The 288,358-nt window shown below is 36.7% G+C and overlaps 21 protein-coding genes and 5 long non-coding RNA genes across 33 annotated transcripts; 10 read left to right on the forward strand and 16 right to left on the reverse strand.

Moving 5' to 3' along the window:
- Positions 1–22,038: 22,038 nt before the first annotated feature.
- Positions 22,039–28,615, reverse strand: LOC114526161. Its single transcript, XM_028547681.1, has 8 exons — positions 28,517–28,615; positions 26,858–26,943; positions 26,329–26,567; positions 25,691–25,834; positions 24,744–24,986; positions 24,211–24,363; positions 23,389–23,616; positions 22,039–22,251 (listed from the first exon to the last, which is right to left on the reverse strand). Exons 3-8 carry the CDS (start codon positions 26,480–26,482, stop codon positions 22,109–22,111), a joined length of 1,065 nt encoding a protein of 354 aa, XP_028403482.1. The 5' UTR covers positions 26,483–26,567; positions 26,858–26,943; positions 28,517–28,615; the 3' UTR covers positions 22,039–22,108.
- A 10,367-nt stretch (positions 28,616–38,982) lies between these two features.
- Positions 38,983–58,878, forward strand: LOC114526163. Of its 3 annotated transcripts, none has more exons than XM_028547685.1 (4): positions 38,983–39,078; positions 46,406–48,475; positions 56,485–56,737; positions 57,006–58,878. In XM_028547685.1, exons 2-3 carry the CDS (start codon positions 46,465–46,467, stop codon positions 56,718–56,720), a joined length of 2,247 nt encoding a protein of 748 aa, XP_028403486.1. In that variant the 5' UTR covers positions 38,983–39,078; positions 46,406–46,464; the 3' UTR covers positions 56,721–56,737; positions 57,006–58,878. The 3 variants fall into 3 exon arrangements, with proteins under 3 accessions (XP_028403486.1, XP_028403487.1, XP_028403485.1); XM_028547686.1 differs by lacking the exon at positions 38,983–39,078 and having other exon boundaries at positions 46,093–48,475; positions 56,485–56,563; positions 56,663–56,737; XM_028547684.1 differs by lacking the exon at positions 38,983–39,078 and having other exon boundaries at positions 46,093–48,475.
- Positions 58,879–70,346: 11,468 nt separating this feature from the next.
- Positions 70,347–80,319, reverse strand: LOC114526144. The gene is made up of 8 exons (XM_028547662.1): positions 80,186–80,319; positions 77,770–77,858; positions 76,454–76,690; positions 75,448–75,600; positions 74,618–74,860; positions 73,479–73,631; positions 72,486–72,713; positions 70,347–70,713 (listed from the first exon to the last, which is right to left on the reverse strand). The coding sequence occupies exons 2-8, from the start codon at positions 77,825–77,827 to the stop codon at positions 70,571–70,573; spliced, it is 1,215 nt and encodes a 404-aa protein (XP_028403463.1). The 5' UTR covers positions 77,828–77,858; positions 80,186–80,319; the 3' UTR covers positions 70,347–70,570.
- Positions 80,320–98,896: 18,577 nt separating this feature from the next.
- On the reverse strand, positions 98,897–113,534 carry LOC114526100 (ER membrane protein complex subunit 10-like). The gene is made up of 10 exons (XM_028547601.1): positions 113,529–113,534; positions 112,547–112,601; positions 105,586–105,610; positions 104,489–104,582; positions 103,847–103,951; positions 101,719–101,776; positions 101,511–101,575; positions 100,706–100,773; positions 100,315–100,411; positions 98,897–99,776 (listed from the first exon to the last, which is right to left on the reverse strand). Exons 1-10 carry the CDS (start codon positions 113,532–113,534, stop codon positions 99,669–99,671), a joined length of 681 nt encoding a protein of 226 aa, XP_028403402.1. The 3' UTR covers positions 98,897–99,668.
- A 2,090-nt stretch (positions 113,535–115,624) lies between these two features.
- LOC114526195 lies at positions 115,625–120,137 on the forward strand. 2 transcript variants are annotated; one of them, XR_003687325.1, is made up of 8 exons: positions 115,625–115,712; positions 116,381–116,492; positions 116,892–116,979; positions 117,268–117,498; positions 117,914–117,970; positions 118,313–118,373; positions 118,526–118,796; positions 119,401–120,137. It is a non-coding gene; the product is annotated as an uncharacterized LOC114526195 (long non-coding RNA). The 2 variants fall into 2 exon arrangements; XR_003687324.1 differs by lacking the exons at positions 116,381–116,492; positions 119,401–120,137 and having other exon boundaries at positions 115,627–115,712; positions 118,526–118,616.
- On the reverse strand, positions 116,113–116,968 carry LOC114526197. Its single transcript, XR_003687327.1, has 4 exons — positions 116,885–116,968; positions 116,636–116,779; positions 116,371–116,497; positions 116,113–116,252 (listed from the first exon to the last, which is right to left on the reverse strand). It is a non-coding gene; the product is annotated as an uncharacterized LOC114526197 (long non-coding RNA).
- Positions 117,508–118,606, reverse strand: LOC114526196. Its single transcript, XR_003687326.1, has 5 exons — positions 118,519–118,606; positions 118,282–118,436; positions 118,013–118,098; positions 117,823–117,915; positions 117,508–117,578 (listed from the first exon to the last, which is right to left on the reverse strand). It is a non-coding gene; the product is annotated as an uncharacterized LOC114526196 (long non-coding RNA).
- A 2,197-nt stretch (positions 120,138–122,334) lies between the features above and the next one.
- On the reverse strand, positions 122,335–123,898 carry LOC114526166. Its single transcript, XR_003687314.1, has 3 exons — positions 123,704–123,898; positions 123,353–123,503; positions 122,335–123,038 (listed from the first exon to the last, which is right to left on the reverse strand). It is a non-coding gene; the product is annotated as an uncharacterized LOC114526166 (long non-coding RNA).
- Positions 123,899–126,682: 2,784 nt separating this feature from the next.
- On the reverse strand, positions 126,683–128,247 carry LOC114526164. The gene is made up of 3 exons (XR_003687313.1): positions 128,159–128,247; positions 127,764–127,860; positions 126,683–127,208 (listed from the first exon to the last, which is right to left on the reverse strand). It is a non-coding gene; the product is annotated as an uncharacterized LOC114526164 (long non-coding RNA).
- A 720-nt stretch (positions 128,248–128,967) lies between these two features.
- LOC114526101 (ER membrane protein complex subunit 10-like) lies at positions 128,968–142,018 on the reverse strand. Its single transcript, XM_028547602.1, has 7 exons — positions 141,931–142,018; positions 140,053–140,107; positions 133,044–133,068; positions 131,953–132,046; positions 131,314–131,418; positions 129,185–129,242; positions 128,968–129,041 (listed from the first exon to the last, which is right to left on the reverse strand). Exons 1-7 carry the CDS (start codon positions 142,015–142,017, stop codon positions 128,968–128,970), a joined length of 498 nt encoding a protein of 165 aa, XP_028403403.1. The 5' UTR covers position 142,018.
- A 1,024-nt stretch (positions 142,019–143,042) lies between these two features.
- On the forward strand, positions 143,043–145,273 carry LOC114526150. The gene is made up of 2 exons (XM_028547667.1): positions 143,043–143,234; positions 144,738–145,273. The coding sequence occupies exons 1-2, from the start codon at positions 143,221–143,223 to the stop codon at positions 145,267–145,269; spliced, it is 546 nt and encodes a 181-aa protein (XP_028403468.1). The 5' UTR covers positions 143,043–143,220; the 3' UTR covers positions 145,270–145,273.
- A 72-nt stretch (positions 145,274–145,345) lies between these two features.
- LOC114526149 (dapdiamide synthesis protein DdaC-like) lies at positions 145,346–148,786 on the reverse strand. The gene is made up of 3 exons (XM_028547666.1): positions 148,230–148,786; positions 147,537–147,768; positions 145,346–146,265 (listed from the first exon to the last, which is right to left on the reverse strand). Exons 1-3 carry the CDS (start codon positions 148,559–148,561, stop codon positions 145,648–145,650), a joined length of 1,182 nt encoding a protein of 393 aa, XP_028403467.1. The 5' UTR covers positions 148,562–148,786; the 3' UTR covers positions 145,346–145,647.
- Positions 148,787–156,463: 7,677 nt separating this feature from the next.
- On the reverse strand, positions 156,464–162,287 carry LOC114526199 (dapdiamide synthesis protein DdaC-like). The gene is made up of 3 exons (XM_028547713.1): positions 161,914–162,287; positions 158,031–158,262; positions 156,464–157,773 (listed from the first exon to the last, which is right to left on the reverse strand). The coding sequence occupies exons 1-3, from the start codon at positions 162,228–162,230 to the stop codon at positions 157,156–157,158; spliced, it is 1,167 nt and encodes a 388-aa protein (XP_028403514.1). The 5' UTR covers positions 162,231–162,287; the 3' UTR covers positions 156,464–157,155.
- A 6,889-nt stretch (positions 162,288–169,176) lies between these two features.
- On the forward strand, positions 169,177–175,570 carry LOC114526210 (dapdiamide synthesis protein DdaC-like). Its single transcript, XM_028547726.1, has 3 exons — positions 169,177–169,667; positions 171,494–171,725; positions 174,342–175,570. The coding sequence occupies exons 1-3, from the start codon at positions 169,336–169,338 to the stop codon at positions 174,957–174,959; spliced, it is 1,182 nt and encodes a 393-aa protein (XP_028403527.1). The 5' UTR covers positions 169,177–169,335; the 3' UTR covers positions 174,960–175,570.
- Positions 175,571–177,080: 1,510 nt separating this feature from the next.
- LOC114526209 (dapdiamide synthesis protein DdaC-like) lies at positions 177,081–182,239 on the reverse strand. Of its 3 annotated transcripts, none has more exons than XM_028547725.1 (4): positions 182,166–182,239; positions 180,821–180,929; positions 179,732–179,963; positions 177,081–179,204 (listed from the first exon to the last, which is right to left on the reverse strand). In XM_028547725.1, exons 2-4 carry the CDS (start codon positions 180,907–180,909, stop codon positions 178,587–178,589), a joined length of 939 nt encoding a protein of 312 aa, XP_028403526.1. In that variant the 5' UTR covers positions 180,910–180,929; positions 182,166–182,239; the 3' UTR covers positions 177,081–178,586. The 3 variants fall into 3 exon arrangements, with proteins under 3 accessions (XP_028403526.1, XP_028403525.1, XP_028403524.1); XM_028547724.1 differs by having other exon boundaries at positions 180,821–181,069; positions 182,166–182,214; XM_028547723.1 differs by lacking the exon at positions 182,166–182,239 and having other exon boundaries at positions 180,821–181,398.
- Positions 179,951–199,226, forward strand: LOC114526211 (tetratricopeptide repeat protein 17-like). 2 transcript variants are annotated; one of them, XM_028547729.1, is made up of 8 exons: positions 179,951–180,043; positions 180,324–180,473; positions 183,046–183,308; positions 196,215–196,437; positions 196,687–196,796; positions 197,715–197,862; positions 198,506–198,645; positions 199,041–199,226. In XM_028547729.1, exons 3-8 carry the CDS (start codon positions 183,202–183,204, stop codon positions 199,195–199,197), a joined length of 885 nt encoding a protein of 294 aa, XP_028403530.1. In that variant the 5' UTR covers positions 179,951–180,043; positions 180,324–180,473; positions 183,046–183,201; the 3' UTR covers positions 199,198–199,226. The 2 variants fall into 2 exon arrangements, with proteins under 2 accessions (XP_028403530.1, XP_028403529.1); XM_028547728.1 differs by lacking the exons at positions 179,951–180,043; positions 180,324–180,473 and adding an exon at positions 181,789–182,048.
- Positions 186,622–187,958, reverse strand: LOC114526213. Its single transcript, XM_028547732.1, has 6 exons — positions 187,857–187,958; positions 187,661–187,789; positions 187,460–187,540; positions 187,257–187,321; positions 186,890–187,090; positions 186,622–186,769 (listed from the first exon to the last, which is right to left on the reverse strand). Exons 1-6 carry the CDS (start codon positions 187,942–187,944, stop codon positions 186,680–186,682), a joined length of 654 nt encoding a protein of 217 aa, XP_028403533.1. The 5' UTR covers positions 187,945–187,958; the 3' UTR covers positions 186,622–186,679.
- On the forward strand, positions 188,992–190,692 carry LOC114526212 (clumping factor A-like). 2 transcript variants are annotated; one of them, XM_028547730.1, is made up of 3 exons: positions 188,992–189,262; positions 189,526–189,705; positions 190,092–190,692. In XM_028547730.1, the coding sequence occupies exons 1-3, from the start codon at positions 188,998–189,000 to the stop codon at positions 190,670–190,672; spliced, it is 1,026 nt and encodes a 341-aa protein (XP_028403531.1). In that variant the 5' UTR covers positions 188,992–188,997; the 3' UTR covers positions 190,673–190,692. The 2 variants fall into 2 exon arrangements, with proteins under 2 accessions (XP_028403531.1, XP_028403532.1); XM_028547731.1 differs by having other exon boundaries at positions 190,095–190,692.
- LOC114526207 lies at positions 190,705–192,683 on the forward strand. Its single transcript, XM_028547722.1, has one exon. The coding sequence runs from the start codon at positions 190,727–190,729 to the stop codon at positions 192,599–192,601; it is 1,875 nt and encodes a 624-aa protein (XP_028403523.1). The 5' UTR covers positions 190,705–190,726; the 3' UTR covers positions 192,602–192,683.
- Positions 199,227–200,813: 1,587 nt separating the features above from the next.
- LOC114526167 lies at positions 200,814–205,584 on the forward strand. The gene is made up of 7 exons (XM_028547687.1): positions 200,814–200,880; positions 202,434–202,506; positions 202,677–202,870; positions 203,422–203,668; positions 204,020–204,128; positions 204,496–204,664; positions 205,066–205,584. The coding sequence occupies exons 1-7, from the start codon at positions 200,848–200,850 to the stop codon at positions 205,357–205,359; spliced, it is 1,119 nt and encodes a 372-aa protein (XP_028403488.1). The 5' UTR covers positions 200,814–200,847; the 3' UTR covers positions 205,360–205,584.
- A 17,099-nt stretch (positions 205,585–222,683) lies between these two features.
- On the reverse strand, positions 222,684–223,714 carry LOC114526102 (UPF0746 protein DDB_G0281095-like). The gene is made up of 2 exons (XM_028547603.1): positions 223,670–223,714; positions 222,684–223,473 (listed from the first exon to the last, which is right to left on the reverse strand). The coding sequence occupies exons 1-2, from the start codon at positions 223,699–223,701 to the stop codon at positions 222,684–222,686; spliced, it is 822 nt and encodes a 273-aa protein (XP_028403404.1). The 5' UTR covers positions 223,702–223,714.
- Positions 223,715–224,337: 623 nt separating this feature from the next.
- LOC114526190 lies at positions 224,338–227,771 on the reverse strand. The gene is made up of 5 exons (XM_028547706.1): positions 227,667–227,771; positions 226,980–227,220; positions 226,772–226,877; positions 225,423–225,591; positions 224,338–224,628 (listed from the first exon to the last, which is right to left on the reverse strand). Exons 2-5 carry the CDS (start codon positions 227,194–227,196, stop codon positions 224,338–224,340), a joined length of 783 nt encoding a protein of 260 aa, XP_028403507.1. The 5' UTR covers positions 227,197–227,220; positions 227,667–227,771.
- A 10,023-nt stretch (positions 227,772–237,794) lies between these two features.
- On the forward strand, positions 237,795–242,693 carry LOC114526103. Its single transcript, XM_028547605.1, has 8 exons — positions 237,795–237,890; positions 239,210–239,279; positions 239,484–239,680; positions 240,263–240,366; positions 240,398–240,495; positions 240,629–240,734; positions 241,488–241,656; positions 242,060–242,693. The coding sequence occupies exons 1-8, from the start codon at positions 237,855–237,857 to the stop codon at positions 242,354–242,356; spliced, it is 1,077 nt and encodes a 358-aa protein (XP_028403406.1). The 5' UTR covers positions 237,795–237,854; the 3' UTR covers positions 242,357–242,693.
- Positions 242,694–259,919: 17,226 nt separating this feature from the next.
- On the forward strand, positions 259,920–263,761 carry LOC114526183 (XK-related protein 6-like). Its single transcript, XM_028547704.1, has 2 exons — positions 259,920–259,980; positions 262,688–263,761. Exon 2 carries the CDS (start codon positions 262,702–262,704, stop codon positions 263,407–263,409), a length of 708 nt encoding a protein of 235 aa, XP_028403505.1. The 5' UTR covers positions 259,920–259,980; positions 262,688–262,701; the 3' UTR covers positions 263,410–263,761.
- An 11,569-nt stretch (positions 263,762–275,330) lies between these two features.
- On the reverse strand, positions 275,331–276,826 carry LOC114526104. The gene is made up of 4 exons (XM_028547606.1): positions 276,661–276,826; positions 275,630–276,460; positions 275,426–275,487; positions 275,331–275,340 (listed from the first exon to the last, which is right to left on the reverse strand). Exons 2-4 carry the CDS (start codon positions 276,326–276,328, stop codon positions 275,331–275,333), a joined length of 771 nt encoding a protein of 256 aa, XP_028403407.1. The 5' UTR covers positions 276,329–276,460; positions 276,661–276,826.
- A 6,285-nt stretch (positions 276,827–283,111) lies between these two features.
- Positions 283,112–284,504, reverse strand: LOC114526105. The gene is made up of 3 exons (XM_028547607.1): positions 284,471–284,504; positions 284,151–284,269; positions 283,112–283,402 (listed from the first exon to the last, which is right to left on the reverse strand). Exons 1-3 carry the CDS (start codon positions 284,502–284,504, stop codon positions 283,112–283,114), a joined length of 444 nt encoding a protein of 147 aa, XP_028403408.1.
- Between the last annotated feature and the right edge of the window lie 3,854 nt (positions 284,505–288,358).

The following is a 288,358-nucleotide window of genomic DNA, read 5'->3' on the forward strand; positions in this document are numbered from 1 at the left end:
GAAAGGTCTAAGGCAATTGCGATTTTGAGCTTTGTATTAGCACTTCTACCCTGACAACTAATTCTTTATGCATAGTAAAAATGAAAACTAAAAGCCAATATGTACGCGGGTGAGATACAAATTAGCTAGACATGCAACACTCGGCATGTCCCAAATTTCTTGATGTTGGTTTTTAATAAATGCTGGTGTTTATTCTTGTATCTTATATTAATGCTGGTGAATTAAACTATAGGACTGATAATAAATGAAATGATAATGAGGCTTGTCAATCTCATCGATGCAAAGCTTGTCACGACATTTGAAAAACAAACAATAAATTTTAAATATCAAAGGTACCGCTTAACTATGGTCGTTTCTTTACAAAGTAAAATAATTTAGTAACTCAACTCAGGGTATCGTAAATGTGTTGTAAAAATCGTTGTATTTCAAAAGCTATTTATTTATTATATGGACACAACTCCCTTCTTTTGGGTAAGCGCTGATTTGGTTACAAATAGTCGATTATAAGATGACTTTTAGGTTAACTTTTCAATCGTTGAAAACACCAATGCAATAAAGCTGGTATAAACTATTGTGTCATGCACATAGCTAGCTATAAACCATGAATGCAATAAAAAATAATTATTCAATAAACTGAATGAAAAATCTACTCTGGACATTGAACAATGTTTTGAAATTGTCCGAAAACGTTTATTTGAAGTGCAATCAGTGAAATCTATATAACACGGGCAGAATTAAACATGCAGTAATATAATAATAACAAAGTTCGAAATAGTTAATTACCTGTTAAACTCTTTATTCGCTCGAAATTTTTGTTGCTTTCGCCTTGCTTGTGGAGGCCAATTTAATTGCGTCTGCAGTGGAGGGACCATATTTATACAGTCAGTGTTATAAAAAATGAGCTAATTTTTTCTATGACAACGGCAGATATTTCCCAGCTCTGCATGACAGTCGATTGTTCGACGATTTTTTGCTCCATTAGTGACGTAGGATAAAAAATAAGCCTATGCAGCTATAAATCAACTAAGTCGAATCTTTTTTGAAAAAGCGTATAAGGCGGATAATCTGTACTGTTCCCACAACATATTATACAATGTAGATATTTACGCAAGTAGCTATTTACCGCAATTTTTGTAAGACGATTGTGTAGACATTTACGTTTATTATGTAGCTTTTACGTCTCTACCCAATTTTTGTAAGACGATTGTGTGAAGTAAATGGAGTGAGTGACGATCCAGGGTAAGTCATACTACAGCTTAAAATTGCAATCGCAAAGTTAGAATAACCAGATTTTCATTTAAAAATATTGTCTTTACGAATGGTATTTCTATTAAGGGGCTTTGTAATTTAAAATGAAACAGTGTAACGTATTCTGACTAACCTTAGATCCGACACTGCATGTATTAACTGATTATTGACCGAGCGTGAGTTCTGTACTGTGAAATATCAGACCGAAGATTTTAGTATGAACCGAGGCGAGATCAAAAATCGGTTTATTATATCATTGAACTGCATGAGACACCCGGGATACTTCCCCAGATACGGAATATACATACGGAATATACATACGGAATATACATGCATACGGAATATACACATGCAATGTTATATAAATAAGACGGCTAAACATATCCAAGGTTTCATTTGGCGCTGTCATATTTCTCTAGTTAACGTCCACTCGAAGTTCACTAATTCCCATCAGGGGCTTTCACGAAATATTTCAAACCTCTCATTTTAAAAACTAACTCGTTTTATAATACAACTAACTACAAATATTTAGGAATAGACTAAATAATTTCTCTCATTTCTAATTAATTATTTGGAAATTTAATTTTATGTTGAATTTCTGATCAGAACATAGCATTTTGACCAACTTTTCCACATTGTAAATTTTGTAGGATTAGTTACAACCCACCACCTACCCCCTGTTGCCACGCAAATCCAGCATTCCGCATAATCGCATTAGTTGGGAGATTGTTATTAATAACATATAAGTAAGTATTATTAGGTGCTATGTTGCGCACGTTTCTTGAGGTAATCATTACTCATAGTGAATAATATGAGTGACGTACATGCAGTTTATACAACATGTGGAATTCTGGTAGTTATTGGGTTATCTTAGTAGCCTATTAGCTTGCATTCACCAACGTATTCATGCAGGTTATAATGACAGGTAAATACAAGACCACACACGATATATTTTGAAATCAAACCGGATGTTTTAAGCTGTAGGTTATTAAGTATAGTTTGAATAGTTTGACCTTAGAAACGTCATAGTTCCCCCCTAGAAACGTGTACGTTTCAAGCGTCAAACAAACGCGTTCCAATCGAGCGTGTGCAAGGTCAATCCAGTTCCGTATAGTAAGAAGCATGCATTATGGGAATTCATTTGACTGAATATGAAATCAGATCCTCATGTTTCAACTTGGTATATTTGGAAATCTAGAACTAGTTAAATCTTGAAGCAAACATGTAGCAACGTACCCTAGACTGTACTTTACAGATACACACATACATAGATACACATGCAATGTTATGTAAATAAGACTGCTAAACATATCATTCATTTGGCGCCGTCATATTTCTCTAGTTGACGTGCACTCGAAGTTCACTAATCCCCATAAGAGGCTTCCACGAAATATTTCAAACATCTCATTTTAACTGAAACGACTAACTCGTTTTAAAATACAACTAACCACAATGATTTAGGAATACACCACATTATTTCTCTCATTTCTAAATATTTGGAAATTTAATTTTATGTTGAATTTCTGATCAGAACATAACATTTTGACCAACTTTTCAAGATTGTAAATTGTTGTGGGATTAGTTACAAACCTACCCCCCGCCCCCACCCCCTGTTGCAACTCAAATCCAGCATTACGCATAATCGCATTAGTTGGGAGATTGTTACTAACATATTCAAACACACTTTTTTCGTGCTTGAAACGTATACGTTTAACGCCCATAACGTCGACGTTGCTAGATGAAACTGTGATGTTTCTAAGCTGGCTGACGCCAAATAAAGCCATTTTGACAACCATGCACTGAAGGGATTCCTAGTTTTGACGCGTTTCGATAAAAAGACCTACACAAACGTGTTCGGTATTGATCCTCACCAAAAGACTAACGTATTTTAGAGTACACTGGACGAAGACTTTTTGATACATGAAGAAGAGTTGAAGAAACGAGGTTTTACTTCCTCGTTAACAATTAAAGCCAGGGAAAACTGAATAGTTTTAATTAAAGCATTTGAGAGAGAACAATTAAACAATTAAAGCGTTTCAGAGAGAACTGAATAGTTTGACCTTAGAAACGTCATAGTTTCCCGCTAGCAACGTGTACGTTTCAAGCGTCAAACAAACACGTTCCAATCGAGCGTGTGCAAGGTCAATCCAGTTCCGTATAGTAAGAAGCATGCATTATGGGAATTCATTTGACTGACTATGAAATCAGATCTTCATGTTTCAACTTGGTATATTTGGAAATCTAGAACTAGTTAAATCTTGAAGCAAACATGTAGCAACGTACCCTATATAGACTGTACTTTACAGATACACACATACACACATACACATGCAATGTTATATAAATAAGACTGCTAAACATATCCAAGGTTTCATTTGGCGCCGTCATATTTCTCCAGTTGACGTCCACTCGAAGTTCACTAATCCCCATCAGGGGCTTCCACGAAATATTTCAAACATATCATTTTAAAAACTAACTCGTTTTAAAGTACAACTATAACCACAATGATTTAGGAATACACCACATTATTTCTCTCTATTCTAAATACTTGGAAATTTAATTTTATGTTGAATTTCTGATCAGAACATAACATTTTGACCAACTTTTCAAGATTGTAAATTGTTGTGGGATTAGTTACACCCCACCCCCTACCCCTGTTGCCACTCAAATCCAGCATTCCGCATAATCGCATTATTTGGGAGATTGTTATTAACATATAAGTAAGTATTATTAGGTGCTATGTTGCGCACGTTTCTTGAGGTACTCATTACTCATAGTGCATGAATATAATAGGAGTGACGTATGCAATTTATACAACAGTGTGGAATTCTGGTAGTTATTTGGTAATCTTTGAAATATTTCGTGAAAGCCCCTGATGGGGATTAGTGAACTTCCAGTGGACGTCAACTAGAGAAATATGACGGCGCCAAATGAAACCTTGGATATGTTTATTAGCAGTCTTATTTATATAACATTGCATGTGTATCTGTAAAGTACAGTCTATGGTACGTTGCCACATGTTTGCTTCAAGATTTAACTAGTTCTAGATTTCAAAATATACCAAGTTGAAACATGAAGATCCGATTTTAGTCCGTCAAATGAAATCTGATAATGCATGCTTCTTATTAATCATCATTGATTTACTGTTTACCTTATTAACATTTTTCAATAGTATTTCTAACGCTGCTTTACATTTTGATTTATTTTTGCAGTTGAATATCGTTCCATACACCAGAAATTAGTGGCTGAGACCAAGCCAAGAACCTCTTTGCCGTATTTTCATCAAGCAAAATACGAAATTCGTTATGAAATCCGGGTGAATTCATCGTCAAATAGTCGTCACTATGTCCACTCTATAGACTAGAAACCTTATGACTATATACATGATGCTTCGGACGTTGTGTAATGTGTGAAAGGGCAGACTGGAAGTTATTTCCATGGCAACGATTAAAAATATTTCTTTGAGGACAATGGTTAGCGACCATACTCTCAACGGAGCGCGGTTTAATAAATTATTGGTCATAATAAATTGTGGAAACACAGCGTGAATTTAGTTTTGCAGAGCTGAAAATGCTGAATATATTTAGCTAGTTTCGTTATCACAATGCAATTTCATGCCGACATTCAAAGAATTACATTATTGACATTTATTTTTTTACTTAGAATAGCCGCATGATGAAATCCATACAAGTATCAAGTGATTTATGCGCAACATTCTGTATTGATATAGGTATTAGGTTACCCGTTGGCTAGAATGCTGCATAGCGAACGCACACTCTCATTAGGTAAAATTCTGTCAAACTATAATCGACTCGGAGACGGAGAACCTCTGAAACGACTTACTGAAGATTTTGTTCCTTGACACATGACATTGAACTGCTGTCGCTATAAAATTATGTGATAGCATATACCTTATTACTATCGACGTTTAATAAGTTTTAGATGCCGACATGCCTGGAACGCGAAGCAGCGAATCATAGCAACGGCAATGTGTCGTCGACAGATGGCAATATATTTTGCATGTATCCAAGGATATTCTAGAAATGTTTAAAGTCTAAGGTCATATTGTAGCAATATTCTGTACTGATTTATTTTGCGACTTTTGCAGTTGAATATCGTTCCATACACCAGAAATTAGTGGCTGCTCCTTGAGTTCTAATTTGTATTTATTAACGATTCATAATGTCCTTCTTTCACTTTCACGCAAAAAGTATCGTGTGATCCGCGCGCTGTCAACAACTCGTTCACGGTTTTTCGAACTTCGGAACAATGTCGTTTACGACTGTGCCAAGCCCCAACAAGAACTGCGGCAATAATATCCAAACAAGTCACAAGATGAGTGAAACAACTTACTAACCTGGGACCTAAAACATCCCGTTTAATTTCAAAACATGTTGTGTGTCGTCTTTTAAAACAAAGGCGATTGAAACGCTGGGCGGAAAATGTAATTTACAAATGTGAAATTAAAATCCAGATAGATAGATAGATAGATAGATAGATAGATAGATAGATAGATAGATAGTTAGATTGTTGGTTGGCATTTGGCATAATTTCATGGCATTTGGCATTATCATTGTGCTAAATGCCATGGCATTTGGCATAATGACTATGGCATTTGGCATAATCTCCATGGTATTTGGCACAATGCTAACATTGTGCAAAATACCATGGCATTTAGCACAAATTTTATGGCATTAAGCACAATTGCTATGGTATTTAGCACAATTTGATGGTATTTGGCACTATGTTGTGCGAAATGCCATGTCATTTAGGGGAATCTGAAATTGGTTCCATTTTTTTCTGTTTCTTACTGCTTTTCGATGTTTTTATATACTTATTGGTTTGTATTTTTATTACCCCAGTATTCACTCTCTTTTTACTAATTGAGGCTTTTCTTGTATATAACTGTTTTTTTATACAGTTGTTTAATCCCTGTATTTTATTTTTCATCCTTTTTTGCATTTTTTTAAATATTCTTACGGCTATTTTTGTTTTTACCTTTACCTTGTTTTTTACTGCATTGTGAAGGTATTCACTTTTTTTTAGTCCTAGTTTTTACCCTGTTTAAACTTTCTCACCCTATTCATGGTGTTTACATTTTTAACTGATTTTTTCAAAACTTTTAACTGTTCCCTCCCCCTTCTATGCTGTGGATTACCATTCTTTACTTTTTAGGTTCCATAATTCGGGTGCGGTTAATATTCACATATTCAGTTCGGCCAGATGTATTTCGTTTTAAGCGAAATAGCTTAGAATCGAAATCCGTCAGGCAGAACTGAATATATGAATGATTCACCCTTCCAATTATTGTTCTAGTTACGGCCCTGGCTGCGATGCTGTTCGCTACCTCATGCATGTATATAGTATCTAATTACCTAAGTTTGTGGATAAAAGTTTACTTTCAATATACACGGTTAAACCAATTCACTACATTCAAAAATGCATTTTTTTTCATTTTGCTGTTTCAATATCGAATGCCTGTGGGTATTGAAAGATTATTGTTTCAGAACAGGTACAAGCGAGTTTGAGCAAGGAAACGAAGTACGAAGACGAAGACTTGTTTTGGCCGAGGTAGACTGGGAATAGTAGTCTTCGTCTTAAGTCTTCGTGCAGCAGGATATTTGAATTTAACAGTTCTGTCAAAGTTATACGACTACGAACACGGTACTAATTTTGTAAACATGAACAGAGCTGAATACCAGATGGCTATTTTAGCAATGTTTTTAGAAGATGCTTAGGAAGTGGAAGATGTTATGCTTCTTTACGGTTTAAAAATTCAAACAACATTTATATTCCATACAAGAACTATTCAAGATTTGGCTTGAATATATCTTACTTTGAAAACTTCGTTCTGACCACAACGAACTTTGTCACAAGCGATCCTAGTAAACTGAGTTTAAAAATAGTCAAAACAAAACATTAGCATTTAACTTTAAGTGCTTTTTTTATTTTTTACTAAAAAACAAGAAATGCTTTAATTGTTACAAATTGCATAGGTAATTACAACCTGGAAAAGTAAATTCAACTTCTTTTAAACTAAAAGCAAGTTGTTCATAGGCCTATTTGTAAATTAGGAAAAATCACTTGCAAATGATAGTCCCTGTCACCACCCTCAAAGGCACGTTGTCATAAGATTATTTTATGTAATTTTAAGATACAATTGAATTCGGCATGACTAAGTAATGGTTACAGAATAATCACGTCTCCATGAGATATATAGAATCCCGAGAATTAGGTAAAAGATCACAAGGGGCCTATGGATCCCAGTGATCTTATATCTTAATCAAGCCACTCTTAATTAATTAAATGGAATTTAATGAATTCCCTACACTATGAGGGATATATAAAGCACGCAATTACTTGAGGCTGAATAGCGGAGTGAAGGTAGCTATTCTCTAACACATAACATAATTATTAATCATTACCCTATTAAGTTGTATTACATGATGTTCAAAAGTTCAAGAAATGTACAGACATAATGTTAATGTATACTTATAAAATGTGACAGCACATTGTCATAATTATATGGAAGGCATGTCACTTGAAATTAGCATATTTCCCGTCCCTATCGCAGCGTTTTACTTTATTTATAAGCTGTATTTGGCTGTACTTTTCTGTAAGTCCTGATTCTTTGCAGACCTTGTCATTGATAATGCATTTCCAATCATCCATATAGCGTTATCGCTATATAGCGAGATTGCCTTTACGTTCGAGGTCTATTGTCGCCTGTAAAAGTGCTACTGTCTCTCTTTTGTCAAAAAACATATTTCCTTTTTTAGCCTTTTTTGGACTAAACCGCCTTGCCACAGTACGAAATAATTGAGAAACTAATTAGGTTAAGCATTCATTGGTTGCGTAAAATACGAGAGAATTGAGCTTTTGGAATTCAGAGAAGCAAATTATTTTCCTATCATACAAATCACACACTCGATACTTACATGCCAGTTGCCTTCGCACACTTCGGTAAGGTTTCTTCTAAGGCCGTTAATAGAACGATAAATGGGGGGGGGGGTGTTTATTCATATATTCAGTTCCGCCCAACGGATCCAGTGTGAGCTTTTGCACTTACAAAAGAAATCTGTTGGTCAGAACTGAACACTCCCCAATTATCGTTCTAGTTACGGCCCTGGTTTCTTCGGCGATATTTTCGCACGTTTAAGAGGCCTCCATTGTTGTTGCATCAAACGTTTTTCTCAGACAGAGATTGAAGTATAATAAAATAAAAAAGGGATAACACAATAATCACATATTGGCCAAACGTCATTCAATCAGATTCGAGTTAAAGAATTAAACCTACTATACATTTAAATATTTGATTCGTCATTCTCCCTATATATGGTTGCTGCAAAACATGTCATACTGTCCTTTCCATAGGAATAAATAAAAGCAAATTCAGTTTTATCAACTCCGAGTCATCCAGGTGAGTGTAAGTTGGTGCTACCCTTGGATAGGGTAGTGCGTCGTTATCTAGAAAAAACAAATCCATGACTACGTTAAAATTTTCACTGGACTAGAATAGATGCTCTTCAATAATAAAACTAAACCAATCCTTGCAAGGTCTACTAAGGCAGTGGAGAATAAATTTTGCTCATTTCTGAAATATAAATGTTCATTTCTGAATATAAAATGTTTTAACATGGTTTCTGAAATGGTTTAGAACCATATCTTCATCAATCATCAATGTTTTTGAAAACTTTTTGCTGCAATTTCACTTGTCTCTTTCGATCTTTTTCGGAAAACGCATGCACGTGCGGCATGGCTCAGCCCGGTTATTCTGGACAAATACTTGTATAGCTATCTTTCTCATTTTTTCTCTTGAGAAGCCTATTTGAATATATTTAACTATACTATTATTATCACTATACCATCCTCTATTATTGCTGCAGACCAATGGAATGAATGACTAAAGGTCCGGTGCAGTTTATACCCGAGGAAAAAATAAGCGGACACAAATTTTGCCGTTATATTTCATTAACCAGAATAACTGATATAAAAATAAATTTAAAATCAGTAAAATGCTTGAATAACTTATTGCTTACCTTTTCCACAATATCATGCATCTTAGCAATACGGCTTTTAACAAAATCCAACTTGCTCGGCGGAAAAATATATCTGTAATGTGTTCGACACAACATTTCGCATATAATATAAGTACAGTCACCAATGAAATTTCATTCTCATATCTTAACTTGTTTTAGTCCTTTTTACATGCAGTATTATTTAGCTACCGCCCACAACACCATGCAGCAATTGCCTTGCAAATCTACTGTGTGTCTCGTGCCACTTTCAAACTATATATCATTCAGTCTAGTTTTTATCTTTGTACTCTTTTTAGTTTTGAGGTTTCAATAAATCCAGTTTATAATTGTTTAAATATATCCAGAATAATTGTTTTGGTGTTTTCTTAAGGAAGTTTGTTGTTGTTCCTTAAAATAATTGAATATAAAATCATGCAAAATAACTGCTTCTAAATTGCATGCTGGGAATTATTTTGGTTTAATGATTTGCTAAGAAAAGATCCATCTTTAGTTCTGATTTCAATATGCTAATGAAATAAAGCTGACTTTGTAAGCTTTTTTGCATTATATATTTTGTTTGAAATTTGAAAATGCGTGATAAATAGCATGTAATTTTGTGTTGCGTTATGTGTGTTTTTATTGCGCGTTAATTAATTTAAATGGTTTGACTCAACAGATTGTTTCATAATATGCGTTAATAGGGTCATGACTTTTAAGTGGTTTTTAATTACAATTTAAATACTATAGTATGTTCAGTACTGGCCGTGGAACATCGTTAGATGGGGGGCTATCGTACTATTAATATTTTCACGTTCAGGTTTATTTGTTTATTTTCAATTTGTTCTTTTTTAGGGTCTGCTAACATAAATTTTAGCACACACACGCACATTTAACGATCACCCTCGGCCATTGACGTTTGTATGCTGATTGACAATCGATCTTTTACTGATGTGCCTTAAAACATAGTTAAACAATGGCTAGCGCATTCTATAGTAGCCTAGTGCTACCGTAATTCAGGAATGCCGCTTTTACTGAAATGGTAAACTAAATAGAAACTCTATACATAATATATATATTTCACTGTAAAGAAACTTGTTAAATTTGTAAACACCAAATAGCCCTTTTTCTCAACTGTCATCACTCTCAAAATTTAAAGGGCGTAATGCAAATGCAATTGATCTTAATCCCTATAATGTAAGCATGCAAATACTTCATTCACAAATTCCGTATTTAATTGTGTATGTCTAAACTATAAGACGAAATAGACAGTCTTAGCGCTTCACATAAACTTATTGCAAAGTTGTCTCTATTCGACCCTTAGGGTAGAGTCAAAAAAGAAATAGACATGGTTTGTTTTAATATTAAGTATAGGATCATTTTAAATCTGGATACTATAAAAATCAGCAGTTGTAAAAAATCTGCAGGGCCCGGGTTTATCAAGCCCGTTTAGCTTAAACGGTGGTTAAGCTCAAAATAGAAAGCCAGTCTATCGCTTTATTCAACAAGCAAACTAAATCAGTCTAAATGTTTTTAAACCTTAATACAAAGATATTGTTTTCAACAACATATTCAGTGCGTAATATTCAATTTGACTCATTCAAGAGAGTTGTAATTTTGACTTATCCACCGTTTAAGCTAAACGGCCTTGATACAACCGGCCCCAGATCGACAAAACTTAGAGCGGTTCTGTAACATAGGGCAGCAGCTAGTTTCATCTGAACCGAAAATGCAACAGCTAATCGACTTCTAAATACGTCTAGGGGGAGAGAATTTTAAATAATCCGCAAACAGATAAATGCATACGTATAGAGTACTGTTAATTATAGTATAAGCAGTAAATATACTATAGATCAGGGGCCGGTTGTATGAAAGCCGGATAGCGCTATCCACCAGATAGTGATTTTTTCAACCGTTCTAAAAATGCTCGAAAAGCAATAAAATTTCATTTTTGGAACCAGCAATTATTGAAGAGGATACTCGATTTAGGAATACTAAGGTTTAATCAAAGTTATAGCAAACAGCGATTTTAAAGCGATTGAAAAAAACACTATCCGGTGAATAGCGCTATCCGGCTTTCATACAACCGGCCCCACTAGATCAGTAAATAAGAATATTGTCAGATGCTATATAAGTACATATTATACAGTAGCTATTTGGAATTGTACAATGCGTCAGAGAAAAATAAACAAGAATACATTTAAAACATCAGGAATTACGAACTTCTAACAACATCGGAAAAAACAGAGGGAACTTTCCAGTGAACGGAAATTTAATTACGGCTTACAGTATGGGGGTTGATTGCGGTTACACAGAAGGAGAGGAATCTTTTGTGCAAATATACGTCATGAACAAAACTATAGGGTTGTACTGATAGCAATTAGAATTGGAAGAGCTACAAACATTCTAAAAATTATATGAAATTATTTCTATTGATAAATCTGAACTAGGATAATCTATGTTTCTAATACAATGGCATTTGGCGCAATGTGGTGGCATTTGGCACAATAATATGGCCTTGGGCACAACAGTACGGCATTTAGCACAAAAATTTTGCATATATGCCACATCATTTGGCACAGAATGAACGAGAAATATCAAATAAGTGAGCTTTTTGCAAAACACGAAACCTCAAAATTTTTGGTTAAAACAATGTTAGCTAGAAATATTATAAGGCAAATGTGGAGAATTCCGTCAATGGTCGAAAGGGGTTATCCCTTAAAATTACAAGACATGAATCATGTTCATTAAAAAGAACACATAATTCAAGGGCAATCAGCCATATAAGTTCTAGCCGTATACATTTAATGTCAAAACATGGTTTTATATCAGGTCTGATTAACAATAGCAGAGAAAAGGCCAGTGACCACAAAATTTTGGCCATAATAAATATGTTTAGGAGAAATTAAATAGGGCAGCAGTAGTTGCATCTAGTTGTACTGAAATACAACAGGTAATCGACTTCCAAGCACTCTAAGAGAAGAGAGTTTTATAGATAAGTATATAATAAGAATTGTATAGGAACAGGAATACAAGTCATTCAGACTATCGGGAAATACTCTGAACCATCACATGCAAAGAAACCATGCCAGGAAGTTATCAGGCTGGATTGTGGTTAACCAAAAGAGGATGTTGTTTGTGCAGAATATACATCGTCAGAATTGTCCCTACAACAAAACTATAGGTTAGTTATAGACAAAAACATTTGTCGTCCAACATAAAAGAAACTGACTGATCGCTCTTGCAGGGGGCATAATAGAACCCTTAAACAGTGAACAAGCCGCTACCTAAACAAGTTAAAGATTCGTATAAATACGTAGAGCTTATTTGCGACTAGAATTAGAGCTTGTTAGAGCAAACAGACCATATATTATTAAGGCTTTTAAACAGCAAATATACCCTTTTAAACTGATAAGTTGCAAAGATCATAAATATTATTTGCGACTTTTATAGGCCGGGGCTCATAGTTTAGAATCGAGGCTTGTCTTTATTATAAGCCGTACGTATAATAACTTTATTTCTAGGAAAATTGGTACATTCCTTGAAGGTCTACGTCAGGAAAAGGCTGCATGGTTAACAAAAAGTGAAAAATATAAAAAGCAAAAGCGGAGAATTTATTCAATGTTCGAAACGAGTTATCCCGAAATTTACAAGACAAGTTCATTGCATCACATCATATTTATAACCAACATGACTGTTGCTATATAAAAGTTATCATAGTTGCAAATACATTATGAAAACAATAATAACACATCTATGATTAGTAATGATAATAATACATGTGTAATGTTGGTATCTGATCGACCAATCAAGAAGCAGGTATAGGTGGGGAGAGAAAAAAATTAAAAAGCCCAGTTTTTTGAGGCTAAAAGTTAATATACTTTGCAGATGGTTGCCAAACAGGGTTTAATTGTGTTTATATCGTAAACGAGTTCGGTTACCCCCATTTTTTTGGCATGAAATATTTACGCTTTACATGCTTTATCTATAAAAACGTTTTAAAAAATTTTTACGAAAATTTGGGGGAAATTTTTAATAAGCGAAAATAACGTTTTTGTTAAAGAGACTTGACGGAATTTTAAAAAACTTTTTAGAGATAAAGGATCTATAGTGTAAATGTTTATTGCAAAAAAAAATTGGGGTCACTGAACTTGTTTGCGATATAAACACCATTAAACCCTGTTTTGCGGCTATTGCGAAACGTCTCTATTGCCATAATAACGGGTGTCAGAGAAAAGTTCTGAATAGATTTTCGATTTAGATATGTTTCCTGCAAAGTATATTAACTTTTAGCCTTCTAGCGAAGCATTTAGATGCCTAATATAGCCCTGTTTAAAATATGAATTAAAAAAATTTGACGAACTGTATCAAGCCAAACTAAATTAATTACATATAATTACAATAGAATATAATTAAATCACATATAATTATGGAGGATCAATAATTAAGCAATCTAAAGAACAAATAAATTCGTAATTCTTGTGAATAATTATTACTTGGGATATACACACATGCTTTGGTTATAAACAGTGAAGGCTTAAAAATATCTTTGAATCGAGAAGTTTATCCAGTAATTATATGCAATTTAAGCTTGTGCCAGGTCAGTGGCGTCGCCAGCATCGATAAGTGGGGGGGTGGACATATTCATATATTCATGTTGACAGACCGATAAAACAATCAATTTGAAAAGAAATTAATAATGTAAAACACGAATATATAAATAAGTCCCCCACACTTATCAAGCTGGCGACGCCACTGGGCCAGGTGGCAGAGACAATCCAGCCTCGTTCCCAGGGCCTTTTACCTTGATTCTGGTGGTGATTTCCTCTTCTTTCTCATAAAGTCCCAAAAGACCCTGGGAACGAGGTTGAGAGACAATCGCCTGGAAGAGGTAATACTTGTGCTCTCAATTGAAAGTGTGTAAGGGGTTATATGCATTACCTTGTTTCGTGAGTAAGAAAACAATTTTAGAGCTACAAATACGACTGAAAATGCGCACTTTTGTAATTTTTTCATTGGAGGTTTTTAATTGGTTATCAAAAAATGGCTAAAAGAGCGTCACATATTTTCCGGACAGTTCCAGTCTCGTTGTAACCGCAGTTTCATTAAACACTGCCTTCTAATGCAAATAGCGCATAGATAACAATTTTGTTCACGCTAATATAGAAAAAGTATAATTATGATACAGGAAGGTAATAATCTGGAAATTAATATAACAAATCTTTGAATATAAGAATTTAAACGACTGTGCGTAGAGCGTACGAATTCAGAAGGCGGGGTCGAACTCAGAGCAGATTTGTTGTGACTCATGACAAACAGATTTATTATTGTAAATTACCAACATGTCTATGATTGTTACGATTGTTATGATTGTATGATTTTATTTTCGCTCTCTAAGAACCTTTTGCAAAGCACATTTATATTCACGATCTTTTGTTTCCGTGCGTTACTCTAGAGGAAAAAAATTATTTAATTTAACATAGCCTCATAGAGTAATAAGTTTCAACAAAAATTATGAAGATTGCGCCAAATGCCAAAAGGAATAACATGCAGTTGCGCCGAATACCACAGTTATGCAAAATACCATGGACATCTATTTTCAGCTTGGCATTTGGGACAATAAAATTGATGCAGTAGTTTTGAAAGCAAAAACGGATATTTCACAACGAATAAACACAAAGTAGATATTGGTTACACACAGTTTTACATTTTAAGACGGTATTAGACACTACAGAACTAAAATTTAAGAAAAAAATCAAATTTTACATGATTGTGCTAAATGCCAACAATCTATAGATAGATAGATAGATAGATAGATAGATAGATAGATAGATAGATAGATAGATAGATAGATAGATAGATAGATAGATAGATAGATAGATCGTTTAATAGAATTGCCTTGCAACCAAAGGTTGAATTACACAATTTTACAATATTTAACCTAATAGGGAAAACATTATTTAACTAATGTACATGCAGGTCTATTATTTTATACAGTAAAAAGGTTTGAATATAAATTCTAGTATAAAATTTAACTACTAAGTTTAAAAATGTTGGCAGGGATGAAAGTGTTCTTATAACGATTAGTCTTGCACTTAGGTAAGGTAAAGGTATTTTCCTTGCGAAGATGGTAACTAAAACGCTTTTTATCCGGCAACAAACAGTTCAGATGGTGTGATTTTGGTCTTTTACAATATAGTTGAATAATTTTGCAACAAGTTGTTCTCGGCGTTGTTTCAAGTTGGTTAAACTGGCGTTTTCTAAGGCGATATCATAAGGAATTGTAGGATAGATGATAGCCATACACCTAATTTGTACCCTTTCCAGACGCAGATGAAGGTAGTCAGGGAGGCTATCGTGGAAAACTGCACAGCTGTACTCCAGTAGGGATCTGATGCAGGTTTTATAGAACTTAACGAGGTTACTAACTTCGACTTTCGCTCTTTTAAGTTGAATGAGAAAATAAATTCTCTTGGAAACTCTGCTGACTAGGTTATCTATATGCTTATACCACTTCAGGTCATCACTGATAATCATGCCAAGTAATTTACATTCTGAAATACGTTCAAGTCGATGATCTCCGATTGTCAGTGGCTGAAAATGGGTACTTTGTTTACCAAAGGTGATTTGAAGTTCCTTACATTTATCAAGGTTAAGGTGGAGATTATTAGAGGTAGACCAGTTATTGGTATGGTCTACAGACTCTTGTATTTTACTAACCGCTCCTTTGGGAATGGTTTCTGACTCGGTTGTATCATCGACGTATTTCCATAGATTTACAACAGGAGCTGCAAGGTCATTGATCATTAAAAGAAAGAGCCAAGGGCCGAGTTTAGTGCCTTGAGGAACTCCACATGGTACTCGGCCCCATTCCGAATAACAGTCATTAATTAATAATATATATTAAACAGGTGATCACGCGGTTATCCAGCTCTAATTTACGAAGCTTACTCATCAACAGATTGTGGACAATTAGGTCAAATGCTTTTTTGAAATCATAGAGTACAATCCTTACTGTTGCTCCATTTCCGTCGGTGGCTTTCGACCAGCAATCAATCATGCTAATTAAGGCATTGGTCGTTGATGATCCTTGTATTGCGCCGAACTGGTTTTTGTCAAGGACAGAGAGGATCGCAGGCTGGACGAATTGTCGCACTACGAACTCTTCAACCATTTTGGACATAATTGGGGTTAAGGAGATAGGTCGAATATGTTTACAAACATCTTTAATGGGTTTTGACTTAGGTATAGGGGCAACATCGGCTTTCTTCCAAATATCTGGGAGACGCTGTTCAAGGTAAGATGAGTTTATGATGCTAGTAATAGGAAGGGCCAGGATGTCCGCGTATTCGCGTAGTAGCCAGCTTGAAATACCATCTGGCCCAGATGCTTTACGAGGATTTAAGGATTTTAACGCGTTTGAAACCGATATTTCGGTAACTGTTAAAAAACTCAACATATCGCAGACTAGGTTATCTGGATTTCCTGAAACTAAGGGCGAATACGTCTGCGTTGGTTCAAGAAGTTGATGGTTAATAGCGTTGGCTATTTCGTAAGGCGATGCTAATTGATTATCAATCTCAGGAATCTTTAGGATGCCAAGTATATAACATCGGGGTGTGGCCATCCCACTGAGAGATTTAACATAGCTCCACCAATTGCGCGGATTAGATTCATTAAGATCCTTAACTTTAGTTTCATAATATTTTGCGCGACATGATTTACGGTAGCGGTTTATCGGGTTACGATAATAGTTAAATGTTACCTTATTGTTGTTTGCCAAAGCATCTTGTCGTTTCTTAAGAAGGGACTTAAATTTAAAGGTGATCCAGGGAGGCTCGTTGGCACTTACTTTAACACGCTTCTTTGGAATGATACTGTTGACGCCATTACATACTAGGTCAGTAAAGTGAGACAACTTTCCATTGCATGTTGACAATTTTGACAAAGTTGACCAGTCGATATTGCTTAAGTATCGACAAAGGGATTTTCGGAACGAAGGACGAGTGTCCTGAAAGGTGATATATATTTTAATTTTACTAGGGAGCGCTGTCTTTGCTTGGCAGTTAAATAAACAGTACAATGGTCGGAAAGGCCAAACGGTGGAGAACATTCAGGTTCTGCGTAGAACTCACTGATGCATGTTGGTTAGGATGAGATCCAACGTTGCTTCTTGTCGAGTTGGAAATTTGACAACTTGTTTTAAACCGTAATGACGACATATAGTTGCAACACTAAGCCGATTAAAATCGCCTGCCAAAATAATCCCACAATTCGGATGATTAGATTCTATTTTCTGTAAACTGCCAAAAAGATGTCTTTTCATATTCTCATCGTTAGCCGAAGGTGGATGGTATAGAACGCCACATATAATTTTATGGATTTTCCTTGGTAAACGCTTCGGCCTTATTTCAACCCATATCACTTCGTGATCGACACTCTCAATTTCGGTTAACCGTTTAAATTCAATTCCATCTCTAATATAAGCGCATACACCTCCATGATTGTTTTTGAGCCTGTCTTTCCGAATGATGGAGAAACCAGGAAGATTGACGATGTTATCCGAAATTCGATCGTTCAGCCAAGTTTCTGTTATGCAAATAATATCGGTACTTATAAAGCAAGATGACAAAGATGCTTGGAGTTCATCGATTTTTGGAGCCAGTGACATAACATTTGACAAAATGAATCCTGGAACAAATTCCGTGACATTAACAGCGGTAGAGGTGGATTCTTCTTTACGTTTTATTCTTACTAAGTTTGCCGAGCTTCGAATAGGAAAATAATGTTTGTGCTGTGAATTAGCATAATTGTGCTCGTCACGGTCGCTGATTTTTGTTGATATTTTATATCTGCTATCCTTGAGTTTTTCTTTGACTTTCCTACCGCTTCTCGATCCCCGTTTGCCGATGAATCTTGATATCGGTGAGAATCGAACAATATTTATAAAAGATTGATTTAAAAAACAGCGGGTCGGTCGTAAATTTCGGAGCTGTTCACCAGTGTACTTCAGTTTTCAAAAGTTTGTCCGGTTTGATATACGCTGCACGATACTCGTCGTAAAAACATTTCCTCCCTGTCACACGTACGGCTTCTTAAGTTCTAGATATATACACACAAACGACTCAGATATAACAAACTGTATATCTAGATAAAAACCCAGTAAAATATATCGCATATAACGCTTATTATACGCGAGCCTCAAAAGCTGCAGCCATATTCGGCGCTTACATTATTAGTTGTATATCCAGAAATGACTCTCAAACAAGACATAACAAAATGCAAAGTTATTAGCTATCTTTAATGATCGTTTTCATTTCAGTACATATACATTAATTTTCATTTTATATTATATCATGTGGTTAACCTATAGGACGCACTTGATGCTTTCTATGCTTTCATGTTTCTTGAGTAGCTAAATATGTTTTGAAAATAAAATAAATCATTGGTTTTATAATTGAATCAAGTCTGTTCTGCTCGTATACGTTGGTGCTCTATTTTTCCTGTCGTTCTTCATTGGTTTACAGCATGCGGTCCCATGCGATTTATTGGTGGTTGAGTTGTGGGGTTAAAACTTAAACTTTCAAACAACCCTGTATCTGGAATTGCTGTGATAGCTATTTGTCCTATTATTTTCTGAATATATGGTTGCGTTGTTAAGGCCCATTCTGTTGGGACAGGAAAATTATGACTGCGTGCTTCTTCTTTAGGAACGGGGTATCCGACACGATCTCGTACGTATTTCTCAATCTCAGAATTTGGTCTGGAATCGATAGCTTTGACTGGTAGCACAAATATAACTGATGAATTTCTGCCAGTTCTGCGCTGGATTTCCTCCATAACCGCTTCCATTCGATTGTGTTTACCCGTCGTTGTGTCCTTCTCGGTCATCCCAACTTTGCAATATCTCCACAGGACTCCATTCTGACCTTTACCAGGGTTGGTTATGGTTGAAGACAATGCAGTATATATGAGACCACGTTTGTTGTCGTCGTCGAATTCTCGAACCGAATGGAGTATTTTGGTTTAGTACGTTTATTAAACGGTTACCATTGGATCCACCCCAGAACCAAGCCGAGAACTTTTTTGCCGTATTTCCATCAAGCAAAATATGATCAAATTCGTTATGAAGTCCGGGTGAATTCATCGTCAAATAGTCGATCGTCGCTATGTCTACTCTATAGACTAGAAACCTTATGACTACACGATGCTTCGGACGTCGCGCAAGGCATGAAAGGGCAGAATGGAATTTATTTCCATGGCAACGACTAAAAAATTTTCTTTGAGGACATTGGTTAGCGACTGTGTTCTCAACGGAGCGCGGTTTAATAAATTATTGGTTCAATAATTAATTATGGAAACACAGCGTGAATTTAGTTTTGCAGAGCTGAAAATGCTGAATATATTTAGCTAGTTTCGTTATCACCATGCAATTTCATGCAGACATTCAAAGGATTATATTACTGACATTTATTTTTTTACTTAGAATAGCTGCATGATGAAATCCATGAAAGTGTCAAGTGATTTATGCGCAACATTCTGTATTGATAGGTATTAGGTTACTCGTTGACTAGAATGCTGCATAGCGAACGCACACTCTCATTATAGGCAAAATCCTGTCAAACTTTAATCTTTAATCGACTCGGAGAACCTCTGAAATGACTTACAGAAGATTTTGTTCCTTGACACATGACATTGAACTGCTATCGCTATTTGTGATAACATATATCTTATATTATTACCTCACGTTTTAATAAGCTTTAGATGCCGACATGTTTGGAACGCCAAGCAGTGAAACATAGCAACGGCAATGTGTCGACAGATGGCAATATATTTTGCATGTATACAAGGAAATTCTAGAAATGTTTAAAGTCTAAGTTCATATTGTGGCAATAAACGTAACAAAGAATGGTTAATTATATTAATTATTAATTATCAATTTCATTCCACATCAGGATCTCTAACTTCCTATAAAGCAAAAGAAAAAGCAGATCTTAAGATAGCCATGGAGTTTATTAGGGAAGAAAAGCTTCGGACTTTCAAAGAAGTTTCTTTCTAGTAAAAGAGCGTTTTCTCGTAAATACATTCAAAATCGCTCTTTACATGCACTAATCCATTTTCCATCTTACTGAAATTATGTGAAGCTTGTGGTAACCGGAGAATAAAGAACTTTGTTTTTTTATCACTGGTAGGTCAACAATTGCTACATCTCTGACTGTCAGTAGTTAATGAAAACAAGGCTTTTTATTAAAAAGTGTTAAACTAAAGCCGTGATAGCAATATTACCACAATGCAAAGCGCCATGAAGATCTAATAAATAGAGTTTCACACTTGTCGTAAAACAATTTCTTACAAGATTTGACTGGCAAGACGATCATTCAAAAATCTTTCTAGGAAACTCTTCTTTTCTTGCAATATAGCTTTGCTTTTTCACTACAGCGCCAGCAAGAAGAGGTGTGCTAAAGATTGGGAAATAGATTAAAATTCAAATTCAAATTCCCCCAAAATAAAATTCAATTTGTCCACTAAAATTCTAGAAAGCATGAATGCAGAAATTGAGCATATCCTGTTTGTCATATCGGATCATTTCAATTTAGTGTTTTTATAATCGTCATTGGCAGATGTGGTCAGTTCTGAACAATTGGACAACCTGTAAGTAAACTCTTTCTCGTACTGTCTAGCATTTCAACAAGTTAACTTCTAACGACACTACCGCCGTATATGCAAATTTATTGAGCTAACCAATGCATACACACTATCTAGGTCACCAAGAGGAAACGACTGTGGCGGTGAGCCAAATCCCGGCTTTCTAAAAACAAACAAGTGATTGGACCAGTCCATCTTCGAGCCTTGTTACATTTTGGGCGAACGGATTTCCAAGTCCGTGAATTATTTTGTTCATAGACTAGATTTAAAGCATATGCAGTGCGGTAAATATTCAAATATACACGAATATATATTCGAATATACACACATATGGTATATATTTCACCTTGGTATGCTCGAAAATACCGCAATATGGTACATTTCATTATTTATCATGATATGGTGATAATATTTCCCCGAGTTCCTCTCGCTCCGGGTATAAATAAATGATAATTATGTCCACAGAATTTTAAATCTGTCGAGAGAAAATACCAATAAATCACAGTTTAAAAATTGCCCAGAGTTCATTTGTCTAATATAAGACATTGTAAAGGTTGATGTTTAAGATCGAGAATAAGTCTTTTCCAAAAAAATTTGGAATTCTCTGGCTTCGCGGCACCAGGTATGTATGCTCGTGGTAGGTTGTGAACAGTGGGGTCAGTTTAAGTAATTTTTTCTAGGCATCCCAACCTAACTCTAATATTTAACACGTTGAATCTAAAAAGGGGGATCTAAAAATATTTAATCAGCTATGTTCAACCATTTGTCACATTGCTCGTGGATACACCCGATGCTAACCTACATGCACCCACGTTCGTCACGCCCAAGCAAGGGTCAAACACCATACACCTGATTTCATTTCAAGAAAAATAAATTAACACACGCGTATCTTTCTATTTCTTTTAAAAGCATACAAAAGTAATGTAATAATATTATTTAGAATATATGTAGTAAAAACTGAGATATGAATGGATACAGTATAGTTTAGTAGCAAAATCAGCAAACGTTTACACTAGATCTTGCTTCAGTCGAAACTTTAACTTGTTATACCAAGAAACCTTCAAATTGGTCTCAACTGTCCGCGAAGATAATTATTGTTCAAACACATCACTCACACTAACATAAAGGACGTTATACAACAAAACATAATTATAAATGTACTAGTGATTTCCTCACAGTCTCACACAATGTTGTTCCATCTAAAGTTGGTAAACGTAGGTTGTTTTCTTGCCACCAGCACAAATGCCAGATGAACACGCAATTGTACCGTTGTAGAAACATTCTTCACTTTTTCCATGTTTATTATAAGTTGTTTCAGCTGTGGGTCCGCTGTAGCACTGACCTAAGAATATAATCGATGAAATTTATGCAAACGGACTGTTTATGTCCCATAAGTATATTCCATTAAAAATTCAATAAATTTATTAGTTGCATATATGGAAACAAAAAGATCTTATGATATAGAAAAAAATATGAATGGGTTTAAAAGCAATCTAGTTTACGGTCAGACTGGACTAATATATCATTTCACAGCCAAATATCTCCGCAACAAAATCGAGATCAATGGAAATTGCACGGAAGCGTACGGACCGCAAGCACGAATTCGTGGAGTACAAAAAGTAAGAATAAGATGAAGGCCATTATTGTCGTAATGATATAAAAATGCCTAGGTTTCGATTTGGTTATTACCTATTAAAGTACATGTTCCTACTAAACCTTTTCTCTCGCGGCGTATGCCACGATTTCCGCATAAAATTATACAGCTATTACTCAATTCGCTAAAGCTTCGCTTAAATTTTGACATTATAGCACGTGCATCTTTTGTCTAATAGTAGCTGAGTTACTGCAATAAATGTTTAATATAATATTCACATTGCTGCATTAATGATAACTTGTTAAAAAAATATACAACCCAAATGACGTTTCAAAAAGATGACAAAAATATGAAATGAATGTGATTTATTAATTAATTTAGCTATAGTAATTAATTGTTATTGTTACATGGCAAGCGTCACCTCCGGTGAAATGGAGCTCAGTGATTAGCTGAGAAGAATTTTCAGCGGCCATTACTTTCCCGTAATGGACTGGCATTTTCCCGTAATGGACCGACGTTACCGGCGATCTCCATTACGAGAAGAAGAACCGAGAATTCGAAATTCTGAGTGAAAAAGGCACAAATAAATGCTGAAAAGAAAATTTTTAAAATTGCTTTTGAAGAGTTTAGGGAAATAATTCAATATTTTGTTTTTGTTTTTATAAAATGTGTACCAGGCTGCTAATACAAATTCGTGTATTTTTGATTTGTTTCATGTCCAAATGCATGCTTTATGGCTTATGCCATAGCCGAGAAATATCGGACCTCGATCTTTTTGTACAAACCTCGCTCTTCGAGCTCGGTCTGTTCAAAAAGACCTCTCGCTCGCTTAATAAGAAGTTAGTTTTTTCACGGAATATTTGAGTAATTATAAGATAGACAAACCTCCGTTGAAGATTCCAAACGTGTTGTATCCTTTCTCCAGCACTTTCCTTGCGCAACGACATAAGAAACCTTTCATGTATTCTTCCCAATCACTGAAGTCTGTGTTGATAATTCCCATAAACTTGTTACTTGCTGGATTCACATCATCGAGAATGAGTTCGGGAAGAGCTCGTAGAGCTTCAATTTCATTGTAACAGCCAGTTGCAGTGTAAGGAATCTCACACACGTCTAGAGAAATCAAATTCCAAATTGATTCCACTTTTAAAAAACATTACTGTTGTATAATTACAAGTATAATTAGTATAATTGATATACAAGATATCATTGAGCAAATGGCAAATTCAATGATTTTCTCTTTTTTTGGAATTCAAGAATACGCTGTATAGATTATAATGCAGCAATTTGGGTTGTATGTGGCATAGGAGCACGTTGCCCCAGCATTACTGGACAAGATGTGCCCCTATTTTAGCAAAGCAAGATTCCATTTTTTGAGTCGTGCCTTATAAACGAAATTTCAGTTAACGTTAATATTATGTTTGTAAAATGCCGTTATTTCCCGCCCTTCTTCCTCTATTTCTAAATGGTTCAACGGCCCAAAGGATGATAAATATTAAGAAATTAATGTTGTGTAAAAATAGCAAATTTGGCATGATATATCATTTTGGTTCCAGATATCGAGACGATTTTCCGATATATTTTTTAATATTTTGGCTTGTTTTCTAACATTATTAAACCCTTTCGCTGAGGATAGTAAAATTAAATTTAGCCTGATGTATCAGTGAGTGCAGTTTTCCGCCTACTGTCGGTGCGTTTAATTCTTACCTGTAGTTACACGATAAACGAAGTTGGTATTGTGCTCTCCAACGCAAAATGAGTCATAATGAGTACAGGCCTTGTAACATTTGTTCTTACAAGTTGATGTTTCTCCATCTTTGTAATAAGTTACATTGCCGCGTTTTCCAGACCAGCATTCACCTGGAAAATTGTCGTCATATTTATTTAGAAATGAATGATCCTATGCATAATAATATGTTACTCAATGACTGACAATTGCACTATTAAATGAACTCCACGGCGCTCAAGGCCCTGTATAGTAATAAAAAATTGTTTCTTGCATAAATAAAAAAATCGAATAACCGGGATTAATAAACCTGAAAAGCAAAAATCGAGAAGTTACTTGTAACCTCCAATACCAACTCTTATCGATCGATGTTTATAGACAAATTATATGATGTTAAAACCGTTCAGATGTTGATTGGAATTAACGGTTTATTTGAACACCAAATTGTAGCAAAACCGAGCTATTCTGGACATCTTGTCCTAATCTAAAACCGCACGGACTAAAAAAATCTTACCGTAATACTGCAAACCAAAGGTGTCCCATCCTTTTTTAACTGTCTCAACTGCACAGCGACATGCAAGATCTGGTAGGTAAGTATCATAATTAGTCCAGCCGATATCTCTACCGGTGGACACAACATGGTGCTTATCCCGATCGGTGAGAATGTAGTCGCTTAATGGACGATCAGTTTTATTCTGCTGCTTTCCATCCCTGTAGCAACCCAAACGCTCAAATTTAACTGGACATTTGTAAGGGTCTGAAAAGTAGGAAAAATTCTATATCAGTCAATGAAATTTTTTCTACTGATTTCCATTGTAGGTTCGTACCTAGTGGTTGTGCGATGATAAAGTATTTCTTGATTGTTTTTAGTTGCCAAATCAGATAGATTTATGTTCAGTGCCTGAGTGGTGCATTTGTGCGAGTTTTGGACGAGATGAAACTGACGATTAGCAAACATTGGGATTGGTTAATTTAACAATTTTGGTTTGCGTCAAAATAACTGCAATTATCAAAACTTTTTAAAAATTGAGTTTTGGCTAATCAGGGGAAAATATTCCGAAAATTTACTCTTAAAATTGATTGAAAAACTTTTGCAGCAAAATTATATACGAGCAGGAGTTATATACGACTGTAAATAGATAGTGAAGAATCTATGGTTTTAAAGCTTTTCAGTAAAGCATTTTAATCGGTAAAGAGTGTAAGTAGTTGTTGTATTTGGTGTAATAGTCTTGTACTTTAGAGCGCATCATTTCGTGCGTCTGTTAGGGGTGGATCCAGCACTAATGCACTAATTTGCATTACAAAACAAAATGGTTATTTTGAGCAGTTTTCTTGTGACATGCAAATTAGTGCACTAGTGCTGGATCCGCCCCTGGGCCGTCTGTCCTGCAGAGCGCATATAGATCATGGTTCTCGGCCAATGAAATTGCTTGAATTCTGAACGTTATAATATAAACTTACGTATTTCATAGATAAAGTTGTGGTTTTCAGCTCCAATACAGTTGACTGATTTACTGTTACATTTCTTATACCCAGGACCATAGCATTCGCTCCCCCTACCATGTTTCATAATTCCTGCTGGTGACGGGCCACTCCAACATTCCCCTTAAGTTAATTGATGAACAAGTGTATAGTCAACATTGCACGAATTTTATTAAAAGGAAAGATCTTTGTTTCACGCTATGCTTATGTTTTAAAGTTCTTGTCTCTCTCCGTGTTTGTTAAATCAATGCCTTGAAATGGTAAATACGTAGCAAACACAAATTCGAAATGACAACTTGTTGGACGCTTTGTGGGTTTTCATAGCGCACTGAAAACGTTCATAAAGATCTCGTAATCTCGTAATTTTTTGACTGAACGGACACTCTATAGTTTGTCACAGAACTGAAGTCACTTGCAGAGGTGATGTTAATATGTGAATTATAATTCTATAAAACATTTTTTAGTTATGAAGATATTAGCCCTACAGATGCTGTTGATGATGAGGGAAGTTCTAATTTTTACACATCTTCAGAACACCATGCACTCCCCTATTAGAAAAAGATCTACGTGTAGAGCCAGAGGGAAGGGTAAAGGAAGGGGCAAACCAAATATCCTACCCCAGAACTGCAGTCCAAAATATTTATATCCTTTCTTCATGGCAGCCTCAGCACAGCGACATGTAAAAGCAGGTAAATATTCATTCCAATTCATCCAGTCAACATTGAAACCATTGTAGTAGTTACTGTATTTATCTCTCTCATTGATCAACATCTCTGGTAGAGCCCGGTCATTACGTTTGTCCTTTCTACATCCAACAATTTTTTGAATGGCACGCGACAGCCACACAGCGACTCAACTTCAATGCAAAATAAAAGAAAGTTTCAATTGCCAATAGTCAGGATACTGGACACCGCTAATATATTCATAAACAAACAAAAAAGCGAGCAAAACATGCTAATTTTGATCGTCACATGATTGATATTTGAATATTTGAATGTTTATATTGACATGCATGGACAACCTTATACAATATATGCTAAGCTCTAAGCTATGCCGATACCGCAAGAAAGTCTTACCGCGGCTGAATTCACCAAAAAGTTATAATTATAAAACAATTTTACTTTTTCATCATAATCTTATTCTTACCAGGAATTGCAATCTCAGCCAGGAGGATAAAACTCGAAAAGGCGAAGATGATCATTTTCGAGGATGACAAAGATTTCTCTCAATGCCTAAACCCAGAGAAGCCATACAAATTTTTAAAATTTTTATCTTTTGTTTGGCGCAAAGTGGAACAGTTATAAACTTCATGCAAATTATCTTAATGTTGAAAACATATAAACTTCATGCAAATTATCTTAATGTTGAAAACATCGTTTTCCATTAACGTTTGGAGTAAGATGAGCAGTATTCTCTATAGGGCTGGTTGCGGGTACTCAGAAAGGAGACTGTTGCGGGTTCCAAAACTCAGAGAGTTAAACTAAGAAATGATAATGAAATTTGAATAAAGTGAGTTAGGCTCGTTTCTCTACTGATTCAACAATCGCGCGCAGGCGTGCAAATATGTTATTAATCTGCCATGCAAAAATATATTCAAATTCTAGATCGGCTTAGACGTGCATGTCCAGCACTAATACAGTGGAAGAATATCAGTGGTTTGGGTGTTTCAGGTAATAGAAACCATGGAAGGCAAGGCAACTAATCCTTTACCTCATGATGATCAGTCAGAGTGGGCAAACATTTTACAATCACATGTTAATTGTATATTAACTTATGCATTTTGAAATATATTTGTTTTGGGTTGGTAAAAGTCATGCACATATTATATAATTTTATTTCTTATATAGCAATGCATTTTTTCCAATTGATAACAGCGGGTTTAAGATGCACCTAATCTTGGAAGCGGACGGTACATAAAAACAACCGCTATAGTGCTAGGAACCGAATTCTAATTTCTTTTATATACGGCTGTTGTGAAAAGCTCTAACTCTTTTGTGAAACTGTAAAATTAACGACAAAAAGATGAACGCGATCTTTGTGCTCAAACAACCACGACCACGCAAATGCAATTAAACAAATATTAGAGTGACACAGACTTTAATCTCATCGATGCAATGCAGACTCTGTCACACAAAGTAAAACATTGACGATAAGTTATATATCAAAGCTACCGCTTTCAACCGTCATTTCCTTTTGAAGTACAATTTCTTGAATCTTGAATTCTCGTTCAATCGGTGTGTCGCCAATAAAATGTCGCTCAGTAAAAATCGCTGATATTTAACAAAAGCTATAGTTATGTATAAATTATTGTAGTGTCATTAAACGATCTCTTCTCCTAGCTGTTTCAGTTCTCTGTCTAATAACATTTATTCAGCCTCGTTTGTTACCAAATGTTATATATACTATAATTTATATGTATTGTAAGATGACGTTTTATCATTTTAAATAGACACTTATATAAGCGCACTCTACACACCGATGCAATAACTTCATCCACAAAGCATGTGGACGCAATAAAAAATAAATAAAGTTAAAGTTGTTCGCCAACAGACAGGCTATAGGTAGCTACTAACACTAATGACTTTGCATATTACCCGGGTGACAACGCCAAAATTGCGCAGGAGACGTTTTACCGGCTTGTATAGTTAACAAAAAGTTTTTCGTTTATGCATGAAATTGTCCCCAGAAGCTTAATTACGTAGGTATACTTGAAATAACATACAACTTGCAACCTGTATAATCCAGTCATGTTGAATTTTTACAAGAACGCAACAGCAATATCAGTAACAGAATATGAAAATTTACCTGAAATTTTGGCTGCCTTTATTCACAGATTTTTTTGTTCTCTTCAGTTTGTATGCAGTGTCCAGATTAATTGCATCTTCCGTGCATGTGAACAGCTTATTTATACACTGTCACTGTTGGTAAATGTCTGGTCTTAGTCAACTTTTATTTGTCTGACAAGCAAATATTTGATTTACCCGTGGTCGTGTATGACAACGTATGTTAGTGATTGTTTGCCCCCATTATCATGAATGAGCAAGATTAAAAATCTAACCAAACGTGCAGTTAATCTTCCTTTTTTTTAATATACGTAAAAAACACTATCATGCGTTTCTATTATGAAATAACACTAAACACACAGGCCGGTTTTATCAAAGATGGATATAGCGCTATCCACCATATTGTGTTTTCTTCTATTTCATTGAAAATACCTGTTGTTTTGTAGGACCTAGATTGAATTCCTACTCTTACAATATTTTCAGCTCCAAATCAGTAATTTCTTGCTTTTCATTAAAAAATATCATTATCGGACGGATACAGGGCTTCCGTATACAATGGGTTGGTCACAGGATTTTTGCTACGATATTGAACACTATAATTATACAACTCTATTAGAAGCACGAAATTTTTTGAAGGCGATCAGCCCTCTTATTCCTTAATTATCAATCTCGAAACAGCATTGGAATGCATATCATGCATATTATGACGGATGTATCTGCATTGTATCTTTACATGTATGCGTTGGCGAAAGTAAATTTACATTGAGATTACCAAAAACAGCTGTCCCACGCCATCATTAAGAAGGCACGTCTAGCTTACTTTTGACTTGAGCAATGTATAATGCATATTATTAAACTGTGCTATCCTAGGAAATTTTTACGACTCGAAGATTTTCCACAGCAATATGAGCGATAACGCCTAAAGGCTAAAACTACAAATAAATTACATTGTAAACTTCACAATTAGCACCAATCCTACAAGATTACATCAGTATATATAATATTATATTGCTGGGGCTGGTTGTTCGAACGGCGTTTAGCTTAAACGATGGATAAGTCGAATTTAAAACACTCTCATACTGAGATCTTTTGAATGAATGAGCCTGCATCTTATGTATTAAATATGTTCTGCCATTGGCAATATATCTAAATATTTCAGCTCAGTTGTTCAATAAATAGATAATTTGGTTTTCAATTTTGGACTTATCCACCGTTTAAGCTAAACGTCTTTGGAACAACCGGACCCTGGTTTTGACTAGCTATTAAGTGAGTGAAGTTATGTCTACAGACACTTCCCGAATATAATTGAGTGCACACAAAACTAGCTTGGAAACGAGGCGATCAATGAAATTTATTGTTAGTGGGATGGTTTTGATTGCCCAAGAACAAATTCGGGAAGTGTCCGGCTATTCTGCTCTCACAGTAGTGGGCAAATAAATATGACATTTAAACATATTTGTTACCCAATGTGCAAGACCAACACGTTCTGTCAACAACAAACCCACGGACAGTCAATCGAGGGCGTGGGGTGTGACATCACTTCCCAAATAATTGACAGTTCGTAATGATAGTCAGATGCTATCCACCAAGATAATTCTCAAATATATTAATACTGAATGCTGATTCATACTGAATTATTTCTATTGAAATGTAATTCATACTAGAACTGTAGAGCGTTTTAGAATATTAGAAGTTTATAGTTATACAGAAAATTAGCTGTTTCTAAATTACGATGGGCTTAGACTTTGGTCAATATCACATGACATCCCGTCAATATTAACTATTTCGCTAAGCCTCTAATCCGGGTTAGTGACCTTGATTTTAAATGGCGCAATATTATTGACGGCGCCACATGAAGCCCAGAATTATAATTTTGTATCATGCGTAGGTGACTGTTTGCTTCTAAATTTACCCAGTTCAAGATTATAAAAATATACCTAAGTACAAAATATACTGAGCTAAATAAACAGACGTGATTAGTCAGTCAAATGGACGTGATTTTTCTTGACGGTGTTTTTATTAATTCGATCACTTAACCATATTTCCTGTTTCCTAATTTTAATCCCTATTAACATTTTTCAAAAGCATATTACCGGTGTTACTTCATTTTGAGCTGTTTTGCCGTTAATTTTCCTTCACAAACGTTCTCTTTTTAAATTTTAATGATATTTCTTGCCCGTGTTTTCACGATACCAAACGAAAGGCAACTTTGTGAAATCTCCTGATTCTGGTGTACATGAGCTAGTCTCGCAATGACTAAACCCCATCTCATGCCACTCAACTCGACAAATTTCGAAATGGACGAAATAGAACAGGAGACAACCCACGTCTTTCGAAAAACAGGCAAGTGCCAACATGCAGATTAAACCGAGTGGGCCATGCCAACAACTTGCTATATATATAGTACCGTTGATATTAATGCTTTAAAATGTTGTCATGCAATGTGTCACAAAAGGAAGAATCGAAACAGAAATTAGTGAACTTTTATCCGGAATAATGTGCAGAAAATTTGGATCACGTATCGTCGATTAAAAAAATATAGTAAAAAAATATTCTATCAACCCTTCCCACGGAGTATAGGAACCATATCGCGCCCTATATATCGTTACAACAGAGTTCACCATAATATTATTTAAATTATATTTAGTGTAATATTATTCAATAAATATATTGGGTCGTATACGAGCTTCAGAACGAGGCCACGCCGAGTGACGAAAACGAATAGTATATAATTGTTTTATAATATAACCGGAACTTTATGATTAAAAAATAACTAACTATGGCGACCGAATAAACTTAAAGCAAAGGTCAAGTCCCTTCTGCCCATCGTTTCTGCTCGTAACAATATGAAGTCCTCTGATAAAAAATTGGCCCAAATTTTTTCTCATGACGTTAAACTTGCCAAAATTTTGTTTAATCAGGTGTTTTAAACTTGCCAAAATTTTATTTAATCAGGTTAAACTTGCCAAAATTTTATTTAATCAGGTGTTTTAAACTTGCCAAAATTTTATTTATGACGTTAAACTCTCCAAAATTTTAGTTAATCAGGTTAAACTTGCCAAAATTTTATTTAATCAGGTGTTTTAAACTTGCCAAAATTTTATTTATGACGTTAAACTCTCCAAAATTTTAGTTAATCAGGTTAAACTTGCCAAAATTTTATTTTTAATCAGGTTAAATTTGCCAAAATTTTATTGATGAGGTTAAACTGACCAAAATTTTATTTATTGACGATAAACTTGCCAAAAATTTTATCTAATGAGGTTAAACTTGCCAAAATTTTATTTAATAAGGTTAAACATGCCAATTATTAAAAGATTGGTCATTGCAACTTTGCAGTTTGCATGAGTTGCGTTGGATGTTGATGTCTTCACTAGCGACCTTAAGCATGTAGGACGCAAACGCGACGACGACTGCTATCAAAACAATGGGTCATTGAAAAGAAATGAATAAATAAAGACCCATGATGGGTTTTAGAAGTCGTCTTCGTTCTGTCTACAACGGGAAAACGTTGTTTTTAATGTCTTGCCTAGAACGGGTGCGTTTCAGGATCCAGCGAGCCCTACCTCGAATTAGGCTCTATAGAATTGTCCTTAAACATAAAAACAATGTTTTAACGCCTTATATCTCACTGAATCGGTAAAATTAATAATATACAACAGCAACTTTGCTATAGCATTTATTTAAAGGAGAATTTCAGCGCGGCGTCGTCGTGTACATGCTTAAGGTCCCTACTATTGGTTACGATTACGACTTCCGAGTGTTCGTCAAACGTTATGACGTCATAACGCGCATGAAAAGAGTCCTTTCCCAAGTTAGTGTGACGTCACTCGTATTTAAAGTTTGATTTTGTACACTTTAACCGCTGGTGAGGACACTGGAGTGTCATAGCTCACCTACAATAAAACTCATGCAGTTTCAGTCATAATTGCTCCGTGCTGTTACATTGGTCCAGATTTAAAACGTTTTTTGTTAGTAATAATACAATCCCTTTGAGCCTTGACACTTGCTTTCAATATATCATTAGATAACTTCCAAATTTGATGCTAGTTGGAGTGTTTTCACAAATCCACAGGTACATATCCTTACTTCAAATAGTTGAAATTTTTACTTGAGTCATTGCCATATTATATTATAGAAACTTCTCACGCCAATACGTCGCCATGGTAAAAAATAATTATGTAAACAAACTTTAGAACATGACGAAAAATAATCCCAGTCATACGTACAAACTCACTTAACCAGGCAAGGATTGAGGAAGTTAAAATAATGAATTTAAGATCAACAACGTCAACTACGACAGCACCGCCCGCTACTGATAATGAATGAATTGAATATTCAACGTACCGTGAGAGTTTTAAATGCCTGCAGTTTACGACGCGGGAAATCACGGTTTCGTTTGTCCCGCCAGCTTTAAAAGCTTTGATAGGTGCGATATTAAGCCTGATTTAGTGTGAGTTTTCCCACATTTTAACATGGGGCACGCCTCCCCCAGCCTAATCTACGCCCCCCCCCAGTCAGCAGTTTGGATCCTCGCCACAGTATACAAGCTATATTCAGTCTCCAGTTTTTGTAAGATATATAGGATTGATAATAAACGGCAGGTTTTAATTTTGATGGTTAATTTTAAGGAATTTTAGCCGTTGTCCTGGTGACGTCGATATTTTAAATGCAAAGCTCATTGATATCACTATAGTAATGTCACCATTTTGATGGAAACAAGAGTAGAAAATTGATTGTATAATATAAAATTAATACACAATTAAAATACAAAATACATGTTCGTGAAAATAACACTTTTGCTTCAAGAGCATCCGAATTGTTACTTAAAGTACCTTAGTCCTTACCCGTCGTGAAATCGTTGATGACAATTTTCTAAATTAATGTAGCATACTTTGTAGGGAGTACATTTATGCTATTTAAATTAAAGGATATAGGTGTCATCAGGTGATAAAAGCTATGCAGTAAGTACCATGATTATTGACATTTATAACTCTGGTTAATATCTTCTATGACAATCCATACAAAGAAATAGTTCATGCTTTTAAAGCTGAGATGTGTGTTTACCCAATGCTTGTTTTACTTCTATCTTTGATTGAAACAGTTGATACTGGAATCTGGTTTTGCATCATTTTCTAGGCACAACAACATGGGCTTGTTTATAGCTGTTGTTAATGGCAAATCATGTTCGTCATTCTAGATGTTAATTACAACATAAACCAATTGCGAGCTAGTTTCAGTGGGAGGTCTCAGATGAACCAATTCATAAGTGTATGCCTGATAAAGAGACGGACTGTTTGTATATTTGTATACTTATACATACGCAAAGCAATATCATCACTTAAACTCGTATGCCAGAAAATTTTCAAGCCGCGATCTGTTTTGTCCAGGTTCTTACTACTCTTATTACATGTCCGTAACTACTTGTAATTCAATGTTAATTTTGTTAAATAGTCGTAGTATATCAGCTCTGTAATGTAAATTCATCAAAGTTACAGCGTCCTGTTCGGAATAAAAAGGTTGCACTAGCGCCTGGAAAATGTATAAAAATCATTCGTTGACTAAGCGACACCTCAACTAACCTTCGCGTCATCTACTGGCATCATATTAAATTTAACTAACAAATAATATCGAGCAGCGAATTTTGTATACCTCCATTTGATAATCTTTAAGCACAGCATGCCAAATCCGGAATACTATTACCTGGTTTTTACATTAAAGTGCCTATATGAACCTCAGGGAAATAACCTACTTAGATAGATTAGACGATTTTAAGAACGTTTGCAATATATTTGATAAGTCGAAAATTTGATCTTCATGTACTTTTTGGGCCTCAAAGCTGGCTTTTTTCGTGTTTGACCGTGAGGTGCTGTGAGTGGGAACTAGTTGCCCTTTTTCACCGGAAGTGACGTACATTGGAGAACACGCTAATTTTGTAAACAAGAAACACGCTTTAAAATATAGAAATATTGCGGCAATAAACTACGAAATCTTGTAGTATATAAACTTTTTGGTTCGTTTTTCGCTAAAACGACGTGTTTCTTGTTTACAAAATTAGCGTGTTCTCCAATGTACGTCACTTCCGGTGAAAAAGGGCAATTAGTTCCCACTCACAGCACCTCACGGTCAAACAGGAAAAAAGCCAACTTTGATGCCCGAAAAGTACATGAAGATCAAATTTTCGACTTATCAAATATATTGCAAATGTTCTTAAAATCGTCTAATCTATCTAAGTAGGTTATTTCCCTGAGGTTGATATAGGCACTTTAATATAATATGATCCCCGGAGCCGGTGCGAGCACCTTGCGAGGGTTCTAATTCCGCCCGGAGATTAGGAATTACACCCGGAACCCGGGAGAACATATCGCGGAATCCAAGTTGGTTATATCAGGGGTTATATGTCATGGACGTTCAATGGTTATGGTGTTTGTACGCATGCGCAAAATTTGAACAAATGATTGGTTAAGACAAAAGTTTGTATCTCAATGAGAACGTGAGCGTTTTAACTGTCATTTTGCGAACTATATTTTAAAAACATAAAATGAAATATGGAGTAAAATAAATTATTTAATCACTGGGAAATGATTAAAAGATTATCAGAACTAGGAGAAGATTAAAAGATTATCAGAACACAGAAGGAGTTGGTGAAATAGCAACGACTCGTAGTTTATATTTATAATTCTTAAAGTGGTAGGTGTCTATATATTTTGTTTATTCAGTCGTGCTTGCTGTAAAAATGCATTATTATTTCCATAAGTATTATTATTATTATTATTATTATTGTCGACTTTATTAGGATCACTCATTAATACATACGGTAGAATACAAAATTAATACTAAACAGATAATGATCCTAAATGGCAAAGTATAAACGGAACTAGTGCAAGAACCATGCAAGATACCCGCCAAGAATTAAACATTAAAAACAATATCACAAACATAATAGAAATGATACAGTAAGTCACTATTTAGGATTTATGACACGAGCAACTACGAACAAGAGACCACGAACAGGGACTATCGACATCATATGTGTCCATTAATAAAGAGTACTTTCTTTTCAGAAAAGTTTTAAAAGAGTTAGGATCTGTGATGAGATCAAAGTTAATGTCCTTACAAAGGCAGTTCCAGGTTTTGATAATACGGTTATAAAAGGATGATTGAAAAGTACTGGTTTTGCACGATTGAGATTGGAGTATGTATGGGGATTTACGGCTTAACCGGGTGCGACCATGGTTGACAAACGTAACGTAGTTTTCAGTATCTACGTTTAGAAAACCAAACAAGGACTTATACAGGTGAACCAAGTCCTTAATCTCACGGTCGTAGGATAGTGGCAGCAGATGCAGAGCGACCAAACGCTCTTTATAGTCCAATTCTCCGCTGCAAAGAATCCACTTGGTCGCCCGTCTCTGCACTCTCTCCAAACGTCTCGACAGCATGATGTTGTTCGTTGGAGACCACACCTCTGTGGCATACGAGAGCTGGGATTTTACCAGAGAGAGGTAGAGGGTTCTGCGGATCTTTACATCGCGTAAGCCAGTGCATGTTCTCCTTAGCACGCCAAGCATTCTGTTCGCCTTAGCGATTATGGACGTGATCTGTAGGTCCCAAGACAGTGTGGTGGACATAACGACACCGAGATCTTTTTCGCTGAGAACTCTTGTCAACTTCCGATCTCCAAGTGTGTAGTCGTGGATAATAGGTGCTTTTTTCCGGGTGACAGTCATTACTTTGCACTTGGATGCGTTGAAAGAAAGATGGTTCACTTTACTCCAGTCGTCTAAATTTGTTAAGGATTGTTGTAGAGATATGCAGTTATTGGTAGAAGTTATAGTTTGATGAAGTTTGGTGTCGTCAGCATACAGTGAAGGTTCAGTGTTAGGTTCTACAAAGTCTGGGCAGATCATTGATAAAGATGACAAAAAGTAAAGGTCCAAGGATGCTTCCCTGAGGCACGTCGGAGGTGACCGGAGACCAGCTGGATGTCGCACCGTCTACAACAACTCTCTGGGTTCTACAGTTCAAATAGTCGGTAAACCAGCGGAATACAGCTCCGCGCAGACCGTAACCGTGTAATTTTTGTAGTAGAATGTTATGATCTACCGAGTCGAAGGCTTTAGAGAAGTCCAAGTAAACAATATCTGTTTGGATGTTATTATCCAGATTGTGACCAATCGTACGGAGAGGAGGAGAGACACAAGAACGATTGCGAAGAAAACCATGTTGTGCTGGGTTGATTAAGTGAGCTACGTGGTCATAAAGTTTTGAGAAAACACAACGTTCTAGGACTTTACTGACGATAGGAAGCAGCGAGATTGGTCTATAGTTACTAGCTGGTTCTTTGGATTCTTTTTTATGAATAGGAGTAACGTGCGCCGACTTCCACTCTGTTGGAACACACCCGGTACTTAACGAGAGATTGAAGAGTGCGCGAAGACTTGATGCAATTTGTTCTCGGCATTCTTTCAAGAGGCGTGCTGTAATACCATCGGGACCGCTCGATTTTGACACGTCTAGATGTGACAGATAGTCGAGAACGGTTTCATCACTAATTTTCATTACTGACAGTTCGGCTACAGTTCTCGACGATATCAAAACTTCTTCGTCACGTGGTTGAGATTTTTGGAAAACGGATGCAAAGAATCGGTTAAATAATTCGGCTTTCTCTGATGGTATGAGCTTGATATGTCGTTTTACGAAGTGCTAACGGACTTTTTAAGGCTTTACATCAACCCTTTCAATTTAAAAAGAGTTTTTAAAAGTGTACTTCGTTTCAGAGTTTTGATAAAACGCTGGAATCACCCTGATAATATCACGCTGATAATATCAGCTAAAATCACTGCATAAATTCAATAATCGAAAAACTACATTCGAGGTTTGGTGCTTCCATGGTTATTTAAATTATTTGTGCTGTTTTGAAGGTTTAGCTGTAGCAAAATATTAACTCTCACTTAAACTGTGAAAGTCTATAATTTCATGCAACATAATGCAGCAGGCAAACGGGGGATTTCACTTCACTTGCAACATATCAGCTATCAAGTCATTTCATAATAATTATTAGCTTAGAAAGTTTGGATAGCCCAAAAAATCTTTGGCTTCGTTTAAAATTGCGAGGGGTTGCTCATGTATTTCTAGTCATAGCAGGGGCTGGGGACTCTGAAAAATTTACAAATTTTAAACTCCGAAACTAACATTTTTTGAGCTTTGGTTCTACCGGGGGAAAACAAAACGCGCCAAACAAATTCAATATTCATAAAACACGGTACAATATTCTTCTGCGAACGTTTAAAAGCGACGGATTCATGTATTAATGCATTCGATTGAGCCAGGATGCAGCGAACAAACCAATTTAACGTGTTATGTAACTATATCCGAGTTCGAAGTCGAGAAGTATCGAACTATATTGTTTATCATGCTTATTGTGCAATCAAAAACAGGCCACCGTGTCGCACCGTGGCTCAAGCTTGCCCTGTGATTGGTTTGTTACACTGCACCGTGTCCACGTTACTATATTTAGTAACAGTTGCGCAATAATCTGCACGCCGACCGTGTCAACTAGTTGCTGTGATCGCAGCTTCCGAATATACTCGGCACAATTCGGCAAGCTTTCGGCGAATTTTATAGATCAGTGCTGACTGAACAATCATACTATGAAACAAGGAATAATAATTGGGTATTTGTTCCCACTTTTAGCAAGAATTGATAATAATATGACAACGATTACGAAAGATATTACTCAAATTATTTGCTTTAGACATATAATTTTATTCGCTTTAATTTTGGTGTGATTCAAAGAATTAATATGCATATGTACTTCTAGATAATCTGTGAATATTAGATTGCATTTCGTATTCAAAAAGATAAAACTTAAAAATTCTAGATGGGAAAATATGTCCGTAGCTCAAGCCACGTTCGATACGGTCTAGATCTGCGCCTGCAAATAATACCCACGCAGACCTTTTCCTTTGTTATCAAGTTGGACAATGAAGATGATCCTATGATTCCAAGAAAACTATACCACCTGGTCAGGGAGAGGTTTTTGCCCTACGATCGAGTGCTGTTCCATTAGTACACTCACTTTTTTACGATCGATTACGTGTTCCTTTCATATTTTATGATCGCGTTCTCGGAAACCTCTCGAGTCTCAAGAAGTTTAAGCCATGAGTTCCATTGGTTCCAATTTATTACCAATTATTTTCAACGTCGCTTGAAAACAGCAGAATTGCGAGCATATGTAATATTATATATAATTTGATTTCTCTCTTACGTGACAAAATTGTATTCAGCATAAATGATCAGTTTTTGCAAAGACGATAAGGGATGTTGACAATTAACCACCTGTCGTATCTATACACATTCCAGAAGCATTTTGAGATCAAATTCAATTTAATTTTAAGTTGGAGCCTATTGGTCTAGAGAAGCGTTAGCGTGGTCTCCATAGAAACTAAATTCGCGTCCGCTGAAGTGCAATTAAGTTGTTTTCAGAGAACCGCCATTGCGCTTCTGCATGATCAGCTCTGGGATAACAAGAATTCACCACCGTCTTCAATTGCAGAGTATCATCCATTTCACGAGGCCCGGGTAAGTTAAAATGAAGTGTAAATTGAACTTTATTAAGTAGAGACCTCAGTTAGTTTTAAGAGCAGTGCACCGGCATCGTACAGGCGTTGGATCGATTCCTGCTAAAGGATCGATAGTTGCTCGATTGTTCTCCACAGCTGTTAGGTCTTCCAAGTACATAAACTCCGCAACAACGATGCACCCTCTGATATTATGATATTGTGTGTGTTCACTAAATTAATTATAATTTTACCAAAAGCTCCAACACGTTAAGGCACGTTACACTTGCGATTTTTGCTGCGATTTTATGTCAATTTTCCTCTTTTGATGGTTGTGAATTATTAATTAGTTACGAATGCTTTGATGTATAAGAGCTCTTATTTGTGCTCTATTTTCGGAATTCCGGCGTTTTATCCTGTATTTTTGAAATTGTCTGCTTGCCGTGGTAACTAATATCGCAGAGCGAGGCTGAAAAGCACATACAAAAAGATAGTTTGAGTTAAAAAGTGTGGACAGAGTCGATGCGACATGCGACAGGTGCACCGCGAGAAGCAAGGAAAACGAAATGCATTTGCTATGAGAGACGTGATTATTAGCGCGACATTTGTCACAAACGAAGAAATAACTCTCTAGCGCATTTACGCTTACTGACGGTTCACTCCGTTGCTGTTCAAAACAAAGTATTCACCCTAATCATTTTTCATTTGAAGTTAAAATCCATAAACGTTGTTTGGGTTTCTGGTTTGATAGTACCTGCCAGGGGGCGGTTGTATCAAGCCCGTTTAACTTAAACGGTGGATAAGTGAAAATTAAATAACACTCTTACATCTCTCTTGAATGAGTCAACTTGAATATCATGCACTGAATAAATAGTTTTAAACAGTATATCTTTGTATTAAGCGTAAAAACATTTAGTTTGCTTGTTGAATAAAACGATAGACTAGCTTGCTTTCTATTTTGAACTTAACCACCGTTTAAGCTAAACGGGCTTGATACAACAAGCCCCAGATGTAAGCAATTGCTAGGCTGCTCTATAAAAAAACTACTGTTCGAGTTTTGATAATTTAAACTTGCACTCGTATATATTGAGTTCCGTAGAGTACAGTATCCAGAAATAACCTAGCTAACACTGCGGTTGCGGTTCGGTTGCAGTTAAGCCTAGTTTCCATTAGGTCGCTATTTGTATCTAGGAGTCTTTGGAGCAATTTTGAAAGACCAATAACGACACAAAAAACCGAAAACGGCAGTGTCGTTGGGATAGAACAAACCCTATCTCAAAGACATATAACGGCAAGAAACGACAAATGTTTGGTCAAAACGGAACGGTGATATAACGGAAAAATCTGAAATTTATACCAAATAAGTATAGCTATGGAATACTTTATTAAGTAGAAAAACATTTTAAATCGAAAATTATTGCGAAAGACACAAACCCAGATAGAAGTGTTCTCTTTCATGCATACGAAGTTCAAGGGCTAGTTTATGTACGCACAAAATTCTTCTCGCTTCCTAAAATTTCTCTGGCCATGCATGCAGAAGCGGTGTTTTTTTCCTTTTTATTGGCTGTCGCCTTGTCGCAAAGAGCATAAACAAATTTAGTTGACGAAGGAACTCCTTGTTAGGGCGGCCTCCGTTTTAACGCCATTAAAACTGCTTTAAAAACCCTCAACGACACTGTCGTTTTCGTTCTCGGTGTCGTTTTCGGTCTTTCAAGATTACTCCAAAGACACCGAAATACAGGTAGCACCAGATAGCTTCCTTATGGAAACTAGGCTTAACTGTGGTATTTCAACACCTTGAAACATTCAATTGATTTAAGATAGGACTCGATATATTTCACATACTATGTGAGGTATCAGCGCATAAATTTTTTATTATATGGTCGAAATGAGGTTAAAACACTCAAAGAAACATTTCAAGATGCTTCTATAGAACTATATTGCTGAGATATTGACTGGTCAACACACTTTAATTGCATTTCAATTATAGTTCTTGCATCATTTTCTCTTAACTTCAATGTACAAACAAGCAATGAGATCTCTTTAAGCTCTGAAGATATATTAATACTCAACTAGTATGTTCGATACATACAACCACTGTGATATGACTGACTGATTCTTCACGCTTATTTATCCCCGTTATAACATATTTCTAGACTGATATACAGATCTAGAAAATACACAGCTAGCCTAAGGTAAATCATATATGTAAGTAAAGTAAATATCTTAGTTAATGATAGTTTTCTACCCTTTATTTACTCGGTTATAAGAACAGTATAGTAAATTTGGCTATCCCTTATATAGGGCATCAAAGCAGTAGCTGGGAATGTAAGGAAAGAGCATGGCTAGGGGCCGACTCTTATCTTTAGGAATTCCAATCAGACTGTATCATTGGGTGAATTTGCCTCCCCAGTCCCCTGATTTTCGGCCTTAAACTTCACTTTAATTTCTTCAGGAACATTTGAACGATGCCAAACAATCAAAACGCGCCTAACTTTCGACTTCATGGCAGTTTTATCGGCCCACTTTTGTATATAGCATAACCCTACACATTAAAAATAATTATACAGTGAACAAGGAATAAAACTGGTTGGTTTGCTTAAGTAAATTTCCCATGCATGTTTTAGATTTAATACTATTAATTAGGCATATAATTATATCATATAAATGTAACGTATTATTGGGTGTTTGATTATATGTATTTCCAGGGGGGTTGTCTCTTTTCTAATTACTAAACCACGTGATATAGCCAAATTTAAGATTGTCTAGTAATTTTTTTTCTGTACGGTTCCCTCGCTTTGTCAGCCACTTAAATCAGTTTCGACCTATTTTCGGATATAAATGAAAAAATGGGAATAAATGTAGGACAGTTGGTGTTAGAAGGACTTTAACTTATCATTGTGATTTAAGGAAAAGTATTTAACACATGCATATAGCTGGATAGCCATGCATGATGCATTTCCTTGCATCATTCAAACGAAGCATGCAGAAACTGAACTATGAGTTTGATAAAATAAAATGGAAAACCGCCTTAATGTCGAATAGACAAAATTACGTTGTTTTTTAACATGCTCATTTATTATTACACAATGATATGCTGTATATTCTAAAAACATGCACCCGTAGATTCTTTGAAAGAAGAATTATATTGTAGCTATAATTCTTTTAGAATATACCGGTCTAAAGAGAAAAAGTTTGCACAGTTGACATTCAAACGGTCAAGTTCTCTGTTTAAATTTTGACCTATGTAACACTTCCTGGACCCGGTTCCTAATCTCATTGTAGCACAGCATGTTCACTAAAATGCAATTATTGAAGAGTAGTTTTTTACACAGTTGGTGGGGATTTTTTGATTTTTCACTGCAAAAGGCAATTAGTAGATGAGAACAATGTATTTTAAATTCACACGGTATCAAGTTGCTTTGGAAAGTTAATTAACGCACAATTCTGAATATACATGCAGTCATAAATTGTTTTCCCGTAGCGCCAGTAAAGAGAAATATTTACACGACAAAAGTAGAGCAAAATCCATGCACTAAATAATCGCACTGCGATTGCATACAATGTATCTTACATTTTCGCGTAGCTGTTATAGTATGAATGGTTCTGGACCATTATGAAATAAGTCTATGGGATTAATTATTTTATGAATTTATCGGCTATTTGAGAAAAATCGTCTGCAATTCACACACCCCGTTGCACCCTCAATGCACTCCTCGTAAACGTAATTTAAACCTCGTCAAGACATGTTTCAGGTACTTTACGCAACGTGGTTATATTCATGTTACTTATGATTTAAACCCAACTCGATAATTATACCATGTCCCTCTTTATACGCCCCTGTAATTCAAACCATACGCAGTTCAGAACAGAAATGCCCTCGCTAGCGCGTGTACGCGAGTTTACTTGGTTCAAACTAAAGCTTATACGTTCGTTAAAACATGTTTTGAACATTTTTTCCCGATATTATTTGAGTTGTTTATTAGCTACAAACAAACTCAGAACTTCCCACTCATTCTAAACGCTACCGCTGTGCTATTTTTCTAAAATCTAGCGTTCTGATAAGAAGCTGTGTGAGACTATTTATTATATAGTTGTTTGCATATTTACACGCGGTTTTATATCCATTCGTTTCACTTTAGATTATGTGTCATTAAAGCCCCGTTTACACGGTACGAACTTAAACCGGTTTAAATTGAACTCGTTTAACTGGCACCATATAGCTGCGTTTACATGACCACTTTAAAAAATTTTAAAGTAATCCGCGTAATTTGATCCACCTCGAACAGGTAGTGTAAAATAATCCCGCTTCATTTACACCGATTCGAAAAATCAAAGATCAAGTTAAACCAGATTAAGTGTGACCGTGTAAACGGGGATTAAGCCATTTGCTCTATATAGATTAATACGTTGATAAAACTTTGAGCCATTCTAGTTAAATATTGAATATATTGTCAATCAGCAGTAATTACTTATATATTCAATGTGAAATCATTGGCATTGCCTTCCTTAAATATTCACTAAATATTATTGTAGAAATACGACAGCACGATCTTCAATGGGGCGAATGCACGCGGCGATTATTGTTTTATGCGTGTGAAACATGAAAAAGGTACAAATCCCAATGATCGTCTCAACGAAAAAACGAGTAGCAATTTGATTTCGACACAACATATAAAATGAGGTCTTACAGTTATTTGTTTGGAATGTCAAAGTAGATCGATAGTCCAACCTGCCTCAATTATCGAAATCTTTTTTGGACCGTAAAAAATGCTGACTTGTATAATTCATTCCAAGTTGCGCTCCTGTAGAGATATCTATAAAATTAGACAGAAAAATTTTGAGCTACTCACTAGTGTTGGCCATAAACAGGCTAAGAGTGGATTGGAGTCATTGGACGTTTGTTCCTGAAAATTAAGAGAGATAGACACCAGTGGCCTCGCGGTACATTATTGAATCAGTCTTGAATCAAGCATCGCTTATATTAAGGTAAAACTTGCTAAATTTTGAATTTACGTAGATTCGTCATTTGTCACTTCTCAGACTAGACTTAGTTTTGTTGGTTCAAAAATATCAATCTAATAATAATAATAATGATAATAATAATAATAATACACCTATTAACATTATCGCCCTTATAAACCTCAGTCGCGCTTTAAAAGTTTAATTCATTAGTTGTTTAAAGCTATAGGTTTTTCCTTAAATTTGAAATAAGAATATAAACCTTTTGGTCTGGTCCAAACGTATATCATTCACTCTATAGTCGGTATAATAATGACTTATGAACGGAAAGTTTAGCACTAAACTAACCGTCACTCGTGCCATTTTAGCCTGTATATATAGCTAGTGCCGATATATTTGTTATCAAAGTTAGACATGCACTATATTATTTAGACCCTCATATTCAACCATAATAATATATTAAAATCTTTTGATTCTCTATATATAATGTATATATGCATTCAACGGATCTGAATTTTATGAAAATGAAACGTTCCCATGTAAGGTTTATTTGTTTTGCATCTATAGCCACCGGGTTAAAAAGATTTGCTAAAAATCATGTTTTAACATTTTTACCAATTAAGCAGGGCCAGACTGTGCTCGTCAACTTTTGAGCGACTCTTGGCTTCGCTCTTGGTTCAACCTTTTTCTGTTTAAGCAATATTTCGAATATACCGTAGTTGCTATATCGAGGTTTTGCAAAACACTACTTGCACGCAAAGAAATTAGGATTTTTGAGGACTCAGCTCTCTGTTTCTTCGTTTTTGCCATGTACATGCTGGAAGGGGTAATGGGGACTTGAGCCGAAATATTTTACTATATAGTAATTAAGTTGGCGAGAGCTATTTTAGTATATCAATATTAAAATAAAGTTAATGAGGAAACGTTCATATCAAGGTGCGTCTTCGGTTTTAGCAAAAAACATATGTTGCGGGCGGCATGTCAGACATGCGTCAAACCGGCGCTCCAATGCATTAGTAGATCCAGGGCGTAGTAAAACACAGTGTGTTTTACACGTAGTGTTTTACTACGCCCTGGTAGATCCAATATGGCATCGCACGCAAACATCATTTGACCTGCTCAATCCAACCAATTCGATTCCTAATACAACTATATAAGCGCGAATTCCAAAGGCAAAGTGTAAGACGAAGCAACGGTATCATGCGGTTTATTTACATTTTTGAAAAATTGAACTTCTATACTGCGATGTGCTTCTGAATTTCGCGATCGAACATTTAGGTTCGCAAGACATCTAAATGCGAATATGTATGCGAAACAGTACGCGAACTGTATTGTTTATGTTCAGAAGCTCTATATTGAAGACTGGCACGTGCGCCGGAGTTAACGCCAGAACGGCGTCTTGTATAGTTTAAAATTAATATATGTCATAGTATTCCTTTAGTAATCGAATAAATAAAAGTACAAGTTCGGGCTTGGGAGGAAGCGCTCCTGAGTGTCACGATCAAGCCCATAGACTCAGCATTGAGTTATTGTAAACATAGATCAGTCGAATCGTATACTGTCCAACTAGCGTGTGCGGTGGCCAGGTTGATGTCTTAGAGGCTAGCTACCTCTTTCATGGTATTTAGCGTGTGCGCATACATGCATGACATCATGCGCTGGTGCGCAGTTGCAGAGTCCTAATTGGGAGAATATAAACCCCAGGACAACGATTTAAAGGCCATTTAAGAACGAGTCTTTGGGATGAAAGAATGACCGCAAAGAATAACATCCTATAGGAGTGCTTCCCCCAAACCCATTCTCCCACAAAAAACGCGTGTCTTTATGTGTATTGTTTTGCGTAGAAAACCCGCTTGCTAATAATCTTCAGAACGGCTTCGATCATTAATGTTTATTAACTTAAAGTATAAGTCAGAGGCCAAGGCTTTGATTCCTACAGTGGTTTAGCTAATTTTTTAAGCTTATTTCATGAGTATAACTCAGTGTAAGACCATCCACTAACATCGGCCATGAATATTCATTCAACGCGGAATCACTGTAAACAAAACAAAGTCGAGTCTCAACAGCTTTTGAATAAATGTTAGGTAACTGTTCGTTTTCGCCATAGAACATCTTCAAACACTAAAATTTGCATGGATGCAATTTATTTTAATCTTAAATCGAAACGCTTTTTCAATTAGATAAAATTTTATGTTCAAATTTGCAATAAAATATGAACAGCACTGTAATATTAATGTATGAATCGGGCATGTTTTGATCAATTTACGATCGCATGATCACAATTAATTTGATGAGTAGCACTAGCTTCTTATGCATTTATAGCTATACAGGCTCATGCAGGTAATAAAAGTAAAAGTCTCAATTATATTACTTTTGCAATATTACAGGTTCTGAAATTGCACGCAGAGAGGCTGTGTTTGGCAAACGGCAAGTCAATCCAATCGATATGACTCGAAATGTGTATCTTAGGTTCTCAGTTTTTGTCCTCTTAATGGCTTTAGTTTGCTTTGTCCACGAGAGTTCAACATCGTCGCTAAGAGGTAAAAATGTTTTTTTTTATTCACGAATGGAGACTTGTAATCTGACAAGCGCATCGGTCAAACGCAGAGACGACAAGATCAAACTTCAAATGAATAAATCGGACGTCGAGAATATTCTTAAATTGATGCTTCAGTATACTACCAATGTCGTTGAGATAGAATTGACTATCCATTCTAAGAACAACACGCGATCTTTTCCTAAATACAAATGGTCTTGGGCCAGTGAAGTTGGTCGAACAGTTATTTCATTGATTGAACGACCTTTTATTAAGCTAAATTATAAACCCAGTAGTCTGCACTTTATTACCTTAAAACGAGGGATCAAAAAGGTGAATGTCGTTGTCTTTGAGGAAATTGATGGATGTCTGCCAACCGGAAACAAAGGATCTGAACTTGTTTTCGACTTTCTCCTGCGCCAGCTTTCTCATTCAGACGACACTCACGATTATAAGTTATGTCGCCCTCACGATGACGAGGACGGCTTGAAACAATATAACTGTTGCAGAATAACAACCAATGAACTGTCCGTTTGTGATGACTATTTTTCGAATATAATCGATCAAGCTAGTTCATACATAGTAGCAGTTACAATACTCGTTGGTTTTTTCGGATTCCCTCTAATTATCCAATATTTGCAAATTAGCGAAAATAACGGGCCGAACGAAGATTATGGGATTAGTGACAGTCCATTGACACTTAAAACAGTTTTATATGACCTTTTTGTCGAAGGATCCAGTCCCAATAGATCTCGACTTAGAAGATTTTTTTTATGGCTTATAACAACAATTTTGTTCTATATAAGCAGTTCATATTTCATCATTCCTTCAATTGTTTTTCTCGTTTTTATGCCATTTGATATTTTCTTACTAAACAAATTCGGTAAACAGGGAAAAGAAATTTATAAATCCTATATATTCACTATTACTTCTCCCTTCAATCCACAACTCTGGTGGAAAATTTTTGACAAGTTAGTGCTTCAAAAATTTGAAACAACAGTGTGTAAGATTTGCATTGCTATCGTTTCCACTATTTTCTTTCCTCTTTTCTACGCTATTGTCTGCATTGTCTCTTTTCCGTCATTGACGTCTGCGGTGTTGTACGGAACATTTCTCACAGGTCGACCTGTTCAGGGTGCTTGGGAGCGTATTGGAAATTTTTTACGCTCTGTAGTTGCACCCTTAGCAGTAGGGTTGTTCATACTTTCTTTGGTTGTTTTCTTAAATATAATGCTCCCGCTGATTGCTGGGATTTACCTTAATGGACAAATTTTCGGTCCATACTTCACACCTATCGCAGGTGTTGTTATTTATTCACTAAAGCATTGGAGATGGTCAGTCGAAGCTAAGTACCTGGTTCTAAAAACGGACATTTACGAAGTGTGCAAGAAAATATGGGAAGACCCACATAATGGAAGACAAAATAAACAACCCCCAGGAGGAGAAAATCAACAACCTCCAGCAAGACAAAAGAACTTTACTGTCAATGTTAAAGACGGAAGAATTCCGAAAATTCTATACAAAGAGATCAGGAAATTAATTTTGCCGCTTAACAAATCCTTGTTCTTTTTCTTTCTTCAGATATTTTTGGTTGCAAATTTCTTCTTCGTTGTAGTGGTCATGATGTTATTAGCCCAGAAATCTAACATTTCCGGACAAGTTCAAATAATGAGCACGATTGCATTAAGCACATTGCCGTTTATATTCGACACAATATGGGTTGAAGATACTTGTGAACAGAAGAGTGCTGATAGCCTGAAGCAGCAAAAGGAAATAAAAGAAATAATGACTTTTGTATCGAAAGATGTCACTACAATAACAGTAAAGGTAGATACAGAAGAAGAAATCCGGATCGAAAAATGGACTGACGTTTTTTTGGCTTTTAATCCGTTATGGAAACATTACCAGCAAGATCACCCAGGTTAGAAATTTGTATCACACACTATTTTATCACGCATAGCATTACCATATTCACAGCCAACCTCGTACCCAGGGTCTATTCTCTGTGCTCACTCTGGGGGGAACACCCCTGAGCAAAGACCCTGGTATTGTCTGGTCACGTGTCTCCCAGAATCTGGGAGGTGACAAAAATTTTTTGCTTGGGACCGGTGGCTTAGTAAGATATAATGACTTTATTCATCTCGCTAAGTCATGAATGACTTTATTGTCTTCGTCGCGCACAACACATATCGGCCTCGCACATTTTTATCTCAAATTTCACAAGCCATATACAAAAGCACATGTTTTGGATCAAAGGTCATTGAGTAGGATGGCTTCGAAGGAAACACCCAAGAAGGTTTATAAGGAGAAAAATTCGTCGATCGATCCGTTGGCTTGCAGACTTTGTCGATCAGCTAGTGACGCAAATCATCGCAAAAATATATTTAAACATCGGGAATTGTTGAAGACTGCAGAAGCATTGTGCGGCTATCCTTTCTTACGAGATTCAATTTTGCCCCATCTGTTATGTCGGCCATGTGACCGAAGACTGAAAAACGTAACAGAATTTCAAAATGTTATAAAGAAAACACAAGATGGATATCGCCAGCAAAGTAGAGTAAAACGATGCATAGAAGTATCTCCGTCGGTATCCCAACCACCAACATCTCGATTGTTCAGACCTGTGCATGCGGCTAGATCTTCGCTGAATTTTGATCAACCATCATCGATTACAAGTCGCGACGAAGAGGTATAAAGCGTAGATATATTTGCATAATTTGCCAAACTGACATCTATACTTTTTTATGTTAAAGCGTTAATAAATAATTCATGTTTTCTAAAGTGTTACAGCTTTTATATTTTATGTTTACCGATGCCCTTTATTAATTGTTTTACAGAATGAAAATCCCTTTTGTGCGAGAAATGGATTTGACAATATCTTAAAAGAGGAAAACAAAGAGTTATGAATATTTCACGTAAAGATATACCATCCGTGTTAAGAAATAGAGCCTACGCAGGATTGAGCGACCCTAACTGGATGACCGAGGTTGTAAATGAAATCTCGACGCGATGCCCTATTGTCGCAAGAATACTGTCAAGTTTGTTTGATTGTTCTTGTTTGGACGCAGGAAATAAATTGCCACCAATTTGTATTGTTTATGGGATAATCATGTTCACCAAGTGTCGTCGTGACTTGAGCAGAATTCAGCGAATCAATACCATTCTTCTGACAGAAGGAAATGCTACTAAAAATGTATGTTCCTTACTTCTTTTGCCATTAAATATAAAATTATATATATATATATATATATACATATATATATATATATATATATATATATATATATATATATATATATATATATATATATATAAACAATTATTAAGAAATTCTTCGTATGAGATAAAAGAGTGCTCAATACTGCAAGCAAATAGAGCAATATATATTTATTCATTTACATAATTCTTAAAAAATTGGCATCGCTACTCTGAGTTTCATGCCACAGAGGCAATCATCAGGCGACTAAATTTCAGTTCGTTACAAGTTTGATGACGTGCGACTTTCTTGTTTGCGCGTGCGTTTAAAATTTCCTGCCCAGAATTTTTCTCGGTGGCGGCACTTGGCGAAGATCTCTGATCTTTTGTTGAGGAGTTTGTTTGCGTCACCCTGCAAAAGACACAGTTTCTCTGCAATACAGAGGTTGCATCGTTTAGCACCCGGCGAGTATGCTGGCGCGCGTTTCGTGATGGACCAGGAAAGTGTAAACTTCTTATCATTTCTTTTCAAATTCCAAATATACTTTGAAAGTTCAGTTTCCTTCTCGTACTTGGCGTGGTTAAAGGACTTTTTATGGTTGCTGAATCTTGATTTAAACGAATTCGCGGTCATTCCGAGGTATTGCTTGGTCTCATCTTCGCTATTTAATACTATTTCGGCTGAATAAACCACGTTCTTAGATAGGCACTTTTGGTCAAGTGGACACTGTGAGGTATTTCTGCAGTTACAATAACGGGGTAGTTGCTCCTCAGCAGCTTGGTTCAAGATCTTGTTGTTGTGTCGTGATATGATGTTTTTCACGTTTGGCATGCAACTGTAGCTAACCTTGACTGTGTTTCGGTTGAACAGCTTGTGCCTCTGCACAAGTCTGAGATTATGACATTGCCAGTTCTCATGAAGGACGAGAAAAAGTACAGTGACTGTGTGGATGTTCTGGATCAATTGGAACAGTGAACAGAGGATGTGTACAGTGCAAGTGGCATCTTTGACTTTTCACAACCTTCCTCAACTGTTTCCCATGAAATAATCCAGGTACCTACATGCCCAGATCAACCTAGAGCACATATTCTACCAATTACTTCTGAATCTGACCCTTTAAAAGATGTCAAAATTCCATGTTTTTGAGATGAGTTGACCAGAGTAAGGTTTGTTGGTGCACGGGATCCTCGTTCAGGATGCCATACTCCTAAACAGCGATTGGATCATTTGTACCCGTATAGAATACACATTGCTTCGCATTAACTTTCTGCCATACGAATTGGTGACAAGGGACTCAGGATGCGCAAACAAAATGTTATAGTATCCGTCTTTGAGTTTCGCTTTGTCGCTTAGACGAAAGTCGCACACACATTCAGATGTCCTTTCATCATCCTCCTCATCCGCTTCCTCATTTTCGTCCGTTGACAAGTTTAATACGTCGATTGCTGATGCACGAATTATACCAGAATTTAATCGCGATATCTGGTCTGCCATTAGTGCGTTTAAAGGCGATACAACGAGAACGATAGTGTCAATATGTTCGGTGCATTTAGCAACGCCGTTCTTTGCCGCAAACAACAGTGCAGGAAGCAAGTAAAAAACCAATGATTTACCATATCCAGTTGGTAAAACAGGAAGAATATCTAACTTCAGAAATATCTTTTCTAAACAAATCACCTGTTTTGGCTTTAAAATTATATTGTTATACAAGCTATTTTGTATTGCAAATTCCAAACACGAAAGAAAAAGCCAGCACTCCGAGTTTTTCAACATGGCGACAACGCACGTGTGAAACCGACCCCCCCTCCCCTCCCTAGGGAGCAAAATTTAATGAAAGACACGTGACCAGACAATACCAGGGTCTTTTCTCAGCGGGTGTTCCCCCCTAGAGTGAGCACAGAGAAAAAACCCTGGGTATGAGGTTGATTCACAGCCAGTTAATTGTATTTTCCAGGCAATCAGAACTTTGAGCTAGCTAACTGCAGTCAGTAGTATAACTGATTAAATTGTTTGAACCGGGTGATACCGTGATACTGTGAAGCGGCTGTACTATACAGATAATACAATATATTTACTAATAACTAATTATAATACTAAAATAGAGATGATTGACATTATGTTGACAGGACTAATTAAGGAGGTAGATAGAATAAGAGCGTATTGTAGAAGGGTTAAGAAATACAAGATTTAGAATAGAAGATCGATACAGAAAGAATATTACATTGGCGACGAGAATGGCGGAAGAAAACGTCCAAGAAGATAATACAAATGTACAAACAGTGACATCGTCTCTTTCGATACAACCCATAGCAGAATTCAACCCAGACATAGAAATCGGTGCTAGCTTAGCGACGCGATGGAACACATGGCTCGCAGACTTTGACATGTTTCTACTCACTAGTGGAATTCAAGATAAAAAGCAACAAAGAGCGCTTCTTCTTTATCAAGCTGGCTCGCGCATCCGTGAGATATTTCGACAATTAAATGATACAGGCGATGACGATGACTATGAGCGTGCCAAAACAAAACTTACGGAATACTTTGAACCACAAAAAAATCGCCGTTACGAAGTATACAAATTTCGTGAAGCTAAGCAGGAACAATCGGAAACTTTAGATCAATTCCCGATTACGAAAACTTTCTCAAACCTGTGGGTTGTTGACTTCGAAGTAGAACAACAAATAATAATGGCAGGGACTTCTTTAAGAATACACAAGAAAGCCCTAAGAGATCCTGAGTACACACTCAAAAATATCCTTCTGCAGGATGGCCGCAGGGATGAGCAGAGTAAATACCAAGCCCGAGACATAGAGTCGAAGGACCAGAACAGCAACAGCATAGCCCCAATACGATTAATCGACGCGAAGATGTCATTTTTGTGGCGGTTCATATCCCCATCAAGGCGTTTGCCTATAGCGAAAGGGAAAAGTTGTCATAAATACGGTAAGCAGAATCATTTTTCTAAAGTATGTCGCGGCAAGCCTAAACGAGACAATACTACACAAAATCACTATAAGAAACAAGACGGAAAAACCAGCAAACGACACCTAAACCCTCTGAAACCCAATGAGAGCGATCGTTCAGACAGTACTGATGAAAATGAAGATTATTTATATTCTGTACGTAGTAAAAACACTTCCAAAGTCCGTGTTACTGTCTGCAAATCCTCTTTTGACGCGACAATAGATACTGGTGCAACAATTAATGTTATAGATAAGTATACGTATGACAAAATGGACGGTGTAAAGTTGAGAAGTACAAACATTAAGACATGCATACACCGCTGATAAACCAGTTAAATTCATTGGAAAATTCGAGGCATTATTAGAGACACGTAAAAGAGTCTATGTAGCTAATAGCCCGGACAGTGGAAACCTTATATCTGCTTCGACTGCCCAAGAGCTTGGATTAATAAGCTTACATATACATGGTGTAACGCAAACCAATCGAGATGGAAAAACCGATCAGATTTTAAAGAAAAATGAGAGAGTTTTTCATGGTTTAGGCAAGCTATATAAAAGGTGAGCAGATAAAATTAAATATTGATTCGACACACCCACCAAAAGCGCAGCCACAAAGGCGTATCCCTTTTCACGTACGAGAAAAAGTGAAAGCCGAATTAGAACCGTTGGAGCGTAGTGACATTATTATATTGAACGAGTACCAGAGTCACAACCAACCCCATGGGTTTCTCCCATAGTGATAGTCCCTGAAAAGGATGGCGGAGTGTGTCTGTGCGTTGACATGAGACAAGCAAATTCAGCGATTAACCGAGTTAGACACCCAATACCGACAGTAGAAGATATTCGACTTGAACTAAACGGTGCAAAATGGTTTTCAAAACTAGATCTTTCCCAGGCGTACCATCAATTAGAGTTAGAAGAAAATAGTCGTTATATCACAACTTTTAGCACTCATGAAGGACTATTTAGATACAAACGTTTGCATTACGGGACTAACGCAGCCGCAGAGATTTTTTAGTTCACCCTACAAGAACAATTGCGAGGATTACAATGCGTTAGGAACATTGCGTACGACATAATAATTTATGGGAAAACAAGACAAGAACATGATGAGAACTTAGATTAATGCTTACAGAGGCTTTATGCACATTTCTAAATAAGAGCTTAGACTTTTTTGGACAAGTCTTTTCAGAAGGTGGAACGAAACCAGATCCCAAACGTGTAAAGGACTTACAAAATGCACCAACGCCCACAAATGTACACGATGTCCGAAGTTTATTAGGCATGGCCAATTACAGTAGCTGCTATATCGCAAACTTCGCCACAATAACAGCACCGTTACGTGAGTTGACAAAAAAAATACGAAATTTGAATGGCGAGACGTTCATCAGAAGGCATTCCAACAATTGACATCTGCACTATCAGCAAACGAGTGTAAGGCATATTTTGACACTCAAAAGGACACATATATCACAGTAGATGCAAGTCCAGTAGGTATATCCGCTATTTTATCACAATCAACGCCAGGCAAAGATGATGAGAGAGTCGTAGCCTACGCCAGTCGGGCACTGACGGAAGTTAAAAAGCGATGTGCACAAACAGAACGTGAAGCCCTAGCAATCGTCTGGGGAATGAAACACTTCTATCTCTTCATATATGGTTCACAGTCACATTAGTCACTGACCACAAGCCTCTTGAAGTCATATACGGCAACAGAAACGCAAAAGCATCTGCCCGTGTTGAGCGCTGGGTTCTGAGACTTCAACCTTATTCATTCAAGGTATTTTATAGACCAGGACGAACGAATCCTGCTGATTATCTCTCTAGGCACCCAGTAGAAACAAGCTTCGAACAGCAACGCATGACCGAAGAATATGTGAACTTTATCGCACTCAACAGCGTTCCGAAGACCATGACAATTGAAGAAATTATAAAAGCGACGGATGAAGACCAAGTGTTAAAAGGTGTTCGAGCAGCAATCAAAATAAATAAGTGGGACTACAACATTGTTAGACAGTTCAAGCAAAACAAAGACGAGCTGCAGTCCGTTACAACGAAAGGAGTTATACTCCGTGGTGCCAGAATAGTAATTCCAGAAAGCCTTCAACAAAGAGCCATTGATATTGCTCATGATTGTCATATGGGACTAACAAAGACCAAGGCACTTTTAAGAGAAAAAATATGGTTTCCTAATATAGATCAATTAGTGAAAGACACCTTGGCGAAATGCATTCCTTGTCAAGCGGTAGGAAAGCCAAAACCACCAGAACCCCTGTCTATGACGAGCATGCCAAAGGGACCTTGGGAAGTTATTCATGCCGATTTCTACGGTCCGTTACCATCTGGAGAATATCTTCTAGTGGTGATCGATAGGTACTCCAGGTATCCAGAAGTGGAAATCGTGTCGTCAACTAAAGCTTCAACGGTTATACCTAAGTTGGACAAAATGTTCGCAACGCATGGCATACCATGCAGATGGGTTAAAAACGGACAATGGCCCTCCTTTTAACGGAGAGGAATATCGACGATATATTTGAGCGTTGGGAATTAAAGTATTATATTCCACACCATATATTGGCCGCAAGGTAATAGCGAAGCCGAACGATTCCTGCAGCCCTTAGGCAAAGCTTTAAGAACTGCTAAAGCCGAAGGAAGACCGTGGAGACAAGAGCTAAACAGGTTTCTTCTTCAATAAAGAACAACGCCACATTCGACTACCAAAGTACCACCGTCGTAGTTAATATTCAGTCGTGTGGTAAAAGGCAAACTTCCAATGATCAGTAAACGTAACATTGTGAACAGACAAAAAAAAGCACGAGAGAATGACAAGGCAGGAAAAGAGTATAACAAGCAGTACGCAGACAATCGTCGGAAAACTAAACATCGTAACATCGCTGTCGGTGATTGTGTATTGGTTAGACAGAGAAAACAAAACAAGCTGACAACAAATTTTGACACCACACCATATCGTGTTATGGGAACAAACAGATGGCAAGTTACAGCACAAAGTAAAGATGGACACAAAATAACAAGAAACGTGTCACACTTTAAACGTAAAAAGTAGAGGTAGATGCTGACGTCGATGACGAAGAGTATAAAATAGATAGATAGATGTTTAATCAATAACCATTGCAGTAACACAAACTATTGCAGTTGCGACTGAAATAAATGGTGCTTACAAGTTAAAATATTTTATTAATAACATCAATATAAAGTTAAAACAGAGAAAAAATTATTTACTTATTAATCTTTAAACTACTTGCTACTAAAAAGGTGTTCTTAAATCGTTCAGTTTTAAAATGAGGAATGTTTATTAATCTATTGCAACGAAGGTTATAAAAGGATGCTGAATCGACTTTAGATATTAGATTGTATAATTTATCACTAGGATTATCTAAAATTCGTTGAAAGAACTTTTTGCTCGCTTGTTCTCTTCGGTCATAGAGAGTTAATTCCCCAGATTCAATTAGAGCATCCCTATAACTAAGGTGCGTATATATGATTGACAATGCACGCCTTTGAATTTGTTCTATTTCATCACTTAGATATTTTGGTAGAGATTGATGGAAAACTGTAGACGCATATTCAAGTACAGATCTAATGCATGACTTGTAGAACTGCATGATATCTTCCCTTTTAACATTTGCCCGTTTCAATTGTATTAAAAGATACAAACGTTTGGAACATTTTTTAATGATGTGGTACACATGACTGTTCCACCTCAAGTCCGATCTTAAGGTCACTCCAAGTAACTTTGCTATCTCTATAAAGGAAATGATGCAAAGAATGCGAAGGCAGGACAGAACAATTCTCAATCGACACCCGAAGTTCCAGCGAACATAGCTAGGAGATCAACGAGAGACAGAAGAGCACCGCAAAGATACGGTAACCCATTATTGGGGAACAATTCTCAATCGACACCCGAAGTTCCAGCGAACATAGCTAGGAGATCAACGAGAGACAGAAGAGCACCGCAAAGATACGGTAACCCATTATTGGGGAAATAAACACTTTCTCAAAAAAGGGGAGTGATGTAATATACAGATAATACAATATATTTATTAATAACTATAATTATAATACTAAAATAGAGATGATTGACATTATGTTGAGAGGACTAATTAAGGAGGTAGATAGAAAAAGAGAGTATTGTAGAAGGGTTAAAACAAATACAAGATTTAGAATAGAAGATCGATACAGAAAGAATATTACAGTGGCCCTATTGTTCTTTCTCTATACTGTGTTTATTAAAAATAATCTTATGTAAATAATCTATCCGTATTCCTGTATAGATTGAAATCAAGATAACAAACAAGAAAAGGTTAAATGAACAGAACCATAAAAATCAGACGTCAGTGCAAAATATATAACCTAGAACTAGTACTACCAAGTAATCAAGTTGATACTAAATATTTCCATGCATGCAGTTATTAATTAAATCTGAACTAATATTTTATGTGAAAGTCCGTGTATTTTCAGAGCATTAGAAACGGATAGAATGATGTAAATGCGTAGGCCGGCAAATTGTAAATATTTTTAAGCAATGTGGAACCATTTAATATTTCACGAATCCAAAATATTCTGCAGTTTCAAGCTTATATAATATTCTTTCAAGTCTTCGCATGATTTATTTCCTGAGATTAAAAAAAGCTTGAGTTGTTTATAACCAAAATGAATTGTGAAAGTAAGTCAGCTTGTTCCAGTGTTTCGGGGTTTGTTTGCGCAGGTTATATCAATATATCTGTACCGCAAAGATCGTACCAATGTTTTTAACATCTGGTTTCTTTAACTGATTTTTCATACACTGTTGCAGATTTCAAGGTTTCGGGCAGTGAACTATAAATTCATTGACAATTGGCAATGAACCTCTTGCTGTGAGTGTTATTAGTTTAGGGGTTAGAATTGAAGAATATGATGAATATTTCTTGTTTCACAAATTTCATCAAATTGCGTCCTATATATAATTGGACGAGGGTTGAATTGGTAATTGTTATGCGGTAGCGCGCGTCTTCTTCATAGAGACATGTTTAACTCAGTACACCGCAAGCTATATATTTGAGACTTGCATGGGTCTGCCTTCAAATAAGTCATCAGTCTTCTTGAACATGTTATTCCTATTACAAACAGGATTACTTTCAGGGAGATTGCAGTCAAATAAATTAATATCTTAAATACTACAAATACAAAGAAAGCATTCTCTTTGCTGCTAGATTGAAGTTATTAGAGCTAGGACGCTGCTTGCATTTGAAATGTTTGTTTGTCAGTTTCTAAAAAGCGGCGGCAAAGGAATTTAAGAATGCATGAGTCACATGTTGCGATTATTACGCTACGGAGCGAAAGACGATTGGGCTAAACATGCATGATATTTCATTAAAGCGGAATTTAGGAGTAAAATTAATTTCGTTGTTAATTAATTAAGTTGAGTCGTAATCCTGTTTGAGGTCGCGTCGCCTCCACAGGGAAAAACGGTTTCCCATTTTCTTCGATGCATTTAACTTGCAGTTAAATTTCATAGCGACTCAATTCTGCACTATACATTCCTGTCATTAGAACCTTTCATGGTCCACAGTTGCTGCATTGCTTTACCATATTTTTGCCCGAACATACATTTGAACAAAAAGATACCCACAAAAAGAGGCTGAAACAGAAAATCAAAAAATTTATCAAAATAGTGAATAAAACTGGCGATATTGTAAAGGTTAAGGTTGAGGTGGAATGCGAAGCAGTAAACATGAAAGACATAATTAATTTTATTAAATCATTCATCGACTTAGTTGACAAACTCCAATAATAATTTCCAGTGGCGTATTTCTTGTTAATGCTAGAATATAATATCCTTGCTCAGCTATTAAGACTCAGAGGCTGTTTGTACGAAAGCAGGAAACCTCTATCCAGCCATTAGTGGCTGTTTCAATCTCTCTAAAGGCATGTTGTTAGTACTGTAGTTCTCTTTAATAAATGTTTGTCTCAAAGCAGTATTTTTTTGCCGTTCAAGCATCTTTAAAACTGTTGAAAAATCACTTTATCCGCTGGATAGCGTTATCTAGCTTTCGTACAACAACCTTCTGTCCCCTGATTAGTGTCTTGTAAGTATATAACCGTTATTATTAGTATATTGTAAGTATTTTACCGTTATTACCTGATTAGTATATTGTAATAATATAACTGTCATATAACTCTGTAATATATAGCGCAAATTAATGAATGTAACCGATCGATAAGTAATACAACTATATTTACGAACTAGAAATACATGCATGCAGCAACCCCTCGCCATTGCAAACGAAGCAAAATATTTCCTGAGCTAGCCAGACCTAACCTTCAATATTATGAAATGTCCTAAATATAAAGCCGATAGCTGATGTTTCAAATATTTCGGAAACAAACACAGTCGTAAAGGTGAAGTGAAATCACCCATTTTCCTGCTGCTTTCCGTTGCATTAAGTTATAGACTTTCACAGTTTAAGTTACAGTTAATACTTCATTATAGCTAAACCTTCAAAACATCAAAACAGCCCAAATAATATAAATAACCAAGCAGTGAACGTCGAATGTTGTTTTTCGATTATTAAATCCATGCAGTGATTGCAGTCGACTATATATAAGCCTTTAAAGTGATATTTGTTATATTAAAACTCCGAATTACAGTTTTAAGGTAAAGATGTAAAGCCTTAAATAGTCGGTCACGTCTTCGCAAAACCGAGCAAAACGACATACTGTACCAAGGTCATAAAATGTATTCGTACAGCAAACACGAAATAAACCTCGAAATAAACAAAATAGACTCCTACCATTTCAAGGATTATAATCGAGTTGTTCCTTTTCACCACTAATTCCTCCAGTTCTGATAATATTTTAAACTCTTTCCAGTGTTTTATCCGTTATTTGATTCCACATTTCATATTTTGTTTTCGAAACATTTTTTTAAAAAATAGTTTGCAAAATGACAGTTAATTTGCTGACGTTTTACACTGAAACAGAAACGTTTCGTCTTAGCCAATCAGGAAGTTGCTAATTACCAGTCTACACTAACACCGCGGAAAAATATCTGCGCACGCGCCGAAATATCAAAATACTAGAAATACATGCATGCAGCAAGTCGGTCACGTCTTCGCAAAACCGAGCAAAACGACATACTGTACCAAGGTCATAAAATGTATTCGTACAGCAAACACAAAATAAACCTCGAAATAAACAAAATAGACTCCTACCATTTCAAGGATTATAATCGAGTTGTTCCTTTTCACTGCTAATTCCTCCAGTTCTGATAATATTTTAAACCCTTCCCAGTGTTTTATCTGTTATTTGATTCCACGTTTCATATTTTGTTTTCAAAACATTTTTTTAAAAAATAGTTTACAATTACAAAATGACAGTTAAATTGCTGACGTTTTTCACTGAAACACAAACGTTTCGTCTTAGCCAATCAGAAAGTTTTTTAACTGCAATACTTAGCTTATAGTATTTTTGTAATATGCATCGCAATTTAGCATAATATTGTAATATGCATCGCAATTTAGCTTTTTAGAATAGCTATTTGATGTGTAATTTCTCAATAATAATAATAATAATAATAATAATAATAATAATAAGTTGCTGATTACCAGTCTACACTCGTTCGCATTTCGCGCATGCGCACAAGTACCATGACCATTGAACGTCCACGGTCCACGGTCCACGACATAGAATTTAAGCAACTTTGGATTCCGCTATGTTCTGTCACAATACCCGGGTGTAATAAATCTCCCAGCGGAATTAGTACCCTCGCACGGCGCTTCGCGCCGGCTCGGGGATTATAGTTCTTGAGGTGTTAGCGTAATCTTTATATTATAATATTGTTATAAATAAGCTTTTTAGATATTTAGGATGAATACAATATATAGGGACACAGTCTTCTTCTCTCTTTTGTGTTTATCTTTCCCGCAAGGCTTTCTATACATGGCGGTATCTCTTCAGAGGGGTATTTTCGAAATTTTGCTGGGAAAAGTTTGTCGAGTTTCCCCGTCTTGTCGTCAAAAAGATCAGCAACATGCAGCGTTCGGAAATAAGTCAGTCCACATCCGAAGTTCCGAGCATACTGGGTTTTTTTTATGAAACAGAGATTTCAGGTATCTTAAAAATTTGAGCAAGTCGATTGGTTCACATAATTATTCACAAGCATGTGCTGTTTACCGCTCCTTCTCAACAGGTTGAAAATTATAATAACTTGTAGGTACACCACGTAAGTACCTACAAGTTATTATAATTACTAAAGTCGCCATGCAATCATACAAGAAAATTATTAGGTTGAAAATTATTTAAAAAAAAATAGGTGTGAGGCGTGACAGCATTCTAGCGTTCGCAGCGAGATAAATAAATCTCTCTGTCATGTGGGACAAATGTATATTATTAAGGCGATGAGGGGAGTTGCAATGTCATAACAGCGTTCCGGAAAGAAAAGCCCCTGGTTTTATTAAGAAATTTAAAACCTTAATTTAATTAACGTAGTTCCGTCCTATTGGCTACAATAGCGTGAGAGTTCCATAGTCTTCGCGTTAAGTTATAAGTTATAGTGGGAATCTTTTGATGTCTTCAATTTTTGCACCCTATCTATTCACGACGCCTACGTAAGAAGTATACTTGCATATTCAGCCTTAAGTAAATGAAAAATTATGTAGTTGTTACAATAAACTGTCACATATAATCATGATGTGATCATTCGAGTTAAGTGCAGAATAAGCCTGTCAGTAATATATGAAGATCTATTCATTGGAGAAAAAATTTATTTGGCGAAGGGGCTATGGATCCTGAAAAAGTTGGTTCTGCAATATTCTTCAGCAAACGTTTAAAAGCGAATAAATTATTGTAAATCCCTGTATTTTCATAAAACTACAAAACCATTTTCAAAATTTTTGGTAAGGTATTTACCGATATTTCATTCACACTCAACATACACAAATCACGGACTACAGCGTAAATGCAAATTTGTATCATAATTCGATTAAAAACTTAGAAGACTTACCTTACAAGGGCATTAAGTAAAGATTTTCAGTATTTGTCTCTTGGGAAATAGCAGTTTAATTAAAAATTGTCGTTGCGATAATTATTTCTATAACGCGAACGAGCGAAGCCTTTCTTTTAGTTATAATTCCATCATGTGGTAGCCTAAAGAGCGATATTTCCCCTGAAATATGTTCGCTTAGATTTGCTTTTCAGAAATTTCGACGGATTCATGTATTAATGCATTCGATTCAGCCTGAATCAGCCAGGATGCAGCGAACAGACCAATTTAACGTGTTATGTATAAACTATATCCGAGTTCGAAGTCGAGAAGTATCGAACTTTATTGTTTATCATGCTTATTGCGCAATCAAAAACAGGCCACCGTGTCGCACCGTGAGCTCACGTGACAAAAGCTTGCCCTGTGATTGGTTTGCGACACTCCACCGTGTCCGAACGTTACTATATTTAGTAACAATTGTGTAATAATCTGCACGCTGACTGTGTGAACTAGTTGCTGTGATCGCAGCTTCGAATGCACGACAAGCTTCTGCGAACATACTCGGCAGTTTTCGGCAAAAAAGAATATAATCCACATAGTTTTGAGCCATTGCGTGGTATTTAGAATCGAATTTTGAAATTTCAAAAAATTGATGAAATCACAATTTTTTCTTTGGTCCCCCATTACCGATTATTCTCGAAATTATGAAATTTATCAAATATGACTATATGTGTTCAAGTGAATTCGTAACATCATAGAATTTAATTGTACTTAGTTTTGAACCATTTCGAGGTATTTTGAATTGAATTTTGAAATTTCAAAAAATGGACTAAAATCACAATTTTTCCTTTGGTCCCCCAATAGCGATTGTTGTGAAATTTTGAGATTTATGAAAGTATGATTTTATGTGTTCAAATGTATTCGTAACATCATAGAATGCAATTCTACTTAGTTTTGATCTCTTTCGAGGTATTTGGAATCCAATTTTAAAATTTGAAAAAATTGACGAAAATCACAATTTTTCAATTGGTCCCCGGGATTTAATTTTCCACGGCTGTGGAGAGAGGGTGTGCCCACGGTAACCTATATTTTTACAAATTTCAATACTTTCTCCATAAATGACAACTATATATTACACTAAACTAGCCGATTTTTTAACGTTTGACATCCAGTCGAGTGGTGAAGTGATCTGTTACCCGTCCGTGATGCCTAGGTTCAAAACGCGTCGTTGCTATTTTTCGTTCTCCAATTTTCACTAATTTTTTTTCTATCTTTCGAATATTTGCAAGCTCAGTAATTGAACCACTGACAATATCTTCTGGGTAGTTCTTGGGTTAGGGTTAGTGTCTGGTTTATTTGCACTCTTTATTTTGTCCTTTATAAGAGTGTGAGATTTTGGTGGATGGAAAATACGTAATCTTCAGCAGACCCTCTCTCTCTCTGCCCGTTGAAAATTGAACCCCTTGGTCCCCCGTTATAGATTTTTCTAAAATTTTGAAATTCATTAAAGTATGATTTTTGTTGATTATGATAAAGTATGATCATTAAAGTATGAATGTAATTGTACTTAATTCTGACCCATTTCGACGTATTTGGAACCGAATTTTGAAATTTCAAAAAATTGACTAAAATCACAATTTTTCCTTTAAATTTGGTCTCCCATTACCGATTATTCTGAAGTTTTTCAAATTTTTTATAGTATGATTTTATGCGTTCAAATGTATCGTAACATTAAAAAATTAAATTTTAATTAGTGTTGAACCATGACGTGGTATTTTCAATTGACCTTTGAAATTTTAAAAAATTGACTAAAATCACAATTTTTCCTTTGGTCCCCCATTACCGATTATTCTGAAATTTTGAAATTTATCATATATGATTTCATGTGATCAAATCCATTCGTAACTTCAAATAATGTAATTCTACTTAGTTTTGAACCTCTTCTAGTTATTTGGAACTAAATTTTGGAATTTTATAAAATTGATGAAAATCACAATTTTTCCTTTGGTCCTCCCTTATCCAATTTTCTAGAATTTTGAAATTTATCAAAGTATGATTTTACGTGTTCAAATGCATTCGTACGTAACATCAAAGAATGCAATTCTACTTAGTTTTGAATCATTGCGGGGTATTTTAAATTGAATTTTGAAATTTCAAAAAATTGACTAAAATCACAATTTTTCCTTTGGTCCCCCATTACCGATCATTCTGAAATTTATCAAATATGATTTAATATGTTTAAATATATTCGTTACATCAAAGAATGTAATTGTACTTATAGTTTTGATCTATTTCAGGATATTTGGAACCGAATTTTTAAATTTAAAAATATTGAGTAAAATCATATTTTTTGCTTCGGTGAACGGGGATTGAGATCATGTCAGGAATTGAAATTGTCGTTTTGTGGAATATTTGAGCAAGAACCGAGCTCTTTATAGCTTCTTAAATTGTCTTTGAAAAGTCTCAAGAGATCTAAAAACTTAACACGAGTTCCCGTAATGGAATGGATCTAAGCGTGAAAGATCATAAAATCATCATGACTGTTATCCAGTTTATTTTAGCATTGGGTATTTGTCCAAACCTTTTCGAAGGAGTAGGTGCAGCCTTTAATCAAAGAACTGGTTTCGGTGATGCTTTGTGTGCTGAGCAAGAGATCAAGTGTCCACAATGTTTGTATAAGTGTGTATAATGGTCTTGGTTAATTAGCATGACGAGCCTTCATTAAGCGGAGAGATGTTGAAAAGCACTCCCGTGTGCTGATGCTAAACATGGCTAACTCTGCCTTCAGTGTATAATACCTGCGTGGTTTCATTCATATGCATTGTGGCGAGGAATAGAATGGTCGCATTAGGTTTGTCCACTTTCTCTATTAGTGCCGTCCCAAACTTCGAAGTTATGTATTTGAAATTAAATCAAAGTTTGATTTTATATGCAATCAATTGTGAATAACAATTGAATGTGCTCTTAAAATGGCCATAAACATGCCGTGTTTCTTGCTGTGGAATTCAAATTTAGCTACAGAAGTACTCAGGGGGATTCATCGATATTATGGTCTACCATTGGGATATAACCTGGATTACCATACTGCACTGGTATACCCAACAATGGTGGAGTCTTCGTTCAAACTATCTCATGGATCAGTATTAATGAATAAACTAAGTGCACAATTAGTAGAAAATCTTGAGTTATTTTCAATGTAAGATGTTTTCAAATATGAATTGATATAAATAGTCATCATTCTCGAAAGGAAACTCAATATAAACTAGAAATACATTGCATGCAAAGTCCCCTCGCCTGAAGCAATAAACGTATATTTCCTTCACTGAAATTCTATAATACTCGTTTCTGCTGAATGATCGAAGCCGTATAAGTAAAATCCCATATCTTGGTACACTTATAAAGTCGACTCTCGAGCTATCACATTCAACTATAATCGTAATTCATTAATTCTGCTACGAATAGTTTTAAATACTACAATTTTTAGCGAAATTTCGATTCCTTTTTAAACAGATTCATGGCCAGAAAATTCGGACATATTTAACATTCTACTTCCGCCTAAATTTGCATATGGTGTCAAAATAAAGCTTCGTGAGTTTATAGTAAACTGTAATGTGCACAGTACTAAACGCTAAAAATACACCTTTAGGTAGGTCAATTATAATTTGCCTTAATTGCTCGTTGCAGAGCAAGTTAATCTTAATATTTTTATACAGTATTTCAAAATGTTTTATCAGTATTCGTCCTGCATTTTCAAAACAAAGTTTTGGTCATTTATCACGTTGAATACCATATAAAACGAAAACCGTAATAGCGTAGAAATAAAATAAAAATGCAGAGCCGACATAAACCTTTGCCAGCAAAATATTACCTCAGGATCTTCAATATGACACGAGTTACAAGAAACAACCAGGGCAAATAGCAAAGATGCAATGATTTTCTTAAATTTTGCAAAATTTAAGAATGCGCAATATAATTTATAGTTCTGCAAACGAATAATATTTGAACAGATATGCAAATTTGCTACGGCAATCTGCATATTCCATGTCCGCAATTTCTGGCCATGGACCTTTAAAAATAAATGCTTTCCCAATCAAAATCATTTTAACGAAATTGACGAATAAATTCAAGGTGGTGTCATACGTTTGTTGATAAATCTACAAGTTAAACTTACGAAATACTTGCATGCTTTAAAATACAAAATCTACCTGTTTACCTGCTCAAAAACACTCCAAAAATGCTTTAAAATCGTAGATTTTTCACCACCTATTTCAATCAAAGTTTTTCTACCCTAAAGCATAATCTGCTTTACATTTTAATCATTTTTACGAGTGAATTTTTCCGTATATTTTCAAAACCATCCAAATGAAAAATATTTTTAAAAAAGTTTTATAATTCAAAATATCAGTTATGCTGACGCAAACCAAAATTTTAATTTAGCCAATCGCAAGCTTGCAAACGTTTGCTGTTTACCAGTTTTAACTCGTCTTAAACTCACGCATGCGCATAACTTACAAAAACGCCCAACGTCCATGACATAATGGCGGACAACTTTCATTTCGCATTTGCATTCCCGGGCGTAATCAAAATCTCCGGGCGGAATTAGTACCCTCGCCCGGTGCTTCGCACCGGCTCGGGGATGACTGAACGGCTTACTTTATTAAAATGTTTCGTTAATTCGTTACTTTTTTGTTTAGTATAGCCGCTTGATTCGTTGATACAATTTGGGCCAAAATTTTATGTATTTATTTCACAAGTTTTTATCTTTTATCTTCGCTGATTCTGTTGTATTTTCGAGGAATATTAAAGTTCGATCTTTCTTCTTTTTTTCTCTTACTAACTATCCATGATATGACGGTGTAGGTTTTGGTTGGGTCTCTCCCTGGCCTGGCCTCCCCTCCAAAGGAAAAGTGCTGGCTCAGTTGTCCAAATTCAATATGGCGAACAAAGTGCAATTCCATCTTCCAACCGCTAATATAGCCTCCTCCACAGGCCTCTCTAGCTTTCTTTGGGGCTTACCTTGCGAGTACGAATTGGGAATCTGGATTTGAAGGGAATATATTCAATATTTCAGATTTTATCCAACACCAATCGAAGTAAAGCTACAGGCATGCACTTAGCCGTTAAAGCCACAACCAACTCTAATGATTTGTTAGCGTTGAACCTATGTTTGCGTTGGCGAGCTTTAGAAACGGAGGAACATTTGAGATCATGTCAAGAATTGAAGTTGTCGTTTTGCGGAATATTTGAGCAAGAACCGAGCTCTTAATAGCTTCTTAAATTGTCTTTGAAAAGTCTCAAGAAATCTAAAAAATTAACACAAGTTCCCGTAATGGAATGGATCTGAGCGTGAAAGATCATAAAATAATCATGACTGTTACCCAGTTTATTTTAGCATTTGGTATTTGTCCCAACCTTTTCGAAGGAGTAGGTGCAGCCTTTAATCAAAGAACTGGTTTCGGTGATGCTTTGTGTGCTGAGCAAGATATCAAATGTCCACAATTTTTGTATAAGTGTGTATAATGGTCTTGGTTAATTGTCTTCATTAAGCGGAGAGATGTTGAAAAGCACCCCCATGTGATTGTGGCGAGGAATAGAATGCATGGTCGCAGTAGGTTTGTCCACTTTCTCTATCAGTGCCGTCCCAAACTTCGAAGTTATGTATTTGAAATATATCAAAGTTTGATTTTACATGCAATCAATTGGGAAAAACAATTGAATGTGCTCTTAAAATGGCCATAAACAAGCCGTGTTTCTTGTTGTGGAATTCAAATTTAGCTACAGAAGAAATCAGGGTGATTCATCGAGATTATGGTCTACCATTAGGATATAACCTGGATTACCATACTGCACTGGTATACCCAACAATGGTGGAGTCTTCGTTCAAACTATCTCATGGATCAGTATTAATGAATAACTAAATGCACCATTAGTAGAAAATTTTGAGTTGTTTTCAATGTCAGATATTTTGAAATATGTATTTGAAAACTCGCAGGGAAAGCCAGGGGATTTATCCAGATATTTGATTGACAGTTCTCGGGCCGAAGGCACTAACGAGAACGCGGAGTTGACTGTCTGAATGTCTTTGTCGCTGTTTTACTGCTGTAAGGTTGATGAAGATGTTTGATGTTTATGAATGATTTCTGGTATTGTACTATTGTTTAATTCAGAGACTCAGCCATGCAGAGACTGGGGAGAGTATTTAGGGGTTAATTAAGCTGGTTTTTAGTCGATATAATTTTTTTTCGAACCATATCCGTTCCATATATGTTTAACACCAGTATTTTTTTGTATGTAAAAGAAAAATTTGAAAAACATCCAAAAAAAAAAGAAATGGGGAAAGAACGTAAAAACACCCAAAAGAGATCATCCAGCCTATGCCACAATCTAACTCGGTTATACAACCAGAGCTGCAATATACCAACATAGTTACAACTACGAAAGGTGCAAGGACAGTTGCTATAGGAAAAACTCCCCCCCATAACTCACATCTTAACGGCCGTCTAAGGGGAGATGCACTACGGCCCCCAGACCATGATGTATGTGCACCTAACCGTTACCTCACCAATCGAAGTAAAGCTACAGGCATGCACTTAGCCGTTAAAGCCACAACCAACTCTAATGATTTGTTAGCGTTGAACCTATGTTTGCGTTGGCGAGCTTTAGAAACGGAGGAACATTTGAGATCATGTCAGGAATTGAAGTTGTCGTTTTGCGGAATATTTGAGCAAGAACCGAGCTCTTAATAGCTTCTTAAATTGTCTTTGAAAAGTCTCAAGAGATCTAAAAAATTAACACGAGTTCCCGTAATGGAATGGATCTGAGCGTGAAAGATCATAAAATCATCATGACTGTTATCCAGTTTATTTTAGCATTTGGTATTCGTCCCAACCTTTTCGAAGGAGTAGGTGCAGCATTAAATCAAAGAACTGGTTTCGGTGATGCTTTGTGTGCTGAGCAAAAGATCAAGTGTACACAATGTTTGTATAAGTGTGTATAATGGTCTTGGTTAACTGTCTTCATTAAGCGGAGAGATGTTGAAAAGCACCCCCATGTGATTGTGGCAAGAAATAGAATGGTCGCAGTAGGTTTGTCCTTTTTCTCTATTTGTGTCGTCCCAAACTTCAAAGTTATGTATTTGAAATTAAAACAAAGTTGGATTTTATATGCAATCAATTGGGAATAACAATTTAATGTGCTCTTAAAATGGCCTTAAACATGCCGTGTTTCTTGTTGTGGAATTCAAATTTAGCTACAGAAGAATTCAGGGTGATTCATCGAGATTATGGCCTACCATTGGAATATAACCTGGATTACCATACTGCAATGGTATATACCCAACAATGGCGGAGTCTTCGTTCAAACTATCTCTTGCATCAGTATTAATGATGAATAGACTAAGTCCACAATTAGTAGAAAATCTGGAGTTTTTTTCAATGTCAGATATTTTGAAATATGAACTTGAAAACTCGCAGGGAAAGCCAGGGGATTTATCCCGACTTTTGCAAAATTGAAAGTTCTCGAGCTGAAGGCACTAACGAGAACGCAGAGTTGACTGTCTGAATGTCTTTGTCGCTTTTTTACTGCTGTAAGGTTGATGAAGATGTTTGATGTTTATGAATGATTTCTGGTATTGTACTATTGTTTAATTTAGGGACTCAAATCATGCGGATTGATGAACTAACACCTGTTACCGATTGTTGTGAAATTTAGAAATTTATCAAAAGTATGATTGTGTATGTTTGTATGTATTCGAAAAATCAAAGAATGTAATTTTACTTAGTTTGGAACCATTGCGTTGTATTTTTAGTTTAATTTTGAAATTTGAAAAAATTTGGCTATAAAAATCACAATTTTTTCTTTAGTCATGCACCCATTTACGATTATTCTGAAATTTATCAAGTATGATTTCATGTGATGAAATGCATTCGTAACTTCAAAGAATGTAATTTTGATCAGTTTTGAACCATTGCGTTGTATTTTGAATTGAATTTTGAAATTTCAAAAAATTGACTAAAATCACAATTTTTCCTTTGGTTATCCCGGCTAGCGATTGTTGTGAAATTTCTAAATTGGTCAAAGTATGATTTTATGTGTTCAAATGTATTTGTAACATCATAGAATGTAATTCTACTTAGGTTTGATCCATTTTAAGGTATTTTGGTCAAAATTTTGAAATTTCAAAAAATTGATGAAAATCACAATTTTTCCTTTGGTCCCCGGGATTTAATTTTCAATACAGAAAGGGGAAGGGAAGCATGTTTTTCACACTGACTGCTATGGGTACTTACTATGGCGGGATTAATCCTGATCTCGGTAAGTTTGTGGAAAGCTATTTGTCTCCCCAAACAATATTTCCGCTTGTTCCACACGCTCCTGTTTTGGCACCAGCCATGCATGATCCGGGTGGGTTGTATTCAGATCTGATAATTTCTTTTGACACCCCAAAGAGATTTTAGTATTTCCACATTGAGTCCGAGAGGGGGCAGTCAAAATGGATTTAAGCAGTTTGGTTAAAACATTTGTCACTCTCCTCGTGGATACGTTCGATCGATATTAACCTACACCTATGCTGATCGTCAAGTGTCAAACACTACCTGATCCACGATTTCAACAAAAACTGGAATATTTTAACAAAGAACAACAACACAAAAAATCAGACGTTTTTTTTCTATTTCTTTTAAGTATACAATTTCACACTAGATCTTGTTTCAGTCGAAACTTTAACTTGTTAGCAAGAAACCTTCAAATTTCTCAACTGTCTCAAAGATAATTATTGTTCAAACACATCACTCACACTTACATAAGGGCCTTATATAACAACACATTATAAATGTACTAGTGATTTCCTCACAGTCTCGCACAATATTTTGTTTCATCTTAAAGTTGGTAAACGTAGGTTGTTTCCTTGCCACCAGCACAAATGCCAGATGAACACGCAATTGTACCGTTGTGAAAACATTCGTCACTTTCTCCATGTTTATTATAAGTTGTTTCAGCTGTGGGTCCGCTGTAACACTGACCTAAGAATATAATCGATGAAATTTATACAAACAAACTGTTTATGTCCCATAAGTATATTATTCCTATACGCATTGCATGGAAACAAGAAGATGTCTTGTCACAGAAATAATCATGAATGGTATTAAATGTTGCAAATGGTATTAAATGACACATCAACTTTGTTGACTGCGCGTGGCAACTAAAAAAACTAGTGAGATGAAGAGCATTATGGCTTTAAACGAAAGTTATGTAAAAAAGCCTGGGTTCTGATTTGATTGTTACCTAATTACCTACGGAAATTGGTCAAATCTATCTCAAAAGCGCTATATTTAATTTTGTAGTGTATACACTAATTGGCTAAAACGACCAATTTTAACTGGTTCTCTCAGATGCATCCAAGTGACCAATTTTTTTAGGTCATTTTGATCAATCAGATTTTACAGTGTAACTGTATTTGTTTGTCTAACAGTATTACGTATATATATATGTTATTTACCAGATTGGAGGTCCGTATAAGGAAATATTTCCCAAGGTCTCAAAACAGCCCGAGGCCGAAAGCCGAAGGACGTTTTTGAGACCGAGGGAAATATTTCCCTATACGGACCGACTAAACTGGTAAATAATAGATTTTTTTTTTTCTTTTAGTCCGAATTCATATTTTAGGGTTGGCTCCATGTGCTTTTAAATCTCGAGCGGTCCGTACGGCCTCATACGAACCGCTCGCGTAGCCAATCAGATTGCAGGAAACGCTAAAATATGAATTCGGACCGCAAGAAAAAAATAATTAACAATATTTAATCCAATTGACGTGTCAAATAAATTTGAATTATGCGAAAAGATTTAAGTCATTTAATTATTACTGTTCGCGTACAAGTATGAGGCTATTTCACGTGTTTGTTCAAGTTGAAAACGTGACGTATTTTGATCAAGGGTTCGACTTTAAAACAAAAAAGAGACACATGTCAAGCATAAACAATGAACAACAAACATAGCTACGTATGTTTAATAAACGTTCTACTTTGCTAAACGCAACACTTCACACTTATAAGAACACGTTTTATTGCTAAAACTTGCACATACACGTAGTTTGTTTTATTATAGTACTACAGTAGTGCCAAGCATCACTATAGTTACACACAGCATGGATGTGTTAAACGTAAACCCTCTCGGAAGATGGTATCATGCATGCAGGGAAGAGAGAGTCACGACCGAAGGACACGAGTTATATGAACAAAATTATTGTTGCATCTTGTGATTTGTGTGGTAACAGAAGATTTTGATCGGATCTCTTTTCCAATAGCATCAATCAAATCAGCATTTAATTGGGTTGTTGCACGGAAAACACTTTTGGTATTGCCTCATGAGGCAATAAGTTTATACATGCATGCATGAAAGCCATGGCACAAGATGAGGAAGCATCGAAAGCAACCATGACACGTATCGTTAAGTGTTAAACGTTTCCTTTAGCAAATTTTAACGTTGGTTTAGCTCTTTTTGTTTATTATTTATGGTTGACATGTGTGTATTTTTCGTTTGAAGTCGAACGAATAATCAAAATACGTCATGTTTAAACGTAAACAAATCCGTTAAATAATGCAGTGCGTCACCAAAACAGTACCCATAACAACAAAAAGGTGATGTCAATGAATGAGGGTACTTTTGGGACACATCAGTGGTAGTTCATGACGCTGCATACTTGAACGCAAACGGTATAATATAGCTGCCGCAGTAACGAACTGTGTGCTTTTTCATGGAATATTTCAACTTTTGAGTAATTATAAGATAGACAAACCTCCGTTGGAGATTCCAAATGTGTTGTATCCTTTCTCCAGCACTTTCCTTGCGCAACGACATACGAAACCTTTCATGTATTCTTCCCAATCACTGAAGTCTGTGGAGATAATTCCCATGAACTTCGGACTTGCTGGATTCACATCATCGAGAATGAGTTCGGGAAGAGCTCGTTGAGCTTCAATTTCATTGTAACAGCCAGTTGCGTTGTAAGGAATCTCACACACGTCTAGAAAAATCGTTATTTCTGTACAGTTGATTACAATTATCAAAATTATTCAAATTTTGAATTCATTCCATGCAGTTGTTTTTGTCGATCATGGCCAAAGATTCGGACAAAATTAACATTCTTTCTTTGCCGAATTTTTAATTCAGTGTCAAACTAACCAATAGACTCGTGAGCTTATAGTTAGTTGCAGAACAAGTTACTCCAAATATTCTAAAGTCGTTTTAATAAAGAGAATTTAAATAAGAGTTGACATATTAAACACGTAGCAAGCAGCATGCCTTCGATATGGCTTGATTTACAAGAAACAAGTAGGGAAAATTGTAAATATTCAATGATTTTTTTACTTTTGGAGGAAATTCAAGAATGCGGGCCAAAATAATATACAGTGAAGCAGTTTAAAGATATTTGAACAAAAATATACAAATTATTTAAAGTACTACGTTGTAGAATGCTTTTTAGATTAACTTTTCAAAAACATATCTTTATCTCAATTGCCGTAAAACTTTCGAAATTTATTTCAATGCAAACAGATGCTTTTTTCTAAAAAAACGTACACACCGGGAGGAGGGTTGGCGTGCTCTCGCGCAAAAAACATGTTGCATTTGACAGAAGTTTTAAAATGGCAGTCTCTTACAAATTGCTTCGAACATTTGAAACGAACGTAATTGACATGTTCGCAACGAACTCCCAGATTGCGCGTTGGAAAGTAATATGAAATTAACAACGAGTGCAGTTTTTCTACATGTCTGTGCGTTCAATTCTTACCTCCAGTTATACGATAAACGTAGTTCGTATTTTGTTCTCCAATGCAGAATGAATCATATTTCGTACAAGTTTCGAAACATTTGTTCTTACAAGTTGATGTTTCACCATCTTGGTAATAAGTTACATTGCCACGTTCTCCAGACCAGCATTCACCTGGAAAATTGTCGTCATATTTATTTAGAAATGTGTGATAAATCATCCACCCATAAATAATTATCTTACTCGTGCATTAATGACTGACAATAGACCTTTCTTATATAATGACGTCAAACGCTGAGAGTCTGATGTTACACGAAATTTGATTGGCTCCACAGAACTATCGAGCTAATCAAACTTCGTGTAACATCAGACTTTCTGCGTTTGACGTCATTGTGGAAAAGGTCTATTGCACTATTAAATTTACTTTGGCACTGAAGGCCCGTTAGTACAATGAACTATTTTTGAAATTAAAACCACATTTTGTCGTGCTTACTTTCTCGCAAATAAGTATGATAAATCTGAATTGCAAAATTCAGGCTGTTGCCTGAAATTAACACCTTCTACGATGAATTATGTTTAGACAAATTGTATTGTGCTAAACCAATTCAGATGTTGATGGCAATAAAACAGTTTGTCTGGATACCACATACTACAGAAAAAGCCAGCTATAGAAAACCTGTACCTATATACAAGAGCCGCATGGGCCAAAATAGGGAGATTTAGTTTGAGGTTTTTTCTTCCACCGCTAACCGCAAATCGCGGCTTGACGTTGAAATTTTGCCGTTTGACTTATTTTCACGTCGTTCATTTACCTCAGCGAATTGTCTTTGTAATAATGTCTTGTTTCACGTATAAACACTCCTAGTAGACATATTGGATATCCAAAGCTTCTTTGTGGTATTTTTCTAGCCTGTTTTTAATGAGTTTACCGATCGCGATTTTCTTTAAGAAAGCGATTAAATAACACGATTGGCAATAATGGCGGTTTACCATGATGTCGTGGGTCGATTGTCGGTTATTAAAATGGAGGCTCTTTCTACTTTTCCAGGTGTAAACGACATTTGATTTTAAAAAAATTGAAGCTTTAGAAATAGCTAGCAGCAATTTAACAGCGAAACTGTTAACTGTAAACGTCAAACTAAAACTCTCTAATATCTTACCATAATACTGCAAGCCAAAAGTGTCCCATCCTTCTTCAACTGTCTTCATTGCACAGCGACATGCCAGTTGTGGTAGGTAAGTATCATAATTATACCAGTCGATATCTCTACCACTGGACACAGAATGCCGTTTATCCCGATCGGTAAGAAGGTAGTCACTTAATGGACGATCATTTGTATTCTTCTGCTTTCCATCCCTGTAGCAACCCAAGCGCTCAAATTTAACTGGACACTTGTAAGGGTCTGAAAATTAGGAAAGATTTTATATCAGTCAAACTTCTACTAATCTCCGTTGTTTTTTCGTACCCCAATGCCACACGTGTCACCAACTCGAAAAAATTTCCCAAATTAAACGGCAAACAATTCGTTTTTGTTTTCCACAACACTTGGAAAATTGAAAAATTCAAAATTTTTAAAATATCACGCATAGATAATCTATAGAGGATTAAAAAAATGTATTGATTAGCTTAACTGAAACACGTGCAAATTGGATTCGCCAAAAAAATATACAAGCGATGACTGATCGAACCCGTTAATATTTTTGCGACGATTTGCCTGAGCATCTTATAGATAATAGCTCTCGACTAACGAAATTGCTTGCATTTAATTTAATGTAATCATTTGTCGCAACACAAATACAATTATATATATATATAATGATATACGCATATAATGATAACAGAGGACATAAGTGTGACAGAGGAAAGGAACAGGACTTGCGTCTCAATTGACACCTGACCCCAACATTATAACTGGACTTTGCCACTTATCTATATACTTTGCCACTGAATTCTTAGCGTCATAATAAATTATAAACTTAGTTAACTTACGTATTTCATATATAAAGTTGTGGTTTTCAGCTCCAACACAGTTGTTTGATTTACTGTCACATTCCTTATACTGGGGACCATAGCATTCCTTCCCCCATGCATGTTTCATAATTCCTTTGTCCGCTGCTGGTGACGGGCCACTCCAACATTCCCCTTAAGTTGAGTCATATATCAACATTATAGTCAACATTATACGAAAGATGGATCAAAACCGCCACCTAAGGTCCAAAGGCTTAGGCACTCGTGAGGGAAAGGGACAAATTTACATTCTTAGGCTTGAATATACCCGTCAAGGGTAATTACGGTTTATAACGGGGTTTTTTGTATTTCAGAATTGGAACCGTGTAAACGATCATACAGAATCACAAGCTTCTACTAGTACGTTCACTTTTGAGGAGGTTATCTTAGATGTAGCCGATTCTGATCGTGCTAATAACAACGGAATGTCCTCAGATGAAGAAGAATATCTCAATCGAGAGTTATAGGAGTAATTTCTGGTCTGGAGCTCAAGGTAATTTTTTATTTCATTGTTGCCACGATGCGTGACGTTTGCATATAGAGCGTCACTTCCACGTGTAAATATTAGAGTATTTTCTCCAAATAACCTTTCTAAACCAGAATCACTAAGTCTAAGTTGTGTATATACTATATCGTTGTCAAAAAATCATGATAATTATGAATATATTTGACCGCTTTCCTAAGCGAACGAAAATGACCTTTGGACGTGTGTTCTACATAAAGAGTAGACCAAACTCCAAAGTATACTAATCTCTAATTATTTTGACTCTTTTTCGAGTGTACTTTTGGTGACAATATGTGAATTTTAAAATTTCTATAAAACATTTTGTAGTGATGAAGATACTAGCCCTACAGATGCTGTTTAGGATGAGGGAAGTTCTAGTTCTGACACATCTTCAGAACACCACTCCCCTATTAGAAAAAAATCTAAGGGTAGAGCCAGAGGGAAAGGTAAAGGAAGGGGCAAACCAAATATCCAATATCCTACCCCAGAACTGCAGTGAAAAATATTTATATCCTTTCTTCATGGCTGCCTCAGCACAGCGACATGTAAAAGCAGGTAAATATTCATCCCAATTCATCCAGTCAACATCAAAACCATTGTAGCTGCTACTGTATCTATCTCTCTCATTGATCAACATCTCTGGTAGAGCCCGGTCATTACGTTTGTCCTTTTTACATCCAACAACTTTGAATGGGACGCGACAACCACAAAGCGACTCAGCTTCAATGGAAATATGTCAAAATTAGTCCAGTGCCAATAGTGAAAAAACTTAAGAAGGTAATCAAAATGATACCCATTGCAAGGTTAGGATAATCTGGATAGATATTATATATCCTGGATGGACTAAAAAAGTATACGTATCCCCCCATATAAAATATCAAATTGAGTTGTTAGCAATTGTATGAGAAGAAATGCCTGACAAATCATGTCCGTTTCAGTCGAAACTGTGATTTAGAGCAATAAGATGTGAGAAAGATTACGCGGATTTTTTTGACTAAAAACTCAAGATGGTCGGTTTTTAATTAATTTTGAATTAATGAAAAATTAATTTTGCTGTGTACGAAGCCCTTAATATTTTACATTACGTAAAAAACTCCAAGATAATTCACACTGAATGGAAAACTGTAATTAACTAATTAACTAATTAATTTCATTCGTTAGGGTCTAATTCCATGGGCGCTTTTTCTGTTTCTTTTGAATTTTGAACACTTGAGTTGATTAATTCTGTTTCATTGCTCACAATTCAAAAGAAGCAGGCGAAATATTTCGCATTTCGATGGAAAATTTAGCCCGTGGAATTAGGGCTTTAGGTATAGTATAATGCATGTTCTCCAATGGCATAATCAGCTTAAGGGACGCACATTTGCATCCAAATGTGTATGGCGATTCAAACTTAATAAATTGTTGATACGTCAACACAAATTTTCACACGTGAATCAAGTTATTCTATTGTTTAAATTTTAGGGTGCATTTAATTTTTGATGAATCAGACAGTCGTTTGACAAACAATTGCATAATTTCCAGGCATTACTGCTTTAAAATCTCTCTCTTAATCTGGAGTTTATAATCACAAATTTTATCATCTGGCTCCCAAAGTTAAAGAAATATCGCAAACACAGACATCTATTGGCATTATTGTGTTGATTATTCGTCATAATTTGGAAATCATTGCACATAATTATGTTATTTGGTTTTTATACATATAGGTTTGCGAATTGCAACGAATTATGAATTCACCAAAAAGTTATCATTATAAAACAATTTTACTTCTTCATCAATCATCATAATCTTATTCTTACCAGGAATTGCAATCTCAGCCAGGAGGATAAAACTCGATAAGGCGAAGAAGATGATCATTTTCGACGATGACAAAGATTTCTCTCAACGTCTAAACCCAAAAAGGATACAAACCTTAAAAATTTTTATACTTTATTTGGAGAAAAGTGGAACAGTTTGCATAAGAAAATATGAACTTTCATGTAAATTATCTTGATCTTGAAAGTTGAAACATATTAAACCCTACAAAGTAACTGAACAGCGGAATCCGTTAGAGAAACCCATCTTGCACCCATCTTAATTTAAAGTACTAAACTAGGCAAATAGCTAATATAATAAAATTTTGCTGGATCAAAAAAAAAGCTATAATAGCGTGCAAGCGTACGAATTTGTTATAATCCAGTTGCAACAAATATTCAACTTCTAGCTCGGCATAGACGAAGCATGTAAGTAGTGATATGCAGCCAGTGTTTAGGCCGTTCCAAGTAATAGAAGGCATGGAAGGCTAGTCTTTACCTCCTGATGATCAATGAGAGTACATGGGCAAACATTTTAACGTTGGTTTGAAATTTTTACATTCTTTATGACGTTACTTGAAAACACTCGCTATAGTGTTGGGAACCCTGTTTTAATTTTGTTTTACATACGGCTCTAAATTTGATTACTATAAACGGGTAGTCTATAATTTTATCCCTGTAGTAAAATTCTAAAAATAACGACAATATTTCTTCACGTTGGCGACAGATTAGATTCGAAGTATCCTAAACTGATTATTTCTATATAATTACGTCAATCACTACATTATCGTTTTAAATTCAAACCCACGTTAAATGAGATGCCTTTCAAGTTTTATAATCTCGTATGCTATGCACAAAGATACAAAACATCCTTCTTCAACTCATGTATGAAAAAAGTATTGTGACAAATAGAAACATTGTCAGTCTTTTGTGAGTGTAGTTTGCGTGTGTGTATGTGTGTGTGAGGGTGCGTGCGTGCGACGTTCAATTTCCGAGTCACAATGCAGCTATCACACTAGACTTTTCTTATAATGATGTCAAACGCAGACTTTCTGCGTTTGACGTCATTATGAAAAAGGTTTATTCAATCCTAAGACCAGCCTCCGCTTGCATACGTCCGCGGCTTGTGCGTTGACGGCCGCCTTTTTGCTCGTACAATGAGCTGAGGTTAATGCTTTGTTCATGGTAAATTACTCATTTTAAAGCTCTCCTTGCCGATATTGATCGATTGGACTTAATTTTGCCAAGAGAAAAGGGAAAAGTATATTCGCCCTTACAACCGAAAATAATTATGTCAGAAATATATCATCAAATTCGACCCTTTTTGTTCAATTATTCTAATTAACGTCATGAGTGACAATATTACTTCACTCAATGTTCCATTTGATTACTATTAAGGAGTCGCTCGTTTGCATCATAACCTCTTCTGCGTTGTCTATTTTTGCTAATAGTATTCCGGTATTAATAACATTTATTAAAATTATAATCATTCATAATTTATTTCCTCATATTGTCGTTCACTATTTGACAGTCGCCATTCACAACCTTAATTAAAATAGCTCAATAGTATACAGTGTCTCAAAAAAAACGAAATGGAAAATAACAGAACTTTTTAGGCGGAAGATTAAATGATTCATTTCTTATGTAGTATGAAAGAGTGGTTGTTAACGTTGCCAATAATACCATATTGAAATGATTTGCCCGATTGAATGTTCAAAAAGAATTGACGTTTAATGGTTTATGTGCCAAGAAATCCAATATAAAAAATGTGCTGAAAATCCAAGCTAAAAAAATGTGGTTTTCAATTTGCAATTTTAAATCCGCGATTATTTGGTTATTTCTCGCCTTTTTAGAATAAAAAGAGTATTGCATAGAAAGATTAAAAACGCCTCTTTCTTTCTATGTAAAAATTTAATCGCTGTATTGTTACAGTGGCGATTTTTTTCAGACGCCCTGTATAGATATGCAGAAATAAACTATTTCGCTTCAACCTTTTCTCAAATGTTCACTGTATTTCAGGTTTTAATCAATGTAAATTTAACGAATTTTAGGCATACCATTTAAATAGAACTACAGTTAGTTGAAGGAAATGAAACTTCTTTCTATTTATATATTTTGTTGCAACTTTAGCTATATAATTTTTCAAGTAAATATTAACAGAGTGCCATATTTATATACAAGCTGTTGTAATTCTTTATTAATATGAAACAAGGCTGGAAGATTTGTCAGTGTCTATAGTGATATTCGTGTTTTATGTGTGTCCATGCTTTTTTTTCAGTTGCGCAAAACCACACACAATCCATGGAGATTTTTCGTAAGATATTTATACATATATTCTAAGTTGACTGGGTGTTGATTATATGACGCCGCTGCATTGTTATATAGATATTAAACTTGATTGCAACTAAACAACTCACAGTACCTGGAAAATGGTCTCCACTGATTGGTAACTCACAAATTCCAGCTGTCGTTCTTTCGTTGTCGCACACTTGTCCCACAATGAAACTCGCCTTCAATGCTCTTCCTTATTTCTTTCTTCTCAAGGCTCATCTTCTGGCAATTTATTACCGTCTTAATCACATTCTGACGCAAATCAAATACGCTGAATCAAATATAATCTTTCTAATTAAAATCAAATTAAACTAAAGCGATCGTTAACACTCATACCCCTCCACGCAAATGGCGCAATGGCCATGTTAAAATTTCAATTGGAATATTTCATAACAAAATATCTAAACTTCTCTTTTTACTCAAACTTTCTACTGATAATTTTAACAAATTACAGGCATCGATTTGTCGGAAATAAATACATCTTGTATATGTCCAGGTTAATCACATGAATAATAAATCCACCTTCTTTAAACCTAATTGCAGGGCATACGCGTCATTTAGTTTGCCCTTTTTTGTACAACTATTTCAATTAAGGATACGAGTGACAATATTTACTCAAATGTACCATTTGAGAACCATTTGAGTACTATTAAAGAATCGCTCGTTTGCATAATCAACTTATTTGTATTGTGACTTTTTTGCTAATAGTATTCCAACGATGCTATTAAAATTATGATCAATCATATCTTGACGTTGCCGCTTTCATATTGTATATTTGAAGGTCGACACAGACTGGACGCGAAGCGGCAACGCGACGCGAGTTTGGAGTTTTTAGAAGCATATAAATTGAATTCTAGAAGCAAATTTTGGAAAATAAAAAACGTTCAAAATTCGCGCCGCGTTGCCAAATCGCGTCCCGTTCGTGTGGGCCTTGACAATTATTGTCAATGAAATAAATGTTAGTTTACATCTGTGTCTACAGAAATAAAACAGACAATTCGTTTCAGGTTCCAAATCTATTGCGAGCTAATCAATTTTAGGTATAGCAACTAAATAATATAGGCAAAGTTAATAAAAGAAGACAGAACAACTTCAACAAAACTATCTATTAATACTATCCATTCATAGTATTAAACCACCCGTTTTCTTGATGTGTTTTAGCTTCTGAATAATACCGGATCGTCGGGGTCGTATATGGGGCAGCTTAATAGTCGAAAACTAACACAGCGACAAGTTCTACAGCTTCATAATTTCTTATTCGCGCAATTCGCCTAATGAAGACATTAACTGCCTTTATTATAAAGCTAACTTATATAGCAGTAATTATTTCATAATAGTGGATTGTGCATTGTTCATTTTGCATGCATGTGCATGTGTGCTGCATGAGAGTCGTGTTACAACACGTTTTGTTGCATATAACAGAGCAGCTATATACAAGCAGTTCAAATTTTTCGGTGTTAGTATTTCAGAAAGCTCACATAAGTGAAAGTGCTCGTATCAACAAAAAGACTTAAAACGCTTAGAGATCATCAAGCTTATCACAGTGGAGATCGCGTAATCACCGGCATTCCGCCATTCATTTGAGCGTGAACGATCTTTGTAAATACAGGCAAAAACCTTTCCATCGAATTTCATTATAACTATAGAGACAGAAGTTTACTTCAAATGAATGAACTGAATTTTCGAGTTAATTTCTTTGATTTTGACGAAAAGTTTGAAATTATCAGATGGAGAATAGACTGTATTTTAGATAAAAGTGTTAACGACGTCTGCCAACGGGATGGCAAGATTACTAACAATGTTTTGGTAACTTGAGGAGAGAATATTAGCTTGGTCTTTACAAAAATACACAATATGTACAGGACGAAAATTTTACAAAACATGCTTCCTATTGACATGGTACATCTGGGAACACCGCATTACTGCATACGTTCATTGTGATCTTATAACGTTGATACTAAATTTAACTAATTACCTGCATGACATCAACAAAGCGTAATGTCGACTCGTAAGCATACCTGCCAGGCATGGTATACCTTACGTTCACATGATTCCGGTGTAAGAAAATGCGAAACCGTAACGCTAACCACTATAAAAGTTCGAAGTCGTAAGGAAATTCTACTGTCAGAGAACAATGCATGCGAATGTCCAACCTAACTGCAAGAGTTTCGCTACGGTGATGATTTACGATATGCAGATTTACGTGGCAGTGCAATTATTTCATTGTCAGTGAGATGAATCGCGTCCATTTTTGTTTGCAAAAATCAGCCGGCAACGTGTGAACTGGTGATAACCATCAACGTATTAACTGATTTTATTTAGTTTTTGCAATTGTGATTTTGATTGCAGTTTTTGCAAATGTGAGCGTTCATTCTCTCACTCGCAATGGTTAACTTTATCTCAAAGGCACATAAAACATGCCTTTATAGTACTTATTTCGTGTATGAAATTTTTATAAGGCCCCGATGCACTATACGAATTGCTTCCGAAGTGGCTCAAATTTTCTAGTTATTAGGTAAAAGGCAGTAAAAATTTTACTGTCAGAGATAGAAATATACTGCCGGCTATAATCTTTCAAACCAATAAGCATTTGCAACTAACCATTGCTCTTTAAAGGCAAACTGCGAAGATATCGTGACGAGCGAGTCCGGTATAGTAGCTATAAACCGGGCTTAAAAGACTAAATAAAATTCCCCAAAAAAATTGATATATAATACACTTATCTATATATCCATAAATCTTTCAACTTAGTTTTATCGCGCTGGCTATAGTTAGAGTGGTTTGTGTATCTCTGCAGGATAAAGTCCTCACTGATTGCTCTGAAATCTCGTACAACGTCACATGACTTTGGCTGATGACGAAATAAAATTGAAGATTAAACGAGACTCACGTGGAAGTTTAAGTTTGATTTGGCTGGGAGTGAGAGTTGTACCCCCCCTCTGTTCTCTCCCACTCCCTTACTTGCAGTCCACTCTCACACTCATCACGTCCGTGCGGTCTTTGTCTGCTATAGCTCTAAAGAGTGATTGGCGCATGCGCTCCACTCTCTCTCGTACAACTCTCACACTCCAGGCTGATGACTCATACAATCCAAATCAAATTTCAACTTCCAGGTAAGTTTCGTTCATTTTTCAATTTTATCTCATGTGAAATCAGATTTAAATTCAATGCCAATGATTCTCGATATGAATCAAATAAACAATGATTTTTGTTTCCAATAAACAAGATGTGTTCGGCATCTCTTTCAAGTGATCTTTCCTGAAAAAACACGACTGCTTTGAAACTCTCTGCAGAAAAAAACTTCACAAACTACACACACTTAAATTTTGTTAGATTACATCTGATGCCTGTCTGTCGACACGAGGGATTTTGATTTTGAAGAGCGAAACATGAGTTTACTCGCAAAGTTTTGATAAGCAATTATTCTGGTGAGAATTAACTCAACTGATGAAGTACAACTCTTTCATACCTTTTAGATAACTGTGATTTTACGTGTGGTAAATATTGTCATTAGGTCCGTGATAAAAACTGGCGCTGCTCAGGCCCGGAGCTACGGGGGGGTGTGGGGGGGTGTCACACCCCCCCAGAAAGTTTATTCTGAGGTTCAGTCGGTAAAATTGCTATTATAGTCGGCAGACAAAAATATTTTTGACGACTAAACGTTTGGTTTAGTTTGGCAACCGAAAATTACTCATAGTCGGTAAAATATTCAAGATATGTATATGCCATATGCGCAGCATGACAGATCTTATATAAATTTGCCGCACATTGGATTGGCAAAACCGCTGATCACATTCATTTGAAACGAAGTTGTATCGACCATTTTCAACATAACAAGTGAGTATCTAACGACATATACCTGTTTAATCTACCATATCGAAATCTGGTGATATGTTTTATACAATATTAGTCTATTTTCACGAGAAATTAAAACATATTTGTGTGTATTCGCAAATATGTGTAAGTATGTTTATGCATATTATGTAAATACAAATACTGAAATAGCTACATTTTGTCATCATGAGATTTATAAGTTATGTCTTATGTCTTACTATAGACCCATCCAAGTGATCCAACAGAAAGTTGACAAAGTTTCATTTAGAGTATAGTCGGTACAAGACCATCCATTAGTCGTTTTAAATGACCTTACACCCCCCCCTGTAAAATATCCTGAGGACGGCCCTGCCGCCCTGGCGCTGCTATTGACAAACAAACAGAAGATTGAGACAATCCAGAAACACTGGACCTAGTCGAGACCACACTACAGGTATGAAATAAGAGTGATCTCATGACCACCATCATTATTATGAATAGTCATTACCTCGTTACTCTACTTCGATCGCTTCCATCATTGTCCGTGATTGTCAATTGTTATCCATCGATGCACAAGATCATCATCTTCAATTATACTTAACGATCCATCGTTATCCATGAAAATGTACCAGATCTGGTCACACTGACTTCAATATTTTACAGGTACCACAGTTTTCTCCCTTAACGACGACCAACGCAAATCCGTAACACTGCAAGCAATCAAGATCACACAACTGACACTGGTAAGGATATATAGTATATCGTTGTCCAACATTGTCCAGCGGCATCCACAATCGTCTATTGTTATCCACCAAGCACATAATCATCGTCGTTTACCTTATTTATACAGTGTACGATATAAATAATTGATTTTTTCCAAGAAGCAAACGTCTCGCAATTGCGTGGTAATAAGCTTTGAAAAATGTTACTGTTATGCGAGTTGCAGGCGGAAAGGAAGGAGTCGGGCAGGTGCGGCTTATCAGCGTGTTGCGCAAACTTTCCCGTTAAACTTCAATTGTGCTTTAGTTACCGTGAATGAAACCTATTTCTATCAGTCTTTCTCATTAAATCTAAATTACATTTAAATTACTAGATCATATTATCATTCCTAGCACATTTATTTATGCCTATCCTTTTTTGACTTATCGCCCAGGTTTGATTTTAGAAATAATTGCAATGATTTCGATCGTATTTCTTTAATCTTTAGTTTTGTGTGATAGTTCAGCGATAAATAAAGACTATCGTACAGCCTTAAGGCGCATATAACCGATCATTCTGCCCTCCCATGTGCATTTTAAGCGTTTAAGTTGGTCTACGTCAGGTTAAACAAAGAAATTTCAGAGAGAAAAATGCGCACTGGCGAGAGAAGCGATTTCGGTTTGTTAGTCGGAATTTCTTGCAAGATTTTTTCACAAATACTGTTGTTGGTGTCATGACTAATTTATGAATTCGGTAATGTAAGGTCAAGTAGCTATATATTGTTTACTTTTATATGCCTAATTTATGTATTTTTGTAAATACCTATATAGTCCTAACTTAGTTCTGTTGAAACTATGTTTTGCTCAACTACGAACAAGCAATGATTTCATCTCGCTCATGTCTATAACTTTTCCTATAAAACTTGGCTCGTGCAGTGACATAAGACTATAATGTGAAATACAGCTGGGATATTTATATACGAGATCGCTCCCAGATATATTGCAGAGGATGTAAACAAGGTAATTCTATACTGTAAACTTGAACAACCTTCATATCTCGCCTGTTTCTCATGTGATCAGTGAAGTTTCCGGAAGAACGTAGATAAAAACATCGTTACGAATCATATGATTCAATGTGTTTAAGCATATTCACCAGTGTTTAGTCAAAATTTAACCTTAATTTTTGGCTTCAGAAAAAAAACTCGGTATGTCTTCAATTGTGACAAGTATTCTCAGTTCAACACTTGGTTTATTATGGAATAAGGTCAGAGACTCGACGGCAGACAAATTCAAAGACGGCGATGTAACCGATGCAGAAATTCGTAAGATTGTCGTACGAGAGTTAAATGATATCAAGTCTAAAATCGATGGCTTTTCCCGATCAACTTTACTCGCCAGTTACGATTTCCTTCAAGAAGGAGTAGAGTTACTCAGTGTTTCTCTTGATAAATCAAATCCCGAGCAGAAAGCGAGCGAAACTCAGAACGAACCGGGTGAGCCTTTAAGCGTTATTCAGTCTGGTATCTTAAACAAAGCAATAGAGCTTCCTCGCGCCATGGAAAAGCTTAAAATCAACTCGGACAGAGAGTTTGAAACTGCGAGAAAAAGATTCGAGAAAGCACGCGAGACAGCAACCACTGCTTTCAGGAATGAGGCATTTAGTATCGAAGATCGAATTTTTGCTGCGAAGCTACGAATAGTTTCAGAAATACTGGAACATCTGGATAGTCCTGAGACCGCAATCACTGGGTGTTTGTCGTTCTTGAAGAAGCTTCATAGCTTACCAGCAATTCAAGAGATATTTTCGGTGTATTTGAACGGTGGAGTCAAATCGTTGTTGAATAAAACTCAACGAGTGGAGAACGTCAAGTCGGTTATGTTAATCAACTATGTGTTGTTTCAATATGTTTGGAAATTCAGCAGCAAGTATTCGTTTGAAGTGCCCGCCTGCATGCCAACGATTGAACTTCCTGATCGTAGTTTTCACCCAATAAGAAATTGGAACGAAATTTCAACAAGAAAGTCTATGGCAGAGGAATTGCCTCATCCTCCCTACGAACAGTTCCTTGATAAAAAAATAACACCCTACTGCTCTGCTGTGAATAGTCAGGGGGATGTTCTTACTGTCCCTCGTATTGGGTCTAGTGACCAGATCATGATTATCCATGAGACAGGAAAAATTAAACGGGTTAAAATACCTGAATTTGCAGGTACTTTTTTAGCGCCACTTGCTGTTGATATGAATAACAATGTTTACGTGGTGAGAGGACGTTCAGGTGAAGGATTCATGTTGACGATATTGGACGAGAATTACAATGTAAAAGCAAATCATAAATTGAATTTTCTCGCTACATTTCTAGTTAAGATCGCGATATGCAAAGACGATGATATTATAATCATCCAACGCGAAGACCCTCATGTTTATGTTTGTGACAAGATGCGTCAATTGAAACACAAGTTTAAACGCGACTCGGCATTTATATGTTTGAGTATTTCCCAGCAGAATGAAATCATGATGCCAACAGACGATCGTACGGCGGTTCAAATATACACCAAGGAAGGAAATCTGAAGACAACAATAAAAGTCCCAGAAGATCATCAGGTATGCAGCGTCGCATTTCACTACGAAATTTGTAAAATATTGGTTTTAACCAAAGTTAAGAAAAAAGATTCCTGTTTCATTCTGTGCTACCCTGAAACAGGCGGGGAGCTGGAGACTCTTACCTTCTTTTGTAAAGATGATGATGAGTTTCATCCGCTTCTGGTATCCCATCCCAAGGGTCCTGTTGTTGTTGTAAGAGACAGAAGTATCACTCACCTTTAACGAGATTTAAGGCCCTGTTGGGCTGTTACACGGTGCAATTTTTCTTGCAACTTGCAATGCAATTCTACTTTTGAGATATGTATATTTGGAAACACGAAACTTTTATGTTTATTACACTTTATGCAGTGCAAGACTATTCGCTAATTTACATCTCTTACAAGTTACAAGTAGAATTGCATTGCAATTTGCAAGTTGCAAAAAAAATTGCACTGTGTAACAGAGCCCTTAGTATGAACAAACATTTCCTGCATAAAACACAGTAAATACTGGTCTGAAATAGTGCAACTTTGAGTTAACTAAAGCAAATAATAGATGCAGCATGGTTTAGATAATTTGTGAGACTTTGCTGAATTACGTCCCATTAAAGTGTTCCTGTTTCTGCTGCAAGAGAGACAAGTGTAACTTAATATATTTAAATAATTTAACATAAACAATAGGCTTTTGCTTTTAATGACATTTAAAAGCGCATGAATCCTATTCATATAATTATTATATGATATAGTGAAAACTTTCTTTGTTCTTGTAATAAATGATCAGGTTCTTAATTAACATAATAAACTTATGAAACCACCCCTGGCTAAGCTTAGAGCTATGAATCATATTATTAGTGGGTATATTGATGGCTTCCATCTGCAGGGTGATAAATATGCTAAGTGTGCTAGTAATGCTCTTGACACAGTTCTAAATCTAGTTATCCATCCTGATAAGTCCACTCTTTCCCCTTCTCAAGAGATAATTATCTTAGGATTTGTCATTAACTTGAAAACAATGACTGTGCAAGTTACGAATGAGAAAAAAGGAAAAAAATAAGTTATTGAATGTCCAGTGTTTCAAGTTTATTCTCTTCGTAACATATACGTATATCTTTATATATTTTTCCATAAACTCAGTCCAACAAATTACGCACTTTTCACTTGAAGTCTCTGTCCTTCACGCCGACTTATCAATCACAACCCTCCTAACTTATTAAATTACACAATGTAACATTCAGAGGCCGGTTGTACGAAGGCTGGATAGCGCTATCCACCAGATAGTGATTTTTTTTAACCGTTCTAAAAATGCTTGAAAACCAACAAAATTTTAGCTTCGGAAGCAACAATTATTAAAGAGGATCCTCAATTTAGGAACACTAAGGTTTAATCAAAGTTTCAGCCAACAACTGGCGATTTTAGAGCGATGGCAAATCCACTATCCGGTGGATAGCGCTATCCGGCTTTCATACAACCGGTCCCAGCAGACATTCCTATCCGGCAGGTAGCCGAGATTATTGGTTACTTGGTCTCCTCCTTACCTTGGGTTCAGTATGGGGCTCTTCATTATAGGTATCTTGAAATGGATAAAAAAGATTCTCCTAAAAGAGCTAAGGGTAATTTTGATTCCTCTATGACTGTCTCTGAGGATGGCTTGATAGAGTTACGATGCTGGGTCACCCATCTTGAAGAGAGTTTTAGATTTCTTTTGAGTCTTCTTATTGATTTAACTATAATACTCTGTTGCACCCCTAGAAAGATGAAGAGCTGTACTAGGTGATACATCTTCAGGGGGAAGATGGTTGCCAGATGAATATACCCATCACATGAACTACATTGAACTTTTGGCTGCATCTTTTGCCCTTAAACTGTTCTGCACCACTCTTAAGCATGTGAAACTCATGATAGATAACGGCACCACAGCAGTAGCGGGTAAATAACTCATCCCCTTTTCCTTTTTGGTTTGTCATGTCTGCGGCAACAAATACAACAACGTGGCTAATGGTTAAGCCATTAACATAATTGAATCCTCTTGGAGAGACAGCACTAAATCTCGGTACCAAGTACATCTGCAGAAATGGTTAAAATTTTGTATGAAGAGGCACTCTGATAGTCATCTAGCCTCCCTTACCACGAACGTTAGATTTTCTGTCATCGCTGTTTGACTCGGGTTTGTCCTATCGCTCAAGCAATTGCTACTGAGTTATGTGAAACCGTATGAACCTGTTTCCAAAGATACTATATGTCGATGGATAAAGTCTGTTCTGGTAGCTGCAGGTTTAGATGTTAGCAAATTTAAAGGTCATAGTGTTCGAGCAGCAACTACATTCCTTTTTAGTGTCCAATAACTGTAACATTAAGGAAATTATGTTATCCGCAGGATGGTCGAATGAACAGACATTTCAGCGGTTTTATAATAAACCAAACGAGGAGGAATTTAATTTTGGCGCTTCGGTGTTAGAGTCCTATACAAAAATTAATTTTCGAATATATATACTATAATTAATATTCTTCAGGGTCCTTGTTATACGTAAGGTAATAATTCAAATTTCTTCTAAACTAATTAAATATCATTTGTGTAGATCGGTATATTGGCTATTTGGCATTTGAGAAGCAAAATTCTAAAATACTCGGATATAAAAAAAATATTGAGGATAGATATTCATATATTAGCATTTGTCACAATAATATTGGTATCATTTATAATTTCCAATCCAATCAATCGAACTTGAACCTGCTGTTGAACCTGAAGGCAATTGCTCTGAAGGCTTTAATAATGCATAAATTTCAGACTAGAACCGTTCAATTTAATCGCACACACACATATATCTGAAAATACGATTGCGCACTCTCGAATTTCCAAATCCGGTTGTTATAATAGTTGTAAAAAATTTTACAAATTAGAACGCTTTTGTCCGCTCTTATCAGCTCATAATTATACAAGTCGAGCCTGTTAATTGTTAAATTAATATGATTGTGGCCTTTGTGGGCCTGAATTTATTTGCAGGACATTATACGACTAAAACTAAATTACTTTACAAAATATAATTTAAGTAGAAATCTATAATTGTTTTTGATACTGTTTGACATTACGGTATAAAAGTATCTCTGTGGCTATTTGGTTTTCCATTTCGGAATAACAAGTAGAGGCAGAATATGGAAGGTACATGGAATTAGGAATTAGGACAGGGCATGCAGGACATCAAAGCAAATGTAAAAACAAGGGAAGAGAAACAAATGTTACACAAAAATCTCCAAACAACGGCATCCATGCAGCCATGACTTCACGATTATGAAGCGTTATTCCACTTCGTCGAACGGGATGATTAATTCTGTACTTTAGTAGAATTAGATCTCCCAATATGGCTCAGGTATGATAAGACTGATAATTTTCAACTTTCTCTCAAGGCTCTAAAAGGTCTTCAGGAAAACGTTCCCTTCGGCCTTCCCCCGTCCCAAGCTTCGCTCCTGTGTGAACATTATGGTCTTTACGATAATTTTGTGCGATGATTTACTTTTTAAGCAGTATATTATTACTCAGTGTTCTGGGAATTGAACCCAGAGGCCAGTAAAGGTACTTCCAACGAAATATTAGTTTGCGACCCTTTAACTTAACCGAAATATCTCCTTAGAGGTTAATGTAGCCTTTAGTATATTGGCGATGCCACGGAAATTGGTTTTTATGAAATTTTGACTCAAAAACCTCACTGGTTCACATGTGAATGCTGAATTCGTACATTGCAAACTTTTAAAAGCTCCTCTAAAATAACTGGCAGCTGTGAAATGTTCATTTTGGGACGAAAGTGTATCCTTAAGTATATCAGGCTATTACTAAAATTAATTTGAATCGTCTGTGCAAGTCGTATTTTCTCGAGCATTTGCAAATCTTTTTGCTCAACAAATTCCAAGTTTAAGTATAAAAAATTGCGGTTTAGTCTATATAAATGGAAACCAATTTTCTGCGTTGCCACTTTTTGCCGACTATTCAATGCATCTGAGATACCATTATATAAGGTTTGCATGCCGAAGACTCCCGATCTAGTAAACTGCAACCACTAAGTATTACATAAAAACAAGATCATGGTCGCAAAACCAGTCACTTTGGCCCCAAACATGGACACTGTTTTTTTTAAGGAGGGAAACCGGAGTACCCGGAGAAAAACCCTCCACCGAAATCGAAATGCCGGAGTTCCGAAAACCTAATCCGAAATAGCCGCAGTTCCGCAACCTATAGGGGTCCCCCCCCCAAGTTAACTATAGTTACATATAAGTTTAAATATTACATATAGTGCAATTAACAACTATTTACAAACTACAACCTGAAAAAAAGAACATGAAGATTGTTAATTTTTCAAAAAAAAATCGCTGCTGCATTTAATATTTTACCGCCATATTTGAAGGTTGAAATGGGAATTAGCGCGCGCAATGTTCGTCGTGTCAGATAAACCCAGATGTGGATTCTCAATCATGCACCTAACCTAACTTAACCTATGGTGCATCCTATATCGCACCCTGGTGATCCTCCACAAACTGGGTTGCATGCTCTTATATGATTGTCTGTTTGTCAAATTCCCATCCAACCTTCGCAGAGACAACATTCTAAGCCTAAAAATGTCGCTCTTTTTTGCATTATAGTGCGTCGCATACTTTAACGAATTTTCATTCCGACGTCAACACAATCTTATGTTTCCGCAGAATTACGATTTGTTGAAGTATTTAAAGTACCATGTATCAAACATCACGGATTTCAGCGTTTCTTTCATTTATTTTTTGCGCATTTTTTTTCCAGCGCTGCGTTTTAACGGTCTGAATGATCTGGATCATGCACTAAAGTCGTTGTCGGCCGAAACAGATTAAGAATTTGCGCCAATTGTTTTTTAATCGTCTCGTCAGTAGTTCCTAATTCAGACCGTGCGAACTCCACTTACTCCGGCGAAGATTTAAAGGCAAAAATCTTCATCCGAAAGTGCGCGGCGTGCAGCTGAAGACACTCCGTTCCATATTATCAAAGAACAATACAGAACAGGTGCCTCAGCGCGAAAGATCATTACAACATGGTACTTAGCGCCACAATAATTTTTCAAATAGAAAAACGCTGTTAACGGCGCTTATAACGTGTACGCCATGAGACAGTTTTCAGTTTAGAGTCCTAAGTGAAAAATATCTTGGAGCACAACGTTAACCGAACGCGCGCACTACGATACCGCTCGTCTGACTGAAGATCAAGAACAACCATGCAAAGTTTGGAAACCAATAAATATTGCAGCTGTGCTTGGTCTTCCTCAGACGTTCCTGGTGGTTTGAAAGACTGCGCGCGCTGCTTTTAAAGAGTCGTCGTCGATTACCAACTTGGAATCTGAATCCGCCAACTCTTTTTGCGCGGCCGAAATCAAATGCATCTCAGTGATGTAATTTTGCATACTATCGTTTTTTATTTCGTGAAAAGCGCCATTATTATGATAGTCATGCATACATGCAGCTAGCTTTTGAGGTAAAAATATATGCCAAACTTAGTTGAGGTATCATGCAACTAATTCAAAACCTCGCACATGCAACCGAGGAACATGCACTAAGAATTAAACCTCAACTTTCAATGTGAATATTATTAATTCACTTGATTTCATGTTAGATTTGAACTTGAAAAATCATGCAACAAGATCAGAAAATTTCATTATGGCCATTTTTTGAACTATGGCTCATCGCACAACGACATCAATTGCATTTTATACACGAGCTCGAGTGTCAAATTTTATGAATTAACTGCACCAACTTTACTGATCTAGAAATGTTTTGTTTTGCATGCGGATATTCAAACAGTTCATATTTTTACATGCAATGCCAAAAGGTAGGGATTGATCAACTCCGTGTGTAAATGCATTTGACTAAACCACCAGGAGATCTCGAACCAGGACTCAACAATAACCTATTTGATTGAAATTCAAAACTTAACTAGAAGTCCTGGATTCGAGATTGAACTACAGTAGCTATAGAAGCTATAGTGTGAACCTGAGAGTAGTCATCATTTTCATCTGTCATCTCATCTTAGGCGGTTGTATTGTTGGTCGTCGATCGGTGGTCGTCGTATGGCTGGTCGTCGATCGGTGGTCGTCGTATCGTCTTCGGTCGCCGCGTCGAAATCGTCGTCCGTTGAATGCATCAATCATGATTTGCTTCATCTTTACAATTCGCTTTTAAGTCAAAGCCGTGTTCAGTTCGTCTTTGCAGTTCGTGTTTTAGAACTTCTGTTCGTGTTTCAGAACACAACACAGCATCCAGTTTGAAGTAGAAATTGATCTTTTAATGACGTAAATTAGCGTTAACAATCACTTCTCTGGCGTTGAAAAATCATAAATCACTACAGTTCGGTGCGTTTTGATGCTGGACCAGTAACATCTTTGGAATATTCAGTTTCAGCCATTGGAAATTTTTAATCAAAACAAAGTTGATTTCTTCATTTCACCCAACATATTGTTCACACGTTGTTTAATCCATGGCCGACAACTTTATTTAACTTCGATCTTTTATCACAACTTGATACTTCATGCTAAGATTGGATGTAGAGGCACTCCCAATGTGCACGCAAATGCATATTTTGCCTAATTTTTGCTTTAAAAGTCAATCGAAATTTCCTTATTGAGAAAATTAATGGCCTTCTAATCTCAGGATTGTTGAAATGAATATTTTTTAGACGCAGTCGTGAAACAACCTAATTCTATCGCTTTGTTGCTCAAAAAATTATTTATTTAGTTATTTTTTTTTCATTTTAAACCGATGCAGACTAAAGCATTATATACTGTAAACTCCTTGCAAAGATTGTTTGTCATGCGCTTAAGTTTAGGCGCTCACGGGAGCGGATAGTTTTTCCTAAAGCTAATGCTTCAACACAGAAATACAAATGAGGGGCCCCTTTCACCCGTATTTCCTTTGTTAGAAGCGGCCAGTTAATCCAACTTATACTTTAAGATCGAAAATTGAAACTCAAGGAAGTTTGACAGAATATTATGAAATAGTCGAGGCATCACATTGCATGCTTCATGAATAATATTGGTATAAAATGCCAAACAAAATAGCGAAAATGCTCCCTGAAGAAACGACTCGTGTTTTTAAATGAAAACCGTGAGGCATATAGCAAGGTCTGGAAACAAATACATAATATGACCGTGAGCATATAGCAAGGTCTGGAAACAAATACATAATATGACCGTGAGCATATAGCAAGGTCTGGAAACAAATACATAATATGACCGTGAGCATATAGCAAGGTCTGGAAACAAATACATAATATGACCGTGAGCATATAGCAAGGTCTGGAAACAAATACATAATATGACCGTGAGCATATAGCAAGGCCTGGAAACAAATACATAGGCTGATAACTGAAATCTGATCAGAAGCATATAACTTGATCTTCAACGAGTCTAAAGCATGACCGCAAGCATATAGCAAGGGTCTGGGAACGAGTGCAAATGCCAATCAAAAGGACATCTCAAAAGACTCAAGCAGGAGAAACTTCAATCTGGCAAGTTTATAAAAATCATTCCATCGCTGTACATAGTGGACCTTCTGCTCAAATTCCAAATACCTTCGCGGTTCCAGATGTGCTGTTGAAGTACGAGCCTTCATGAATACTCCAGTAACTTTGCAGTTCAGTTGCTTGCACTAAAACACGCTCCGGACGCTCGGCTGCGTTGCCGACTCTCCCCGAATGCCAGTCGGGCCCACAGGCCTCCCGAAAGATGAACACACGAAGGGCGGCGCCTCCCCCCACATGCACACAACTGACACCCGGGGAAAATCAACATCACAGTCGGACATTCAAAGCATGCTCCGGTACAGGCGACTGAACTGCGAAGTCACTGGAGTGTTCACGGAGATTCCTACTCCAAGAGCACAACTCAAACCTCGGAAGCATTTAAAATTTGCACAAAAGGACAACAATGCACAAAAATGAAATAACCCTCATGCCCTCACCCCATTTAAGTCTCACTTGCTATCATCAATTTCCTTGCCCTTGAAAGTGGCACATGCAATTTTAAAGTTGAAACATTTTTCACATTTGCGCGCAGTTAGGGATTTCCTCTAGTCACCTTTCTTAGTTCCTTTCTTTTGACGACGATAAGCGAACGATTCAATTCTTTCTAAAAATTGAAAACAGAGAATTGATTATGGGTGATGAAGACCATAATTTATTCTAATGACCAGATCAATGTCAATGCAAAGATCTGTATTACTTTTGTACCAGCCTCTAGCGTACATTCGCTTTGTCGAAACACCTTGGGCGAAATCCTTTAAATACTAACTGAATTACACGCCTCACTCTATAATTATGCTCTGCGTGTTTTATTACTAGTAAACGTCTGTAAAACCGTCTAATAGGCGAATTATAGACAAAACTTCTTGTCTAAAGCTGAGACTCCCGCACTCATGACTTATAGTTCCATTTACAAGCTATTAATAAAAAACATTCTCAAACGTATGTGCTAACATGCCTGCATGCTAACTGAGGATTTTTTTTCTGAACTCAATTTGGCCTGAACTAACCTGGACACGTGTTCACACTTCTTCAAAATTTTGCGTTTTTTCTCATGATTCTTGTTCTAAAACAATACGAAATACAATAATAAGTTACAGAAAGCTTTTATAATGGGGAAACTAGCCCAATACGTAATGATTTGGCCCTAAAAGGCGAATAAAATCGATCAATATAGTAGCGATTTGTCCTTCAATTTGGACAACGCGCGTTGATCCGTAGCGAAGTGCATTTAAAAAATAAATACCTGTAAAAACATAGCCATAAACAGCGCTAACAAGATAAGACGACTTGTTAGTTGATCATGAAACGTTCGCTTCTTGTGTGCTCGTAGATTTTTCTTCAAATATTAGGCGAAATAAAACATCTTGCCCTGACAAAGATACGTTCAAGAATGGCTTTCTTGAATCTTGATCAAACTACGCCCAACTCAACTCTACAAATTTCCCTGCTCGCGTCATCAAATTCTCTGGCTCTGATTGGTCGAAGAGAACAAGGAATGTATGCTATTGTTTTTAACAGGACGAGAACTTGAGTAATTTGCATGCTTAAGAAAAGTTTCAAAAGAATTAATTCACGATTCGTTTTTGTCAAGCAGTAAACAAGATTATGCATATGAGGCCGCTATTTCCCATACGCCCTGTTACACGGTGAAACTTTTGATTTAACTTGCATACAATACACGATTCTACTTTTGAGAGATGTAAATTTTGCAGACTATACGAAACTTCTGCGTTCATTACAGTCCCTGGACGCTTTTTACACTTTACCTATTTGAATCCTCTTCTATTTTGATCTTAAAAGTACAATTGCATTGCATGTTGCAAGAAGAATTTGCCTGGGTGCCTCAACTGAGTCGAATTTAGTCCTCGCTGGACAAATTGACTGCATAGAGCATCCTAGTAGATTCAATGAATTGGTTTTAGGTCTAAATAAGATTAAAAATCAGTCCAATTTCCAATTGACATAGCCAAATTGATAGCTTTTTGAATTAGATATACATTCAGGGTGTTTAAAAAAGCAGTCACTGTAATTGCATAAGTCGAGAATGCGAATAGCACTTTAACGCCAGAGGATTTGAAAATGCGTCTTATTATTGATTTGAAAATGCGTCTTGTTATTCAAATAGCCACACAAGTTGCGTTAAAAAGCAACTTATGCCGGTTTTCCACTAGCGATATTTTTCGCGCGAAGCGACTATATTCCTTTGTATTTGAGCAATTTGTTCCAGATGGTTGCAGTTGAAAGCTCTGAAACAAAAGTAAAATGTCGCTTCGCGCGAAAAATATCGCTAGTGGAAAACCGGCTTTAGGAGTATTGTAAGTTCCATTACGAATGGCTCAGCACTAAAAATTATTGTTTTTACATGTCTTAGCCATTCGTAATGGATCTGTTAAAGTGAATATTCAAATACCGGGTGTCCCAAAAAAAATTACCTATTTTTAATTCAACATAACTTATAAACGAACTAAAGAATTACAATCAAATAATCCATGTGTAGTTGAGTAATGTCTAACTTGAAGTTTGATATATTGCATGAAGTTTGAGCGAGTAATTTCCGAGATATTCGCGTTTAAAGACACGGTAACGTTTTGAAATGTGTCAAAAATCAGCAAAAAATTGCTTGTTAAACGCAACAATCCGGTATCTACAGGGGCAATTTCCTGACTCATGAGTAAACGCGGCGATTGGCCATGGCCTCCACGCTCCCCTGACCTGACGGTGTGTGATTTCTTCCTCTGGGGCTATTTAAAGCAGCAGACTAACAACCTCATGACCAACAACCTCTGGGAGAAAACTTGGGAGAACTTCGCGAGGCGATTCTTCGGTCATGTCGCAATTTGGACGCCCACATGATTCAAAGGTCTTTTGATGGCATGCTGACACGGGCAAGAAAGTGCGTTGCTGCTGGTGGGCATGAATTTGCAGATGAATAAGAACAAGTAAAAAACGATTTAAAAAAAAAAATAAAAAATAAGTTACAAGACACCATGTTACGAACCGGTATTGTTGAAACAAGTTTAATAGGCCATTTTTTCCTGATTTTTGACAAGTTTCAAAACGTTGCTGCGACTTTAAACGCGAATATCTCAGACACTACTCGTTCAAACTTCATATGTAATATATCAAACTTTAAGTTAGACATTACTCCACCTAATATGGATTATTTGATTGCAATTCTTCAGTTCGCTTACAAGTTATGTTGAATTAAAAATAGGTACTTTTTTTGGGAAACCCTGTATTTCCCTCCTCCACTTGACGATCTTCCGTGACTACATTCTGTGGGATCCATACTGACATCTATAGCTACCATACAGACACTATTGCTACCATACAGACACTATTGCTACCATACAGACACTATAGCTACCATACAGACACTATTGCTACCATACAGACACTATATAGCTACCATACAGACAAATTGCTACCATACAGACACTATATAGCCACAATACAGACACTATAGCTACCATACAGACAATATTGCTGCCATACAGACGCTATATAGCCACAATACAGACACTATAGCTACCATACAGACAATATTGCTAACATACAGACACTATATAGCTACCATACAGACACTATAGCTACCATAAAGACATTATACCTACCAATGCAGGCGGCAAAAATTATATTTCTTCATGTCGATTGAATGACACTTGAAAATATCAAGTAATTTTATTATTTCTATGCAGAAATGCCTTTCCTTTTCAGTCAATTGTAATGCACTGGGCAAATGAATCCTAGCGCATGACATGCATGATAACTCGGTTTTGTCGACTGAGGCACCTCATGACTTTGAAATCAATCCTTGTTGAAATTTTAAGGCCTGGGGCCGGTTGTATGAAAGCTGGATAGCGCTATCCACCGGATAGTGATTTTTTCAACCCTTCTAAAAATGCTTGAAAAGCGATAAAATTTCGTTTTCCGAGCCAGCAATTATTAAAGAGGATACTCGATTTAGGAATACTAAGATTTAATCAAAGTTATAGCAAACAACGGGCGATTTTGAAGCAATTGAAAAAACCACTATCCGGTGGATAGCGCTATTCGGCTTTCATACAACCGGCCCCTGATAAATAAAACTGTATTGAAACTGGGAGCCAGGGCATGGTTCAGGCATTGCTTTGAACTCTACTTCTGCCAAGTTTCCTAGGATTTGTGACCATCATTTTTGCAACGCCGCCTGCATGAGGTGCGTTCACGTTGCACTAAAAAATTTTATTGAAGTTTTTCTTACAAGCTTTTCAAACATGATTTATCAGGAGAGGTCTTCACGATTGTTTAAAATGTCCTATAGTTTAATAAACTAGAAGAGTAGAGGGAGCAACTTACCATTCACATTCGGGAATCGGAGATTTCGGTCGGAAAAGCAAATGGAAATTTCCATCGGAATGTTCAGAAATTTTCGATGGAAATTCCTTGTACTATTTGCTTCTCCGACCGCGTGATTTCCGATTCCACAAGGTGAATGATCAGCACACCTGCTATGGTAACATTTTGGTGTTCATTGACAACAAAAAAATGAATTTCTAAAGAAATGAATGTAGTGCCTTGCTCACTGTTATTCTACGTGACATCCAGTGATATATCACAGCTCAGAATGTCTTATTTAACATGTAAACGGAAGGCCCAGTTCACATTATAATCACAATATTACACGACATCGTGATTAAGAGTTAGAACCACGTCTTAAAACGGTGTTTTCTTGTCCATCATTGCGAACAGTGAAAGAATTACAGCGCATACTCAACGAAAAGCTTGATGTTAAACGAAGTTTGTTTGGCTCGTTAGTTTTCTGCAGCCAATCAAACTTCTAGTAACACCAGGCTTTCCACGTTTGATGTCACCATGGAAAAGGTCTTTAATTTTCCCTCCAAAATCCTCTGCTACCGAAGCATATAATGTCCTTGTTTTTATTTCTTGGATTTCTTCCACCGCAGTAATGTGAGTTAGTTAGCAGCAGATCCCCCGCCTGATCCTCCACCCGCACCTCCAGCACCTGGTTGTTCTTGACCCGACAGCAGAAGAAAGATCACCAGAGGAACTATATACATCCACTGTAATAACATCAATTTTTGAATCAATAAGATGGTAAATTAAAATTAATACTAAGGTTTGTTTAAATTATTACTGGGTGTAAAAAAGGAAGAGTACAGTATAATGTGACGTGATTCTGGCGTCGATTTATAATAATAAATTCTTAAGACAATTTCCAAAAGAACAGAAATTGTCGTGGATGAATGTTAAAACAGTATGAAGAAGCGATGAAGACAAGAGCTAGTTTGCTGTTTCCGATATATATTTCTATAAGGATATTAGTTAAATATTACAGCGCAAATCTTTTAAGAATCAATCTGATCTCTTTTAAAAATATAGTTTGATCAGTATTTTAGTGGAAGATACGTATTAGAGATCTTAAACCCGTGGGATGGTAAGGTGGAGACGGCTAAAAAACAAACTCCTTGATATAAGAAAGTAAGAAAATAGCTATCATTCTACTAATAATCACTTCTATGAGTTAGATATCGCTGATTTCCTAGAAATACTTATGTTACCAAATGTATAAAATTATATAGAAAAGTAGCTGCTACTCACATATTTCGCAAAGAAAGACCTGTTGTCTTTTCCTTTCCCTCTTTCTTTCTCACGTCTCTCATCCTCCAACTTCTTGATATAAGTTTGAGTTTCTGGACTAAATTTGAAAACAAAGATAAATTTAGACCAACTCGTTCAGATTGACCGATTTAGTTGTAATAATTATTTAGACTGGTATATTAGTGTGTATGTTCGCCATCCACGATTAAGCGTTTCTTAATGGTTATAGTACATCCCCTACACAAATACACTCCCTACAGGCCATCAATGAGTGACGACGATCTGAAAATATATGACGCAGTAAACCAGAACATCTCATATGCACTGACCTCAAATTGTCATACTGGATTAAATTGAAATTTTAGGAGGGGGAAAAATAATAAATACGTACACAGGTCCTGGTGTAATATGTGACAATAGCACCGTTGTATTAAACTGATCTCTGTCAGGTAAGTCAATCTAACATAAAAAATAATGGTATTAATAAATAATAACAAACTATCTTAATGCATACGGCGTATTACGAAAAGTGTTCCCCTAGATACGTATTCCTCTAAATACGTTAGAAGAGCAAAAATCGGATTTACACGACATGTGCTGTGTATTCACGTTTCACTACACAAGCTAATTTCAGGCTTGAGGCGCTGCGTCAAGAGAGCTATATGTATTTAGTATACACCCGACCATTGTCTATTACAAATCCTACATTCTGATTGGCTACTCAACCATCGTCTATTCGTGATAGTGCACGTTTGGGAAAAATTCGCTCGCACGACCGTATAAAATTGAATTAATTAAATTATTTTTCGGTGCAATTTTGCGGTGTATCGATTATTTCCTCGAAATTAATATATCTAGGTACAGGGTGTATACTAAAACAATTAGACAACTCGCCTTCGTTGCCTATGAGCGGATAGTCAACTCAGGCTTCGCCTTCGTTGACTATTCGCTCATAGACAACTCGGACTCGTTGTCTAATTGTTATATAGTGTTCCAATTCCTTTTGTGTTAGTAGCTTTTTTTAACTGTGATCTTTAATTATCACTGATATAGCGATAACAAACCCGATATATATAGAGAGACTGGGAAACCGTAAAAAGATTTATAGATGTATACTCCTATATGTATACCCAGGTTTTTACAATCTAAGGAATTTCCTTATATGCATACATATGGAATGTATATGTTTACTGTACCTCTTCATCGTTAATTCCACTACAGTCAGCAGTCGTTGTTGACAAGCTGACGGCAAAAATTTGACCTGAAACATTTAAAATATAACAGTTGGAATAATTATCATATCGGTTTTCGATTGTAGACTCATAAGTTTTGTAAACGTAAAAAATAAAAGTTTCTACGATTCTCACAGAATAAATATGAAAATTGATCGCAATATTCACAAACCTGTATGGTCAACATTTAATTTAATTATATCCGAGAAATTCGACTTCAGCAATGAACACTAAAAATAGTCAAACGAGAATATAAGAGACGGTAAAGTGGTTTGGAAGACAAACTTTAAAGACTGCATGGTTTATAATATATAAACGCCTACATATATGCCTCCGACGTAAATACTTCTACTTGGTGGAACCTTAAACGTTCATCTTCAGAGTACCCAGATATGTTGACGAGTTAGACAAAGGAACTGACGCGGACGACATAAATATTGGAGCGACGGTAGAAGAGACTGGGGTACTCAAGAAACAAGTTAAACAGGTTCTTAGTGAGGGATGTTTCGTGTCGCATAAATGACATTATAATGTGGTAGAGATAGAGGACGACAACGAGAGAGATGGGGAGCCAACTTATGCCAAAAAATTTCCGGAGTAGACCTACAGAGACAAAACTGTTGGGGTTAGAATGGGACAGGAAAAATGGCACATTGTCCATATCGTTACCAAACATAAAGTTGAGATGAACAAACGCACAATTCTTCAAACAATGGTGGGAATGTACGATCCTTTGGGTTTAGCCAGTGTATCCACTAATAGCGAAAGTGATCACCCGTGATATCTGCGATCGCAAGCATGGATGGGATGCTGACTTGCCCAAGGATTTAAGAAATCAGAGGTAGCAGTGGTTATAGATGGATTACCAACCTATTTGACCTTTCCAAGAAGTTTCCATCGAGACAGAATTGTAACTAAGGAGGTCCAAATTCATCGATTTGCCGATGCGAGCATTCTGAGATTTAAGCCCCGTTTACACTACACTCGATTTATCGGCACGGCACAGCTAAAATGAGTACCCGTGCCCATTTCATCCTTTGTTTTGGTAGCCTGAACACTATTAAAATTGAGCACGGGTACCTATTTTAGCCGTGCCGTGCCAATAAATTGAGTGTAGTGTAAACGGGGCTGTATAGTGCATGCTGCAGTTTATGTCCCAACGGTTTCTGAATGTCAAAATCAACACTAGCAAAACGAGATTCATTCACTCAAAGGTTAAAATTGGTGAGCTGTCATATCGTCTGTAACCTCATTGACAATGGTAGAAAGGTTTATTAGTCAGGTAAGTGTTTTTTGCGTGGAGCGATTCAACCGTTGCGGTTTGCCTGCAAACGGACAGGGTAGCTGCAGGTAATTTCCTATCGAATCGGGTGAAAAAGATCAACGACAGGCACAAATCGAGTGGAAATGCGTCCCCACTGTCCAAAACCCAGCAGAAATCTAAGTCAGAAAGTCGAACGATGAGAGATAAGAAAGTTACCATAATTCCAAAAGAATTCGATTTCATCCATCACTTGTTGCAAAAATTCGATCTGTCTAAAGCAGTGTAAATTTTGGCATGGGTCAAAAGATTGATCGACAATTTGTGCGTGAAAAAAAGTTCAATTTCTTTATATAGACTTACGCAGTGATGTTAAAAACTCGAAGAAAACTTTGAAGTAGAATTGAAATGTTGAAGAGTTTAGACCTGGAAGATAAGCTGCAGTCGATACATTCAGCATGTGTAAGAGTAAGAGTAAGAGTAAGAGGAAATTAAGTGATTGAACTGAATGTATCCTTGAATTAAAATGAAGGGGTGACATTAATAGTATGATTAGTTAGTTGTTAATAATTTTAATTATATATGATTAAAAATAGGGGGCGCGTGTCGTGATGACGTGTAGATGTAGCATGGCGAGAAACTTGTAATAAGTCATAGCGATAAAATAAACTCTAACATTTGTGAAAACAAAAATACACCCCCTTCAATAGGTGAGGGTAAATCGGTTTTGATTTTTGGCACTTCACTCGATGTAGGTAAATTCTAAAGGTTTAAAGGGTCTTAATTTCGAGTGGAATTATACACACTTCAAATTTAAGCCAGGAACAGTCGATGGACGTATACACACAAGTGGCAAGACAGTGGCAAGAGCATTGCACCGGCATCGCAAAAGCGTATAGGTTCGATTCCTGCCGGAGGACCGATACTATAGTTGACTCATTTTTCCATCAACTGTTCATGGCTTGAATTTGAAGTGTGTACATCATTCCACACGAAATTAAGACTCTTAATGCAATCTTTAAAACATTATTAAACTTACAGCTTTGATAAAAGTTGATATATACAATTTATTTCCAGATTCTTCAGTTTCTAATGGTTCCACTGCAATTCGGATGTGATAAAAATTGCCTTGATATGAAGCATCCTGGAAAACATTAGAAAAGTTTGTATTATCACTGGGTGTAAAAAACGAAGAGTATAATGTGATGTGATACTGGCGTCGATTAGTAAAACACAATAATAAATTCTTAAGCTTTTTTCGTCTAAAAAGTCTAACTTCAAAATGACATGCTGTATATTTAAAGGCACTAAAGCAATCTTTAGCACATTACACAATCTTAAACTCATGCAAAGCTTTGATAAAAGTTGATAGATACAATTTATTTCCCGATTCTTCAGTTTTTAAGGGTATGTTCCACAGAGAGATTTTATGTAAATAAAGTGTGAACATGATTTCAAATTTTTCGCTAAAAATGGCCAAAGGTTTTTCACTATATATTTTTCTTCAACATAAAACAGTGTTTGACCATCTTTCGTAAATGAATCACCAGGTATAGCGGACAAACCATTTGGGTTTTCTTATCTTAAGATATTCCCCGATATTCCCAGCGTGAAAAGATGATTGTGTAAACTAATGCGCAGATTGATGACAAGGTTAAATTAATATATTAAATGTTCGAACCTTGATTGAATTTTTAAACTCCTCTGATGATAAGATGTTATAGTCATTGTAAGATCCGGAGATCCCCTTCAGGCTTTTGATTATAATTTCTCCTCTAAAAAAAAAATTGATGCGAATATTTAGAGAATACATTACAGAATGTAGTGACAAGAATTATAAGGAAATAATTAAACCACACGATGGCCGTTTTCACGCAAGAGACGCATAATGCGTCTGATAGCGTCTGATATTTTTTTATGTAGTGTAAAGACGGGACAACTAATGAGACGAATACGTCGATGGAAACACGCGCGAATAGATTATATTAAAATTTCTGGTTTATTTTATCACTGTCTCATTTTCCAGAATTATTCGTCTATGTGCCGTCTTTACACGGGCAGAGGCATTATCCGTCTAGACGAACTATCGTTGGTTATGCGTCTCTGAGACGAAAAACTGAACATTAATCGTCTGGACGTATTATGCGTCTGTTTGTCCGTCTTTATACTGAAGACGAATAACCAGAGAAGATGCATTATGCGTCTCTAGTGTGAAAACGGCAATGTTTGATTACGGTTGATTTGTCTCCGACTTCATCTTGATTTCAAGTGATCGTTTACATGACATGGATATTTTTCAGTATTAATGGATGCACAACCATCCCTAATTATATGGTGTCGCGTGAAAAGACCAAGCTGGTCTTTACGACAGTCGTAGTTACAGTAACTACAGTCCGTTCCACTTCTAGAAGTCCTCGCTGTTATTGACAGGCTATTTACGCTTTGAACTTTTTTAAAAATCGTTCCGGATAGTCGGTACTAGGACTGTGTGAGAACGACCTCTACAACCCCACAATATGTTTTACTATCTTTTACTATCTACCACTACATCTTTTGTATTTTATAAATTTATCCAGTCAGGTCAAGAGTTTTTCAAGCATGTCTGAAGTAAGTGATCGAAAAAAAAGCGAAAAACATATAAACAGTTTTAGCTTTTGTTTGTTTCACATTGCGCTACTGTATGTAACAGGTGATCTGATGTTGAGACGTTGATTAGAGTCACATCCCACTCACTTCACATGCAAATTACGCAACAATAATGTTTTAAAGAATATGTACCTTTCCTGAAAGTTCAACTTGGAACCTGCAATAAAGAAAAGAAATATATAGATTGTGGCGGCCGATGCTTGTTCACCGTAATGCGCCATGAATGTTTAAAAATAAATCTTGACGATACACTTGTTTGACTTCGCTTTATTAAGTTCTCGTAAGATTCTTTGGCACTTTAATTATTTGCTTAACTTACTTCACTTTACTTAAGTTCCCTTACGAGTATGTTACAGAGTCTGTCTTAAGATTATTGGTTGTCTCTTTTATATGCTTTACAGTAGGCGTTATGAATATATTAGGCACTCAACACGATAATTTGCATTAATGCACACGCAGTTACACTCCCCCCACAGAAATCCTTTGATTTCTTCTAAGTTAGTCATTGGCTACCAAAAGCACAAGTTTATGAATTGGTCTCTTTAACATTGAAGGGACTCTAAGCCTTTTTCCTTTATCATCCAAGCTTGTATCACCAACAACAAGTTCAACACTTCTGACCAAACCAGTTTCATCAGGATAAGTAGTGATAATCTTTCCGAGCTTCCAATTATTACGAATCTCACTTTCATCTGTCAGTAGGACTATGTCTCCAATCTTAAGATTTCTGCGAGGCTTGTTCCACTTTGTTCTTTTTTGTAATGAATGAAGAAACTCCTTTCTCCATCTTGCCCAAAATTCGTTCATAAAATGCTGAATTCTTCTCCATCTCTTCTTTGAATATAATTCTTTGTTCTGGAAAACTCCTGGCGGTGGTAAAACAACTTGCGTCTTCATAGTCAGTAGGTGGTTCGGCGTAAGGGGAGAAAGGGAATCAGGATCGTTCAAAGTGTTGACAGTTAAAGGTCTGGAGTTCACAACACATTCAACTTCACATATCAGTGTGCGAAAAGATTCATCATCTAAGCAAGTGCTGTTCCTTCGCATTAGGGCATTTAGGACATTCCTGACAGTTCTAATTTGGCGCTCCCAAACCCCACCAAAATGACTTGCCTTTGGAACATTCATTCTAAATTCGACCCAATCACAATTTGACTTCAACAGTTCAGCACCGATTTTCTTATCATCCATCACCTTTAACGCTTCTTGTAGTTCTCGTTGGGCACCAATAAAATTTGAGCCTCGGTCACTTCTTAGTTGACGAACGGGACCTCGTCTACATATGAAACGTCTTAATGCTTGAATAAATGAGTCTGTGTCCATCGTATTCGAGACTTCAAGGTGTACTGCTCGAGAAGCCATACATGTGAACAATGCGACGTATCTTTTCAGCTCTTTACGACGATCTTTAATATACCAAGGTCCACAATAGTCAACAGCGGCATATGTGAATGGTGCAGCTTGTTCAAATCTATCTGTTGGTAGGTCAGCCATCAATTGCTCTTGAGCAGCTCCTCTTAATTTTCGACATGTCACACATTTACTTATCATGTAGGCCACTGCAGATGATCCTCCAATGATCCAGATACCATTGCTTCGTATCTCATTCAACGTTAGACCACGTCCTTGATGAGCAACTCTTTCATGATAATAGCGAATTACCAATTCCGTCACGTGAGTTTTTCGAGGTAGAATGATTGGAAATTTGACGTTGTTGGGAATATCAGCATGCTTGATCCGACCTCCAACTCGCAAAACACCATGAGAATCACAAAATGGATTAAGACGATACAACTGACTTGTCTTTTTCACGGAATGTTTAGATGGCATCTCAAACCTTTCATCCCTTTCTTTCCTGATCGTCAACGTCTTGATATCTTCTTGAAAATGCATCATTTGAACTGACTTGTAGATTTCTATGTCCGCCTTGCGTAGGGTTTCAACTGTAAGCTTTGGTTGACAATTATCAGATATAGTTTCTTTGCTCGTTGATTGGCCTGACTTGGCTTTCTTCAACAGCTTTTCCCTGTAGGTAAGACAAACTGCGACGGCTGATCTTGCACGTTGCCAACTCGAGAAAACTTCAATTGCCTGTGCAAGGCACCACGTTCTATTGACATTTAGGGAGAAACAAGATTGTTTAACTTCAGGATCTTCTAATGAAATGTCTTCAACCGTTGTATGTTCAAGCCACTGATCCTCAGGTTGCCACAGAAACTTGGGTCCTGTAATCCATCTTGGGTTCTTCAATAATTGCGAGGCTGTCATTCCTCTGGATCCGTCATCTGCTGGGTTAGAACTTGACTCTACATATTTCCACTGTCCTTTAGTAGTCTTACTACGGATTTGTGAAATGCGATTAGCGACAAATACGTGGAATCTTTTGGAGTCATTACCAATGTAGCCAAGAGCTATTTGACTATCCGTCCAAAACGTTTCGCTTTGTATATCATATTCAAGCTCATTCTTCATCGTTTCGTTGACCTTTACAGAAACCAATGCAGCTGTTAATTCCAAACGAGGTATGGATATGCTCTTTAGTGGGCAGACTCTTGCCTTTCCCATAACTAGCGAACAATGAATTTTCCCTTCGGCGTTCTGAAGGCGAATATACGAACATTGACCATAACCAACGTTGCTTGCATCAGAAAAGTTGTGGAGTTCGGCAGACTTAACTTCTCCAAAATCAATCGGCTTAAAACATCTAGGAATTGATAATTCTTTAAGGCAGGACAGCTCGTTTCTCCACTTTATCCATTTTATCTTTAAATCTTCTGGAATATCGTCGTCCCAATCAATTTGATCACGACAGAGATCTTGAAGTATTCTTTTTCCAAGAAGAATTATCGGTGCCACGAATCCCAGTGGGTCGTAAACTGAACAGACAGTCGCCAAGATTCCTCTTCTTGTTAACGGACGATCTTGTAAAATAATTCTGAATTCAAAGTTGTCAGTTTCTATGCACCATTGCACGCCCAGTGTTCTTTCAATTGGTAATACAGCTAAGTCAAGATTCTTCACTGCATCCGCACGGTCTGACTCGGGAATTTGCTGAAGAATTTCTCTTTTGTTACTGATGAATTTGCACAGATTGAACCCACCTCGACTGCACATCTCTTTGGCTTGCTTCACCAGGTTAACTGCTTCGGACACGGAGGCGACTGACTTCAGCCCGTCATCGACGTAGAAGTTTCTTCTCAAGAATTCCGCTGCATCCTTTCCAATTTCTTGTTCATTGTCGTCAGCAGTTCGTTTAAGGGCATAGTTCGAGCATCCTGGAGACGAGGCTGCCCCAAACAGATGCACTGTCATCCGATACGTTTGAGGTTCTTGATTTGTGTCTGGGTTGTCTCCAGGCCACCAAAGAAAACGGAGGAAATCGCGATACTCTTTCGAGACCTTTACTTGATAAAACATAGCTTCTATATCAGTTGTGAAAGCAACACTTTCTTGGCGAAATCTTGTTAATACTCCAATCAGTTTATTCGTTAAATCTGGACCTTGGAGTAGATACTGGTTGAGCGATTCTCCTTTGTATTGAGAGGAACAGTCAAATACAACTCGTATCTTCTTAGGTTTCTTGGGATGGTAAACCCCGTGGTGTGGGATGTACCAACATTTTCCTGGTTCTGTTGTTTCTTCATTCGATGGAACTTGCTCTGCATTCTTTTGAATGTGACGTAATCTTCTTTGTACGTAGTATCATTCTTGAATCTTGACTTCATTGTTGTCACAGCTAAATTTCGGTTGTTTGGTAATTTGATATCATCATTCTTGAACGGCAGTGGGATCTCATAATGTCCATCTTCTCTAAGGTGGATTCCATCAGAAACCTTTCGCAGGAAATTCTGGTCATCAATTGAGGAATACGTTGGCGAAATGTTAATATTCTCGTTGAAATCGAGTTCGAACATCTTGTTGATCGTTGATGGGTCGATAATTTTTTTCTGGAGCGAAAACAATGTTTAGTTGTTTCTCTGAGGCAATCTCCCTGGTCACAATGCGATTACATGACATTTGATAACTTTCAAAGTCTAAGTCGTTTTCATTCAACTTCGAAACAGGACCGATAAACCCCCAACCAAGAAGAGTTTTAATTGCATAAGGATCGTTCTCGTTTCCTGGTATGACTTCCTGTGGCTTGATCGCCTTTGGACAATTTGATCCAATCAGTAGACCAATGTCCACGTTTTCTTGATAACGTGGTAATTGTGTTGTTAGCCTTTCTAAATGCTGCCATCTTTCAGCCATTTCAGGTCGAGGTATCTCGTCTCTTTTTGATGGAATATCATCTCTACAGTAAACGGATTTCGGTAACTCGATTTGGGTGGTTTTTCCTAGGTCTTCTATGATAAGCCCAGCTATCTTCTTTGTTGCTCATTTCCGTTCCATGCATTGTGTTTAAGTTTAGATGAACATCTATACCATTAAGTCCGAGTTCTTTGAAGTATCACTTTTAATGAATGTCCCATTACTACAGGATAAAGCGTATACCATTATTGATGATGGGGATCTTTCTTGTGATGCAACCAAACTGGTACAATCATTGAACTGATTCTGCTTTCGTTGTTATCTTGATTGGATTTCACAGCATTTCGTACGCTTACACAGTTGTTAATTGTAGAACCAGTGGATTTGGGGTCCTTATTGGGCAATTCTGAGGAAGTTTGCGTTGAGCACTCTTTCTTGTTGCCACTCTTCGTTGCATCATGTAACAATGTAGGATGTTTTAGTTGGCAAACATCACACTTCTTTCTAGTGAGACATCTTCTAGACACATGACCAACACGAAGGCATCCGAAACACAATTCTTTCTTCCGAATGAAATCCATTCTTTCACTTAACTTCATTTCTTGAAACTTCTGACAATTCTCCAAAACATGATTCTTTGCACACAAAGTACACTTGTGCACATCAGGTGGACTTCTTTCTTTGTCAGTAAGCGATAGGGGATTGACGATGGTTGAAAAATTACTGGACTGTTCATTCCTTTTCCATTTACGAATGTCTTGCTCTTTACCTTCGTTCTTCCTATCACCTCTCTTTTCTTCTTTAATGGCATAAGGAGAAAACACAGGATTTGTAGCAAAAGTTGCTTCGTCTTTCACAAATTCTACGAAATCGTGGAATTTGACTGCGTCTTTTTCAGTTAAGATTTCATTCGCTCGACGGCACCATCTTGCAATTGCGAAATTTGGTAATTTTGAGCAAATCTTCTTTATGACATCTTCGCTATTTAACACTTCCATGTGTTTAAGTGTCTTCATAGCTTCTTCCGCTTGTACAAGAAAATCTGAAAATTTCAATAGACCAACACCATCTCCTGAGTCCTTTATGGTAGCCCAATTCAATAACCTTTCTTTGTAGGCATAAGCAACGCGATATGGATGACCAAATCTTTCTTTCAGAACAGTTCGTGCTTTCGTGTAGGCTTCTGGAGAGTTCAATGTGACTAAGCCTTTGATAACTTCTCTTGCTTCCCCACTTGTGAACTGATTCAAATAATAAAGTCTTTGCTTCGGATCCTCGACTTTGCTTTCAATGAGGGATTCGAAGGAATTAATGAAATAAGGATAATCAAAATAATTACCAGAAAACATTGGTGGTTGTTGTTTAGGTAAGGAATTCAATACTTGTTGCTTAGCCAATTCAACTAATAAAGGTCCAACACTATCAGGTTGATCTGGTTTCACATCATTAGATTGTGATTCATAAACATTTGTTTCTTTCTCAGGAATGACTTGACGTTCTTCGCCCTTTAAGACTGGAGGAACAGTATATGTAGAAACGAATTCTTGAGCGTTTGCATTCAATTCGAACGTCGCTGGAACATGCCGAGGAATTGCTTCATCAGGCATGGCTGACTGAAGAATATTTTCATTAGGCATAGCTAGCCACGAGTAGTCAGAAACATCAGGAATATCTTCGTCGTCCGATGTAGCTTCATCACCAATCAAATCTTGCTTATGAGTATGCACTCTTGTTCCCAGTACCTCGAATCTACGCTGTTCTTGTGGGGGATGGGTTTTTTGGGTTGTTATGCTTTTTCCTTGCCCACGATATTGATCGAAAGCTTGCATTTCATTAGTGCGAGATATGTCCCGTTTTTCACATTCTTCTTCAAATTTCTTAAGAGCTTCTTCTTCTGCTTTGGCTTTAGCGATTTCCTTTAATGTTTTTTGTTTTTTATATTCTGCTTCTTTATCAATAAAGTCCATTTCAACTAGCAATGAAGCTGCTTTCGCGGCGGCTTTTGCTCTTCTTGATCGAACTGATGATGTTGATTTTCCCGACAAACGCGATAACGTGCTTGACTGTGAACTTCTCTGTGTACTTCTCTCTTCTACGGCCTTTATTCTTTCGTTAACTCGTGTTCGAGATAGAAAATGTTCGCGATCACGTATATCTAGCCATCGGTACGCTTCGGTGATTTCTTGCAACGATTCTAGATTTGAATAGTAATTATCGTGTGCTTCGTTTAACCTTTCTCGCAATTTATCTAGTTCGTCTCGTTGTCTTTCTAGAATCGAAACATCGACTGTATCGAAAGGCTGATCGAGCAAACGATTTACGTAAGTGATTTTTCTTCGAAGGTTTGCTCCAGCCAACGTTCTTAGTACTCAATATGATAATTTGCATTAATGCACACGCAGTTACATAGATTTAGTTTGCAGTAGACAGCATGTAGTACTAACAGGACCCACTGAGCTATTTTTTTATTTTTTTGAAAGATCATTTGCAGTAACTTGAAATGAAAATGAAATACCTCTGGTACTGTGAGTCATAACAAGCTTAATCACCTCTTGAGGTTTTTGAACATATTAAAATATATAACTAATTGGACAATTCTTTGCCTATGCAGAAGCAAGCGGTCAGAGCATCCCAGGTTGATGATCATTTATAAACTGGTATACCTGTGCCACAACAATTTTTACTATTTCTTTATAAATTAACTAAATTGGATTCTGCTAATGGCCCATAACTATCTGTCATATACATTATATTATATCACACTACATGTGTTGACATGTATAAGATGAAACTGTTTAAAGTTATGATGAATGCAACTAATAGAAAGCTAGTCATTTTTTACCAGTTCCTACAGCATGTTCCACAACCAATGTTAAACCTTCTCTGCCAACATCACTCTAAACAAGGAAAATAAAATAAATCAACATTCTACATAAACATCAAATCTCTCTCATATGTGGATCATTCTTCACTGAACTAAATTTAAAACTGGGGATTATTTATCAAACACTGGTGCAAACAGTCCCAATTAGAATTAAATTGGAAAAATTATTTGATTGCAAGATATGCCTATATACGCGGTTTGAAAAATTTTGGCATGCAAATAAATTTGTTTTATGTATGAAAAGCCCTGAGAACTGATTTGCAAAAATTATGTAATTAACACATCTTCACCAGTGACACTAATTTGCCAACTTTCCATAGGTATGGTATATATTTTTTTATTCTTTAACATTTAACCACCAAACATTTTACATCTTAAGAACACATGCAATAGCAGTAACCTAGATTTTTAACTTCGTTCACACTTGTTATATCATAGGTATTTCATCTATAGATTTTATTCATTAGAAATGCCATATCTAATATGTTTTGAAACAATGTTGGCATTCACTAATCGAACACAGTAATTTTAATTAATTGAGTTATATATACTTTGATCAACCTCCGGTGCAGGTAAGAAGTCCAATGATTTTGTTTTTGCTAATTAACAGGCATAAAGAAGTATACCCAGAGAATGCATTTTGTCATTTACTGACCATTTTCATTACTAATGATGGCAAAGTTAATTTCATAATAGTATTACTTTAAATGATGTAAATTATGCTACTGTATATGGAGTACCTTGGTGTATACATGATTTTTCATGCTATTTCAACCTTTCCAATATTGTTTGCAATGTTGAAGATTGTACAATTTCATGAACAATTCAAAGTTTGGTGGACAAAATGTAATGTGATAACAGCTCTTCAATAACAGCTTTTCGAAAGCTTGCAATTGGTGTGTCTGGTCCAGGCTGGTTTCATTCAATCATGCAAGTTTACCCTCATGATGTATTAATGTTATATCAATTTCTCTCCAGACAAAACTACTCTGAGATGAAATCACTCTGCTTAATAAAGATTGCTACTAGGGTGGATTCAGCTGCATAGAAATATATTTCTTAATTGCTATGTGTAATCTTGACTTAATTTTGGGGAGGGGGTTGACATTGGCCCACTAGTAACTTAATGACAGTAAAGTTTCAAGTCCAGGTTACCATAAGTGCAATTAACTACAAAACAAACAATATTGCAACAAGGACTGTGAATGAAAAAAATAAGGCATATTTCTTCATATTTTTCTAAAAATAGCAAACACAGAACCTCCATAAACTTGAGTTAGGGTAATGTGTAACATAACACACTCTACGAGTGATTAAACCTAGCATTTTGGAAGTTGACAAAATTGTAAAATTGTAATTCTTATTCTATACAAAAACATTTTCCTAATACTACCAGTCTGTCAGAACAGCCCAAAGTCGAAACATCCCCAGCTCATATTAAAATGTGGGGAGACATATTGTATAGCTCTCTAAAGCGCATTCGCAAAGACAAGAACAATCTTCAGTGACAATCTTCTATTCTTCATGACGGTTTTGAGGACTCTGAGAATTTCTTTATAGTCCAAACATCAATAAAATGCGAGTTAGGCATCGTACATATACTTGCAGCAGCATACGACTCCACTGGCACAGTGGCGTCCGTAGCATCATATGATCTGGAGTCTGCTTGGTGCGCCATTCGCAATGAATTTGCGAAGTACATACGGTCGGATATTTTAGATCAAAGTTTTAGTAATATGAAATCGTTTCCAAATACACCGTTTTACCTAAGAAATGTGGCCATAATTTCTATTGAAAATCTTAAAAACTAGGGTAACATCAATTTGCACAACTTACTGTTTTGCAGGAGACAAATGAACCAACAAAAACAAGGAAACAAAGGAAATTTCTTGCTACACGCCTAAAAACGCACGCGTTGATGCACGTTGATATCAACTTGTTCGCGGTTGTTCTCGACAGGATTGAACAATGTTGTGCTGCACCCTGTCAACAAGCTTGTTAACAATATTGTTCGTGCGTGTTAAAACGATGTTGTTCACGGTTGATGGATGAACAAGACCTGAACAAGTTGTTGCAACAGCCCAAATCAATCTGATATCATGCGTGATTTACGATGTCAACAATCGTAAACAATGATGATTCAACATTGCGTAAAACAGCATGATGACAAGCATGTTGAATGATGTTTTAACAGCTCAAAATATGTTGTCCCAACAACATTGTTTTTTCAATCTTTGGCCGGGGGGTGTTCGCCGCCGCCGCTACAGTTCACTGCGCCGCCATGCCTGTGACGGATCGAAAATGAAAAGTATCCGTTTCACCAATGGAATAATGTATTCATTTTAATTTAATAAATACAAAGGTACGACTTTATATTAAACTTTTTAGATAAGCAAAGTAAATTAACTCTAAGTCTCTAACTGCTTGACAAATAAATATTTCTTCCCGTGTATAAGCTCCTGCGATTCAAACTTCAAAGTAGTTTATATAAAACAGTTTTTAACTGCTTTAATAAAGTATTAAACAGCTCCATAAAAACAAAGGTCTTATACTCATATGAGTCTGAATTGAGAGATGAAAAAATATTAATTTGAGGATGCATTAGCGGCTTAACTGTCAAATTACTAATTACTGCAATACATTATTTGAAACCACACCCTGTAGTAATAATTCTATATTATGATTACATATATGTTCATACATAGATTCATGAAAATTGAAATATTTAAGGGATTCCCCAAGATAAAACTTGTTCACCAAGTAGTAACAATGATTTGTGTTGTGAACAAACTTATATGTTGCTTTACTCACAGCCTCCCTTTCAACTGTCACAGTTGTTTGACTCTCTTTATAACAACATCTTCCTGCAGAGCAATCATGGATGAGGCATACTTGTTCAATAACACACTGAGGTGACAAACAATTTCACTTGCCCAGTTAGTTCAACCTTGGGACACTGGAAATGCTCCGAATATTTGGTTTTCCAATTCATCTTTGGCGAATCTCACTTCCTCAACTGCCACAACTCTTGTCAGGGATTTTTGATCTTGATTCCTTTTTTGAAAATACCAAGATGATGCTGAAATAAGCAGTGATTGATTAATATTTTTTGCGCACATTTTTGGTGAGTTCATTGTTACTTAATTAAGATTATATAAATATGATTGTTGTGAGACATCCACGCATGAGATATCAATGCTTATACTGAACAGGAAAACAATGGTTATAATAAAATTAAAAGTATATATAAGGTGATCGGAATGTAATTACAAAGAATTAAGTCAATTGTAGAGTTTGAGAACGTAAATACATTTGGTTATTCCTATAATATATGTTCAATTATCTTGAATGCATCAGTAAAGCCTTATTGTGGTACTATATAATAACTGCAGGTGTTACTAATGTGTTAACCTTGTAACAATGAATTTGAGGCCTCTAACATTTGTTTCATATACTCATGTTGTATTAATCTTATATGTACCTGATGCTGGTCATCCACATATACAATGGCTGAACCTGAATTAATAAGAGTTTGCCTCTCACTAAGAACAGCTTTAAAGGATGTGACTTCTGTATCATAAGGGAGACCAGCTGCTTCAATTGCGACTTGTTCTAGGCACTCACTCAGAGGCTTTGTCTGCAGTTTCCCTTTGTCATAGTTTCCCTAAAACAAAGAGGCAGTCAATTATTGATGTTTTAAAGTTTTAACTTCATTTCTGTTACAAAATTATAATTTATATATGAACTAAACTACAATATGAAATAAACTACAAATTGTTTACTTTTCTTAAGCATCCAGGGTGATAAATTGCTTTATCTTCCATGCTCTCCTTCTTTGGGATGTTGTCCAAAAATTGTTGCAGCTTTGGTTCTTTTGCCAAGTTTTTGATGCATTCTGATGCTTGTAAGCTAATATGTTATATATAGAGTACATGGAATTAATATTATGCAAGGCACATGGACAAGCTGAAGCAATTCTTGCAAACACATCTGATATCAACTATATATTGCCTATAGCAAACTTGTTTGTTACAAGTATATAGTCACCTGTGGTCTTTTCCCCATGTTCCTCCTCTTAGGACAAAGCGAAGCCTTTCCATCTTAGCAAATTTTGTACATATATCTAAGCTTGATGCATGCCTGTTGCTGTTTATATTTAATCCTCTGATGAAATGATTGAAGGCCTCAAATCTAAAATATCGATTTATTTGGTGTATTAAAAGTTTGTAAACATGTTTATATAATTATATAGGTATACTGTGTTTTTTCAATCTTGTCGTTAATGTGTGGTTTTACCTTTCAGTGCAGAAACCATTTGCTGGCCCCAGGCTTTCAATGTCATCAACAAGATGTAGCAGGAGATGTACTTTAGCCTTCTTTTGAAATTCAGGGTAGGTTCTTGCCACTGCATTTGTAAATTTTTGGACTAGCTGCTTTGCTGCTTCTGAGTTCCTCTTGTCAAATTCACTTGAATATGCTAAGATGAATATCTACAATGAATATTGAACATAGAATAGGTATAAAGATCTTGAGATAGAGAATTTTTGGATTCCATTTTCACAGGATTATGAAGAGTTATCTGCTGCTCAAAAGTGCATTGACAGTCACCAAGGTCTAACAATTAATTCCAAAAGCATATGTTAATTGTTAATATGTTATGTTTCCTATATTCCTTTCAGCACATGTATTATGTATCTGGTGTTATACCTCGCTCAACAATTCCCAGACCAAGAGTTGTTCAAATGGAATGATATCTTGCAGAACAAAGACAGCAACTTGCATCCACAATTTGTAATCTCTTCCAACATATGAGCCATAGTTTCTTGTGATGTTTCCCCTGATTGTGGCTGAAAATGCACTCATGTCAAGTGCTTGAATCTTTGCATGGAGCTGGTTTTTCAATTGCTGAGGTAGGGATTGAATTGTGTTGGATAGCATATACTTAACAGGCCCAAGTAGAATTGTATGCAGTATTTCAATAGGAGTTTTGCTAAATAAAAGCAAAATGTAATTAATAGTACCAATAGAACAGGTGCTATAGAAGTTGCTGCTTATATCCCACAAATTTACAAAAGGGTATTATTACCACCTAAAGAACACCTTCAACTGTAGTATTGTAGACAGTAGTAGTAGTAGACAGTAGTAATGTACTGTCTACAAGTTTTGCAAGGTGAAAATGCCAGTAATCGCACATTTGGGTCGCCACACATTTCGAACCGTATCTGCATACATACTTATTTCCACGAAAGCACTTCAGCTTGTCGAACGCTCCGCCTTGTTCTGTTACTCCGCATTCACTTCTTTTAATTTTTTTCTGGTTTTCAGTTCTAGTGTTGGCAACAAGAATTTTACTGTGGGTAAATACGGTTTCAAATTTCTATGGTAAGTCAAAATTTTAAAATAAACGGGTTTTTATTAACATACGGACAATCTTGTATTTCATGGATCTTCTCTTGAACGTATTCATCACTTCGTATTTCTTGAATTTCTGTTCCATTATCAGATGTTGCCTATGGTGTAATTAAATGTTTTAACCTCGCGCACACATGCATGTATAACATGTAAAATCGTGTATTAAAACGCAAAAGGGCAGAGCCTCTCCCCCATTTATTGCCTCTAGATTTCCGAAACCGCGAATTTCGAGTCACGAATTTGGAAGTTGCTTTTTATCAAGTATATAGAAATTAACGTACTTTACACTTTCTACAAAATTTGTTTGCACAGCTTCCCAAGTGATGTTCGAATTCTGATGCCCGTGGATTGTCCGCTAACACGCATAATACAGGTGACTTTACCAAAATGTTCTCATTAAAATGCGCGTCGTACATTAATTTACCTTCTTCGAGTTCTGCAACGAAATGAGACAAAAAGACTGAGCATGTAGCACTATTTTTGTCGTTTTAAACCATAATTTGAAATTTTGACTCTACCTTGTAGGTCACAGGCAATGGATTTCCCAAGTGCAACAGACGGAACTACGTTAGATGTGCTAATAAAGTGAATGTTTTCGATTTTTCGAAATTCGTTTCGTGGAAGGCCCGCCAAACTCATCGAGAAACTCTCCAACCGATTCCATTTCTTCGTTGTGTTTCCGCTTGTTTCGTCGCTAAAGACGAGCAACGGAACTGTGGAAGTCGGATTTTTTCCACCGGATTGTATCCTGTCGACGTGTGGTGCAAGAATGTCTTTGGCTTCCTGTGATAAAAAGGTTTTAATAATAAAACGTTATTATACAAAGAACAAGAAACCGCGTATGGATTTACATAAATATATGCTACTGTTTAGGAGTTTATTAGTTGCGCAAACCTGTTCTGATACTTCAGACGCTTGTTCGTTTACATATTTCTGCTTTATTTGACGAGGATGTAGATCAACTTTACATTGGATACTGGAAGTATGGATGGTCACTATCACATCTGGACAAATGCAATAACGTCCATCCCCTTCATCTTGAATATATTCGATTTTTGTCAAAATTTCCGTTTGGTTGCGAATGACCTAAAATTAAACTGACACTATAGAAGTCGCAAGCCGGTTACAAATATAGTTCAGCTGATTCGAGTATGATTATCTTTCCAAAATCGTAGCCCCTTATTCTCTAAAGTTCCTAGGTAAACGTGGAAAGCCAACCTAATATATGGGTCTAAAAAATCGACAACCCATCATCCGTTCCGTGTTCGGAGAGGACTGGAAGCCGGACAATCTTAATGGAATCTGTTTTTAAAGCACTGCACACTTACCTTAGCGAAGAATTTGGTTAGTTTTCCTATATATATATCCCCGTCAGATAAAAATTTCACGATATCTTTCAGATAATACGTCGTTCCGTTCACAGAGATCGATGAGCTTTGAAAGTCTTCGTTTTCCAACCACTTGCGTCCCTGTATCAAAGGGAATACATGTACTGTTCATTCTGCAGTTCAGTGTACGCGTTATCTTGCTTCGTGTGCATGGTATAAAACATTTGGACAAAGTTGTACCCATAGGCGTACGGGAAAGTGAAGCTGGGCTCCCCCTCCTCCTTTTCGGGCAAAACGTGTCTTGTCATTCAGGCAACGACGTTACAACGGTCTATTTAGAGGTATTTCAACAAGTTCAATTTTTACAGGTTTACTACAAATAGCGTAGATTGGATTTGGTTTCGATTCTTACGCATATCCACAGACTGTAAATGATAGCCTTTCAAAGGAAAGTCTGTCACCTGTGGTCTTCTCAGATCATATAATTTTATGATGACGTCACGAAATCTATGACGTCATGTCTTCGGACAAATTTAGTCCAGCCCCCGTACGTATGAAAATCTGCCCGTACGCCTATGGTTGTACCTATAAATCTAACCTGTGGCATCTCGTTAATATACGTGTCCGTCTCTTCTGGAAATCTCATAAGCGCACTGGCTCTGGTTGGTATTGCGAGTTGAAGTTGAACGATATCCGAAGGCCGTAACCAGTAATATGGATAGCCGTTGTAATAATCCTAGAAATTGAAATGTTTACCTGTGTTAATAAATGGCCTTAATTGCACTTTGTACATTGGCCTTTTTTTAACGATCTTAGTCGGGCTTTAATCTGTATATAATACAGGAAGACATGGAAACCCAACCGCATCGTGTAATATTTACCTTTTGTGGCTGTAGTAACTCCTCTACTCCCTTAATTTTGAAATTAATCACTGAATTAAGGGAAGGAACATCTACGTGAAGTTTCTTGAATATCATCCACAGAAAATCTAGGTCTGCACGAGACTGAAAGTAGCAATTTAAATAGCAGAATTGACTAGATTATAATGATTACAATTGATGGTATAAATAGCTATTGCATTATTGTTTTCTTTTGCGAACTATTTGGTTATGAAAATGGAGAGCAGTAACTGATGATAAAAAAATGATAAAAAAATTTAACCATGCCAACCAGAAATACGAATATAGTATCGATATTCTAAAAATTTATTTGAAAATTGTTACAAATGTACTTCTTAGCCCCTGTTCTGCCGCCCCTAGAAGCTATGAAATAGGTTCATGTGCAATGCATGCACACTGTTTTAGCATGAAACAAATAATCTTGGAGAGGGAAACCTTGCAACTTATCTGTAGATGAAACTCGCTGCTGTAGTTCGGTGTGTGTTTGACTGGTTGTACGACAAGAATTGATGTTTTACTCCAGACTGAAATAATTAATGGCCGTTTTCAACTACTAAAGACGCATAATACGCCAGGACCAGGGCGCTTATATAGAGGCTTTTATCTATGTGTGCGCCCAACACCAATAACAAGGCGTAAAACACATTATTTTTACATGTGTTTCACGCCTTGTTATTGGTGTTGTTACGCGGCTATTTAGGAAACCTTTCGCGGTGCTGGTGGCTTTTTTTAGTCCTCCATCCGCGGTGGAGCGAATTCAGAAGTACCTGCGATCAGAGTTATGGTAAAGTTAACCCGGCTTTGAAAACTAGAAACACTTCGTCATACACTACATCAGGGCAAAAATCGTCAAATCGCTTTATTCAATTCAATTCTTTGATGATAAATGAAAAATTACCTTCGGTCGGGAAACGTTATGGACGTAGCTGTAAAGCAGAAAAAATATCTCAGACGGAAACGGAAAGTATAAGCCGTTGCCTTGCTCAGATGGTCGTAGCATATTTTCTCTGTCGCTTTCTTCCTCGCTATCGCTTTGCTCCGGCTCAGAGTCGCTCAGGGCGACGTCACTGAAAGTATCGTCGCTTCCACTGTCAGAGTTATTCTCAAAGCTAATATCTTCGCACATTGGTTCTTGCATGAATAAAAATTCCTGTTGACTTGTGGCATATACGTCGGTGGGTTCAAATGTGTCAGAAACCAGCTGGATATTTTGTGTCGTCGTCCTTGTCGCGAGCTGTTTCATACGATGTCCTCTTGAGGTTAAATGGACAGAATACCTATCCCACGACTCAAAATTAACTGCACAGATGTCACAATGATATCGACATGTTCTTTTTTTCATTTTTGCGTTCAAATTAAATCAAGAATTTTTATTTACCAAATTAAATATCCCTTTGTTTTGTTAAATTCCCCGCGACGTGCTTGCCTGGCAAAAAATTTTCCCGCTTCGCATTTAGCGATTTTGATTGGTTGATTTACGTAGGTACTTGTACCTGATTGGTCGAGCCAGTAAAGGACAACAACGCATGGATGCTTTTGCTAAAACATATTTTAAAGCAGAGTTTTTTAAGGCCAAATTTCGCGCCATATTTAATTTGAAAAATGACAACCAATGAATTAAGAGCATTGGGAGCTTCACGCAGGTAAATATAATATTAAATTGACGCGTTTCATCATTATTTCGAATATCTGGTCTTATAATTTCCGAAACACTGTAGGCGAAACAATTTGTTGAACGATGTTGACATTGCCCTCAACGGCAGCACGAGAAACGCACAAAGTCAAGGAGAGGACCGTATGGCCGTGGGAACTTTCCTGCTAATATATTTGACGGTAAACAATATTACATTTTAATATTTAGTATTTTTCTGAAATTGTCTGTACATAGACATAATAGTACTGAATAAACTTTGACATTTTTTTGCCAGATGATTCTGAAACGCAAGACCCGAATTTAATGAGAGAGCCGGACACGGAGACGATGATACTAAAGGAATTGAGAGAGCTGAAAGAAATGGTCAAAGACGTGCAGAAACGGCAGGCAACAATGGAGAAGGCAATAAAAATCTGGGCTCCAAGTTTGACAAGCAAGAATTTGACTTGGCCAAATCAAGCCATGCAGTCAGTATTTATTTATAAACAACCATGCATTTTTTGCGTTATATTTGGCACATAAGACTTTATTCTTTTTTTATAATCTACTTACTAAAACTATTATAACAGACAAATGTAACGAAAATATTGGCAAAGGCATACATTCAACTTGGACGGTTTCCCAAGACCAATGAAAGCAAGACTGTAAGTGTGTACATACACACATACATACATATGCATAACAACACTAAATATTTTCAGAAATACACTACATTTTGTTTTATGCAATATTATGATATGATTTTGAATTAAGGAACAACTACGGATTGAGTTCGAGAACTCACCATACGGGCTAAAAATTGAAGAGCTAATGAGCAAGGTTGACAAATTTGAGGGGAAAAAGTTCACATATTGGAGAAGTGAAGAGAGGAGAAGGGTAAAATTTTATCAATCCAAAATGCCTCTTGATTAAATAAGTGTTTAAATAATAAATTTAGTAAATTAAATGTCTCTCCACCTCAGATACTTGGAATTGGGAACTGGTCAGCCATGGAAAAAGCTTCAATCAAGGAGCTCTCTTCAAAGATTTGTGGGCTGCTAGGTGTGAAGTTCAATGCTACTCTAGAGAGTACAGTGCATCATCACACTGCTCTTGTGGTAAGATTATCACACATAATTTGTACTTCTTGCTTGTTGCAAGATCAAATAAATTCCATTCTATATAAAAAGATTATATATGATTAAACAATTACTTTATGGTTTGCATGTTTGGATGGCCTGATCCAATAAAAAAAACTATTAGTTATCTATTTACTAGTATCTAACTACCAGTGCTATAGGATTATGCAATTGGGGAAATAGGTTTGTAAAATTAGCATGTAATGGTGACCTTTTTGGCAAAATTTACCATACCATGCAGTGGAGCAAGGTTTTTTGAATTTGACTTTAGAAACTAGGCTTGATGTATGTAGATTAGATTAAATGTACTCAAAAACAACAGCAAAAGAACAGTTTTCTCAACGTTAACTCACCATTATCCTTCCTTTTTTCCAGAAAGTATATGTGGCTGAAACCGGTAGGGATGATTGTGTGAAGGATGATAAGTTTTGGATTAATTTCCAAACATGGAAGGAAAGAAGATATGGTGCAAGAGGGCCTTCTGCATCCGAGTGGGAGGAAATCCTACATGAAGAATGAAGAGGATAAAAACAATTTAAAAAATTTAAAAAATGATGTTTAAGAGTTTCAGAGTTGTAGTTAAAGTCTATGTTGAATTTGAAAAATATCAGTTATTTAGAAATATTAGTAATAATAATAGTAGCAATCAATAGTTGTCAATAAATTTTTCGTTTGCTGCTTAGACGAAGAACATTTTTCATTACCATATTTTAACAATCACTTGCGGCCATCAGTGACAGTGCGCCATTTGGTCGTCAGAAAAGGATAATTTACAATCCACTATGAGTCTTTGAGAATATTATAAAGTCGGATGTGATAGAATATTATAAAGTGGTAATAAGTCTTGATCGCTACCGCCGTCATCAATATCTCCTTGTAAAGGCTTTGAATTTCAGACTGGCATAGTGTGGTATACTTGTTTGACGAGGATTCTAATTTCCAACCACGAGGACCTTTTCAAGAGTTTCCAACGATGACATGATTCACATGATCTAAAGTCAATGACCAAGCGACTGATATGAATACATTCTGTTGGATGTTTTAGAATGCGAACGTAAATAGTTTCCAAGTACTCTTAGTTTAAAATAAAACTAAATCTGCCATACAAAGGCGCGTTGAAGTGATTCAAAACAAACTGTCAAATATGATCGAATCAGTACAGTCTCGTCGCGGGTCGCTAACGCCCGCCAAATGCCTGACACATTACACAAGGTCAAGGCGGAAGTCAATAAATATTCAACATTGACAACAATGCTTATAAAGGTTGTTCGAACAGTTGAGAACAACTTGTTGTTTCGTCAATGTTGTTCCCGCTTGTTCGAACATTATTGTTGACGCTTGATGAATAAACAGCGCTGAACAACATTGTTCTGACAGCATTTGTCAAGCATGTTTCATCAACCCTGTTGCAGTTTGTTCCATCATGTTGTTGAACCATTGTTCGTTGATCAAGCGTGAACAAGTTGTTTGAACAATGTTGATAACGATTGTCGGTTGAACAACGTTGTTCAACATTGATAACAGTGTTGTTCAGGCATTGTTCGATAAACAACACCGAACAACCTGATCAATTTTTGGCTGTTGTTAATTCAACATAACTTATAAACGAACTAAAGAATTACAATCAAATAATCCATGTGTAGTTGAGTAATGTCTAACTTGAAGTTTGATATATTGCATGAAGTTTGAGCGAGTAATTTCCGAGATATTCGCGTTTAAAGACACGGTAACGTTTTGAAATGTGTCAAAAATCAGCAAAAAATTGCTTGTTAAACGCAACAATCCGGTATCTACAGGGGCAATTTCCTGACTCATGAGTAAACGCGGCGATTGGCCATGGCCTCCACGCTCCCCTGACCTGACGGTGTGTGATTTCTTCCTCTGGGGCTATTTAAAGCAGCAGACTAACAACCTCATGACCAACAACCTCTGGGAGAAAACTTGGGAGAACTTCGCGAGGCGATTCTTCGGTCATGTCGCAATTTGGACGCCCACATGATTCAAAGGTCTTTTGATGGCATGCTGACACGGGCAAGAAAGTGCGTTGCTGCTGGTGGGCATGAATTTGCAGATGAATAAGAACAAGTAAAAAACGATTTAAAAAAAAAATAAAAAATAAGTTACAAGACACCATGTTACGAACCGGTATTGTTGAAACAAGTTTAATAGGCCATTTTTTCCTGATTTTTGACAAGTTTCAAAACGTTGCTGCGACTTTAAACGCGAATATCTCAGACACTACTCGTTCAAACTTCATATGTAATATATCAAACTTTAAGTTAGACATTACTCCACCTAATATGGATTATTTGATTGCAATTCTTCAGTTCGCTTACAAGTTATGTTGAATTAAAAATAGGTACTTTTTTTGGGAAACCCTGTATTTCCCTCCTCCACTTGACGATCTTCCGTGACTACATTCTGTGGGATCCATACTGACATCTATAGCTACCATACAGACACTATTGCTACCATACAGACACTATTGCTACCATACAGACACTATAGCTACCATACAGACACTATTGCTACCATACAGACACTATATAGCTACCATACAGACAAATTGCTACCATACAGACACTATATAGCCACAATACAGACACTATAGCTACCATACAGACAATATTGCTGCCATACAGACGCTATATAGCCACAATACAGACACTATAGCTACCATACAGACAATATTGCTAACATACAGACACTATATAGCTACCATACAGACACTATAGCTACCATAAAGACATTATACCTACCAATGCAGGCGGCAAAAATATTATATTTCTTCATGTCGATTGAATGACACTTGAAAATATCAAGTAATTTTATTATTTCTATGCAGAAATGCCTTTCCTTTTCAGTCAATTGTAATGCACTGGGCAAATGAATCCTAGCGCATGACATGCATGATAACTCGGTTTTGTCGACTGAGGCACCTCATGACTTTGAAATCAATCCTTGTTGAAATTTTAAGGCCTGGGGCCGGTTGTATGAAAGCTGGATAGCGCTATCCACCGGATAGTGATTTTTTCAACCCTTCTAAAAATGCTTGAAAAGCGATAAAATTTCGTTTTCCGAGCCAGCAATTATTAAAGAGGATACTCGATTTAGGAATACTAAGATTTAATCAAAGTTATAGCAAACAACGGGCGATTTTGAAGCAATTGAAAAAACCACTATCCGGTGGATAGCGCTATTCGGCTTTCATACAACCGGCCCCTGATAAATAAAACTGTATTGAAACTGGGAGCCAGGGCATGGTTCAGGCATTGCTTTGAACTCTACTTCTGCCAAGTTTCCTAGGATTTGTGACCATCATTTTTGCAACGCCGCCTGCATGAGGTGCGTTCACGTTGCACTAAAAAATTTTATTGAAGTTTTTCTTACAAGCTTTTCAAACATGATTTATCAGGAGAGGTCTTCACGATTGTTTAAAATGTCCTATAGTTTAATAAACTAGAAGAGTAGAGGGAGCAACTTACCATTCACATTCGGGAATCGGAGATTTCGGTCGGAAAAGCAAATGGAAATTTCCATCGGAATGTTCAGAAATTTTCGATGGAAATTCCTTGTACTATTTGCTTCTCCGACCGCGTGATTTCCGATTCCACAAGGTGAATGATCAGCACACCTGCTATGGTAACATTTTGGTGTTCATTGACAACAAAAAATGAATTTCTAAAGAAATGAATGTAGTGCCTTGCTCACTGTTATTCTACGTGACATCCAGTGATATATCACAGCTCAGAATGTCTTATTTAACATGTAAACGGAAGGCCCAGTTCACATTATAATCACAATATTACACGACATCGTGATTAAGAGTTAGAACCACGTCTTAAAACGGTGTTTTCTTGTCCATCATTGCGAACAGTGAAAGAATTACAGCGCATACTCAACGAAAAGCTTGATGTTAAACGAAGTTTGTTTGGCTCGTTAGTTTTCTGCAGCCAATCAAACTTCTAGTAACACCAGGCTTTCCACGTTTGATGTCACCATGGAAAAGGTCTTTAATTTTCCCTCCAAAATCCTCTGCTACCGAAGCATATAATGTCCTTGTTTTTATTTCTTGGATTTCTTCCACCGCAGTAATGTGAGTTAGTTAGCAGCAGATCCCCCGCCTGATCCTCCACCCGCACCTCCAGCACCTGGTTGTTCTTGACCCGACAGCAGAAGAAAGATCACCAGAGGAACTATATACATCCACTGTAATAACATCAATTTTTGAATCAATAAGATGGTAAATTAAAATTAATACTAAGGTTTGTTTAAATTATTACTGGGTGTAAAAAAGGAAGAGTACAGTATAATGTGACGTGATTCTGGCGTCGATTACTAAACATAATAATAAATTCTTAAGACAATTTCCAAAAGAACAGCATTTATACAGAAATTGTCGTGGATGAATGTTAAAACAGTATGAAGAAGCGATGAAGACAAGAGCTAGTTTGCTGTTTCCGATATATATTTCTATAAGGATATTAGTTAAATATTACAGCGCAAATCTTTTAAGAATCAATCTGATCTCTTTTAAAAATATAGTTTGATCAGTATTTTAGTGGAAGATACGTATTAGAGATCTTAAACCCGTGGGATGGTAAGGTGGAGACGGCTAAAAAACAAACTCCTTGATATAAGAAAGTAAGAAAATAGCTATCATTCTACTAATAATCACTTCTATGAGTTAGATATCGCTGATTTCCTAGAAATACTTATGTTACCAAATGTATAAAATTATATAGAAAAGTAGCTGCTACTCACATATTTCGCAAAGAAAGACCTGTTGTCTTTTCCTTTCCCTCTTTCTTTCTCACGTCTCTCATCCTCCAACTTCTTGATATAAGTTTGAGTTTCTGGACTAAATTTGAAAACAAAGATAAATTTAGACCAACTCGTTCAGATTGACCGATTTAGTTGTAATAATTATTTAGACTGGTATATTAGTGTGTATGTTCGCCATCCACGATTAAGCGTTTCTTAATGGTTATAGTACATCCCCTACACAAATACACTCCCTACAGGCCATCAATGAGTGACGACGATGTGAAAATATATGACGCAGTAAACCAGAACATCTCATATGCTCTGACCTCAAATTTTTTGTCATACTGGATTAAATTGAAATTTTAGGAGGGGGAAAAATAATAAATACGTACACTGGTCCTGGTGTAATATGTGACAATAGCACCGTTGTATTAAACTGATCTCTGTCAGGTAAATCAATCTAACATAAAAAATAATGGTATTAATAAATAATAGCAAACCATCTTAATGCATACGGCGTACTGTATACTGAATTACGAAAAGTATTCCCCTAGATACGTATTCCTCTAAATACGTTATTAGAAGAGTAAAAATCGGATTTACACGACATGTGCTGTGTATTCACGTTTCACTATACAAGCTAATTTTAGGCTTGAGGCGCTGCGTCAAGACAGCTATATGTATATAGTATACACCCGACCATTGTCTATTACAAATCCTACATTCTGATTGGCTACTCAACCATCGTCTATTCGTGATAGTGCACGTTTGGGAAAAATTCGCTCGCACGACCGTATAAAATTGAATTAATTAAATTATTTTTCGGTGCAATTTTGCGGTGTATCGATATTTCCTCGAAATTAATATATCTAGGTACAGGGTGTATACTAAAACAATTAGACAACTCGCCTTCGTTGCCTATGAGCGGATAGTCAACTCAGGCTTCGCCTTCGTTGACTATTCGCTCATAGACAACTCGGACTCGTTGTCTAATTGTTATATAGTGCGCCAATTCCTTTTGTGTTAGTACCTTTTTATATAAACTGTGATCTTTAATTATCACTGATAGCGGTAACAAACCAGATATATATAGAGAGACTGGGCAACCGTAAAAAGACTTATATGTATACTCCTATATGTATACCCAGGTTTTTACAATCTAAGGAAATTCCTTATATGCATACATATGGAATGTATATGTTTACTGTACCTCTTCATCGTTAATTCCACTACAGTCAGCAGTCGTTGTTGACAAGCTGACGGCAAAAATTTGACCTGAAACATTTAAAATATAACAGTTGGAATAATTATCATATCGGTTTTCGATTGTAGACTCATAAGTTTTGTAAACGTAAAAAATAAAAGTTTCTACGATTCTCACAGAATAAATATGAAAATTGATCGCAATATTCACAAACCTGTATGGTCAACATTTAATTTAATTATATCCGAGAAATTCGACTTCAGCAATGAACACTAAAAATAGTCAAACGAGAATATAAGAGACGGTAAAGTGGTTTGGAAGACAAACTTTAAAGACTGCATGGTTTATAATATATAAACGCCTACATATATGCCTCCGACGTAAATACTTCTACTTGGTGGAACCTTAAACGTTCATCTTCAGAAGTACCCAAGATATGTTGACGAGTTAGACAAAGGAACTGACGCGGACGACATAAATATTGGAGCGACGGTAGAAGAGACTGGGGTACTCAAGAAACAAGTTAAACAGGTTCTTAGTGAGGGATGTTTCGTGTCGCATAAATGACATTATAATGTGGTAGAGATAGAGGACGACAACGAGAGAGATGGGGAGCCAACTTATGCCAAAAAATTTCCGGAGTAGACCTACAGAGACAAAACTGTTGGGGTTAGAATGGGACAGGAAAAATGGCACATTGTCCATATCGTTACCAAACATAAAGTTGAGATGAACAAACGCACAATTCTTCAAACAATGGTGGGAATGTACGATCCTTTGGGTTTAGCCAGTGTATCCACTAATAGCGAAAGTGATCACCCGTGATATCTGCGATCGCAAGCATGGATGGGATGCTGACTTGCCCAAGGATTTAAGAAATCAGAGGTAGCAGTGGTTATAGATGGATTACCAACCTATTTGACCTTTCAAGAAGTTTCCATCGAGACAGAATTGTAACTAAGGAGGTCCAAATTCATCGATTTGCCGATGCGAGCATTCTGAGATTTAAGCCCCGTTTACACTACACTCGATTTATCGGCACGGCACAGCTAAAATGAGTACCCGTGCCCATTTCATCCTTTGTTTTGGTAGCCTGAACACTATTAAAATTGAGCACGGGTACCTATTTTAGCCGTGCCGTGCCAATAAATTGAGTGTAGTGTAAACGGGGCTGTATAGTGCATGCTGCAGTTTATGTCCCAACGGTTTCTGAATGTCAAAATCAACACTAGCAAAACGAGATTCATTCACTCAAAGGTTAAAATTGGTGAGCTGTCATATCGTCTGTAACCTCATTGACAATGGTAGAAAGGTTTATTAGTCAGGTAAGTGTTTTTTGCGTGGAGCGATTCAACCGTTGCGGTTTGCCTGCAAACGGACAGGGTAGCTGCAGGTAATTTCCTATCGAATCGGGTGAAAAAGATCAACGACAGGCACAAATCGAGTGGAAATGCGTCCCCACTGTCCAAAACCCAGCAGAAATCTAAGTCAGAAAGTCGAACGATGAGAGATAAGAAAGTTACCATAATTCCAAAAGAATTCGATTTCATCCATCACTTGTTGCAAAAATTCGATCTGTCTAAAGCAGTGTAAATTTTGGCATGGGTCAAAAGATTGATCGACAATTTGTGCGTGAAAAAAAGTTCAATTTCTTTATATAGACTTACGCAGTGATGTTAAAAACTCGAAGAAAACTTTGAAGTAGAATTGAAATGTTGAAGAGTTTAGACCTGGAAGATAAGCTGCAGTCGATACATTCAGCATGTGTAAGAGTAAGAGTAAGAGTAAGAGGAAATTAAGTGATTGAACTGAATGTATCCTTGAATTAAAATGAAGGGGTGACATTAATAGTATGATTAGTTAGTTGTTAATAATTTTAATTATATATGATTAAAAATAGGGGGCGCGTGTCGTGATGACGTGTAGATGTAGCATGGCGAGAAACTTGTAATAAGTCATAGCGATAAAATAAACTCTAACATTTGTGAAAACAAAAATACACCCCCTTCAATAGGTGAGGGTAAATCGGTTTTGATTTTTGGCACTTCACTCGATGTAGGTAAATTCTAAAGGTTTAAAGGGTCTTAATTTCGAGTGGAATTATACACACTTCAAATTTAAGCCAGGAACAGTCGATGGACGTATACACACAAGTGGCAAGACAGTGGCAAGAGCATTGCACCGGCATCGCAAAAGCGTATAGGTTCGATTCCTGCCGGAGGACCGATACTATAGTTGACTCATTTTTCCATCAACTGTTCATGGCTTGAATTTGAAGTGTGTACATCATTCCACACGAAATTAAGACTCTTAATGCAATCTTTAAAACATTATTAAACTTACAGCTTTGATAAAAGTTGATATATACAATTTATTTCCAGATTCTTCAGTTTCTAATGGTTCCACTGCAATTCGGATGTGATAAAAATTGCCTTGATATGAAGCATCCTGGAAAACATTAGAAAAGTTTGTATTATCACTGGGTGTAAAAAACGAAGAGTATAATGTGATGTGATACTGGCGTCGATTAGTAAAACACAATAATAAATTCTTAAGCCTTTTTCGTCTAAAAAGTCTAACTTTAAAATGACATGCTGTATATTTAAAGGCACTAAAGCAATCTTTAGCACATTACACAATCTTAAACTCATGCAAAGCTTTGATAAAAGTTGATAGATACAATTTATTTCCCGATTCTTCAGTTTTTAAGGGTATGTTCCACAGAGAGATTTTATGTAAATAAAGTGTGAACATGATTTCAAATTTTTCGCTAAAAATGGCCAAAGGTTTTTCACTATATATTTTTCTTCAACATAAAACAGTGTTTGACCATCTTTCGTAAATGAATCACCAGGTATAGCGGACAAACCATTTGGGTTTTCTTATCTTAAGATATTCCCCGATATTCCCAGCGTGATAAGATGATTGTGTAAACTAATGTGCAGATTGATGACAAGGTTAAATTAATATAAATGTTCGAACCTTGATTGAATTTTTAAACTCCTCTGATGATAAGATGTTATAGTCATTGTAAGATCCGGAGATCCCCTTCAGGCTTTTGATTATAATTTCTCCTCTAAAAGAAAAAATTGATGCGAATATTTAGAGAATACATTACAGAATGTAGTGACAAGAATTATAAGGAAATAATTAAACCACACGATGGCCGTTTTCACGCAAGAGACGCATAATGCGTCTGATAGCGTCTGATATTTTTTTATGTAGTGTAAAGACGGGACAACTAATGAGACGAATACGTCGATGGAAACACGCGCGAATAGATTATATTAAAATTTCTGGTTTATTTTATCACTGTCTCATTTTCCAGAATTATTCGTCTATGTGCCGTCTTTACACGGGCAGAGGCATTATCCGTCTAGACGAACTATCGTTGGTTATGCGTCTCTGAGACGAAAAACTGAACATTAATCGTCTGGACGTATTATGCGTCTGTTTGTCCGTCTTTATACTGAAGACGAATAACCAGAGAAGATGCATTATGCGTCTCTAGTGTGAAAACGGCAATGTTTGATTACGGTTTATTTGTGTTCGACTTCATCTTGAAAGTGATGGTTCAAATGATATGGATATTTTTCAGTAATAAAGGATGCACAATCCATCCCTAATTATATCGTGTCGAGTGACAAGACCCAGCTGGTCTTTACGACTGTCGTAGTTACAGTAACTACAGTCCGTTCCACTTCTAGAAGTCCTCGCTGTTATTGACAGGCTATTTACGCTTTGAACTTTTTTAAAATCGTTCCGGATAGTCGGTACTAGGACTGTGTGAGAACGACCTCTACAACCCCACAATATGTTTTACTATCTTTTACTATCTACCACTACATCTTTTGTATTTTATAAATTTATGCAGTCAGGTCAAGAGTTTTTCAAGCATGTCTGAAGTAAGTGATCGAAAAAAAAGCGAAAAACATATAAACAGTTTTAGCTTTTGTTTGTTTCACATTGCGCTACTGTATGTAACAGGTGATCTGATGTTGAAACGTTGATTAGAGTCATATCCCACTCAATTCACATGCAAATTACTCAGCAAAAATGTTAAGAATATATACCTTTCCTGAAAGTTCAACTTGGGACCTGCAATAAAGAAAAGAAATATATAGATTGTGGCGGCCGATGCTTGTTCACCGTAATGCGCCATGAATGTTTAAAAATAAATCTTGACGATACACTTGTTTGACTTCGCTTTATTAAGTTCTCGTAAGATTCTTGGCACTTTAATTATTTTGCTTAACTTACTTCACTTTACTTAAGTTCCCTTACGAGTATGTTACAGAGTCTGTCTTAAGATTATTGGTTGTCTCTTTTATATGCTTTACAGTAGGCGTTATGAATATATTAGGCACTCAACACGATAATTTGCATTAATGCACACGCAGTTACACTCCCCCCACAGAAATCCTTTGATTTCTTCTAAGTTAGTCATTGGCTACCAAAAGCACAAGTTTATGAATTGGTCTCTTTAACATTGAAGGGACTCTAAGCCTTTTTCCTTTATCATCCAAGCTTGTATCACCAACAACAAGTTCAACACTTCTGACCAAACCAGTTTCATCAGGATAAGTAGTGATAATCTTTCCGAGCTTCCAATTATTACGAATCTCACTTTCATCTGTCAGTAGGACTATGTCTCCAATCTTAAGATTTCTGCGAGGCTTGTTCCACTTTGTTCTTTTTTGTAATGAATGAAGAAACTCCTTTCTCCATCTTGCCCAAAATTCGTTCATAAAATGCTGAATTCTTCTCCATCTCTTCTTTGAATATAATTCTTTGTTCTGGAAAACTCCTGGCGGTGGTAAAACAACTTGCGTCTTCATAGTCAGTAGGTGGTTCGGCGTAAGGGGAGAAAGGGAATCAGGATCGTTCAAAGTGTTGACAGTTAAAGGTCTGGAGTTCACAACACATTCAACTTCACATATCAGTGTGCGAAAAGATTCATCATCTAAGCAAGTGCTGTTCCTTCGCATTAGGGCATTTAGGACATTCCTGACAGTTCTAATTTGGCGCTCCCAAACCCCACCAAAATGACTTGCCTTTGGAACATTCATTCTAAATTCGACCCAATCACAATTTGACTTCAACAGTTCAGCACCGATTTTCTTATCATCCATCACCTTTAACGCTTCTTGTAGTTCTCGTTGGGCACCAATAAAATTTGAGCCTCGGTCACTTCTTAGTTGACGAACGGGACCTCGTCTACATATGAAACGTCTTAATGCTTGAATAAATGAGTCTGTGTCCATCGTATTCGAGACTTCAAGGTGTACTGCTCGAGAAGCCATACATGTGAACAATGCGACGTATCTTTTCAGCTCTTTACGACGATCTTTAATATACCAAGGTCCACAATAGTCAACAGCGGCATATGTGAATGGTGCAGCTTGTTCAAATCTATCTGTTGGTAGGTCAGCCATCAATTGCTCTTGAGCAGCTCCTCTTAATTTTCGACATGTCACACATTTACTTATCATGTAGGCCACTGCAGATGATCCTCCAATGATCCAGATACCATTGCTTCGTATCTCATTCAACGTTAGACCACGTCCTTGATGAGCAACTCTTTCATGATAATAGCGAATTACCAATTCCGTCACGTGAGTTTTTCGAGGTAGAATGATTGGAAATTTGACGTTGTTGGGAATATCAGCATGCTTGATCCGACCTCCAACTCGCAAAACACCATGAGAATCACAAAATGGATTAAGACGATACAACTGACTTGTCTTTTTCACGGAATGTTTAGATGGCATCTCAAACCTTTCATCCCTTTCTTTCCTGATCGTCAACGTCTTGATATCTTCTTGAAAATGCATCATTTGAACTGACTTGTAGATTTCTATGTCCGCCTTGCGTAGGGTTTCAACTGTAAGCTTTGGTTGACAATTATCAGATATAGTTTCTTTGCTCGTTGATTGGCCTGACTTGGCTTTCTTCAACAGCTTTTCCCTGTAGGTAAGACAAACTGCGACGGCTGATCTTGCACGTTGCCAACTCGAGAAAACTTCAATTGCCTGTGCAAGGCACCACGTTCTATTGACATTTAGGGAGAAACAAGATTGTTTAACTTCAGGATCTTCTAATGAAATGTCTTCAACCGTTGTATGTTCAAGCCACTGATCCTCAGGTTGCCACAGAAACTTGGGTCCTGTAATCCATCTTGGGTTCTTCAATAATTGCGAGGCTGTCATTCCTCTGGATCCGTCATCTGCTGGGTTAGAACTTGACTCTACATATTTCCACTGTCCTTTAGTAGTCTTACTACGGATTTGTGAAATGCGATTAGCGACAAATACGTGGAATCTTTTGGAGTCATTACCAATGTAGCCAAGAGCTATTTGACTATCCGTCCAAAACGTTTCGCTTTGTATATCATATTCAAGCTCATTCTTCATCGTTTCGTTGACCTTTACAGAAACCAATGCAGCTGTTAATTCCAAACGAGGTATGGATATGCTCTTTAGTGGGCAGACTCTTGCCTTTCCCATAACTAGCGAACAATGAATTTTCCCTTCGGCGTTCTGAAGGCGAATATACGAACATTGACCATAACCAACGTTGCTTGCATCAGAAAAGTTGTGGAGTTCGGCAGACTTAACTTCTCCAAAATCAATCGGCTTAAAACATCTAGGAATTGATAATTCTTTAAGGCAGGACAGCTCGTTTCTCCACTTTATCCATTTTATCTTTAAATCTTCTGGAATATCGTCGTCCCAATCAATTTGATCACGACAGAGATCTTGAAGTATTCTTTTTCCAAGAAGAATTATCGGTGCCACGAATCCCAGTGGGTCGTAAACTGAACAGACAGTCGCCAAGATTCCTCTTCTTGTTAACGGACGATCTTGTAAAATAATTCTGAATTCAAAGTTGTCAGTTTCTATGCACCATTGCACGCCCAGTGTTCTTTCAATTGGTAATACAGCTAAGTCAAGATTCTTCACTGCATCCGCACGGTCTGACTCGGGAATTTGCTGAAGAATTTCTCTTTTGTTACTGATGAATTTGCACAGATTGAACCCACCTCGACTGCACATCTCTTTGGCTTGCTTCACCAGGTTAACTGCTTCGGACACGGAGGCGACTGACTTCAGCCCGTCATCGACGTAGAAGTTTCTTCTCAAGAATTCCGCTGCATCCTTTCCAATTTCTTGTTCATTGTCGTCAGCAGTTCGTTTAAGGGCATAGTTCGAGCATCCTGGAGACGAGGCTGCCCCAAACAGATGCACTGTCATCCGATACGTTTGAGGTTCTTGATTTGTGTCTGGGTTGTCTCCAGGCCACCAAAGAAAACGGAGGAAATCGCGATACTCTTTCGAGACCTTTACTTGATAAAACATAGCTTCTATATCAGTTGTGAAAGCAACACTTTCTTGGCGAAATCTTGTTAATACTCCAATCAGTTTATTCGTTAAATCTGGACCTTGGAGTAGATACTGGTTGAGCGATTCTCCTTTGTATTGAGAGGAACAGTCAAATACAACTCGTATCTTCTTAGGTTTCTTGGGATGGTAAACCCCGTGGTGTGGGATGTACCAACATTTTCCTGGTTCTGTTGTTTCTTCATTCGATGGAACTTGCTCTGCATATCCTTTCTTTATCATTTCTTTCATGAATGTGACGTAATCTTCTTTGTACGTAGTATCATTCTTGAATCTTGACTTCAATTGTTGTAGGCGAAACACAGCTAAATTTCGGTTGTTTGGTAATTTGATATCATCATTCTTGAACGGCAGTGGGATCTCATAATGTCCATCTTCTCTAAGGTGGATTCCATCAGAAACCTTTCGCAGGAAATTCTGGTCATCAATTGAGGAATACGTTGGCGAAATGTTAATATTCTCGTTGAAATCGAGTTCGAACATCTTGTTGATCGTTGATGGGTCGATAATTTCTTTTACACGATTTTCTGGAGCGAAAACAATGTTTAGTTGTTTCTCTGAGGCAATCTCCCTGGTCACAATGCGATTACATGACATTTGATAACTTTCAAAGTCTAAGTCGTTTTCATTCAACTTCGAAACAGGACCGATAAACCCCCAACCAAGAAGAGTTTTAATTGCATAAGGATCGTTCTCGTTTCCTGGTATGACTTCCTGTGGCTTGATCGCCTTTGGACAATTTGATCCAATCAGTAGACCAATGTCCACGTTTTCTTGATAACGTGGTAATTGTGTTGTTAGCCTTTCTAAATGCTGCCATCTTTCAGCCATTTCAGGTCGATTCGTATCTCGTCTCTTTTGATGGAATATCATCTCTACAGTAAACGGATTTCGGTAACTCGATTTGGGTGGTTTTTCCTAGGTCTTCTATGATAAGCCCAGCTATCTTCTTTGTTGCTATCATTTCCGTTCCATGCATTGTGTTTAAGTTTAGATGAACATCTATACCATTAAGTCCGAGTTTCTTTGAAGTATCACTTTTAATGAATGTCCCATTACTAGCAGGATCTAATAAAGCGTATACCATTATTTGATGATGGGGATCTTTCTTGTGATGCAACCAAACTGGTACAATCATTGAACTGATTCTGCTTTCGTTGTTATCTTGATTGGATTTCACAGCATTTCGTACGCTTACACAGTTGTTAATTGTAGAACCAGTGGATTTGGGGTCCTTATTGGGCAATTCTGAGGAAGTTTGCGTTGAGCACTCTTTCTTGTTGCCACTCTTCGTTGCATCATGTAACAATGTAGGATGTTTTAGTTGGCAAACATCACACTTCTTTCTAGTGAGACATCTTCTAGACACATGACCAACACGAAGGCATCCGAAACACAATTCTTTCTTCCGAATGAAATCCATTCTTTCACTTAACTTCATTTCTTGAAACTTCTGACAATTCTCCAAAACATGATTCTTTGCACACAAAGTACACTTGTGCACATCAGGTGGACTTCTTTCTTTGTCAGTAAGCGATAGGGGATTGACGATGGTTGAAAAATTACTGGACTGTTCATTCCTTTTCCATTTACGAATGTCTTGCTCTTTACCTTCGTTCTTCCTATCACCTCTCTTTTCTTCTTTAATGGCATAAGGAGAAAACACAGGATTTGTAGCAAAAGTTGCTTCGTCTTTCACAAATTCTACGAAATCGTGGAATTTGACTGCGTCTTTTTCAGTTAAGATTTCATTCGCTCGACGGCACCATCTTGCAATTGCGAAATTTGGTAATTTTGAGCAAATCTTCTTTATGACATCTTCGCTATTTAACACTTCCATGTGTTTAAGTGTCTTCATAGCTTCTTCCGCTTGTACAAGAAAATCTGAAAATTTCAATAGACCAACACCATCTCCTGAGTCCTTTATGGTAGCCCAATTCAATAACCTTTCTTTGTAGGCATAAGCAACGCGATATGGATGACCAAATCTTTCTTTCAGAACAGTTCGTGCTTTCGTGTAGGCTTCTGGAGAGTTCAATGTGACTAAGCCTTTGATAACTTCTCTTGCTTCCCCACTTGTGAACTGATTCAAATAATAAAGTCTTTGCTTCGGATCCTCGACTTTGCTTTCAATGAGGGATTCGAAGGAATTAATGAAATAAGGATAATCAAAATAATTACCAGAAAACATTGGTGGTTGTTGTTTAGGTAAGGAATTCAATACTTGTTGCTTAGCCAATTCAACTAATAAAGGTCCAACACTATCAGGTTGATCTGGTTTCACATCATTAGATTGTGATTCATAAACATTTGTTTCTTTCTCAGGAATGACTTGACGTTCTTCGCCCTTTAAGACTGGAGGAACAGTATATGTAGAAACGAATTCTTGAGCGTTTGCATTCAATTCGAACGTCGCTGGAACATGCCGAGGAATTGCTTCATCAGGCATGGCTGACTGAAGAATATTTTCATTAGGCATAGCTAGCCACGAGTAGTCAGAAACATCAGGAATATCTTCGTCGTCCGATGTAGCTTCATCACCAATCAAATCTTGCTTATGAGTATGCACTCTTGTTCCCAGTACCTCGAATCTACGCTGTTCTTGTGGGGGATGGTTTTTTGGGTTGTTATGCTTTTTCCTTGCCCACGATATTGATCGAAAGCTTGCATTTCATTAGTGCGAGATATGTCCCGTTTTTCACATTCTTCTTCAAATTTCTTAAGAGCTTCTTCTTCTGCTTTGGCTTTAGCGATTTCCTTTAATGTTTTTTGTTTTTTATATTCTGCTTCTTTATCAATAAAGTCCATTTCAACTAGCAATGAAGCTGCTTTCGCGGCGGCTTTTGCTCTTCTTGATCGAACTGATGATGTTGATTTTCCCGACAAACGCGATAACGTGCTTGACTGTGAACTTCTCTGTGTACTTCTCTCTTCTACGGCCTTTATTCTTTCGTTAACTCGTGTTCGAGATAGAAAATGTTCGCGATCACGTATATCTAGCCATCGGTACGCTTCGGTGATTTCTTGCAACGATTCTAGATTTGAATAGTAATTATCGTGTGCTTCGTTTAACCTTTCTCGCAATTTATCTAGTTCGTCTCGTTGTCTTTCTAGAATCGAAACATCGACTGTATCGAAAGGCTGATCGAGCAAACGATTTACGTAAGTGATTTTTCTTCGAAGGTTTGCTCCAGCCAACGTTCTTAGTACTCAATATGATAATTTGCATTAATGCACACGCAGTTACATAGATTTAGTTTGCAGTAGACAGCATGTAGTACTAACAGGACCCACTGAGCTATTTTTTTTTTTTTTGAAAGATCATTTGCAGTAACTTGAAATGAAAATGAAATACCTCTGGTACTGTGAGTCATAACAAGCTTAATCACCTCTTGAGGTTTTTGAACATATTAAAATATATAACTAATTGGACAATTCTTTGCCTATGCAGAAGCAAGCGGTCAGAGCATCCCAGGTTGATGATCATTTATAAACTGGTATACCTGTGCCACAACAATTTTTACTATTTCTTTATAAATTAACTAAATTGGATTCTGCTAATGGCCCATAACTATCTGTCATATACATTATATTATATCACACTACATGTGTTGACATGTATAAGATGAAACTGTTTAAAGTTATGATGAATGCAACTAATAGAAAGCTAGTCATTTTTTACCAGTTCCTACAGCATGTTCCACAACCAATGTTAAACCTTCTCTGCCAACATCACTCTAAACAAGGAAAATAAAATAAATCAACATTCTACATAAACATCAAATCTCTCTCATATGTGGATCATTCTTCACTGAACTAAATTTAAAACTGGGGATTATTTATCAAACACTGGTGCAAACAGTCCCAATTAGAATTAAATTGGAAAAATTATTTGATTGCAAGATATGCCTATATACGCGGTTTGAAAAATTTTGGCATGCAAATAAATTTGTTTTATGTATGAAAAGCCCTGAGAACTGATTTGCAAAAATTATGTAATTAACACATCTTCACCAGTGACACTAATTTGCCAACTTTCCATAGGTATGGTATATATTTTTTATTCTTTAACATTTAACCACCAAACATTTTACATCTTAAGAACACATGCAATAGCAGTAACCTAGATTTTTAACTTCGTTCACACTTGTTATATCATAGGTATTTCATCTATAGATTTTATTCATTAGAAATGCCATATCTAATATGTTTTGAAACAATGTTGGCATTCACTAATCGAACACAGTAATTTTAATTAATTGAGTTATATATACTTTGATCAACCTCCGGTGCAGGTAAGAAGTCCAATGATTTTGTTTTTGCTAATTAACAGGCATAAAGAAGTATACCCAGAGAATGCATTTTGTCATTTACTGACCATTTTCATTACTAATGATGGCAAAGTTAATTTCATAATAGTATTACTTTAAATGATGTAAATTATGCTACTGTATATGGAGTACCTTGGTGTATACATGATTTTTCATGCTATTTCAACCTTTCCAATATTGTTTGCAATGTTGAAGATTGTACAATTTCATGAACAATTCAAAGTTTGGTGGACAAAATGTAATGTGATAACAGCTCTTCAATAACAGCTTTTCGAAAGCTTGCAATTGGTGTGTCTGGTCCAGGCTGGTTTCATTCAATCATGCAAGTTTACCCTCATGATGTATTAATGTTATATCAATTTCTCTCCAGACAAAACTACTCTGAGATGAAATCACTCTGCTTAATAAAGATTGCTACTAGGGTGGATTCAGCTGCATAGAAATATATTTCTTAATTGCTATGTGTAATCTTGACTTAATTTTGGGGAGGGGGTTGACATTGGCCCACTAGTAACTTAATGACAGTAAAGTTTCAAGTCCAGGTTACCATAAGTGCAATTAACTACAAAACAAACAATATTGCAACAAGGACTGTGAATGAAAAAAATAAGGCATATTTCTTCATATTTTTCTAAAAATAGCAAACACAGAACCTCCATAAACTTGAGTTAGGGTAATGTGTAACATAACACACTCTACGAGTGATTAAACCTAGCATTTTGGAAGTTGACAAAATTGTAAAATTGTAATTCTTATTCTATACAAAACACATTTTCCTAATACTACCAGTCTGTCAGAACAGCCCAAAGTCGAAACATCCCCAGCTCATATTAAAATGTGGGGAGACATATTGTATAGCTCTCTAAAGCGCATTCGCAAAGACAAGAACAATCTTCAGTGACAATCTTCTATTCTTCATGACGGTTTTGAGGACTCTGAGAATTTCTTTATAGTCCAAACATCAATAAAATGCGAGTTAGGCATCGTACATATACTTGCAGCAGCATACGACTCCACTGGCACAGTGGCGTCCGTAGCATCATATGATCTGGAGTCTGCTTGGTGCGCCATTCGCAATGAATTTGCGAAGTACATACGGTCGGATATTTTAGATCAAAGTTTTAGTAATATGAAATCGTTTCCAAATACACCGTTTTACCTAAGAAATGTGGCCATAATTTCTATTGAAAATCTTAAAAACTAGGGTAACATCAATTTGCACAACTTACTGTTTTGCAGGAGACAAATGAACCAACAAAAACAAGGAAACAAAGGAAATTTCTTGCTAGAACAACCAAAGCAGAGTTGCCGTCCATTTTGAAATAATGCAATACTTCATCTAGTACAATGTAAACAAGGCTCACATAAACTGAGACTGGTACCGGTGGAATTTAGGAATGCGTGACACTCGTCTGGTTCCTTCGTGTGAACACGTACATGTAGAATCCGTGTATAGAAATAGAAAACAGAAACGGTGGATAAATAGGCGAAGCATCTTTGGTCTGCTAGCGCGATATATAATTGAGAGTGCTTATTCATCTTTATCATCTATTCAGATCTCCCCGGCGGATTTTTTTTTTAAAATGCAATCTCCTGCAAAAGAAATCCACAGGGCAGAACGTACATAGTTCCACAAGCCCCCCCCCCCCCCTTGGTGTTCGATTATCACTTCTATTTAGGTACATCTCTTCTCGTGATCTTCATCGGGCAATTAGCCCGAAATATCCTAAACGCCTGCCTGGTGCTAACCATTGAAGATCCTGCATTCATTACTTCTTGCATCTCACAAACAATCCAAGATTCTTTAAGTAAGCGTTTTCAAACGTTCCCACCAACGTGAATACGAAAATACGCACAACTGCCACAACACGAGTTTTACCTTGCAAAGAAAAAGGTTTATCAGTGAACTTTATGAACTACATGAAAGAAAATAACATACTCTTATAGCAGTATGAAACAGGCAATTCTCAGCATCCCTACCGTTAAAAAAATTTTCAAACATTTTTTAAACCTATATATGTTCTGCCTGCAAAAACTGACACAATTCACACTGGTACTTTTTGACATTGTCAAACCAGAACCAGAATTCTCACTTGATGGTGTAAAATAATTTTATGAAGAATACTGTTCATGAGAATGATCTCGTGACATCATTATTCCTTTGCTTTGAAATTTGAATAATATATAATAGCATTCGTGGGATATTTAGCCGGTAATTTTAAGCAATTAAATAAGAATGCTTTTGTTGTGCCTTTTAAGCGATACAATACGCCCCTGTTCTGTTGTCTTGCGTCACTGAATTTACTTTATTTAATTGTCACAGCACTGAGCAGATATTATATTTTAGCTCTTTTTTCTCTCTTATGATTATAGCAAATTTATATGTAATTGTATATTTGTAACGAACATTACCAGTAAAATTGGACTCGCAAAACTTTAATCGTGGTTCTGAGTTATGGTAATCTGGTCTTAGTGGCCGTGCAAACGGGGTTTAATTCAGGAGTGTGCTGTCTGTTGTAATGTATTCTAGGAGGTACGTGCACTAGTATGTGGTAAACTGATAACCGAATTCCTATACGTATTTAACTAAATTAACAGTGTTTATTTTAGTTTGTTGATTGTTCGAGCCGATTGTTTTTATTCAAATAATACTATTGCATGAGAATTTGGTTTATTCATCAAAGACCAGCCTATACATATACCTGGAGTAAGATTTTAAAGTCCAGCGCTAACTCTTTGCTAGTGTTGAAAATTGATATTTAAAAATTGAAAACGTTAATATTTGACTCATAGTTATTGTTTTGACCAATCGGGTAGACTGAGAACGGAAGCGGTGTGATTTTTGATGAGCTGTGATGTTTCAGGGGAAGCAGTGAGATTTTGAATATATGACGATTGGGGAAACGCTTTCAGAGGTTGTAGCTGCCGATTAGCGCGGTATACATAACGCGGTCTTGTATAAGTTCTCAAAGTTTCACCGAGAGAACCTGTTAATCCTGGCAAGAGAGGAAGACGGCAAGGATGTTACATACCGGCCAAATATACTAAAATATACGTTAGGGAAGACCATGCAAGCCAGTCCACAATCGAACAGGGTGCTGGGTCTAGTCGCCAACCGCGAAGACTGGACTGTTTGGAGGGACAGGAAATAATAATTTGTAATAATTTGTCCCTCCAAACAGTCCATAGATGCTTTGCAGTTCGTGACTAGACCCAGTACCCTGCTCGATTGGGAAAAGGCTAAATATATATTAATTATTATTTTTGGCATTTTTGGTTTAAAGGGTCTTAATTCCGAAATTAGGACCATTTAAACTCTTTGATTATACATTATTATATTAATTAACTAAAAAATGCTAAATATACACATACATTTAAAATTTTCTAGAGAAGAGACTTATGGAAGTTGATGGTGTTTGAGTTGTAAATTTAAATATTTCTATCCATAGTTGCAACTGTAAAATTGGTAATAAAAATCACCTCAACAGGGTGCTTATAGTTATTCAAACAGGCAACCAAAAACCCCCCAAACTATTGAAATCACCCATAACAATGTAATAGTTATAGTTTGAAAGCTACTTTAAATTCCCAAAGGCCTTAATTCGTTATTCAGGGCATTAATGAGTCGTTTTACGCATCTTTGCGTTCAGGTTTGTGCTAGGCAGCTGAAAATTTTCAGGGACACTCATTCAAATTTTAACAATAGGTGAATTCAATAGCGTCCGCTTTTTTGAGACACCCTGTCATATTCTTATTTGAAATTGATTTTAGAATTGGTGCCTACCTAATTTTTAGCCAAGTTAGAGCCCTGAGGAAGTGAGATGAAACCTGTTTAAATCTAACCCGGTTCACACAACACTCAATTTATTGGCACAACACGGCTAGAATGGGTACACGTGCGAATTTCATCCGTGCTTGGCTTTTGTAAAAGTGCATTACATGGTAGCATGGTAAAACTGAGCACAGGTACCAATTTTAGCCGTGCTGTGCCAATAAATTGAGGGTAGTGTAAACGTGCTTCTATATTTCTATCTAGGTCTGTTTTAAACAAAATCATCCGTATTCGCAACATCAAGATCGCTCTAATGGTGCAATCGTTCGTTACAACGTGCGCTGTAATCTTCATGATGTTTCAAACGTCAACCTTGGAAGATTACGCGCGCTGGGAGATAGAGGTGAAGGACATGCGTGAACGTTGCCACGGTTGCTGTGTCATGAAAAATGATAGCATGCTTGCGATAACAAGCGAGCCAAGTCTTTCAGAGAAGCTTCATAAATTTTCTCGAGCTTTAAGGACATATGATGTACCAAAAGAACTACTTCAAATTCTTCACGATGCGGAACGTCAAATCGAGAAATTTGAAAGGGAAATGAAATATAAGGAAGAAAACACTGATCGCGTGAATCAACTTCAACAAAATTTCATTGAGGAAGATATATACGCTGACCAGGAACTCTTGCCAAAAACAAAACCAACGTGGAAGCCAAAACTTAAACTGAAATCTGAAAGCAATGTTGAAAAGTCAATTTTACGAAGTCAGGCTGAAAGCCAAACACGAAAGCAATGAAAATATAATAACTAAAATTTCAAACAGTGTCCAGAATGAAATAAAAATAAAGATACTACACTGATAAAGAATATATCTCGACTAAATAATTGAGGTATACTATTATATATGCGTGTGCGAGCCAGAACTTATGTACATTTCACGTAAAAAATACATATTTGTCTGTATCGAGTTGAGTAATAATGGACAATTCGCCAATGAAACTTTAAGTGTGTCTTGTATTGCTAAATATAAGCTTACTAGCTCCGGGGACACTCATACAATTCTTTTTTACTCAGGGTAACTTGCCTATAGTAATATAGAAAAAATAAAGTTTAATGTTATCTTGTATATGAGTAGTGGTGCATGGACCCCCTTAAACCCAAAGACGTGGTTGTATTAGTAGTCCAATAAGCTAACACCAACTTTTCTTTCCCCCTCAAAACTTAATCTGGAATGTTGGACAATCATCTGATCAACAAAAAGAATATCACCGTTTTGCCAGTCAAATGCAACAGCATTTTCCCACTTACAACGTCTGTAATTGTCAATTTCGTACGATGTAAATTCCTCTCCATCACCGTACGTGGTGTGAGTCGGGTACTCCTTGTTCGGCATTTTCGGCTGGCCCTCGTATTGTGGAGAGTTCGTAAAATAAGTGCAATGGCTCGTTGCAATCTGGGTAAACCACAATTCTTCGCCACTTTTCACGTGTTTCAGAGTCGGCGATACATTGTCCCAGTAAAACAACGTGTTTTCTTCCCAGAAAAAATTGTATTTCTGATATTTTAAAAACTCGTCAACTTCGTCTTTGTCCTTGGTTCTAAAACGCATCTGCCAACTTTGGTAATTATTTTTTTCGCTATCTTCGCTGTGAAGACAATTCCAGTAACGGATTTTTCTATCTCTGCATTTTTCAACAAAGTTGGGATCCAATTTCGCGGAGAAATCTCTATTGTCGCAAATTGCAGTCTCTCCACCCCAGTGAGGTTTCTTGAGACAACTTATTGTGAAGATCTAAATTTAAAAAAACAAGAGTTTTAGCAGAATATTTTAAAGTCGTGTTTCTCGCAATGCAATTCTACTTTTATGAGATGTAGATTAGTGAAGAGTCTTAAAATGTAAGTAAAAGAAATTAAATTAGTGTAAAAACGTTCATGAAGTGTAATAGAAACAAAAGTTTCGTAGTTTCCAAAATTTACATTTTTCAAAAGTAGAAATGTATTGCAAGTTTCGTGAAAAAGAGGCCGAATCCGCAGCTATCTTCATAGTGTTAAGGTGGTCCGTTCTGCGGCTCTTCCACAATGTAATACGATATTAAATGTAAATGTGATCATGCTACTCTGAGTCACCAGCCGGGCAAGCTGAAAAATTAGCTTGACCACGGAACTAGACAGTCTAGACTGAGTTTCGAAATATCAACTACTCGAACCATCTTGATCTTGTAACTCAGTTAGAAGAGCATTGGGCTAGCAAACCAAAGGTCGTCGGTTCGATTCCCACCGTGGTCAAGCTAATTTTTCAGCTTTTGCCCGGCTGGTGACTCAGATCGAGTAGCAACATCACATTTACATTTAATATACACACCTGAGTCTTTGCATTATCACTATCCATGCAATACGATATGTTGTTCTGACATCGTCTACTGTAGCAACTATTCAGTGGCAGTGGACCGTGGCCCCATGCATTTAAGCAGGGTAAAAATGCGGATATTAGCTTGAACGTTTTTAAAGCTCGAAATGAAGGCTTGAACAGCACGATTGCAGGCTTGAAATTTATGATAGAGTGAGTTCACTTCAACCGCATTCGTTCAGCAAAAATTTCACGCGTCGCTCAGTTATGAGCTCACATTGGGGTGACATACGTTTCACTTCAGCCATACGTTGACTGTGCAAATTCCTTTTCAACAAATATGCATACATATGAAACATGCTATACAACTGATTCAATAATTTTTTTCTTGCTCCCCGGTGAACATGCATCAAAAGTCAGAACACTAAATCTGCGACTATACTGTGCGATTTATAAGTAGTTCAGAAAATTTATATTATGCCACTCTTCAAATACACAATAAATATATCTCGACTGCTTGACCTTTAGGTTACCATTACATGTACTTTGCACCTATAAGTGACTATAAACAATCGGAAGCGAAACAAGCTAGAATATCATCGGGCATGCAAAACAGAATGTATTAATATGTCCCCTCCGCATAACTATCGCGTTTTGGTCCTGTCCCGAGTTTCAACCGATAAAGCGCTATAACGCACAGCAGTAAATACGCATACCTTTGGAAATCTGCTGGAGTAAGCCATCTCATTATGAGTTTCAATACTATAAACATTTTCATCCAAAGCTCCCTGGTCAACGTTCAGTTCAATTTCATTTCTTGCACCTACTCCTCCAACATAGGAAAATGGTTTGAAACCCAAATTGTTAACCCATTCTGAGAAATCCTTTTCACCTGAGTTTGGAAGACCACGGAACAATAGAGCGACCGCTGTACCATCCTTCTCGTACCTTTGAGAAACGAAAAACATATATTTTATATATTTAAATTGATTTACAGAACTGCCTTGAGACCAGTGCGTAATGTCTTAATTCTGACTACTAGCCGGGTATTAGCGCCTTTCGGTTTGCCATGCAAGACAAACCATTGTCACATGCACCATTTTCTTTACAATTTCTAAACAAACGTACGGATACTTCAGTCTTACATCGAACACAACAGTACTGACCGACTACGTAGCGACACAATATATATGTATATTTAATAATGATATAAATGCATTTGAATGTCTGGGAATATATAGGAATGTCAAGGTAACCTGTAATAAGTTAGTCCCGGCAACAAATTTAATTCAGAATAACTTTGAAATTTTCGTTTCGCAATTTTGCATGTATTTACAGCAAAACCTTTACAGTATATGATAGACGCAAATTGAATATTATGAGAATTTACTACTTCATTGTTTACATACCTTTGATATGCCTGATCAATAATCTCTCTTGATCTCAATGCCCAGTGTTTCATACTAGTCTCCTGACCTTTCTTCGCTTTAATCAACATTGGAAAGTCATCTTTTGGTCCTGAAAGATATTTCGGAAAGCCGGGAGATGTTGAACTTGCTAAATATTTCCTTCCAGCCAAGGGTACTGGTGTCTGTAACTCAATCTCAATCAAGCGTCCACGAGTGAAATATTCGCCCATGTGGAGACATCTTGCACTCCTTGGAGAAGATAAACATTTGAATACAACCCTCAGAACCAGCAGTTTGCTTATATTTAGTCGTTTCATAAACCAAGTCGCCATAAAATCACATATATAAACCAACTACTAAATCTGTAGCATTTGGTTTCGCCGGTGACGTTGCAATTCACAAGAAACCAGCTAAGTCAGTGATTAACAGTGAACTAAAATAAGACTGGAACGCTCATTTTGTCAGAAGTTTGAAGCCAAGATAGCGGACACTGACGCCTTTTTTTGTAGGTATGATCAAGCCGGTCTCCACGCTGAAATTTGGTAGGTAAAATGGCGACAATTATCAATTATGAATTTACCTTTGAAATTTCCGCGCCAGAGGCCTGGATCATACCTACAAGACAGGCTTCATGATCCGCCATCTTGGCTTCACTCATTAATACGGGAAAGTCAGAGGGTGAGCGTTCCATGATTAAGCACTACCCGCATTTCTAATGCTGCCCGCGCCGATCGCTCCCCAATTTTCCCGCCCGCTCACAGTATTATGAAACGCCTGTGGAGGAGGTAGCATAACAAGTGAGAAATCAGAGAGAGCTGATTCAGCTCGAGCATCTTTGTGGCCTAGGTTATCACGTCGCATTTCGGTGTGACGCACAGTGATCAACAAGGAGGAATTTCATTTTAGACATTCAATCAGCAAGTTTGTTTACATTTTCAATAACCCATTCAGAATGCATAAATTTTGAATAAAAGTACAATATATATCATGCTACATGAAGTATTAAAAATTTAGGCATTCTGATTGGCTTTGCCTAAAAAATGTAAACAAATATGGCGATTAGTTCAAAACGAAATTCCTCGAAACGAAAAGTAAATACATTAAGCCTTCTTCTCATAATTATGTCACCGACGGTCGCCGATGGCTATTGTCGGTGATCACAAATGAATTAAGTGCTTTGTTATTTTGAACAAATTTTCTTTGTCAATGATGACGAACAACACGTTATACGTCGTCGACTGTCTGCGACATATGAGAATCAATGAGTGAAGTTCTTATTTAATGTTATTTTAACCGTTGACGAGAACGAACGAATAGCTTCTCTTGAATATCATTAAATAAAGCGACGAAAGAAATATTAAATGTTTGTTGCCAGAGGTTTGCCTTTGTTATGTGACTTGAATACGCAAACATGCATGTTAACATATAAGCCTAGTTTCCATGTGACGCCGACGTCGGCAAAGCATTATTGTTATAGTGATTATTGACGAATAAAATATTTCATCTTTCTGAAATCATTTTCTCCTTTGATGATTATACAGACGATGAGTCGGCTGTTGTAAGTTCCCAGCGCAGATCACCAGTACACGGAGCGCGAGTTAATATGTAGTAAAACTTTATGTAAAATATCTGATTTGGGTAATGTGATCTAACTAGTAATTGTAATATGATATAGGGATATACCAAATAATGACCCATTGTATATAGCAAAATGAAATGTAATCTATCGATAATAAATCAGAATATACAGTCCCTTCGAGTGTGAACGTTTGATGAACCAGAAAGGCAGAATAAACGAAAGATTCTGCAACACAGTGGTCCTTCGAGCCGGATTGTATGCTGGATAGTTAAAGCGGATTGTGGAAACGTTAGTTAGACTCGCACGGCAGTCGCCGCACAAAGAAAATTGTCACAAAGGTCAGACGACCTAGATCGAACACATGGATGACCTAGCTAAGAAAAGACGCGTACGAGGTGGGCAAAGGTCGTCTACGAAGAAGCTTGTGGCAAAGATAATCGAAGCGATCGCTAAGTTAAGCGATGAGAGTCCAGAGAAAGACGTCGTGTGGCTGAAGCAGAGTCAAAGCTCCTTGAAGGAAAAGGTCAAAATCTTAAGAGAACTTGACACGAAAATCATCGATGCCCTGAGCGAGTCGAAAGAAGAAGCGGCGGATGAATTGATGGCAAAGGAGATAGAAGAAGCAGACGAAGTAATCGCAGAACTTGAACGCCTTTTACTTGAAATGGACAACGCGTTCGGTAAATTAGAATTGACAACGACAAAACCCGTGGCGATCAATGACAATGAGATGCTGAACGAAAGCCAAACATCGGTTGAAAGCACGGGCAAAATCATAAGAGCAAAGTTACCAAAGTTACGGTTGAAAAACTTTGGGGGGAAAATTCTGCGAATGGCCAGAGTTCTGGGACAGTTTTTCGAGTTCGATCGATAACAATGATCAATTGTCGGACGTAGACAAATTTGCATATCTACGCGGATACCTTGAAGGGTCGGCAAAATCGACCATCGCTGGTCTGTCATTAACAGCAAGGAATTATCAGTGCGCGGTGGATCTGCTTAAGAAACGATTCGAGAAAAGAAGTGCAATTCAACGCACACATATGAATGACCTTATTCAACTGCCTGCGGTTTTTAGAGAAAGGGACACTCAAAGGCTGCGGAAGTTATATGACAGCTGCGAAGCCCACAACCGCGCGTTGAAATCCTTAGGCGTGGGAGAAGAATCGTATTCCACTATTGTTGTACCGGCCATATTGGAGAAGATGCCTGAACAATTTCGGCTTATGATCACCCGAGGAACTGATTTCATTGAGTGGACGATGCAAGAAATGTTGGATGCGTTTGAGAAGGAGTTAGAACTGCGAGAGGCGCACGAAGCGGTGGCGACTAAAACGGAACGGGAGTATGAAAGAAATCAAAGCAGGAAACCAACTGGGGGTCTAGATAACGCGACAGCGGCGGCGTTGCTGGCTGGTCAAGAGAAAAAGAGTTGTGCATTCTGTTTAAAGAACCACGCGCACGAAGAATGTGATGGAGTCAAGGATCCAAAAACACGTAAGACCCTAGCTTTAAAGTATGGTAGATGTTTTCAATGTTTAATTAAGGGCCATAGAGCCAGTAATTGTAGTTCTAAAATTAAGTGTCGAAAATGCGACCGAATGCATCATGTCGCCCTATGTGATGCGTCTCTGAAAGACGAAGAGACCTGTAAGAATGAAGAAATCCCATCAACTAAGGTTAACAATAATGTAGCTAGCCCATGTAATAACTTGCTTGCCGGGACAGGTGGGTCTGGTTGCCTTGCAAACTGCGCGCGGGGTATTAAGGGGTGAGAGGGTGGCTAAGGTCCGGGTACTCTTTGATGGGGGAAGTCATCGCTCTTTCGTTACATCGCATGCAGCGAGTCTTGTTAATCCACGGGGTTTAAGAAGGGAATTTCTAGGCATTAATACGTTCGGTCAAAAGTGCACGAAGGCTGAACAAAGGGAAGTGGTCGAGCTTAAACTTCAGCCTGTTAATGGGGATAAGATTATCTCAATAGAAGCATATGTGGTACCAGAAATTTGCACTGTGCAGAATAGTCACGTAGAATTAGCTAGAAAGAATTATTCGCATCTAGAGGGGGTATGGTTCTCAGATGTGGTGAATTTTCAGGAAGAATTAGAGGTAGACGTTTTGATAGGGGGACTATCTTTGGAATTTCCAAACAGGTGAGACAAAGAAAGGTAAGACAGGGGAGCCCGTAGCTATACAAACTGAGTTGGGATGGGTGTTGTCAGGACCTCTTAGGGGAAGAGAGATAGAAGGTGCTGGAGTGACTCAGGTGAACTTTGTGGGGCAAACAACGAAATGGGACAGAGATAGCTTAGAAAGTAATGTGGAAAAACTTTGGAGTTTTGAAGGATTGGGTATAATTGAAGAGGACACAGTTCATGAAACATTTCTTGATGGAATATCATTCACAGGTAATCGATACTCAGTAAAACTGCCCTGGAAGGAGGATCATGACAATCTTCCAGACAATTACATGAATAGTCTTGCTAGAATGAAAAGCCAGTTGAAACGACTGGAAAAGGAGCCAGAATTGTTGAAAGAGTACGATAGGATAATAAGAGATCAGGCAGAGCAGGGAATCATAGAGCAGGTACCAAGTCTTGAGAAGGCAGGCAAAGTTCATTATCTACCTCACCAAGCAGTAATTCGCAAAGATGCAGTGACAACTAAGGTACGCATAGTGTATGACGCGTCCTCGAGAGGAATAAAATCCAAAACATCGCTTAACGACTGTTTGCATGTTGGACCATCGCTCAATCCATTGCTTTACAGTATATTGTTACGTTTCAGAGAAAATAGAGTAGCATTAGTAGCAGACATCGAAAAGGCATTTTTAAATGTAGAGGTAGACAAGGAAGACCGAGACTCTCTGAGGTTTTTATGGGTGAATGAGATTGCAAGCAGCGATAGGGAGGTAATGGTTTACAGATTTTGCCGTGTAGTATTCGGATTAAACTCATCGCCATTTTTACTCAATGCCACCTTGAGGCATCATGTCTCAAAGTACAAAGAAATAGACCCAGAGTTTGTACGTAAGGTTCTTGAAAGCTTTTATGTGGATGACCTGGTCAGTGGAGAGAGAAGTGAAGGAAAGGCATTTAAGTTGTATGAGAATACAAAGACTTGGATGGCTGAAGGAGGGTTTAATCTAAGGAAATGGCTAACAAATAGCAAAGCATTGAGTGACCAGATTGATCGGAAAGAGAGAGGGATAGATAAGACAAACCCAGATGGCGGGGGAGAGAGTGAGACTTATGCAAAGTTTTCATTAGGAACAAAGGGGGCCGACTCTAAATGCCATAAGGTTTTGGGGCAGGTATGGGATAATTACGAGGATGAATTTAAATTTGAAGTATTTAGGTCAGGTGAAAAGGCAAAGGCATTGCCACCAACAAAGCGAAGTTTGTTAAGTGTACTAGCTAGTCTGTTTGATCCTCTTGGAATAATTAGTCCAATAATTGTGTATGCAAAGATTTTGTTTCAAGAAGTCTGTAAGGAAAAAATTGATTGGGATGAGGAATTTGCCGGGGAAACGCGTAGGAAATGGGAAGCCTGGGTTAAAGACCTTTTAGAAGTTAAGGAGATAAGTACACCCCGTTGTATGTATGCCAGTCCAGTAGAGGAGGTTTTAGAGTGTAGTTTACATGGGTTTGGGGATGCAAGTAAAAAATCATATTGCGCTGTTGTTTATTTTGTGTGTCAAACGAGATTTGGGGTATATGTTCGGTTATTGACCTCCAAGGCTAGGGTAGCACCCTTGAAACAAACAAGCATACCCAGACTAGAGTTGATGTCAGCACGACTCCTTGCACAAGTAGTGAAATCAGTTAAGGAAGCATTTGAAAACCAGGTTAGGATAGATTCTACTTATTACTGGCTTGATAGCATGACAGCCCTGTACTGGATAAAGAATAGAGGTGAATGGAAGCAATTCGTAGCTCATCGTGTGAATGAGATTTTAAAACTGACAACGAAAGGAGACTGGGGACATTGTCCGGGTAAAGAGAATCCAGCCGATGTAGGTTCAAGGGGTGAATTAGGTACACAACTGGAGGGTAACCAGTTGTGGTGGTCTGGACCAAAATGGCTTACAAAGCCCAAAGAAGAATGGCCTAAGTTTGAGAGTGCGGGGAAGAGTCAGACAGTGGTAGAGGAAGAACGCCAGGTAGCAACGATGATTGTACAGGCAGACAGACAATGTAGTGTGAAAGATGTGATTGATATTAACAAATTTAGTAGTTCAGAGAAGCTTTTTGGAGTGACAGCATGCGTGATGAGATTCTTACGTAATGCTAGCGCAGGAGTAAAGAGAGTCGATAGGCAGTCTGGGGCTCTTTCAGTTGCCGAAATAATTGAAGCCGAAAAAATTTGGATTAAAGAAGCACAGGCAGAACTAAAAACTGAAAAGAAGTTCACCCAACTCAGTGTGAGTTTAAGGTTGAAGGAAGAGGAGGGTATCCTTAGGAGCCAAGGTAGATTAAAAAATTCAGATTTAGAAATTGACAACTGTTTTCCAATTATCCTGCCAAAAGAACATAGACTGACAGAGTTGATTGTCCGAAAATGCCATCAGGAAGTGCACCATTCGGGTGTACGTGCTACGCTGTGCAGGCTACGAACTAAATACTGGGTAGTTAAGGGAAGGCAGCTGGTAAAACGAATTGTGAGCCAGTGTGTAACGCAAAAGATTGGAAGGAAAAGCGTATAGCAGAGCACCACAAGCAGACTTGCCAGAATTTAGAGTCAGACAGGCCGCGCCGTTTTCGCAAGTCGGAGTCGACTTTGCAGGTCCGCTTTTTGTCAAACAGTCCGGTAATTGTTCGAACAAAGTGTATATTGCCTTGTTTTCATGCTGCGTGACCCGTGCAATACACTTAGAATTAGTGTGCAACTTATCAGCGGATACGTTTTTATGCTGTTTGAGAAGATTTGCAGCTAGGAGAGGGGCACCCAGTCTTATAGTTTCCGATAACGCTAAAACGTTCAAGGCAGCAGAGAAAGCATTGAGGAAGATTTGTAATGAGCCGAAAGTCAGATCGGAATTAGGAGCCAAACGAATAACATGGAGATTCAACTTAGAGAGAGCACCTTGGTGGGGAGGCTTCTTTGAACGGATGGTGCGCAGTGTGAAAAGGTGTCTTAGAAAGGTGTTAGGGAATGCAAAGTTGAACCTTGATGAGCTGAGCACAGTGTTAGTTGAAGTTGAAGGCACATTGAATGCGAGACCATTAACAGAAGTATTTGAAGAGCTGGAAGGAGAAGTGTTAACTCCTTCACATTTGATATATGGTAGAGCAATCCATTTAATCCCACAGAATGAGGTAGTCATAGGAGCGAGTAGCTGTGGGGAGAGATTTAAATATGTAACGTTAAAGTTGCAGCACTTTTGGAAAAGATGGAAGGGCGAATATTTAACGGGACTTAGAGAGTTTCACAAGTGCACAAACGGAGGAAAGTTAAGGAAGGTCCAGAAAGGAGATGTAGTGACGGTGTTCGGAGAAGGCGAGAAAAGATGTACCTGGAAGTTAGCAGTAGTAGAAGAGTTAATTGTAGGGAAGGATAAGGAAGTTAGAGGAGCAAAGGTTAGGCTTGCAGGTAAAGGAAAACCACGCTTCTTAAACAGACCAATTGAGAAGCTTTTCCCATTGAAGTTCAATCTCGACGGGTGGGAAAGGGAGGAAAGGGACATCCCTACAGCTAAGCCAGAGGGAGACCAGCATGAACGAACAAGACGAGCGGCAGCCATAATTTCAAAAGCGAAAACAAAGGCGATGCTTGATTCATAGACGTGTATGAATCAAGGTGGGTGGGGTGTTGTAAGTTCCCAGCGCAGATCACCAGTACACGGAGCGCGAGTTAATATGTAGTAAAACTTTATGTAAAATATCTGATTTGGGTAATGTGATCTAACTAGTAATTGTAATATGATATAGGGATATACCAAATAATGACCCATTGTATATAGCAAAATGAAATGTAATCTATCGATAATAAATCAGAATATACAGTCCCTTCGAGTGTGAACGTTTGATGAACCAGAAAGGCAGAATAAACGAAAGATTCTGCAACATCGGCGACAGGTCGGCGTCATATGGAAACCAGGCTATAAAGTCTTTGGCCCTGCTCTTTGGCGCAAAAATATTGCTAGTGGAAAACCGGCTTTAGGGGCTGTTTTAGCGGAGCCCGATTACCCGAGATTCGACGAAGCGTGAGATGATTTTGAGGTATTGAAGTGAGCAGATAACATGATCCTGGCAGTCGTATAATCACCACAACAATAGCATGTGCTTGTTTGGTGTCCTAAAAACTTATTTCATTACCTCAAAGTCCTCTCACGCTTCGTTGAATCTCGGGTAACCTGGTTCATGCAAACGGCCCCTTATTGACAAGAGATGATAGCTTTTGTGCGCGTCGAATTTAGGAATGATTTTTGTCATCCAGGCTGCCAGTTGAAAAAACTGTACAAGCATGGACATGCCGATAGCCAATCGATAAATACGCGAATTTTTTATTTCGAAAACAAGTATATTGCCTCTTATAAGAATTCAGAATTATTGAAATAGCCTATTGTTAGAATTTCTATATCAAGCAAAGATAAGCGCAAAGATGCGTAAAATATAATTAAAGCTAGGGTACATAGCCTATATATATACTCAAATTTTCAGCTATTGCTTGGTAAGGCGCCACTCTATACGTCTTAACGACCTTTTGTTTAATAATTGATAGCATTATTACTTGTTTTTTTCTCGTGCAATGAACTCGCGAATTCCTCGACGTTTGCATGACGGTTTGTTGTCAAGCATACAACTCTTCAGACTCCGTATTGAAATCTAAACTATATATGTTTATTATTCGAACAAAATGATCAATACCTTCGATGTAGACCGGCCTAGAGCTTGGAAAACAGTGTCGTTCTTTAAGGTCAAACTGTTGTTCGTAAATGCATTTCCTATATAACTTAACTTTGTTTGTAACTTTCTATGTATATGTATGATAAAGGGATATGGGAATAAAAATTGTTTCTGTTTTGTTGAAAAGAAAATTTACACTTCTTATAGAGCCTTTTACAAAATTTGTTTATCTTTCTTACTTCGCAAGATATTGTCGATCAAAAATATTGGTTATGTACAGGTGTGTCTAGATATATCTGTTGCTGCAACCGAGAAAGTTTTGCTTAAGGTTTCCTACCACATATAATAATATCTCTCTTAATATGAGTTATATCCGGTGTTAATTTTTCCAATTGGTTTGAGCTATTTGAAAATCAATACTGATAAACTTAAATTCTGATCAAATATCTAAGCAGATTATTATAATATATTATTGTAATATCCAAGCAGGTAATCACTACTAGTAGTCCAGCATGCTTATACCAACTTTCCTTTCCCCCTCAAAACTTAATCTGGAATGCTGAACAATCATCTGATCAAGAAAAAGAATATCGCCGTTTTGCCAGTCAAATGCAACAGCATTTTCCCACTTACAACGTCTGTAATTGTCAATTTCTTGCGATGTAAATTCCTCTCCATCACCGTACGTGGTGTGAGTCGGGTACTCTTTGTTCGGCATTTTCGGCAGGCCCTCGTATTGTAGAGAGTCAACAAAATAAGTGCAGTGTCCTATTGAAATCTGATTGAACCACAATTCTTCGCCACTTTTCGCGTGCTTCACAGTCGGTGATATATTAATCCAGAAAAACAACGTGTTTTCTTCCCAGAAAAAATTATATTTCCTAGATTTTAAAAACTCGTGAACTTCGTCTTTTTCCTTGGTTCTAAAACGCATCTGCCAACTTTGGTAAAGATTTTTGTCGCTATCTTCGCTGTGAAGACAATTCCAGTAACGGATTTTTTTATCTTTGCATTTTTTAACAAAGTTGGGATCCAACTTCAGGAAAAAATCTCTATTGTCGCAGATTGCAGTTTCTCCACCCCAGTGAGGTTTCTTGAAACAACTTATTGTGAATATCTAAAATTGAAAAATCTGTTATAATGCCATGGTATGTTGTGATCAAGCGCAAGTAGGGTAAAAATAATTGTACTAATCTCAATTGAATTTGTTGTTTTCAGTTTGTATGAGATGAATAGTCAGTATTCAGTAATATAGTGGTGATTGTACCAAACAGAACAAAATAAACAAACGTATCGATCAGTGAGATAAAAGCGCAAAAAAATTTTAAATTAAAGTTTCTTATTCATATATTTATTTCGTTTGCTCTAAAATACCTTGGGGAAGTTCTTGGAGTAAGCCATTTCATTATGAGTTTCAATATTGAAAGTGTTTTTCTCCTGGGCTCCCTCGTCAACGTTGAGTTCAATTTCATTTCTCACACCTGTTCCCCCAACGTAGGAAAATGGTTCAAAACCCAAATTGTTAACCCATTCTGAGAAATCCTTTCCACTCCAGTTTGGAAGACCACGGAACAATAAAGCGACTGCTGTACCATCTTTCTCGTATCTTTGAAAAGTGAAAAAACATATTTCATTTTACAGACACTATAGTCAAAAGATCTTGAGACTCAATAATACACTGGCGGTCAAAAAGAACTGCTCAACTGTTGCTATTACTGTATGTAACAGGAATCGCAACAATCAATATTTTAACTATACACTAGCGGTCAAAAGAACAGCTTAGACACGAATTCTTGAGAAAGAAACAAATATAGCAGAGGACTCCATAGGCATTATGGATAATTTCAATACAAGCAGTATTTCAATAATGTAATGCAACCTACCACACCTCCAAGATAATCAAGCAATGGTTTCATAAGGAGGGAGTGACAGAAATGGATTAGCTGCACGGTCAAAAGACCTTAACCCTATTGAAAATCTGTGGGACAATGTCAAGGCCTAGGGATAGTGCAAGAGATGAATTAATTCATAAAGCGTCCATGATTTATGGTTTGCTGTAAAGACTGTCCATAGGATGAATTTCCTTTAACTATAAGATTACCAGAAAGTATGCCAAGCAGGTGCATGTAAGTCTGTCAAAGGAGGGCAACAAAATATTCATATTTCATATAGTTTAGCATGTAATCTAGTCTAGATTTACTCGTATAAGTTGTTAGAGGGACATGCATTTACGCTCACGATAATTTGAGAGCATTTAAACTTGTTTTGAGCAGTTCTTTTTGACCGCCAGTGTATATATGATTCCCACTAGACATAGATTTGGACTGTAAATTTTCGACTTTATCTCATCGTCAAACAGCTCCAGTGGTTCGTGAAGCGCTAAGGCAACAGCAATTATACATTGATTAAATAAGATACATTATTATTTATTTAAAAGAATTCACAGTCTGTGATTGGTTAATAGCCATGTGTGAAATCATCATATCCAACGTGTGACGTCATAACGTGTGATACGACTTTTTTTAGTGTGATAAATAGTCGTATCCCACGTTTGACGTCACACGAATGGCGAAGACATCAACACAATGGCTTCCTCAAGTGAAAGGTTCGGCAACTTTGAGGAATACATGTTCCGTGTTCGTTCTTTTAAATAAATAATAAAACATTTATTGAATTCGGTTATCACATGATATAAAGAATTTTCAAGACTCAGTTTGTCATTATCAACCTCAGCCTTCGGCTTCGGTTGATAATGACAAACTTCGGCTTGATAATTCTTCATATCATGTTCAACCTCATTCAATAATTGCTAATTAGTTCTGTTATATTAGTTTGTGACAGTGACATGCATGTGTCAGTTTGGCACGACAAAGTGGATCGCATGTTAAAATTAAATTCAAATGAGACTAGGAACTCCTATCGAAAGCCGGATCTAAAAGAAAAGCTAACCTGTATTGTGCGTAATACATTCAGTGATTTTTTTAAGCAGTTAAATATTGAATGTGTAGCCCTGCACGAGGACATGGCAAAGAGGTAAGTAGCAACTATTAATATTTTTTAACTCATTTACATTATTACTTTACTTATAATTCCTATTCATGGCGAGAAATTTTGGACACGCACAGGGGGGTTCTAATTCATTCTAACGAATAAATTGTTCTAATTTATTCTAACGAATCACAAGTGAAATACACACGATATATCACATTCTAAATACCCTAAAATGCGACAAAAAAAGTTCGAATATGCCTTAAAACCATGGCAACAAGTCAAGGCTTGGTTGCCTAGCAAATATGGACGATGAAAAACAATTTCAGTTATTTTTTGAAGGGTTTTTTGGGGCAAAAGGTCAGTTTTGATGAAAATATAACGTTGAAATTTGCTGATTTTGAAGCTAAAAACCGCAAGAGATATATATTCTTCACATTTTTGCACTGATGGGTGTTCAAAATCATCGCTCGGAGTTTAGAAAACCGATAGAACATTTTGGTTATCGTGGCCCGATCGCGCGAAAATCTTACAAGTTCAACGGTCAAAACAACTTTCGACGCTATAAATGGTGTTTTTCTATACTTTAATAGCCGTTGGCTATTTCCTGCAAAACCGCAAGAAGTATTAACATCTAAATATCATCCATGATATCAAAATATCAAGTTTTACGTCTAAAAACAGAATCAGATAGAACATTTTCACTTATTTAAAAAGTTTAGAGGTAAGGCCACATTTTTAATATAACCCTAATAAAGCCGTGTGATTTCGCGTGGCCATATTGTTTCGAATCTCCCGAAGTCTGTGTATCTACCGCGCGTGCGTGTCCAAAATTTCTCGCCATGTATTGTATATATATGTAGATCGAATAGTATCTATACATAGATTAGATTAGGGGTTTGTAGGTGTTTGTATATAGACGTGTGAGTTTTTGTCAGTGGAAGTGTGTTCTTTGATTCTTGTGGCGTGATGACGGGTTTCACTGACAAAAACACACTCCCACTGGCAAAAACTCACACGTCTGCAAACACCTACAAAACCCAAACTGCAAATCTGAATACACCCGCTCTTGCTTCACTTTCCCAGTCACTGCTAACACTCCCTTCTCTCTCAAACTCAAGGAGGCTCTGTACATACGCAAACACAAACCAGACCATAACAAACAAGTTCAGCATTTTAATACTATTTTCGTTTATTTCAAATGCTTAATTATATTCAAATGTTGTTGTCGATTATTAGTAAGACCAGAGATTCTCGTTCCGGGTTTTAAAGATTCCGGAGATTCTGATTCCTGCTTTTAAAGATTCCGGAGATTCTCATTCCGGCTTCTAAAGTTTCCGGATATTCTCATTCCGGCTTTTAAAGTTTCCGGAGATTCTCGTTCCGGCTTTTAAAGTTTCCGGAGATTCTCGTTCCGGGTTTTGAAGATCTGGAGATTCTCATTCCGGGTTTTAGAGATTCCGGATATTTTCATCTCGGCTTTTAAAGATTGTGGAGATTCTCATTCCCGGTTCCCCGTTCCTGATTCCACGTTTCTTGATTCCCCGTTCTTGGTTTTCAAGATAGCCGTTGTTCAAAAGCCGGTTACTTTAATTCTGGGTTGACTGGAATTTTTACATCAGTTGATTACTAGATTGTTTGGGTTTTAGTCACACTTCTCACTGCTAACCCGTCGTTGTCCGAGACTTCCGTTTTATTTTGTCACGGATTACTGATTGTATATATGAGATCTTGTGTATATATTGTTACTATTATCACAAACTCAATCCTTGAGTTGTTGTACCTATATTTGGTTTTCAAAATGTTAATATTCGGAGTTTGTTCTGTTTTGTAATTCTTGATATTGTCGGCTGGTATCGATTAAATATCTGGAGATTTCCGGAAAATTTGTCTTGCTTCTGATTTTATATTTCAAGACGAATAATTATCTGTCTGGATACACGCGATCAATTCATCTAAATATACCGCTTATACACAGACGAATTAACAGACGAATAATATATTATTACAAAATTTTGCCCAAGTTCATTCCAGCGAATTATATTTCGTCTCTAGCATGAACTTTGGTTGTGTAGTTTGAACAATCAATACTGTTGCATCTTGTTGGAAATCATGTCAACATGTTGCAACAACATTGATGGTTCAACAAGGTTCAACAATATTCAGTAGCATAATAAGTCCATCAAACAAAGCTTAACGTTTATTTTACTTTGATTCGTAAAGACAGGTAGTGAATTCAATGCAAAATTGCTATTTAGTTCTTACATACCTTTGATATGCCTGATCAATAATCTCTCTTGATCTCAATGCCCAGTGTTTCATACTAGTCTCCTGACCTTTCTTCGCTTTAACCAACATTGGAAAGTCATCTTTTGGTCCTGAAAGATATTTCGGAAAGCCGGGTGATGTTGAACTTGCTAAATATTTCCTTCCAGCCAAGGGCACCGGTGTCTGTAGCTCGATCTCACTCAAGCGTCCATGAGTGAAATATTCACCCATATGAAGACATCTTGTGCTGCTTGGAGAAGATGAATATTTGAATACAACCCTCAGAACGAGCAGCTTTCTTATATTTAGTCGCTTCATGAAACAAGTCGCCGTATTTTTTCTGGTACACGATAACAATAAAAGGCAATAAATATATTTATCTATAGAGATTTCAACCTCGTACCCAGGGCCTTCTCGTAAGGGGGAGGAGATGGCCACGTGACTCCAAATTTTTTGGATTGTTTAGGTAAGCCCAAAGAGTTCCGGGCTTTATTGCATTTGTTCATGGTCCAGAACAGCAGCGAAAGAAATTAGATGAGAAATCCCAAAAATGTTTGTTTATTGGATATCCCGATGGAACCAGAGGATTTAAATTGTATGATCGAAAAAGAAAATCTCTCATTCCGAATATCGTGATGTTATGTTTGAAAAGGGAAAAGTTTTCCCAACTTTAAATGCGAACAATCATCAAAACAAACCTGAGTTCTATAACCTGGAGATCATCAAGTTAACCAACCAGTAATTACAGACTAAGATCGGAATGATAACGATTTAAAACGTTTCTCTTTCTTTGAATTAAGAATTAAAAAACGAGTCGCGTGCCTTTATGGTGTAATAATGCACGATGGGGGAATGTTGGGAGAATACGAGAGAAGCTTGTAAAACACGAGGCGTAGCCGAGTGTTTTACAAGCTTCTCGAGTATTCTTCCAACATTTCCCCGAGTGCATTATTACACCATAAAGGCACGCGACGAGCTTTTTTAATTCTTTTATAATATAAGAAGAAATTATAGGGCAACAACAAAATTTATTTATTTGATCAATAATGAAATTCTCCTTACATGTTATTTAAGATGTTGCTTAGCAACAAAAACTTCAAAAGCCAGAAGCGTGCATTATGGCCTCACAATGCACGCGCGGTAGCCAATCAAATTGCTCGTTATATCATACTTATATTATAATGACTATTTATACAAGTATTTACTTTCTAAGTTATTGCCCTCACGAATCAACATGTCCGCTCTTGTTATAATATAATCCCTGAATACATGTGCCTCGTTTTCTTTATGTTCTCTCTGATTGGTCTAATCTTAGCCAAATCATGTTCATCGTTACATCTTTCCTTTTTAACAAACTAAATATGAGCACCTGAACTCTTATGAATTCATTACTTATTCATCCCCGAGCCGGTGCGAAGCACCGAGCGAGGGTACTAATTCCGCTCGGAGATTTTAATTACGCCTGGAAATGCAAATGCGAAATGAAAGTTGTCCGCCATTATGTCATGGACGTTGGGCGTTTTTGTAAGTTACGCACATGCGTGAGTATAAGACGAGTTAAAACTGGTAACTAGCAAACGTTTACAAACGTGCGACTGGCTAAATTAAAAATTGGGTTCACGTCAGCATAACTGATATATTGAATTATAAAACTTTTTTAAATAATATTTTTCATTTGGATGGTCTTAAAAATATACGAAAAATTGACTCGTAAAATTGATTAAAATATAATGAAAAAGATGGCTTTGGATAGAGAAATTTTCATTCAAATGGATGGTAAAAAATCTACGATTTTGAAGCATTTTTAAAGGGTTTTTGATCAGGTAAATGGGTAGATTTTGTATTTTAAAGCATACAAGTATTTTGTATGTTTAATATGTGGATTTATCAACAAATGTATGACACCTCTTTGAATTTATTCGTCAATTTCGTTGAAATGATTTTGATTTGGAAAGTATTTATTTTTAAAGCTGAATTTGTTTAAAAAGTAATTGAAATTTCGCTAAAAATTGTAGTATCCAATTCAGCCAGCTCCACGTGAAGCACATGCCCAAGGAGAAGTACCAGTAGCACACCATGGTCAGCAAGCTCCAGGTCAAGGCCAACGTCAAGTACCAGCAGTACACCATGGTCAGCAAGTTCCAGGTCAAGGCCAACGTCAAGTACCAGCAGCACACCATGGTCAGCAAGCTCCTGGTCAAGGCCAACGTCAAGTACCAGCAGTACACCATGGTCAGCAACAGCAAGTCGCCGGGTCAGGCCCCACGTCAAGTACCAGCAGCACACCATGGTCAGCAACAGCAAGCCGCAGGTCAAGGCCAACGTCAAGTACCAGCAGTACACCATGGTCAGCAACAGCAAGCCGCGGGTCGAGCCCGACGTCAAGCACCAGCAGCACACCATGGTAACCAACAGCAAGCTGCAGATCAAGCCCCACGTCAAGTACCAGCAGCACACCATGGTCAGCAACAGCAAGCCGCAGGTCAAGGCCAACGTCAAGTACCAGCAGTACACCATGGTCAGCAACAGCAAGCCGCAGGTCAAGGCCAACGTCAAGTACCAGCAGTACACCATGGTCAGCAACAGCAAGCCGCGGGTCGAGCCCGACGTCAAGCACCAGCAGCACACCATGGTAACCAACAGCAAGCTGCAGATCAAGGCCAACGTCAAGCACCAGCAGCACACCATGGTAACCAACAGCAAGCTGCAGATCAAGGCCAACGTCAAGCACCAGCAGCACACCATGGTCAGCAACAGCAAGCCGCAGATCAAGGCCAACGTCAAGCACCAGCAGCACATTATGGTCAGCAACAGCAAGCCGCAGGTCAAGCCCCACGTCAAGCACCAGCAGCACATTATGGTCAGCAACAGCAAGCCGCGGGTCAAGCCCCACGTCAAGCACCAGCAGCACATTATGGTCAGCAACAGCAAGCCGCGGGTCGAGCCCCACGTCAAGCACCAGCAGCACACCATGGTCAGCAACAGCAAGCCGCAGGTCGAGCCCCACGTCAAGCACCAGCAGCACACCATGGTCAGCAACAGCAAGCCGCGGGTCAAGCCCAACGTCAAGCACCAGCAGCACACCATGGTCAGCAACAGCAAGCCGCGGGTCAAGCCCCACGTCAAGCACCTGCAGCACACCATGGTCAGCAACAGCAAGCCGCGGGTCGAGCCCCACGTCAAGCACCAGCAGCACACCATCTAACAGTCCAACACATCCAACGAACAGTCTACCGTACTCTATTAGAAATTGTACTTCTGTAAATAATTTTAAACAATTAGTCAAGACGTTTCTATTTCGCCAAGCTTTTGATTAGCGCGGAACGTTTCTTAGTTTAATATATTTTTATTTGTAAATTTCTTAACTTTTGTAATGCGCATTTGAAAATTGTATGGTTGATAAATGCGCAATATAAGCTAATAAATTATTATTAATAAACGAGCGTGAAAACTTTACCCGACGAGGATATATTGTCAGTCGAAAGATTATATGCCGTGAGGGCAGGGTCGCAGGGACGTTGTTTTGAACAGCAATTTCCGTGCATGGAATTTTGGAAAGATTCGAAATGAAAGACCATTTTGTATGATAAACAATGTCAATGTGAAATAAAATTAAGCAAATTATAAACAATTAAAATTTCAGGCATTATTTGACTTATTCAAAATTCAGAAACAAACGTAGCCTTACCACTTGCTGCCAATCAAAATCCGAAACAATTATTTCGATTACGATGTTTCAATTTGTACGGTTGTATTCATTTATCGTGTATTGCATTGAAGCGAAGATAAATAAATCAATACATCAGCTGAAACCGAACGAAGTACGACTTAAATAATTCTTTGCTGTCGAAATTATTCGTAAAACCTTTCAAAAGTGTTTAATTCATGACAAATTATACGTGTTTACGTGTTTCAGCTCCTTATATGTAGTTGTAAACAATATCCTTGTGTTAAGGTTAAAAACATTTAGTTTGCTTGTTGAATAAAACGATAGACTCTTCTATTTTCAATAATTAACTATTTAAGCTAAACGGGCCGGATGCAATCGGCCCCAGGTTATAAATTTTGAGTGAAGCATAGTTACGTTACCTTAATACTAACTGAAGCAAAAGTACAGTTCAAAAGTGCTGCATAAACTACTCAAACATATAATTGCATTTTAACATGCAAAATGTTGATGACAATAATGACAACTTGATTTGTCAATCAGGAAATTATTTAACGTTAATTCAGTTGTGACCTATTCTGTAAACTAATGTATTGCAGTAACGGTATTAAAAGTTTTGCGAGAGTTCAATATGTCTCAGTTGGGCCAAAAAAACCGAAAGTTCATTGACAATTGGAAACATCCAACGCTCATGACGCCAAATATGGTGTACGGCTCCGTATTCTTTAACTCTTCTGATGCAATGTTCGATGCGTATTCCACATTTTGAAAACTCTCTGTTGAACAATTGTTTCCTCAAATCACCACCAACCTGTCTATAGGGCGTGAGAAAAGGATATAAATGCAGGGATATCCTTTGTCAGCTAAAATGTAAACACTAGCAGGCAAATGAAGATTTTGACCAGTTCCTATGGAAGGCATCATGTTAAGTTGGCCACTGTCGTTGTTATTACCCAAGAGCCCCGACTGAATAAAGACAATATTGGCTTTGTTGTCCATGATAATTTGAGTGGAAAAGTTATGGTATCTAGAGTGTCCACTGTAAAAATCCTGCTGAGGCTCAGTTTGTGGTCTTTGTATTTGATGACGAGCTCCATCAATGACTGCTACAGCACCTGGAAACATGTCCCACTCATTTGCTATGGCCAACCATTTTTCTTCCGTACGCCATTTTACAAAACTTTTAAGGTAACTCCACAAAACAGGAAGTAAAAATCTTATCTCTCTTTCAACCGTCACTGGACTAACCATGAACAATCCGCTAAGCATGACAAGTTCAGGACACATTCGAAGCCAGATGACAAACATGACTGTATCCGATTTCGAATATCAAGTGAAAAGCGGTAGTCACGAATCCTTAGTCTCCGACGACGGGTGAACATTTGTAAATGTGGTGTCACATCATTAACTATTCGTCGAAAGGATTCGATGCTTTCTCCAGTCAAGCTCCAAAATAAATGCTCGCAAGTTTCCAACTCTTCGAAAAAGTTTCTCCCACGGAAATTAGAACTGACAAAGTTGGGGTGCAGTGTATGTTCCACTCGCGGGGTATATGTATATGCCCACATGTAGCTGCCAGTGCCAGTAAATCGTTAAGCGACCCAGAAAGATGAGTGAAAGAACGAAGAAGTGATTGGATTGACTCGTTATTCCTAATCACGTCGTATTCCTCTTGCGCTGCTGCTTGAAGAGTCGGCAAATTACCGCAAATATACTGATGTTAAACACATAACAACATTATTCAAATGTATTAGGGCTATATTCAGAACTTGCTTTTCATTTGCCATCTTTAGTATTTTACCAAAGTTGTTTGTTTCTAATACCCTAAAAAAGCGCACAAAAAAATCCTGTTGGTAGCTAGAATCTAAATATACATAAATAAAATCCCTATTGTTTGCGAACCCTATACTTTATTTATTCAATAACAATGACCCTGTGGACAATTGTGCTGTTAGGATACGATTAAAAACCTCATATATTCCATATTCCCTATATTTGTGTTATTAAGCAAAGACAAAGTGGTGTTCATAAAAAAAGGGTTGCCTTTCTTAGATACAAACATTGTAAAAGGGCAAAATTGTTGCTTGTAAGAAAAAGCTTATTTTGATTTGATCACATAACAAAAGCCAACCTCTGGGGAATGAGGATTTCACAATTCTTTCGTCGCGTTAATGATATTAATGATATTAATGGTGGAAGCTATTCGTTTGTTCTCGTGCTACGGTGAAAGTTATCTACAGGGTGTCCCAAAAAAAACGAAAACTATTGAAATCACTCATTGTTAAAACTTGAATGCCGTGTTCACGAATTTCAACTCATGGGGATTTAATGCAACTTATAAAATATTAAATGCTTTGTGTTGCTAGAGAAAGGGGAATATGTCGAAGGTCATGGTCCTTGAGATGCACATTTAAATATTGTTATCCATATTTGTCAATTGTAAATATTGTTAATAAATATCATTTTTGCGTACAAGCAAATTTTACTGCATCATATGCATGCATAAAAATGCGTATGGTAAACATTTATACACTTGTGGGTCCCAACAGACTGTTTAGGCATTCAAACTCTAACAATTGCATAGTTATGGGTGATTTCAAAAGTTTTCGTTTTTTTTGGGACACCCTGTACATATTACAACGGCTTTTGTTATCATGCATTAAAGACCACGTGTCCACTGTCGCATACTAAGGCTATTAATTATTTGCAAACAAAAGGAAGGTGTGCTTTTGGGAATTCCCTATGCTCATTAACAGATTCTTTGGTGCCCACAGAATGAAATGCCTCAAGAAATATGTACGTCTCTGATAATTCATTATTTCTTTCTCCAAAAGTTCAACATCCTCTGAGATCACGTCATGTCCCGTTGATTCTGCATGCATTTTTATGGCTGATTCGATCTTCTTCCTGGTACCTGGTTTATGTTCTGCCATCGTGAGTTCCAAGATCGTTTGCTCTCCCCAATGTAGGTAAAATTGCATGACCGACATTTGAATTTGTAAACAATTCCTTTTACATGCATATGTAAAAAGGTCTGTCTTTTGGTTTGCGAAAGACATCACCAAGGGTTATCATTAGCTTGTACGCTGCTGTCCTTATGTTCTTACTTGCTAGTATACGTTTCACCCTTTCCGATGTTCCTTTAATGCATGGTATACAAGTGTAGCCCGCCTTGGCTTCGTGTTCGGTTTGATGGTCTGGCGTTAATGCATGATAACAAAAACTGTTGTAATAAACTTGTAAATAGTCTCTGACGAAGGAGCGAAAATTCAGTCTTTTAACCTTTTAATAAACTTTTAGACCAGATACAAACCTGTTTCTTACTTTATCATGTCTTTCACTGGTCGCTACTTGTTTTCGAAAAAAAAAATCACGTATTTATCGATTTGCTATATCGACAAAATGGCAGCCTGGATGACAAAAATCATTCCTAAATTCGACGCGCACAGAAGCTATCATCTTTTGTCAATAACTTTATAGCGTGGTTTCCATATGACGCGCCGACCTGTCACCGACTCATTGTCTGTAATCATCCAAGAAGAAAATTATTTCAGAAAGACAAAATATTTCCCTCATCAATAATCACCGACAATAACTTTAACCTTTGCTTCAAAAATCAGCTCTCTCTTATTGAGCGTCATGCACATCTGTTTACACTTAATCACTGACTCAGCTGGTCTCTTGTGAATTGCAAGGTCACGAAATCAAGTGCTACAGCCTACAGGTTTATTGTAGCTGGTTTATATTTGTGATTTTATGGCGACTTGGTTCATGAAACGACTAAATATAGGCAAACTGCTCGTTCTGAGAGATGTATTCAAATGTTCATCTTCTCCAAGGAGCACAAGATGTCTCCATATGGGCGAATATTTCACTCGTGGACGCTTGAGTGAGATCGAGCTACAGGCGTCAGTGCCCTTGGCTGGAAGAAAATATTTGGCAAGTTCAACATCACCCGGCTTTCCGAAATATCTTTCAGGACCAAAAGATGACTTTCCAAAGTTGGTTAAAGCGAAGAAAGGTCAGGAGACTAGTATGAAACACTGGGCATTGAGATCAAGAGAGATTATTGATCAGGCATATCAAAAGTATGTAAACAATGAAGTAGCAAATTTGCATTTGACTAAACGGTGTATAATATTCAATTTCCGTCTATAATACTGTTAAGGTTTTGCTCTAAATATGTGCGAAACTGCGAAACGAAAATTGCAAAGTTGTAATTGAATTTTTAGCCAGGAATAACTTATAACAACAGTACAACTAGGATTTTTGTGTCAGGCATCTTAAAGATGATGTATTCTGCGCAGCAACACATTCCATTAATAGTGGGGATATGCGATATTAGCGCGTTGTATTACAAACCGACAGTTCGGGGGCGCCGGGTACAGTTTTTTTTTTCTGTCGCAAGGCGAAGTGGCTCTAACTGCGAGTGACGAAGATAAGGCTGCTATAAAAAAGCAATATTATGCTGAGAGGAATGCTTCAAGAATTTATTTGTTGAATGAGGACACGAGATGGCGAGGCTATTTGTCATCACTACAGACGCTACTTCTCGCTTGTCCCACAAATAATAACAAATATATGAAGTTTTAAATAACGGTTTATTTACAAGCTTCGCTTTATATCTTCCTCAAATATAGTAATATTTTCTTCAAAATATATTATAAATAAGCATATTCATCACAGCCGGTCGAGTGAGAACGAGAAGAAAATAAGAAAATTAAAATGACATATACGTCATGTAAAGATTATATAACAAACGTAAACAAACATTATTATGCGCAGAATATATATGCGCAGAGTTCCTATATCATAAAATTGGAATTTATATCATTAGAATCGCCGTGAAAGGTAGATTACGAATATAGTAATCACATTTGAAATTGCGCGTTTGTGTTCGCCTTTAAATAAAAAATAATATGTAGTACAAGAAAAACGATTTTATGCCAGCTAAATTCGGTTATTAAACGTGGCAGAAATATGTCTTCATCAAGTTTAGCTATTGAGCAGTTACCAAAAGAATGACACCCGATTAGAATTGTTTTCCTGCCAATGCAATATCAAGAAAGAACAAAAATTAAGACCATGAACGCGGGTCAATGTCATTCTTGTCAGGCAGTAAGAACACTTCGGACCATACATTAACGAACCAGATGCCGGTGATAAGCTGAAAAGCTATCAAGAAATGGAGCAATCGTGCAACGATCATGGCATCGAAACTACAACGAAGACTTGATCGTAAACGTCAGTAAATAACAAATTTCCTTATAATTTTGATTGCGCGACTTGCCTTCCGTGACCCCAGAACATAATATCATTACGCTATATATATACGCGTACATGCAGTATTCAAATTACAAATAGATTCTATGGTAGTAATGCGGCAATTGTACTTTTGCATAACTTTTTTCTAAGGTTTCATCCTAATTGATCGTCATATATATATATATATATATATATATATATATAATATATATAATATATATATATATATATATATATATATATACAGTCGTTATCATTAAGGTTGTCCATGCCAATATATACACAAATATATAAATATCAATCACGTGACCATTAAACATGGCTTATTTTGTTCACTTACCTCTTGTTTCTTTATTATTATCAATATTGTCCACCTTACTATGACATTTAAGAAATTATCAACATAGATTTCTAACGATTTCCCATAAAATTAACGTATGCAGTACAATCACGTGATCGATATTTAGGTATTTATATATATTTCCAGGTGACAACCTTAATGATAACGACTGTATATATATATATATATATATATATAATATATATATTTATATATAATTATATATATATATATATATATATATATATATATATATATATAAATATATATAAATATATATATATAAAATATGTTTTTCGTTTCTCAAAGGTACGTGAAGGATGGTACAGCAGTGGCTTTATTGTTCCGTGGTCTTCCAAACTCGAGTGAAAAGGATTTCTCAGAATGGGTTAACAATTTGGGTTTCAAACCATTTCCGTATGTTGGGGGAGTAACCGCCAGAAATGAAATTGAACTAAACGTTGACCAGGGAGCTTTGGATGAAAAAGTTTATAGTATTGAAACTCATAATGAGATGGCTTACTCCAACAGATTTCCAAAGGTATAATACGTATTTACTGCTGTGCTTTATTAAGAACTTACTGACTGAGAGTGAGGTCTGTACGGTAAAATATCAAACCTAGGTCGTGCCGTATTGACCGAGCGATAGCGAGGTCAATACACCAAGACCGAGGTTTGATATTTTACCGTACAGACCGAACAGTCGAAGTTAGTAAGTTTTTTATTATTTGGCATATTTCATGCAGACATTGTAATGATTAATTCTTTATGAGTAATTTTAATGATCAATCTCATCCGGGCACACGACACCAAAACATCGCCCTAAAGTGAAAAAAACCGCTCTATTTTGTAAAATATAAATTTATTATTTTTATTTCAAATTCATTATTTTCCGTTTAATGTAGTTTATATGTTGAGATTCTTTATAAGGATTTTGAACGTCTGGCAACTTAGCAAAGGAACAACACAATGAGACATTTTTGTGGCATATAATTTGGGCAGGAAGTGCTCGAAAAAAGGTCTAGAGGCTCTAATTAACCTAAGTTTTTCCTAGAGGAACAGGAGGACCTCTAAGTTGCAGAGGGTGTGAGCCAGCTCTGTGCATGTTGTTCAGTGAGTTGAGACCTGATGATCTAGGGACCACCATTAGTTATACTGAGACAGTAAGGGCACTCAAAACCCGACAGAGCATGCAAAAACTATAGGTTTTTCTAGAGGAACAGGCGGACCTCTAGATAACAGGGGAACAGGCGGACCCCTGTTCAGGTCAGTCAGCTCGACTCAAATATTGTCTGACTGACCCATCGAGTCTCTAGGTCAGGTCATCAGGTCGCGTTTTCGACCAAAATGACCTGTACAAATGCACTTCACGTGGTGAGGTGTTGTCCAGAAGGACAGCACTTCCTGCCATTGTTTAATCACTGCAATTCATTACAAGTTACAAGAAGAATATCGATAGACTATCTAGAGATAACATATGAACGAACTTAACGTATCAGTATATTTACATGCGGATGCCACAGCGGCCAGTCCTTCGCTGTGGGGAGGTGGGTGGGGTTTATTTGGTGGGGTTGGTTATAGTTACTTTTGAAACGCAGATATATGTATTACTGCCTTTCGATAGAGACCTTTAAATATTTGACCGGCGTTGTGGACGCATTGGCTGAGGTCTTGCGAATGACCAATGCATGCATGGGGAGCAGGCAAAATCCTTGCAGAAAAAAGGGGGCCATTGTTCAAGTCCACGTGAAGGGAAAGACCGTCAGGGGAGATTCGATTGGCCGTAACACAAGTTTGCATACGTTGTTCACATGCTAAGATGCCAGAGTTCGTTCAGATTTTGGACTTTATAACTATTAACATGCCTGGTAAAGACTGCCTTGTTCTATTGAGGCCTTGACCTTGCCCGGGCTAAAATTAGTGCATGCGATAACTATGACAGCTAGGCCAGAGATGGTCCATATGTAGGGTGAAATAGGACCTTCTAGAACATATTACTCCATTAACCGCAAATTTATAACTTGCGTATAAATTTTTTATTTAAGAATTTAATCTGTTTTTCAGTTTAAATTTAGTTAGTTTTTGCCGTGAGTTTTGCCTTGTTTTCACAGGGCAATAAGAATTGCGTATTGCCCGTGGGCAATACGGGGAAATCCGGACCTGTCAGCAGCCAATCAAATTGCAGAATTAACCAAAACAAGCGCTTGCCATATAAGAATAAGAACTTACTGACTAAGAGTGAGGTCTGTACGGTAAAATATCAAACCGAGGTCGTGCCGTATTGACCGAGCGATAGCGAGGTCAATACGGCACGACCGAGGTTTGATATTTTACCGTACAGACTGAACAATCGAAGTCAGTAAGTTATTTATTATATGACTTAATTTGGGAAAACCATAAACACAAATAATAATAAATTTTGAATTGCTGTTGTTTTTCCCGAGGGCAATAAAAATTGAGCGTATTGCCCGTGGGCAATATGGGAAAATCCCGCCTCGTCAGCAGCCAATCAAATTGCAGGATTTACAAAAACAAACACTAGTCATATAATAAAACGCTTTATCGGTTTAAGGTTGACAAAGAACGGACGCGATTCGCAAACGCGACTTTTTCATTTTCAAAAGCAAATAAATTCAATTCTGAAAGAAAATTTTGAGAGAAATGGGTAACAAACCAGCCGAAATACCTTGTAATTCAGTAGCTAATCACAACATTTTCGTCAAGATTAGCATACTGTGAAAACTGAAAAATCGCATCCTGTGTGTGTCGGCCTTACTGGGGACAGAGCCAACACTAGCGCGATAATCAGAGGGGGTTATACAATCTGTTCTGTATGCCCGACGAATTTCTTAATTTTTTCGGTTCCTGTTGATTAAAGCCTAAATGGTAACATAAAGGTCAAGAAGTCAAGAGATATTTATCCATAATATAAAAATTTGGAAAAGTCGGGCATAATATAAATTTTCTAAACTACTTAACATCAGTAATACATCTCTCTTTTTAAAAAATGAAACTTTTGTGTTTATTACACTAGGTGGTCGTTTTTACACTGATTTCTTACACTACATCTTAACTCATCACTAATCTACATCTCATAAAAGTAGATTTGCATCGCGAGAAACAAAAACTCTTCTTTAATTAATTTTTTAAAATTTAGATATTCACAATAAGTTGTTTCAACAAAGCTCAGTGGGGTGGAGAGACTGCAATTTGTGACAATAGAGATTTCTCCGCGAAGTTGGATCCAAACTTTGTTGAAAAATGCAAAGATAGAAAAATCCGTTACTGGAGTTGTCTTCACAGCGAAGATAGCGACAAAAATCTTTACCAAAGTTGGCAGATGCGTTTTAGAACCAAGGAAAAAGACAAAGTTGAGCAGTTTTTAAAATATCAGAAATACAATTTTTTCTGGGAAGGAAACACGTTGTTTTACTGGGACAATGTATCACCGACTGTGAAACACGTGAAAAGTGGCGAAGAATTGTGGTTCAACCAGATTGCCGGGTGCCATTGCACTTATTTTACAAACTCTCCACAATACGAGGGACTGCCGGAAATGCCGAACAAGGAGTACCCGACTCACACCACGTACGGTGATGGAGAGGAATTTACATCGTACGAAATTGACAATTACAGACGTTGTAAGTGGGAAAATGCTGTTGCATTTGACTGGCTAAACGGTGATATTCTTTTTCTTGATCAGATGATTGTTCAACATTCCAGATTAAGTTTTGAGGGGGAAAGAAAAGTTGGTGTTAGTCTTTTGGATTACTAGCAGTTGATGATCTGCTTGGATTCGTCTGCATGTGCTAATATGTTTAGGATTTGAGTCGCTTTATTAATCATAGCCAGAATTCGCGGACAATTGAGTATGACACACCAAATCATCAACAGAATCCAACCTTATGCATCTCTTCAATCGCTATGATTTCATCAGTTATTACTATTTTAATTAAACCTTTACGTACGTATATACATACGTGCAAAAAACGCGACAGTGGAAGGAACGCCCAACTTTTGCTAGTATATGTTTATGTAGATTTTCTATTTGTAATTCATTTCTACAAATATTTTGTATCGTATAAACGGCTAAAAGAATCTACCTCGGAATATTTGGAGTAACATAATTGTTTTGCAACTATACCAATCGTGGAAAAAACTTCTTTTTCAAAAGCAGCCGAGATGTTCTTTTCTAGCCCAATCGGACTGCGCGTGATTTTGTTAGGATTTTATAACAATCCCAGGCTGAAAACATGAAAACACTCCATGTTACTAATCAGCCCCTTAGTCCCGGCTAAAATATCAATTACAACTTTGCAATTTTGGTTTCGCAATTTCATGTATTTAGGGCAAAATCTTTACAGTATGATAGACGGAAATTGAATATTATACACCGTTTAGTCGAATGACGACTGACCTTTCTTCGCCTTAACCAACATTGGAAAGTCATCTTTTGGTCCTGAAAGATATTTCAGAAAGCCGGGTGATGTTGAACTTGCTAAATATTTTCTTCTAGTCAAGGGCACGGCATGGTGTCTGTAGCTCCATCTCACTCAAACTTCCACGAGTGAAATATTCGCTCATATAGAGACATCTTGCCGTCGAGTCCACCAGAAAATGACGTATTCCACCATGGTCGAGTTCGCCAGAAAATGGCGTATTCGACTATGGTCGAGTGTACCGGAAAATGGCCGTATTCGACCATGGTCAAATCGCCGGAAAACGGCGTGTTCAACCATGGTCGAATCCACCGGAAAACTTGTATAACGGAATGTAAACGCAACAGTTCTCGGCTAAAGGCACTAACGTGGATGCAGAGTTGATTGTCTGAATGTCTTTGATGCTGTTTTACTGCTGCATGTGCCACAAGCCTAGCGCGTCATAGACGAATCAGCTACAGTGGCGAGCCTTGAGAGGGAAGATAAATTTAACGTATTTAAGCCTCCCCTGATCTCGGGAGGCGGTCCCTAACAAGTATATGCACAGAAAATGACTAATAAGGCACACGCTTGGAAATTACAAGATTTAAATGCCTAAACGTTTTTTAAGTGTTTTTAGCGAGAAAATAGTAATCATGCAATGCGACTACTGAATTTAAACGTTTTACCATTTACCGTGTTCCCGTTAAATTTACCGTGTTCTGATTTTTTGCTGTTTTGATACAACCCTAGATGGATTTTAAGTATTTCACATCAATAATATAGCTATGGGAATAGCCGGAAAATGGCGTACTCGACCATGGTCGAGTCCGCCGGAAAACGGCGTATTCAACCACGGTCGAGTCCGCCGAAAAACGGCGTATTCGACCATGGTCGAGTGCGCCGGAAAACGGCGTATTCGACCATGGTCAATTCGCCGGAAAACGGCATGTTCAACCATGGTCGAGTCCGCCGGAAAACTTGTATAACAGACTGTTAACGCGACAGTTCTCGGGCTGAAGGCACTAACGAGAATGCAAAGTTGATTGTCTCAATGTCTTTTTTGCTGTTTTACTGCTGTAAGGTTGAGGAATATGCTGATAATAAATGTTTGATGTTTATGAATGATCTCTGCTATTGTTTATTTCAGAGACTCAGCCATGCAAAGACTGGGGAGAGTATTCAGAGGTTAATTAAGGTGGTTTTTAGTCGATATAATTTTTTTTTTGAACCGTATCCGTTCCATATGTGTTTAATACCAGTATTTTTTTGTATTAAAACAAAAATTTAGAAAGAACGCCGAAAAAAAAAATTGGAAAGAATGTAAAAAGAGATAATCGAGCCTATGCCACAATCTAACTGGTGCACGGATACAACCAGCTGCAATATTCCATGCAACATAGTTACAACTACGAAAGGTGCAAGGACAGTTGCTATAGGAACAACTCCCCCCATAACTCACATCTTAACGGCCGTCTAAGGGGGAGATGCACTACGGCCCCCATAGAGACCATGATGTATGTGCACCTAACCGTTACGTCTCAGTGAGAAACAAAGTATGCATTTCCACACGCCTAGCGCGTCATAGACGAATCAGCTACAGTGGCTAGCCTTGAGAGCGAAGATAAATTTAAATAAGCTTTTTTAGCGCTTCTCATTGCAGCATTGACCTTGTTTTGTTCTAATTTATATTTATTTCAATGTGCCGTAGATGCGTGTTTTATATTATTGCAGATGCATCAGATGTTATCCAAGGCACCGAGCTGCCTCTTATTCGCTTACACCGAATAGGCGCATGCCAATCAAGTATCGCCAGAAAAAGGGATCTGCAAACATGCCAGATAAAGCAGTATTGTCAAATTGGTGCACAATATCCCAAAGAAGTTGCGATGTATGAATGATATCGTTTTCATCAAAATCTTTATGCAAGATGTATCACGTCTGAGTTCGTTATATTCTCAGTTTGATTTGTCAAGAAAAGGTCGACATGCAAATGTTGCCGATTCTGCGTTCCTTGATTTGGTCTAATTGAATATAAAGAGCATGACAGTGGGAGTCTCCGCGTATGAGAGCCTGGAACTGCTTAAGAAAAGTCGCAGTTCATATCTACTACAATCTTAAGTTCTTTATTGTCAAGATCACATTTGCACAGAAATAAATCAAGTTCATTAAAGGCGGCCTGTATATGTACCAAACACTTACATGTCACGCTGAAACTGACAGTTTGTAGTTTGGGTATTCAGTGGCGTAGCCATCCTGACGATTTTGTCCCGCTATGTAAATTTCGAGTTATTATAATTATTCATGTCTTTAGAAATCTATTGTTTTCTTAGTCAGAGAACACTAAAATATTAGCATAGTGGGGCAAATCAACTGGCTGGCTACGCTATTCGTTCTTGTTAGTTTTCAAATTGCTGCTGGCCATTGACCATCTTTCGCATATTATTCAGTTAGTAATTTAGAATGCGGTGTTTGTCAGATGATCGCTAGTCCGATTCGGGCTAAAAGGGAATTTCTCGAATGCCTTTGAAAAAGAAGCTTTTTCCTCGATTGCAAGTTGCAGAACAATTAAGTTACTCAAAATATTTTCAGGTAGATTTGTAAAAATTTCTATTCTTATTCTTCCTGCTTTTGAAAGCTAAAGTTTTAGCCGTTTATAACGTTGGTCTCTGAATATGTTATACGTTACAAAATATTTGTAAACAATGAATTAAAAATGGAAAATCTACAGAAACATATACCAGCAAAAGTTAGGTTTCCTTCCACTGTCGCGTTTTTTGCACGTATGTATACGTACGAAAAATTTAAAATAGTAATAACTGATACTTATGAAATCATAACGATTGAAGAGATGCATAAGGTTGGATTCTGTTGATGATTTGGTGTGTCATACTCAAATGTCCGCGAATTCTGGCTATTATTAATAGAGCGACTATAAATCCTAAACATATTAGCACAGACTAATCCAAACAGATCATCCACTGCTAGTAATCCAAAAGACTAACACCGACTTTTCTTTCCCCCTCAAAACTTAATCTGGAATGTTGAACAATCATCTGATCAAGAAAAAGAATATCACCGTTTTGCCAGTCAAATGCAACAGCATTTTCCCACTTACAACGTCTGTAATTGTCAATTTCGTACGATGTAAATTCCTCTCCATCACCGTACGTGGTGTGAGTCGGGTACTCCTTGTTCGGCATTTCCGGCAGGCCCTCGTATTGTGGAGTGTTTATAAAATAAGTACAATGGCTCGTTCCAATCTGGGTGAACCACAATTCTTCGCCACTTTTCACGTGCTTCAGAGTCGGTGATACATTATCCCAGTAAAACAACGTGTTTCCTTCCCAGAAGAAATTATACTGACGATATTTCATGAACTCGTCAACTTCGCCTTTGTCCTTGGTTCTAAAACGCATTTGCCAACTTTGGTAAAGATTTTTGTCGCTATCTTCGCTGTGAAGACAACTCCAGTAACGGATTTTTCTATCTTTGCATTTTTCAACAAAGTTTGGATCCAATTTCGCGGAGAAATCTCTATTGTCACAAATTGCAGTCTCTCCACCCCAGTGAGCTTTGTTGAAACAACTTATTGTGAAGATCTAAATGTAAAAAAAAAACGGTGAAACAATGTAAAATTGGTCTGTCGCGACGAAACGATAGAGTGCCAGGAAAGTGTTCAATTCTTCTGTTATCTGCGTGGAGTAAAAAATAACTGAGGTGACGTCATTGTGTGACGACGTCATAGATATTCAGAACTCGTCACTGGGATAACTCATATAAGATAGATCAGAACTCATTTTAAGTCCTTTAATATAAAATATGAGTTGGCTGCGCCTGCGCTAATCAAAGCAGCTCCACAAGACTCACATTGGAAGTACTTAATGTGAACCTAGCTGAGATGAACATAGGAGCATAAAAGATATCCAAATCTATTATGGATACCATTTTGATTCCACTTAATTAAAAAGAAGCCAAGTTTTCTTCAATAGTTTTCTTAATAAACTATTAGTTTCCTAAAGTAGAAGGGAAGGGCTCCCTTTAAGGGGGGGGGGCATCCGCCTTCAAGTGCCCTTCTCTTCTACAGCGCTGCTTTAACCTATAAAGCGTCATAATACGCATTTAATACCTTAGGAAATCTGTTGGAGTAAGCCATCTCATTATGAGTTTCAATAGTTATAACATTTTCATCCAAAGCTCCCTGGTCAACGTTTAGTTCAATCTCATTTCTGGCGGTTGTTCCTCCGACATAGGAAAATGGTTCAAAACCCAAATTGTTAACCCATTCTGAGAAATCCTTTCCACCCGAGTTTGGAAGACCACGGAACAATAAAGCGACTGCTGTACCATCCTTCTCGTACCTTCGAGAAACGAAAAATATATTTTTTCACGGAGACTTCCAGAAATGCAAAGGATATGACGCAGTGGCCGCGTAAAATCGGTAAGTGACCGGGAAGCTAATATGTAAATATCCGTGTTAATAACAGAATTAATTTGAATAGAAAAAAACTAAAGGACCGTTCACACGATCCAACTTTGTCGGATCCAATGGACTTTGGCATAATAGACCAGCTTATGATCTAGATAACAAGAAGAAATAAATCACCACAGCTAAAAAGAGCATACCGAAATTAATTCGTTAAGAATTTAATAGTCATTTACTGTGCGCATTTAACGTGCTAATATGTTTGACTTTAAGACGGCATTTTATATATTTCTAGGCACGCACCACTTTTATGTATGCATACCGTTTGAAAGCGTGCATTATTCTCTATCAAATACAAAAGTTTAAAGGAATTCTATGGAATCGGGGCTGCGAAGATTAGGATATTGTTCTTGGCAACGCGAAATACAAAATTACCGATGAATAGGTTGGTACAAAATCTCTTTTTTTGGGCATATGTTAGGTTAATTTCGTTAAAACATGTAAAGTTTATGTTTGAATTGATCGAATTACTGCTTCAATTTTTTTAAATGATTGGAAAGGGTTGTAAACAATATTTAAATTTCGAACGTTTGAATGATGGAAATGAGTCATATGGTGTTTTTGAATATCGTGTTGATTATCGTGTTGAATGTCGTGTTGAATGTGGTGTTGAATGTCGTGTTGAATGTCGTGTTGAATGTGGTGCGTACTTCACATTGGTACTAATATACTACCAGTGATACTACAAAGCTGCTTTCAATTTTAATTTATGTTTAAACTGTGTTTACATACCTTTGATATGCCTGATCAATAATCTCTCTTGATCTCAATGCCCAGTGTTTCATACTTGTCTGCTCACCTTTCTTCGCTTTAACCAACATTGGAAAGTCATCTTTTGGTCCTGAAAGATATTTTGGAAAGCCGGGTGATGTTGAACTTGCTAAATATTTCCTTCCAGCCAAGGGCACTGGTGTCTGTAGCTCGATATCACTCAAGCGTCCACGAGTGAAATATTCGCCCATATGGAGACATCTTGCGCTTCTTGGAGAAGATGAATATTTGTATTTAAATACAACTCTAGCTCTTAAAACAAGCAGCTTGCTCATATTTAGTCGGTTCATGAACCGAGTCGCCATGAAATCACAAATTTAAACCAACTACAATAAACTAGCGACGACGTTGCATGAATTCACCACAGCCACAGGGTGCCAAAATATTCATGTCTGTAATTTAATATCTATTTCAGAGATCGATCCATTAGATCACGGTTACTACAATATTCAGGCATTTGATTTGGGTCGATTTACACCACACGTACAGATATAATAGGTTAACTTGCCAAAAATCTAGTTATCTAACATCTACATGTTTTAGAGCACAAATTAGAGCTGTCATTTTAACCCAATAATTTTATTCATGCAGTCAGCATTCCGTGAAGGAATTAAGCAATTTTTTTCTCTGCAACTGAGGCGAAGTGCTAGATATATAAAAATGTTGCCAGGGATATTCTGTGAATTACTAAAAGAAGGAAGAGTTAAACCTTGGTTCTGTCCCAGCTGGCTGATAACTGCCTGATGAGATCAAATTCAAAAAAGTACGCGAAAAACGGAGATAATTGATGATTGTTCAATACAATCGTTCAAACCAATCTCGGGCTTTGGGATAATCCAAACCGGAAGCCAGAAGGGTTTTTTTTTGTATTTCAAAATTTAAACGGTGTGAACACTGGGTGTGAACGACCAATCAGAATCATTTTATCCCAGAGCCCAAATGGTAGTTCAACTTTTGAGCGATGGTTTCTATTAAAGACTCATAACAACGCCATAACAACACATGGAAAGAAACGATGGAAGGTTTTCATTTGTAGCTTTTTATAAACTTATTCAAACATGACCTGAGATACATAATGTCCGTGTATCGTAATTCACATAACGTTGCTTTTATTTTGTTGACAATCGTAAATGTGGTTCTCACATATACACACTGGGTTATAACTGATCATGGCCGAATTAGAGCAAAGGTTAGTGAATATATAACTGAACAATGCTCGTTTGTTTACGTTTGAAATTTGTTTATACAATCAGCCTGCCGCATTGGTATATTCAGAAACATATTATATTGTGTATATACGGTGTACCTCTGTCGTCCAGGATCCAGATTTTTTCATATATTTAATAGAATACAATCCCGAGTGCGTGTTCACTACGGAAGTTTAGCAATTTAATTGCAGGAAGAAAGTTTGTGGACTACGTGACTAATTGCATTTTTATTAGATATATGATTAATGAAATGTCTATTGAACGACAAAGCTTTCTCCTTTTAAGATCCTATCTGAGCATTTACTCCTCTAGAAGAAGAAAGTAATTGTGTATTTGACACTATAAATTTGAATAATTAGTTGTCTGACATGCTGATCGAGCAAATTGTTTTTACAGTATCTTTGGTTGGTTCCTTTCTGTAAAGAGCTGTGGAAATAAAAAACTTCCTGACACTTTCCTTAATTTCTCTCTGAAATATAAGTTAACCTTCTTGGAGAAAGGAGCTCCCAGTAGTACCACAGAACTTTGTTGCAATATTTCCACTTGCTACATTTACCATGGTAGTTCAGTACTCAAGAAACATCTAGATTAACAGACTAAATGGTCAGACTAAACATCAGAAGTCAGAAGTGGCTGGCTGATCCCAGGGCCTTTTTACCCCAACCCAAAATCAAGGAAAATGCCCTGATTATGAGGGTGCCTATTAATTGTCTATCACTGGCTTAGCTACAGTGCAGCTGACATATAGAGAAATTATATGTCTGCACACAGGCTACGGCGTAGTCAACCTGACGAATTTAACCGCTGTGTAAATTTTGAGTTATTATATTTATTCATTTCTTTAGCAATGTATTGTTTTCACAGTCAATGAACACCAAAATATTAGTATAGCAGGACATATCGTCAGGCTGGCTACGCCACTGTCTGCTGGTGCCACAAGGGTTTATGTTTGTCTAAATCCCATACTTCTTTTTCTAGATTTATTCAGAATTACACTTAAAAAGACCAGACAGTCTAATCATCTTCATAAGGACTGATGATGAACTGAAGAGATTAAAATGTGTAAAAGATGAATTATCAAATGAAAAGAAATTACTGGAAGTTGAACGAGATGAAGAAAAGGTGGATCTTGTCATGAAGTATCATAGTGAAGATGAAGATTGTTTGCTGGCAGGAAAACCATTGAAAAAGTTTAATTTGCAAATTAGCACAATGATCCCTTTTGATACCTTGGGAATAAGGTTTGTGAAATCTTGCAAATAATTTATTTTTTAATAGAAACAATGGCTGCAGGTCCATATATAACTAGACTACATTAGGATGGATTTGTATTTATATAAATTCATCCAGAACTATACTTATATCTGGATTTTTTGGCACAATCACTTAAAGAAATCTGTTATGTCTCGTAATGTATGAATTAATGGACAAGCTAACTCCGGGCTATGGCCTGCCCTGTACTGTAGCTGTACCATTACTGATAGGGGCAGTTAAATATCTGTGTGACAGGCACAGAAATTATCCTATCTTTAATTTGTTCTTAATGTTACATTACCATAACCAGCAAAGCAGGTAAAAGATGAAAGTATTTCTATTGTATGTATTAATTGTAAATACAGAAAGAGTGGCACATTACAATATATGACACAGTTAATATATATTTTATAACAGACTGTGAAAGGAATTATGACATGACCAGTTTTTTCCCAGATTTGGTATCATTAAATACATAAACAGTGGGGCATGTACTATACGTATGTACAAGAAAGTACATTCTTGCTTTTTATTATGAGCTCTAGCTTGTTTGTTAACAACGAAATGACTGAACAAAAGGTCCAAATGCCTGAGAAATTCATTTGAGAGTTACAAAACTAACGATAAACAAATTGTAGCTGTAACCCTTAGACTTTACCCAAATAAAAAAATTGTATCCAAATATAAAATACCTGTCTAAATGCCATCATTTCTAAATGAGCTTCTAAAAACTGACTGGAAAAGGATGCCTGGACTGCGAACTAGGTAAGACCCTGACCCCATATCATCCAATGACAGCTAGGAGACTGAATGAAGTACAGTTTCTGCAGCCAGTTCTGCAATACCAGTACAAAAAGAGACGCATCCAGTCATACAAACATAGATCTTAGGACCATTCTTATGTGACAATTAAGAAAAATGGTACAAATTAGGGTAGTGATTAGGCCCGTTTACACCATAGGCGGCCCAGAACTCATCTCGCTAATCTCGCTGACCTCGCGCGACGCTTATGTTGTCTGAACAGTCTTATATTATGACAGTCATAATATAAGACTGTTCAGACAACACGAGCGTCGCGCGAGGTCAGCGAGATCAGCAGTTCTGGGCCGCCTATGTTTACACTTGCAACCTTTGCCGCGATTTTATGTGCGATTTTCTTCTTTTGATTGATGTAAACGAATGAATTAGTTACTGATGTTCAAATATGGGTTCTTATACATCAGAGCATTCGTAACTAATTACTCGTTCACATCTATCAAAAGAAGAAAATCGTACATAAAATCGCAGCAAAAATCGCAAGTGTCAACGGGTCTATAGGGGTTACCTACATATGGTACGTACTTTGGTTGACAAAGATAAATTCATGAAGTCTGGTCGGTATAATTTTTTTAAAATATTAATATAAAAACATTGATGTTCGTTCAAATATACAACTCTGGGTAAGTTAGTTGGACACATCTTCCTGACTCAATCAATTTTAGACTATAAAAGTATATATATATATATATATATATATATATATATATATATATATATATATATATATAGTATAGTCGGTGTCTAAAAGGTAATCGTTGTGATTTCAAGCACCCTAAAAAAGTTCAAACACGTAAACACGATATGCCCTTTTCACCAAAAAGAGGATTCTACACGAAGAAGAACACCAATCAAATACATGATGGTCATTTTTTACCCGACGACCGACCCCAAAAGAGAGCTCGGAAACCATGGAAACAAAATTTAACACGTTTATGGCCGCACCAACCGAGATACGATCTCTCCCTACAACCACCAATGGGAACTCTTGTCTAAACTCCCAGAACGCATCTGATTGTCATGATAAAATTATTAGCAAGATTCCTGTCCGAATTACTACCCGATGTAATACAAGAAATACTTCGAATGCCGACAATTCAAGAAATACTTCAAATTTGGTTAAAATACGCACGATCGAGAACTTTAAACCCAATCGTAATTTACCTACCCTGGTAGAAATCCTAGTTAGGATCTTATGTAAGATCTTATTAAGATCCTGCATAAGATCTTGCATAAGATCTTACAATATAATCCTATAGGATCTTATAAGATCTTATAGGATCTTACTTTAAGATCCTATAGGATCCTATAAGATCCTATAAGATCTTAAAGGATCTTACACAGGATCTTAAAGATTCCTAAGATCCTAGACAAGATTCTTAAGTATTTTTTTAGGATCCTAGGCAGGATCTTATTAATTCCTAAAAATTCCTTTAGGATCCTGGACAAGATCTTATAAATTCCTAAATATTTTTTTAGGATCCTGAAGAGGATCTTATAAATTCCTAAATATTCCTTTAGGATCCTGGACAGGATCTTATAAATTCCTAAATATTCCTTTAGGATTCTGGACAGGATCTTATAAATTCCTAAATATTTTTTTAGGATCCTGAAGAGGATCTTATAAATTCCTAAATATTCTTTTAGGATCCTAGGCAGGATCTAATAAATTCCTAAATATTCCTTTAGGATCTTAGGCAGGATCTTATAGGTTCCTAAAGATCTTTTTAGGATCCTAAGCATGCATGCAGGATCAAAGCTTGATCTTAAACAGAATCTCTTAATTGATGACAGAAATAACACAACACAAACATATATATATAATTAATGTTTATTTTGGTATATTACATAAAATATTACTTGATCCAATTATCAAATAAAGATTACTGAGTTTTAGAGTTCAAATTAACGTTCATCTTTTTAGTCTTTTTGTGCCGTTTTCTTTTGTCCAGGCACTTTTGATTTAGGCTCTGCCGAATTTCAGGCCATCCTTTGAGGGCTTTATCCCCATATTTCACCACCACGCACTCTATTTGACATAATAAAAAGAGAAAACAGGATAAGCACTATAGTGTGTGGAAGCAATTATACGACAAAATGTATGCAGAAAAAGCACTTGTCTTCAAAGTGATTTCGCTACTAATGAAAATCTCCTGTGCTGATACCCTGAAAATTAATACTTTCGAAAATTTTTAATTAACATACTTTTTATTAGATTTATTTTGTCTTGTTCCAAGACAGGTTTTTTGCTCTTATTGTCTTTGGGCTCCACGCAACCCTCCCGCATTTCTTCATCTGTGAAGAGATGGGAAAGTAGCTGCGTGGCATATAGCGACGGCTTTTTGGACTTTGCGGTAACGTCCACCAGTAAATTTGTCCCTTTGAAAATCTAAAATGTATAGAGTTTTAGAAAAAGAATAAACGCATGATTGTTTAATACACCAATTTGTCTAATACACTAATTATGGATAGTTACTCTCAAATGAAATGATTGTTATTTTGTCAAATGAAATGATTGTTATTTTGTCAAAGGAAATTATTGTTATCTTACGAATTCAGAGTCGTCAGTTAGTGAAATATTTTCTCCTTCCATTACTTGAACTGGCGATGACTTACTAACATTGAGATGGCCCTAAAATTTAAACAATGAAAGGCTTCAAATCAGGAGTGCGAGTATCTAAAAAAACTAATAATTTCGGGTCCAAGTTCAGGGTCACTGCAAATACTTTATTTTTAAAATGCGCATATTTACCTGATTCAGGGGACTATGCGAACTGATTGGAGACAGGTCTATTTCCTCCAGTTTCCTTCTTTTGGGCGTTACATCAACCTGCCTCCTTTCCGCGTGTGACGACGTTTCCAAAACTTTGTCTAACTTATTGGAAATCGCATCAAGTTTGCCGACAATTTCCACCATGAAATCATGCATGTCTGGTGCATGGCTTGGCTGACTCTATATGCATATTAAAACATGAAACTTAATTATTTGCTTAACCTAGCTTTCTTTATCACCAACTATATGATTAATAAATACTACGAATTGATTGACCCGCATTAAGGCAAATTTGAAAACGTTTAATAAATCATTCGTGGCCATGCAATCGGGGCAGAAAAGATACCTCTTTGGCTTTGCATTTTTTCAATAAATCCCGGACCTTCTTAGTTTCGTTCACCATATCATTTTCTAAAAAAATATGCTGAACCTGTTACAGTCTATTTGTATGTGATATATTTATTTTGAAGCAACATGCTTGGCGAAATAGACGAATGTCGTCTAGAGTCATGACATTTGCATGGTAATGATGATAGATGAATTTTATACCCATTGGATTATTATAGTGTTCTTCCTCATCAGGCTCTGAATCCGATGTCATGATTCTGCTTCTGTTTCTTTTGCGACAGTCTAAATTGAAAAGATTTTGTCAGTAATTTGTTGTAATTTTATTCTAATTGTGGTATAATTTCCGTTTCACTTGCGGTTTAGTAGAAAATCTTACTTGCTTATAAATGGGAATGTTTATACCTTCGGTTCTCTTTTTCTCAGGCCTTGGTTGTAAATCAGGTTCCTCCTGCCCAACACTGCTGCCTGCAGAATTTCCACCTAACATCGTTTCGTAAGACTTGAGTCTCGTCTCACATTCAATCTTTGTTCCTAAAGTCAGTAATACAATTGTTTGTTTGATGAGTTGGAAAATTACTAGTATAATGACATAGCTAACCTATAAGTGAAACATGACCAGTCCATCGTCCAGTAGCTCCCTTAACTGTAGCGACCTCGTGAACTTTTATGTCCTTCTCAACGATCATTTTTCTTTCCACAATCGAATATTTGTCCTCCCCTTGAAACCAGATTAAGAAGTAGTCTGCTTCGGGGTTATAGTCTATATTTCAATGCAAATAACATTGTGAATTATCTCAGTGTGGTACAACTAAAATGTTTTATGCTTTGGTCACAATACCAGATATTTTAAATCACATATCCTTTTACCCTTATAGCTGTGAAATACCATTAGCTTTGCACAAGCCGCTAAAGGACGCCACGGAAATTAAAGTATTTGTCTATTCAATGTACGACAAACTTGTACATTTTTCCTTATTTTAACTTGCTATATAGCCTACAATTAATATTTCGCAATTAACATGAGTATTAAGAAATTATATTATCTTCGCGAGACCACCTCATTAAGTACCATGTAGACTAATTATATTCCACTAAGTTTATCCTAATTTTCAAAGATACTGAATTAACCCTATATAGTCTATATGTTTATGCCCTTTTCATTGACATTGTGTCTTTAGGAATTGGCCTAAAATACGATTTTCTATGGTTCAAATATACTAGCATAGACACAATTCATATATGACAGTCCTTTCAAAATGAGACGCACACGAAATAGCATGCATATAGCGCAAATGCGCACATATTCGGTCATAAAATTCCTTTGAAATACAACAGTGTAAAAATGCTTTCAATATAACATACCTGGGAATTTGTCAGCGAGACGTTTCTTTTGTAATCGTTCACTAACAGCCATGATAACAAATGCCACGAAAAATGCACCAACAAAATTGTGAAAATCAAGTGATGTTCGTTAAAGAAGTGAACCTTGGATGAGTGTGAATTTGCGCGCGCGAGCAGACCCGTAATGTAGAGCATTGAAAGCAACCAATCAAATCTCTAAACCCAATAGGGAAAAATTTTGACTTTTTAGATCACATTTCAACTGACAGGAAAAACTCACAATGGGTTCGCGCGGCAGCTGGCAGCGTTTAGAAATACTTTTTCCGTTGCACTTGGGCATCATTTCCTTCACAGACATATGACTATAAATTCCATTGCTAAAAATATTTTTATCAAAGATGAGTTACCCAGCAAAGAAAAAGTTAAGATTGTTCGCTGAGGTATTTAATGAAGAAACAGAAGAGTCTTCGGAAAATGAAGATTCCGGTTCGTATAAAGAAGGAAAATCAGATTCAACTAATAGCGATGAAGATCTGGCCGAGTACCAACTGAAAACGCCAACCTGTAATAAGCAACATACGCCTTTGCCTCTGGAGACTGATACTGATTCTAATGATGATACCGATTCTAATAAGGAGACTGACAGTTCTGCTGAATCTGTCGGTAGGTTCTCTCACTGGAAATGATGCTGACCCAATATTTATGCACTAATATTTGGCAGTTAGGAAGTACTATTATGTAGCTTTAGGAAGTACTATTTACCCCCAGTGTTTTTTTGCTGAAAGTTGCAGTGGATTTCGTTTCATAAAATTTGCATATACCTATAGGTTGATACAAAAACCGAATATTTGATGTTTATAATTTGTTTGTGTTCGAGTAATAAATAAATGCTTTTCAATAAATTCAATATATATATAATTATGTAGAATGTGGCGTCATAGAAGAAGGTTATAGTGGTGATGTTGAGTGCAATGATCATGATAATAGTGCGCGAACGAGCAATTCAGACCATTTGGCAAACACGAGCAATTGTGACACAAGCGTGAACAATTTAGACCACAGAACTTATAGCGGAAATCCCACTCATGAAATTCTACCTTTGAGCGGTAAGTTAGAATTTAGCAATGTGTTTATTTGAACAAATTATATATAAGCAAACGTGCACTATACAAACTATTTGAGTTTTATGTTACGAACTTTTATCTGTGCATGTATGTGTGCATGATAGAGCAGGGCAAAAAATTTTGATCATATAGAATAAAAAAGTTTAGCCTGACGATTGATGAAGGTGGTGCTAAGCTTTAATGAATAGGAACAACAAAGGTTCTGAAAACAGTTCTCTTGTTTGTTCTCTATAAAGAAGTCAATGGCACTTTAGCAAAGTCCTTTACTGCCATGCGCCGAAATGTAGGAAAATGTTCAATAATTAGGTATCGAAGTACTTTAATAATGTACAAAAAATTGCTTCATAGCTGCATGTTTCTTATTTTAGTAGATCCAGAATGCAATGCATCAGCAATTGCTGGCTTCAGCGATATCGAAGACAACGAAATCAGCGACCTCGACATTCACACAGATAGCGATTCTTCCCTATCAAGTGATGACACTATGGAACCTTCTTCTGGTGATAATGAACAGACAAATGATTCAGACGATGAAATAATAACCTCCCAATACTTAGAACTGTTCCAGGGGTCTCCTTTATCCGTGGAAGAATTTAATGCGGTTCTACTAGCTTTGAAGCAGAGACACAACTTTTCGAATCTCGCATTGGACAGCATTTTGAAAATGCTTCGACTGTGTCTACCAGATAGCACCAACCTCCCTACATCAAGCTACATCTTTGAAAAGAGGAATGAAAGAGAGCTCGCGTATAGTTCCACAAGATATGTGACATGCATGAATTGCCAAAGCCCCTTGGTTGATGACCTGTGCAGGAACGAAAAGTGCTCGTTACATAGAATGCCTGCAAAAGGAGAAAATTCGAGCATCTTTTATGTTATAGACATTCTTCCAGAGCTAAAAAGATTAATATCAGGTAAACTTATACCACACTGTAAGGTGGCTAGTTAATAGCTGCATGACCAGGCATATATATTAGTTTCGCTTTCAAAACAGCCATGTAATATGTGCTTCCTAATTCTTATAGGCAAATGGGATATTATTAAGAGATTTACTGAGGCCTACCATCATACTCATGATATTTACAAAGATATATTAGATGGTAAATTATATCAATCGCAGAGTACTGAAGTACGAAGAGATGGTCATTTCCCAATCACTCTTTATTGGCATGTTGATGGAGCACCCGCGTTTAGATCGAACAGCGCCTCTATCTGGCCTATTCAGAGCTTTGTTGTCGAGCTTCCACCACCATTGCGATATTCTTTCAAGAACATTATAATGTCCGGTATTTGGTATGGAAAACGAAAACCGAATATGGAGGTCTTTCAACAGAAATTCGTTGAAGAAATGATTCATTTAGGCTCTGGCCTGACAATTTCTATTGGTGATCTTGAATCAAAGTTTAAACTAGTCGTAAATGGGCAAGTTGCTGATTTAGTCGCAAAAGCCCCCTCTGTTAATTTTATCCAGTTCAATGGAAAGTTTGGCTGCTGTTCTTGTCTCCATCCAGGGCAAAAAATGGTTGGCCCTGGTAATAAACGTGTTTATCCTTATACGAGCACGCCATTTCCACGCCGCACACACGAAGATACAGTAGCTTACGCACAAATAGCTGAGGAGACAGGAGAAACAGTTTTTGGAGTAAAAGGGCGGTCGAATGTGCATTCAATTCTCAAGATTCCAGATATGTTAACTTTTGATTACATGCATCAGGTCCTTGAAGGAGAATTCACACGACGCATGACAAAGTGGCTATCCGGATCGTGTCCAAGTCGTGTCAACCTCAAACGTACCATCGCAGCTTTGAGTGAACGCCTTCAAAGTATTAACTTACCCCATGATTTTAAGCGAAAGTTTAGATCATTTGAAGAATTTAGAAGATGGAAAGCTAGTGAAAAGCAGGCCTTTTTCCTCCACGCTAGCCTTCCAATTTTGAAAGATATTCTGCCATCGGAGGTCTTTTTCCATTTCTCGCTGTTGGTCACTGGCGTTCGGATGTTATGTGAATATAACATTACTGAGGACATGATCTCAGTTGCTGGGGCTATGCTCGACAGTTACACAAGGTTGCTTCCGAAACTGTATGATATTTCAGAAGCTACTTTCAACTCGCATTCCCTAACTCACCTTGCCGAACAAGTTAGAGATCATGGGCCTTTAATCCTTCATTCTGCTTTTGTGTTTGAATCAATGCTTGCGCATCTTAAAAGGCTGTTTCATGGTACACGGGGAGTTCCAGATCAGATATGTAAAAAGCTGGCTGTGGCACAGCACGTGGAGCACAAAGTTACCAATTCCCTTAAAGGCAACGCTCATGCTAGAGAGTTTGCAGACAAACTATTGAGACCTGACCTATTAAATGACACAATAGAACTTTTGAATAACGTTCATTTCTTTAAGCCTTTTAAACCGTTGGAATTAACTCAAGAAAACATCGAAAAGTTTCCACACAATACGGAAAACATGTTTGTAGCGCAAAGAATGAAAAAGAATGGAGAAGTGTATCACAGCACCAGTTATGTTCGAAAGAAGAAATCAGTAAGTTTTCTTGTTAAAATTAAAGAAGCTGACGAGTATTTTGGAGAAGTAAAATTTTTCGTCAAGAAGGAGAACACTGGTTTCGCAGTAATTAGGGTTTATCATAGTTTAAATTACAACGTGTGTCAAGAAGGTTTACCCCAGCCAACAGATCCAGTCCTGAGAGAGTTTTTGCATTCAGGTCATCTTGGTTCTCACTTCATTGCTGTCGAGAAGACAAACCTGGTGAAGTTTGTAAATTGCTCATCCTTTATTGGTAAGATAATTTTGGTGGAAAGACAAAACGATAGTTCCTTTGGTTTTGTTTCCCCAGTTCTCAAGTGTTATCAGCATGACTAATTGAAACTGTTGGCAATTTTAAAAATCTTTAAAATTATGAACCTTTAAAAAATTTTGTAAGAATATGGTAAGATCTTAAAGAGATCCTGTAAGAATTTCATAAGATCTTGAAGAATCCTGTAAGAATGTAATAAGATCTTTAAAAATCCTGTAAGAATGCCACAAGATTTTTAATAAATCTTTTAAGAATATGGTAAGATCTTAAAGAGATCCTGTAAGAATTTCATAAGATCTTGAAGAATCCTGTAAGAATGTAATAAGATCTTTAAAAAATCCTGTAAGAATGCCACAAGATTTTTAATAAATCTTTTAAGAATATGGTAAGATCTTAAAGAGATCCTGTAAGAATTTCATAAGATCTTGAAGAATCCTGTAAGAATATAACAAGATCTTTAAAAAATCCTGTAAGAATACAATAGGATTTTTAAAAAATCTTTTAAGAATTATGGTAAGATCTTAACGAGATCCTGTAAGAATACAATTAAGATCTTAAAAAGATCCTGGAAGAATTTCATAAGATTTTGAAGAATCCTGTAAGAATATAATAGTTATATCTTAATACGTCCTGTAAGAAAATACGTTCTTAAGAAAATCTTTATAAGAGTATAAATATCTAAAAAATCCTATACAATATATAAATAATAAAGTATTGAAGAAATTTTGATCCTAAAGAAATCCTATAAGAATAAGATCTCGGAGAAATCTTTTAATATATAATTTTTATAGTGTGATATGAAAACAGTTGAGTTTCTTGTCCTGTAAGAATTTTAAGATCTTAATTAGGATCCTGGAAAAATTAGGATTTTCTGTTTAGGATCACTCAATATCTTAAGCCATTTAAGATCTTTTAGGATCTTGTACAGGAAATTGTTAAGATCCTGATAAATATAGGATCTTAAAAGGATCCTAGAGGATCCTATCAGATCCTATAAGATCTTATAGGATCTTACTCAGGATTTCTACCAGGGTAATATTTTGAGTCTAAATGCTCGATCAATTTTGAAGAAAACTGATGAACTTTCGCATGTTATCGACAATAGAAAAACTGACATTGTGATGATTTCAGAAACGTGGTTATCCAATGACGTACCAGATGAAGCTGTGCACCTTCCTGGATTACCACAATTCAATGTACTTAGGAATGATAAAGAATATGGTAGAGGTGGCGGCGTAGCCTTTTTTATTAAAGACTCTATCCCAACAAAAGTTCGATATGATCTTTCTAGCGTGGATCATGAATGTTTATGGATCGTAATTCGCCCTAAATGGCTACCACGAACAATGTCAAAGATAGCATTAGCATGTGTATATCTTCCTCCATCGTTAAACTCCGATGAAATTGACAAATTCTATGACTATTTTTGTCATTGCTATGACACCCTAACTTCGGAAAGTCCAAATATAGCGATAATCGTCTCTGGGGACTTTAACCCAACAGGAAATGGCTTTCAAGAAAGAATAATCAAGAAGCAATGCCAATTAAAACAACTAGTTAAAGATCCTACACGAAGGAATGCAACACTAGACCTTGTATTTACCAACATACATCAATCTTATGAGAAGCCAACTGTTTTAGCCCCATTTGGAAATTCCGATCATTGCATGATTGAGTTGAAGTCTAAAGACTATTAAATTCCAAAGTGGAACGTGTTTTTCCTGATATTTGGAAAATATCAAACGTATGTGCTATTCCTAAAACCAAACCTTGTTGTTCTGCTGATGAATTGAGACCAGTTGCCTTAACGAGTGTTTTATCCAAAATTCAAGAATCTTACGTTAACAGTTGGATCATCGAGGATGTTGGAGAAAAGATAAGTCGATGCCAGTATGGTGGGCTCCCTGGGTCATCAACAATTTATGCATTGTTGTTATTGATACACAAATGGCATATGGCTATGGATAATACTAAAAAAGTTATTCGCATCATCTTCCTTGACTTTCGCAAGGCTTTTGATTTGATTGACCACAATAAACTGCTCGAGTCATTTCTCAATAATGGTGTTAGACCTGAACTAGTTGCTTGGCTTGCATCTTATCTACAAGGAAGATCCCAAATAACAACGTTTCAGGGGGAACGATCAAGTTTAAAGCGAATCAACGGTGGAGTGCCACAGGGAACCAAATTAGGGCCAATATCCTTTATCCTGAAAATTAATGACCTCCCGATGAAATCCAAACCCATCACATCTGAGGAACAAGATGTAACAATGTTTATGGATGACACCACCTCGTATGAAGTGATTGATGTATCATCCCATACATCGGGAAGTCCAATTGGAATCTCACAGGAATGGGTGGATAAAGTAATCCAATTTACCAGAGACGAGAAGATGGAGTTGAACGGAGGAAAGTGTAAGGAAATGATTATTGATTTTAGAAAGAATAAAACAGATATACCGGCGATTAATATTGGCGGTTGTCAAGTAGCTCAAGTACTCTCCTATAAATTGCTTGGAGTATGGATTGATGATGATCTGAAATGGAGGACCAACACAGAATAATTTTATATTGTAAAAAAGGCAACCAAGCGATTACATTTTTTAAAAATTTTGAGAAGGTATGGAGCACCTATTGAGGATCTTTTGATGTTCTACTGTACAGTTATTCGATCTGTTCTAGAGTACGGTATGCAGATATGGAGTAGTGGACTTACAAAGATGCAAAGGGATAATATAGAGAGAGTTCAAAGAAGGGCTCTTAACATTATTTATCCGGAGCATACTGGTTATAAGGATTATAGCAGCAAATTAACTGTGAGTAAATTGGAAACACTGGAAGAACGTAGAAATAAAGCATGTGTATTGTTGATTAAAGATTTGATTGACCCGAATCATCGGCTTCACGAATTGTTGCCAAAACAGGTGAAAAACGTTAGTGAAAAAGAAACGAGATTTAACAAAGATAAATTATATAATTACTTCTGTAGGACAGAACGTTGCAGACATACACCTGTATTCTAAAAGCTCACTCACACTCAAACTCATTGAGTGGGAGATCTTAATCTTCTCATTACGATTCAATGGCGGTATTTCCAGCCGAAAAGGGGCTTGATTTTCAGTGGTTTACCTTATATCTTTCCATCTATTGAAAGAAAACTTTCTCATTGACCAGCATTAACAAAATTTATATGCCACACTCAATGAGTGTAAGTGTGAGTGAGCTTTTTGAATACAGGCGATAGTCCAATAGTCCATGCTATAGACTTATATAACTCATTTTTAGATAGGTAATTTTAGATGTACATAGTATAGCTTAAATTTTTATTGTAGAACGACAGAACGTCCAATAGTCCATGCTATAGACTTGTATAATTCATTTTTAAATAGGTAATTTTAGATGTACATAGTATAGCTTAAATTTTATTGTTGAACGTTGTAATTTAGCTTAAGCTATTGAACGTTTTTTATAAACCCACTTATAATAATAATAATAATAATAATAATAATATATATATATATATATAATTATAGACTATATTCTATAATTTTACTCCTCAATGAGGTGTGCCATTTCTGGGATTAACCCCACTATCCCTCACTGGGCAAGTTCAAACGAGAACATTTTTATTCCTCTACTTTTGAAATTGATTTCATCCACTTGTATGTATTTCTAGGTACCAGGATTATATAAACTTCAAAAGTGAACTTCCTCAACAGTCGGTCCTGCCATTCTGTGCAGCTGATCTCCCATTCAGTATGATAACAATGGAGCACCTTGAAGGACTTGTGAAAAGAGATCAATTGAAAAATTATCCCGAAAAAGATTTAAACAGACATATTTTTGCGGAATATAAGTTAGAAAACATTGGACATAGAATAAAATTGTCTTTAGATAAGGTAAGTTTCAGGATCTTGCGAGACTGTTGTCGCCCCCGTCCCCTACCCCTATCGGGGCTGCCGAGATATCTCTGTTCAAAATGACTGGCGAAACTTTGGGTTCGTCAAAATCACTTTTCTCTATATTTTATTATTTTCTTCGCCGATTTTCGAATGGGTTATTAATAACCCATAGCATTCTTCCAAGTGTGCTAATAGACCTTTCTCATAATGACGGCAGACATAACCTTTACACATTTTTCTATTCAGAATGAGACCTCGTGGATCTTGCTCAATCTTGCTGCATTATATTGGAGGATCCAGGGCAATTCTTTCGAGGCAATTGAATGTCTACGAAGAGCGTTGTACTATTCCTACAGGTATTTTTGCCACTATAACAACCACGTGACCTTAATGTCGGAAAGGACTGAGACTAGTTTTAAGTAGATATGCATTTCTCCGTTGAGACAAGTCGATATTGACTAACCCTTGAAATATGCTTTATTTGGGTTGAAAATTCATGTCAGAGCTACAGTTCTTATGAGTTATGCATGACTACAGTACAATAATGCTTTCAAATACGATCAGTGTCCAGTTGAGTCTCGGGGGCTGGTTGTATAGAAATGCAGTTAACTTTTAACTATATTTAGTGGTGAGATTGGCCAATTAGAATTTACCTCAAATTTTTTTGAGGTAACTACGATTTAACTACCGAAAATCTAGTTAAAAGTTTTATACAACCGGACCCAGATCCACTTATAAAACTCTTTTGTTTGCGATTTTTTCGATATGAGCTGTAAAGATTGCTGTCATATTTTAACAAGAACATCAACTAGACATCATCTTTAACGCATAAAGAGCTTATGTAAGTTTAAACCGCTAACGAACTTTGTGTTTTAGCCACACTATTGTAACTATGTTCAACAGTTATGTAAGAATCGAAGCTTGGAGGATTGCTGATGTATTTAGCCACACAGGGAATCCTTGCTTATCTGCAGTGTTCAGTGTTCATGAATTCAGTGCCTGAACTCAACAGCTATGAGTGTATGCCTGCAGCTTCGCTTTTTTCGATCACTGCAAAACGTGTTTTATGGTGAACGTTTCTGTTTTGTATATACAGTATAAGCTACAGTGTACAGTAATTTAAACACAAAGTTCGCTAGCGCGGTTTAATTAAAGCTCTTTACTATGGGATTCCGCGAAATCAAACATAACAGTAACTTGACCTTTATTTACTGGGAAGCGTGATTCTTTTGGTATTCACACAATTAAATTACTCTTTCAAAATGTATTTTTAGTCAAGGAAGAGGAATGGCGCTGGTTAGTTTAGCAAATATTTTGCACCACACTGGATATTCAAAAGATGCAAGCGTGGCAGTTGAAGCTTCACTTCATATTATGAATGATAAAAGAATAAGCTTTTTCACTCTTGGAAATATCTTTGCTGTAAGTATGTACATTTAGGGTATATCTTTACACAGTCCTGATTTACAAGGCTGAAGAAAAAAGGAAACGTGATTTACAAATTTCCTGATTTACAAACGTGAAATCATTCTGTATGTATCAAAATTACATTCAAAATCCTAGCAGTGGTGAAGTTATCCCGACGATAGCCTGTGCTTGTTTCATTGAAATTTATAATAACATTTTGAATATCCACCTTAAAATCTTTTCACGATTCGTTTGACTTTGCCCAAGTGGAATCATGTGAACAATCTCTTAATAGGAATAGCGAGCGAGTTTAGCGTACATTTATTTCAAATCGGCAACGTTTTGTATAAAATAATGCCTACTTATCTACTGATCTATAAAAAACAGATGCACAGTCTGGATATAATAGAAAACCTTGTAGCTATATAATTTCCACACAAACATGGGCGGTATTACCTCATGTCTTAGGTAAAAGCGGTTTTCTGCATGTGGTATAGTGCAAGATTGTGATGCTAATTTTGCAATAAAATCAAAGTATAATATATAAGCTGTTGCATGGTTGGTTCTGGTTTAAGACTGTACCAATTGTTGCATTTCTTTTTCTCAATATTTGTTCTCTATTTGTGTAACTCACAATCCTCTCTTCTCTTTATTTCAGAGTCTGGGGAGATATTCCTCGGCAGAAATATGTTTTAAAGAAGCTTTGGCAATACAACCTGATTTTCGAAATGCACGAAAAAGATTACACGCTGTGTTGTGTGAACGAAAACTACAGAAAGCTTTGGAGCAACAACATGAGTAAGTTCTTTTTTGGATGTTGTACCGTACGTTCTTTGCACGTTCAAATACCGTCTCGTGAGATGAATATGCATATTCCTCCAGTTCTCTGTATTACCTAAATTTTTAACGACAGTTGTTCTACCATTTCCTGCATGTTAACGGTCGATACGTCTGTTGTGAAACTCATACAATACATACATATATTTCACAATAGCGAAACAAATTTACCCTTCTCTTAATAGAGTTTTCTTTCTGTTATCTTACATTTTAAACATATGCACTAAAAATTATTTTTACATCCCAGAGTTTGTGAAGAAAATTAATGCATGTTTCGGTCATGCACTTTAGCCTAAGAACTTTAGGATCAGGGTGTCGAAATTGCCTTAAAAAATAGGATTGTTTTTTACATCTAGCATTTTAAAGTCAATTTTGGAGCAAATGGAGAAATATCAAGAAAAGCAACGTCACTATGAGCATGATGAAAACTTATTGCTTAATGGCGTCGTACCTGAAGAATTGCAACTTAAGAAACATTACCAGATCCAAAAGGTTTTATCACAATTTAGATAGACATATTGTAAAATTGAAATGAATAAAATAGAGCTATTTTTGTAATTAAAATCATATTCAACTTATAATGACAGCTCATTCTCTTTGTCACTTTTACAATGCCATTATTCACTGGAAATTCTGTTGGGGTACATCGACCTCTGACTAGAAAGAAATTTCACATATTCCTGGTAGAAAAGTTGGCAAGGTGAACTTTTGAATATGAATCATAACTTATCTAACTCTATAGTAGCTAAGTTTTAACCATGCTATGATCGAGTATAGATATGACAAAAGTCCAAGAAACCATTTGATTCCAAAGGAAGGAAAATTCGTACGCCTGCGCCATATGGTGAAGATTATTTATATGATGACTCATTACGTTTATTCCTGTGAAAATGGTCTTCCTGTCCTTTTGGGTTTCAAAAATCCACAATATTATTGCATGTCATATTATACAACTCCCCAAATTTTACCCGAATAACACGACGTTAAAGTTTACAGTTGCACGGGTAACAGCTCGAAATCGAGGCCACTATATTGTGTTAATTACAGCAAGTTAGTCGTTCTACACGCCTAAATACGATCAGTTGGATGCAATATTGATATGATATGAACAGGATGGAACAATGTTGTGCTGCCCACATTGTTCAGAGGTGTTTGACGTTTGAGCTCAAAATTTTTATCGACCGCAGGACTTATCAATAACTTATCAATAACTTTCAAAGCAATAACGAGCACACTTTCTACAGCATAACAATATTAGACAATAGGTATTTGATTAGGCGTTTTTTGTTTGTTTACTTCCAAGATTAGTTTGATAGTAACGTAATGGTGTTTTTTTAATTTATCAAGTTTCTAAGGTGAGAGGGAACTTAGCTCTTTGTCGTAAAAGTTAGAAGGGGGTTTCCCCGAGGTACGTCTATTCCCCGGTAGCTTTATTTCATCTTATGTGGTGATCTAAACTTGATTCCTGATGGCCGTGTGGGCTATAATAATTCATCCCGTGTGAAATCTATATTTAGGTTCTTATATAATTTTATTTATTTGTCTGCTATTTGCGTCATTCGCCACACGTATACGTATAATTAATTCGATCTTGTGAATGGCCTTTCGAGGAATCGAGGAAATTTTGAGCATCCTTTGTTCAAAATTAAAATCTCATCCTGAAAATTTAGAATATCCTCTTTTTCTGGGAAATATAACGTCATTATCTTTGCTATTAGCGATGATGGATCTTTCTTTCATAAGAATCGATGTTCACCCTGTATAAATACAATATTAGAGCTGTGAGCAAATTATCAGAAGACAAAAATATTTGCACACCAATAACCTCAGACAAAGTTAATTCCAGATTCATAGGAAAAGTGTGAACCAGGCTTCATCAGAGAATAACGACTTCATAAAGTCGTTATTTTGTGCTTGTGACTGAAAAAAACACGTGTTTTCACAGAACTCACCCAAATCCATAGAATTCGTCTGTCCGTATCCGCGTTTCATATTAACACCTTTCTTTGAAGACAGGATGTAAATTCCAGACCACAGCTAACCAGTTTCTAAGAACGCGGCAAGTCTTGATCACTTCCATGTAAACCTGCCCTCGTTACTTGAAATTTTTAGTTCACGTTTGCATGATACAGTCGTCAGAATCGTCAACTCGTTCTCTCCAAAATGCCAGAGACAGCTGATAGACGAACGCTAAAGGTAGGTTTGTTCTTATAAATATCATAACCCTAAAGGTAGGTTTTTTATATCGTTATTATTATTTATTGAAATACGCTTCATTATGCTCTAAATTTCTCTCATACACTTAGCCATGTTTGCTGCAATTATACAGTATATAAATACCCTTTGATTCTTATTAAAGTATATAAGTAGGAAAGACAAATAGACTTGTAGTACAATGACATGGCATATCATATGTCTATAATAATATCATTAGTGGTAAGATAAATTTTAGACTTCGTGTAAGGAAGACGATAAGAGATCTAGAGAGGCCGATTTCATCGAGTATTAAATGTATTTATAAGAGTGTTGATGCGTATTATCCGGCTTATGAAGCAAATTTGGCTGACGAAAACAATAATTGTCGCTGCCGCGGAAAGAAAGGTACCACGAAAACGCAAAACTGTGAGGCTGTAAATTTAATTTTTTGGCTGTTATCCCCTATTAGAGGCAATACCTGATATATCACAATTGATAAACTAGAACTATATTAATGCTAAATATAACTATAACATATATGCATGCAAAATATAAGTCAATAAAGGCCAATAAGTCACTAAATGTGCTTAGAACACTTTGAGGAGACGATCTCAATCAGTTTGAGATTGATTATATGTTTAATTCGATAGTTATGTGAAATATTTTGTACGGGCTTTCCGCATACGGAGCAACGGATGCTGAACTGGCTATAATTGAGTGCTTCTTAGAGAGATGTAAGACACGAAAGTGCATATCGCAAAGAGGTCAACATACCTGAGATATTGAAAAATCAAGACAAATGAAGGCTTCTCAAAATATTGTAACATAAAATATGTATTCTTAGTATTTTTGCACAAGTGAATATAACGAATCCTATATATTGATTGGTCAGATTTGACGTATTATTTAATAGTTATTCGCCGAAGTCGAGGTCAATATTCTCCGATAATCACCGAGCCTAAGGCGAACCGCGAATAATTGTTTTAGTATTTTTGCACAAGTGAATTGACACAAGAGTTGCATTTGTTCTGATTGTTCACTTATCTCGAGCTCTTTGTAAGAAATGTCCACAAAATGGCTCGTCGCCATTTTGCAATTTCGGTTTTGTTGTAATTATTCTCCTGAAGGTAAATATAACAGCATAATACGTCAAATTTGACCGATCAGGAATCGGTAGGATTTGTTGTATTCACTTGTGCAAAAATACTATGCTGTTATATCAGCCGTTTGGTGGACGTTTCTTATGAAAGAGGTAAATGAACAAATACAGTTCTTGTGTCAATTCACTTGTGCAAAAATAATAAAACAATTATCCGCCTTAGACTCGTTGTGAGTATCGGGGAATATTCACCTCGAATTCAACCTGGTGAATAATTGTTAATTATTCTATGTTTTATTGATTGATTTATTGATAGGTTGATTGATTCTTTGATTGATTGTTTAATTGATTGATTCATTGTTTGATTGATTGATTTATTGATGGCAGTTGTTTGATTATTGCGTGAAGAAATCTGGAAAACAGTAATTGTCTTATTCAATATTTTCTTTTTCAGGGATACAAGTTTATTCCATCAATAAAATTTCAAACAGACGAACATGAGAAAATAGGGGAGAAATTGACAATTGGTAAGACTTTTTTACAGATAATATCAGTTTTCATGCGTATAGCAACATGGCTTAAGGTATACCGGCATGCCCTAATCTTGAGCGGAGAAATGCCTAGAGCAGAAAAAAACATTATTGTGATCTTCTGAGTTCGCTACTTCGTTCAAAAGATTTTCTTTCATCATATATAGGAAAGGAAAAAATTACTCTTCCAAATGGAGTTCGTCTTCAGTTTGCATATATCATTGCTCTTGCTGGAGACTTTTATGGCATACCTGATGAACCGATTGTAAATCCCTTGAACCCTAGCCATTCTGATAGATTACACAGATTCATCAATGCTTACTCAACTTTGGCAAACACCCCATACAAAGGAGAGTATAAGGTTTGAGATATATTATATAATATTACTATATTGATATATATTTTGAAAAATGAAGAAAATAAAGGAATAAAACAGACACTTAATGTGATTATACTGTCATGCGCTACTAAATGTTATTACTGAGCTACTTTGAACGATTTTCGCACAAAGAAAATTAAACCTGTGAAAATAATCCATTCAATAATCCATGAATCGCAGTCTCGTCATTGATGTTATTTTGCCTTTTCCTCGCTCATGACTATACCCTGGAATATGATGTCAAGGGGCAACGATCGCCCTGATGGAGAGCCAGAGATCTCTCTGGTAGACACAAGGAAGTGAAAAACGGTTTCCCCAATCCTAAGTATTCTAACGTGAGAGAAAATCTAAAGTTAATAAAATATATTCTTTCGAACGGGGTCATGTGTAAATAAAAATGGTTTAAGAAGTGCTTGGGCCCACTATATTTGTTGGCGAGCGATAAATCTTATTAAATTCTACGCTTTCTAGATTAACTAGTTGTGACTTGCGAAGTTACAAAAAAATATTTCATTCAAAAATATTGTTTTTAGGAACAATTAGATAAATTGGTCAAAATGATCAGAGAGGACACGGACGGACGGAAGCGATTATGTCATCACACTGACAGAGAATGGGACGAAGCTACCGGCGGATGGTGGATTGGTGAATATCCCGTATGGCCATGGCGTGGCAATATGCTGAGACTTGCAGAGAAAAATTTTGATCACTTTGGATCCCGTGCTAAAAGGGCTTATGAAACAGGACATGGATATGCTATTGAGATAGCTCGGCAAGCAGGTAATAAATACCCCCCTGTTTGCTGTCTAAAAATATCGGTTATATAAAAATAAGATACTTCCCCCCCTGGGTTGTTGTCTAAAGATATATTTAGATATCTTACAATGTTCAATATTTTGAGAAAGCAGAAAGTTAACATAATTGTACAAAAGAAGTTATTCAGTGATTTTATAAGCGTTCTTTACAATGCAACCATGAAAATAAAGGGCAAAATTTCGTTGCGTGAATTTCCATCGATGTTTTTGAGTTTTTTCTTACTTTTTTCTCAGTGCTTTTATTTCATTTTGCCTGTATACCGAACATGCGCAGAAGACATATATCTCACGATCAATTGAATCATATCTTGATTAGGTCGCTCAAAAGGAAAAGATATTGGAGAAAAGCTGCGCGATATGGCCTATTCAATTGAGGCATTTGCCCTTCATTTTTTTACTGATGCATTTGCAAGTGGACATATTAGGTATGATAATATAGTCTATTTACCCGCCATGCCTGATATTTGTTTTTGCATAATCGACAGCGAGAATAACTACAACATGTGCTTTCCGGGCAGAAGGAAAAACAACAACAATGACGATTAACAACATATCAAGAAGTACAACAACAACAACAAGCACAAGGACAACAACAACAACAACAACAACAACAACAACAACAACAACAACAACAACAACAACAACAACAACAACAACGACAACAACAACAACAACAACGACAACAACAACAACAACAGCACCAATTCTAGTAAAAAATGACGCATCAGAAACATAAAAAAATGTAATCGCTCTGACTACACATACCAAGCGATATTCCAATTGAAATTTCAGAACACCGAGAGCAGAACTTCATTCTAACGTCACACCAAGTTTAACAGGAGATCTTCTGTCCAAATTCATGCATGATGAGGACAACAAGTTTGGTCTTCGTGTTACCAACGTACGTGGAGATAAATGGATTGCTTATGGGGATGGAATGCTGATGAAAAATAAGGACAAGGTAACTGACCGTAATTGGGTAAACTTAGTTGATATAATTGTTTGGTAACTGCATTTAATTTCCGATAAGTTGTTTTTGAAAGATAAGAATACAAGAATGCATATATTTTCGATGAATTCATTCTTACATCACGCATGCATATTTGGCCTTCTCGCTCTCAGTATGAAGAGAAGGGAAGCGATTTGGTTATCATGTCGCTCAATTATGTTAGCATTTCTAAGGAGTGCATTAAAAATTTTGTCTTATTTTATATATTTTCGTACACCCAGAGTTTCTGCTAAACTAGTGGTTTTTGAAAATATCACTCCTATAAGGTATATAATGTTGATAAACAATAAAATATGGCCGAGGAATGCTTTCCTAGAGAATAACTCTTTTTTATTGGTTTTATTATCTGAAAGGATAATTTCAACCTTGTGGTGGAAGCTGCCCAGACATCAGTGGACCAGGTAATCATGGCTTACGATGTTCCCGATATAAAACTACATCCATGTGCAGTCACTGACTTCTTACCTTTTTTGGATGAAAAAGAAAAAAATAATACGCCGCTGTTTCAAGTCAAAGATGGTGAAATACATCTTAGATCAGATATCAATGATCTTCAATGTAAAGAAACTATTACGGACTGGTGGGGAAGCACAACTGCTTGGGAGTTGTGGAGGTACAATCCAAAGAATCCAGCGATACCTATTTGATGTAAACAATGTGTCAGAAATCCTTTTATTTTGATCTACGTGTAATTTGCAAAGAAGAAAGAATTTTAGGCCTGTTTACAGCAGCAAATTTGCTGCGATTTTCTTCTTTTGATAGATGTGAACGAGTCAAAAGTCACGAATGCTCCAATGTTTACGAGCTCTTATTTTGAACATCGTAACTAATTCACTCTGCATATGAGTTAATTCACTCTGTATTGAGTTAATAATTAAAAATGGAATTACGAGTTCGGTGGGTTGAAGAAGCCATCTTATAATCCCTTAATATATATACTATAGAAAATTTAGCGATCATTGTAAATGTTGACAATATATTTTCATTTGGAGTACATTGAGAGTTCATTGAAATATTCTACATTTGTTTCAATGCAGATCTCATTATTTAGATCACCAACAATTAGAACACCACTCCACCGAACTTGAAAACCCATTATTCAAACGTTAGAAAGCTACAACAACAGCACTTTCGTGGTCAAAATTCTTTATTATTGTCTTCCTGCATGTCCGTCTACTGATAGAGACTTTAGCCCGATCGAGATTGTGTAAAGCGAAAAAATCGAAAAAAACTGTGATTTTTTAATACAAATCTACTGATAAAGTGGGAACAACCCCCCCCCCTCCCTGTATAATGCCGTAAGAAAGTTAGCTAAATTCCGGCTTCACTTTTTGTATCGGCATTTGTATGGAGATGCGTTATCTAGTCTATATCCATATCAGTGTTTTGTAAACTTAGCAATCCGGCAAAGACGTTTTTACATTCATATAATTAATAATTTATATGTTATGTTTTAAGGTGTCCCTTTACAGTTTTTCTCCTAAACTGCTCTAGGGCATAAGAATGACTACCAAACTATTATATCGGGCGGTAGGAGGTTGAAATTTTCGCCAAACAGACGCGATATTATTTGAAAACTCTTCAGTTATCATGGCAACAGCGCGCCTTCAATAAAGCGCTTTTTTATGTTGCCATTTTTAAGATTCCCTTCGGTAAATTTTCTCCAAGTCTTGCAAATCAATGAGTAGTGTTTTGATCGTTCTCCTGACATGCATAATTTCAGTAAATAAACGGCATCGATATATTTTCAGGTAATGTACAAAAAGGTTCAAAATTGATGTTAAAAAATCCCTCTATACAATAGTGTGAAAATCTGTATTTAGGTTAACGAAATTAATGTCTTGATACGTACAAAATTTAAAAAAATTTCACCGAAGAAAACTCGTTTTGTTTAGTGGGATTTCGGGTTGGAAAGTTTTATTTAGTTATAATAGATAAATATAAATAAAGCTATATTTTGAGTTTTGCATTAGCTACAATATTTTTTTAGCTTTATATATATTTATATATATATTATATGTTGATATAAAGTTATATAAACGACGCTCGAAGCTGTCCTACAGAGAGCAGCCGATTACGGCATCACATTCAACCGGACGAAGTGCGAGTTTGGTCAGCGGGAATTGGAATTCTATGGCTAAAGATTTAGCCAACAAGGGCTCAACCCAACACCAGACAAAGTGAGATTCATCCAAGAGTGTACTCCACCGAAATCGAAATCAAAAGTACGAAGCTTCCTCGGTATGACCGGATACTTGGCGAAATTCATCCCCGGATACGCCTCTTTGACGCAACCTTAAGAGAATTAACCCACAACGAGAATAAATTCCACTGGAGTCATGCACAACAAGCTGCCTTCGAGAAGCTAAAATCCAGTATCTCCAACGACAATACCATAGCATTCTTCGACCCTCAACTACCTACCATGGTTCGCACAGAAGCAAGCTACAATGAAGGTCTCTCGGCTGATCTGTTTCAACGCACCGCGAAGGGGTGGCAGCCAGTCCACTTTATCAGTCGCACACTTACCGACGTCGAGCGGCTGATAGATAGTGTGAGATGATAAGATACAGTGAGACCGAAAAAGATGCGTTGTGCGTAAAGTGGGTGGAGGATCGATTCAGCATTTACTTACTGGGTGCACCACGGTTCACCATTGTCACAGCGCATAAACCCTTTCTCCCCCTGTTCAACAAAGCCACTGCAAAACTACCGCCACGCATCGAGAAGTGGGTCGTGGACATGCAGGATGTGGACTATGAAATGCGATATGAGCCTGGAAAATTTGAGGCTGATCCTTTGGACATCCTCTCATGGCACCCCCTACCCCAGACAAGAGACAATGAAATTTAAACGGAAGAAATCATCAAGAGTGTCACCGAGGCTGAGCCAGCTATCATCCTTGACAAAATAAAGGCAGAAACGATGCGAGACAACGCTTTCCAAAAACTCCGTAGCGTCATAAGGGACGGTGATTGGTGGGCGCATAAGAAGGACCCTGATATTTCTCCCTTCGTTGCTATCAAAAACAAGCTTTATACAGCGAACGGTCTCCTTTACTGGATGAATCAGATTATCCTACCTGCTAAACTACAAAAGAAGATAATTAAGATCGCTCACGAGATGAGACATCTTGGGAAAACTAAACTAAGCAAATGCTTCGGGCAAAGTACTGGTGGTCAACGATGAACGGAATGATTGACCAACTAATTGGACAGTGTTTCGAATGTCAGGTCGTCACCAAACAGCATACAGAAGAACTCATCAAACCGACTGTAATCCCAAAGAAGCCGTGGGAAGAAATCGTCATCGACTTTGCTGGGCCATACCCCGACGGCCATTACAACCTAGTAACAGTCGACAAGAGAACTCGCTACCCGGAAGTTGCGGTCACGCCGTCAACATCATTTCCACAAACACAAGTGAGATTAAAACGAATGTTTGCCAATCACAGTGTCCCAAAACGCGTGGATTCCGACACGCGCCATCGAATCACACCCGAGCACCCAAGGGCCAATGGGGAGGCAGAAAGATTCATGCAGATCCTCAACAAGACAGAACAGATCGCCCATCTACAAGGAAAGAACAAATCAGAAAGAGAACTTGCGCTACAAAACATGCTAATCGCTTACAGAGACACGCCACACCCTGCCACAGCAGTTACACCATAATTATGAAACCATGACGGGCAGACCAATACGTACCAAATTAAACCACGCCGACGCGCAGGAGAGTGATCGAAATGAAAAGGACAGGGATATAAAATATATAAAAATGTACCAAAAATGTTTATAGATACACTGGGTGTACCCGTCAAACCTGTAACAACCATTAGGCGTTGAAATGATAGGACAGGAGAGGGGGGGAGTTTCACCGTTTCAGTGTTTTTCAGTTTAATATATATAAGCTAGAACTGAGTGCTAGCTTTTCCAAACTACTCTCAATATTATTATATTAATAGTAATATTAGGTTTGATAAAACTTACTTTTTAACAGCTTTAATCACAGAAGATATGATGCACCCGATTACATAAAAGATAGTTCACTTTGTAACGTTTTTCCACGGATGTGGACATGTACTCATTTCATAATTCGATCGTATTGAATGCCTTCTGCCACTTGTCCAGTGTATTCCAATTTCCAATGTCCATTTCATATATTGGTTAATAGACAGCGAGGACCAGGACCACGACGAGGCGAAGAAAAACGCATTTTTAGAGAAAATAGGGCTTCGGTGATGGTCCAATATTTCGCCTGGATAAGAAGCACTCCGATAACGCTTGATTTTCACGATATTTATATTTGACATTGATTTAACAAATTGCGCGCGTAGTAGCACTGTAGCATGGCTATTCAAATAACATTATTTCACGTTTTAGACCGAATCTGGAAAATTCCAACGACAGAAATCAAGAGGCAGGCTCATTTTATCACACATTGACTGTTTTTATGTCAAAAAAGTTGATATCGAATGACACAACTTGTTTAGAACGGGATTTATTTTATTGCTCCTTCTGTTTACATGTTTCTCGTTCCGGGTTTTAAAGATTCCGGAGATTCTCATTCCGGCTCTTAAAGATTCCGGAGATTCTCGTTCCGGGTTTTAAAGATTCCGGAGATTCTCATTCCGGCTTTTAAAGATTCCGGAGATTCTCGTTCCGGCTTTTAAAGATTCCGGAGATTCTCGTTCCGGCTTTTAAAGATTCCGGAGATTCTCATTCCGGCTTTTAAAGATTCCGGAGATTCTCGTCCGGGTTTTAAAGATTCCGGAGATTCTCGTTCCGGGTTTTAAAGATTCCGGAGATTCTCGTTCCGGCTTTTAAAGATTCCGGAGATTCTCGTTCCGGGTTTTAAAGATTCCGGAGATTCTCATTCCCCGTTCCCCGTTCCTCGTTCCCCGTTCCTTGATTCCCCGTTCCTGGTTTTAAAGATAGCCATAGAACAACGCGTTTGAAATGCCAGCTCAACTGCAAATAGCTGTACAGGGTGAGTAAAAAAAAGTGACACCTTTGAAATTCAAATTAGCCGCATAGCGGCTGTAATGTGACAGAAGTTGCCTAAAATATTTCATGGGTATACGAAGCATATCATATTAATTAACCTAAAACATAAAGTTTGTTCCCATTGGGAGTTAAAATGCATTCTAAGCTCTGTAAATACAAAAGAATAGTTTTATCAAATCGTTTTTGTTGATTGTACATGGGAATTGTCATATTCCAGTCATAAGTTCGCAGCTAATTTGAATTTCAAAGGTGTCACTTTTTTTTGACGCACCCTGTATTTGTTTAAGTGCTCTCGCAGTTAATTGAGCGTTAGATATTTTGTGCTATACAGCTTACAACGTTTACAAGTCAGTGAATGCGACTTAACATTTACCAGGTACGTAGTGAACTATAATTGCCGTATAATCGTCATTTCAAGCAGCAGTTCTGCAGTTATATCATTTAACCGTTGATTCTGCAAAATCTTTCTGCTTTGTTTGGCAAGACTGAAGATTGCGTGAAGATTTTAGCCCCGTTTACACTACACTGTATTTATTGGCACGGCACGGCTAAAATGGGTACCCGCACCATTTCATATTTCCTCGGCCTTTGTTTTGGTATCCTGAACACTAATGAAATTGGGCACGGGTACCAATTTTAGACGTGCCGTGCCGATAAATTGAGTGTAGTGTAAACGGGGCTTTTGCCATGTAAACATAGCTAGCCATACCTTGATTCGGCGTAAGTAAACGTACGAACACAGCAGGTAATTAAATTAGCTAGTACGCGTTGCTTTAAAGCTTTTGAGATAAACTTATATAGTAATTTCTATAACCTGGAGGCTGGTTATTTTGAGTGTTAGTTAAAATACGAACACAGCTGATATCATTCTATTGAAAAGTCTTCATAATCCGACCACTGTGAAGTTGGCCTCAGATTCGGCCTTTTATTGGGCCTAAATTCAACTGTGTTCTATCATTCAAAAGTAGAATTTGACTTTTTAATAATAACAGGTTTTTTGCCATTTTTTTGTTAAATTACGAAGATGTATAGCTAGACTGTAATTAGAATAAAGCAGTCGATTTTATACAGATTTGCAGAGTAAATTCATTATTATTTTAGGGCACTGTGTGAGAAGTGGTTTACCCGCATACATATGGCATAAATTAAAATGTTTTTACAGAATTATACGGCCTTACAAATGGCGTGCATCATTGTGCTGCACAGTCCCAACATACTCGGCATTATTTGCTTCCTTGCTCAAATTAAAAATTTCATTATGATATAAATACAAAAGACTTAAATAATATATATTATGATCCTCTCACAGACGCTATTAATGTTAGAACTTGCCAAAGTCAGTTGCTGCAACAGAAATTAGCGTAGATGTGCATACAAATCAAAAGTACTATTGCCGTATGACAAACAATGGTCCAACGAGGTTAGGATTATAAGTTAAACTTGGCGCAACTTTCACACGCTTATATACGATCGTTTCAAACGTTATTTAGAACAATATTTTCCCATCTATCCAAAAGTACACATCAGTTGAAGGCGCAGACGTTACACGCTGAATATTTGAGGGCAACAGCAACGACTTGTTGCAAAAACATCTTACAATATTATTACATGGCGTTGACATATATATCCACGTTATCATCCTAAGCATAAGTTGTAAAATTAAATGTAATTTCCAATGGATAAGTGAATATCAAAGCAGAATGAAGCAACATGCGGAGGTCACAATCTTAACCTTTTGAAACTTCAACTACCAAACGGAGGACACGTCATATATTTCGGAATTGATATTCGTAGCGGAAGTCGATTTTAACCTCCTCTCCACATGGTGGTCAGTTTTCTCAAATTTCCTCCTACTCAGAGGCCATCTGGAATGTGGTTTCACGTGACAAATTCCCGATGCACAGGAATGAAAATATATTACAATGTTTTGTTCATAAATTTCACATAATTTATTTGCAAGTCAGGCCTCTCTACCATAGATAAATAGTAAGGAAGGGGTATAGTATAATTACTATTGTACTTTCGAGTGCGAAATTTATCAAAAAACTCGTACTCGAAAGCTCGGCGACTACGAGTTTTGGCTGATGGCGTAAGCAAACAACGCGCGAGGATGACGAATCTCGTAGTCGTAGTCACTGCTAAAGCTCCCTAATAATTCAGCCACAACGAAGGTTTTCCTGCACCCCACTCAGTCCGCCACAACCTGATTTAAACAGCAGTCTGGAGAACTGTCAGGCATAATGATTGGTATATCAATGTGAAAAATGAAAAAACAAATAAAATGAATTTGAGAATCTATAGATTTTACGCATTATTTTTTCAAGAATTGACAATTACTGCTCTGGGAGCCGTACTTGGGCAGTTTTTGTCAAATATTTTCTTTCTGACATCGACACTAGAACTTCAAAATTCAGATTAAAATTTCAGTTCATAGCCTCAAGAAATGGTACAAATGAAGGACAGAAAGTTTAATAACAAGTCGCTTAAATACCCATTTTCATTTTGATTGCGATTTTAAGGCCTTCCGTCAAATTTAGGCCGCGGTCAGGCACTTGCGCTAGCGCTTAGCGCAATTGCGCAGACAGGTATTTGACATGTTTCAAAGTTGTGTACGTTTTTGCATGGCTATTCTTTATAGTATTGTTGTTAGATTCCGCTAATTTTGTGTTCAAGTGCACAATAATATGCGAATAATGATCACGCAACTAACTGCTTTGTAGATAATATGCGGTGGTGTTATTCCTATACAGGGTGTATAAAAAAAAAGTAGACAATTTTGAAATGTTAAGAAAACTATAAATTTATCAAAATATCTCATAGATTTATGCTAGTATGGGTACTTTACCATCTTCAGGTCATTCTAACACTAAAAACAAACAGAAAAATTAACCTCGAAAAATGGAAGAGCGGTTTGTGGAAGCATCATTTTGAATGGCTTGTGCAAACATGAATGAGAAGTTTAAAATCCAATTTGAATTCAAGGACTGAACGTTTCGGTATTTGTTTACAAAGAATCGAAATTTCAGAAATTTTGATGAAAATTAAGTCAGCCGCGCAACTGCGTAAACGTGGGCTTTTTTCCGTTTAACTCGCAGCTTGAGTAACTTTTTTCATGCACGAATGATTTCATGCATGAGTGATTGCTCGGGTGATTAAACTAACAATGGTGTTGTGAAAAAAGTTACTCAAGCTGCGAGTTAAACGGAAAAAAGCCCACGTTTACGCGGTTGCGCGGCTGACTTAATTTTCATCAAAATTTCTGAAATTTCGATTCTTTGTAATCCCAAACAGTGGTAGAAGGAGATCAATAGGCTGAGTGGAGCGAAAAAAATAGACCCAGGTAACCTTCTAAATAAACTACACGGAATTTCTGAATTACAAGATATGCCAAGTAGGGACATGCATTTGCGAACAAATTAAATGCTGCTTTCTTGGAACCCCTCCAAGCTTTCCATTTACTTGACCCTACTACTGAACGCGTATCTTTGGAAAACGATCCAGACATCCTAGAACTCCCTGTTTATGGAGTTTATAAGTCTCTGACTCGTTTAAACAAACATAAATCTTGTGGTCCTGATGGCATCCCAAATTGGTTATTAAAAGAATATGCTGAGATTTTAGCCGAACCTGTCACTTAAATTCTGAATGCTTCATTTAAAGAGCAAAAAATCCCAAGCAACTGGAAACTCGCAGATGTAATTCCTATTCCTAAAGTTAAGAAGGTTAGCGACCCTCAAAAAGAGCTCCGACCCATCTCTCTCACCGCGTCAATATCTAAGATAGCTGCAGATTTTGTTGTGACTGATTACATTAAACCATCTGTAATCAGATCTCTCGACCCAAACCAATATGGAACTATACCTGGCTCGTCCACAACTATAGCTCTAATTAGCATGCTCCATAAATGGCTGAATGACACCGATGGTACTGGTGCCACTGTTCGAGCGATGTTTTTTGACTTTCGTAAAGCCTTCGATCTTATCGATCATTCCTTGCTTATAACCAAACTAAAACAATTAAATATCCCGAACAGTATTTTAAATTGGATAATAAGCTTCATCACCGGCAGATCACCGAGGGTGAAGATAGGATGTGACTGTTTCTCAGATTGGGGCCTAGTGAGGTCAGGGGTCCCCCAAGGAACAAAGTTGGGCCCTTGGCTATTCCTAATTATAATAAACGATCTTTCTACCGCCTATCCTTTCGATCTATGGAAGTACGTTGACGATTCAACTGTTTCGGAAACTATACAGAAAGGAGATCAGAGTTGTTCCCAGCTGGCTGTTAATGAAGTTAACGAATGGTCGAAAAATAATCTTTTCCAGTTAAATTGTGAGAAAACAAAAGAACTTGTTATCAGCTACAGCAGACAAAATAAAGAAGAAATTTGTCCACCGGTATTGATTAACGGTCAACCAATCAGAAAAGTAACAAGTGTAAAACTTTTGGGATTAATGCTCAACTCGCGCCTCACGTGGAATAACCATGTCGAATATTTAGTGAAGAGTGCTTTCCAAAAATTTTATTTCTTGATTCAACTTAAACGATCCGGAGTAGACACTGCCGATATAGTACAATACTATTGTGCATGTATACGTTCAACATTAGATTATGCCTGTCCCGTCTTCCATCACGCTCTCCCTATATATCTGAGAGAAGAACTGGAGCGCATCCAGAAGAGAGCGTTGAGGTTTATCTTTCCGGGTGTTTCGTACTCTACCGCCCTGGAGTTAGCCAATATTCAAACCATTGACGATTATCATGAAGCGCTCACCAACAGACTATTCCAAAACATAAAGGAAAGCCCAGATAATAAATTGAAACATCTACTACAGGAAAGTCATGTTCCTAAAGCTTATGACCTGAGGGTACAATACCCCTTAGTAGTACCAACAACTACTACTAAACGTTTCTCCAACTCATTCATAATTGCTGGTAGTAAAGCATATAATAACCAGTTGTATAAGAAATGTCCATCTTAGGCTAATGAAACCTTAAACGTCCTATATAAGGAATTTTGAATATAATTATAGTAGAATTTTTAAAATTGTAGCGTAACCAAGAATCTTATACATGTAACTAATGATAGCAGTACTTTTTATACCAGAGTAATTATCCTATATAAGGACTTTTGTTAACATAATTATAGTAGAACCTTAAATACAGTAGTGTAATTAAGAATCTTGTACATAAAATAATACAGAACTTTTTATTCTAGAGTAATCATCCTATATAAGGTTTTTTGGATATATAATTACAGTAGTTTTTTTAATATAGTAGTGTAATCAAGAATCTTTGTATATATACTAATAGTAGCAGCTTTACTATACTAGTGTAACCAACCCTTGTAATAAGTCACGCAATTCAGTTTCTGCTGCCATGTGATCTTAATTTTAATCAATCAATCAATCAATCAAATACCCAAACGTTCAGCCCTTGAATTCAAATTGGATTTTAAACTTCTCATTCATGTTTGCACAAGCCATTCAAAATGATGCTTCCACAAACCGCTCTTCCATTTTTCGAGGTTAATTTTTCTGTTTGTTTTTAGTGTTAGAATGACCTGAAGATGCCAAAGTACCCATACTAGCACAAATCTATGAGATATTTTGATAAATTTATAGTTTTCTAAACATTTCAAAATTGTCTACTTTTTTTTATACACCCTGTATATCATATGACAAACACGCGATTTGCGCACCGCAATATAAGTTGATGTTAGCATAAATAGAGACATATTTTCTTCATACGAAGCATTCGATTAATGCGTGACCGTCAAAGTCAGTAAAAACGATCAATATGTTCATGGGTTACAGACTTAGTGATGCTGCATACTGTGCTTCAACAGAAACTTCATCAATACGATTCTAAAATTACTCTCCACAACCTGTATCGCTACCTTTGGACTTTAGGTCCAAGGATGAAGTCATTATTTTGTATAATTTGTGCGCTATACAGCCTGTATTTGCCTGTACAGAAGTGCTAAAATTTGACAGATTGCGCAAAGGTCACGCCATAATCAGATATTATTGCGGATGCTCACTGACACAATGAGCCTGCACAAGTGGGAGGAAATTGCGAAAACTGACCATCTGCTATTTATACTAGTATTTGACGCGTACGATATGCTGCGCTGTCCTTCTGAAATCATTGGAGCTTTGTCGAAGATTGTAATAAATACGAAGGATGAAAGCCCTTACTGTTCATTTTGTCAGGCATGACTGCAATTGTTTGTGGGTTTTTTGAGACATCCTATATACAACTTTACATTTTCGTTTTACAGCTCAACTTAAGATCATGGGGAAGATAATGTATATCGTAAGCTTCGTTATGTTTGCAGCTGATCTGGGCACAGATATTTACGTGGCTGTTAAACATTACGAGAATGGTGATCAAGGGTGGTTTGCTTGGACACTAGTTTTTACTGTCATTCCTCTTGTCATTAGCGTTATGGCGCCTTGCTATGCAAAAAAACTATACGAAGTTCGTGATTTTAGAGATACTCTCGTTATAGCACGTTATATGGAGGCAATGTATGAGTCCGCTCCACAATGGTGTCTTCAGGTTTACATCATGTTACTTAAATGGGAATTCCCATGGTATGCCATACTGTCCACCGTGTTTTCCCTTCTTGGCTTGACTTGGAGTACTATCTGCCTGGAAAGAAAATACTAGAAGACGAGTATGATAACTGGCTATTCTTGGCTGTATCTTTCTTGCACGAGCTGTCTGGTTTCATTTCTCGATTCGTCGTAATTGCTGTCTTTGCGTACGCATTTACGCCGCTGTTTTTGGCAATTGCCTTTGCCGTTCATTTTATTGCCCTCGCGGTGACTCTAAATTATATCGAAAGACGTTACTTTGGCTCCATAGAAGATTTTAATTATATTTTAAAAAATGCGTTTAAGTGTGGGTTGTTTGGGATCTTATTCTTCATCCCTTTCGCATATGCTTTTATCCCGTTTTTGTTATATCCGTCCAAGGCACTATTCACCGCACTGTTTAGGAGTAATGAAAACCGAATGCAAACACACTATAAATGGACATACATCGTGATTGTCGTAGTGAACATCATTATGCTAATCATGATTGCTTTTGTGGACCCTATCCGGAAAGACACGCATATGGATGCAGTGAGACCAATTTCGACGGAATGCGTAATAGGTGCAACGGCAGCCAACTTGGGTTTGCTTATGTTCAAACTTATGTTCAAATGCTGCATGACCTCTTGCAGCAGTGACGACCCTGAACCAGCCACAAGCGAACCGGCGGTAATCAGTGGCGTAGCCAGCCCCACAATTTAGTCATGCTATGCTAATATTTTGGTGTTCATTGAATGTGAAAACAATGAATTTCTAAAAAAAATGAATGATGATACTAACATAAAATTTGCATAGCATGACTGAATCGTCAAGCTGGCTACGCCACTAGCGGTAATCAGCTCATATGTTCTGACCACTTGTCAGTTTTATTAACCTTTTCCCAAAAGAGATCACAGTGGATTTTTAAATATGTGAGAATAGAAATATATACTATCAAATATCAACTTCTTTGTGACTGAAAAATGAGATGTCAGTCCCTTTTTTACAAATATAGGCTAATAGCCTATACTCTATAATTCATTTTTAGTTGCATGTATTTAGATGTAGATGATGCGTGTAATTTGACGAAAATATTATACATTTTAAATGTACAATATAATATACTCTACAGGGTGTCCCAAAAAACCCGAAAACTATTGAAATCACCCATAACAATGTAATTGTTAGAGTTTGAATGCCTAAGCACACTGTTGGGACCCCCAAGTGTATAAATTAATGTTTGCCATAAGCATTTCTATGCATGCATATGACGCAGTATAATTTGCTCGTACGCGAAAATGATATTTATGAACAATATCTAAATGTGCATCTCAATCACCATGACCTTCGACATGTCCCCTTTCTCTAGCAACACAAAGCATTTAGCATTTCACTGAGTTGCATTAAATCCCCACGGGCTAAATTTCGTGCACACGGCATTCCAATTTTAACAATGAGTGATTTCAATAGTTTTCGGTTTTTTGGGACACCCTGTATAATACATTTTTAGTTGCATGTATTTAGATGTAAATGATTGCGCGTAATGTGACGAAACGTTACTCGATAAAATAAAAATCAAAATCCCTCTTTTGTGAATCATTTGCTGCAGGCATACGTTATGATATAATGTCACCAGACTTGACATGTTTAGTGGGCTTGATTAAAAAAAACACACAAAAAGATTCTTTTCTGCAGCGTTAGCTATATTGGGCTTAAGATTGATGACGGAAAATATGATAATAGCCTTCATGCAGTGGATTAAAAACGCCAAAGATGTACAGAAAATAGAAAGGATGATGGTGATGATGATGATGATGATGATGATGATGATGATGATGATTATGATGATGATGATGATGATGATGATGATGATGATGATGATGATGATGATGATGATGATGATGATGATGATGATGATGATGATGATGATGATGATGATGATGATGATGACGATGACGATGACGATGACGATGACGATGACGATGACGATGACGATGACGATGATGATGAATTACATTTATATAGCGCACTTTTCATATCGTTCAAATGCGCTTTACAGTTTACATCAAATATTACGTAATAACATACTTTATCCTAACCCACCCGCCAACCTTCCCTGTGGGAGGAAACCGGAGTTTCCGGAGAAAACCTGCGACTTTCGGCAGAGCGTTGGCATACTCTTTTCACATGAGAAATTCAAGAGTCCTGATTGAGAATCGAACCCACGACTTAGAGGCGAAAAGCGATCATGCTAACCCCTGCGCGCCACCGAAGCCCCGTGAAGAAGACAGGCACACCTTATGCACAAAGTGAGAAGATTTTTTAGATCCACAAGGTGCAAGGGAAATTGCCTGGCGTAACAATGGCTTAAAGCACCGGGCGCAATCATTGCTTTGACGTAAGCCATATAAAATAAGATTAGAAAAAAAATATGAGATGAATTGGAAGGAGATGATTGAAAACTCTGTAAAGAAAGTAAGGCCTTGCTGTTTGCCTTTTTCCAGTATAACGCGAAGCTTAAACTCCATAATATAATTTTTTGTCAGTATTGCTGATCAATAAGTTTTTATCAACTCTTTTAATTTGTCGTGTAATTTTGCAGTTTGAATTTTCAATGTATTGAGTGCATGTTAGCTAACACAAGCTTTAATATGCGTGGGAGCTGTTTTCAGGCCGGTTACGACAATTTGGATACAAGTAGTGATATATAAGTGAAAGAAGATATTTAAAGTGGAAGTCAAGTCCGTTTAGCGCCAGAGGTTCTGCGCATAGATTTAGCTCATAACAATTGAGGGACCTTTGATGTGAAAATTGCCTAAATTTTGCATGTTTCTTAGTTTTTCTTAACATAAACTCTAGTTCATATTAATTTAGAAGTGTAACGAACTTAAATAGTGTTAGATATTCACAGTAGCGTAGCCAACCTGTCGATTTGTCCCGCTATGCTAATATTTTAACGTTCACTGACTGTGAAAACAATAAATTTCTAAAGAGAAGAATAATTATAATAACTCGAAATTTTCATAGCGGGACAAAATCGTCAGGCTGGTTACGCCACTGGATATTCAGACAGCATATCGTATTTTAAAAAATAGTGAAGTTCAAAATTTAAACAAACAGTTTGTTTACATACGGACTTGATTTCCACATTAACAAATGCAAATTATTCCTCCTCTGCGAGTAATTTTCATCTAATTTTGTCACGAAATTTTGCGGAGCAATTAAAATATCAAAATAGTAAAATTTTGTCCCATTTTCCCCTGTAATTTGATTGGTAGATAGTTACACTGAAAAACTAAATCTGATTGGTTATTGTGGTGCAGAGCTTCAAGCTTATTGGCTTATAAATGATGTGATTGATGCTCAAAAATAGTATGATTTGGGAATTAATTAGACTATATTTAACCAATTATATTGCAAGAAAAACTTTTAAATTTCAAAATGAAAATAATAAAGGATTCACTCATACTATTCATACGTAATTTCATACGTGCACAGATGTGGAGGAGAACTCTCGATATTTTACCACAAAAGCTTGATCGATTTTCAACGAAACTTTGCATACTTATTGTGATGAGTGGCGAAAGTTCAAACGAGTTAGTCGCTCGTTATGCCACCTGGCCTTGAACAATAAATATTCATGATGTAAAGAAACGAGGAGCGACGAGTGTTGCTTAAAACATTCCGGTGCAAAAATCCAGAAACTCGAATCGATGCAATTTATCAACTTATGTTATAAATTACGAGCATTCAATTCAACACAAATATAATTTGGAAGTTTTATTCCATAAATAGAGCTAAGAGGTTAGGAAGAAACGACGCTGTGTTGTTTATGTATTGATAGATCTCTTACACGAATGTATAATGTGTCGATACCAAGTCGATACTCTGATATTCTGCGGAGAAGAGACAGGTTGTTTTTACCGAACTCTGTAATACTTTGCAGAGCAACTAAAATTATAATTTAATAATGACCATATCACGTACGGCTAACGTAATTTGAGTACTGTGAGTAATTTCCTGTTTGATCAAAGGTAATGTTTAACCTAGTACTTTATATTTTTATTGCCATAAGTCAAAACGTTGGGACAAATGTCTGGTTGCTTAGCATTATCTATCTAACTTTGCACAATTCTTGGATCCCTAGTCTAAATATGCCTTCATGTTAGGACAAACTTTGTGGGTAGGTGCGACCCCCTCTCAGCACCCGGTTAGATACGCCCTTGAGTTTAATGACACTGCATGCTAATTTATATTCGATCACTAGCTAAGGGTGTCGTTTTGTATAGTCATTGTATTAACGTGCCGAAACAAGAAGAAACGAAGCCAAGTGCCATATAACAAATATAATATAAGACTAAAATAACAAAATGGCGCCGCCCTCTTTTTATACCTACCCCAGCATGCATTGCGGTAATCAAAGCAGAGTATGTCGTACACTACAGTCATAACACTGTCTGAGTTATATATTAGACAGATTTAGATAGAGGACGGGACGTCAAGAGTACGTCAAAATATTGCGTGAGGTCTGGTTCGAGGACGTCGCCGTGTTGTTGACAAAAAGAGATTTAGATTTTATATAGGACGTCAAGAGTACGTGGAATATTTTTTTGGTTTGGAAAATGCATCTTTATTACCGAACACTTGTGTGAATAAATCTATTTCAAGTAAAGGATGATGAACAAAAGGTTTACCATAACAGAGTTTTTAAAATATATAATGAAAGCTATATATGTATGTTACGAACTATTGCGTATCTACGGATTGTCAATGAAACTGAATATAATATATAAAAACTAAACATTTACCAAAAAATATTTATTTTTATTTCCATGTTACCTTTAAGATTGTTCCCAAAGGTGTTTTTAAAATAAAATTTTAGTCGTTAAATAGCGTAATGCTCTCGTGATATTTGCTGTATTTGTTTTTTTATCAACGGTTCATGACAATTTGGACATTAGTTTGGACAAAATGAGTTTGCAATCTGTTCGTGATGCTTTAGTTTTTACGGAGCTCAACGATATATATCTGATGCTGAATTTGTTTTATTGTACGATTACAACTGGTCAAAACCGCTATTCCCTTATTGGAAATTCGAGTCTTTTAATGTTGATGCTTGGGATGACGAGGAATGCAGGACTGAATTACGGTTTGCCAAGAAAGACCTACCTTTACTGAAGCAGCTGTTGGGAATTCCTGAAAAAATCACATGTCAACAAGGCACAACATGCTCTGGGGAAGAAGGTCTGTTTATTTTGTTGAAACGATTTGCCTATCCATGCAGATACACCGATATGGTAAGCCGGTTTGGGAGGAATCCAACAGAATTGTGTCTGATCTACAACAAAGTGTTAGACTTGGTGTATGAGCAGCATCATCACCGCCTAGAGAGCTGGAATCAGCCTTTTTTGTCTCCAGAAAAGCTTCAAAGTTATGCTGATGCGATTCATAACAAGGGTGCCCCACTTGACAATTGTTTTGGCTTTGTGGATGGGACTGTTCGCCAAATTGCACGACCAAAGTACCATCAACGAACTATGTACAATGGTCACAAAAGGGTGCATGCAATAAAATTTCAAAGTGTAGTTGTGCCAAACGGTCTGATTGCAAACCTTGCTGGACCCTTCGAAGGTAAACGACATGATAGCACTATCTTACATGAATCAGGTCTTTTAACAAGCCTGGAACAGGTTGCCTTCTACAATAACCAACCCCTCTGCATATATGGTGACCCTGCCTACCCCTTGAGAGTCCATCTACAAGCACCATTTAGAGATAGGGAGCTAACACCCGAGATGATTGAATTCAACCGAGAGATGAGTCAGGTGCGAATCTCTGTGGAGTGGATGTTTGGAAACATTACTAAATATTTTAGATTTGTTGACTTCAAAGCACTCATGAAGTTACATTTGAGTCCAGTTGGAAAGATTTACTGTGTTGCTGCATTGTTACAGAATGCTCACACATGTTTGTATGAGAACCTTGTTTCTCATTTTTTTGGTCTTCAACCACCATCAGTTCATGAATATTTCTGGCAATGAGTTGTGACCTAATCTATAGTTTGTTTACATGAGTTATGCCAACTAGCCAATTGCCTATATTTTATATACTTTTATATACTATATGTATATATATATTTTATATACTTTTATATACTATATATATATTTTTATATACTAGCCAATTGCCTATATTTTTATATGCATTTTGTCAAGAAAAATCAAATAATTTATTTAATATTGTTCAAATTGTTAATACACAATGTAATTGTAAATAAATTTTGTAACATAAAAATTTATAAATATTTTTTATCTTCTTAGGATATAATAAAGTTATAAAATGTCTGTTAATCAATGACACAAAGTACCATGCATGCATGTTCTTAATTTATTTTTTAAGCATGTTTGCCAACATTTGTGTTTGCTGCTGCTGCTGCTGCATTAAAGCCAACATTTGCTGTTGTAAAAAACCAAATTCTTGCTGGTGCTGTTGTTGTTGTTGTTGTTTCATTTGTAATTGCTGTTGTAGATGTTGCTCAGATAGCTTCATTTGCATGCTGAACTGTTGCTGACTCTGTTGCACTACCTGCAAAAGTTCCAAATGTTGGTTCATTTGCATCTCCACATGCTCCCGTTTTTCTGCCTGCTTTAACTCTCTCTCTTCTTTTTCCAATTCCACCCTCTGCTGCAACCACTCCATCATGTCTCCAGATCTTCTTCTCCTCTGAGGTGGACCACTCTCACTTGTCATTCCAACCCTTTTCTTTGTTTCCCCCAACCTCTCCATTGCTCGTTCCCTCATCTCCAATGCCTGCTCTCGTTCATTCTCGATCCTCTGACTTCTTGCTGCACACTCTGTTTCCATCTGCCGATCGGTCTCGTCCTCAATATTGATTAGTTCTTCCATCAGTTTTTCATACTCCGTCATTTCTTCACCACCTTCCCCTGTAGCTCGCTCTTCTTTAGCCATTTGGGCGCAATATTTCTTTGCCGCCAAACTGTAGCGCTCTCTGACCCCCCTCAAAGTGACTGCCTGACCCAAAGTACTGACATTATCAGCTACACTTTGCCACCCCAGACCACGTTCTCTTGACCTTTGCTTATGTGTCAGAACACCTAGAGCTGCCACTTCCTTCAAAAGTATTAGGTCTTTGTCTTTTGACCACACCATGCTGGACCTAAAAAATATTTTACACTTTCAACTGAAATTTTCATTTATTACTTAAGCAGTAGTGAGCAAACTATGGGCGATATTGCTGAATAAATAACCAACACTTGGGGCACAGTGGGAGCTAAGTGCATTGGCATATTAAGCTGTATGTATATTGAATAAAATTTATTAAATTGTGCAGAGCTTTGATGTGTGTACAATACCTCTTGTTTGGGCAATCCTTCTTGTCTTCCATAGAGCAAATGGCACTTACTCAAATAATGCTGAAAAAAAGACAAACGAAATTAGGAAATGTTGTGTCAAGAGTGAACAAATTATACTCTGCCTGTATGAATATACGTGAAAACGTAAACAATCTTTTTGAAAATCATGTTAAATGTTGAACAAAACCATGAAACGTCAACTGTTTTAAAACCACAAAGTCCACAATTCACAAACGATGAACATTATTAGTTATTGATGATTGTAAATGCGTGTATCTTTAAAACCATTCTGATGGATCTATAGTCCTGGGTAAAAAGTGTTTATCTCGATTCTCGATCTACTAAAAACACTGTGAATAAAATTACGCAAAATGTGCATAATTTTGTATGCTAATTAGTACATAATATACAAAATAATGATAAAATAGTTGCTACCGCAAATTATTTTAAAATCATTTGTGTACGTACCTTTTTGATGCAAAAAAACCCCCAAAAAACCCGACGTCCTAAACACAACGTGAAAATTTGATTTTGGCGTCCTGAAACCTGACGAGACGACGTCGTCAACAAAACAACGCCAAATTTTCGCGCCATATTACGCGATCTTACGTACTCTTGACGTTCCCGTCCTCAATCTAAATCTGTTTATTAAAAGCGTCACAGAAATGTTATATGGCAGAATTGTGAGGTAAATACGACCAATGTAGTTTCACAGCCGTGGTTGTTCCCCACCAGTTCGTGATGGTTTTCTTATCTTGAAGATTATTGATATCTGATCTACGATGAAGTTTACCATCTTTGACTTGAAACAATGGTGTGTTGTTTTTCTCACTCCTGTCCACAAATGGTAAGAGATCAGTGACTGCACTTGGATCTATTTTCTCGTCAGGGTTTTTGTACGCTTTGACTACTTGGTCAACAGATGCTTGTGCTGCTTCCACAGCAATTTCGAAATTTTTCTTAAGAAAACATAAACAATATTTTTTGGATGATTTTGTCAATGTAATCCACAAATATATAAATAGATAAAACTAATGTAAATATTTATATATTTGTATTATATAGCAAATGCATGAAATATTGCAAAATGTGATTAGAAATTGTAAAGTGCAATTAAACCTGTAAAATTGACTGTTGGTTCATGTCCCCCGGCCCCCATGGAGTATGGAGTGTGGACAACTAAACTCAGTCATTTGGCAAATAAACAGGTAAAACATTTGTTAGTTATAAAGTGAATACATATTTTGGTTTATCATTTTGCTACTGTAATGAGGTAAAATGCATAAACATGTGTAGAACACTGGTGTCGTTCTGGTGTAGTACATATGTCTTGGAACTCCTGTCGCTTAGGACTGATTTCACAAGACACCTCCCTAGTGTGCACCCCTGCAAGACCTACAAGGAAAATTTGGCGGAGGTGTCCCAGGGTGATGGCAACACCTAGAATTGGCTAACGCCGATCATGTATTAATAAAAATACATTGTCAATTGCCAATTTGAAAAAACTGTTGAATTCATTTTTGTGAACTCAATGAAAATTGCACCTGGTTTTGCCACAGAATTAAATTATAATAGCGCAATGTAGTAAGTTGTCATTAGAAATATACAATCAAAGGAAGAGTATTCAGTGGTTTGGCGAGAAGAAATTAATTGAGGAGCCTTGCGGTGTATTTATACTCTATATTTTATCATGTTAAAAGCAATAGGTTTCAAAGCAATTAGCAAAGCACAAAATGAACATTTGAGAGTTTACCTCATCCTTTGTGTTCTTGAGCATTCCATCCCCATAAGCAATCCATTTATCTCCACGTACGTTGGTAACACGAAGACCAAACTTGTTGTCTTCATCATGCATGTATTTACTAAGAAGATCTCCTGTTAAACTTGGTGTAATGTTGATTGGTAAACCCACTCTTGGTGTTCTGAAATGTCGAGTGAAATCTTAGCTAATAAGGCAGCAATTGGTATAAATCATTGCTTGTTATCTGCTATTGTTGCAGTTCTTTCATTTTTCTTTCATTGTTATAACTGTAGTCACCCTTGTTGTATCATTGTTCTAACCCTAGTTATCCTTGTTCTAACTGTAGTTATCCTTGTTCTAATTGTAGTTATCATTGTTCTAATTGTAGTTATCCTTGTTCTAACTGTAGTTATCCTTGTTCTAACTGTAGTTATCCTTGTTCTAATTGTAGTTATCATTGTTCTAATTGTAGTTATCATTGTTCTAACTGTAGTTATCCTTGTTCTAACTCTAGTTATCCTTGTTCTAACTGTAGTTATCCTAGTTCTAACTGTAGTTATCCTAGTTCTAACTGTAGTTATCCTTGTTCTAACCGTAGTTATCATTGTTCTAACTGTAGTTATTCTTGTTCTAACTGTAGTTATCCTTGTTCTAATTGTAGTTATCATTGTTCTAATTGTAGTTATCCTTGTTCTAACTGTAGTTATCCTTGTTCTAACTGTAGTTATCCTTGTTCTAATTGTAGTTATCATTGTTCTAATTGTAGTTATCATTGTTCTAACTGTAGTTATCCTTGTTCTAACTCTAGTTATCCTTGTTCTAACTGTAGTTATCCTAGTTCTAACTGTAGTTATCCTAGTTCTAACTGTAGTTATCCTTGTTCTAACCGTAGTTATCATTGTTCTAACTGTAGTTATTCTTGTTCTAACTGTAGTTATCCTTGTTCTAATTGTAGTTATCATTGTTCTAATTGTAGTTATCATTGTTCTAACTGTAGTTATCCTTGTTCTAACTGTAGTTAACCTTGTTCTAATTGTAGTTATCATTGTTCTAATTGTAGTTATCATTGTTCTAACTGTAGTTATCCTTGTTCTAATTGTAGTTATCATTGTTCTAATTGTAGTTATCATTGTTCTAACTGTAGTTATCCTTGTTCTAACTGTAGTTATCCTAGTTCTAACTGTAGTCATCCTCATTGTTTTCCTGTAGTTATCTTTGTTCTAACTGTAATTATCATTGTTCGTTGTTACCACTGTTGTAATGTCATTTGTCTTTTTCGTGATTACTGGATACTTTAGTCCTATACTGGATAGTTTCTTTAATCCCCGTCAAAATTGTTTAAATTAACGTTTTTTTGTTACCTGATATGTCCACTTGAAAATGAATCGGTAAAGAAGTGAAGGGCAAACGCTTCGATTGAGTACGCCATATCAAGCAACTTTTGTCGGTCTTTTTCACTGCTTTCTCCTAAAGAAAATGTAGTGATTTTCTGACGTCTTGCTATTCCTTCAAGAGTATTTGCACCAATGTGAACGAGATTAAATTAATGCTGATGAGTAAAGTTCCTACCTGCTTCTCTTGCTTTCTGAATAGAGTATTCGTGTCCAGCAAGATAGGCCATCTTAGCATGGGGTTGAAAGTGATCAAAGTTTTTTTCTCCAAGTGAAAGCATTCTCCCAGGAACCACGGGTATTCCACCTGCCCATATTCCGCCTGTTGCCTCGTCCCATTCTTTGTCAGTGTGATGACATTCTGCAGTTTTGCAAAGCGTCTCGTCTTTGATCATTTTTAGTAGTTTGTCCAGTTGCTCCTTGACGTATGAATGTTAGAATATACATGTATCAGTTATCATTGAACTTTTTTTTACAAATAACATAAGAAAACAGGAGTTTAAACTCGTTCGTAGCTACTCATTAACGATATATGCATAGACATATGTGTTAGCCTTTTCACGACATATGACGAATCTTTAAGCAAATTTAAACGAACATAACAGTATAAAATGCATCTTTATGAATTGGTGTACAATCTATGAATAAAAATAGTCGCTGTTATTGAGAAATCTCACGATTTTGAAGTACTCTGCCCTCAAAATGGCCGCATATTTGTCTTTGAGAGATCGTTTGGATCATATATCATAACTGTTACATGATATAGCTACAGTAAACGTCCCTATAGAGTTGGGGAATTTAATTTCTCTTTGTTCTTTCATTTTTCTTTGTCAACGGTATGGAGTGAAATATTAACATCTTAAACCTTATATTTTCCTTTGTATGGAGTTTCTGCGAACGTGGAGTACGCATTCTTGAATCTTTGTGTCACACCTGGATCAGGCTGAGCTGGATTTTGCAAAAGATTTACAATGGGAACATCTGGTATGCCATAATAATCCCCAGCAAGTGAGATGATATCTGCAAATTTCAGAGGTACTCCATTTGGAAGAGTAATTCTTTTCTTTCCTGTGTAAAATTGTGAAAACATTAAATTTACTGAAAGGTCTTGCTCAAAATTATGGGCAGCACACTTCTCTAAACATTTTGTCATTCTCCTAACACATTTCAAACAGTTTTTTTGACCCAGTCGTCTTCTCGAACAACACTCCAGCTCTCCTAAAGCTCTAGGGTATTCTGTCTTATCGCACTGTTGCCTTCAGAGAAGATTGTTCAATCAACTACAATCTGCGATTCCTTAAACACCCACATGCACTCTCTACCAACATGACAAAATTCGTGAATGCGATATTATTGTAGACAAAGTATTTTTGTATTTAGTTCGAGTATAGAAAAAAAATGGCTGGTTTTCCGATTGCAAATTTATCTTTTATAATCTTACCAATATCTAGTTGATATCCTATCGTTTCATGTTCACCAGTATTAAAGAAGGAATCGAGAGTAGGAATATTGTTTGCCATTTCTCCCTATATGCCAAATATGTAATAATTATGATTTATATAATACGCGATTCTTCACTCATTTTATATTGCTTAATTATAGGAGTCCTTCGGCGTCAACTACTATAAGTACTGGTGAAAACCAAACCAGAGAAAGGCTGTACGATGAAGAAACGTTTCCATTAATGCTTACAATACGGCCGACGGGGCCAAGGGATGATGACCACAGCGGTGCTCGTGGTCGCACCCGTGGTCTGGGTGATGGTGACGTCGAACGTGTTCGTCCACTAAGGCAAGGCAAAAGGCAACCATCCGATTTGGATCGAGGCATCCCGCGTCGACATAAACTGGCGCTGGTTTTCAGCTTAGCAAGACACCTGATGCAGGGGAGTTGACGGCATTATCGAACCACGGTTGCAGGGCTAGTTGCACGATAAAGAAGATTTTTCAGAGACCGGCGCAGCAATACCGAAATTGGTAACCCTCATATGAAACACTGATCCTTCACCTGAACGTTACCACATCACATTGCTTCCATTAGGCAACTGCACGAGTCTCGCTGGATCGCAATGGAAAGGCAAGATCGCGGTGACGCTATTTGGCAGCGTCATTTTAACACGATTTCCGACAACGTGAGTCTGCTGCGGCATGTATTTAGCTTGCCATGTATAAACCTGCTGAATATGAGGGTAGTATCATTCTGTGGGGGCATTCAAGGACATCGTTCGCCTCACCGGAAGGCCCTGTTGACTCGCTAAAAAACTCTATAGACCGGTGCTGCCAGAGGCGATAACAACGGCTCAGCAGCAAATTTGCTAGCTTAGATTGCGTGTGGAAACCTCATTTCCCCGTCATCAGATCAGAAATGGCGACAAGCTTTCTGGTGTTCAAAGGGATCTGCAGGCTGCAGACTGCAGTTGTGCAAAGGGATCTGCAGGCTGCAGACTGCAAACGTAGGCGTCGAGGCCTGTATCACAAGGCTGCAGACTGCAATCAACACTACGCCATGCGTAGGCGTCGAGGCCTGCATCACAAGGCTGCAGGGTCAAGCCGAACAAGAGGCTCACGCTCCACGTGTTCGACGTTCGCGCAGAAACAAACGGGGACGAGTCTAATAACCAGTCCCAGAGAGCGCATGTCCGCGGGGCTGGGGTTACACGCGTAAAAACGCGCAAGTTGTAACAAGTCTGCAGCAGAGTTTATACAAGTCTGTTCACAAGCTTGCAACAAGACTTGTTTGCATTGCATGCTTACTGAAATTTGTTGTAACAAGTTTGGGACAGGCTGTTAATAACCTGTAGCAAGTCCGATGGCATTATCAGACTTGTTACAAGATCGTTCTGACAAGTCTTATCTTGCATGTGCTGTCAAGTTCGTAGCAATGTTGTTGTATGACATCTGATCGCATCATGTTTGTACCAGACTTGTTGGAACAGCCTTGTAGCAAGTTTAATTAAATATACTTTTTTCAGTTCCTTTAGAAATTTTTAGACCGTGATTCATTTACACTATTTTCGATCAAGTGTAAATTCAAATTATTAAAATCACAGCTACCAGAAAATAAAATGAAAAAGCTGTGGACATATTTCAAGCATGCTTTTCTTGCCCGATATCAGTTTATATTTAAAATTTAATGGCACTTGAATACAAGGCGCTAAAGAAAATTAAGGTTTATTGCCTTTTTCGCTCGCTTTCCAGTAAACCTTTGATACAGCGTACAGGGGTGCACCACGGAGACCTTTTGCATGGTACCCCACGGTACTGAAATCACAGTGCATCACGGTAAAATTCCAATGCCTATTTTTATCCCCAATTGTAAGTTATCATTAATGAGTGTAAAAAGATGCTTACTTAATTCCTGTCGTTTTCTATCTGATTTCTCGATAAAATGAAATATGCCGCAATAACGTTTACCATGCAGGTGGACGTGAATAAATAAATATTTGTTCAAATATTGTGGAAATGCTTGCAAGAATGAGGTAACACCTATCAATTCATATAGAAAAATAACATGCATTATCGCAAAAATGCCGGTGGAAAATTTTTTTTCTTTCCGGCAATTATGTCATTTGTAGCTAATTACTAGTTATCATTGGCGTCAATCGTGCGTTAATCGATGGGGACCATAGTATATATTCCGCTATACCTGAAACATTTCTTTTCAAAACAACTTCACATTCAATAGAAATCAACCTGGCATAACAGAATATAATTATGAATATGGTACCCGAAATTAACGTTCGATTCTTGCCAATGCTAGGTTATTATTTTGCGGATTTATGCCGAGGTCTCTGCCATTGTATGACCCTTTCACTTCAGAAATGCACGAAAATAGGGGCTGTTTTGATGGGTTTTCCACTGTTGCGTTTTTGTACGTACGTTTATAAGCTCGTAAAAGTTTAAATGATACTTATGAAAACGATTGAATAGAGGCATAGGGTTGGATTCTTTTGATGATTTCATGTGTTTTTTCTGGCTAAAATTAATTGTACAACAACTTCGAAGGTTTTAAGCTTTTAAGCTTTTACGTGCGTGCATGCAAAAAACTCGACAGTGGAAAGCAGCCCTCAAGGCAATGAATGACGTGGTGGAAATGCAAATCACATGCAACATTTAGATTTTATTAAGTCCCGCGACAACTATAGCAGCTTATATGTTTTGCCGAAAAAAATAAGATTATAGTCAATGTGGTATGACACTAATATTCCAATATCATCTAACATTAGATATTCCACACAACACCAAAGGGGAGTCATTATACAAGAAATTCACAGCTATCATTCCACCCTGGTCGAGCTACATTTTTAGCTTGCTCGTTAACAATAAGAATATACAGTTAATACAATTTTTATATCCACTGTTTGATATCACAGTTTGTATAATAATTTAAAGCCTCGCTTGAAAAGTGTCCTAAAATCTTGCAAAAGTTGATTGAAGATCCAAACATACATCGATCATTGTAAGCAAGATGACCCTTTAACCACTTTATTTGCAAATGAATTCTTGCTGGTATTTATGTGCAATTTTAATTAGCCTACTTACGAATACTCTGATGTAGAAAAGCTCTTATGTGTACATTCGTAATTAATTCACTCCTTAACATCTATCAAAAGAAGAAAAGCGGGCTTTGGAAAAGTTCAATGCCATTCACCTTTTATATCGCACATACTGATTAAGAAAAGCATGCACCAAATGAAATCATAGGCAACCCAGGAAGCATGCGAAGATTATACAATATATATATAGTATATAAACATGCATACATAATTTCGCATGCTTCCTCGGCTGCCATGATGAAATGAGATAATAATACAAATTTAAATTTTCATAGGTCACGCAAGTACTTCTCGTCACAGCACAATACATTATATTGTTTTAAAACTTATTGGGAAACATTAACAATAACAAGAAAGGTATTAAGTAATTTAGCTAGTAGCCTTGTAGGGTCACTACGTAAGTATTTAATACTACAAAGCTTTCGGTTCGTTAACCCAGGCCTTCATCAGTGCAATTATCTGTACACATTTACATCTGAAGTCACTTAAATATCACGTTAGTAATGATTTGCTAGCTGTTTCACTTACCAAATAATTACGAAAAAGAAATAGTTCTAATTAATGCGCGTGTTTGACAAGTATTTAGCTAGCAGACATTGAAATGAGCACGCCACGTAGTATTGAGTGGCTTACCCTCTTGGGCGATAGTTTGGCTTTTAGATTTCAATAGATTCTCCCATTTTACGAGAGTGGTGTACTTCAGTATCATTCGCTAGAATGCTCGCATCTTTCCATTTAATGCGATGATCATAAGTTCACGCATGGTGAGCTACAGCAGACTTATCCAGTTTACCTTTCAGGTAATTGCACTGATACCTTAAGGCCCCGGTAAACGGACCGAAAGCTTTGCAGTATTAAATACTTACGTGGTGTATCTACAAGCTAAATTACTTATCGACTGTCACCATGCAACATACAAGAATATACACTAAAAGGAAAGGGGACCGGACAGGAAAAGCCTATGCGAGGCACCCCCCCACATTAAACATTACATTACAATTATTTACATTAATATAACTATTGTTGAGGTAATAAAAGCTTGATTTGCGCAATAATGTGTTGAAGTTCATCGGCGAACATGAAACAACTAAAGCTCCATAATTACATTATTGCAGACGCTCAAAATAGAGAGCACATGCAATTAATGTAAATGTTAAAGTAGGAACCAGGTTGAGTAGGTAGCCTTTGTCAAAATAATCGTCACAATATATGTTGAGTGAAACAGCCTTCGTACTTCTTCCTTCTGAAACAGCCCTCCTAGTTTTAGTCCGGCACTTTCATAGCTTATTCATCAACTAGACTGATCTCTCTACACGTCCAGCATAACGCAATCCCGTTGCCTGAACTTCCCTCATTTAGGGAATTCGAGTGGGAATAAGCCCACTAGAAAATTACCTAATGAACTAACTAGCTTACTAACTTAGTGTAATTTAATACTTTACTTTAGCTCGTGCTTCTAAAATGACGGTTCAATGTGGACTCAAACGACAGCTTGTTTGTTCTTAAGATAAATTATAGGCTTGGGATTTTTATAATAAATGTCAACGTAACAGGTACCGTCGTACCGATGCTACAAAATTTACACGTAAAAACGTCGACAAAATGATTGACATAAAAGACTGATGAAGATTTTTTGCTATTGCCAGTCCTCATCAACAGCCGCAGAGAAATACGTTCATTCACGAACGTTTGACATTTGTTGACATTTGCTTGCAAAACTACTACCTTCCAAAAGTCGTATACTTAAAAAGATGTACCATGCAGATGTGGAATACATTACCGAAAGACTTAACAGGCAATAACACCACATTAAGTCAGTTCAAAAAGGGACTTTTTGATTATAATAAATCGTCGTTAGAAACAGTGTATAAGGTTGATGACCCAAGAACATGAAAATCTATATGTTTGTCTTGTAACAAGTCTCGTAACCTGTCCCGTCGAATATCCTGTTGTTCAGTATTAACAGTGACGTCATATCATATTGCATGAAAAGGGCCGCTGTAATTGGCGAAAGCTATAGCGAGGTCCAGCCATTGTATGTCCCTGTTAATGTATATTTATGAACACTGTAGGTCCCTTGTCTGTTATTTCAAGTATATTATTGGCCAAGTTTAATAAATAAAATAAATAAATAAAAACCAATACGACGTTATTGTCTGTATCAGTTAAAAAATACTCATTAGCACTCACATTCATCGTGTGTGTGACAAAAAGTTTGTTATTGTGATCAATAGTGTGCTTTTTAATGGAAAGATTTTAAGGAAAAACAGTATGAAATCAAGCTGTTATTCGACTGAAATTATCGCAATGGAATTAAACATTAGGATTAGGGGAAGATTAAAATGAATGAGCTTTTAGAATTTTACAAGTCCTGTATAATTCTGAAAGCTCACTCACACTCAAACTCATTGACAGAGTCAAAGGTGTAAGTGTTCAGTTAAGTTTTAATGTTTAATAATTTCGATTAAACGAAAATCATGCAACCCTCGACCATTGACTTGAGTACCCTCGATCCTTGAACAAATTAACCTAAACTCCATACTTTTGAACGCGATTGCATGTGTTTACCTTAAATCCTTATGTTATAACATACCTTATACGCCCCCCCTCTCAAATTAGACGTCTAGCTCATCTTGATAAAAGTATGTGGATAAAGGGGAGAAAAAATTAATATACATATATCAGTAAAACCTTAAATATATAACGAGACATAAGTGTTTACTTAAATTCACTTTTAATGTACTTCAATAGTATTTATAGCGCTTTTCCAAGGATTTCCATTTTGATTTTGACTAAGAAGGATTTCAATGCTGTAAGACTGTAAGAATATACTTGTTCATGTAATTTTAATTCATGTTTCTAGAACATAATTACTGGTTTTAATCATGTTATTGCCTAAATTTAGTACACCTGCTCAATTGCATACTATCCCATTTTAATAGGCCTGGCAAATGATAGTTCAGAAATGGCCCTAAAATTTACCGAATTTTTGGCAATAATTCGGCAATAATGGTTTGGTAAATCCTAATTTAAGACGTAATCCTAACCTTAATCTCAAGGATTAAATTCGGTTAATCTACAATGCTGACTTTCTTTTTGCACTTCCCCTGAGTCGCCATTAATCCACATCATGCAATTTCGGGAAATGAAAAAATCCGGAATGGAGAAATTTGCTTTTCGACACGATGGAATGGAAGCACTTTAACATTTACACATGAGTGATTTACATCCCAAATGGCGCCATTTGTGAAATAAATTTGCAGTTAATGTTCAAGTTCATTGCGATCAAAAGCAATAACAAATGAAAGAAATTGCAAAATCTGATGGGAAATTTTAAGCTAATATGGAAAAACGTGAAACGTCTGAAGGTTACTGGTGTAGTTCTGGGGCCGGTTGTATAAAAACGTAGTTAGCGCTAACTGCAGTTAAAAAGTAGTTAAAAAGTAGTTAAAAAGTAGTTAACTTTAATCACGTAGTTAAGCCGGTTGTATAAAAGTGTAGTTAGCCTTAACTGCAGTTAAAAAGTAGTTAAAGTTAACTATCCTCAAGGGCATCGTTAACTTTCCAAATCGTAGTTAAAAATGGCGTCTTGAGATTTTGAGGAGTGAGAACGCATTAAAATCAACACATACCAAGGTTGTGAACTGTTATCCACTCAGAAAAGGCCCCGTTAAAGCTTGTAAACTTTCAATATGCTTTTATTTTTTTCATTTGGGCAGCAACGGAGTATATTTTTGCTTCGGGAGACGTGTCGATGCAAAATTACGATCCTAGCAAAGATTAGCCATCTCCATTTTCAACTGCACCCGGTATTTTGACTCAAAGGGACCTTTTTATATTAAGAGCGCCTTTTTCGTTGCATTATTTTGAATTTTTTCCTTGTTTTATTGCATTTTTCCAATATTTTAGATCAAAATACTGTCAATTTTTGTAAACACGAGTCCACAGTCTTGTTTAAAATCAAAAATAGCGGTCAATAACTTCCCGATACTTCATGTTATTTCTCTGTTTAACAACCCCACGCAAGCTCCACGCAAGTTAACTACGTGATTAGTTAATCATCCGACTAACTACGGTTTGTGCAACGCAGTTAAGTCGTGTAGTTAACTAATCATAGTTAAGGATCTAACTACAGTGATTAGCGCTAATTATAGTTAAGGTTAACTACGTTTTTATACAACCGGCCCCTGGTGTAGTACATTTATGTATGTATTACTTTGTCAAATTTGTTAACTATGACTAATTTCCAGATGTTTACATCAAAACTGTTTGTAATATATTTTCGTTGCTGACCAGCCTTCCCTGACTGCGGGTTATTCTTGACCCACAATCAGGCGTCTCTTTGGCAACGTAAGTATTCCAATTTGTTTAGATTTTTTGTTTTCTATTGGCCAATTTTTATCACGTGTTTTGCCCTGATACAAACATGTATTTTCCCCTATTCATTTTCATACTAACTCTCCTGACGAAGGCCCTCAGGTTGAAACGACGAGAAGTGTTTTGTCTATTTTAGAAAGTTGTTATACCACGTTTGAATGATGCTAAGTTACATAATTCATGGTGTATCAAAGTCATAATAGACATTACCGCATGGGAAGACACAATGAACTGAATAAAGGGCTACCTAAATAGAATATCTCTAGGGAGAAGTTTAAGTTTGAGACATGGCACTTCACATGTCCATGATAATCTGCTATATTATTGTACTTACAATAAATCAGTATATCATCTGCCATTGTGAAGCCTCTACTAAAACAATTGATCGCAATCCACTGTGTGAATATTGCATGCATTGGATGAATCAAGTCTTTCCCAAAATATGCATATATATGACGAGAAAATAGCTGAGAGTAATCCGGTGTACCTTTTTTTCCTGTGAAATCTTCCCACCAAAATTCTCAACAGAATTCTGTGATAATCACGTAAGTTCGTCAGGAGATGCGCCAGTGTCTAACGCTGGAATTAGATGTGCCACTGTCTAACTGGAGTTAGTCTACTCGAAATATTTGACGCTTGAGCTCAAAATATTTATTGCGACTGCAGGAATAACTTTCAAAGCAATAACGAGCACATTTTCTACAGCATAACAATATTAGACTATAGGTATTTGATTAGGCGTCATTCTCCACATGTATATACGTATATAACTAAATCGATCTTCTGAACGGCCTTACGAGAAGATTTTCAGCATCCTTTGTTTAAAATCAAAATCTCATCGTCAAAATCTCATCCTCAAAATTTTCTGGGAAATATAACGTCATTTATCTTTGGTATTAACGATGCTGGATCTTTCCTTTATAAGAATTGATGTTCACCATGTTTATGCACTTTAGTATGACAATTAGGACATCTTTCAAAATTAACACTCGCATATTTTTATAACTCTACTAGTCAAAATACATTTAAGTTTTAGAAATTATACATTAAATTCATTATAAGATACGTCTTAAACACCTCCCATCACCATTCGTTTAATAGTCATATTGAGATGTCCAGTATAGAAACTGGAAGAACGTCGCGAGTGTAAAAGGAAGCGTAGGTTGTGCTTGGATTATAACAATATTATGTGGTGACTGCGGAAACTTACTGAAGTTTCCATATGATCTGAATAAAACAAGAGTTATTAGGCATTTGAAATAAATGACAATATTTTTAATAGCAAACGTGTTTTGACATGTGGTGTCTGTGGAAACGTAATGAAGTTTATTACGTAAAATGTATTCCTATCTACGTCATATATTTAACAGTTATTCTGGGAACTCGAGTCGTATATGAGCTGATAGAGAGTATACCGAGTATACGACGAGAGTGAGTTTATTATATACCCAAACTTTGTCGCACTTTCGGTGCATTTTGGTGTGCTATTATCAACTAAAGCTTGGATTTCTATTTCACTCAACTCCCAAAATCTTTCAGCCATTTTGTTTACTTTCTCTATTAGACAGATATGAGCTAATATCTGTCTATATAGCCAACCAATGAAATTACAGCATACCTCATATCTGGCGCTTGTGTATATAATAAGAACGTTTATTAGGATGCATTCGGAAAGAGGTTATCCTGTTATGATGAAGATAAACCACCGTATAATTATTGATAACCTTGTACTTCATATCTTTATAAGGATGATAAAATCCTAAGCTGAACTAATGCAAGATAGCCGAGCGGCGAACAAGAACCATGATCAGAATTCAGTATCATCATCCTTATCACAGAACAACGAGTATATTAAAGTCGTTATTTTATGTCCTTAAATTGAGACAGAGAGAACACGTGTTTTAAATTTTTTGAGTCCTTGAATTCGTTTGTCCGTATCTCCGTTTCATACTAACACCATTGTTTGAAGAAAGGCAGGATGTGAATTCCACAGCAGGACTGTTTCTAAGGAAGTCTTGACCACATTCTGACATTCTTTCCATATAAACGTGGCCTCGTTACTTGAAATTATTAGTTCACGTTTTATATAGTCGTCAGAATTGTCAACTTATTCTCTTCAAAATGGCAGAGACAGCTGATAGTCGAACGCTAGTAGAGGTAGGTTTGTTTTTATATCATAACACTAAAGGTAGGTTTTTTATCGTTATTATTATTTATTGAAATACGCTTCACTAGCTCTACATTTCTCTCATGCACTTAGCTACAATTGATGCTGCGATTATACAGTATAAATACCCTTTGATTCTTAGTACCCTTTGAGACTTATAGTAAAATTTCATGGTACATATCGCCTATTAATATCACGAGAGGTAAGATAAATTTTAGACTTCGTGTAAGCAAGACGATAAGAGGTCTAGAGACGCTGATTTCATCGAGTATTAGTATTTTTTAGAGTGTTGATGCATACTATCTTATATAATTATATGAAACAAATTTGGCTGACGAAAACAATTATTGTCGCTACCGCGCAGCCACCTTCTTCTTTGTTCCCTTTTATGGCCGAGTTTATGCCGATATCTTACCCTTATGGCGATCATGCAGGCCCTAATTATAGAGACCTTTATAGTTTGACGCCAAACCGCTAACAAAGTTTGTGTTTTAACTCCACTATCTTTAAGTGTGCGGCAATTTCGCTAAATTACAAACCTTCTGCATAAACGTGTGATGTTCAGCAGTAACGTAAGAAAGCAATAGGCTATTTCTGATGTATTTAGAAAAGCAGCAAATTCAGGTTTTCCGTATGTGTTTCACGTTCGCCGTATAAAATTTAATGCTTAAACGACTACATGCATATACACCCTAAGCCGTTCAAGCATTAAATTTTATACGGCGAACGTGAAATTAAACATATAGGGCAAAGATGAATTAGTTGCTTTTCTAAATACATCAGAAATAGCCTATTGCTTTCTTACATTCAGCTGAACATCACAAGTTTTATGTAGAACGTTTGTAATTTAGCGAAATTGCCGCACACTTAAAGATAGTGGAGTTAAAACACAAACTTTGTTAGCGGTTTGGTGTTTGCCGTAAACGTCAAACTAAAGGTCTCTAATGTTACACGTTGGGAACGACACGGTTTTCCTTTAACTTGCAATACATTTCCACTTTTGAAAGACGTGATAAAGTAAATTAAGAGTTTTTGAAACATACGTACGTATAAGAAAACATCCCTTGTACAACTGTGGAGTGTATTATATAAACACAAAAGTTTCGTCAGTATAGTTGCCAAATTCACAATGTAAATACATTAGAGAACGCATGAGCGAATATTTATTATAACCGTACACTGAACTTTTTTATTACCTGTATACTGTGGGCAACGGAGGCACAGGAACTGTGGAGACTGAGGCAGTTGTTTGATTATTTCGTGAAGAAATCTGGAGAACAATAATAGTCTTCAATATTTTCTTTTTTAGGGATTCACGTTTATTCCTGTTACATTTGATCCACACGAACATTGGAAAATAGGGGAGAAAGTGAGAACTGGTAAGAGATGTTTTACAGATAATACCAGTCTTTTCATCAGGTTAATACCTATAGTAACTAAGGTTAATACGTATAGCAACATGGCTTGAGGTATACCATGCCGCGGTTAGGATGCAGAGCCTAATGCCTAAAGCAGAAAAAAACATTATTGTGGTTTTCTGAGCGCGCTACTTCGTTCAAAAGATTTACTTTCATCATATATAGGAAAGGAAAAAATTCTTACTCTTCCAAATGGAGTTCGTCTTGAGTTTGCATATATCATTACTCTTGCTGGAGACTTTTATGGCGTACCTGATGAACCGATTGTAAATCCCTTGAACCCTAGCCATTCTGATAGATTACACAGATTCATCAATGCTTACTCAACTTTGGCAAACACCCCATATGAAGGAAAGTATAAGGTTTGAGAGTATTATATGATATTACTGTATTGATATACATATAAGTTTGAAAAATGAAGAAAATGAAGGAATAAAACAGACACTTCATGTGATTTTATTTCATACGGTACTAAATGTTATTATTGAGCTTCGTTGAAAGATTTTCGCACAAAGAAATTCGCTTAATTTATAAACCTGTGAAAATAATCCATTCAATAATCCATAAATCGCAGTCTCGTCATTGATATTTGCTTTTTCCTCACTCATGACTACCCTGGAATATGATATCAGGGGGCAACGATTTTATTAGCTACGTTGAAAGATTTTCGCACAAAGAAATTCGCTTAATTTATAAACCTCTTCGTCATCCATAGCTTGCTTTTCCTCATTCATGACTACCTAGGAACATGATGTCATGGACCAACCTTCTTGCCTTGATAAACACGATCGAGAGCTAGAGACCTCTCTGATAGACACAAGGACCCACTATATTTGTTGGCGAGCGATAAATTTTATGGAATTCTACGCCGGGTTATGGGTTTAATAGTTGTGAGTTTGCGAATTTACAAAAAAAGTATTTCATTCAAAAAATATTGTTTTAAGGAACAATTAGATAAGTTGGTTAAAATGATCCGAGAGGAAACGGACGGACGGAAGCGCCAATGTCGTCACACTGACAGAGAATGGGATGAAGCTACCGGTGGAAGGTGGAATTCCCATAAGGCCTGGCAATATGTTGAAACTTGCACACAAAAATTTTGATCACTTTGGATCCCGTGCTAAAAGAGCTTATGAAACAGGACATGGATATGCCATTGAGATAGCTCGGAAAGCAGGTAATAAGCTGCTTAATAAGTTGTTGAGTTTTTTCTCACCTTTCTTCTCAGTGCTTTTATTTCCTGTTGCCTTTATACCGAACATGCGCAGAAGACATATATCTCACGATCAATTGAATCATATCTTGATTAGGTCGCTCAAAGGGGAGAGATCAAGAAAAGCTGCGCGATATGGCCTATTCAATTGAGGCATTTGCCCTTCATTTCTTTACTGATGCATTTGCAAGTGGACATATTAGGTATGATATTATAGTATTTGCATAAGGGTGGTACTCGGGAATAGGAATGATTTGTAGTAGGATATGACACAAATCAAATCCGGGTTCAAATCCTGCCGTGGTCAAGTAGAATTTTCTGCTTGCCATGGCGGGCTGCCACTCGGTGTTATATCCTACTACAAATCATATTACAGTCTATTTACACACAATGCATATATTTATTTTTGCATAATCGACGGCGAGAATAACAACAACAACATGCCTGGCAGGAGGAAAACAACAACAATGACGACTAACAAAATATCAAGAAGTTCAACGACAACAAAAACAACAAGGAGAAGGAAAACAATAACAGCAACAACAACGACAACAACAACAACAACAACAACAACAACAACAACAACAACAACAACAACAACAACAACAAAAAAACAACAACAACAACAACAACAACAACAACAACAACAACAACAACAACAACAACAACAACAACAACAACAACAACAACAACAACAACAACAACAACAACACAACAACAACAACAACAACAACAACACAACAACAACAACAACAACAACAACAACAACAACAACAACAACAACAACAACAACAACAACAACAACAACAACAACAACAACAACAACAACAACAACAACAACAACAACAACAACAACAACAACAACAACAACAACAACAACAACAACAACAACAATTCTAGTAAAAAAATGACGCATCAGAAACAATAACAAAGCGATATTCCAATTGAAATTTCAGAACACCGAGAGCAGAACTTCATTCTAACGTCACACCAAGTTTAACAGGAGATCTTCTGTCCAAATTCATGCATGATGAAGACAACAAGTTTGGTCTTCGTGTTACCAACGTACGTGGACATAAATGGATTGCTTATGGGGATGGAATGCTGATGAAAAATAAGGACAAGGTAACTCACCGTAATTGCATGGGTAAACTTAGTTGATATAATTGTTTGGTAACTGCATTTAATTTCCGAGAAATTGTTTTCGAAAGATAAGAATACAAGAATACATATATTTTTGATGAATTCATTGTTACATCACGCATGGATTTGGCCTTCTCGCTCTCAGTATAAAGAGAAGGGAAGCGTGATTATCATGACGCTCAATTATGTCAGCATTTCTGAGGAGTACTGATTAAAAAAGTTCATCTTATTTTATATATTTTCATATACCCAGAGGCTTTGCTAAACTAGTGGCTTTTGAAAATATCACTCCTATAAGGTATATAATGTTGATAAACAATAAAATATGGCCGAGGAATGCTTTCCTAGAGAATAACTCTTTTTTATTGAATTTATTCCCTGAAAGGATAATTTCAACCTTGTGGTGGAAGCTTCCCAGAAATCAGTCCACCAGGTTTCCATGGCTTACGATTTTCCCGATATAAAACCTGATCCATGTGCAGTCACTGACTTCTTACCTTTTTTGGATGAAAAAGAAAAAAATAATACGCCGCTGTTTCAAGTCAAAGATGGTGAAATACATCTTAGATCAGATATCAATGATCTTCAATGTAAAGAAACTACTACGGACTGGTGGGGAAGCACAACTGCTGGGAAGTTGAAGTGGTGGTACAATCCAAAGAATCCAGCGATACCTATTTGATGTAAACAATGTGTCAGAAATCCTTTTATTTTGATCTACGTGTAATTTGCAAAGAAGAAAGAATTTTAGGCCTGTTTACAGCTGCCAATTTTGCTGCGATTTTCTTCTTTTGATAGATGTGAACGAGTCAAAAGTCACGAATGCTCCAATGTTTACGAGCTCTTATTTTGAACATCGTAACTAATTCACTCTGCATATGAGTTAATTCACTCTGTATTGAGTTAATTAAAAATGGAATTACGAGTTCGGTGGGTTGAAGAAGCCAATTTATAATCCCTTAATATATATACTATAGAAAATTTAGCGATCATTGTAAATGTTGACAATATATTTTCATTCGGAGTACATTGAGAGTTCATTGAAATATTCTACATTTGTTTCAATGCAGATCTCATTATTTAGATCACCAACAATTAGAACACCACTCCACCGAACTTGAAAACCCATTATTCAAACGTTAGAAAGCTACAACAACAGCACTTTCGTGGTCAAAATTCTTTATTATTGTCTTCCTGCATGTCCGTCTACTGATAGAGACTTTAGCCCGATCGAGATTGTGTAAAGCGAAAAAATCGAAAAAAACTGTGATTTTTTAATACAAATCTACTGATAAAGTGGGACCAACCCCCCCCCCCCTCTCTGTATAATGCCGTAAGAAAGTTAGCTAAATTCCGGCTTCACTTTTTGTATCGGCATTTGTATGGAGATGCGTTATCTAGTCTATATCCATATCAGTGTTTTTGACTTAGCAATCCGGCAAAGACGTTTTTACATGCATTCATATAATTAATATATGTTATGTTTTAAGGTGTCCCTTTACAGTTTTTCTCCTAAACTGCACTAGGGCATAAGAATGACTACCAAACTATTATATCGGGCGGTAGGAGGTTGAAATTTTCGCCAAACAGACGCGATATTATTTGAAAACTCTTCAGTTATCATGGCAACAGCGCGCCTTCAATAAAGCGCTTTTTTATTTTGCCATTTTTAAGATTCCCTTCGGTAAATTTTCTCCAAGTCTTGCAAATCAATGAGTAGTGTTTTGATCGTTCTCCTGACATGCATAATTTCAGTAAATAAACGGCATCGATATATTTTCAGGTAATGTACAAAAAGGTTCAAAATTGATGTTAAAAAATCCCTCTATACAATAGTGTGAAAATCTGTATTTAGGTTAACGAAATTAATGTCTTGATACGTACAAAATTTAAAAAAATTTCACCGAAGAAAACTCGTTTTGTTTAGTGGGATTTCGGGTTGGAAAGTTTTATTTAGTTATAATAGATAAATATAAATAAAGCTATATTTTGAGTTTTGCATTAGCTACAATATTTTTTTAGCTTTATATATATTTATATATATATATTATATGTTGATATAAAGTTATATAAACGACGCTCGAAGCTGTCCTACAGAGAGCAGCCGATTACGGCATCACATTCAACCGGACGAAGTGCGAGTTTGGTCAGCGGGAACTGGAATTCTATTGCTAAAGATTCAGCCAACAAGGGCTCAACCCAACACCAGACAAAGTGAGATTCATCCAAGAGTGTACTCCACCGAAATCGAAATCAAAAGTACGAAGCTTCCTCGGTATGACCGGATACTTGGCGAAATTCATCCCCGGATACGCCTCTTTGACGCAACCTTAAGAGAATTAACCCACAACGAGAATAAATTCCACTGGAGTCATGCACAACAAGCTGCCTTCGAGAAGCTAAAATCCAGTATCTCCAACGACAATACCATAGCATTCTTCGACCCTCAACTACCTACCATGGTTCGCACAGAAGCAAGCTACAATGAAGGTCTCTCGGCTGATCTGTTTCAACGCACCGCGAAGGGGTGGCAGCCAGTCCACTTTATCAGCCGCACACTTACCGACATCGAGCGGCTGATAGATAGTGTGAGATGATAAGATACAGTGAGACCGAAAAAGATGCGTTGTGCGTTAAGTGGGTGGAGGATCGATTCAGCATTTACTTACTGGGTGCACCACGGTTCACCATTGTCACAGCGCATAAACTATTGCTCCCCCTCTTCAACAAAGCCACTGCAAAACTACCGCCACGCATCGAGAAGTGGGTCGTGGACATGCAGGATGTGGACTATGAAATGCGATATGAGCCTGGAAAATTTGAGGCTGATCCTTTGGACATCCTCTCATGGCACCCCCTACCCCAGACAAGAGACAATGAAATTTAAACGGAAGAAATCATCAAGAGTGTCACCGAGGCTGAGCCAGCTATCATCCTTGACAAAATAAAGGCAGAAACGATGCGAGACAACGCTTTCCAAAAACTCCGTAGCGTCATAAGGGACGGTGATTGGTGGGCGCATAAGAAGGACCCTGACATTTCTCCCTTCGTTGCTATGAAAGACGAGCTTTATACAGCGAATCAGATTATCCTACCTGCTAAACAACAAAAGAAGATAATAAAGATCGCACACGAGATGAGACATCTTGGGAAAACTAAAACTAAGCAAATGCTTTGGGCAAAGTACTGGTGGTCAACGATGAACGGAATGCTTGACCAACTAATTGGACAGTGTTTCGAATGTCAGGTCTTCACCAAACAGCATACAGAAGAACTCATCAAACCGACTGTAATCCCAAAGAAGCCGTGGGAAGAAATCGTCATCGACTTTGCTGGGCCATACCCCGACGGCCATTACAACCTATAGTAACAGTCGACAAGAGAACTCGCTACCCGGAAGTTGAGGTCACGCCGTCAACATCATTTCCACAAACACAAGTGAGATTAAAACGAATGTTTGCCAACCACATTGTCCCAGAACGCGTGGATTCCGACACGCACCATCGAATCACACCCGAGCACCCAAGGGCCAATGGGGAGGCAGAAAGATTCATGCAGATCCTCAACAAGACAGAACAGATCGCCCATCTACAAGGAAAGAAAAAATCAGAAAGAGAACTTGCGCTACAAAACATGCTAATCGCTTACAGGGACACGCCACACCCTGCCACAGCAGTTACACCATAATTATGAAGCCATGACGGGCAGACCAATACGTACCAAATTAAACCACGCCGACGCGCAGGAGAGTGATCGAAATGAAAAGGACAGGGCTATCGACGAACGAGACAAAGAATACAAAACCCGCATGTCACAACAGAAAAGAAAAACCAAGAAACACAACTTTACTGTGAAAGATTACGTACTGTTGAAGCAGAAGAATTACAACAAATGGTCCACCATATTCGAGCCAGCGTTCTACACTATCACAAAAATCCAAGGATCCTCCATCACCATCAGACGAATCAAAGATGGACGAGAACTATGGCGCGATGCGAGCCAACTCAAACTTGCAAATCTTCTAGTGGAAGGAGACGAAGAATACTCAAAGCAGACAGACGAAGAGCAAGACGAATCGATCGGAGATAGGGAAACGGATGAGGAGATGTCAGATGATGAGGCAGAACACGAAAGACATGCGGAGAATCCGGACATGGGACCGGAGATTGCCCAAAGGCCACGACGACAGAAGCAAGTACCAACACGGCTAAGAGACTATATCCTCTCATAGAACTCTACAGTAAGCTGACCAGGATGGACAGATTAATGGTTGACATTACGTTACACCAGGTTACAGCAAACCATGGTGACAGAGACCAAATCTCATAGAAAGGGAGATGTTATAGTTTAAGATAATTATGCTGATTTATGATAATTATAGTCACGGACACGAACGAGCATGCTTTGTACAGCTATTTGCAGTTGAGCTGGCGGCTGGCATTTCAAACGCGTTGTTCCATTGTTTGAAACGGTGCGTTGATTGGATAGCAACACCTCGTTGCTAACGGCTAAAATGATACATTTCTCAGGCTATGACATTTCTATAAATAGAAATGTCATACCTAGGAAATGTATTACCGGTACAGGATTTAAAACTTTCACGTGTCGAATTGTTTGTATACGCTATAGTTGGAATATGGCGACGAAAAATTTTCATCCTTTTTTTCATCGTCCAACATTGTACGTCCTATCCTCTTTGCTGAACTTTATCATATTGCAATGTGTATTGTGTAAATCAGACAATTCGGTTTATAAACAGCAGTTTAGAAATTCAGTCATACATTTCCTAGGTATGACATTTCTATTTATAGCCTAGGAAATGTATCATTTTTGCCGTTAGCAACGAGGTGTTGCTAACCAATCAACGCACCGTTTCAAATAATAGAACAATATGGAGTTAGGGAAGGGACAAAATTCGTATTCATATTGTAGGGCCAGTTTTCAGTTTTGGAGGGGCGGAACAAGTTCTCGATCATCGTTTGTAGAACCGCATTTCACTTCTTCGACTCGTAGTTTCACGTCTTCGACACGCAGTTTCATGTCTTTCCTTCGTAAGTCACATCGACGAATCGCGTTTCATTTCGTCGAGTCGCACATCATAAATTCGTGTCAGGTTTCAATTTGTCGTGTCGGTACCACTGAGCTATATAATAATTCCTGGAGGACCGGCTCCTAATGTTTTTTTCTCAAAAAGTGAAGCAAAAAACATGGCGGACTTCGCCCTTCTGCGCAACCGCAGAAGCTCTGCTGACGCCACTTGGTTCCTTTTGGCCATGGTATTTACCACTGACCAGGCTCAATAATGAGCCCGCTACAGCAGTATTCTCCCCCCTGGTTTTTGTAAATAACATTTCTCCCCCCTGGTTTTTATATTTTTTTTGCCGTGAAATCTTGTTTGTTTTTGAAATATTTTTTGGTTGTTTTGTTGATATTTTTCGCACTGACATCTAATAAAGTTTTATTTTAAGATGAATACAAGTCATACACGCTGTTTTTGCCAGTGCGGGAACGAATATATATTAAAATATCGAAAAATGTGGACAAACTAAAGATTTTAATACTGACACGAACTGACAGGTTTATTATTTTATTAGTCTTAATAATATTTTTGTTATTTATACATTCCAATATGAAAGTTTACAAATGTTTTAATGTTTTGGCACTATCCTCGCATATTTTGAAGACAACTAGGAATTTATGGGCAACAATTTGACTTTTCTAAACCCTGAACTGATGAATTGCGCAGGAAGTATGTAATCAGTATTCAGTATGTGATGCTGTTCTTCAAGACTTTATATCTATGCACAATCCAAAATCCAAAGAAACAGAGGCCATAGCTCAGGCAAAATGCTGGGCAGCTGACGAATACTAAGTGCAGGAATATAATTTCAACCAAGAATCATATTTGCATAATATACTTTTCATTCAAGTCATCAACTTGTACCTTAATAAACCTGTTTTCAGCATTCTCTAATTGCATCCCTGGACCCCTGGTCATAGAAAAAATAACATTTATCCCTCCATAGGCTCCACTGATTAGCCTAATGAATATAGCCCTCTTAGAGGTTGATACCATACACAGAAAATTACAAAAGTTGCTGCAGATTGAAGACACACTGCTCAGTCAATGCATGTTTATATTTATTTCATTAATTAATAAATATGACAAATGGTATAAGAACACCAGCCAACAACAAAATCAGATAACATGGAAATGAAAAATAACAATGCACAGTCATAAAATGCATGAACTTCATCCTGAAAAATAAAAATGGAGATATAATCAAGATTTATTCCCAAGGTGCAAGAAGCTAAAAAATAAATTAAAAGCCATTATAATTGATCATTTCACTTTGGATTTGACAAAGTAAACAAGATAATATATTAACTAGGCTTTAACAGGGCTCACTATCAGAGGTTGGAATTAATTTACACTGTTTACAGCATCTTTTTATTTTGTATTAGCACCCTCAGATCATGTTAATTGATGCTGGGTGGGATCAATAGAAGAGGGACTATAGTAGACTCACTGGGGGAATGGTTTACCTATTAGCATTGATGTTTGCTATCATGAAAACAATATAGACCAAACCTAAAAGATTGACACTGCCAGGAATATAATTTTTTCCCCACACAAGTTAAGAAAAAATGATAAAATTTGGGTATATAACATTGCATTGACTGTTTGTACCAAACCTTTTGATGGATTTATTGTCTCAGAGGCTTTGGTAACCAGTTTATACTATAGTCCAACTCGAAAGGCCAAAAACGAAATTGTTTATAGTAAAAAAGTTGAAAAACGGCTTACCTCAGTTACCTGGATGTTATAAAATAAGAGCAAAATGAGAAAATTCACCCTACCGATAAGTGAAAATAAGCCATTCACAACGTCAGACGCAGAGCACGAAGCTACGTGTCCTTTCCATTTGTTGAACAGGGAAAAAGAGAAACACTTTTATCCATTTTATATGAAAAACAAAAAATATATACGGAAAGCTGAAAATATTTTCATAAAATCCAGGAGGGAGACGGACTCAATTTCTCACTTTGTATCGCGGTATGTCAGTGGTAACTACCATGAGCAAAAGGAACCAAGTGGCGTCAGCAAACGCCGAAATCCGCCATGTTTTTTGCTTCACTTTCTGGTCAAGAACCGGTCCTCCAGGAATTATTATATAGCTCAGTGGTCGGTACGTTCATATTTCGCGTACAGCGGTTTCATTTCGTCGTGTTGAATCTTACGATACATCGTGGTCAGCGGATCAACTACTCATTAAGAGGTGATACTTTATCTCCTATAAGGATATAGTCTTCGTTTTATTTTTTATGTATGAAACTTAATTCAAAGTGAATATTTGATTATCCCCGAGCGGGTGCGGAGCGCCTGCGAGGGTACTGCGAATCACAAACAGGCGGCGAAGCCATTGCAAAACATCAAAGCTCAAAGATCGGGAATTTGCATTTCATCTCGGAGTCAACAGACAGTAATTTGCATACAAACTCACGAGACTGTAACCTGAACACTGATAAGATACAGCTAAATGATGAAAACTACACAAGTAATTTAAATAGTACAAACTTCAAGAAAAACCCAAAAGAACTTTACGAAATTGAATCTAAGCTAGAGAAATATACCCAGAGTGTTACTCAAAAACTAGAGGCTCTTGCTGATGAAATTTCAACAATTAAAGAAACTAAAGAGAACAAAGCATATGCTATCCTGGTCTTAGAGGACGTTGTTAACGAGTTAAGGAAGGAAAAACTGCAACTTAACCGGGAAAATAACGAGCTAAAAGAGAAAAATAGGAACTTGTTCCAATCTCTGTCCGAAGCTAGAGCTAAAGTACTGGACCTCCAGGAAGAGAAATCGAGTCTGATGACCTCACTGAAGCTGGTCCAACGTGAAAAAGTTCTACCGGCGGAGAGGGAGAGAATTAAAGAACTGGAAACTGAGAACGATAGTTTAAGAGCAGCTGCAAGATCCCTACAAGAAGACCTCAATGATGGAAGCAAAACACAGAAACGGGATTATACCAAAGTAAAGAGCTCTAGTAAAGATACATCTGAAAGCGTTTTTGAGTCAAAGAATCGGTACGAAGTCCTCAGCATCAGTGATCAAGAAGACGATGCCAATGATTCTGTGAGCAAAGTATCTTTAGACAAAACCTTGGAAACTGGTCATCGGAATGAGAACACTAACACAACTCATAAAGGCACAAAATCCAAGCGAAACATCCTACTAATTGGAGATTCAATGATCAAGGATATTAATCCTCACAAGATATCAAAAAGCTCAGTTCGAAAGTTAATATACCCTGGGAAAAGACCTGAAGAAATAGCAAATGAATTCCAAAAAGCTCATGTGCATTCCTCTCCCACAGATGTTATCATACACGCTGGAACGAATAACTTAATACAGAACTCGAGTAAAGAATGCTGCGACAATATTAAGCATCTAAGCTCCACAGTACAAAACAAGTTTAAAGATGCCAGAATCGCAATATCTGGCCTAATATCGAGAGAGATATTGACGTAGCAACAAAGATTCATGAAACCAATAAATTACTATACAATCTATGCAAGAAAAAAAGGATATACATTCATCGCAAATAAGAACATAGACGAATCCTGCCTCAATGGCTCTAAGTTACACCTTAATACAAAGAGATCAGCGCTCCTGGCTGTCCATTTTATCAAATTTCTTCGGCGACTTTCACATCCAACTGTTGAGGATTTTCCGAAGGAACTTCATCATCTGGGGGAGCTTCTGAGGATGATCATACCACAGACGCCAAGGAAAAGAATTCATCGTGAGACAAATCGTTATATAACGCGGAAAAGAGTACTTATGCCACAAATAACAATGATCTGGCGAACACGTCAATAATAGGTAGTGTGGACGACCAATCTGCTGTGCGGGAGTCTGAATCGGTGCTACCGAGTGTAAATCGTAAGTGTACTAATATTAATTATAAACCATTTGGCAAAGGTCTAGTTATGGCCTCACTAAATATTAATAGCCTTTTTGCGCATATTGATGAATTTCGAATATTTATGAAAGAATCTGATATTGATGTTATCTCAATTAACGAAACAAAGCTTGATTCTTTAATTGGAGATAACGACGTCCATATACCCGGCTATGAAATAGTAAGGAAAGATAGGAGAACAAATGGGAGACATGGGGGTGGTGTTTGTTTCTATGTAAGATGCAACCTTAATTACAAAATTTGCGATGATTTAAGCTCTGACGATTTAGAATATTTAACAGTTGAAATAACTAAGCCTCGGTCTAAATCTCTTTTAATTAGCACTTGGTATCGACCTCCAGATCTGCCAACGTATTACTTTGATTATTTTGAGAAAATAATACGGAACGTAGATTTGACGAATCATGACTACTTTCTATTAGGTGACATAAATGTGGACCTTATGCCGGAGCAACATCAGCCAATGCTAATAAATTAAATGATATATTTGAAATTTTTGGCCTCACACAACTAATTAAAGAACCCACTAGAACTACACCATATTCCTCAACGCTAATTGATCTTTGCGTTACAAATGCCCCAACAAAGATCATAAACTCAGGTATAATTGATCTTTCCATAAGTGATCATGTTTTAGTTTATATGACACATAAGGTTCATTATAAGAAAGCGGAAGCGCGATTAGTTGAAATAAGGAGTATGAAAAATTTTCATAGAGGAAACTTTATAGGAGATTTAAAACAACAGCAATGGTTAGAATTAAATTTGTGCAATGAACCTAATGAAATGTGGGTAAGATGGAAAGGGATGTTACTTAATTGCATTGATAAACATGCTCCACTCAGATTAAAAAGAATTGGGAAAAAGAAATCCCCTTGGATAACTAATCAATTAAAACAAAAAATGCGCCAGAGAGATTTTTTGAAAAAGAAAGCAAAAATGACTGGAGACACATTGATTTGGCAACAATATAAATCATTAAGGAACTCTACGAATAATGAAATTAAAAAAGTGAAAAGTCAATACTTTACTGATAACCTTGAGACCAACCAGAACAATCCAAAGTCAACTTGGAAACTTATTAATGAATTAAGCTCTCGTAATAATTCTAGTCATAAGACCATATCTAATATTACAATTGGCGAAGAAATAATAAATGCGCCTAAGGACATAGCCAAAATGTTTAATTCTCACTTTGCAAAAGTTGGTGAGAATTTAGCATCTGATATACCACCATCTGCTGTGGAACCGGAGGTTTATATTGAGGCAACTGAAACCACATTCTCATTGACACCCCCCACAATAAATACAGTTTGTAGTAAATTAAGAACGATTAACGAAAAGAAAGCATCAGGTCTGGATAAAATACCCTGCAAACTTTTAAAACTTGCAGCTGAAATCGTTGCCCCATCATTAACTCTAATATTTGATAAGATTATAACTACTGGCATATTCCCAAGTTGTCCAAATTCTTTGTCATGGACGGTCGACGTTGGGTGGTTTTGTAAGTTATGCGCATGCGCGAGTAACGTCTGGTAATCAACGAACGTTCTGATTGGCTAAGACAGAAAGTTTGTATTTCAATGAGAACGTCAGCAATTTATATTAACTGTCATTTCGTAAACATTTTTGTAAAAGCGTTTCATAAACTTTGTGCAAAGAAAGTAAAACGAGAAGAAAAAAGATATATGAAGCATGAGAGTTAGCAAAGATGAACGTGGATACGGTCAAGAAAAAGCCGTGTAAGAGGAATAATTCATAATCTGCAAGCTTATAAATGTTTTCAAAGACAAAGGGTACGTGTTTACTTTGTTTATTTCGTATTTGTTTCGCGATAAGAATGAGCCGTATTTGTATACTTTTCAGCTTTGTATGCCGTTTATTTGTTAAATTTTCAGCTTTTTATGCAAACGCATAAACCTGTGAAAGGCTATTACACCTTTGCTTTAACTTCAAAAAGTGTTTTTGAAAGTGTAATTTGAATTTTGGTATCAAAAATACACACTATATTTATAAAGTATGAAACTTTTAGCCGCCGGCGTCGACTGCAAAATACAGAATAAAATAACATTTGAAGTTTTTTCTATGTCTGTGAAGATTTTGTACTGTTTTAATCGTTTGAAACTTCGATTTTAAACCGTTACTTAATTGCTGGCATGGTATAATGCAGCGGGCAATGTTTACACTAGCTTTATGATTATTTTTGTATTGAATGATGGAAACATTAGCTATAATATACTCGGTAAAATATAATAAGACTGATTTGAGTTTTGTGTCATTCCATAATATAAGTTCAGGTGTACTTGGTTTGAAATAGCGAGGGGTTGCTGCATGCATGTATTTCTAGTATTGTTCTTAAAATTAAATATAATCAATAGTATGTCAACAGCCGTTAGTTTTCTGGTTTCTCCACGTGATAATTTGAGGCAATTTATTTGTAGTACCCTGACTGAAATCGTCAGGCTTTTGGAGAGAGTATCATTAAATAATGATCGCTGTTACATTAATTGAACATGTATTATACAAGTTGGAGCAAGTTATTCAAATTGGAATATAAGCAGTGACGAACAAGGTTTATGGCAGCAAGTATTCTCTGAGCATCTACTTGACACACTTATTTTTGCCTTTAATACATTGAGCGAAGAAACTGCCGCATCTAATTCGTGTTCGACTATGCCAACAATAAAACCAGCTACAATATCCAAAGATTCAGCTGGCAGACCAGCATTTGAAACTCCTAAAGAAACACTCAAACTTCTTCTTAGCTATGGCTTTACTCTAGTTAAAATTGCGGAAATGTTAGGCGTTAGTTCCAAGACAGTAAGTCGGAGAATTAAAGAATTTAATTTAAGGGAAGAATTACCCAAGTACACTGATATCACAAATGTTGACCTTGATAAAATAGTGTCAGATATTTATAGAGAATTTCCAAATTGCGGCATAAGAAGAATGAAGGGATTCTTAACGGCAAGAGGTATAAATTTGCAATGGGAGCGTGTCAGTTCATCATTTTGGAGAATTGACCCTGAGGGAATTATATTGAGATCAATGCAGTTGAATTTCATTAACCGAAGAAGATATTTTGTTCCTGGCTGTTTGTCATTATGGCATTTGGATGGCAACCAGAAACTGATTCGATGGGGGTTTATTATCCACGGATGCGTTGATGGATATTCTAGGCGGATTATGTTTCCAAAAGCTAGTACAAACAACAAAGTAAACACAGTGTTCAACCTTTTCCTTGAAGCAGTTAACCAGTTTGGTCTTCCAGAAAGAGTAAGAGGGGATCAAGGAGTAGAAAATGTTGACGTTGCATGGTATATGCTGTCAAACCCTGCGCGAGGCCCTGATCGTGGCAGTTTCATAGCAGGAAAGAGCTGCCATAATCAACGTATTGAAAGACTCTGGCGCGACATCTTTCATGGTTGTACATTCATATTTTACTATGTCTTCTGCTTTCTTGAAGAAAATGGTTATTTGGAGATTGATAATGAGTTGCACATATTTGTTTACACTATGTATTTCTACCGAGAATAAATCGACACCTCAACCTTTTCAGGAATGGCCATGACCATCACCCATTGAGAACTGAATCGAACATGACACCTTGTCAGTTATGGGTGCACAGTTTAAATAGTTCTGGTAGTAGGCATATCACATTGCAAGAAACTAATTGGAATATGTATGGTATAGATTTTGAAGGGCCATTGCCTTCACAGATATACAATGGTGGAACATTCAATGAAATTGCTATTGAGGTACCTCAAGTTGCAAGCCCAATAAATGACAACCAGCTTTACTTGCTTAGTTCAACTGTTGATCCTCTAGCATCATCAGCATCTTATGGTGTTGACATATACTTGAACACCGTACAAATGGTTAATGATCTTCTCCAATCAGAGGCAAACAATTACTCTGGTATCTAATTTTAATAGCATTAAAATTTAAATTGCCTCCTGGCAATATGATACATCAAACAGCTTCTCATAGACTTTGCAGGAGCTGGTTCAGACCAGAGACAGTATGAACAAGGGTGTAGACAATATGAGGAGCTCTGTTGTGTTGAATATACAATGACAAGCTGAAAACAACCAATTGTGCTTGCAAAAAGTTTAAATCTTATGGTTTATTTACATACAAATGTATAAAACATAACAAATACTATGTATCATGCCCAAATAAAAAACATGGAATTCAATTTCAATCAAGCCAGCTAATTGACAAATATGCTGTTAAAATATCCCAAATTTAATACTTAACTATGTTGTAGCTGTACCACCCTAAAATCAACAAATATCAACAAACCCCCACATAAAGATTGGTAGATTTTTAAGAGAAAGGTGTTGCTTGTTTAACAGCTAGCCACTATAATTGATATGTATATTTTGTCCCAATGCATTTTTGGTGGGTGATAGTAGTGTGATAGGAAAGTTGTCCATCATAAAATATTATTAACCATCACATGTGGCCAGATTTTTTAAGTAAAATCTGTTCTTTTTGTGGGGTTTTACTGTAATGAAATATCAAGCCAATATTTATTACATAAATAACATAACATAATCTAACATATAAGTTTTTGTTTTCTACCCTATTATATCTGTTTATGCCTTATTTTAAACATTTAAAAATGTTTATGCCTTATTAAATGCCTTGCCCTGCTCAAGGATGACTCTGCCAGACAAAAACAATAACTGAAATATTTGAAATATTTGTCTTTGAAATAGATAACTAATTGCTGCTGTTTATTAAGGATTAGGAAATCCTACCCTACCAAACTTCAATGCCTCATTCATTGCCTGAAAGAACCCTTTCTTTGAGCTGTGAACAGTCGGGATCCTCAACACTTTTGTGCAAGACGATGTTGTAGGAAGACTTTTTGCATCATCATCTGGAAGAAATGCAAGTTTCAACCGTTTTATTAACCCACCAAATGGAACCACTGTCCACCCTGTCCAAAATTGCAAAAGTGCGCGTTGTCGGCAATCACCAGGAAAGTCATCATCTTGCTCTTCGCTAATGTATAATTTGAACCAATCGTATGCCTGGCGTTCGGAAAAACTATGAGCTTCTACTTGAAGGATCATCTCCATAAGGATATCAGCAGTAAGAGGTCGAAATTCTCATTACCAGAAATTTGCGACATGATAATTTGCATTTATACTAATTTGCATTTAACTTTCAGCATAATGGCCTTCAACTTTTACTATAAAATACATATAGTAAATATACAAAACCTAAAAATGCCGTTGTCCTAGACCGTGCCTACTGTTTGCCGACCTCTGGGTCAATAGAACAGCCGTTTCCCAACGTTTTAATGATCTAATTACTTACCTTAGGTATTTCTACGTTCGGCCAACTGATTGTGAACAAATGTGTATATAGCCTTCGTAATGTTCAAGTTCCTGCATGATAAGACTGATAATATTTTTTAAAGTGATTGCAGTGACAATTCGAGCCGTACAGAAAAGTTTATACGCAAATACGAAAGACAATATCTTTAACAATTTTTTTTGGTATATTACACGTCAATTCATCAACTACCTGAATCGAGGTATTCGAATCAATGTGAGCGATTTTATAAGTTCGTTGACAGAACACGGATGAAACTTTGAGCAATATATTTTTAAATTTGGCAGATTGCAGAAATGCCCAAGCTAAAAAATTTGGTCACCAAAACGTTTCTAAACAGTTGCTCTACCGATCTAGAGGTCGGCAAACAGTAGGCAAGGTCTAAGGCAACGGTATTTTTAAGTTTTGTATATTTACTCTATGTATTTTATAGTAAAAGTTGAAGGCCATTATGCTGAAAGTTAAATGCAAATTAGTATACATGCAAATTATCATGTCGCAAATTTCTGGTAATGTCCAGCAGTGAACAATATTTTACACATCTCCTTATTTTTGCGAAGGAGATTCAGCATGCCAAGCGATTTTAATCCTTCCAAGAACTCATCAATCTCACTTTTTCTGGAGGCAAGCAATTCATGGGAGATAAGATGTTGTAAAAGGAAATCTTTGCTGTCGATACTAATCACCTTTTCTTTTGGCCAACGGGAGGCGTTTATTATCTGCCAGAATGCTTCACACTTCGGATTTCCCTCTAATAGTCGATGGATATCATCATTATTTTCACAACTTTCAAGACAGTTTATGAATTCATGCAAGAGTTCAGTTGATGCATCCAGTGGAATGTGCTGCTTCTTCATTTTAGATGTGGTTTCATCTTCTTCTTCACCTACTATGTAGGAGTAAATATGTGGTGCCAGAAAAGGAAAGCCAATTGAACTTCTTTGAAATAATGCATGGCTGACAATTATGCCAGCTAGCTGAAACAACATGCCTTTTGTAGCGTCTTTGATCGGAACCATATTCTGCTCAATGCCTTCAAACAATCGAGCCTTAACCTCATTTAGAACCAGTGAAAAAAACTCCAGCTTCATAGCACCCCCATCAAGACCTTCCTCATCTTTAAAGGAGACACACAGTTCTTTTCGTAGGATTTCTGGTTTTGTAAGAGATCTTTTATAAAATTTAACAACATTCATCCACAATATCTCACGATCTACAAGTATGTTTTCATCACCAGACAATTCATTTTCCTTTACAAATGATTCAATTAAATCTTCTAAAGATAAATTTTCCTTGTGCTCAACCGATTGCTTGTCGAGCAGAAAACATGCTGCATCATCCACAGTTATCGCAACTGATGAAATTTCCTCAAGCACAGTATGTTCAGTTTCCGGGAAAGCCAGCTTTAGCTCTGCCAACCAACTTTGCACGGAGGTGCATGGCGCATTAGAGTCTGCATGACCTTGTGTCATCTTAATTGCTGAAGTGCTTGAAGTATTCGAATTGGCATCATATTGTTCTAATACAACTTCAGGATCACTTTGCTCTGACATATCATCAAGATTTTCAATGTCACTATCAATATTAATAGAAGAACACTCTTTAGAATGCTGACGTAAAGCAAATATTGGAATTTGCTTTTTGCATGTTCCACATTCAGTCAATGGGCTTGTTGGGCTAAGTGACACAGTGGCTTTTTCAACTGATAAATAATCTTTCATGGGCCGTATGTATATTGTTGTACTGGCACCAACCATCTCCTTAAGATATGGCACAGAGTATCCATCTGACGGAATCGGAATTAAACACAAGGGGCGAGAATACCCACCACCTTGACCCCGCATTAGCTCAAATGCACCATCTTGCGATTTCAATTTTGAGTATTCAGTTTCTAAAACTGACTTAAACTTTGCAAAACCAGCATTCTTGTCAAGGAAAACAATGCGCTTTTTTCCAAGTCCAGCTTCTTTGAGGGCTGATAATCGTGTTAGGGAAGGGGTAATGTTCTGATTGCTTTCCGCCAAAAGACAGAAATCGTGTGTCCATGATTTCTTTGGCTGAATGAACACCACCTTTTGCCTTTTTGCTGGTCGGGGGTTTTGAAAAGGTAATCTTCTGCCCCCGCCTCCAAGACTGGGAAAGGCTTGTCTGAAAGAGAATGTATTGAACATATTTAGGTTAACCATAAGCCATGAACTTTTGCTTAGAGTCCTCCTTTTTTATTTTAGTCCACTCATCACTTTAAGAGTTATCTTATCCTATTCCTTGTCTTGTAGAAAGATGTTACATGCTAGATTAGATTACTTTGCCTTTTACTTCATTAGCAACTTTTTTTGGGAAGCAAATTTAGTTTACTAACCTTATCTCATATTATTATTTCCCAAAATTAATGTGCATAACAGTAAAAAATTTGTTTATAAGGGGAGAAAGGGAACTCCAGTTATTGTTTGCAATACACCTTTTTCTTTTGCAAGAAAAATTTTGGAATTTGAAATTTTGAAATCATTCTGGAAAATTTTTAACAAAAACAACTCTCTAGATTAGGTCTTTACATCTGAGGAAATATTTGTCATTCTATCATCCCAAAAAACAGATGATGAACTTGTACATTATACATAATTTCATTACATGCAGTGGTGTGATACGGAGGCTTTCAATCCCAATGCACACATAAATTTTAGCTGCCAGGATGAAATTTAAACAGATTTTTTTGCTTTAATTGGGTATTGCAATTTCCAAGTAATAAAATGTGATTTCATTGATTGCATCTTGTGATCTTGAGACATTCAGTAGGGTATTGTTATGTAAAATGTCATCAAAGATTACTACTTTTACGTGAGCGTCGATGAAAAACGATGAAACCATTCTTTTATTTTCTCTGTAGTAGATAATTTTGCACTTACCGAAAATTTCTTTCAACTGCTTGATGATATGTTCTGATTCTTCACGTGGACCAGGTCCTGATGTAAGTGGTGTTATTATAGCAGGACTGGGTGTCATAGCAGGACTTGGTGTTATAGAACCTTGTGTTATGGCATCGGTGTGCGAATTTGTGTTTGATGTAGACGGACTTCGGCCCTGAATCTGCTCGATCGCATCTCTTAACACGGAGACCACATGGGTAACGTTTAGCTTTTCCGCCATTTTCAGGAAGAAGGCTAATTATCATAAGAATATTGGATATGAAGTATATACAATTCCTAAAAGGAAAGGTCCGCTGACCACAATGTATCGTAAGATTCAACACGACGAAATGAAACCGCTGTACGCGAAATATGAACGTACCGACACGACGAATTGAAACCTGACACGAATTTATGATGTGCGACTCGACGAAATGAAACGCGATTCGTCGATGTGACTTACGAAGGAAAGACATGAAACTGCGTGTCGAAGACGTGAAACTACGAGTCGAAGAAGTGAAATGCGGTTCGACAAACGATGATCGAGAACTTGTTCCGCCCCTCAAAACTGAAAACTGGCCCTACAATATGAATACGAATTTTGTCCCTTCCCTAACTCCATAGAACAACGCGTTTGAAATGCCAGCTCAACTGCAAATAGCTGTACAGGGTGAGTCAAAAAAAAGTGACACCTTTGAAATTCAAATTAGCCGCATAGCGGCTGTAATGTGACAGAAGTTGCCTAAAATATTTCATTGGTATACGAAGCATATCATATTAATTAACATAAAACATAAAGTTTGTTCCCATTGGGAGTTAAAATGCATTCTAAGCTCTGTAAATACAAAAGAATAGTTTTATCAAATCGTTTTTGTTGATTGTACATGGGAATTGTCATATTCCAGTCATAAGTTCGCAGCTAATTTGAATTTCAAAGGTGTCACTTTTTTTTGACGCACCCTGTATTTGTTTAAGTGCTCTCGCAGTTAATTCAGCGTTAGATATTTTGTGCTGTACAGCTTACAACGTTTACAAGTCAGTGAATGAGACTTAACATTTACCAGGTACGTAGTGAACTATAATTGCCGTATAATCGTCATTTCAAGCAGCAGTTCTGCAGTTATATCATTTAACCGTTAATCCTACAAAATCTTTCTGCTTTGTTTGGCAAGACTGAAGGATTGCGTGAAGATTTTAGCCCCGTTTACACTACACTGTATTTATTGGCACGGCACGGCTAAAATGGGTACCCGCACCATTTCATATTTCCTCAGCCTTTGTTTTGGTATCCTGAACACTAATGAAATTGGGTACGGATACCAATTTTAGACGTGCCGTGCCGATAAATTGAGTGTAGTGTAAACGGGGCTTTTGCCATGTAAACATAGCTAGCCATACCTTGATTCGGCGTAAGTAAACGTACGAACACAGCAGGTAATTAAATTAGCTAGTACGCGTTGCTTTAAAGCTTTTGAGATAAACTTATATAGTAATTTCTATAACCTGGAGGCTGGTTATTTTGAGTGTTAGTTCAAATACGAACACAACTGATATCATTCTATTGAAAAGTCTTCATAATCCGACCACTGTGAAGTTGGCCTCAGATTCGGCCTTTTATTGGGCCTCACATTCAACTGTGTTCTATCATTCAAAAGTAGAATTTGGCTTTTTAATAATAACAGGTTTTTTAGCCATTTTTTCGTTAAATTACGAAGATGTATAGCTAGACTGTAATTAGAACAAGACGCCTGATCTGGCGTTAACTCCGGCGCACGTGCCAGTCTTTAATATAGAGCTTCTGAACATAAACAATACAGTTCATATTCGCATTTAGATGCCTTGCGAGTTGCGAACCTATAAATGTTCGATTGCGAAATTTAGAAGCACATCGTACTTTAAAAAGTGTAGAAGTTCAATTGTTCAAAAATGTAAATAAACCGCATGATACATTCGCTTTGTCTTACACTTTGCTTCTGGAATAGGCGCTTATACAGTTATATTAAATCTTCAATCCTGTGCAAACTACGACGTGTCAACGCGCCCATACACGACTACATCATCTTATTAAACGGCGAAATAGCAGCGATATTATTAGAATAGGAACAGAATCTACATGTATTAAATATATTCTTACCCCAATTCAATCTAAACTTAATCGAACAGCATGAAAACAACGGTTTATTTGTTCCTCTTGGAGGAATTGCCGTATCATGCGAGCGAAATCGAATCGCGCATCGGAAAATTAGCCAAAGCTGTACACCACAACTCTTAGAAGATAAGACTGGGACGTAGATAAATACGGTTACATACACATTTCAAATACTAGAATGGTTCGCGCCATTTCAGACTTGCGACGACGAAAAATAATAAAAAAAAAACAAAAACAAAACAAAACCGAGGCGAATTTTCAACTCCGTCGCTGACGCCGGAGTAATAAAGCAGTTGATTTTATACAGATTTACAGAGTAAATTGATTATAATTTTAGGGCACTGTGTGAGAAGTGGTTGACCCGCATACATATGGCATAAACTAAAATGTTTTATTGGAATTCCTGTGTATACGTCTATATTTTACAGAATTATACGGCCTTACAAATGGCGTGCATCATTGTGCTGCACAGTCCCAACATACTCGGAACTATTTGTTTCCTTGCTCAAATTAAAAATTTCATCATGATATAAATACAAAAGACTTAACTAATATATGATCCTCTCACCGACGCTATTAATGTTACAATTTGCCAAAGTCAGTTGCTACAACAAGAATTAGCGTAGATGTGCATACAAATCAAACGTACTATTGCCATATGACAAACAATGGTCCAATGAGGTTAGGATTATAAGTTATATATATATATATATATATATATATTATAATATATATATATATATATATATATATATATATATATATACAGTCGTTATCATTAAGGTTGTCACCTGAAAATATATATAAATATCTAAATACCGATCACGTGATTGTACTGCATACGTTAATTTTACGGGAAATCGTTGGAAATCTAACTTAATAATTTCTTAAATGTCATGGTAAGATGAACAATATTGATAATAATAAAGAAACAAGAGGTAAGTAAACAAAATAAGCCATGTTTAATGGTCACGTGATTGATATTTATATATTTGTGTATATATTGACATGGACAACCTTAATGATAACGACTGTATATATATATATATATATATATATATATATATATATATATATATATATATATATATATATATATATATATATATACACGATCGTTTCAAACGTTATTTAGAACAGTATTTTGACTATTTTCCCATCTATCCAAAAATATACACATCAGTTGAAGCCTGAAGGCGCAGACGTTACACGCAGACGTTATATCGGAGAGCTCGGTTTAACCGTTTGTGCAGTTGCTGAGCGCCATAGGCCCAAATCGTGTGGTAGATTCTTGTATTTTCTCATTAAAAAAGAAAAATTGAAATATAGTAGAGTAAAAAGTCGTTTCATTCAGCTTGTACGTCGGCGTTGTGTTCACTTGTATATATTTGTTAAATTCATGCATAATTAATCATACAAAAAACATCATATTGCTCCATTTGGGTCATATGGCAGCCTTTGTATATCCAATGCAGACAACGGCAATCTGTGTCATTTGATACAGTATACTAGTACGGTTATTAGTTTTCATTATCAACCGATAAAAGATTGATCATGTAACGAAGGATGAATGCCATTACTGTTCGACGCTCTATATACAACTTTACATTTTCGTTTTACAGCTCATCTTAAGATCATGGGGAAGATAATGTATATCGTAAGCTTCGTTTTGTTTGCAGCTGATCTGGGCACAGATATTTACGTGGCTGTTAAACATCGCGAGAATGGTGATGAAGGGTGGTTTGCTTGGACGCTAGTTTTTACTGTCATTCCTCTTGTCATTAGCTTTTTGGCGCCTTGCTATGCAAAAAAACTATACGAAGTTCGTGATATTGGAGATACTCTCGTTATAGCACGTTATATGGAGGCAATGTATGAATCCGCTCCACAATGGTGTCTTCAGGTTTACATCATGTTACTTAAATGGGAATTCCCGTGGTATACCATACTCTCCACCGTGTTCTCCCTTCTTGGCTTGACTTGGAGTACTATCGACCTTGAAAGAAAAATTCTAGAAGACGAGTATGATAACTGGCTATTCTTGGTTGTATCTTTCTTGCACGAGCTGTCTGGTTTCATTTCTCGACTCGTCGTAATTGCTGTCTTTGCGTACGCATTTATGCCGTTTTTTTTTGTCTTTGGCATTTGCTGCTCATACAACAGTCCTCGCGCTGACTCTAAGTTTCATCCAAACACATTACTTTGGCTCCGTGAATGGTTATATTACAATTTTGGAATCGGCGTTAACGTGTGGGATCATAATGTTCATCATTTTCGCATATGTTTTTATCCCGTTTTTGTTATATCCGTCCAAGGCACTTTTCACTGCACTGTTGAAGGGTAATGAAAACCAAATGCAAACACACTATAACTGGACATACATCGTCATTGTCGTAGTTAACATCATTATGCTAATCATGATTGCCGCCTTGGACCCTATACGGAAAGACACCCATATGGATGCAGTGAGACCAATTGCGACGATATGCGTATTAGGTGCAATGGTAACCAACTGTGGTTTGCTTATATTCAAATGCTGTATGAGCTCTGGCTGCAGTGGCGACCCTGAACCATGGCCAGCCACAAGCGAACGGTAATCAGCTCATAACTATATATGTTCTGACCACTGGTCAGCTTTATTAGCCTTTTCCCAAACTAGAGATCACAGTGGATTTTCAAATATGTGAGAATAGAAATAATTTATATGCTATCAATTATCAACTTCTTTGTGACTGAAAAATGAGATTTCAGTCCCTTTTTCACAAATATAGGCTAATTGTAGGTTTGGAACTGCTAGCCTATGTTATGTCCGTTAGTGACAACTGTGCTTATCACAGGAAAACTTATATCTTTAATCATTAATCTCAAGTATACATAGGAAATTAAGTTAACTAGATTTACGCATGGGTAAGGCATGCAGTTGGCCCAGAAACTTGGCAGTATAGTTGAGGTATTCTGGCAGTAAGGAGCTAAAGGTTCGCAAGCGAAGAGCAAAATCTAAAAAGCTAAAATAAAGTTCTGAGTTACTGGGAAAACATCTGTCAGTCGTTTTTTTTATTTGTATTTAGTTATTGTAAGGTTTGGTTTTAGAGTTACACTATATTAATTTAGGTTTATGTATTTGTTCTATTTAGTCGAACCACGTTCACGCTCACGTTTCACGATTTGCATATCGTCAATTTCGGGTTAAAAAATAATATATACAGATTGTATACGAGTTTATGATCTATTATTGTGTATCTACCCATTCTGCGTGCGTTTTGGACTGTTTTTCCCGCCTCAATTGTGCTCAAACGTAAGCTTATACCGTATTAGTATTACTGTTTGCGTTCGATGGTGTTAGAGCTTACACTAATAGCCTATACTCTATAATTAGCTGCATGTATTTAGTCTGAAGATGTCGCTTGCACGTAATGTGACGAAACGTTACTCAATAAAATAAAATAAAATTAATATGCCTCGTTTGTGAATCATTTGCTGCAGGCAAACGTTATGATATATTGTCACCCGACTTGACATGTTTAGTGGGCTTGATTAAAAAAAAACACCAAAAGGCTCTTTTCTGCAGCGTTAACGTTAGCTATATTGGGCTTAAGATTGATGACGGAAAATATGATAATAGCCTTCATGCAGTGGATTAAAAACGCCAAAGATGTACAGAAAATAGAATTTCTATAGATGAATTGAAAATAGAAAGGATGATGATGATGATGATGATGATGATGATGATGAATTACATTTATATAATAATAGCGCACTTTTCATATGGATATGTTTCGATGCGCTTTACATCAAATATTACGTAATAACATACTTTATCCTAACCCACCCGCCAACCTTCCCTGTGGGAGGAAACCAGAGTGCCCGGAGAAAACCCACGACTTTCGGCAGAGCGTTAGCATACTCTTTTCACATGAGAAATTCGAAGAGTCCTGATTGAGAATCGATCCCACGACTTAGAGGCGAAAGGCGCTCATGCTAACCCCTGCGCCACCGAAGCCCCGTGAAGAAGACAGGCACACCTTATGCACAAAGTGAGAAGATTTTTGGTGTGGTTCTTTAGGTCAACGCAAACAGGAACTTGCATACAAGTGCGTGGGTAATAGTGGCTTAATTTGAGCATCGGCGTTGCTGAAATAACGCGGTTTTCTTCGCAGAATTATGAGAATCAACTGATCAAAATCTTAAAGGTTGGGGGGCGGGGGAGTGTTCTGTAATGGAATGTATATAATTGAACAAACAAGACCAACATAAAAGAAGCACCTGCTATAGTCTGTTTAGTAAAAAAAAACTCCCACCTGCTCGACCCAGCGTCTAGACGCCGTCTTTACTGCAAAACTCTCTAGTCACCAATCACCTATCGTACGTAGAGAGTCTCCTCCTCTACTCGTTTTGGCAACGGCATTCAATTATTCACCTATATTCTACGAACTATAACCCATCTGCATTTTGGGTGCAAAGGTATTTGTGAGTTTACAAAAAATACTTCAGTATTTAAAAATATTTCGCCGCCTGCTTGTGTGGAATATTCCACACACGAATGGATACCCGCGAATCACTGTTACACTTTCGTTTTATAGCTCTCCTTGAAGGAAACGTGGGTAGAATAATGAAAATCGTAAGCGTCGTTCTGTTTCTAGCTGATTTGGCACAGATATTTACGTGGCTCTCAGGCATCGCCAGAATGGTGATCAACTGTGGTTTATTTTGACAGAAATTTTCATTGGCCGCCTTTTCTCCTTGGCTTTATTGTGGCTTGTTGTAGACGAATACTATACGGAGTTAAAGATTTAGAAGAGACTCTCGTTATAGCACATTATATGGAGGCAATGTATGAATCCGCTCCACAATGGTGTCTTCAGGTTTACATCATGTTACTTAAATGGAAATTCCCATGGTACACAATACTCTCCACCGTGTTCTCTCTTATCGGCTCAACCAAAGCTTTTATCTGGTGTTATTATTCGCGGAACCTACGCTAATTTGCGCTTTTCTGTTTAGGATGCGAGAAATCTTACGCGAGAGAGACGAGGAATCCTGTAATGGATCGCACCATGAAGGAATTGCACGAAGCGACGCTACGAAAAAAGACCGAACTTGAGAGGATGGGTTTCAATGTGATTGAGATGTGGGGAATGCGATTTGAAGCGAGAGTTGGAACGTGACGAAGGATGAGAGATTACTTCGAAGGGCTTGAGATCACCGATCTCTTTACACATTTAACATCCCTTGAAATTTTTGAAGGTGCAAGGAAAATTGCCTGGCGTAACAGTGCTTTACTGAACCGGGCGCAATCATTGCTTTGACATCAACCATACAACATAAGATTACAAAGAAAATATGAGATGAATTTGAAGGAGATGATTGAAAACTCTGTAAAGAAAGTAAGGCCTTGCTGTTTGCCTTTTTCCAGTATAACGCGAAGCTTAAACTCCGTAAAATAATTTTTTGTCAGTATTGCTGATCAATAAGTTTCTATCAGCTCTTTTAATTTGTCGTGTAATTTTGGAGTTTGAATTTTCAATATATTGAGTGCATGTTAGCTAGCACAAGCTTTAATACGTGTTGAATGGCCGGTTACTTTAGATACAAGTAGTGATATATAAGTGGAAGAAGATGTCTAATAAAGTGGAAGTCAAGTCCGTTCTGCGCATAGGTTTAGCTCATGACAACTGAGGGCTCTCTGATGTGCAAATTGCCTAAACAGTTTTCATGTTTCTTATTTTTTCTTAAAATAAACTCTAATTCATAATTATATTAATTTGGAAGCGTAACGAACCTAAATAGTGTTAGACATTCAGACAGCACATCGTATTTTAAAAAATAGTGAAGTTCAAAATTTAAACAAACCGTTTGTTTACATCAGTGAGCTCTACATATATACAGGACCTCGAGACGATGTTATTATTGTGGAAAAACAATTGGCAATTACATTGTACTCTATTAAGGATCAAGGATCTCTCTCCATGACTGCTCCGCTATTTGTATTGTCTCAGTTGTTGTACGGAAGGTTTGCCACGTATTAACTTAACATTTGGGATCTATATACATTAAACTACCTTCATCAGAGCAAGATATGAGGCAAGAAATTAAGCAAATGGAAAATAATATGGTTTTCCTCAGCCGTTTGGTCGTGTGGATGGTACACACACATCCCCATTGCACAGCCCTAAGAAAATCCTCATAACTATTTTAGCTACAAAATGAAGTACACAATAAATGTACAAGGCTGTATGCAACTGGAAAGCCGCTTATTTCAGAATGTCGATGCTCGCTGGCCAGGCAGTGTCCATGATGGTCGTGTATTTGCAAACTCAAGAATAGCTACACTCCTTAGAGAATATAAATTGCCAATGGTTTACAGATAAATTTTCCACGGTTATGAAAAGATCCCTCCCATACTTTTAGGTGACCCTGCATACCCCTTGCTATCATACTGCATGAAGGAGTACCCCAGTCCACAATCGAACGAGGAGGTTATATTTAATAACATGCTTTGCAGTGGACGGAATCCGGTGGAATGCGCTTTTGGACGTCTTAAAGCCTGATGGCAAATATTAAACAAGAGGATTAACATGCAATTGGCATTTGTACCTGAAATGGTGTATGCCTGTTTTGTACTGCATAACTTTTGCGAGGTTCAAGGAGTTAATGTTGATGAAGACATTGTTGAGCAGCAGATTGCACATGACATGGCCACGCAACAAAACACAGTTGCAGATTGTCTGTATTCATGTAACACTGCTGAGGGTGCACAGGTTAGAAATATGATAACAAAGATGTACCGAGAACATATTCCTCATTGGTTTCTTGGTAGGCGAGACTTGAGAAAGAATTTGGGAAAATGTTCAGTAGTTGACATATATATGAAAAAAATGCACATGTAAAAAGTACATATCAATGCACATACCGAGGTTGAAAAATATTCTCTTAGTAAGAATAAACAAAAGCTTGTTTTTATAACTTTTAAATTTCTATGTAACCAATACTGCTACATTATACCCTTTACAGTGCCCTTAATAAGGAAGGGTAATCATCAATGTCGGTTTTATCACCTCTCCTTCAGAACAAATTATTTTACTGCCTGAAATCTGGGCAGCCACATGACGAAGAATTACCAGAGTACATCCTCAAAAGTACCCTGGGAGCTAAGGTTGATCAGATTATTCCAGCTGAAAAACTCAGTGGTTAATTTTGAAAACCCCAAATCAGATGCAGTACAGTAAAACATACCCTGTGACCCACTCAATGCCTATGCCCAATTATAGTGAAACATGTGCAATTATAATTAAACCTGTGTTCACCCTTTTTCATTGTTCAAGAAAACTATTAAAATTCAAACTAAGTTCTAATCATTATATCCAAAAATTCCTTAGTTCATAGAGTTTGGAAGTCATTTTCTTCGTGATTTCCATTGAATTGAAACACACGCCCAGGTGTTTCAATTTCTGGATGTGGGTAGGATTGTGCTGGCTGATAAGGGTTATGGTACACGGGGGGTATTCCATTAAAATTAGGTGGATAGTGGGGGTAGTCTGGTGGGCGAACTTGTGGCCGTGACCCTGCTAATGCCATGGCCAGCATCTGCATTCCCGATGCTATTCCTTCACCAAGCGAGGACAGGTAATCCGTCATTTTTGGTAGTGGAATTGTCGAGGGTTTGATTTGACCTATTAAATGCATCTACCATTTGCTGTTTGAGAAGTGCATCATCTTTTCCTTATTAAATGTTTTATTATAAATTTGTGTTTTTATTTCTCTACGTGCTTTATGCTGGGCTTTGATATTTATGGTATTCAGACTACGATTCTCGCCCGGTTCATCAATCGCAACTATCATGGTCAATCAGACGTTGTCGAGGCAACAGCAACCCGTGGAACGAATGATCGACGGAAGTGTTTGAGAGAAAAGGTGTTAATTTTGCAGTCCTTGACGAATTCCAGTCCCTATATTTCGATAATTTAGTCTATTGCAGCTAAAATGGTTCTCGCAGCATTTCCTACCTTGCAGATAACCTAGTCTTTGATATTAGAGAGCTTAAGCATGCGACCTTTTTGTCAACACGGTCGTCATGCGTACAAAATTTAACGGCTAAAAATGGCGTTAACCGTTCTTACTTAAAATCTACGACGGAAAACTGCACGGACTGCAGTTCGTCCTGATATTATACAAAAACGGTTCACGCCATCTATAACGCTAAAATTTTAATTTAATTAATTTAATAACTTTGCGAATGTAACAACAATAACGCATTTAAAATAAACGACAAAATTTTTAATTGCAAACATGTTTCGACTTAACTATAAGCCATCTTCAATCCGAATGAATAGATTATTTACATTGTGAATTATATAAAGTAGAAATATGATATATACATGCGAGGTGATACTCAATGAATAACTAGATTATTTACAAAAATGATTGACAATATAACAGGATACAGAATATGCATACTAAGTGCGACAACACAAAAGAAAGAGAGAATTCTCGCCATAATAATATTAGGTTCACTATTGAAACGGAATAAGATGGCAAAATTTCTTTCCTTGATATACTTATTAAGAAATCTTCTACTACGTTTTCGACCTCCGTTTATCACAAAAAAAACTTACACCGGCCTTTTGACCAAATTTTTTAGCTTTACGTCATTTCGGTACAAATCGTGTCTCATTAAAACACTCATAGATCGCATTTATAAAATCAATAACACTGAACAATTCCGCATGATTAGCTCTTACAATAACAGACAAAACTCACAAACTACAAATACTCTGAACACCAATTTGCATGATCAACAACAACCCAACGTTCATTACTTCAAACTCCCATACATAGGACATTACTCTCAAATTACTGAACAGAAACTTCTCAACATTGCTAAACGATTCTCCAGTGACATAAACCTAAAACTGGTGTTCACTTCTTATAAAATCAAAAACATTTTCAACTTTAAGGACGCAATCCCATGCAGTGATCTCAAATCCCTTGTGGTATACAAATTTACTTGCGCAGGATGTAATTCCTGTTATATTGGTGAAACCACCCGTCATCTCGCCACAAGGATCAAAGAACACACCTCCACTGACAAAAACTCACACATCTATAAACACCTACAAAACCGCAACTGCAATTCTAAATACACCCGATCCTGCTTTTCTATCTTAGATACTGCTAAAACTTCCTTCTCTCTCAAACTCAAAGAGGCTCTTTATATTCGTAAACACAAACCAGACCTTAACAAACAGGTTCAGCATTTTAATACTATTTTCCAGCTATAAATAATTCTGTTGTTGTTATGTTCTGTCTTTTGTGTTGTCTCACTTAGTATGCATATTCTGTATCCTGTTATGTTGTCAATCATTTTTGTAAATAATCTAGTTATTCATTGAGTATCACCTCGCATGTATATAGGCAATTGATAAAAGGAGAATAGTGCGATATAAGGAGAATATTGAGTATCACCTCGCATGTATATATCATATTTCTACTTTATACAGGGTGTATCAAAAAAAACGCAACCACTTAATATTCTAAAATTCATATTGTTCATAAGCTCAATAGATTTTATGCCCCTGGGATTTTAAAATGGCTTCTAATCGTACATTTCAACTGCTAATAGTCAAATCAGCTAAACTAATAATGGTGCAGGTAACAACCGAACAACGAGTTTTTATTGTCGTGCATGATAACTTGAATGCTAACTGTCGACCTTGTAAAATAAATTGTAAATAAAATTTTACTCGTTAAATACTTTCAATTCAGCTCGTTGGTTTACGCACCCGACTTTGTTTACCGACGATTGTGCCGCTAGAATATGATCAGTACAAGCTTTCTCGCATTCCAGGGGCCAAACGTCTTTTGTGTTGTAAAACAAAGAGGATATTCATGAATATTAAGTGGTTGCGTTTTTTTTGATACACCCTGTATAATTCACAATGTAAATAATCTATTCATTCGCACTGAAGATGGCTTATAGTTAAGTCGAAACATGTTTGCAATTAAAAATTTTGTCGTTTATTTCAAATGCGTAATTGCTCTTGTGCTACTCCGATCATATGGTAACAACAATAAATTGACACGGGAGCCGCAACAGCTAGTTGCCAATTACCGCGGAGTACAGAAACCACTAGACATGCCATATAAGGGGCCATAAAGCACAACATGACAAATATATAACAAAGAAACAAAGTTAACATAACACCAGACCAAGAGTAGGTAAGATCTAGTAAGAAAATGAAAACTGGTTACCTCAATCAGTCATAACCACTGAGTGAAATAGAAATTCACATCGAATATATAATAAAGGTTAATAGACCTTATCAACTCTCATTCTCGTATTATCTAACTACAGCAGGATATTGGACACGCAAGACTGCGCGCCAAGTTACATTTTAAACATATGGTTTTGAATGTTCGAGGACTTTCAGAGCCATAATTCACTGCTAAAGATTTATAATAATATTTTAGCAAGACTGTTTTGAACGCGTGACGTTCGTGTTGACAAATACGTCGCATGCTTAAGCTCTCTATCAGTGAGATAAATATCGACTTCCGGTACCAATACCAGTACGAAAACACAGACAGGCGCATTCGCAGAATTAGCAATCGTATGAAATGAAATGGTATTGGAACTTGGAAGTCGCAAGTACCGTTTTCGGGTTAAATTTTGAAGTGAAGAGGTAGGTTTATTTAAAATTAAAGTTCGCCCAAAAAAATATTACATATAAGAAAAGAAACAAATTATTGCAAAGGTGGGTTAGAAGCCTACTAGAAACCATATGGCTTTTACTATTATAGTTTAAGATAATTGTGCTAATTTATGATAATTGTAGTCTCGGAAACGAACGAGCATGCTTTATATTTGTTTATATGCTCTCCCAGTTTGAGCGTGACTGCGTGAGATACTTTGTGCTGTACAGCTTACAACGCTTACATGTCAGTGAATGAGACTTAACATTTACCAGGTACGTATAGTGAACTATAATTGCCGTATAATCGTCATTTCCAGCAGCAGTTCTGCAGTTATATCATTTAACCGTTAATGCTTTGTTTGGCAAGACTGAAGGGTTGCGTGAAGATTTTAGCCCCGTTTACACTACACTGTATTTAGGCACTCGACAGTTAATCGGAAACCTTACTGAAGGACTGGTTATCTCGTTCCTAGGAAAAGAGATCACACCTTCCTCTTACGCCAAAGACCTAGGGCTATTCATGGACAGTTATTTAAGTTATGATCATCATATACGACACGTCATATCATCTTCAATGGCAAAACTGTACCAAATAAATAAAGTAAAGGACAGCTTCGATAGCGAAACCCTCCACACGATTGTCAATGCCCTAGTGATGAGCAGATTGTATTACTGCTCTACGGTGTGGTCGAATACATCGGCAACAAACATAAAAAAACTCGAAAAAGTACAAAATTTTGCTTGTAGGATCATAACAAATACAAGGAAATACGACCACATAACACCAGTACTACAGGCGATCGGTTGGCTCCCAGTCAAGGAACATTTACAGTACAGAGATACACTAATGGCTTATAAATGCATGAACGAACTTGCACCGCCGTACTTATGTGACCAGTTTTTAAAACGAAATGCAGTTCACAACAAGAACACCCGGAATAAAGACGACCTTGACATTCCCCCATGCAAAACAACATCAGGTCAAAGAAGTTTTTGCTATAGAGCAATAAAAATCTGGAACATTTTAGATAAAGATTTTAAAAAACTACCTTTTAAAACATTTAAGAAGCACTTAAAGAAAAATATGTTAACAAATAACGTTAACGGAAACCTATCTTAGTTAAAGTATTAAAATCTTAGTATAACTATATAACTAGGATTTCTCTTAATTGTAAACATATTTTATAAACATAGCATAGTCAATAACGTAATTGTAGATAGAAATATACCTATTTTTAGCCTTGTTAGTACATACTGAAAAGCCCTATTGGGAGTATGTTTTATGTATAATAATAATAATAACTGTATTTATTGGCAGGGCACGACTAAAATGGGTACCCGTACCATTTCATATTTGCTCGGCCTTTGTTTTGGTATCCTGAACACTAATAAAATTAGGTACGGGTACCAATTTTAGCCGTACCGTGCCGATAAATTGAGTGTAATGTAAACGGGGCTTTTGTCATGTAAACATAGCTAGCCATACCCTGATTCGGCGTAAGTAAACGTACGAACACAGCAGGTAAATTAGCTAGTACGCGTTGCTTTAAAGCTTTTGAGATAAACTTATATAGTTATTTCTATAACCTGGAGGCCGGTTATTTTGAGTGTTAGTTAAAATACGAACACAGCTGATATCATTCTATTGAAAAGTCTTCATAATCCGACCACACGTCATATATTTCGGAATTGGTATTCGTAGCGGAAGTCGATCTTAACCTCCTCTCTACATGGCGGTCAGTTTTCTCAAATTTCCTCCGATACTCAGAGGCCATCTGTAATGTGGTTTCACGTGGCAAATTCCCGATGCACATGCAGCCATGCAGGAGTGAAAATATACTACAATGTTTTTTGTTTTATTTGCAAGTCAGGCCTCTCTACCATAGATAAATAGTAAGGAAGGGGTATAGTGTAATAGGGAGCTTTAGCAGTGACTACGAGTACGATATTCGTCATCCTCGCGCGTTGTTTGCTTACGCTATCAGTCAAAACTCGTAGTCGTTGGGTTTTCGAGTACGAAATTTATCAAAAAACTCGTACTCAAAAGCTTGGCGACTACGAGTTTTGACTGATGGCGTAAGCAAACAACGCGCGAGAATGACGAATCTCGTACTCGTAGTCACTGCTAAAGCTCCCTAATAATTCAGCCACAACGAAGGTTTTCCTGCACCCCACTCAGTCCGCCACAAAAGAAAATAGAAATGATAAAAAGAAATAAAATGAATTTGGAAATCTATAGATTTAACGCATTACTTTTTCAAAAATTGACAATTACTGCTCTGGGAGCCGTACTTGGGCAGTTTTTGTCAAATATTTTCTTTCTGACACATCAACACTAGAACTTCAAAATTCAGATTAAAATTTCAGTTCATAGCTTCAAGAAATGGTACAAATGAAGGACAGAAAGTGTAATAACAAGTCGCTTAGATACCCATTTTCATTTTGATTGCGATTTTAAGGCCTTCCGTCAAATTTAGGCCGCGGTCAGGCACTTGCGCTAGCGCTTAGCGCAATTGCGCAGACAGGTATTTGACATGTTTCAGAGTTGTGTACGTTTTTGTATGGCTCTTGTTTATATTTTTGTTGTTAGATTCCGCTTATTTTGTGTTCAATTGCAAGTTCACAATAATATGCAAATAATGATCACGCAACGCATGCCGGTGGATAATATGCGGCAGTGTTATTCCTATATATCATATGACAAACACGCGATTTGCGCACCGCAATAAATTATATAAGTTGATGTTAGCATAAATAGAGACGTATTTTCTCCATACGAAGCATTCGATTAATGCGTGACCGTCAAAGTCAGTAAAAACGATCAATATGTTCATGGGTTAAGCATTGTTTTAAGGACAGATGTTGTTTGAAGCCAGAAAAACACTCAGGAATGTGTGATGCTGCATACTGTGCTTCAACGGAAACTTCATCAATACGATTCGGCTATTTCTAAAACCAGGAACGGGGAATCGGGGAACGGAACGGGGAACGGAACGGGGAACACGAAAACCCGGAATACTAAAAGCCGGAATCTCTAAAACCCGGAATACTAAAAGCCGGAATCTCTAAAACCAGGAATACTAAAAGCCGGAATCTCTAAAACCAGGAATACTAAAAGCCGGAATCTCTAAAACCAGGAATACTAAAAGCCGGAATCTCTAAAACCAGGAATACTAAAAGCCGGAATCTCTAAAACCAGGAATACTAAAAGCCGGAATCTCTAAAACCAAGAATACTAAAAGCCGGAATCTCTAAAACCAGGAATACTAAAAGCCGGAATCTCTAAAACCAGGAATACTAAAAGCCGGAATCTCTAAAACCAGGAATCTCTAAAACCCGGAATACTAAAACATATGGTTAATGATATATATCTGTCTATCTTCTATCTATGTCAATGTCTTAAATTTTTTTTCAGGGGGTACATTCAATAAAATCAACAAGAAATAGCACATTTTCCCTTCATATATGCTTTTACAAACAGGTTCAGGTGATATTTGACAACTCCATGCAAGAGGCTAGGGTTGTTTTTGATATTAAGGTACAGTCAATAATTGATCATGGCATGGTGGCTACATCATATCCAACTGAAGTGACATGAAGGATTAAAACATATGACAAACACTCACAATTTGTGCAGTGGTTATAGTAGGAGACGAAATGTATTTATACCTTGAAGAATGTACATCTTCTGTGATACCATCTCTATTCTCAGCAACATCGATGGATTCCATCTGAAATAAAATCAGTAAGTAGTAATTAATCCTAAAGAGATTTATATTTTACCTTGGGCAACATTAAGGTGGTGCACATCATATAAGTTTGGCACCTATTATAAGCTAGAAAATTAAATCATATTAAATACATCATATTTACCTCTTTAAGATCTTTGTCAACATCAATTAAACACTCAGGTGCTGAGATGGTGCTGTCATGTTTACTGGAACTTGGGTCCTTGTTCACATCAATTAAACACTCAGGTGCTGAGATGGTGCTGCCATGTTTACTGGAACTTGGGTCCTTGTTAACATTAATTAAACACTCAGGTGCAGGGATAACTGCCAATGCCTCCCCACTAGACTCACAATCTGGGCACACAATGGTTAATGCTTCTTCAGCAGAAACTCTTTCACTTGGTATAAAAGATGAACAAGCTTCAAAAGCTTTGCTAATCTTTGACCACTGGGTTAGACGAAGGGAATCATATTCTACAGAGTGTCTTGGTTTCTTTTTTTGCTCCATTAGCTTTCGAAGTTCATCCTTTACTTCTGAAAAGCTTTCGAAACCACATTCTTCTATCTCTTGGGAATATGGGTATTCAACATCAGGATTAACTAAAAGAAACAACACCATACCAAGAGACCAAATGTCAGACTGTTTCAGTTCTTCTAAGGAAAAAGAAATAGTTTGGTCAGAGATTAGCAATGCCTCTGGTGCATTATAAACAAGTGTTCCCCTTTCAAGATTTTTAGTTCTGGTGTGATTAAGTGTAGCAGTTTGATTCATAATTGAACGGCTTTCCCCAAAGTCAGCCAGTTTGCAAATTATATTCTCTTTTGACCAGGCCTTTTCCATTTCGTCAGGATCTGTCAATTGAGAATAGTGAGTGTTGGAAACCAGAATATTTGCAGCCTTAATGTCTCTGTGGGCGATGTTTCGCTTGTGAAGGTAGGCAATCGCTGTGATAATATCTTGTGCAATCTTTGGCTGAAGAAAAAACAATTGCTCACAAAGTTTCCACTGCACACAAAATCGAGGTATTCCATCAAACAAGTGACACGATCACCATTAATTCCCAACGGTTGAAAGTCAAAACAGGCGTACTCTAGCATTACTGCTATGGGACTCGAGCAAAAGCCCTCAACTTTAACAATGTGCTTACATTGCAATTCACTGAGAATGCGTACCTCTTTGGTAAATAATAGTTTGTCTCGTTGTTTTTTCTGGCATTTTAATTTCTTTAATACAACGAGTCTGCCCTTAAATTTAGCTGAATATACATCACCAAAACTTCCTTCACCAATTTTGCACTTCTCTTGCGCGTCTGTCCATATAAATTGTTTTACACCAGGTATAACAATGTCTGCGGCTGGGGTTCCAACTTTTAAAATAGGTAACTTAGCACTCATTTATATGGAAATGCTTAAAAAACATTTGCATATAACCCAAATACGCGTTCGAATTCGATGAGCACGAAGCAGAGACCACGAGGCTTGTTTTTTCTAGTGCCCGCAATCTTATCAGCGGTCAATATTAATAACATAAAATAACAAATATAACAGTAAACATTTAACAATTATTCGCCGAATTCGAAGGCGAAGTGAATATCGCTGAATAAAAACCGAGACGAATAGCGTTGCCAGCATTTACAAAGATGCCAGCATTTTCAATATTTACTTTTGTAATTGTACTCAAATATAACTATAGCTAGTTTTACAATTTACACCGCGTTGCACTCATGATTGTTATTGGTAATTTACTTAACCATATGTTTTAGTATTCCGGCTTTTAGTATTCCGGGTTTTAGAGATTCCTGGTTTTAGAGATTCCGGCTTTTAGTATTCCTGGTTTTAGAGATTCCGGCTTTTAGTATTCCCGGTTTTAGAGATTCCGGCTTTTAGTATTCCTGGTTTTAGAGATTCCGGCTTTTAGTATTCCTGGTTTTAGAGATTCCGGCTTTTAGTATTCCGGGTTTTAGAGATTCCGGCTTTTAGTATTCCGGGTTTTAGAGATTCCGGCTTTTAGTATTCCGGGTTTTAGTATTCCGGGTTTTAGTATTCCGGCTTTTAGTATTCCGGGTTTTCGCGTTCCCCGTTCCGTTCCCCGTTCCGTTCCCCGTTCCGTTCCCCGATTCCCCGTTCCTGGTTTTAGAAATAGCCAATACGATTCTAAACTTGCTCTCCACAACCTGTATCGCTACCTTTGGACTTTAGGTCCAAGGATGAACTATTTATACTAGTATTTGACGCGTACGATATGCTGGCATGCTGCGCTGTCCTTCTGAAATCATTGGAGCTTTGTCGAAGATTTCTATGAAAGATTCGGTATGTCTGTAACTTCTTGTATTTGCGAAACGGTTCAATCCGCACTCGCTGTGGATGATTTAGCTGTCTTACAAGACTGTTGGGCTACCCTTGGGGAAAATCAACGCTGTATCGGAGAGTTTGGTTTAACCGTTTGAGCAGTTGCTAAGCGCCATAGGCCCAAATCGTGTGGTAGATTCTTGTATTTTCTCATTAAAAAAGAAAAATTGAAATATAGTAGAGTAAAAAGTCGTTTCATTCAGCTTGTACGTCAGCGTTGTGTTCATTTGTATATATTTGTGAAGTTCATGCATAATTAATCATACAAAAAGCATCATATTGCTCCATTTGGGTCATATGGCAGCCTTTGCATATCCAATGCAGACCACGGCAATCTGTGTCATTTGATACAGTATACTAGTACGGTTATTAGTTTTTACTATCGAGCGATAAAAGATTGATCATGTAACGAAGGATGAATGCCATTACTGTTCTTTTTGTCAGGCGTGACCGCAATTGTTTATGGGTTTTTTGAGGCACTCTATATACAACTTTACATTTTCGTTTTACAGCTCATCTTAAGATCATGGGGAAGATAATGTATATCGTAAGCTTCGTTATGTTTGCAGCTGATCTGGGCACAGATATTTACGTGGCTATTAAACATCGCGAGAATGGTGATCAAGGGTGGTTTGCTTGGACACTAGTTTTTACTGTCATTCCTCTTGTCATCAGCGTTTTGGCGCCTTGCTATGCAAAAAAACTATACGAAGTTCGTGATATTGGAGATACTCTCGTTATAGCACGTTATATGGAGGCAATGTATGAGTCCGCTCCACAATGGTGCTTTCAGGTTTACATCATGTTACTTAAATGGGAATTCCCATAGTATACCATACTGTCCACCGTGTTTTCCCTTCTTGGCTTGACTTCGAGTACTATCGGCCTTGAAAGAAAAATACTGGAAGACGAGTATAATAACTTGCTATTCTTTGCTTTATCTTTCTTGCACGAGCTGTCTGGTTTCATTTCTCGATTCGTCGTAATTGCTGTCTTTGCGTACGCATTTACGCGGCTGTTTTTGGCTATTGCCTTTGCCGCTCATTTTGTTGCCCTCGCGCTGACTCTAAATTACATCGAAAAACATTACTTTGGCTCCAGGGAAGATTTTAATCATATTTTGAAATCGTGCGTTAGTGTGTGGGGTTTTATTGTTCATCGTTTTCGCATATGCTTTTATCCCGTTTTTGTTATATCCGTCCAAGGCACTTTTCACCGCACTGTTTAAGGATGATGAAAACCGAATGCAAACACACTATAAATGGACATACATCGTGATTGTCGTAGTGAACATTATTATGGTAATCATGATTGCCGCCTTTGACCCTATACGGAAAGACACCCATATGGGTGCAGTGAGACCATTGGTGACGGAATGCGTATTAGGTGCAATGGCAGCCAACTTGGGTTTGCTTATGTTCAAACTTATGTTTAAAAGCTGCATGGGCTTTTGCAGCAGTGACGTCGACCCTGAACCAGCCACAAGCGAACCGGCGGTAATCAGCTCATAACTATGTATGTTCTGACCACTGGTCAGTTTTATTAGCTTTTTCCCAAAAGAGTTTACAGTGGATTTTCAAATATGTGAGAATAGAAATATATACTATCAAATATCAACTTCTTTGTGACTGAAAAATGAGATGTCAGTCCCTTTTTCACAAATATAGGCTAATTGTGGGTTTGGAACTACTAGTCTATGTTATGTTCGTTAGTCTATCTCAAGTACCATAGGAAATTAAGTAACTAGATTTACGCATGGGTAAGGCATGCAGCCGGCCCAGAAACTTGGCAGTATAGTTGAGGTGTTCTGGCAGTAAGGAGCTAAAGGTTCGCAAGCGAAGAGCAAAATCTACAAGCTAAAGTAAAGTTCTGAGTTACTGGGAAAACATCTGTCAGTCGTTTTTTTATTTGTATTTAGTTATTGTAAAGTTTGGTTCTAGAGTTACGCTATATTAATTTACATTTATGTATTTGTTCTATTTAGTCGAACCACGTTCACGTTCACGAATTGCATATCGTCAATTTTGGATTAAAAAATATTATATTCAGATTGTATACGAGTTTATAAACTATTATTGTCGTTGCCATTGGAAAAAGTCTATCTACCGATTCTGAGTGCGTTTTGGACTGTTTTCCCCGCCTCAATTGGGATTACTGTTTGCGTTCGATGGTGTTAGAGCTTACACTAACAGCCTGTACTCTATAATACATTTTTAGCTGCATGTATTTAGTCTGAAGATGTCGCTTGCACGTAATGAGACGAAACGTTACTCGATAAAATAAAAATTAATATGCCTCTTTTGTGAATCATTTGCTGCAGGAATACGTTATAATATATTGTCACCCAACTTGACATGTCTAGTGGGCTTGATTAAAAAAACAACACAAAAAGACCCTTTTCTGCAGCGGTAGCTATATTGGGCTTAGGATTGATGACGGAAAATATGATAATAGCCTTCATGCAGTGGATTAAAAACGCCAAAGATGTACAGAAAATAGAATTTCTATGGATGAATAGAATAGATGATGATGATGATGATGATGATGATGATGATGATGATGATGATGATGATGATGATGATGATGATGATGATGATGATGATGATGATGATGATGATGATGATATGATGATGATGATGATGATGATGATGATGATGATGATGATGATGATGATGATGATGATGATGATGATGATGATGATGATGATGATGATGATGATTATGCACAAAGTGAGAAGGTTTTGGGGATCCACAAGGTGCAAGGAAAATTCCCTGGCGTAACAGTGGCTTAAAGCACCGGGCGCAATCATTGCTTTGACATCAGCCCAGTGAACTCTATATATATGGAAGGCTCGCTCTAGTACATTGCGTAATCAAAAAGTGAAGCCAAACATGGCGGATCATGAAGGCTGCTTGGGTACCGAACCAGACCTCCACGCACGAGCTGTTAAATTTCAAAATGGTGGCAACGTGTAGGAGTTGAACTCGGTCAGTTTTGTAAACACAACACAAATATACGGCATAAGTTACCTCTCTAGAAAGAAAAATATTGCCATGTAAGGTTGTAACAAATTGTATGTATTCATTTTTAAAAACTTCGTAATTTTAAAACTTTGTAACGTCCGAAATGTTAGCTTTTTTATTTTTCGTCATAATTTTATAATTCGTGTTTTTAATTTCCACGCGCGGTTCGCGCATTTTATGCATCGTGGGGGACTGGTTCGGTACCCAAGCAGCCTTCATGATCCGCTATGTTTGGCTTCACACTTTGAACTGGAGCGAGCCTTCCATATATATAGAGTTCACTGCATCAGCCATATAACATAAGATTAGAAAAAAATATGAGACGAATTCGAAGGAGAGGATTGGAAACTCTGTAAAGAAAGTAAGGCCTTGCTGTTTGCCTTTTTCCAGAATAACGCGAAGCTTAAACTCCGTAATATAATTTTTTGTCAGTATTGCTGATCAATAAGTTTTTATCAGCTCTTTTAATTTGTCGTGTAATTTTGCAGTTTAATACGCGTAGGAGCTGTTTTCAGGCCGGTTACGACAATTTGGATACAAGTAGTGATATATAAGTGAAAGAAGATATTTAAAGTGGAAGTCAAGTCCGTTTAGCGCCAGAGGTTCTGCGCATAGATTTAGCTCATAACAATTGAGGGACCTTTGATGTGAAAATTGCCTAAATTTCGCATGTTTCTTATTTTTTCTTAACATAAACTCTACTTCTTATTAATTTAGAAGCGTAACGAACTTAAATAGTGTTAGATATTCACAGTGTCGATTTGTCCCACTATGTTAATATTTTAGCTGACTGTGAAAACAATAAATTTCTAAAGACAAGAATAATTATAATAACTGGAAATTTTCACAGCGGGACAAAATCGTCAGGCTGGTTACGCCACTGGATATTCAGACAGCATATCGTATTTTAAAAAATAGTGAAGTTCAAAATGTAAACAAACAGTTTGTTCAGTACATAGGGCTTTGACTTCCACCTTAACAGATACAAATTATTCCTCGTGTTCGAGTAATTTTCATCTATTTTTCTTAAGAAATTTTGCGGGGCCATTAAAAATTTAAATTAATAAAAATTTTGTCCCATTTTCCCCTGTAATTTGATCGGATAGTTACACTGAAATACTAAATCTGATTGGTTTTTGTGGCGCAGAGCTTCAATGTTATTGGCTTATAAATGATGTGATTAATGCGCAAAAATAGTGCGATTTGCGAATTAATTAGACTATTTTTAACCAATCAGATTGAGAGAAACGCTTTTTATTTAAATTTTTAAATATAATAAAGGATTTAATCATACCATTCATACGTAATTTCATACATGCACAGATGTGGAGGAGAACTCCCGATATTTTACCACGAAATGATGAGTGGCGAAAATTCAAACGAGTAAGTCACTCGTTGTGCCACCTGGCCTTGAACAATAAATATTCATGATGTAAAGAAACGAGGAGCGACGAGTGTTGCTTAAAACATTCCGGGTGCAAAAATCGAGTAACTCGAATCGATGCAATTCATAACTTATGTTATAAATTACGAGCATTCAATTAAACACAAATATAATTTGGACGGTTTATTCCATCAATAGAGCTAAGAGGTTAGGAAGAAACGACGCTGTGTTGTTTATGTATGGATAGATCTTTACACGAATATATTATGTCGATACCAAGTCGATACCTGATATTCTGCAGAGAAGAGACATGGCGTTTTTTTGCCGAACCCTGTAATACTTTGCATGAGCAACTAAAATTATAATTTACCAGCTAACGTAATTTGAGTACTTTGAGTAATTTCCTGTATGATCAAGGGTAATGTTTAACCTAGTACTTTATATTTTTACTGCCATAAGTCAAAACGTTCCCCTTAGCATTATCTATATAACTTTGCACTATTCTTGGATCCCCAGTCTAAATATGCTTTCATGCATGTTAGCATGAACTTTGCAGGTAGGTGCGACTCCCAAACAGCACCCTCTTCGATACGCCCCTGAGTTTAACCATACTGCATGCTAATTTATTTATACATATAGATCACTAGCTAAGGGTACCGTTTTGTATAGTCATTGTAGTAACGTGCCAAAGCAAGAAGAAACGAAGGCAAGTATCGTATAACAAATATAATATAAGACTAAAATACAAAACTGGGCAGTCCTCTTTTTATACCTACCCCAGTATGCATTGCGGTAATCAAAGCATAGTATGTCGCACACTACACTCATAACACTGTCCAAGTTACATAATAAAAGTGTCGCAGAAATATTATATGGCAGAATTGTGAGGTGAATACGACCAATGTAGTTTCACAGCCGTAGTTGATCCCCACCAATTCGTGATAGTTTTCTTATCTTGAAGATTATTGATATCTGATCTACGATGAAGTTTACCATCTTTGACTTGAAACAATGGGGTGTTGTTTTTCTCACTCTCGTCCACAAATGGTAAGAGATCAGTGACTGCACTTGGATCTATTTTCTCATCAGGGTTTTTGTACGCTTTGACTACTTGGTCAACAGATGCTTGTGATGCTTCCACAGCAATTTCGAAATTTTTCTTAAGAAACATAAACAATCTTTTTTGGATGATTTTGTCATTGTAATCGACAAGTATATAAATAGATAAAACTAATGTAAATATTTATATATTTGTATTATATAGCAAATGAATGAAATATTGCAAAATGCTATAGGAAATTGTAAAGTGCAATTAAACTAGTAAAATTGACTGTTGGTTTGTGCTCCGCCCTGGCCCCCGGGAGTATGGTCGATGGAGTATGGACGACTAAACTCAGTCATTTGGCAAATAAACAGGTAAAACATTTGTTAGTTATAAAGTGAATACATAATTTTGGTATATTATTTTGCTACTGTAATGATGTAAAATGCATAAATATGTGTAAGACACTGGTGTAGTTCTGGTGTAGTACATATGTCTTGGGACTCCCGTCGCTTAGGACTAATTTCACAATACACCTCCCTAATGTGCACCCCTGCAAGACCTGGGTGATGGCAACACCTAATGCATCACGTATTAACGAAAATACATTGTCAGTTGTTAATTTCAGTAAACTGTTGAATTCATTTTTGTGAACTCAATAAAAATTGCATTTGGTTTCGCTACAGAATTAAATTATAATAGCGCAATGTAGTAAGTTGTCATTAGAAATATACAATCAAAGGAAGAATATACAGTGGTTTGGCGAAAAGGATAATTAAGGAACCTTGCTGTATATTTTATCATGTTAAAATCAATAGGTTTCAAAACAATTAGCAAAGCACAAAATGAACATTTGAGAGTTTACCTCATCCTTTGTGTTCTTGAGCATTCCATCCCCATAAGCAATCCATTTATCTTTACGTACGTTGGTAACACGAAGACCAAACTTGCTGTCTTCATCATGCATGTATTTACAAAGAAGATCTTATGTTAAACTTGGTGCAATGCTCATTGGTAAAGCCACTCTTGGTGTTCTGAAATGTCGAGTTAAAATCTTACCTAATAAGGCAGCAATTGGTGTAAATCATTGCTTGTTATCAGCTATTGTTGCAGTTCCTTTCAATTTCCTTTCATTGTTTTAACTGTAGTCACGTTTGTTCTAACTGTAGTCATTCTTGCTCTAACTGCAATTTGTGCTTGTTCTAACTGCAGTTATCATTGTTCTAACTGCAGTTATCATTGTTTGTTCTAACTGTAGTTATCATTGTTTGTTCTAACTGTAGTTATCATTGTTCTAACTGTTGTTATCTTTGTTCTAACTGTAGTTATCATTGTTCTAACTGCAGTTATCATTGTTCTAACTATAGTTATCATTGTTTATTACTGTAGTTATCATTGTTCTAACTGTAGTTATCATTGTTTGTTCTAACTGTAGTTATCATTGTTTGTTCTAACTCTAGTTATCATTGTTTGTTCTAACTGTAGTTATCATTGTTTGTTCTAACTGAAGTTATCATTGTTCTAACTGTAGTTATCCTTTTTCTAACTGTAGTTATCATTGTTTATTGTTCTAAATGATAATTTTTACGAGTACAAATTATTGTTAATGGACGATACTCAACGCACTATAGACCTGGAAGTTTATAGATTAAACATATTGTCGAAACAAAGAAAGACTATATCACAGACTTTCATTATTTGCTTGCCAAACCCGCAGGCTACTGCACCCAGTATCGTTTATTAACTATGTCCAAACTACTATGTTTGACCTATTCATAAATATAACAATGAAACTATAGTTAAGCCCACAGGCAGTTACCCGTGTTAGCCGTATCTGGCTATCATTCTCATTTGGATTGCGAGCTCTCAGGACCGAGTAAAAGAGACACCCACCATCCACCCCTTCCTCCACCTTTGGACGGCAAATGTAACGAGATGGAACTGGGAAGTATAGTTGCAACATAATCGAAGTATGTACACAAACTTATTTCTTAATTGGCCGCTTGGCACAACCTTATTACAATGGCTATGGAAATATTCAATTCTCAGCATGAGTGAACTATTCGCATCGATATGCATATAAACATTATCCTCTTTGGACATTACAAGTTAGAAACATTTACTACTAAAAATAAAAAAAAAAATAAAAAAAATATTGTACTAATAATATATATCAATGTCATTATTGCTTTATTTAATGAAATACAAAATAAAGAATGAAGTGGTTGAGGCAATTGCTCTAGGATTAGGTCGCAATTTTACCATAGACCTCACGTTTTCTTTACGAAATTTGATAACCTGGCATAAAGCCAATTCCTATTTACAAATTCACTCTATTTCTGCATATGAGTATATGTACTGAGCCAGATCAGTGTTCTAAGAAAGATTTCCCTGATCATTTCTTCCCAGGGCCCAGCTCAGAGTTTATGTCTTGCAGGGCAGACTAGGACCCAGCTCTAAATGGAGTATATGTTCTAGCCGACTCAGGACCCAGCTCTAAATCCGCGCGGTAAAAGTATATGTCTTGGGCAGATTAGGACCCAGCTGGAAATCAGTATATGTCCTAATCGACTTTTCCCAAGATCCAGCTTTTCAATACGAGCATATGCCCTGGGAACCGCTCAGCACCCAGCTCTTCGCAGATACACAAAATACAGCATATAGAGCAGTTGTCCCACACTTCCATAACCCACAAACCTGGTGTTCCGTGTGTTCTTATTAACTCAATATTATAACAAACACAGTTGGTGAGGACATTAACTGTAGTTATCATTGTTTATTGTTCTAACTGTAATTATCATTGTTCTAACTGTAGTTATCATTGTTTTAACTGTATTTATTATTGTTCTAACTGTACTTATCATTGTTCTAACTGTAGTTATCATTGTTCTAACTGTACTTATCATTGTTCTAACTGTAGTTATCATTGTTTGTTCTAACTGTAGTTATCATTGTTTGTTCTAACTCTAGTTATCATTGTTTGTTCTAACTGTAGTTATCATTGTTTGTTCTAACTGTAGTTATCATTGTTTTAACTGTACTTATCATTGTTCTAACTGAAGTTATCATTGTTCTAACTGTAGTTATCATTGTTCTAACTGTAGTTATCCTTGTTCTAACTGTAGTTATCATTTTATTGTGTTTATTGTTCTAACTGTGCTTATCATTGTTCTAACTGTAGTTATCCTTGTTCTAACTTTAGTTATCATTGTTTATTGTTCTAACTGTAGTTATAATTGTTCTAACTGTACTTATCATTTTTCTAACTGTAGTTATCATTGTTCTAACTGTAGTTATCATTGTTTATTCTTCTAACTTTAGTTATCATTGTTTATTGTTCTAACTGTACTTATCAGTGTTTATTGTTCTAACTGTACTTATCATTGTTCTAACTGTACTTATCATTGTTCTAACTGTAGTTATCATTGTTTATTGTTCTAACTGTAGTTATCATTGCTCTAACTGTAGTTATCATTGTAACTGTAGTTATCATTGTTCTAACCGTAGTTATCATTGCTCTAACTGTAGTCATCATTGTTCTAACTGTAGTTATCATTGTTATAACTGTAATTATATTCATTGCTGTAACTGTAGTTATCATTGTTCTAACTGTAGTTATCATTGTTCTAACTGTACTTATCATTGTTCTAACTGTTGTTATCTTTGTTCTAACTGTAGTTATCATTGTTCTAACTGTAGTTATCCTTACTGTTGTTACTAAAGTTATCATTGTTCTAACTGTAGTTATCATTGTTTGTTTTAACTGTAGTTATCCTTGTTCTAACTGTAGTTATCATTGTTCTAACTGTACTTATCATTGTTCTAACTGTTGTTATCTTTGTTCTAACTGTAGTTATCATTGTTCTAACTGTAGTTATCCTTACTGTTGTTACTAAGTTATCATTGTTCTAACTGTAGTTATCATTGTTTGTTTAACTGTAGTTATCCTTGTTCTAACTGTAGTTATCCTTACTGTTGTTACTAAAGTTATCATTGTTCTAAATGTAGTTATCATTGTTTGTTCTAACTGTAGTTATCATTGTTTGTTCTAACTGTAGTTATCATTGTTTTAACTGTACTTATCATTGTTCTAACTGAAGTTATCATTGTTCTAACTGTAGTTATCATTGTTCACTGTAGTTATCCTTGTTCTAACTGTAGTTATCATTGTTTATTGTTCTAACTGTAGTTATCATTGTAACTGTAGTTATCCTTGTTCTAACTTTAGTTATTGTTTATTGTTCTAACTGTAGTTATAATTGTTCTAACTGTATTTCATTTTCTACTGTAGTTATCATTGTTCTAACTGTAGTTATCATTGTTTATTGTTCTAACTGTAGTTCATTGTTTATTTTCTAACTTTAGTTATCATTGTTTATTGTTCTAACTGTACTTATCAGTGTTTATTGTTCTAACTGTAGCTTATCATTTTCTAACTGTACTTATCATTGTTCTAACTGTAGTTATCATTGTTTATTGTTCTAACTGTAGTTATCATTGCTCTAACTGTAGTTATCATTGTAACTGTAGTTAATTGTTCTAACCGTAGTTATCATTGCTCTAACTGTAGTCATCATTGTTCTAACTGTAGTTATCATTGTTATAACTGTAATTATATCATTGCTGTAACTGTAGTTATCATTGTTCTAACTGTAGTTATCATTGTTCTAACTGTACTTATCATTGTTCTAACTGTTGTTATCTTTGTTCTAACTGTAGTTATCATTGTTCTAACTGTAGTTATCCTTACTGTTGTTACTAAAGTTATCATTGTTCTAACTGTAGTTATCATTGTTTGTTTTAACTGTAGTTATCCTTGTTCTAACTGTAGTTATCCTTACTGTTGTTACTAAAGTTATCATTGTTCTAACTGTAGTTATCATTGTTTGTTCTAACTGTAGCTATCATTGTTTGTTCTAACTGTAGTTATCCTTGTTCTAACTGTAGTTATCATTGTTTATTGTTCTAACTGTAGTTATCATTGTTTATTGTTCTAACTGTAATTATCATTGTTCTAACTGTACTTATCATTGTTCTAATTGTACTTATCATTGTTCTAACTGTAGTTATTAT

This window comes from Dendronephthya gigantea, unplaced genomic scaffold, assembly GCF_004324835.1.
Source record: "Dendronephthya gigantea isolate DGI-Jeju-01 unplaced genomic scaffold, DenGig_1.0 000037F, whole genome shotgun sequence".
Classification (NCBI taxonomy): Eukaryota; Metazoa; Cnidaria; class Anthozoa; order Malacalcyonacea; family Nephtheidae; genus Dendronephthya; species Dendronephthya gigantea.

Excerpts from the sequence above, each read along its gene's own strand:
- LOC114526161 (XM_028547681.1), bottom strand. The coding sequence starts at position 26,482 with ATGTTGATCAATGAGAGAGATAAATACAGTAACTACTACAATGGTTTC. Across the intron at positions 24,987-25,690 it reads CAACTTTATCTATGAAATAC|ACCCTTACAAATGTCCAGTT; the intron begins GTAAGTTTATAT and ends CCTACTTTTCAG. Across the intron at positions 23,617-24,210 it reads CGTTTATCGTGTAACTACAG|ACGTGTGTGAGATTCCTTAC; the intron begins GTAAGAATTAAA and ends TGATTTCTCTAG.
- LOC114526163 (XM_028547685.1), top strand. The coding sequence starts at position 46,465 with ATGACTCGAAATGTGTATCTTAGGTTCTCAGTTTTTGTCCTCTTAATG. Across the intron at positions 48,476-56,484 it reads TTACCAGCAAGATCACCCAG|GAAATGATGCAAAGAATGCG; the intron begins GTTAGAAATTTG and ends ATCTCTATAAAG.
- LOC114526144 (XM_028547662.1), bottom strand. The coding sequence starts at position 77,827 with ATGATCATCTTCTTCGCCTTATCGAGTTTTATCCTCCTGGCTGAGATT. Across the intron at positions 73,632-74,617 it reads TTTTGGCTTGCAGTATTATG|GTGAATGCTGGTCTGGAGAA; the intron begins GTAAGATATTAG and ends ACAATTTTCCAG. Across the intron at positions 72,714-73,478 it reads CGTTTATCGTATAACTGGAG|ACGTGTGTGAGATTCCTTAC; the intron begins GTAAGAATTGAA and ends CGATTTTTCTAG.
- LOC114526100 (XM_028547601.1), bottom strand. Across the intron at positions 104,583-105,585 it reads AAGTTGAACTTTCAGGAAAG|AGGAGAAATTATAATCAAAA; the intron begins GTACATATTCTT and ends TTTTTTTTTTAG. Across the intron at positions 100,774-101,510 it reads GTGGAATTAACGATGAAGAG|ATTGACTTACCTGACAGAGA; the intron begins GTACAGTAAACA and ends TTTTTATGTTAG.
- LOC114526101 (XM_028547602.1), bottom strand. The coding sequence starts at position 142,017 with ATGGACGGCAACTCTGCTTTGGTTGTTCTAGCAAGAAATTTCCTTTGT. Across the intron at positions 140,108-141,930 it reads CATTTGTCTCCTGCAAAACA|AGTGATGTTGGCAGAGAAGG; the intron begins GTAAGTTGTGCA and ends TTCCTTGTTTAG. Across the intron at positions 129,042-129,184 it reads ATTAAATGTTGACCATACAG|GTCAAATTTTTGCCGTCAGC; the intron begins GTTTGTGAATAT and ends TAAATGTTTCAG.
- LOC114526149 (XM_028547666.1), bottom strand. The coding sequence starts at position 148,561 with ATGGCGACTTGGTTTATGAAACGACTAAATATAAGCAAACTGCTGGTT. Across the intron at positions 147,769-148,229 it reads ATTGATCAGGCATATCAAAG|GTACGAGAAGGATGGTACAG; the intron begins GTATGTAAACAA and ends CGTTTCTCAAAG. Across the intron at positions 146,266-147,536 it reads ACTCCAGCAGATTTCCAAAG|ATCTTCACAATAAGTTGTCT; the intron begins GTATGCGTATTT and ends TTTTAAATTTAG.
- LOC114526199 (XM_028547713.1), bottom strand. The coding sequence starts at position 162,230 with ATGAAGCGACTAAATATAAGAAAGCTGCTCGTTCTGAGGGTTGTATTC. Across the intron at positions 158,263-161,913 it reads ATTGATCAGGCATATCAAAG|ATACGAGAAAGATGGTACAG; the intron begins GTATGTAAGAAC and ends CACTTTTCAAAG. Across the intron at positions 157,774-158,030 it reads ACTCCAAGAACTTCCCCAAG|ATATTCACAATAAGTTGTTT; the intron begins GTATTTTAGAGC and ends TTTCAATTTTAG.
- LOC114526210 (XM_028547726.1), top strand. The coding sequence starts at position 169,336 with ATGGCGACTTGGTTCATGAAACGACTAAATATAGGCAAACTGCTCGTT. Across the intron at positions 169,668-171,493 it reads ATTGATCAGGCATATCAAAA|GTACGTGAAGGATGGTACAG; the intron begins GTATGTAAACAA and ends CGTTTCTCAAAG. Across the intron at positions 171,726-174,341 it reads ACTCCAACAGATTTCCAAAG|ATATTCACAATAAGTTGTTT; the intron begins GTATAATACGTA and ends TTTAAAATTTAG.
- LOC114526209 (XM_028547723.1), bottom strand. The coding sequence starts at position 181,164 with ATGGCGACTCGGTTCATGAACCGACTAAATATGAGCAAGCTGCTTGTT. Across the intron at positions 179,964-180,820 it reads ATTGATCAGGCATATCAAAG|GTACGAGAAGGATGGTACAG; the intron begins GTATGTAAACAC and ends CGTTTCTCGAAG. Across the intron at positions 179,205-179,731 it reads ACTCCAACAGATTTCCTAAG|ATCTTCACAATAAGTTGTTT; the intron begins GTATTAAATGCG and ends TTTTACATTTAG.
- LOC114526211 (XM_028547728.1), top strand. The coding sequence starts at position 181,935 with ATGTCCGTGTATCGTAATTCACATAACGTTGCTTTTATTTTGTTGACA. Across the intron at positions 196,438-196,686 it reads TAAAATTGTCTTTAGATAAG|AATGAGACCTCGTGGATCTT; the intron begins GTAAGTTTCAGG and ends TTTTCTATTCAG. Across the intron at positions 198,646-199,040 it reads GCTTTGGAGCAACAACATGA|CATTTTAAAGTCAATTTTGG; the intron begins GTAAGTTCTTTT and ends TTTTACATCTAG.
- LOC114526213 (XM_028547732.1), bottom strand. The coding sequence starts at position 187,944 with ATGATCGTTGAGAAGGACATAAAAGTTCACGAGGTCGCTACAGTTAAG. Across the intron at positions 187,541-187,660 it reads TGAGAAAAAGAGAACCGAAG|ACTGTCGCAAAAGAAACAGA; the intron begins GTATAAACATTC and ends TTTTCAATTTAG. Across the intron at positions 186,770-186,889 it reads CGCATAGTCCCCTGAATCAG|GGCCATCTCAATGTTAGTAA; the intron begins GTAAATATGCGC and ends TTTAAATTTTAG.
- LOC114526212 (XM_028547730.1), top strand. The coding sequence starts at position 188,998 with ATGAGTTACCCAGCAAAGAAAAAGTTAAGATTGTTCGCTGAGGTATTT. Across the intron at positions 189,263-189,525 it reads CAGTTCTGCTGAATCTGTCG|AATGTGGCGTCATAGAAGAA; the intron begins GTAGGTTCTCTC and ends ATAATTATGTAG. Across the intron at positions 189,706-190,091 it reads TGAAATTCTACCTTTGAGCG|TAGATCCAGAATGCAATGCA; the intron begins GTAAGTTAGAAT and ends TTCTTATTTTAG.
- LOC114526207 (XM_028547722.1), top strand. The coding sequence starts at position 190,727 with ATGTGCTTCCTAATTCTTATAGGCAAATGGGATATTATTAAGAGATTT.
- LOC114526167 (XM_028547687.1), top strand. The coding sequence starts at position 200,848 with ATGCCAGAGACAGCTGATAGACGAACGCTAAAG. Across the intron at positions 202,507-202,676 it reads AGGGGAGAAATTGACAATTG|GAAAGGAAAAAATTACTCTT; the intron begins GTAAGACTTTTT and ends CATCATATATAG. Across the intron at positions 203,669-204,019 it reads TGAGATAGCTCGGCAAGCAG|GTCGCTCAAAAGGAAAAGAT; the intron begins GTAATAAATACC and ends TATCTTGATTAG.
- LOC114526102 (XM_028547603.1), bottom strand. The coding sequence starts at position 223,701 with ATGGAAGACAAGAAGGATTGCCCAAACAAGAG. Across the intron at positions 223,474-223,669 it reads AAGGATTGCCCAAACAAGAG|GTCCAGCATGGTGTGGTCAA; the intron begins GTATTGTACACA and ends AATATTTTTTAG.
- LOC114526190 (XM_028547706.1), bottom strand. The coding sequence starts at position 227,196 with ATGATCAAAGACGAGACGCTTTGCAAAACTGCAGAATGTCATCACACT. Across the intron at positions 225,592-226,771 it reads TTTTCAAGTGGACATATCAG|AACACCAAGAGTGGGTTTAC; the intron begins GTAACAAAAAAA and ends TCGACATTTCAG. Across the intron at positions 224,629-225,422 it reads TCAAGAACACAAAGGATGAG|AAAAATTTCGAAATTGCTGT; the intron begins GTAAACTCTCAA and ends TGTTTTCTTAAG.
- LOC114526103 (XM_028547605.1), top strand. The coding sequence starts at position 237,855 with ATGGCAGAGACAGCTGATAGTCGAACGCTAGTAGAG. Across the intron at positions 237,891-239,209 it reads ATAGTCGAACGCTAGTAGAG|GGATTCACGTTTATTCCTGT; the intron begins GTAGGTTTGTTT and ends TTTCTTTTTTAG. Across the intron at positions 241,657-242,059 it reads TGATGAAAAATAAGGACAAG|GATAATTTCAACCTTGTGGT; the intron begins GTAACTCACCGT and ends ATTCCCTGAAAG.
- LOC114526183 (XM_028547704.1), top strand. The coding sequence starts at position 262,702 with ATGGGGAAGATAATGTATATCGTAAGCTTCGTTTTGTTTGCAGCTGAT.
- LOC114526104 (XM_028547606.1), bottom strand. The coding sequence starts at position 276,328 with ATGGAAAAGGCCTGGTCAAAAGAGAATATAATTTGCAAACTGGCTGAC. Across the intron at positions 275,488-275,629 it reads TTGACAAAGATCTTAAAGAG|ATGGAATCCATCGATGTTGC; the intron begins GTAAATATGATG and ends ATTTTATTTCAG.
- LOC114526105 (XM_028547607.1), bottom strand. The coding sequence starts at position 284,504 with ATGATAACTGCAGTTAGAACAAGCACAAATTGCA. Across the intron at positions 284,270-284,470 it reads TAGAACAAGCACAAATTGCA|ATCTTCTTTGTAAATACATG; the intron begins GTTAGAGCAAGA and ends GTTTAACATAAG. Across the intron at positions 283,403-284,150 it reads TCAAGAACACAAAGGATGAG|AAAAATTTCGAAATTGCTGT; the intron begins GTAAACTCTCAA and ends ATGTTTCTTAAG.